The sequence below is a fragment of the Antennarius striatus genome, chromosome 13 (genome assembly GCF_040054535.1).
Source record: "Antennarius striatus isolate MH-2024 chromosome 13, ASM4005453v1, whole genome shotgun sequence".
Classification (NCBI taxonomy): domain Eukaryota; kingdom Metazoa; phylum Chordata; class Actinopteri; order Lophiiformes; family Antennariidae; genus Antennarius; species Antennarius striatus.
This window is the reverse complement of record NC_090788.1, coordinates 9,683,782-9,907,539: the sequence shown is the minus strand read 5'-3', so window position 1 is coordinate 9,907,539 and position 223,758 is coordinate 9,683,782. Positions and strand designations below refer to the sequence as shown.

At 41.6% G+C, this 223,758-nt stretch overlaps 11 protein-coding genes across 31 annotated transcripts; 6 read left to right on the top strand and 5 right to left on the bottom strand.

Annotated features, from left to right (window-relative positions):
* Positions 1 to 10,895: 10,895 nt before the first annotated feature.
* On the bottom strand, positions 10,896 to 48,453 carry sipa1 (signal-induced proliferation-associated 1). 8 transcript variants are annotated; one of them, XR_011037760.1, is made up of 19 exons: positions 39,164 to 41,297; positions 38,877 to 39,067; positions 38,118 to 38,322; positions 22,569 to 24,185; positions 21,697 to 21,821; positions 21,428 to 21,616; positions 20,409 to 20,583; positions 19,994 to 20,097; positions 18,607 to 18,764; positions 17,674 to 18,280; positions 17,330 to 17,604; positions 16,384 to 16,755; positions 15,666 to 15,789; positions 15,458 to 15,581; positions 14,242 to 14,340; positions 13,671 to 13,740; positions 12,740 to 12,818; positions 11,364 to 11,559; positions 10,896 to 11,284 (listed from the first exon to the last, which is right to left on the bottom strand). XR_011037760.1 is itself a non-coding variant. In XM_068330313.1 (18 exons), exons 4-18 carry the CDS (start codon positions 23,680 to 23,682, stop codon positions 11,416 to 11,418), a joined length of 3,759 nt encoding a protein of 1,252 aa, XP_068186414.1. In that variant the 5' UTR covers positions 23,683 to 24,185; positions 38,118 to 38,322; positions 38,877 to 39,067; positions 39,164 to 41,297; the 3' UTR covers positions 10,896 to 11,415. The 8 variants fall into 8 exon arrangements, 5 of the variants coding, with proteins under 5 accessions (XP_068186414.1, XP_068186415.1, XP_068186417.1 ...); XM_068330313.1 differs by having other exon boundaries at positions 10,896 to 11,559; XR_011037761.1 differs by lacking the exons at positions 10,896 to 11,284; positions 11,364 to 11,559; positions 12,740 to 12,818; ... (10 more) ...; positions 21,428 to 21,616; positions 21,697 to 21,821 and adding exons at positions 41,613 to 41,694; positions 41,781 to 41,940; positions 42,059 to 42,152; ... (9 more) ...; positions 48,260 to 48,326; positions 48,407 to 48,453 and having other exon boundaries at positions 23,688 to 24,185; positions 39,164 to 41,433.
* A 7,817-nt stretch (positions 48,454 to 56,270) lies between these two features.
* Positions 56,271 to 82,032, bottom strand: abcg4a (ATP-binding cassette, sub-family G (WHITE), member 4a). The gene is made up of 14 exons (XM_068331692.1): positions 81,804 to 82,032; positions 62,894 to 63,011; positions 62,642 to 62,774; positions 62,500 to 62,550; positions 61,745 to 61,890; positions 61,517 to 61,640; positions 61,232 to 61,346; positions 61,014 to 61,153; positions 60,155 to 60,253; positions 59,856 to 60,024; positions 59,634 to 59,734; positions 59,384 to 59,542; positions 56,633 to 56,751; positions 56,271 to 56,496 (listed from the first exon to the last, which is right to left on the bottom strand). The coding sequence occupies exons 1-14, from the start codon at positions 82,030 to 82,032 to the stop codon at positions 56,271 to 56,273; spliced, it is 1,929 nt and encodes a 642-aa protein (XP_068187793.1).
* Positions 82,033 to 85,702: 3,670 nt separating this feature from the next.
* On the top strand, positions 85,703 to 86,576 carry LOC137606451 (cobalamin binding intrinsic factor-like). The gene is made up of 4 exons (XM_068331705.1): positions 85,703 to 85,778; positions 85,863 to 86,004; positions 86,130 to 86,263; positions 86,506 to 86,576. Exons 1-4 carry the CDS (start codon positions 85,703 to 85,705, stop codon positions 86,574 to 86,576), a joined length of 423 nt encoding a protein of 140 aa, XP_068187806.1.
* A 3,743-nt stretch (positions 86,577 to 90,319) lies between these two features.
* On the bottom strand, positions 90,320 to 96,044 carry hinfp (histone H4 transcription factor). 2 transcript variants are annotated; one of them, XM_068331346.1, is made up of 10 exons: positions 95,912 to 96,044; positions 95,416 to 95,570; positions 94,596 to 94,816; positions 94,182 to 94,293; positions 93,530 to 93,682; positions 93,347 to 93,424; positions 91,622 to 91,742; positions 91,355 to 91,493; positions 91,151 to 91,275; positions 90,320 to 91,055 (listed from the first exon to the last, which is right to left on the bottom strand). In XM_068331346.1, the coding sequence occupies exons 2-10, from the start codon at positions 95,564 to 95,566 to the stop codon at positions 90,734 to 90,736; spliced, it is 1,422 nt and encodes a 473-aa protein (XP_068187447.1). In that variant the 5' UTR covers positions 95,567 to 95,570; positions 95,912 to 96,044; the 3' UTR covers positions 90,320 to 90,733. The 2 variants fall into 2 exon arrangements, with proteins under 2 accessions (XP_068187447.1, XP_068187446.1); XM_068331345.1 differs by lacking the exon at positions 95,912 to 96,044 and having other exon boundaries at positions 95,416 to 95,850.
* Positions 96,045 to 97,689: 1,645 nt separating this feature from the next.
* dpagt1 (dolichyl-phosphate (UDP-N-acetylglucosamine) N-acetylglucosaminephosphotransferase 1 (GlcNAc-1-P transferase)) lies at positions 97,690 to 101,966 on the bottom strand. Its single transcript, XM_068331367.1, has 9 exons — positions 101,531 to 101,966; positions 101,284 to 101,404; positions 100,999 to 101,212; positions 100,545 to 100,691; positions 100,328 to 100,412; positions 100,040 to 100,228; positions 99,845 to 99,932; positions 98,743 to 98,898; positions 97,690 to 98,666 (listed from the first exon to the last, which is right to left on the bottom strand). The coding sequence occupies exons 1-9, from the start codon at positions 101,683 to 101,685 to the stop codon at positions 98,601 to 98,603; spliced, it is 1,221 nt and encodes a 406-aa protein (XP_068187468.1). The 5' UTR covers positions 101,686 to 101,966; the 3' UTR covers positions 97,690 to 98,600.
* Positions 101,967 to 102,967: 1,001 nt separating this feature from the next.
* c2cd2l (c2cd2 like) lies at positions 102,968 to 120,566 on the top strand. Of its 2 annotated transcripts, none has more exons than XR_011037824.1 (15): positions 102,968 to 103,218; positions 103,452 to 103,892; positions 113,885 to 113,980; positions 114,118 to 114,237; positions 114,717 to 114,827; positions 115,455 to 115,568; positions 115,713 to 115,812; positions 115,893 to 116,025; positions 116,177 to 116,241; positions 116,487 to 116,608; positions 116,788 to 116,959; positions 117,050 to 117,142; positions 117,427 to 117,560; positions 118,042 to 118,272; positions 118,876 to 119,011. XR_011037824.1 is itself a non-coding variant. In XM_068331124.1 (15 exons), the coding sequence occupies exons 2-15, from the start codon at positions 103,524 to 103,526 to the stop codon at positions 119,121 to 119,123; spliced, it is 2,091 nt and encodes a 696-aa protein (XP_068187225.1). In that variant the 5' UTR covers positions 102,968 to 103,218; positions 103,452 to 103,523; the 3' UTR covers positions 119,124 to 120,566. The 2 variants fall into 2 exon arrangements, 1 of the variants encoding a protein (XP_068187225.1); XM_068331124.1 differs by having other exon boundaries at positions 118,059 to 118,272; positions 118,876 to 120,566.
* A 2,056-nt stretch (positions 120,567 to 122,622) lies between these two features.
* h2ax (H2A.X variant histone) lies at positions 122,623 to 123,313 on the top strand. Its single transcript, XM_068331106.1, has one exon. It carries the CDS (start codon positions 122,735 to 122,737, stop codon positions 123,158 to 123,160), a length of 426 nt encoding a protein of 141 aa, XP_068187207.1. The 5' UTR covers positions 122,623 to 122,734; the 3' UTR covers positions 123,161 to 123,313.
* Positions 123,314 to 128,160: 4,847 nt separating this feature from the next.
* phldb1a (pleckstrin homology-like domain, family B, member 1a) lies at positions 128,161 to 156,916 on the top strand. 9 transcript variants are annotated; one of them, XM_068330558.1, is made up of 25 exons: positions 128,161 to 128,332; positions 130,363 to 130,461; positions 130,743 to 130,866; positions 131,794 to 131,964; positions 133,318 to 133,440; positions 134,638 to 135,704; positions 138,748 to 138,984; positions 139,088 to 139,219; positions 139,299 to 139,436; positions 139,873 to 140,001; positions 140,810 to 140,962; positions 141,048 to 141,158; positions 141,257 to 141,346; positions 141,444 to 141,578; positions 142,473 to 142,586; positions 142,717 to 142,875; positions 143,088 to 143,228; positions 145,962 to 146,069; positions 146,150 to 146,225; positions 146,331 to 146,475; positions 146,688 to 146,778; positions 147,843 to 147,989; positions 149,050 to 149,269; positions 155,438 to 155,523; positions 156,020 to 156,916. In XM_068330558.1, exons 1-25 carry the CDS (start codon positions 128,330 to 128,332, stop codon positions 156,158 to 156,160), a joined length of 4,140 nt encoding a protein of 1,379 aa, XP_068186659.1. In that variant the 5' UTR covers positions 128,161 to 128,329; the 3' UTR covers positions 156,161 to 156,916. The 9 variants fall into 9 exon arrangements, with proteins under 9 accessions (XP_068186659.1, XP_068186658.1, XP_068186663.1 ...); XM_068330557.1 differs by having other exon boundaries at positions 128,162 to 128,332; positions 140,807 to 140,962; XM_068330562.1 differs by lacking the exon at positions 139,873 to 140,001 and having other exon boundaries at positions 128,162 to 128,332.
* Positions 156,917 to 162,725: 5,809 nt separating this feature from the next.
* On the top strand, positions 162,726 to 167,854 carry atf5a (activating transcription factor 5a). Of its 4 annotated transcripts, none has more exons than XM_068331164.1 (5): positions 162,726 to 162,933; positions 163,808 to 164,056; positions 164,340 to 165,528; positions 165,612 to 165,794; positions 167,121 to 167,854. In XM_068331164.1, the coding sequence occupies exons 2-5, from the start codon at positions 163,915 to 163,917 to the stop codon at positions 167,212 to 167,214; spliced, it is 1,608 nt and encodes a 535-aa protein (XP_068187265.1). In that variant the 5' UTR covers positions 162,726 to 162,933; positions 163,808 to 163,914; the 3' UTR covers positions 167,215 to 167,854. The 4 variants fall into 4 exon arrangements, with proteins under 4 accessions (XP_068187265.1, XP_068187264.1, XP_068187268.1 ...); XM_068331163.1 differs by having other exon boundaries at positions 163,808 to 164,140; XM_068331167.1 differs by having other exon boundaries at positions 165,612 to 167,854.
* A 441-nt stretch (positions 167,855 to 168,295) lies between these two features.
* stk36 (serine/threonine kinase 36 (fused homolog, Drosophila)) lies at positions 168,296 to 176,592 on the bottom strand. The gene is made up of 20 exons (XM_068330339.1): positions 176,476 to 176,592; positions 176,253 to 176,393; positions 174,109 to 174,186; positions 173,861 to 173,991; positions 173,521 to 173,770; positions 173,345 to 173,438; positions 172,998 to 173,185; positions 172,756 to 172,928; positions 172,575 to 172,680; positions 172,242 to 172,367; positions 171,984 to 172,160; positions 171,808 to 171,899; positions 171,635 to 171,698; positions 171,448 to 171,558; positions 171,279 to 171,353; positions 171,079 to 171,193; positions 170,870 to 170,996; positions 170,579 to 170,759; positions 169,484 to 170,380; positions 168,296 to 169,186 (listed from the first exon to the last, which is right to left on the bottom strand). Exons 1-20 carry the CDS (start codon positions 176,557 to 176,559, stop codon positions 169,091 to 169,093), a joined length of 3,306 nt encoding a protein of 1,101 aa, XP_068186440.1. The 5' UTR covers positions 176,560 to 176,592; the 3' UTR covers positions 168,296 to 169,090.
* A 2,203-nt stretch (positions 176,593 to 178,795) lies between these two features.
* On the top strand, positions 178,796 to 189,770 carry adamts15a (ADAM metallopeptidase with thrombospondin type 1 motif, 15a). The gene is made up of 8 exons (XM_068331840.1): positions 178,796 to 179,930; positions 182,916 to 183,048; positions 183,252 to 183,419; positions 185,964 to 186,247; positions 186,357 to 186,534; positions 186,634 to 186,806; positions 187,617 to 187,792; positions 187,935 to 189,770. The coding sequence occupies exons 1-8, from the start codon at positions 179,004 to 179,006 to the stop codon at positions 188,719 to 188,721; spliced, it is 2,826 nt and encodes a 941-aa protein (XP_068187941.1). The 5' UTR covers positions 178,796 to 179,003; the 3' UTR covers positions 188,722 to 189,770.
* Positions 189,771 to 223,758: the final 33,988 nt, after the last annotated feature.

Below are 223,758 nucleotides of genomic sequence, written 5' to 3'. Positions count from 1 at the left end.
AGGAGCAGGGACGGAGAGCTCTTGTAGCTGTGGTACCTCACAACGGGTGGGAGGCACATGCAGAAATGCATTACCCAAAGAGGAAATAGGAGGCGCAGCCTCAACTAATCCCAATGGTATACTAGCTTGGGATTCAGGAATGGAGGTGCTTGGTACCGCAGGATGCATCAGGTTAAGTGAAGGTGCTACCTTTGAGGCTCCAAGATATTCTGGGTGGGGGGCAGACTGTTTTAAACCCTGAATATGTAAAGGGCCCCAGGTGTGAGTTCAAGTCAGAGGTTCAGAAGACTGGATGAGAGAGTGGGACCTGGATGGTCGTGGTGGAGGCTCTGGTGTAGGCATCAAGGATTTAGTTGATGGAGGGAGAAATGAGTGGCTTGGCAGGAGGAGACTGGAACCTATGGTGAGGATGTGTGGCTTGCAACTCATGCTGCTCCAAACAGTGGCAAAGTTCCCCCACTAAAGACTGACCAACTTGATAAGAGCGATCATGCTCATGTGTAGGATGGTTGTTGGGGGCTGGAGAAGCATCTGTAAGGACCTCAGTTGAGGTAGTAGAATTTAAGGGAGAGTCTATGGCATTCTGCAGGTTAGTTAAAACTTGTATTGAGGCTGTAAGCTCAGGGGGGTGACTGGTTGTTAGTTGGTTACTGTGTGCTATAGTCAGCTAAATGGGAGGGGGGTGGAGGTTGTCTCCTTGATTTTCTTGGTGCTTCATACATGGCATTTGTCGGATCCAACTCGAAGGACCGGTTAAGGAGACAGGGACCAGGCCCGGGTGTGGAGCAGGCGCAGAGTACGCCCGGACTTGGTCAGTTTTAATCCGAGGTAGGGGGGTTGCGTATTGGTTGATACCATCTCCTGTGACACGTGTTGTCTTAGAGGTACGCTGATCCAGAGCTTCACGGTCCTGCTTGGATCCAGTAGCAGGTTTGCTGCTCTGAAAGGGAAGGACATCAGCTTGCCACAGCTTCTCCACATTGTGGTGGAGCTCGGACTAGACTGAGTGGCTCTCAAGAAACAGGGTTTGGACTGGTGAAGTAAACATCAGAGATGCTTGCTACAAGCTGCAACGAAGACCTACGCTAACTGATGCAGATCTCCTGAGACACGACTCCCACAGTTGGAACCCCTCCGCATCGTCAGCAGGTGTCCAGGGTCGCAGGTGTTTTGCCCCTTAACCTTAACACCTCTCCTGAGTGGGGCAGCAAAGACTGACCAGCCTTCACCAGCAGAAGGGTTCCACCTGTGGGCTCTTTCCATCCACAGCCATCTTGAGCTGGACTCAGCGGCTGCAATAATGTCCCAGATGGCTCTCTTCAGCTGGATCGGTTCCAGCCCAACCTTCCGCAGGAAGCAGTTCACCGATTTTGCTGGGAACCTGCGGCAGCTGACTTCAATGGGGTAGCAGGTTGCATGCCACCCCTTTAACACAGCTTCATCAATCAAGTCCTGGTATTTGTCTCTTTTCAGTTGGTGGGATACAGCCAGCCTCACCTCCCAGAGTACCGTGAGTTCAGCAACAATAATGGTTTTTTGTGCTCCTCGATATCAATACCAAGTCTGGTCGGAGGGAAGTCACTGCCACATCTTGTGGGAAAACAAGTTTCCTCTTCAGGTCCACGTTCAACTCCCAATCTGAAGCGCCTTGCAAGGTACTGGGTCGGGTCTTGGTTACTATTCCGGTCTTTCCGTGAGCCCTGAATCCTTCCCTGATGAAGGCTCCGCCTTTCAGCGGTTGGGCTTGAGTGTTGTTGGCCTCGATTCGCTGTTGTTCCACCTATTTTGCATTCTCGGTCAGGACCTTATCGTGCCTCCATCTATATCGGCTCTCCACCAAAGCCTTTGGACAGCCAGTCATGATGTGGTTCAGTGTGCATACTGGTGCACCACACTGCTTGCACGAAGGGTCTTCCTCCAGACCCCAGATCTTTAGGTTTATTGGAGATGGCAGATTCATTTACAGATTCTGTTTCAGCAGCAGTAGAGTCTTCAGGAGTCAGGGGAAGCAATGTTGGACCCTGAAGAGCCCAGCCCAGGCGGGTGTGTACAGCAGCGGGGTCCTCACCATGACCAAGACGCACCCTCTCAAGCACATGCACCTGGTCTCTATCCAATTTATAAATGATCCAGCCTCAAGCTCCTCCCACTTCCCAATCCACCCATCAGCTCCTCCTCCAAGCCTGCTCTTCACAACAGTGTTTTCATTTTCTGTAGCTGAAATGAGAAAAGAATTCTGATCTGCCAGCATTGAAAATATTAAATGACTTATTAGCTCACAAACAACTGGTGACAGACTCTTCTTATTCTCCTTTTGGCTTTTCCCTTCAGGGGTCGCCACAGCCAATCAGTTGCCTCCATCTAATCATGTCTTCTGCATCATCTTCTCTCACCCCAACTACCTTCATGTCCTCTTCACTACATCTATAAACCTCCTCTTTATTCTTCCTCTAGGCCTCCTGCTTGGCCATTCAAAACTCAGCATCCTTCTACCAATATATTCACTATCTCTCCTCTGGACATGTCCAAACCATCTCAGTCTGGCCTCTCTGTCTTTATCTCCAAAACCTCTAATGTGCTGTTCCTCTAAGGCACTCATTCCTGATCCTATCCATCCTGGTCACTTCCAAAGAGAACCTTAGCATCTTCATCTCTGCTACCTCCAGCTCTGTCTCCTGTCTTTTCCTCAGTGACACTGTCTCTAGACCAAACAACATCACTAGTCTCACCACAGTTTTGTAAACCTTAAGTTTACCTTAAGGTAAGTTTACCTTAAACCTTAAGATTTGATTTGCATGTTTGATTGGGCAAAAGTTTTATGTCAGATGCCCTTCCTGACACAACCCTCTGTATTTATCCAGGCTTGGGACAATAAGACACTGGCTTGTGCCCTCTTGCCGGCTACATTAACTGGTGACAGACTCAAACTTCCAAATGCTTGAGGGACGTCAAGATCTTACTTAGATCAACTTTTCCTTTGAAGTGGAAATATGTCCAAATTGCACTTGAGCACATTGTTAATGAATGTACTTAATAATTATCTGCTGTTGGCCTTGATCAGGTAAAAACTGAAGTTTGTCAATACTATGTTTCATTATCAAAGAACTTTGAAACTGAAGATTTTTTTTAATTTTTAATTTTATTTTACATACTGTGTGTACAGGCCCTGAACACACAAACACACACACGGGGCCTGTACGCATGCAGAGGAGGCAGAGTGGCGGATAGCTCCTTTGTGGTGCGCCCCAAATGAGCAACTTGTAAGGGGGACAGCGCCTTGCTCAAAGGCACCTCGGCAGTGCTCTGGGGGGGAGCGCACACCTCCCACTGTTAGCTCACCTCCGGGTATTCTTTTGGGTGGGAGTGGGAATCAAACCGCCGATCTTTGAAACATTGGACAACCTGCTCTACCGCGCGCTCTACCACTGAGCCACTGCCGCCCCAGATACTGTCATTGATCTTTGCTGATCACCTCCACAACCAGTGTTTGTCGTTTAGCAGGATTCCTGAAAGGTTAGGGGCAGACAGAATTTAATAATAATCCGTACTTTATTGATCCCTCTTGGGGAAATTCTCTTTACACTTCACACTCACTCAAGTAAATATACTGTATGTGTTAATTACAGCACTTGGTTACAGGTTACAGGCCCCTGAAATAGACACAGCACACTAGGGGCCTGTAGGCATGCAATTAGTAAATACAGAGAGGTACATATAGCGGTACAGGGGAGGTGGAGTGACGGGTCGCGTGAAGAAAGCATCTTGTAGGGGGACGGCACCTTGCTCAAGGCAGTGGCTGGGAGCTGAGCCGACACCTCCCACCGTCAGCTCACACTCCAATGGGTGTCCTGGCGGGAGCGGGACTCGAACCCCCGATGGCTGGGCGATCCTGTCTTCAAGACGATTGCTTTACCGCTGACCCACTGCGCTCTACTGCAGAGCCACTGGGACTCATGGAAAATTCACGAGTGTGAGATAGCAGATAATAAAGATCACAGACTTGTACCTAAGGTTAATTTGTAGCTGGAACACTTTTGCTCTTTGTCACTTTTGTGTCTGCATTAAGAAATATCCTATTTCTTCATTACCATCAAATGCCGATTTGCAAAATCACATTGCCTGAGGTGCTCACTTGTATTGTTATGCATTGACATCTGTATACATAAAACAGATTAAAAAGTAAAAAATAAAAAAAAACTTCCATGGCAGTACTAGTGGTCAAACCCTTCACAGGTTTTAATATGCAGCTTTAAAAAACAACAACAATAACTAATTCATACTAAGGTCTTCATCAGTGAGACAGATAAAAATAAACGTGCAAACAAGAGACATTCTGAATCTCCCCCACTCCTGTGAGCAGACAGAAAATACCCTCAATTGCAATTTACTAAATATAGTGATATTATTATTATTACAAACAAGCGGACTGCCGTCCTGCATGTTGAGGCGGATTGTTTTCAACTGAAAATAGCTTGAATCCATCGGCTTCCAGGGATATCATCTATTTCAAAACATTCAGCTTTGGGCTTGAACTGAGAAAATAAATAGATGTGAAGCCTCAAAGGAAAAGTAGAACAAGTTAAAAGTGATATATTATACTGAACAGGTGATTTCTTTCTGCGGCTTTCACTTGTTTGTCTTCTTTTTCTGTCCCTGGCTCTTAAATTATTACAACATAAAAATGTTGAATGTGAGGGGGCTGCCTTGCCTTTAGATTTGGGAAACAAAGGCTGCTTGTCACATGGAGACCTTCCAGAAACAGGGTGAAGATTAGGAAAGACTGCTGCAGTGCTGTCTGCTAATAATCCACCTTGCCGGTTTCCCAGAAAGTAGGAGAGAGTACACAACCCCTTTTGGGTAAAACTGAACGTAATACAGAGTAGAAAGAGTCTGGTTACTGTCACCTATTAAAAAGGAAGACTTTAAATAAGATGTTAATGTCAGTAAAGTGAAATTAAAAAATAGTAGAATCAACAAGTAGTACTCTGGCATTTTTCATTCTTTAATGTTTAACAGCAGAGTTTATGGCTCTGATTAGTTTATCATTGATGCTTGCATGACTTGTCATATGAGGTGCATCACTTATTAACAGAGTGCATGCTTTTCAAATAAAACTGTTGTGTTTTATTGCAGAGAAACATGTTAAACATGTGTGTTTTTAAAAAAGTCACACAGATCTGGAAGGTTTTCCGTTTGGATTGAATAATTCAACAACTTTGTTCATTTGCTTTTGATTTATCTGTAATGATTTTGTTAAAATGATTTGAATCTGAACTTTTCGCAACTCGGAAATTTAAATCAAGCTCCATAAATATACTACTGGATGTATGTCTGACCATTGTGTCTGTTTGCATCTACAGATCTGCATTCTTGACCAAAACAATATGATACAATATGATATGATATGATATGATATGATATGATATGATATGATATGTCTAATTTATGGCAGGAACAGAGTAGCAGTGTTCCAGACGAACTTGTGTGAGATCATGTCCGCCTGTTTTGTGGGGAAACAGTGACCATTTCAAATACGTCCAACCCCTTGAAGCAGGAGTCTAAACACACACACAAACACACACACACACACACACACACACACACACACACACACACACACACACACACACACACACACACACACACACACACACACACACACACACACACACACACACACACACACACACACACACACACACACACACACACACACACACACACACACACACTGTACACACCAGCGCATGGCCTTTGTATTTACAGAACACGGATGAGTCAAACTGGCGTTAAGCCCTTGAGCTGTGTGTGACACATGGCCCCTAGTGAAGACTGTGGTCTGCGCTCCAACCCCAAATAAAGACATAGGCCAGTGTATTGTTGTCATCAGTCCTGCTCACTCTGTCAGGCCTGAGGAGATGAAGCGTTTTTCTGCGGCTGGTGTTTAGGAAAGCCTTCCAGAGCACAGACTCCCTGGAAATATTTGTATGATGTTGTCGTGGTGTATTATGATCATGGAACAAGCTTTGGAAGGTGTATTTGTCTTACTGCATGACACAAACACCACTCAATGGATTGACAGAAGTTTTCTGATCTGTTACTTAAGTAAAAGCAAGAATAATCAACGTAAATAATCAAAAAGGTTTTAAATGAGGTATCAAAAATGTGATAGTGGTCAACAGGAAGCAGAATGGCTCCTGTCAGTGTTTTTTATTACTGAATGTCATATATTCACTTCAATTCAGAATATTAATCGTGGATTATAGAAATGCAGTATTTTATTGTGTAAAGGTCAGAGAAACGTGATGACCTGTGCAGGGTGTCCCCCACCTGTGGGATGTTTGTAACTGAGATGAACTTGTATCTGAAAAAGTACTGATTCTGTTCGACATCAAATTTGATGAGTCTTCAAGTTACTGGGCTGCAGAAAACCACCAGTAGTGAAATGTTGTTTTTCACACTGATATCAATAATGACATGCCTTCAAAGTCAAGATATTGGTGTTCAGGGTCAAGCAGTCGTTTTATCAGTGTCAAACTATCATGGGACGGAAAATAACCTGCTTTGTCACAGGGTTCCACTCCCTGATTAGCAAATGTTAGCACAATAACACTAAAACCAGATGGTGAATGTGATAAAGATGCTTCCTGCACGTAGCTTTGCAGATTTGATCATTTGGAAATACATTTTTCTGGTCACATGTTCTGATAACCACTAACCATCAAACCTGTTGGGATTGTAGTCTAATAATTTGTTTGTTTAGCTCGCTCTGTCAGCATTTTTAAATTCCCTGTGGTCATGCAGCTGACATCAGTCTGGAGCTGAAGTGTCAGGGACGGACTAATTACTACACCATGCTTGCTCAGCTGATCCAAGTTACAAACAGGAAGTTAAAACTGTCCTGTTTCTGGTAGCCAGAAGGATGGTTGCATGTTTCCTTTTTGTGTGACTATATTTATTTGAAAACCAGAACACTGGGTTTGAAGAAAAGTTGATCCTCAATAGCCAAAGCGATCTCTTAGTCAAATAAGAGATACCCTCTCTTTAAATTCAAGTCAAATTCCGTCAGAAGCAAAGACCAGTCAGGCACGTTTGAACGACTTATGAACAGAGTTGAGCTTCTGCTGATGCAATTTTAAGTTAAAAACAAATCCGAAGGCTTTTCCCCATGTCGTTCCGTGATAACAAAAATAAGATTTAGAACATTAAGCAGCTTGATTGTGAAGAGATGAGTTTTTTGTAATCCGTTCTGTCAGATCTACCGAGGGTTTCAGTTGGGCTGGGGGATTGATTTTCACCTGGAACAACTGCAAATACCCAACAGATAAAACAGAAAGCCGGCAGCGTTCTGGGAGCAAATAACCACTGATATAAATGCATGCAGTCGAGTGATTTACCATGAGTTTTTATTAGCTGTCTGTTGTATTTGAGTATTTGGATAAATGTAGTTCTGTATTTGCATAAATACAGAACTACAATAAAAATATAATAAGCTATCGAAGTACCTCGACCATAATCTTTTCTTCTCATGTCAAAAAACATTGTTTCCACATTCTTTTTGAAGCAATAATTTCTTTTTCCTGTTGAGTTACAGCGGAAGCTTATGTTTTCAGACTTCAGGACTTCTGCTTCCTGACACTGAGAGTCTGTCAGGTATACAGATCATATATCTTGTGCTGCTCTCATTCTACCTTGTCAACTTTTACTTTCTAAATGTATCAACTAATGTGATTTGGTTATGGCCTGCATCTGAGACAAATCAACCGAGTTCTTGAAGCTGTTTCCTCCTTTGGCTGCATTCCTGATGTAGCTCTTCCAGCTCATCTTTAGACGCTGGGATATTCCCATGATTGATTTTGGGGTTTTCACATTTTTACAAAAATTAAAAAATGAATTTATCAACCATGACTGTGACCTGGTTAATTTTTTAGCTTTCCCAGATAAACAAAATGCAAAACATAAAATATTTTATGTCTGTTTCAGGTCATTTTATTCAATAACATGTTTTCTAAATATGTAAAATACCAAAATAACCATCCCTTAGAGAAAGCATATGCCATTCAACACATTCATTTCAACTTAAATGTAATATTTCAATGCATCATCACTCATTTGAAGCACCTTTGTCTTTTTAATTTGCTTTTAAAAATCATATATTTGTAGGTTTTTGTATTCAGACATCAGTGGTGCCCACTGAGCTTCAGATCAACATCACACATCTATTATTACTCTTATTTCAGATCCCAGATCACACGTTGCCCTATGACTTTTCCCTGCATGACGGATGAAAGACCAGATGTTGTGACGGTCTCTTAGAAAATCCTTCATCTGCCAATAAATACCTCGGTAAGTGCAACCAAAGACAAAGAAATGAGGTCACTATGCTGGATTGACATACATTACATTTTCAGGTAGGCACAAAGTCAGAGAAATAAGCCTTCACATAACACCAGTATGACCAGTCTGACTATCCATCCTGAAAGAAACGCTTCACTCATTAAGGCGTACCTAATGGTGTGTCGAGACCTTATTAAATGTGCAGGAGCTGCAGCTGAAGTAGCTTCAGCACTAGAATGATAGAATAATCACATTAAGATTTGCAGACAGTCTTTCGTCATGTCGTGTCAAAACTAAATCCATAACCGAGCCGGCCTTTACTTTCTGACCTGTTTCACATTTTTTTCCCCAAACACTTCCCTCCAGTTTAAACAGCTACAAGAAAATCCACATTTGCATGATTAATAAGTTACATTTTTATACATACACACATACAGAGGGGAGCTTGGAAGTCGCTTGGCACATTCTCATGCTTGACCAACCTCCTACAATCTAAATAACTATACGAGACACAGTAAAACAGGTCTTCTTACACCTACGGCTCCCTGTTCAGTCATGAGGCTTCACCTTGGAGACAAAGCAGCAGCCTGCATGGTTTACGCTGTCTGCATAGCCATCCTGTAAAAGGAGGGCAAACATAACCCAATGCACTAAATAACATAGAACAGTTCAGCTGTACATACAGTGTCTTCACATACTGATAAAGTTTAGACTCAATGTAATCTGTATATACTGTGTCTTAATATGCTGGTACCAGGTATTCACAGTGACTCTATAATTAAATTACAAGAGGAAGTTTGTACAATAAACAACAGAGTCTGAGTGACTGGTGAACATTTGGCATCCCTTCTTGTCGCTTGTCGTTTTGATGTCGGTGGGATTGGGGAGAGCTGCCTGGGCTTTTTCGTTGGCACTGAGGAGAAGTCGTCCAGCTCCTCTGGAAACATTTGTTTATTGGCGCCATCAGCAGCAGGACACAAAGAGGTAAGGTAAGGCTGCATCAGGGGGATGAGATCCTGTCCACCTTCTTTATTTTGAGCGAGACACAATGTGGGCAGGTTAAATAAAGTACAAGTGACCCGTCCAGTGCTGATTTTACAAAATAAAAGTGCAAGAACGACACAAAACACACACAAACACACGCCAGGGTGGAATGATAAGATTTCACCTACTGTCCTTACCGCTACCAGTCATACATTTACCCAAAATAGTCACAGTTGACATCAGCCTAACACAAAACATATTTAAATACAATATTCGCTATTAGTTCAAGGTGTTTTATTCAGACACCTAAAGCTATCTGAGCTGAAGGAAAAGCTGCCTTTTGGCATTTTGTGGTTCAGGCCAGCAGGAGATCTTCTACAGTATGGCTGCTACAATAGTGAGGTTAGAAGAAAACAGCTACAGGCTATCATGGAAGGAAGCTGAAGTATTTCTTTCCTGCCATTGTTTGCATCTTCATTAGAGGTATGGACCTTTTCTGCATCACTAAAATATTCATACTTCAAGGAGGAACAAACATGCTCAGTTCCATATTTTTATGCTTCCAGTTCCTTTTTATATTTGTTTTTTTTTTCTTTTAAATTTGTCTCATCTCTTCAACACTCTCTCTTAAATACGCTACTACCATACAGAGAAGTGAGGCGAGTAGAGAGTGATGTTCCTTATGTAACAGACCTTGCGCTCAGGCGAGTCACTTCGCATCATTACGTGTTTTGAAATAGAAGTCATTCTGTAGGCTTTCATTGTCGTCTTCCCTTTTTTTTTTATTCCTGCTCTGCTTTGTCACAAGGCCTTCCACACTTTCAGCGGCAGGCAGAGCTGCACTCATGCACACATCTGGTAGAGAGAGGATAGCAGTACTACTACTGATATATATATTGTGCCTTGCAAAAGTATTGGCCGCACCAAGCCTTTTTGAGATTTTGCCACATTTCAGGCTTCAAACTTAAAGATAACAAACTGAAAATATTTTTCAAGAATCAACAACATGTGAGACACAATCGTGAAGTGGAACCAAATCCATTCAACATTTTATATTGTGTTTACAAATAAAAAAACTGAAAAGTGGGATGTGCAAATGTGAGACCAAATGACACACAGATCACCCTGTTTGTCATTGTTGTCATTTAGGTCAACATTAGATCATTCAGAAGTCATCAGAGAACTTCTGGAGTCGGTTAGCTGAGCGGAGAGAACAGTGGGCCAATACTTTTGCACATCCTACTCTTACCGTTTTTTATTCGTAAACACAATATAAAATGTTGAATAAATTTGGTTCCACTTCACAACTGTGTCTCACATGTTGTTGATTCTTGAAAAATATTTTCAGTTTGTTATCTTTAAGTTTGAAGCCTGAAATGTAGAAAATGTCAAAAAGTTCTAGGGAGGGCCACTACTTTCGCAAGGCACTGTATGTGTTTGTGTGTGTAATATACATACATATTATATATATATATATATATATATATATATATATATATATATATATATATATATATATAATTTGTATGTGTATATAATACATTCACACACAAATTACACACACTTGGTTATATCAGGTTAGACACCATCAAGCATGCTATACAGTGTCTCTCAGTCTTAAATTGTCACTTTTATGCAACTGCTATTCAGCCCAGCTTGTTAAGTTTTTGAAGCAACGTACAGTAAGAGATGCAAACACACACACACACACACACACACACACACACACACACACACACACACGCATAAGCACACACACGCAGAAACAGATCTATATCCACCCATACACACACACACAGCACCACACACACCAAAAGATAAGCACACTGGCCGAGCACGTCAATGCAGCAGCTTGAGAGCTGCCTGTTGTTGGAGATGTTGAAAGAGATGTTGAACTGTCTTGAGTTGATTTGCATTCTCCTTCACCATCCAGCAGGTCCCAGGGTCAGGTTCAGGATTGACACTGTGATGATACACAGACTTTAAAGGATATGTGTGTGTGTCTGATTTTGCAAATATTCATGATCAAATAGCGAGCGTACAAGTACGCTGGGTCTCTTTCTCTTTGATTTGTGTGTTTGTGCGTGTACGAGGCTAACAGGGCTTGTTAACGTTGCACAGCAGCTCTGTGACTTTGATGAGGCGAGCCACCGTGCTCTGCGACTCCTCCTGCAGCCGCTGGTTATTCTGCCTGAGGCTCTGCACCTCAGCCTGCAGCACCGCCTTGTCCTCTTTCTCCTGAAAGACATCAGTACACAACAAAACTAAAGCCATCGCTCAGATCGCTGTGGCAGGATTGGGAGGGGAGCGACAGTTTCAGTGTGGTGGCTTTAGGGAAAATGGTGTGGAGCACGTAAACGCCGCTTGAAATAAAAGAACAGCTCACTGCAGCGCAGGAAGGCAATTATTTACTGAACTTTTGACAAATGAGAGTAGTTCAGAGTCTAAATGGTGTTGGTTCTTTGGGGTTTTGGCTACTGGTTGGATTGAAAAAGGAATTAATCACCTTCAGCAGAAATTATTGATTATTTAACAGTATGATACAAGGAAAAAAAGTTCAAGAAAAGTCCCATCACAAATGCTTAAACATCTTGTTAAGTCCACCCAACAACCTAAACCTGAAGGATCCTCACTTGTAAATATATAAAACAGACAAAAGCACAAATTGTCTGTTTTATGTATTTATAAAACATATATAAAACAGACAATTTAAAAGGACATTTTAAAAGCTGGAACCATAAAGATTCATATTTAATGCTGATGAATTAAAAGTATAAATAAAAATATAGTCTTTATCTTGATCAATGACTTCAAAATGAATATAAAATGTTCCATGTAATCAGGAGGAAATAATACAGTTACACAGTATTTTACATACACAGAAACAACTGACTGAAAATCCTCAATACGACAAACACCTCTGTGATGCTGACTGGCTATATGGGCTAAGGAAGGCCATGAAAGAGAGTTGAAAGCTCCAGAAACACAAGAGGCACTTGTACGGAGAGGCTTCTGGGTCTGATATAATTATTTAACACATACAGTAGACAGCCACATGGAAATAAACACAACACACAACGAGAAAATACTGACAAATCATTGGAGCTGTCATCATAAATACATCTTAAACAGGGATATTGAAATATTCAAATAATCTGAAGATATAACTGTACACATTCACAACAAATTTATGAATTTAATAACTGTTTTTAGTGTTAAATGCATCTACAGTGAGTCAGCTGTACTTCAGAAAACTGAATGGAAAAAAGTTTTGTAACAGCAAACAAAAAATGGCATCAAAAATAAAAAATCATCTCGCTGCAGATACAGAGTTAATAGTTTCTCCTCCCTGATGGCACTCCAGTGGAGCTCAGTGATATATGATTACAGACAAACACATTCATGAAAGTCAAGGCACCTTTTGCAGGTCATCCTGCAGCTTCCTCAGCATGGCTTCCAGCTGCGACACCTTCTCCTCTAGATGGCCTGGAGAGTCACTGCAACAAGGACACACAATGACACCCAGACAAGAACAAATACACAACTTTCTACTGTAGTTTAAAAAAAATAAAATGTATAAATAGAGACCAAAGTATTGGCTTGGTTTGGATGTCTTCACACAGTGGATTACTATGGCTGACCAGCAGACCAGACCTGAGCCAGTGCAGCATGAGGCATTTCACCTGATGGCAGTCAAACATGATGACTCCATCCTGGAGATGTGAGAGGCTGATAATGCTTTTAAGGAAAGAAAGTGCTGATGCAAAGTATTTTTATCTTGTATGATTATAGGAATGGTCATATATTTTCTATTTTTATGTTTAAAGCTTATTTGTGAAATTAATTAATAATGTAGTAATATGAGGACGTCTCAGGGCAGAGATAACTCTCTATATGAGTCACCAAAAAAACAACTTTGTCTGAATTTCAAAATTAAATTTTGATATCTCTCCCTACCCTCCAACCTCTGCTGATAACTATTTTAGTTAAATTGAGTTTCACAAACATTGTTTTCTAACTGTGAACTCTGGAACCAGCATAAATGTGAAATATAATGGAATGGATGGAGAGTTGTATTTGAAGATGACAATGACAGTGAGCCAGACATACAGTAGTGTGTCTGTGTGCACATCAACTGCTGCATTGCTGAGTCAGAGGAGAAAAGCCATCGCATTGACTCAAACAGTTAGATGTAGCGGATAAAGCCTAAGCAATGGAGGGAGAATGGCGGGTGGCTGGAGAGTGAGTGGATGTGTGCGATCATGCAGACAAAAAAGAAAACAAAGACGACAAACTGCAGAGATATTGAACTGTCTGATTTGTCCTGTATGCACCATGAAGCAACCCACCTCTCCTTTGAGTCTTTCAGCTTGCCGTCTGTCTGGTCTCCAGCTTGGGAGGGGTCCCCAGCTTTACGGTCTGCTTGGAAAAATATCATCTGCATTATTACCATTAAAAACACTGATAATACAAAAATAGAAGTACAGAAGATAGGAGAAGTCCCTGTGTTTGAAGGACAGATATATTACACTCATACAGAAAGGTTATGGCAAATATTGTGGACATCAAAATACTCCTTTGTTTACGACTGAGGATGTCAAAAATGCTTCTTTCCACATGATCTTGGTACCAGGAAGTACTTTCCTTCATCTAGTCTCAAGCACGTCAATGAATTCAGACAGTGGTGGATAGATGAGGTCAGGCTTGCATTAATTTTCCAGTTCCACCAGAAAGACTTAGACGTGGTTAAAAACCAGCGGTCACAAAGTTAAAAGCACAATCTTGTGCAGATGTTAATCGACTCCAGGGTCTCTCATGGAATGTGTGATTATGCTAAATGCTTAGACAGCTTGTTTATTACTGTATATTTACACATTAAGACAAACACACAAACACATGCATATATTAATGCTTCCTCACCCTCTCGTGACAAAGCCTCCAGGATGCTGCGGCAGGCTGTGGCCAAGTCAGCAATAGACTGCCATTCCTCCTCAGTGGAATCTGTCGTCTCTGAGAGAACTAAGGAGAAAGAAGTGAAGACTGTTTTTATTATTTAGTCTTATTTGAAGCAGTGGTAATCAATAGTAGAAATTTCCCGTATGCAACGACTCCCTGATGACAACAAATGACAACAAAACATGCAAAAACAGCTGCATAAAGAATAAATCAAAAGATAAGTCAACACAACAAACCGGCCAAGGACATGAGGGACGTCACAGAGAACACATAATTCACACTTGGGACAGCCATTCCTCAGTAACAACAAGTCACCACTAGAGGGCGGTGCGATGTTAATGAGCACGGATTCAGAGCCCAACTTCAGAGGAACAAGGAGGCATTGATGCATGTCTGCTGATTTCATTGATTGATGTTTAAGGTCATTTTTGCAACTAGCTAATATGAAACTATTAATGCTAGAGAATCAACTAATTTCCATTTAAAGTTCTGGCAAAAGATCACAGGCGAATTTAATGTATATATATTTATAAAATGGGATGAAAGATGCTACCATACATTAAAAAGTATATTAAGACTTTAGATTTAATCACTTTAATCACAAAAAGGCTGAAAATTCCCTGCCTTCCTGTGAAAGAACATCATTTTAAGCAATCAGAGGCCTCAGAAGCCCCTTGACAAAAATCAGAAGAATTTAATGAGAGGATGAGCAAGGTTGCTCTTACAGAAGTTAAATGATGAGTCGCATAGTCTCAGTGGAGGAAGAGCAGATGGTGTAAGAGGGGATCCTTGATTTGGGGCTGCCTAAAACTCCAACCCTCCCACTACCCATCTGTCCCTCTTTTATCCCAGGCCTGGCAGGGGGTGGCAGCAGAGCAGGGGTGATATTAGATAAGCAGAACAGGGGGCAGAGTGGATGAAAGAGGAGGGACAAAGGAGTTGTGGTGGGGAGCATAGGGAGGAAAAGGAAGACAAGGCAGAAAGAAAACAGGCAGAAATGATTTTCAAACATGGGTAATTGTTCCATTTTGGCATCATTTGAGGAGTCATGTCAGATGGTCATGTCTTGAGTCTACAATCAGAATCAGGACATCAGTCTCCTTATTCGTTGTCACACGTTAATGTTTAACTCAATTCCTTTTAAGATATTTTTAATATGCCGGTTCATGAGAGCCCTTACTCTTAGTGATGGAGTTATGAAGACTTAAGGCTCTTGAATTTCTTTCAGCTCGGTCCACACATGACAGTTGAGAAGAAGAGTTACTTGCTGAAGCTTTGTCGTCACCAAAATCAGCCCCCATGAACTGAAGACACAAGGATAAAGACAGACGGTAAGAGAGTGGATGGGTAGCTATGGCGACACCGCTGACACTGTCTCAGTCTGTCACCTGTTCGTCCTCCAGGGGAACCTTGGGTTTGACGGCCAGGATCAGATCGGGCGTGGCGTCTCTCAGCTCACCCACGTTCTCATAGATGTGGTGGTCTTTTGGTCTCAAGTTCTCATACAACTGCCTGTTTGCCAAGAGAGGGACAGGGAGGGAGAGAGGGACATGACTGTTGATGCTTTGCGACATTTTTTTTTAATCCAATGTAAAGGTCAAAGCAGAAACGCAAGCACTTAGAGAAGTAATCTCTGGGATGGCTTAGATTTCAGCCTGATTGATGTTTGCTGTCCTTCACTCACAAAACCATCTATCAAAAATATCATATCTGATGTGTTGTTGGTCCTTTTCATTCTGTTCTGCTTTGCCCAACATTAAAAAGCAGTCATATTCATTGTTGGTGAGCAGCAGAGTTTAATATCATCCTCATGAATATTTCATCTCCAAGCTGCTTTTCTGAGTTGTCAGTGGAAAATAAAGCAGTATGGTTTCAAATCCTTCATCAGTCAGACACAAAAAATGTCCCAACATGTTCCACTGTCTTTCTTTGAACAGTAACACTCTGTGACTGTCAGACGAGGAGCTCAGGAGGATGAGAAACTATTATAATAAAATTATAATGAGAGAAACAAACACTCTGCTGTTGTCATTAGCTTGTAACTTACTTTCTTAGTCACATCTTCTCTATTTATTTATAATGTCTCCGTGATGCGTGAGCACTCACCCATCGCATGTATCCCCAAAAGATGGCCGTCTCTCCAGAGAGCAGCTGCGTGTGAGCTGTGGGGCGCTGCCCTCCTGGCTCTGATTGGCCGGTTGGTCCTGTAGAGAAGTGGCCCGTAACAAAGGTAGACTGGGAGGCAGGAGCGAACCGTGACTTCTCTCCCTTTCCTCTTTATCACACGACTGCCCTTTGCTTTCTTCGGCCTCCGCCTGCACCTCCATTATATCTGCTTCGTTGACTCCATCCACCCTTAGTGTGTCCTCCTCTTCCTCTTCTTCCCTTTCGTCCAGCACCCAGGCCTCTCCGGACTGATCCTCGCCAGGCTTGCACTCTGCATCCTTTATGGCTTTCTGGTAAAGCTCAGAGAAACTTCTGCAGAATACGACACAACACAAACTCCATCAGGCCTTTTTTTTGCCAGCCATCCTCTTCAAGAACCATTGAGTCTTAAATTAATCTGAAAGGTAGAGGAAAAGATGAGATGGGGAAAAACAGCTATATTTATATTAGCCTCTATTCTATTCCTTTGAAATCTAAAATCCTCCAGTTCCTTTGAAACATTATGACATCTTTGTCACAATTGGTGCCTTGAACAAACATGTCAGAAAATGAAATATAAATAAACAAATGGAGCGACGGGAGGAAGGCCAGCTTTGGAACATCCAGTTTAAGTCTGGTTTTCACTCATTTATTTCTGAACGGAGCGGTGCTAGTAAACGCCTGTGCCACGCCAATTCGAGATCATTAGCTAGACTGATTGGATGTTTGCCAGCTGGCGTGACAATGACTGAAGGTTGTCATCAACACCAGAGTGAGCTGTGACCCTTCCACCTCTCTACTTCTTTGGGATTATACTTCATTTCCTGGAGCACACCTCAACCCATGACCCCTTGTGGATCCAAACATGTCCTCATATTTGGATCTATTTCTCCACTCCTCCACTTACCTGCGAGGCTTGCCGTTCTCATCCGGTGGGATGACAGTGATGTGGATCTTGTGCGCGGTGCGAAGCAGCTTGGCCCTCTCCTCGGTGCTCAGGTGAACCAGCGAGTGTCCGCAGAGACGCACCACACGAGCCCAGAGCTGCAAGCCTCCGCTCTCTGCATAGCAGAAACGCTGCAGCTCAGTCACAAAGCCCTCCTCGTTCATCAGGAAGCCAGGCTGGCCAACTCCGTCTCGCAGGGGGGTGACCTCAAACGCCTCACAGCCTCGGGTAACCAACTGAAGAAGAAGGTGAATGAATGAGAGGGTAATGGATGAAATAATCCACACCTGGACAGGATTGCCCACCTCTAGCCTCTGCACCACTTCTCTGATATCCTCCACCTGGTTCTCCGTCACACTGATGGACACCGAGTCTCCACGTTCATAGAAGATATCCAAGCTGGGTGTGCCCTCTTTAGTCTCTGTCACCGCCTTCCAGCCGATGACGTCCCTGCAGGAGCAGTTGAACACCACCCTGCGGCTACACCTCTCAATGAGCACCACTGACTCGGCTGAAACCCCGAGCAGACATGGAAGCCTGAGCTCCCAGGACTCTCCTTCATTACCCCTGCTGACCATCACAGCCCACACCAGCGCCCCAGCACTGTGCAGCTCAGCCCCTTTAGCGCCCTTCAGCTTGTCTTTACGCTTGCCTCCCAGAGAAAGCAAGGGGAACTTGGTGGAGGAGTCGATGGGTGTGGTGGTGACGTAGTTCTCAGCCAGATCCTTCAGATATTCCTGCCGGGTGCGAGTTGCCATGGAACGGAACTTTTCCGACTTCTCGGCAGCATTTTCTGCATTCACTGCCTTTGCTAGGAGGAAGTCCCTGAAAGCAGGTGAGCGGGGGAAGCGGGCGCCCTTGGGGAACAGTGGGCCAAATAATGGGATGTCTTTAGACCGTGTCACAGCCACCCTGAAACGTAGAAAGGAGAGCGTAAGAAAAAATTGACCACAGAGGCACTCTACATGTGTCTTGTTTCCAGTGTGGTGTTGATTTCCAAACTTCTACACAGATTCTAGTGGAACTCAGATTTATATTTATATCTCCAGATGCTCAACAAAGACTGCACCAAGTAGCCCCCAGATTTACTTTATGATTACACTTCTAAATACACACAAGACCCACTGGTATTCATTTTATCGAGGGATTTAAGTCTGTAAAAGCAGTTTATGGTACTTTGTGTGGTAAAAGGATGCATTCATTTTGAAAGTACAACAAAGTATAACGAGAAGTCCGACCTGTAATAGCTTTTGTCAGTGCAGGGTTCGTGAACCTGAACGATGATGAAAACATGCTGGAAATGGGAGCGGATGGACTTTGGAGTGAAGGGCAGGGCGCCCGGTTCTTGGAACACGATTGTCACGATGTCGTTACCAATGTGTCGCTTCCTCAGCAGCTGAAGGAGCAAAACACAGCAAAGAAATCAGTTAAACAAGCAGATCAGAAGTGTTGATGGAAACACTAGTTTGTTGTCCCTAATACCTGCATGAAATGTAGATAGAAAAACAGCTAAAGTGTTGTAAATAGAAGTTCCTTCATTCTTAATTGAACAAAATAATAAGGATTATTATTATTATTATTATTATTATTATTATTATTATATTCTGATTTGAATAGTTTGAATATTTTTTATTGAATTTAATGTTTTCAATGTGTTATGTTTAATATTATTTTTTGTTGGATGCATTGGTGTCTTATAGTCATAATCTGAACAATTTACTGTGGAAACAGAACATAATTGCAGTTTGGCTTTTGGGCACAGACCCCATCACAGCTCACAGATGGGAAACCACCTTGAGACGTCTGCGCAAACAAGTTGGCAGGCCTGGCTGCATGTATTTACTGGATGCAAAATGAAAACGTTTAACTTCAATATTTTCTTTGAAAACATAGGGAAGAAGTTGCCAATCCTGCTGAAAATGTAGAACCCCCCCCCCACACACACAATTAGAATTAGTTAAAGTCCAAGCCGATCACTGGAATAAAGGCTAATTTAGAAAAAAGAGGAGCAGTCATGTAACTAGTTGAGTAAAATTAGAATGTTTTAAACATAACTTGCATGGCGTGACCACATTCCTACCCCCTTGGTTAACACAACTCAGCAGTTTGAAAAGTTGCATATGGGAAGCTACTGATTCAATATTAAGGAAGGCTTTTATGGCTTCAATTAAAAAAATAAAACAGATTTAGGAAAGACGTGAAGAAGATGAATAAAACTACCAAATTATGGTACTTGCCGGCAGATTATCTGAAGTTTTCTCACTAACATGTTTTGTTTTACTTAAGCCTTTAATCTATAGGAGTATGTCATGTCCCCTTTCTTTGTAAGTGACAGCAAACAGGCTTAATCCACAGAGTGCTCATAAAAAGCTGACAACCATCTGATCAGGGCGGCCGCTGAGAGACAGCAGAGGATACCTCCACAACGGGAGCGAGCGCTCACGGGCAGGATACTGATGTCATGCTTGTTGCAAAGGGTTTTCAAAACCAATTGCAGTCAGAACACACATGTGTGCTGAAGGTTGTATTGAAAATGTTGCAGTTTAAATCTGTCTGTGTAAACTGGTATTGCAAAATGCTTTTGCAAAAATAGGAGCGATTAAATTATACATAGGTTTGTTTTACCTGTTGTGTGTTGTTGGCTGTGTAGGGCAGCATAGTGGAAACATGAAACATAATCTCATAGTCCTGGTAGCGTGTGTAGAGGGAGTGCGTCCCTGTTGAGTCCGCTATACAAGTATAGGAGACAGATACAGACACACACACACACATGCAACAAACACAGATTTAGCAAAGTCATTTAACGTCTATGAATGAAAGAGTAAACTGTCAGAGTCAGGGTGAAACTGGGCTGCTTGTCAAAAGGAAAACAGATAATCAGCTGTGACTCTGCTATTTTGCAGGCATTACTCAGATTACATGTGGCTAGATAGCAGCTATCTAGGGCCTTAGTGGTGAGCTGATGCTCCTCTGATAATGATCCTGCAACAAGGTGAGACCCAGCCGATGGATTGGGGTGTGGCATGTGTTTTCAGCTCACTCTTGTTGTCCAGCTGAGCTCGGTATTTCTCCCAGCCTTTCAGGCGCACCCGCTCCCCGAGCAGATCCAGGAACTCCTCGAACGCCGGCCCCGAACTCTCATTGTTGTACATGTCTTCCTCTGAGCTCTGCCCAGCCCGGCAATACATCACCCCAACCTTTCGTTGGAAATTCAGCTACATAAGGAGACAGAGAAGCCAAGGTTCTAATCTCATCTTTGTTGTGCTTTTTGATGCATATTTATATATCTTTTCAGCCAAGGATGTTAATCTACTGAGAATTCCTGATAAATTGGTTATTTGAAATGTTTCAGTCGAAATGTTAAACACAGCATATCAAAATATTCCTATTATTAATATTATGTGGTTATTGCTGTAATCATCATAGCTGCCTCTGCTCTATATGCACAATTTCTGTTATTATAGCTGCTATTATTGCTGTATCTGTTCCTCTCTCCTTAATTCCCTTTTCTATTTTCATTGTCTATTTCCTTTCTCTCTGTCTCTCTCTCACTTGCTCTTCTATCTCTCAACCCCAACAGGTTGAGGCAGATGGCTGCCCATTTAAAGGCAGTTTTTTTTCACCACTTTTGCCAAATGAACACCCGTAATGAGATTTGTTGGGTTTCAGTAAAATAAAGACAGTCTGGACCTGCTCTATTGGAGATACGTTTGCTGGTGTTCGGTGCAACATAAATAAAATGAAGTAAATTGAAATTTTTCAGTCCGTCTTTGATCGAGTTATCTTCAGAAGTAGATACTACCTGCAATTTCTGCAAAAGGGTCATGAAAGATTTCTATTCATGTAATAGCTAATTAGAAAATGATGATACAATCATCTAAATTAAAGTTGAGGCTGTGAGAAAGGGAAAAAACCTCCAAATACATTGGACATTTTGAATTATTGATTGAAAAGGTGATGGACAGATGAATAATTAATGACAATACAATTTTGGTTCCAATAAAATGTGGTTCCTTGTCTTAAAGCACTTTCTCTAACACATGCAGCAGCCTAACTCACCCCCTGTTCATCCAGCTTCAGCAGGGTGTCCCGGACTTTGGGTGAGTTTGAGGCCAAGCGAAGGCAGTGCAAATTCAACTCAGGCATGATGAACTCCAGGAGTCTCTTGGGAGACAAGCCTCTGGGGGTCGTGTGCCGAGCAGCAGAAGGTACCGTCTCCTCCAAGATGGAGCCTCGCAGTGTCTTCATCTGAGGAGAAGACTCACGTTCATCAGAACCACTCAAATCAGTGTTACACAATTTCAATTTCAATATTAATGTATGTTTACTTCTGTGGTGCGAAAGATGATTCTGCAGTTATACTGCGCTCCGCTTGACCCTTCTTTCTCCTCCCGACGGAAGCTGATTGCCACTGGTCCGAGTCGGTCATCCATGCCAAAGAAATTCTGGTGTTCTGTGATGACAGGAAATGACTGAATGAATAAAACGGTGACAGTCATGAGGTGCGTAAACTTAAGGGACTGTCTGAAAATTATTTTTATAGCAACACAAAACAATGGCAAAAACCCCCAAAATGTAATTCCAAATTAAAAGCTGGTAGACAAACACTTACAGTATGACAGTAAGCAAATCAGTGACCCAGTAACAACCTGTTGGAATTCAGGCTTTGTTTGCAGAATAAACTGTCGGCCTCTTCAGGTGGAAAAAAGAACCCCTTTATTATTCAACACTCATAAAAGCTGATTTAGTGATGTGTCCTTACACAATAAACTTTCACAAGGTTAAAATCCAGTCTGACAATGTGTTGCCCTTCACATCCCAGAGAGGTCAGAACAAGAGAAAGGACTTAACCTTCTCCATTTTCAGACCTCAGCCTCATCATGTTAAATCTCTGCAGCATAAAGGGTGCCCAGTAACTGACTGCTAACACCTCCTATAACTTATCCAAAAGCTGTTGAGTCGATCCACTGGACATTAAGAAAGTTCTTAAAGACGTTTCATCTCTCATCCAAGAGACTTCTGAAGAAGAACCGAAGAAGTCTCTTGGATAAGAGACGAAACGTCTTCAAGAACTTTCTTAACGTCCAGTGGATTGACTCAACAGCTTTTGGATAACCATGACCTGGATGACTGAGAACCTACACAGACACCTCCTGTAACTTACATAAACAATATAAATTTCAATATAAGCTCCACGTACCTTTCATGTAGAAATATTTGCGATAATAATGGGCTCCCAAATCTGCATACTCTATAAAGTAGTTGCTCTTGCCCTGCTGCTGGACGTTACTCTCTCTGGGCTCCTCCAGGACTGACGCTGCATCATTGGGTGTCCGCAGACTCGACCAGAGCCCCCGCCTCCCCTGAGATTGACCCAGACCCACCTGCTGTTCTCCCCCCGTCTCATTGCGAAAATGGGGGCAGCTGAGCAAGAGTTCATTATCGTTGCCGTCACCTTCATCCAGCAGCATTGACTGTTCAGAGTCATCTGCGTTTCCGCTGTTGCCTCCACCTCCCTGAGCAGGTGAGGATGGGGTGGCTTGGGAGAGCGGGCGCAGCTGGGAGGCGGCTGAAGCCCCTGAGGTGATGTTCTTTTTCCGGCCAATGCTGTCTCTGTTTGTGGCTGCCTCTGTGAGGTCAAATAGGATGCTCTGAACATCATAGTGGGCAAAGTTTCTGACCCAGGCTCCACCTCCGATGTTGTCATACGGACCTGGTTGAGGGATCTGAATAGGAACAGGTTTGGTTTTCTTGATTAGACCTTCAGGCTTTGGCGGCTTGGCAGGTTTGGGGGAGTCCCCTGTGGAAAGAGACAGTCCACGAAAGAATCCGTCAGGCTCTGGAGGGTTGCCCTGCAGTCCTAAAAGCAAGAATGGGTCTTTGAAGCGGAGGGCGTTTGGACTCAGGGGTCCTTGGTCTTCTGTGCTTGGACCCTGGGGTTGAGTCTGTCTCTCCAGAGAGGACAGGCTGCCGTACTCCCTATGGAGCAGCACACCAGAGTCCCCCTGAGAGCCTCCACCCACCTTTTCGCCAACTGCCCGAGCTGCTTTGCCCCCTGCCTTCCCAGAGGAATCTAAGTCTCCTAAGGTCACGTCACTGTTACTCCTCTGCATGATGTGGCCCCTGCCCACCGACCTCAGGGTCAGCCCCACGCGGCTCGGAGTCAGGCTGTCACCCTCACCTCCATCACCCTCCCTCCTTGGCGGCCACTCCACCACACCTGCTTCCCTTTTGGGGTCAAAGTTGACCGTGGCAATGGGTGGTCTCATGTTCTGACGCCGAAACTTGCGAATGAAGAGATCATCTGACTGCATTGTGCCCGAGAAACTGACCTCTGCCCAACTGTGTCTTTTCCACTCCAGAGCGTTCCACTCTTAGTTAAATCTCTGTCTTGTTCTCTGTGGTGCCAACCTGAAGGTCACAAGTAACTCTGAGCAACAGCAGCAAAAATAGTCGTCATTCACAATGCTTGTAACGACCAGCCTTTCTCAACCATTGGTCTCACATAGAAACGTAAGGTGCCACAATTTGTCCTTAGAAGTCAAGTCTTTAAGTACTCATGAAGGGGATCGAGGGGAGTGTTTGGTTGTGTCTTGCACAGGGGTCCGTCCTGGAGAGCAGATGGACTTGTTGGTGGTGCTCCAGTTGTGGGGTGCTCCTTCCAGTGATTTAACGATGAGAAGATCATCACTGGAGCTTGACTTTCTGACCTCTGCTTAAGAGCGTCTCTGCCTCCGTCAGCCTCTCTACCATGGCATCCATTCGTCTGCACTCCTCAGTGCCGGCTGGGTCCCTTTCAGTGTGGTCAACTGGCCACCTGTAGGAAAGAGAAGAATGTCCTTTTCAATTGAATCCTTACCATAATTGTGTCCATTCTGTTCGGATCCTGATTGACAGTTTTATATCTACATAGAAAAACAACAGAGAAACATTTTATGGAGAACAAAAGCTTTGATAAACAGCTACTGAATTCCAGTTATAAAGTAACAAGCAGCTCTGACTTGTGTTTTATTGTTGGGTAATGCTTTGTACCTCTGTTATTTCATTATTATTCTTTCCTTTACTCACTTTCCGTTCCAAAGTTTCCCGAAATAGTTCCAAACTAAATGCTCACCACATGCATGCTGTACTCACAATAGACAGTATTAACAAAGGGGAGGGGCCTTTCCTGGCTTATTGACGGTTTGCCAAGATACTGTACATGAGATAGAAGTTTATTCTCACCATTGCATTCAGTCACACACAGATATTGCTAGTTTACGCCTAGAAGAATGTGTTATTACCAACTACAACAACAAAAAGAACAGGACAACTGTTGAAAATTACTCACAGAAGCTTTTAGAATCGTCACATATACATTGTTTTCACAAAGTTGAGTTAGCTTAAGGCTATAGGGGTTGTTCAGTTTCAGTTTCAAACTGTATTCTCTTAATGTCCTAATAAAATTAATCCTTTTAAGTTTTAACCTCAACTCACTGACTGAAGATTTTGTTTCAAGTTCAGATCCTTTTCTGTCATCATTTTGGTGGTTAGACTTTAACCACACTGACGTCAATCAGCTCAAGACAAACTTTTGTCGGCTGCAGAAACGCATGAGGCCTTTTCCTGTCTGGTTTTTTTGCTCACAGCCAACAGAACAGGTGCAGTGATGCAAAGCTGCTTCCTGCATCTCGACATAATCGTTGCAGTCATGAAGCTGAGGATCAGCTCCTATCCACACACACACACACACACACACACACACACACACACACACACACACACACACACACACACACACACACACACACACACACACACACACACACACACACACACACACACTTCTGAGGAAATCAGGGTAATATTAGAATTCTTGAAGCAACAATATCTTCTGTGTCTGCTTCATAGTCCAACATGGTGACATTTGACATAGCTACTACGACAGAATTACATTCCTCTTTTATTTAATGCAACAGCCCTTAATATTTATTTAGGTCTCCAAAAACTTTGAAGGGGAACAACAAACTAATGGTACCTTTCGATAATAATAATTTAACCATTCACATCATCAGTTAGGCACCACTCAGAACACAACTCCCAAAAAAACGTATCGATTTCATGAATAAGTCACTGCCAGTTTGACCCCATTATGACTCCCTGCCTCGAACATAATGCCCTAGAATTTAGAAAGACATCAGTTTTAGTAGACGTATCATGGTTACTGAGCTAAAACAATATTTTTCTGATAGTATTTTTTTCAGGCTTTGTCTCAGTAATGTGAAGATAACGGTATACATCAAATATTACTCCGAACTTAATGCATTTAAGCTAAAACCTAATCTTAGAAGTAAGTCTGCAGTATTTTAGATCTAGAAGTTTCCATATCTGATGACACAGATATCACTGTGTCCAATATCCATAGAGTAAGAAGCAAAAATTTAGTAAAGGATCATATAAAAATTTGACTCCAAATTATCCTTCGGTTCCCACTAAAAGCTAATGTTTGTTCATTTTACCCCAAAAATATAATCAAAGTACATTCAAAACCTTTTGAGTGATTCTGCTAAAAGACACGGAAACACAGGCAAAAGCAATTGTAATATTTTATGTTTGGCGATTGTCTCATGCTGTGATCGGAAACAAGATGATGCAGATGGTCCCTGAGCTCATTCACTCCCCCCCAGCAGAGCTTGAGGCACTCGGCATTTGATGCAAATGAGCTCATATTGAAAGAAGCATTCAAAATCCACATAAATCTAATGCTACTACAAGAAGGAGATGAAAAGATCAGATTAAATTACTGAAAACAGGCAGAATGCATCTTTATGTGTGTGTTTTAGGAATTCTGAAGCTGTGAGCTCAAATTCCCACATTACAACCACACCTTGATATTAATCCTTTCTTATATTGTAACCATTAAATGATATTTTCTGTAATTTATTCTCAGAAATTTAACTCATTTAGGGAACGTCTGAGCAACTCAAAATCAGCCTTAAAAAATCAGTATGGATAATTTGTGTGTAATTAGTGGGGAAGGTGCATTCATTCATTCATTATCAGGTCATTTCATTTTGAAAATGTGGGAATGATGTTTGAGTGCAACCAACGGGCTGTGGTCATAATATTGTAACTAGGTGAACAACACATTTATAAAACTACATTTATGCGTTGTATGACTCAACTCAAGAGCTACACCTGATACTGCAAAAAGTAAATTGATTAATTAAATGCAAAAGCATCTTTTCAACACATCTGAATGTTCCAGGACCCTCAACCACCCTGAACTGGTTCCCATAAGAGCTTCTCCTGTGCAGTGCCTGAATCCTGCCAGGGCTGCCGACATTAAAACTCCACTCACGTTCCTGTCTGGAAACCTTCAAATGTTCAACATCATTACCCGTGAGGGCACAAATGATGTTTCTCTATGCAATCAATCAGTGCATGGATCACATGCATGTTTCACAATGTGTTGAAAGAGTGTGAGCAATCCATTTTCTTCATAGCCTTAGAGTGCAGCTTATCAGCATCAGACTTTTTCTAAAATCACAAATTGGCATCAAGTTGTTCCAACGACAGAATGAACTTCCAGGATCAGCCAGAAAAGAGGTTCCACCAAAGACTCAACTTGGACACTCATCACTCACCAGCTTTGTGCAAACATCCTACTTCTAGTTTTCAGATCCCCCAACCCTTCAATTAGTACTTGTTTCCGTAGCAACAAGTCAGGTACTAGCCTCTTTTTATGAGGCATCCAATCCATCTTTACTTCAGACTGACCTTGTTTAGGCGTCTTCTTCTTTAAGTAGAAATTAAATGACTCCGCTTTTGCCAAACGAGGCTACAACTTTTGGTCTTTGTGTCCGTGACTTTGCTCATGTTCCCCCATAAACTGCAACTTCAAATAATAAAAATTATCCACAACATGACACAAGATGAACACACAAGATGATGAGAATGCACAGATCAATTTCATGAACCATCTTCCCATATTTTTGAATGCTCTGTGACTGTCAACCCCCCCCCCCCAGCATATTTAAGGTATTTATTATTTGCAAACATAAATCAGTCATTCCGTTTTAGTTCCTGGTGCTACTTAGTACCTTCACATGATCAAAAAGGGGCAGCTTATTGGCATCAGACTGATAAGTTGCCCCTTCTTGTAGATTTAACTAATGGTGAAGAAAATTCAGGCCTAAACTGACATTGGTGTACTTCTTATTAGAAACTAACAACAACTATGGATCATCAAGGTAGCCTAACATCTTTCACATCTGTATACAGTAAACTGTACACTCTGTTTCCCACAACACATTTCCTATGAATTAGAATCATTTACAGGAACAAGAAATGCACTTGGTAGAAAGGGCTCAAATATGTTAAAAGCAAATACCGTTTTATTATTATCATTGGTGATGTGTTAAATAAATAAAATTTGTTACCACCCCATTAGCAGCTAATTTGGACCTCTATCTGGCTTACTGCACTAGAGAAGTGTGTGTTATACTTTAGAGAAGAGGAACTGAAGAATGCTACCTCTAAACTTCTCGAGTTTCACTCAATATATTCTGGGACCCATTGACTTTTCAGGTGTGGACATCAGTTGAATCTTACTGAAGAACCTTACAAAGAAGCAGCGAAGCTTTGGATTTTAAACAACTACCTCTTTATCCAAAAATATGACAAAAACACTTAAATGATTAATAAGCCGAATCTTTTCCCAGGATAATTCTTGCTGAACAATCTCATGAGCTGCAGCTGACTTGCTTAAACCAAACCCTAATATAATCATAAACGGATCATTTTGTGGTAGCAGTACCGACTGACTGGCTATAAAAAAGAGCTTAAGAATATTATGAAGGCCTGAGACAATAAACAGCGACGGAAAGCTCTTTCACTTTTCAAGCTTTCAATACGCCGTTTCCAAACTAGCTGTTTACTAAATACGACTGAAAACAAACAACCATTTGTAGAACGATTCAATTTTACTTTCCCTCATCCTGACAGAACTGCATTCATCACATTGATAAAAGTTTTCATATGGTTATTAAACACTCAAGCATCACATTATTTGAGTAATAAACAGATGGTGTCTTCTTTCTCTGGCCACAGATCAATGAAAAAGAGACGACCCAAACATGACCGTTTATTTTCCAAGATTTTAAGAAGACACTCCTCCTCTGGGTACCAGAACCATCCTCTCTCCTCAGGAAATTTATAATGCGTGCAGACACCAATGTTTAATCTTGCATCTTAGAGCTCAAAACTCCATAAGCAGTAATTATCTCTGCATCATCCTCAGATAAATGCAGATAAACAGATAAACTAGGCTGTGTCCTGGTGCTGAATAATGAGTTTATTCATGTACTGAACTTTGGTGTCAAAGCTCAGAGAAGACAGAGACAGGTCAGAGCAGAAAGTGAAATGTGACCACATGGTGGATCAGCACCGTTTAATCTATTTTAAGGATCGCAACCAGTGTTTTCATGTACCAGTTTATCTTTATAGTGCCATTATTACTAAGGGTAGATGCTTGGTTTAAAAGGTAGCAGTAATGTTCATGGACAAGGCCTAGGACAAGGTTAACAGGCCTCTGGTGTCAGAGGAAAGCACTATCATGCATGCACCAGCTAAAGGAAGTTGTGCACACTTTTCTTATTTTGCACCCACTCTAGCGAATCTGTGTCCTGTGAAACAGGAAGAGACATCTGACTTTTGACCCCCTGAGAGGATGAGTGTCGTCATCGTCGCTTCTCAATGCTTCCACACCTACGGCCTCACTGTAAATGGGCCATCTCTAGCATGAACTGAGTTCACCTCAAACTCAATCGCTTTCATTGTAAATGAGGCCCATGTTGCTTACGCTTATAGCACTTAAAAAAACAGTACAGTCAAGATTTGATCTGTCCTCTCCTCAGGTGAAGCTCTATAAATCAGCTGAAGAGCTTAGTGATTAGATGCAATCAGTGACAAAAGTTTCTTCTTGCGACCCCATAAACGCTATCACTTTGCAGTCTGACGACATTGAAAAGTTGGGAAATACACCTTGTTGCCTCACGAATTAAGCAAGCAGACTGTTTTGACATTCGACAAACCAATGATACACAATGATGGAGAAACAACATACAAATATGTATGTCACTGCATTTCAATGTACATTTAACCAAGCAAGTAAGAAGCCAGCTCCACAGACTGCAAGTCAGCTACTGCAGTGTCGCTGCCTATCCTCATAGTTAAATGCTGCCTCCACCACAAGGTCTCAATCAACTCCTAACAGTAATTGATTTTGGGAAATTTAAAGCCTGGCAGAGACTCACTGTCATTATTGATCCCATACAACCCTGTTACTTCTGGGATCAGGTTGCGTCCTTTATTTGTGCAGCATACGGTGTACTTAGGACACTGATTTTTTTTGTTTTTGTTTGAAAAAAGGTGTATGCGGCTGGATGTGACTGGCAGAATGATTTCACCATAATACCCATTCCTTGCTATCACCATCTTCCAAACTGTTTGTGAATGTCAGTCCGAGATATTGGTCCCCAAAGACACATAAGCGTGCATCCGCAACACCTGGCAGTGAACAGGCCTCTTTCAAAAAGAGGATAACAGTCAAGGTAGCAGGAAGAAAAGTGGGACGCTTTTGAAGAATCTCTGCAAATGTCAGCCATTCTTAAAGAGTAACATTTAATATCGATCAGCATTCTTTTCTGTGATATGACTATATGCCACAATTTGATCCTGTTGTCACAATCATTTCTCTGCTGCACAAGCAAATCCTCACAAAGTCAACATGCATCCTCAAAGATTGAGTGTGGCTTGTTGTTGTTGTTTTTTTAAATTATTGCTCTTACATTTTTTCTCATCACTTAGAGGTGATGCTAACGGACAGATATTTCCTTTGCCATCTTGTCTGCTCATATTTTCTGTTATGTTACAGCATATAGATGCTGCTGGAATTTACCTTTCCTATTCAACAAAAAATTTGAAATATCTCTAAGGGGAAAAAATTTCTACTCAAGCCAAAGTCCTCACACCAATCACTGATCAGACTAAAAGGCCATCTTTGTCTCGCTCAGTTCTGATGTATGGCATCATTGTTATGGATGTAGGTTGAGGTCAAGACTCCCTCCAGGCTGTACATTGGGACAAATCGTCATCTCCACATGATCGAATTGCTTCAGTTTCAAGGAGAGCCATCCTCTTTTAAACATGTCCTTCAAAAAAATGAAAATAAGTCTTCTGTCCTGTAAATTATGGATGAGGCTCGGCAAAAGGGGGCGAGGGTTACCGAGATGTTAATAATTTATTGGTTGGTTGCTCCCTGGCCCACTCTCAGATCGTGAGGGATGCACGCAGACACACACAAACCAGAACTGATTTGTTATTATTTATGTTTAAGTCTGCGTCTGTTTGTGCACCAATTCGATTGAGGTCACGGTGAACATATGACCTCAAAGGGGTCTGGACCGGGTTCAGTTCTATTATGGAGGTTTTTTACAAAGATTCAAGGCTTTTTGGAAGAAACAAGCTGATATAAGGAAGGACTGACACTGGGAGTCGGAGCAGCAAATGTGAAACAATGCACATCGAATTTGTTTTATTTTTTACTCATAGTGAACGTATAATCAGTGAACTTCTTCCTTCAGTAACTGAAAAGAGGAAATGCGCTCAGAAAAGCTCCTTCTTTAGCATTGTCATAGCATGACCATAACTTCCTCTTGTAAGAAATATCACAACTCAAAGCTGAGCCTAATACAAATTTAAGTGCTATTGTTTTCAACGCAACCTGTGTGCTGTTCTGCCACAGAAAGAGAAAGTAGTGCCTAACTCACGCTAGTGTTTGACATGTTATTTGCCATGACATCGGAGCTGTATGCCGCCAGAACACTGCAACTTCCTGTGTGTCTGAAAATACACCTTGTGGCAGGCCATGTGTGTGACGACAGAGAGAGACTGAAGACTTGAGTGTGTGTCTGTCTGTGCTGACAGTATAAAAGCCTAATACATGTGGCACACAGTGACAGGAAGAGGACCTGTGACCGGCATCTGTGTGTGTGTGCGTGTGTGTGTGTGGGGGGGGGGGGACAGGAACTGATCCTCAGCTTCATGACTGTGTCTATTATGTTGCGATGGGGTTCACTGTTACTCCTCTGTCAAACGCGTTAACATCTGCAAGGCGACGGATAAGAGATGGTTCAATATTGCGTTTGCAGTGCTCTGAATTGTGACCCTATCTCATCTACTTTGCAGAGGAAGAGATGCTGACCTCCTCTGTTTCCTCGCTATCCCCATTGTCTGCTAAAACATAACAGAGTCCACAAGAAATAACTGCAGCACCAACAATAGCCACGCTCATCATTTCTGAAGTGAAAATATTTGTTTATGGGAGTAAATAATTCCTAAATGCAGTATGCAGTATCTCTGAATAACAGTTATTCATGACTGGAGGGAGCAGCAGTGAGGAAAGGCCACTTACAAATGGTGGCCATCAAACTTATAAGCTACATTAGTTCAGCTAATGTCCATTATGTTCTTAAAGGGCACATGTCTGTATCATTATTCTGCTATAGAGGAACGTCTATTGTTTTAAACAGCTGTAACGTCTCGCATCACTAACTCTGAATGAGGTCACCATTGTTTCTGCTATATTTTCCACATTTATGTAAATTTTTAATATATTTTCCTACATATTTAAAATATTTAAAAGTTTCCGAAAATATCATCACATAGACAAAAAGGAATTAAGAAAGAGAATGACTTTCACTACTGTATCTGGTTTTTGTAACTTTAAAACATTAGCATTTGAATAACTGCATTATTTACAGGACTTTGCTTCATCTGCACATTGCAGACAAGCCTTATCTGAGTTGTCTTGGAGCCGCTTACACCAGCAGCTCTGCACCTTGTTACACATAAAAATGAGCAGTTTGTGCAACATGTTAACTACGGTGATGAGGATAGCGTCTGATGTAGGATATGGTTGCAAGAAGAAATAGGTTTTCCACCTCCGAGTCCTTGTATGTGTGAATGAAAACACTTCACATGTGTAGCCAGGAAGCTGCTATGCATCATGTGGGATATTAGTTTACACTAACGCCTGCACAAAATGATTCACAGAGCCACTGCAGACAGACCCTGCTAAGTTGTTAAGTTTAACAGTTATTTCTGGTGCTGTTTTTTTATCATTCGGGTATAAAACTGACACACAAATCCTGCAAATATTTGTCTAACATGTATTTAAATGAACCACAATAAGAAAGACTTGGCAGAGCCTGATGTCAGATGCCCTCTCCTCACCCTTTGTGTTTCCTTTCCTCTACGGTCACATCTTTGAGTCAGTTTCTGTAGTGCTGCAGCCGTTTTGCCCGGTAAGAACATACTGACAGCGCAGAACCGAAACGCAACGTCTCAAACTGTTCCCTCCTCTCACTTCTTCATTAGCACCGACTTTAGCAGGCAAAAGAAGCCGTTTGCAACTTCCTCCTCAAAGTTGTGGCAAATTTAATTGTTGATAACCTCAAATATTTTTTGCATTAGACAACCAAACGTTTCTCTTTGGAGATATTTTTACACTTACTTCTGTCTGCGATGTTTTCTGCCTTTTGAATACCATCTGCCAAGTGTGTGGATGAAATATTGCGGTAATGAGGACAAGGGTCGGTACTGGTCTGCCTCCAGTGGCTTTGAATACCTCCGAGTCTCCTTGTCTTGTAATAATGACATGAACAACAGTCAGCTCCAGCACGGCTCAATGGATTTCAACTACAATCAAGGGGGTCACTGTGATTTGTGTGATGAGATTTTGTAATTTCACAACACGTAAATGCATACTGACGCATTTGTGCATGTGTGTGTTGTCTAATTACATCCCGCTTCAAAGCGGGGATGTATTGTAATTGTAAGTGTTTGTGTGTTCGTACGTCCATCCGTTCGTGCGTCTGTCTGTTAGTCCGTCAAATACCTTCATAACCGTTGCAGATAGAAAGATGAAACAAAAAGCAAATTACTCGGGCGGCAAAAGGGATGAAAATGAGATGATGACCTTGACCTTAAAAAAACTAGGTCAAGGTCAAATTTCATTTTTTGTAGACTCAGGAATCGGATAAGACAGAAAGACGAGGGAAAAGGGCCAGTGTAAGGCCATAGATCAAAGCTTGTGCTTTGATCTATGAAAGTAGGTCAGACCACCAGCTTTGATCTTTGACCTATGCAAGTAGGTCACGGTAACATTTTTAATTCAGGGGTGACGCAGGATGTTGCTGTCTCTGACTGCCTTGTTGTAACAGTGAGTGTTCAGTGTTTGCATGAACATGGAGGCAGCAGCTTCTACATATGTGGGGCTCCTTCATCAGGGTTTTGCTGTTAGCGTAATATTAATTCTCTCTCTCTGCAGTAAATTATTATTCAAAATACTACAACATAATTTATTTAAATAGGTCTAAAGCCTCACTCAGAGAATGGAGGGACAGAATTACATCTATAATTAAAGTACGTATCTATTTTGTAAATGAGTCACTGTCTGGTATTTTTCTGTCAAACGTGCTGTCTTCTTAATCCTGCCGCTGGATGACTAAAGATGACAACAACCAGTGAGGCCTGATCCTCCATTAGGAGCAGCAGCCAATCAGGGACAGGTGACAACAGAGAAGGCGAGCTAAGAGGATCGACTCACCACCAGCATCCTGCCAGCCGACGAAGAGAAGGCAAGGCTCCGCCTGCCCAAATGCCCCCACAGGGAGGCTGCCAGGCTGCAGCCATTAAAATGTCTCCAAATGAAAGAAATGATACGATGCTGACTCAGACAGGAACAAAATCTGTCTGCTAACCTTGAAACTTGTTTATCTAATGGACTAAAAGTCACTTTGCGCTCAAATCTGTGCTGGATTGTCAGACAACTTTCTGTTCAAACATGCACACACACACACACACACACACACACACACACACACACACGCGCGCGCGCGCACACGTACATGCACACACATGAACAAACTGGAGGCAGGCTTCGGTTTCCTTAGGTGAAGGCTGTCTGACTGACTGGCTGCTATTTGTCAACTGAGACCCGGTGACATCAGTCCACACAGAAATCAGAAACAGTGGGAGCTGAACACAAACAGCACCAGAAGACATCGGGCTGGATCTGACAGATTTAACAGGATCTCAGTCTCACCGCACAGCTGTGTGATGAAGGTGAAAGTCATCATCACTATTCAGTGTAAGGCATACAGCGGTTACTCACTTCTCTATGGGCCAGCAATGACAACATGGAGCCATTCTATTACTTTTGATGATGATGGCGTCTGATGTCAGAGGTTAATGTTGGTGTAAAGGACGTGGGACACATTTGGGGATCTTCAATGACATTAGCTCTCTGCTTGTACTAGATTCTGCTAATCTCAATGCCCAACCTATCACGTGTCCAATCATTCTCTCTTTTCCTTTGCCTGCTACAGGAAGTAAAAGTATCAAATCCCCTCCTACACAACTTGGAAGAGTCCCGCAGAAGACGCCTCATAGGAGAAGACACGCCTTAGTTGAACATGACAGCGCTGAAAAAGATTTGGAAGCCCAAACACGTATGCTGTCTGTGAGCCGGGCTGAAAAAGCCTATCTGAAAGAGTCTATTTGGATTTGTCAGCTCCGGTTTGACCGCTGCCAGAATGAAGAACATGAAGTTCTGATGCATTAAATGCTAAAGACAGAACGTGTTCACATCCTAGATTCCACAGCATTCAAACTGGAGCTGAAACAAACACTCAGTTGATACACTGTAGCAGCACCGATCACTGACTGGTTAAATACTTTCTCAGCACGCTAAATCCAGATCATCAAATAGGACAATTTGCTAATTGTTATAGCTTTCTGTAATATCAGGATGAACATCTTAGCTTCAAAAATTTGACAAAATGAAGGACGAAATTTTTGAAGGAAGAAAATTAGGAATTGATCTTGTCTCTCAACACCAGGCACACACACACACACACACACACACACACACACACACACACACACACACACACACACACACACACACACACACACACGCACGACTCTGGGGAGACGTATGTCTGTCATACATGTTATTGATTGAAGTGATTTCATTGTGGGAAATAATGAAAACTGGAATTATTTGCAGAGCTACTTCAACAACCGAGTGATTTTCCATTAGGATGACTTAGAAGAATCTATTATCTTTTCGCTAATATGAGCATTAAGGTTAAAGTGATCCTGGCAAAGAGAGCCTTTTAAAATGACTTGGTTGTTTCTCTTGCTATTTTGATGCTCGGTGTAAAACCAGTGTGGGAGACGACAGCAGAACAAAAGTCGACAGCGGCTAAGTTGGGTGAATTGGCTGCAGCGCTTCATGCAGACACATCCATCACTACCCATAGAAACACACACACACACACACACACACACACACACACACACACACAACAATCCTGCATTCTAAGTTGAACCTGATGACACATCATCAGAGACATTGGGTCAAACTCAGCCACCACACGTCCATCCCTCCATCCATCTATCCATCCATCCCTCTATCTATCCATCCATTCATCCATCCCTCTATCTATGCATCCATCCATCCATCCCTCCATCCATCACATCAGCTCAAAGTGCATTTTATTGTTCAAAACGCTCTTGGACCACAGTGAATATCACACCGCATGAGGATGAAGAGACATGCGGCTCAGTATAAATTAAATGGCCCGTCCTTTGAGTGCACTGGCTTATGTAAGCTGCTGCTGCTTGTGTGCTCCCCCCATCATTACACCCACCCCACCAACGAGCTCTCATCCCTGCCTTTCTTTACCTTCACCAGACTTATCCATCCCCTGAAACCGGAATCCCTCATAAACACGCCACCCCATCCTGAATTAGAGAGCGCAGAGGGGAGGTGGGGAGGGTGAGGAAGGTGAAGAGGGAGGTGGTCCGACTCCTGCATACAGCCCAATTCCCGTTGTGGCTCTCCATTCCATCATTGTTTGTGCACATCACATGCAGCGGGGCTACAGTGCTCCTCATTCTCCCCGCACACTGCAGACTGATGTTCTGCATCTAGGGAAAAATCCTGCTCCTATTTTTGTTCCTGCACCTCCTTCCTCTCTGTCTTTCATTCTCTCAGTGTCCCTCCATCCTCTCCTTCCCTCCCCTCCCTCCACTTTGCTCTCATCTATGAATCCTGCGGCCACAGGCGCTCCTCAGTCAGGTTTCGCATGCAGCAGCTTCCTCAGAATGCAATGACACCGTTTCCAAAACCATGTTAACTCATCGTCAGAGGGTGCACAATGGAGAGAGAGAGAAGGAAAGATGATGGGGGGTTAGTGACGGATGAGGAGGAGGGGAAGAGGAGCCAGGATTGAAATGCGACAAAGGTTGGACTCGACAGTGTTGCGTGTGAATGTCATGTACGAGGGGCCCAAGCCCACGGAGGAAAATACATTTTTAAAGAGATGACAACAACACATTTGGTGGAGAGGCAGAGGGAGGCTGAACAGGAGCATGACAAGATAATGCCAAGCCATTATTTCACATCCTCAGCTGCTCTCACACTTGGTCTCTGGTTGGATAACAGCATGCCTACACAGTATGTAAAGTATGGGGCACACACGGTGTGCAGATCCATCCATCTGAAGTCGTTACCATCAGGAAGAGGACACCAGGGAGGCTGAAATGTGACTTCTCCACAATCTGAACAGAGAAGGAAAAGGCTTACCTCCACATTTCAGCTCTGCTCGACCCTGCCTTGTTTCATCTTGTTCCTCTCTGCTGATTCCCTCCCCTTCTCTCCCCATGACAGCATTTTTCTGTTATCTATCTCCACGGTGAGGCTCTTCCTCCTCCTTCAGTTCCTCCTGTGTGCTGTGCTCTTCCTCTCTCCAAAAATAAAATAAAAGCAGCAGAATGCACACACTCGCACTTCCCGATCGCAATGTCTATTCTCTTGTTCAAGTCAAGAGGCAGGTTGATTTGTGCTGTCCTCCCTCCCTCTTTCTCCCTCTCGCGCTGATTCTATTCCATTCACATCACAGTAAAGCCAACCCCCTCTTTCTCCTCCTCCTCCCCCTCTTCTCTCTGTCTCTCTCTCTCTCTCTCTCTCACACACACACACACACACACACACACACACACACACACACACACACACACACACGGCTTTACCCCCCCCCCCCCCCCCGCCCAGCTCCTCATCTCCCTGTCAGAGAGAGGTTGAGGCACAGACTGACAGCAGCGGCCCAGGAGGCGAGCTCTCAGACTCTTAAAACGACACTGAAAATGCTTTGGCTGAGAGACTTTGAACTTACAAATGTGCTGAGTCAAGAATTCAAAATTATTTCATGAATCAGTCAGAAATGTGACAGAACACATGCCGAGGAATTATCAAGATAATCACCTCACATAATCTTCACTCCGCTAATTTAATGATGAAAAAACTTTCCTTTAACGTCTCTGACTTCTGCATCAAAACAGACATTTCTGCACAGGAGAGATAATGACGCTGATGCTGACTCAAGGGCAAAGGTGAAAACAGCAACGTGTGTGTGTGTGTGTGTGTGTGTGTGTGTGTGTGTGTGTGTGTGTGTGTGTGTGTGTGTGTGTGTGTGTTTCTTTGTAAAGACCTCTGTGTACTCCCCAAACATAGTGAGTGGAGGATTGAGACCATAACAAACAACCAACCAGCTTTAGAACAATGAGAGCACAGGAGTGTAACAACACGGCTGGTGTTTCCCCTTGGTCAACCCCCCCCTTTAGAAATAAAACGTACCTGTGGGTGAGGACGCACCATTTAATGATGCTCCTGAGGGGAGAGGAACCATTCTGCCCCACCAACGCTGCAGAGGAGCCGAGTGTCCGGCACCATCCCCCTAATTACTGTATGAGGCCTCGTCCCAGCCGAGCCATATGGCTGAGTATGTTACCAGGTCAGTGGCTCTGGTCTGGGGGAGGGGGGGAGGAGGACAGGCAGCTTGCTGGTGGTGTGTGTTGGGTAGATAAGGAAAATAAAAAAAGAGACACCAGTTGGGAGTTTAACAAGTTTCTTTAAACTGAGCAAAAGTCATTTCCTATGCTTCTCCATGGTGTTGTCTTGTTTCTCACTGCAAAATTATACAATAAAAATTAAAAAAGTGAATTTCCACCTGATATTTTCATGCAACATAATGATATTCATTGTTATCTCACACACATGAAGTAAATATATGCTGATTAATCTGAGGCTGGTACAAAGTCTCAGATTACACTATTCTGATTTCATTAATGCCCTTTATTTACTGTATGAGAGGAGCTGTCATGGTCTGAACATTAGAACCTCCATGCCAGAGGTCAGTCTGTAAACCCAGATGTGCCTCAACCATCAGCGCTATACAGTGACGCCATGTGGAACTGATCCAGTTAAGAAAGACTGCAGCTCAGAAGAAAAACTCATTTCTATTACATTATTTTTTAGAACTGTGCAACTGAGAGTAATTAAAAAAACAACAACCCAACAACCTTAGATCTCAGATGCCAAAAACATGGAACATACCATCAGAGAGGAATTAAGTTGAGGAGATGCACTAAATGTGAAGAAGACGTCCCAACTGAGCAATGTGAGAGGTTAGATCAGCGTGAGAGTCCTCTGTCCTCCTGAGGACTGATGCATCTCTGCAGGTGATGACAGGAATCAACCTGTTCTTCAGTTCCAATCACGTTAAAGGATGATCAATAAGACCTGATCTGCAGAGGTTAAAGAGTGATCCATGCAGTTAAATGTTGTCTGTTATCCACAACACCTGATTTATGTGCTGTCCTCTATTCCAGCTGGTTGCCTACCTCGTTCTGCTCAGCCATGAAGGTGTGACTCAGCAGCAGCCGATAAGGACCTGGGTGGGGATCAATTGACTCAATGGAACGGGGACTTCATGCTACTCAGTCAGTTTGGGATCATATTCCAGCTGTTATGCATGGATGACCAAATTTGATCCAGTGCAGTTGTGTGGCCCCGGTCCACTGCCAGCTCTATTGAACGCAAATACAATGATCAGCTTGCAGGTTGATTCACATTTCTCCTCCTACAAGCATCCCTCATGACTAATTTTAGCCTGTGGCTCCAACTTTGGTAATACGATTCTGCGCAGACACAGCAACACACTGGGGCAGGGAAGTTCGCAGCAGCGCCCCCTCGTGGCAGTTACACGAACTTGCTGTGAAATAGTGTACTGTAGTAAATAGCAAATTATATGGCATTGACGTCATTTTTTATATTCCATTTGGTACAACCTGTTACATGTTACTCCTCTGCCGGGGTATTTATTTTACAGAACTGATACAATGACTTCACCGACCTCTACACCAAACTATTTCCATACTGGTTTAACCTTTTTTCTCAAGCGTCTCTGCCAGAAACAAAATTCCCTTCAGAAAGACTTGCGTTTGAGGACATCTTCAGGTTTTTAAGTTGTTGGGGTTTTTTTTTATCAATTCAAATACTGTGTCATATCAAACATTCAAATCATACTCACTTGATGATACACTACATCATTTCAACAGCGTAACTCTACCATCCGTCATCATTTGTGACATGTAAACATAAAACACAAAATGAACTCAAGATATCACTTAAGGTCAGGTTCACTCTTTTCCTGCTGATATTGTGCAGCCACTTCACATCAAGTAAAAAAAAAGACAACTGTACACAAATTTTACATTCATTTAACAGTTCAACATGGCTTCTGTAATCTAAGTTGTTTTTTTACAGTCAAGTTAAAATTTACAGTTAGATGGAAAGTGTTAAACTGAGGGAACTGATTTGTCTCACTGCACAAATGATCATTTTCTGAGCAAAGGAAAAAATATTCACCTGAATGACAACAAAGAATAAATGCTAAAAAACAAGCAGAGGTGGAACTGACTGATGGTTGTCAAGAAACACATTTCTCTTCTTGTTTCACTTGAAATTTATGTATTTTTTGTCTGCATCCCAACTGTGATTAAAAATAGCAGGAACTACAAGCAGGTCACTCGTATGGAATCACAATAAAAATTGTTTCGAGAATTTCTATTCTGTAGTGGTGCACCGGCGTCGCACCCAGAGTGCCCCCCCACCCCCTGCTCTCACCCGCAAGTTCGCTCGGATAGGAACCAGCAACCCTCGTGACCCGCAAAAGTGGAAGAAGCGGATGGGAGCGTGAATGAATGAAAAAAAATTGTGAATAAAAATAATTCTGTATTTTTTTCCATATTTCCACACCTGATGTCACTGAGTTATCAGTAGAAAGTATTTTAAAATAATAGAATCAGGATGATTCCAGAGATGTTTTGAAGCCTCCACACATCATCCATGACTGTTTAAAAGCAACCAGATGTTTGGGTTCAGACAGTAGTCTTCATGTTGATTAATGAGCGGTACAAATTCAATCATTTCTCAAGTATGAAAAATAAAAAGGAGTCTTGTCAAACGGTGGAATGCAAGGAGAACAACAATGTCTAAAAATGTTGATAAATTCTGAAATTTAAACTGTCAACTCAAAAGAATGCAGACAAAAAAACACTTCCATTTCCATCCTTCGTAGTTTTTAAATTTACTGATGAGGAAATTCAACATAAAACATAAATAATCTATAAACTATCTTGTCATCTTTAGGTTGTCTGTGTTTCCACTTTACTTACAGGTTACACAGAGACCATGTGTCACTTCCAACACATCGTCTGGTAGAAACATCTTTAACACAGAAGGTAGATTTTTTTTTTTTTTGGTGTCACTGACAACCAGTCTCATTTGAGAGCCTTTAAAATTCACAATATTTAATGAATATTCACAATATGTATGCATCTCAAATGACCATCTGTGTGTCTTGCTTTTTATTTGAGGTCCTCTTTTCTCAGTCAAGCAGCTTGGAGGGAAAACTGAGTCGCTGTGTTTCCAGTCTGCAATCTGGCCGTCAGGGTGTCAGAACCAGTCCAGGGTTTTACCACTTGCCCCGCTTGCTCCAGTCCTTGGGTGTGAAGTGAAGGCATTTTGGATCTATACGCAAGTGTCTCTTCTGCATCGCTCTTTCATGTCCGTCCACAATGTCTTCTGAAAGAGTGAGGATGTACTGACCCTGCAAGAGGTCGCAAAGACATTTTAGAGGGTGGAATTTAAAACTTTGAAGATGTACTCCATGTACTTTTGGAAGATGCATATTGATTTGAATGGAGGTAGCTTCTCTGATCAGCTCATCTGAAGTCTGGAAATAAAATCTCTACATAACCAACAACTAAAATATTTAAGTAGGTTCACCTTGTAATAGTTGATGAGGTTGAGGTACTGGAGCGTTGAAATGACATCTTCCTTTTTCACACTTGTGATCTCGCTGATCTCACTGGAGGTTAAAAGGAAATCAGGAAACTCAACACTAAACCGATGACGATTATTCTGTGCTGACTTCAAATGTAAACGGTCACATACTTGATGGTGATCTGTGGCCTCTCTCCATTGTCAGGTTTAAGGTCCATGAGAATCTCCAGGATGGTTTGGGACCAGTAGGAGCGATAAGACAGAAGGCCAAGGTCAGAAAGTGGTTTCTCTGGGGTCCCCGTCTTCCCCTCTACTTTGGACAGCTCATAACCTGACAAATGTAGTGAAGAGACGATTAGCAGTCAAGGACTGAATAGAGCGAACGCAAAAAGAATGTGACTGGATGAGCATCTTCTGATTGCTGTCCATTGTCTGGGGTCTACACTTACTGAACTCAATGAGTAGTTTGCCATAGCCCCTCCTCTGATAGGGGGGCAGGGTCAGGATGCAGGCAACGTTATAATCTTCAGTCGACTCTTTTTCCTGTGCATAAAAAAAAAGAAGATAAATTTAGCTTCATTGTAACCCTGCTTACATGAGGGACTGTTATTTGGTTCGTTTGCGAACCTTGGAGAAGTATCCCACTATGTGGAAGCCTTTAGAATCATACTCTGTCATCACATAGAAGAGGAAAGGGTCTGTGTCGTAATACAATGTTTTGTGGTCCAGGAAACACTTTGCAAGTAAACACAGGTTCTGGGAATACATCTGGAAAAAGATGAAGGGGCATAAATCAATCAGAAACAGTAAAAAAAAGATGTAAATATTGAGACGAGAGATAAACATACTTTGTTTTTCCTGCCGTCAATCTCAAAAAATGATATGGTGCCTTTCCGGTAGATCTCGTTACCTGGAGGATGCCTTAGATTACATTTTGTCTGTAAAACATAAGACACATTAGAATGACAGCACACACACATGATCTAAGCAGCAGGAGATTGAGAGAAACTGGTAAACTGAACCTCACCAAATGCCTCTGCAGACATTTCAGGCTTTTGAGGTACTTGAGACAGAATTCACAGAGGTAGAGGATGGGCAGTGTGGTGAGTTCCTGTGGGTACGGTGAGAAGTACCAGGGCTTGAGTCTGTGACGCCCCAGCTCGATACACTCTATGTTCTTCATTCGGGTGACGATGTCATCATGACTGCGGTCGGACACTAGACTCCCAGTCATGCGGGGTGCAGTCGGGATGCCATCGGAACTGTCCTGGGAGTCCTAGTGGTAAACAATGTCGACATGAGACACTCCTGGTGGAGTTGCACTTTTACTCATTTAGATTTCTATAAATAAGTAACATGTATAATCAAAGCAGTTGTACATGTTACCAAAAGGGCTAAACTTGAGTCTGAGGTAAGCAGCACCTCTATTTTATTGGACCCACTATGGCACGGCTGAATTTGGACAGCAACACACAATCAATGGGCAATAACAGGAAATAAAACAGACCTCTGGTGGTGGTAGAAAGACACTGGCACTTTGAGGGTTGTTATACTGCAAAACCTTTATCATCTAGCAGAAAAAGACACAAAAGTACAGGCTTTTGGAAACTAAAGAGGGGAATGAATTATTTTTTTTTACACTGAACACTTTGGTCAAGGGGCAGAAAGAAAGCAGTAATGAATGTCAGTGTAACTTTCGAATTAGTAGTACATTCCAGGCGAGACTCATCAGGAGCCAAGAGAATCGGAGGGATTGATAGAGATGTCAGACAATGAATGAAAAGTAACAGCACAACCGTCACACCATTAGCCTCGTGTAGGTGTGACAGATAGTTCTATAAATTTATATAATGAAAAGACTCCACTGACATGATTTAAGATGAGGGGATCAGCAGTTCTATAAAATCAGCACACCTATGCTGCTGGAGCTTGACAGAATAAACAGAAACTCTTAACTTAAAGTTTGTGTCCAAGGACACAGATACCCCCGGTGCATGTCCTGGTTAAGATAGAACACACCCCATGAATGTAAGAAAACTGAAATGCCAAATAAATAAAAAGACGGCTGTGACAGTTAAGAAGTCAAAGAAGGCAGTCATGTGGTGGACAACTTTGCTGCACCTAGAAATGATGTGTGAAATACCCTTGAGATGTTTAAGAACAGCCAGACCCACATCCCATTAAGAATGGATATACGGACAGACGAACGCCACATGCCCCCTTTGGTGGGAGGGGGCATCAACTGTGGTTTGGTGACTTTTTTGCCTCATTTAGTGCCATCAAAACACTTCTGTGTGTAAAAATGCGTAATCAATTTGGACTAAATACACAGGTGCACAAAATTCACATGTAGGTTTTTCAATTAATAAAATGAATTGATCTTTTTTTTTGTCTTACAAACAATCCAAGATAGACATCCAAGATAGGGGCGGCAGTGGCTCAGTGGTAAAGCGGGCGGTAGAGTGGGTCATCCTATGATTTTGAGATCGGCGGTTCGATTCCCGCTCCCACCCAAAAAAAAATACCCGGAGGTGAGCTGACAGTGGGAGGTGTCAGCTCACCTCTGGAGCACTGTTGAGGCGCCCTTGAGCAAGGTGCCGTCTCCTTTACAAATTGCTCATTTAAGGTGCACCAAGATGGAGCTGCCTGCCACTCTACCTCCCTTGAATGCCTACAGGCCCCCTTGTGTATGTGTGTGTGTGCTACAGGGGCCTGTACACACTAACATATACTATATGCATGTGTTTGAATCATTAGCTAGAGTGTGCATTCTTAATTTCCCTTCGGGGATCAGAACAGTATATTAAATTAAATTTAAAAAAAAATTAAAATTAGTAAAGGCTCGGCTTCTAAGCATACAGTTACAATAATAACATCAGTCACAGCAATGAATGGAAAAACGCATGACATCAAATCAACTCTTCCTCAAAATGAGTCACATCAGATGGAAAAGTATGCAGAAATCACCGATTTAAAAACAGACCAAAATTACGAATGATTTACATTATTTATGTTAGCTTTAAATTTATAAAATGTATGATTTGATGCATGAGCATCAATCAAACTCAAATGACAGCAAGACCTTGATGAAATCAGATTTCAAGATAAAAACATGAAAACATACAACGTTTTGGTTCATTACATTAAAACATTTAATACAAACTGTTTAATATTTTTGAGCAGCAAATTCATATTCTTCATTTGCTTTGAAGAATTGAAGAATTCAGAAATAAAAAACATAAAGTCTGCAGAGAATTAGAATAAAACAAGAAAAATAGTAAAGAATGGCAGTCTTTTTTTTTTTTTTTTAAAAAGAAACATTTTTTTCATTGAAACTGTTGTTAACTTTGAGCAGGTCATCTGTAAAAACATTCAAACAACAAGAATGGCTCCTTCAGGCCAGATCTGTGGTTATTTTTGGCTAATAAATCCAGAAGAGAAAAAAAAAATTACATTCTTGAAAAAAGATGCATCAGTACTGCTGCTGCACACCAATTCAAATAACTTTACCTACAATCACAGTTGAATTGGAGAATGCTGCACACATTTATTTCAATGTGTGGAGCTCAAAATAAAATAGGATAATGCAGACTCTGAATTGAGGTCTACATATGAAATGAAGTCTAGTGATGTTATGTACCTCATCAGCTGGCCCACAGTTAGCTTTCCTCTTCCTTCCAGGCTGTGGCTGTGAGGGGACAAGTCGTCGGGCGGTGCCGTTCTGTAGTTACCAAAAAAGAATCGTGAGCCAACAATGAAGGACATCAACTCTGATGATTACGAGACGATCTTCTCTACCGTTGTGAGTGAGGACAGCTGGTCATGGTCCTCGCGGGACTTGAAGGTGTTGGTCTCCCTCACAGCAGGAAAAACAGACGCCTGAGAGGCTTCAGCTGAACTTGGCAGGGAGGGCACAGGGGTGGCCGGGGATACCTGAGTTGCCATGGGGACCGTCTCTACCTTCCTCTTCTGCAGCAAACAAACAGTGTCAGACATTTTGCTTAAAAAAGTACACACAGCCCAAAAAACTCAATCAGAATATTTGTTTCCGAAAAAGATTCTGTCATTCCAGGCACAGCAGATGACTGTATTCAAGTTTCAAAAACATACCAATTTAATGATTCAAGTACAAGAAATCCAGTTTCCTTTTGTGAAGGAGTCCATCTCAACATTAACTTTGGTTTGTTCACTGATCTGAGGTAAAACTTTCTGCTCTAGTATATTGATTTAAGTAGGGCGCAATACGTTCTGCTTATCTCCAGATTAAAGCTCGCCATTTAATCCTGGCATTGAGATGTGAGAGACACAAACCAACTGAATCCACACTAGTTGAATACTTACAAGCTAAAAATGCATCACACCTCACGTGCCAACAGACATGCAGAACGTCTTTCTCTGTTATCTGATATTTAACATTTGATATAGTCTACACATAGGTCTTAAATTTACAGATCCATACAACGGATCACATCAATATATCTAGCTTTAAAAGTTTGAAAAAGAAGCATAGCTTGACAAGTCAATTGTTGTATGTACCTGTCAAACACATCTTGAGTCTAAAGTTGCTTCTGTAAATCAATCAATCAACCTTTATTTGAATAGTGCCTAATTACATCAGCAGACATCTCAAAGCGCTTTAACAGACGGAGAATCCCCACAGGTTTCTATATGAACTGGCATGCAGTTCAGCACCATTGATAGTTGTATGATCCACATACAAGCTAACACCAGGTTGGAACATATTTCAGTCATTTTAAAATGGGTAAATTTGAGTTGTACCGGCGTGGGGAGGGTTTTGCCTCTGGAAGGAGCTGTGGCAGGTTGTAGGTTGAGATCTAGACTCTTCCTCTGAATTGACTTGAAAGGAAGAGAAGGAAGGGGGTTAACTGACATTCACGTTAACCCTCAGGATAACTCTCAGATTTTCACTGTGTCTTCTGTAATAAACAACACAGTGTTAAAAATGAAGACTTTCTGTGTCTGCTTAGAAGTTTGAATAAATTAAAAAAACATTAGACTGAAAATGGATTATTTCAATTACTAGGATTTCAAGGGTAGATAAAGTAGATAAATTATATGTAAAATGTAAACATAAGCATTTTTCAAAAAGTATTAAACTTTTATTATTAGTATGACCATTTAACATCCTCCTGAAAAAGTAACGATCACTGAAAATGATTAATCACTGCTGAAAGTGGCTGACAAACAACTACATTATGTGACTCAGAGTGTAATTTCTCCACCATATATTATCCTCTTGACAATATCTACAACCGAGTAATTAACTTCCTTTTTAAAATCCCTGAAAGCAATGCAAAAGGCTGTCTTACATCTCCCATCGAACAGAAATAGCATCCATTACTCTTCCTTCGAAAAAAATAATTTATAACTAATCAGCCAGCTGTAAATATCTAAATGGGATGCACTAAAAAGTGAACAGACATTTTTGCATTTCATTTTCCCTTCAGAGATGAAGTGACTGGCTGGAGATGGTAAAAACAAAAACAACAACAGAGCCTGGAGAATATCTTTGTAGGCTGGGTTATTTGTGTTAATTATTTGTAAAAGTAAAATGTGTGTACGCTGTCACACATTTTACCTTTATCAAAAAAAGATGTGTTGATAATAATAACATAAAAGTGTACACTACTGTACTTATAACATTAAAAGGATATATAGGATATAGAGTTAACATCTGATGGAGTCACATCTACTCACCACCTCTCTCTCTGGAGAACTGGGACGGGAGCCTGGAAGGCCATTCTTAGTTGGCGTTTTAGCCTCTTTCTTAGGAAACTGAAGCTTTTTCATGTCCAGCCGGTCCCCTGTGACCCACTCATCCAGGCGCTTGTTGACTTGTCAACACAAAGAAATTTGTTACTAACATGAACACACATAATAAATAATAATATAATCATATAATGCAGTATATGGATCTTATTATATACTGTATTATATGATTTGACCAGCAGAATGTGTAGAACTAATAAATTGTCAAAGAAAAGTACTAATACTCACAGTCAATATAGTGAACATAGTAAAGCTTTCTTGAAGAGACTTCTTTCACACTGAGAATTTCCGCCAAAGCTATAAGAAAACAAGGCAAATTAATCATGCACTAAAATATTAACAGTTGAGATGTACGTAATAGATAGATAGATAGATAGATAGATAGATAGATACTTTATTAATCCCGGAGGAAATTGCATGTAGCACAGATTATTCTCACTATCAACCAGCTGTCAACAGATATTTTATCAATTAACAGCTTAATTAATCAAAGACAAGGTTTGAGAACAAGATCACAAACTAATTGAAAGCAGGATCAGAGAAGCCATATATAATCTCAACATTTCTAAAACGATATGGAAGACTAGTTATGAACATTTTTTTTTAAATCCTAACGTCAGGATTTCGCTTCGTCTTTCAAAAGAAATATTGTTCTATTAAAAGCGTCCCTCAAAAGAGGCTAGTTAAATTCATGCTGACGAAACACCAGTAACAGCTAGCATTTATTGCCACCCTCCATGGTGCACAGCGTTATGTCAGTGTGGTGTTTACAGCGCTTCAACCAGACTCCGTGCCGTTTGATAACAACAGCTGAGGTTAGCTAGTTAGCATTATCTAGCTTAGCACTGGAAAATATTTACGCCATTCGTCCTCGTGTTCTTGGTTTTTGCGAAGAACGGGGAGGCGACAGCCCTCAACGATCTCCACCTGTGGAAAATAATACGTAATTGAGCATGAGGACACTGGTCAAAGTCAATAAATTCAAATTATATTTCCCGAAAACCTACCGAAGACGAGTTATCCGCCATTTTCGTCATCTATGAGAGCAGGAGCAGGGTGTTGTGGGAAAATGCCGGTCTACGTCAAAGATGAAATAAACAACAAGATGGATCTCTGAGCGCACACAAAGGGAGCGGAAGTCGAAAGACTGACACGGAAAACAAATAAGCCTAATATAGGAAGACCACAGATACCTTGATATTTGAGGAAGGTCTACCGTGTATTTTTGTATTGTGAGCAAGTTTAGTTCAGCATGAGTTAATGAGGCCGAAACCTAAAAACCTGTGTTCTAAATTCGTACTTGATTGATCAGCACTGATCAACTTTATTGATAAGCGAAAAAAAAAAGGAATATCCCTACAGGGATCATTGAAGGATTGATTGCAGTATTGATATTATTTTAATGATGTTACTTTACAAATAAATATTTTCAATTGTGATGACGTAAGTTAGAATACAGGTACTTGGCTCTAGTCAGTAAAGCTAGTGTTACTGACCATTTTAAGAGAAGTTTATTATATGTAATATATAATAAATATTTTATACAACACACCTGGTCTTTCAAGATTTCGAGACTTTTACAACATAAGTTTGACTTTTTTTCCCTGAAACCCTGGTATATACAATCAGACACATACGTCTGAATTTTGCATGTGCAAAATTTCCAGATTTTTTGAACAACATTATACAATTAAAGCTCATATACAAATTTATATTTTTGTTGTTTTTTAACAAATTTGTCAGGAGGTTCCATTAAGCCTTGAGAAAAAATATTTTTCTGAAACTATTTCAAGGTCCGGGCTTAAAGGTTTTAATGCTTCACCTACAAACTTTGGCTTGTAGATGAAGTGTGACTCCCGGCCTGATGAGCTGGCTCTCCCACGCACCAGGATATTGTTCTTAGAGAAACTTTCTCCAAATTTCTCCAGTTGGACATTGGATGAAAGTGTTTTTGTCCTACCTTTCCTCTGTTATGGGTGTTGTGCTTGTTGTCTTTGTTGTCATTTAAGAAAGACCAACTCGGGCTAACCACTTTTCTTTGGGGTTTCTTCATTGACATTTTTAGGGACAGAGCTTCAAATTCACTCTATTTATACTTATTAAGGCAATACAGATATTTTAAAGGACTGATTGTACAGTTTTCTTGTCAGCAGAGGTCTTTATTTGCAAACTAGTAGAAACCAGTGTTTCTTTGAGACAAAATGTACATTCCTTCAAGACATGAAATGTATGTACAGCTAACTAAAAATAAACAATATGTTGAATCAGTGTTACATAAAAACCCTGAAAACCTTCTTCTTCTTTTCCTTTCGGCTGTTCCCTTCAGGGGTCGCCACAGCGAATCAATTGCCTCCATTTAACCCTGTCCTCTGCATCCTCTTCTCTCATAACCAACTACCTTCATCCTCCCTCATTACATCCATAAATCTCCTCTTTGGTCTTCCTCTAGGCCTCCTGCCTGGCAGTTCAAAACAGAGAATCCTTCTACCAATATATCCACTATCTCTCCTGTGGACATGTCCAAACCATCTCAGTCTGGCCTCTCTGACTTTATCTCCAAAACTTCTAACATGTGCTGTCCCTCTGATGTACTCAACCCTGATCCTATCCTTCCTGGTCACTTCCAAAGAGAACTTCAGCATCTTCATCTCTGCTATCTCCAGCTCTGCCTCCTGCCTTTTCGTCAGTGACACTCTCTCTAGACCAAACTACATCGCTGGTCTCACCACAGTTTTGTTCACCTTTCCTTTCATTTTAGCTGAAACTCTTCTATCACACATCACACCTGACACTTTCCTCCACCCATTCCATCCTGCCTGTACACACTTCTTCACCTCTTTTCCACACTCTCCATTGCTCTGGACTGTTGATCCTAAGTACTTAAAATCCTCCACATTCTTGATATCTTCTCCCTGTAACCTCACTCTTCCACTTGGGTCCCTCTCATTCACACACATGTACTCTGTCGTACTGAGGCTAACCTTCATTCCTCTCCTTTCCAGGACAAATGTCCACCTCTCTAGCTTCTCCTCCACCCGTTGTTCCCTGCTCTCACTACAGATCACAATTTCAACTGTAAACATCATAGTCCATGGAGATTCCTGTCTAACCTCGTCTGTCAGCCTGTCCATCACCATAGAAAACAAGAAGGGGCTCAGAGCTGATCCCTGATGCAGTCCCACCTCCACCTTAAACTCCTCTGTCACACCTACAGCACACCTCACCACCACATCAGCTTGCTCATGGACAGTTCATGGCAGTGCTTTGTTACATCACATTACATCACACAGGCTCAGTTGGATTCAGATCAGGAGACCATGAGAACCATTGAGTGCCACCAATGTCTTTGCTATTCAGCAACTGCCTACACACATGACGGCCACATGAGGCCGGTTTTGATCCTGCACCAGGACGAACCCGAGTCCCACTTCACAAACATCTAATAATGACTCTGAGGATTCCATCCTGGTACCTAACAGCTGTCAGGGTACCTCTCCAGACTCTGCAGACCATCACTGATGCGTCACCAAACTGGTCACCATGGATGATGCTACAGCCAGCATTACTTTCACCATGGCATCTCCAGACTCTCTCAGGTCTGTTACATTACTCAGCATGAACATGCTCTAATCTGAAGACAATAGGGCACCAATGGTGGACCTGCCGATTCTGGTGTTCTTTCACAAAATGCCAGTCAAACTGCATGGTGCTGGCTATGAGCACAGGCCCCACAAGAAGACACTGGGGCCTCATGTCACCCTCATGGAGTGTATTTCTGACAGTTTGGTGCTCACCAGTATCCTGTTGGAGGGCAAAGGAGCAGACACCAGTCCTATTCCTGGGTTAATGCCCTTCTGTGGTCCTGTACAGTTGTCTTCATGTAATGGCTGATAAATAATGTCACTGAGCAGGTGAAAATTGTAAATTGTCTTTATTAGGATCCTTGGGAACAGCGTTCAGTATACACAGGCCTTGCATTTTTTGAGTTGAGGAACCATTAACTGAATGTAAATAATAAATTATATCAGACCAAAAATAAAAAAAGGAAAAAAAACAAACATTTTGGTTGCTAATATTAATTCAGACAATCGCAGCATTCTGTAGTGATAGACTGATCATTATTTACCATGCGTGATAGAGTGCATTACAGTCAGGTGACTCATTATGTCAAGCATGAGAGACATGATAAAATAAAAGCTGCGAAGACAGTGAAAAAGACATTGATTATAACATGTATTCATCAGCTGCATCACTTCCAGAAGAGTGCTCACACATAATTGCATTTGATAAATACGTTATTTAGCACATCCACTGGCCGTAAATCATATCTGTTAGTAATGATCACTTTCCTGACCTGAGAAAAGCCACTGGAAAATCATTGAAGAAATGTGATTGAAAGTCTAGGAAACATGATTTTCCAGTAGGAAAGAACCATGAGTGCCATTTCATGTGATTTTTTTTTAGGTTAGGTCTTTGACATCTTACAACATAATCTGGCTGAAATGATATTTAAGATTTTGTAGAAAAGACTATTTGTTTTCTTCTTTGGTACCGCAGGGCCTTAGAGCTTTCCAGACATGCTAATGACTTCAGCGCTACTAATTATCTGTGCTGAATGACTTCAGCGCTACTAATTATCTGTGCTGTTTGGAGTTGTTTCATTTCTTTGCGTAGGTTGTTTTGTTTCACCCATCATCAGTAATTAGTCATACTGTCACACCTGCAAAGAACAACTGGCTTTTGATATAACTTGGGGACGATTAAGACAAATAGCTGATGTGTTGGTGTTAAAATTGCAAAGGTTTAGACCATGCTACACAACTGTCTTTTTATCTTATCCAGAATCCATCTACATCTGTACCTTTAATTAAATTCTTAAGATGGTCATCTGGTGAACATGTCCACCAAATAAGGCTAAAGAACTAAAGCAACATCAACAGAACAAAAATGAAAGTATGAATATAATCAGTGCAGCATTATATTTTCCCTTCACACTATTGGTTGGTTATTGCACATAAAAATGATCAGAATAAAAATAAGTTTTATTACAAAACATATGAACTGACTGATATCGCAGCCTAGAGAGGTATAACTATTAAACATCACAATGTTAACTATTGCTATAAATGTTAGAACCCAGAACCTCGTCAGAGATTACTGGTCAAGTTTCTGATCCCCTTTGTTTGAAAGGAGACTGCCAATCTCTTCAGGTAAATAACGATACATTTGGTTGTTTCTCTTCGCTGCCTTCCATCCATTACTTTTAACCTTCTCACTCCTTATTTTTACCATATTTAAGTCTACGCCACTGATGCGCTCGAAAGTTGTTCAGCAGAAAAGAGATGATTTGCATCACCTCAAAAATGGCAGATATACATACAATCGTTATGCTTTTCTCTGAAATTCAATATTTCATATATTTCATTCCTAAAGTGATCATGCAAAAATCGGTTGCTCTTTTTCCCATTATAATGTCAAGCATTGCTCATCATATAGTTCAAAATAAATAAAATAAAAATAAAGAATGCAAATTAGTTAAAAGAGATCATACACTGAAAAGTGCAAATTTACATTTGTTTACAGCATGACATTCACTGTACAATCATTGATTATATACTCACATTAATTTATGCATTATAATAAGTATTACTAAGTAGCATAGTCTGAGTAGAAATATTTCATAGCAAGTCTATTGGAAAATATTTGCATTGCCTTGTGATGAGGAGAGGATTTTCTAAACATGAATATATATATATACTGTATGTGTGTGTGTGTGTGTGTGTGTGTGTGTGTGTGTGTGTGTGTGTGTGTGTGTGTGTGTGTGTGTGTGTGTGTGTGTGTGTGTGTGTGTTTGTAGTGATACGTGTATATGTGTAATAATTTGTGTAAACAAATAGGCCTAAGCAGAAAAAACTGAAATCATTACTTCAGAGGCACAAAAACTGCCCAGCCTGCATTTCAAGTATCTAGCATTGTTTTAGACAACACACATCAGTCCGACATCAGCAAAGCAGAGAGAAAGAGAAGGAGAGAAAGAACTAAAAAGTTACTTCCTGTCATAATTCGAGAAAGAGGCAGCTAAAGAGATGCGCAACGAGTGGAATCAAGCAGCATGAAGTGTCAAAGGAGAGACACTCATTGGACAAACATTGCTTTTTTAACCATAGAGCAGGATATTGCACTTTACCGAAAATACTCCTATTGCGACCGGTGTGGTTTGAGACAGCCTTCTGCATCAGGCTAGTAACAGAAGTTACTTTCACATTGTGCTCTGACTTCGCTGATCACCTCTTCAGTTATGGCAGAAACAAATGCATATAACACAGACAGAGAAGGGAATAATATACATTGTCCCAGGTTTGTCCATGCCACTGTTTGATACTTCTCTCCACAATTTCTCAAGCATTTCACCCCTGTGTAAATTTTCCTCCCACCGTTAGTGGTAGGGCAGAAGGCCTGTGAAAGTGATCCACTCTGGAGAAGGAAACTCTGATAGACAGTTTGTTATGCTTGTGTTGTGGAAGGATGCCTGTTTAGAATCTTGAAAAGGATACCCAGTGAAATCCTAGGTAAGAACAGAAGTGGCATGTTTGTTCACTTTTCCTCATGGTAATAAGAGGGTAATTAGGCGAGGCGTTCAGGACAATGATCTGAATCTTGTAATCTTGTAGCTCTTCAGGCACTGGATTTACTATGATTCCACATAAAGCCAGTGTTCTTTAAAATCAGGATCAATCCCAATGTCATGGAAACATGCTTTCTTGTAATTTGTTGGTCATTCTGTTCCTGTGCATAAAGTGTCTTTACAATAGTTCCAGAAGGTAACCGTAACCTGAAAATGCTATTAATACTGAGGAAAACTAATACAGTAATGAGAAGGGGGTATAACACTCCAAAGACAAAACTTTAGGGGTTTTTTTGTTTTTTGTTTTGATTAATAAACCATTTTATAGATATGTACTGTACAGGTTGGGTAATGATGTCTGATCTATACAGGTTGGCAAGGCAGAGACAGAGATAAGAAGGACGTGCAGCAGGTTAGGGTGATTAAGGATAGGGATGGAACTGTATTGACAGGTGCCAGTAAAGTGATGGGAAGATGAAAAGAGTACTTTGAAGCGTTAATGAATGAGGAAAATGAGGGAGAACAAAGACTACAAGAGGTGGCTGTTGTGGACCAGGATGTAGCAAAGATTAGTCTGGATGAAATAAGGAGGACATTGAAGAGGAGGAAGAGTGTAAAGGCACTCAGTCCTGATGATATACCTATGGAGGTATGGAAGTGTCTAGGAGAGGTGGCAGTAGAGTTTCTGACTGGGTTGTTCAACAGGATCTTAGATAGTGAGAAGATGTCTGAGGAATGGAGGAGAAGTGTGCTGGTGCCCATTTTTAAGAACATGGGAGATGAGCTGAGTTGTGGCAACTACAGAGGAATAAAGCTGATGAGCCATACAATGAAGTTATGGGAAAGAGTAGTTGACTAAGGGCAGAAGTGAGCATTTGTCAGCAGCAATATGGTTTCATGCCAAAAAAGAGTACTACAGATGCAGTATTTGCTTTGAGGATGTTGATAGAGAAGTACAAAGAAGGCCAGATGGAGCTGCATTATGTTTTTGTTGATCTGGAGAATGCTTATGACAGGGTGCCCAGAGAGGAACTGTGGTATTGTATGAGGAAGTCTGGACTGGCAGAGAAGTATGTTAGAGTATTTTTAATTTTTTTTAAAAATTTAAAATTGAAAAAAAAAAGTATGTTATAGTAGTAAAGGACATGTATGAGGACTGTAAGACAATGGTGAGGTGTGCTGTAGGTGTGACAGAGGAGTTCAAGGTGGAGGTGGGACTGCATCAGGGATCAGCTCTGAGCCCCTTCTTGTTCGCTATGGTGATGGACAGGCTGACAGACAAGGTTATACAGGAATCTCCATGGACTATGATGTTTACAGTTGAAATTGTGATCTGTAGTGAGAGCAGGGAACAATGGGTGGAGGAGAAGCTAGAGAGGTGGACATTTGTCCTGGAAAGGAGAGGAATGAAGGTTAGCCTCAGTACGACAGAGTACATGTGTGTGAATGAGAGGTACCCAAGTGGAAGAGTGAGGTTACAGGGAGAAGAGATCAAGAATGTGGAGGATTTTAAGTACTTAGGATAAACAGTCCAGAGCAATGGAGAGTGTGGAAAAGAGGAGAAGAAGTGTGTACAGGCAGGATTGAACAGGTGGAGAAAAGTGTCAGGTGTGATGTGTGATGGAAGAGTTTCAGCTAAAATTAAAGGAAAGGTGTACAAAACTGTGCTGAGACCAGCGATGTTGTTTGGTCTAGAGACAGTTTCACTGAGGAAAAGCCAGGAGACAGAACTGATGAAGACGCTGAGGTTCTCTTTGGGAGTGACCAGGATGGATAGGATCAGGAATCAGTACATCAGAGGGACATCACATATTAGAGGTTTTGGAGATAAAGTCGGAGAGGCCAGACTGACATGGTTTGGACATGTCCAGAGGAGAGATAGTGAATATATTGGTAGAAGGATGCTGAGTTTTGAACTGCCAGGCAGGAGGCCTAGAGGAAGATCAAAGAGGAGGTTTATGGATGTAGTGAAAAAGGACATGAAGGTAGTTGGTGTGAGAGAAGAGGATGCAGAAGACAGGGTTAGAAGGAAGCAAGTGTTTCGCCGTGGCGACCCCTAAAGGGAACAGCCGAAAGGAGAAGAAGGTTGGGGAATGTCGTAGCACAACTTTGTGATTGGTTTATGAACCAGATTTATGCATTTGTACATGGATGTAGAGAAAGAGAGACTTAAGTTTTGCTCCTTCTCTCACTCTGCAGGTATATGTGCAAACACCTGAATTCATCACTGGTTGTCTCTGGATATCTTAACGCTCTGATTTCACTTTGTATCGGAGGACTAGGTAAGTAGCCAGTCTGAGGATCAAGAAGAAAACCCCCAACACCATGAAGTCCACATAGAGCTTTGCATCCTCCACATCTAGCAACTGCAGGACCTCCTCTGGCTTTTGGAACTTACACACCTGCTGTGGACATTCCAGCTCTGATCGATTCATCCCATAGATGGAGAGTATTACTCCCTCAAAGCCGTACCTGAAACAGAACACCTCATGAATCTAGGTTCTTTCAGATCAGAGAGAAGACAGTGACCAAAATAAATTTAGCAAAAGACTACATATAGTAATTAAACTTTTATAATTTTTGTAACGGAAAAAGTCACTGACAGTACCTGACATAGGAAACATAAGAGCTCCACTGTAAGTATTTAGGAATGGTGTCAAAATTGACAAAGAAACCAGAGAAGAGGAGCACGGGTATGGCTGTGACTGGACCCACAAATGTGGCCACCTGTGGAAGAAGACCTCTATTAAAAAATGTCTCAATCTCAAACTCAATGGACAGTTTAAAGATATTATTAAAAGTGGCACAAATAGGCACATAAGCAGACTCAATCAAAATGAATACTAAAGCTGACTCAATACAGCAATTCAAAATGAATAGTATAACATGCCTCTAAACAAGGCAACAAAAATAGCAAAATGTCAACAGGCTTTTACTGAGCTAAATTTACAGGAACTGACGACAGATAACTCTGTGTCCTTGACATGTTTTGCATTTAAATGATACGTTAGGCTGGAGCTGCTTCGGGGATATGAAAATTCTCTTTTACAAAAGGTACAAATAATAATAATAATAATAATGGATTAGATTTATATAGCGTTTTCTGGACACTCAAAGACGCTTGGTGATGGTAAGCTACGTGTGTAGCCTCAGCTACACACGTAGCAATCTGACGGAGGCGTCTACAGTGCAGAATCACTGCGTTTTTGTTGATAGTCCCGTCTTTGTTCTTTTTATAAATAAACTTTCCGCCCAAAGGTCTGAGTGGGCTTGCCTCACTCTCCTGTGTCGCGTCCATCTCTGTTGTCTGTCACCCTGCTAGTGGCGCAGGTACGAAGTGACGTAACATTGCAGCCTATGGGTCCCTCAATGGGCCAAAATATGCCACTCGCGATTAACTGCGTTCATTTTTATAACGCGTTAATTTGCAGTGTAATTAATTAATCAATCTAATTAACGCGTTAAAGTGACAGCCCCAATATTTATTTATTCATTCAGTCATACACGTTCCTCACCGACACTAATTCTGGGTCAGAACGGGCTACACTGCCTGCTGGTGGGAGAACTCTGTGATGGAGGTCGTCTTCCAACAGAACGGCGTGAATTTCCACACGTCGCGGTCCCGTTCTTGGAGTTGTTATACGTACTTGTAAACGTGTTGATCTATGCACTTATGCGGCTACATGTGGATGGACATGGACTGATTCAGGTAGTGGGTCGGTTTGTGCCGCGAGTTTGACAGCGATATAAGGCGGGTGTTTTCTAAAGCAGGGAACTATTGTAAAAAACAAACAAAAAAAACTCACCCAAGACTTGCCACAGTGAACAAAAATGTTGTTTTTAAATAAAAACCGATGATATGACCCTAGCATAACCCCTGGCTATACCTCAACATTACAAAAACACGGTCATTGTCCATGCCCCAACCCCTCACTGTACATGTTTACTGTTTTTTTAATTTTCGTCATGTCCAAATGATCATTTTCCATACTGCCAGTGTGTGTGTGTGTGTGTGTGTGTGTGTGTGTGTGTGTGTGTGTGTGTGTGTGTGTGTGTGTGTGTGTGTGTGTGTGTGTGTGTGTGTGTGTGTGTGTGTCTGTGTCTGTGTCTGTGTGTCTGTGTACTGTAAACGTTTGAGTTAAACAAAAGTAATTTCCCTACAGGAATTATTGATAAGTTTGTGCAGACACACACTCAGACACACGCGCGCGCGCACACACACACACACACACACACACACACACACACACACACACACACACACACACACACACACACACACACACACACACACACACACACACATCCAGTAAATGTCGTACTAGAGCAAATGAAGTGTCATGAAGCTTCTAACTGCAATGAACCGATTGGGATGAAAAGCTTTAATGCTTCAGGGAGCTTCATCTGCCCATCACTAACTATACATGGACTTCCCAGTTAATATAATTTTAGAGTGTCAATAATTTTCCAACAATTTTTCATGTTTTGAGCAGAGTCCAAACAGCAGGTACGACACAGAAAACGGCAACGATTTCTGAGTGAAACTATCTGGCTATCACAAACAGTCTGTCCAGCTATGGTTTCCTTTTGGAACGGGACAATCGATGTAGTATCAAAAATGATACTCGGGCATCTGACAAATTGGTCTTTAAGTAACTACATACAGTTCTGTTCATGTAGTCAACTAACAAAACTATTGCTTCTCTAAAATTTCAGTTACACTTGCTCTTTTGACAGGTGCCTTTTCCTTCAACGTTAGCTCCTTTCCAAATCTCACAATTAGTTAGCGTTCTATCTCCAGTTAGCCTGCTGATATTCATCTACAGCTTCGCAATGTCCGCCCAGCACAATCCATGATTTGCCAACACAAAGTTGTTACGTCACCACATTGATTTTTGACTACCTTGGGTGAACTTGGTTTATAATACCAATACATTTGTTTTCATATGTTTGGTATGAAGTCTGATATTATTGTTTTATCATAGAAATTCCCAGGGTTCCCGCTAGTTATATTTAATGTGCCAATGTTTTTTCTTTTGTTGTTGTATTACCCAAAATGCAACTCAAACTCTGAAGGTTCAGCAGCATTGGGACATGTTATGCTACTATCACAGCCTCCAGCCACTAAACCTCTAGTGGTGATGTTGAGTTGCATTAAAGTAATGGAGCATTACTCAGAATAGTAACAATAATGAACTTAATAAATTTGAAATTGTCATTGTTAAAATATTTTTTGCACAATTCTCAAAACCACTAAATGTTTTCATTCTTAAATTTTCAGTTCTGGAGACAATATTCTTAACAAAGAGAGAAACCAATTGTTGAAGAGGGGGATTTAAAGGCATGCAGGCTTGTTTACCTGCAGCGATGTGGAAGCAGCCCCTATTAGAAGCCCCAGGGACTGGGCTACAAGTGCTGTGGATGTGGACAAGGCCATAAAGAGCAGGTAGCGACCTGCTTCAGGAGGCTGTTCAGTCATCCAGTATACTATACTACAATAAATGATTGGACAAATCACCTGTAAAAGATATTTCATGATTTTACTAATTTTAATTGCATACAATGTATTCTTGCCCAAAACACTATGTGCTCATTTTTCCAAACATTACCTGGAATGGTATATCCGCTACTGTTTTGGCCAAGTAGTAGGCCTTCAAACTGTACCAATAATTCAGATGTTCCCTTATAAATACTGACATCTCCAGGGGAACTGAGAAACAACAGCAGCATTAATAAAAAAAAACAAACCAACATTAAATAGAGGAGAACAAAATCAGTCGAAATACAGTACAGCAAACCAATTTTTCCAACCTCTAGATGGGACATCTTACATGTTAGGATAGTGGGCATCAGGGCAGCAAACATGAGGAACAACATGGAGAAAAAGAGGAAGCCAGTATTGTTGAAGACCTTGCTGGCATCATTTCCAATGTTGAGATAGAGCAGACCAATCAGAACTCCAATAGAGAGATGGGACATCACCCTTAGGTGGGTCAGGACCTTAAAAAGACACAACATAATCATCAAAACAGATGTAAAGTCTGGATGTAAAGTAAAAACCAAGCTACATCCATCTTTTATATTCAGTTTTGCTTGTCACAGTGTGAAGAGTTTTTTTTATAGATCTTACCATATCCCTGCATATCGTAACAAAAGTCCTTTTGAAGAGGATGCAGAACTGTGTGAAAGTACTGGTGGCGAAACTGTGTTTCTCAAGGGTTCCTGTGTCCTGTGGATAAAGTCAGTCATGAAAAGTTCTCAGTTATGTTATTCCAATCTAATAATGAAAACAAAGACAGTTCAATTCAAAAAATATTGTTATGTCAGTATCCGTGCCCATTATGGCCTTAAATTGATGGAATTCATCAAATACGGAAGGCACTAGGTGATGGGTGATGGAATTTTTTGTGCCAGGCACATATGTTACGATAGTAAATAAAGCCATATACACAAATAAGACTGAAAATAACAGAAAGAAAATGAAAACGTGGACTCATAGGTTAAGAGAGAAAACATGATAATCATCTTGTCTGAGCTAAAGGTTACCGACTGATGCTTACAAAGAGAACTAGCAGATAGAAAGGGCAACAGAGAAAATCAATATACTGATAAAATGTTTAAAGTGTAGAAGGGAAAAACTGCACCATGTAGGACTAATAATAGAGACAACTTCGACTGCTTTACTTTGGCAGCTTGCGCATTTGGCCGATGCTCTTATCAAAAACATATAATGAGGCTGATAAATGAGAATGAGTGGAAGGAGAAGAGACAGACTGATCGATAGAGGGAAGAAGAGGCTCAGTTTGGGGGAAAATAAGTAAGAATGTAGTCAAGAAAGAACAAAATTCAGTGGGTTGTAGATGTTGGGCTTATTATTTTTAATGGGGAAAATATTTATCATTTGTGACACACTCGTATTATATTTCTATCTTGTTTATATTATTATATAATGCAAGGTTATGACATATAAGAGGCCTACTACAACTCACACTGTGACATTGAGAAGGACAGGAAGAATCATTTTTGTCTCTGGAGTTCTTCTTGCTCTCCTCTGAACACATGCCGCCCTGGACAGCCTCAAAAAGCACCGGATTCAGATCGCCGTACTCCCCTGATGCCACCTCAATGACTGCCAAAGATAAAGACAAGATTGTAAAACCCCAGACTGATGTAGATTTATTTGTAGGAAAGGTGTTGCTCGACTTACTGAAATCAGCAGGATTGTGATATGTTGGGCAATGGAGGCCCAGGTTCTTCAGATAAGGGATGAGGTAAGGGACCGTGCCCTTGTATATACACTGACCCTGACTGAGGATATACAGCTGGTGGAGGAACACATGTGCAGAGCAATCAACATAATTTTCAACAAGCTGACTCTGAAAAGTGTGTAAATGATAACAGGACTGGATGTTGATTGCCGTGTTGCTAGTCAGCTGAAAGAAATTAATCATGCTAACCTGAGGTAACCTGGCCTGGAGGCGGCTAAAGTTACCTTGTCAAACATCTCAAAGAGCTTGGCGCTGGGCTGATGAATGGTGCAAATGATTGTCCTTCCTCCTTGAGCCAGCGACTTCATAAGGGAAACGACCTGGAAGCAGGAGGCACTGTCCAAACCACTGGGAGGGGACAGAAAGTGAGACAGAAAATCTGTGAGAGAGCTGTTTGATCCAGATTTCTGTTGCGATTAGACAGACGCACACTAGTAAGTAATATCCTATACCTGGTGGGCTCATCGAAGAACATGACCGGAGGATTGTTAACCAGCTCCAGGGCGATGGCCAACCTTTTACACTGACCCCCAGATAGACAGCTGGTGCGAGTCAGAGCACATTCCAGGAGACCCAGAGCAGTCAGGATCTCATCTACCTGAAACACAAACAGCGACCAGAGTGGACGTATGTGTGGACAAAATGTTGACATGTTATGATGCAGAACACTTTGTGGGAGTCCAAGAAAGATAGACAAGCTGTTGGATGTCAGAATGATCACATGATTTGGTGACTATAAATTTTTCTTTTCTGCAGTTTGCTTCCTGTATGGCTTAAAGTGCAGTGATGACAGTTTCATTAATTGCAACCAGGGTTTAAAACACCTCCAATACCAGCAATTTATTGTTTGTAGACTTCTGTGAATCAAATAATTAAACTTTCTTCTGTAGTTGAAACGTAGTTGACGTCCACTACATTGCATTGTTCTCTAATGACTGCCCATTTTTAATAAAAGACATGAAAACACAGCATCTGTCATTACATTCATGCATGTATCATAAATCCAGTTTCACCATGAAAAGCCCTGTTATTGATGGGAAGTATTTGTTACTGTAGCCCAACGCAATCAAAGATATTGGAAGGTCTGCAACTGTGGTACAAATAGCATGGGAATATCTGACACAAGACAGCTCTAGTTTTATTTGAATAAAATTCAGTGGCTTTAATGAAAATAAAAATATACTGGAATAAATGTATCCAGACTTACTAGTTCTTTTTTGACCTGCATGCTCTCATTCAATTTTAGATTGGCAGAAACCTGAAAGACAGCACATTATAACTAGTCGTTAGAATTGTGTGGATATAATAACTGAAGTTTTGGGACAGTATAGATTTGTTTTTATCCTCACCATCATAGCCTCCCTCGCAGTGAGGTGTGGCAGCAGCATGTCATCCTGCATAATGTAGCAGGACATCTTCCTGAAGGTCCTCAGGTCCCTCGGTCGTCCGTTCACCATGATCTGGCCCTTCATGCCCGTCTCTCTGTTTCCAAACAGAGAACCAAATTATACTGCAACCATTTCCTAAACTCTAAAATGATCAAAAAGAGCATGCAAGTGAATATAACCACAGTAAAAAAAACATCTCATAAAACATCTCACCTGTAGCCTGCTAGAATATTCATCAAGGTTGATTTTCCAGCTCCTGATGGACCCATGATGCCAATCAGCTCTCTGCTGTTGAATCTTCCAGACAGACATTTGAGCAGGGCTTTGTAACCTAACAAAAGAGACAGCTATTAGTTACATAACTGGGTGGAAACAGTCTTTATCATTTTAAGACGTTTGCTACAAAATGAGTTTAAGGAACACAAGTAGAATCTTGCATTTTTGTAACTTCATGTCGTGATTTGCTCACTTGTTGTTTCAGGGCATGTTATCATGAGTTTGAGTGTGACTGATCTAAAACATTGCACTGCAAAGTTTACAAATGCTTTTTCTGTTGATTGGAAGAACATATCGGTTTTATTCCAGTGAGATATTAACCAGAGTAACAACCAGGCCACAAAATCTGAAAAGCAATTTTTAACTGGCTTTTTAAATTCCATGAGTAGTAACATTTAGGAACAACAGTCTTTAATACCACATCACAAATTTATATCAAGCAGACAAAGAGAGAAAATAAATGAATTTTAAAAACTTGAGCAAAGATTGAAAAATATAAAAGCTTATTTTCAAAGTTAATATTAATTTCAGAATCCTTTAGTGATGCTTATTTTATAAAATACATAGTGGCATCTCCTTGATCAATTAGCTAAGTCAGCCCACCTGTCATAATGCCAAATCAGGTAATAGGTGATTACTGTAGTTCTATGGCTCTTTATGAAGGGAGAGGTATGATTTACCTCCATCGGGGTAAATCATAGGCTAAAACCCTGCAAACCAGGAGCCCTTGATTCTAAGTAGTTGAGCAAAACTGTCATCATAAAATTTATAATCACTTTGGTCCGCAGTGGTTACAATGGCCAAAAAAAGGAATGTTAGTAACAGTGTAAATGCGATATGAGATGGAGCAATATGTGCAGAGCGTCATCAGTGTCTGAGAAAAAGAAAAAATAGCAGGCTGTGAATAAAAGTGTGACGTAAGTCTGGGTGTCAGGTGGGCATTAAAACAGTATTGTGAAGAAAAACAACAAAAAGACAAAATGTAAGATCATGAGATCCTCTGTCGTGCCGACAAGAACGCAAAGGCATTAATTTCCTTTCTTTTAGCATTTTTAAAAAATGTTGCAGTGGTGCCATCTGCATATTAAAATGGTTCAGATTGTTTCATGATGCACTTCCTGACATTTGTGGCCCTGAAACAGAAGACGGACCTTTTTAGAACTGACACAAGCTTTCTGTTATAGAAAATTGAAAGGCTTCTGTGTGTCCCGCCTTGTTGTCACCCTTGTCATCCTTGCCTCACCCACAACTCCACTGCCTGCGGGGACGCTGCTTCCCATCTTGAGATGGGTAATTGGTGACTCACCAAAGCAGGGTAGAGCAGACCCCCCCTTAAACCCTGTTCTTTGAGTGAAGTAGCCTAATGGCAGTGCCCTTCCTCTCCCACGGTGATATTATATTAGACAATCTCCACTCAGATAGAGCAGCAGCCTGCTACCAGTAAAGAAGCCCTGCTCTGGCATGTGGTGAATACTGATGATCACACCCGCTGCCGTAGGCTGAGCAAAAAATGTTATTATCTGTGCCAGGCTGTGTCATGATCACATTCTCATTATGAGCACATAGGGCGTAGCTTACTTCACTGTCCATTCACTGCATCACAAAGACAACTTTGCCTAAAGATTCCAGGCAATTTCAAAGCAACTGTTAGCCCAAACTGCAGCTGTATACTGCAAAGTCGGGCTAAAACTGTTGCAGCAGGACAATTAAGTTGTGATGCATGTGTGATCTGCATAAAAGTAGTTATGTTCTTGTGTTTTCTCTTATACAATATACAGCTTAATGCAACTGTTTCACAGTAGTAGTATTATTATTTTGTTTGTTTGTTTGTTTGTTTGTTTATGTATTTATTTATTTATTTATTCTCGACACTTAAAATACAAGGATTAACAGAACCAAAGCAATCAATCAGATTTTTCCAGCAGCAAAAAACCTTCAAACATAACATACTGCATGTAATGTACTTTATGTCATGTTGTGATGTACAGTATGTTGTATAATGACAACAAAAACTTTCAAAATCTAATACTGTAATTCTAATTCTATTTCTGAAAATATTCTTGCTTGTTATAAGACAGATGTACTTTCATCTGCAAGATGACACATTGTTCTTCTTATTCAAAACTCTTGCATCATCAAGACAGGGGCAGTGATGCAAATGCAGTAAATTGCAACAAACTAAATCGTCTAGAGGCGTATAAGGACTCTCCTGCTCTATCTCCCTCTTTCTCACAGCAGGGCTACTGTTTCATCAGGAGAATACCTCAACAGGAAGAATATACCCCCAACATGACAGCAGGTCATGGCAGCAGCATTATAACGGGAATAAATGGCTGCCCTCGCCCAAAGGAGCTGCAATAACAAAGGCAGACAGAGTGCAGCTCATATAGCATAAAAACCTTCTTGAAAGAAGGAACTCTACATTTATTGCATTTACAACATCTTCCTCTTGTGGAGGTCTTCCAGTTCATCATAGACATCTTACGGAATGACTCATGAGCTGTGTGTTAGTTACTCAAAGACTAAAAACCATGTTACATTTTAAATGACATACACTCAAGGTTCATAGTTCATGCCACCTCTTAGTTTCTCAATCAGCTATCCACCAGCTGTCAGCTACAAACAAGCTAAGCTCTGAGCTAAACTTTCTTAAATAAGAAACAAACACAAGAGAATGAACCACACTGCAGGTCTGATATAAGAGCTGATTATATGTTAGGCATGAGTTCTTGTTACCGCTGCTTGTCTGTCTGTGTTCAGGGGATTTGAAGAGTTGGTCCTCAGACTTTGATCTAATTTTGTGCAGACCTAAATCTTTGATAAAATTTGATAAAATTTTGGACGTACGTGATTTGATGGATGTACTGATTTGGGTTCTTGAAAACTATGTGGTTTCCATCAACATTGGGCAACATCAAAACATTTAATAAATATCATGAAATATGAAATATAAAGCCAAAAAATCCATTTTGTACAAATGGAAACAAAAGTGTGTTGTAATGAGATTAAAACATTTAAATAGAGGAGGGGGCACCACATACAGTAACAGAGAGGTACAGAGACATGCATGCACATAGTGATACCGGTAAGTAGCTAGAAGTACAGTATTTTCCGCACTATAAGGCACACTGGACTATAAGGCGCACCATCAATAATTTGTTTTATAATCTATTTCATACATAAGGCGCACAGAATTATAAGGTGCACACAATAAAATAAATAAAATTTATTTGATAAACTGCAGCGGCTGTAGTGGCGCAATCCGTCCACTAGATAGAGCCGTGCTGCTCAGGCAGTCATGATTGCATTCATGACTTCCTGACTACCTTTGAATGGCTCCTATTGTTATGTAAATAAGCCATTCTGAGCCTCATCAAGGAAACCTGATCACTTGATCACTTTGCCATCTTAGAAAGAAGTCAACACGCATATTGAAAAACCTGACATTAAAAACTGGTTAAACCTGACAGCAATGTGAATGTCTCCTCAATACGAGGTAAAGGATATGCATCCTTTTTAGTGAGGTTGTTCAGTCTTCGATAGTCAACAACCATTCTCAGGTCCCCATTTTTCTTTCGAACGAGCACTATTGGAGAGGCATAAGGACTGGTAGATTCTTCAGTAATGCCTGCTGACAAAAGATCCTGCAAATGCCTTTTTAGATCATTGAAATCTGCTAGTGATACACGTCGTGTTCTTTCTTTGAATGGGACATGGGGCTCTAATTCAATACGATGAGCGACTCCAGATATGCCGCCAACATCCAGTTCATGTCGAGAAAATGCATGTGGCACTTCATTATCCACTCTCATCTGTATGTGTTCTTTAAACTGGGTTGATATGGGACTATCACCAAAGTCAAGCTCCAGGGTCTCAACAGTCTGTGAGACCTCTTTGGTGGGAGAGACCAAGAGAGTGTGTGCCTGTAGGGTTTCAACAACTGGTGAGGTCTTAGGCATGGAGTGCACCACTGGTATGGCCCAGTCAATGGGAGAACATTCTGCAATGACAGTTTTTGGGTGCAAAAGGATGTCATGCTCTGATAGGTTTTTAACAGCTATCTTAAACTTGTTATGAGACTCAGGTTTCACATCCACTATCTGATCATAGATTATCAAACCTCCAGGAATGAAGAACTCTTTTGAGCCACTGACAAGAGCGTGAAACTGATCGCCTCTAGGTTGAGTGTGACATATGCCCTTTAATACCCCGGTCTCACCCTGTTTTAACCGCACGGGTGTTTTGCTGCTGAGTGTCACACGAAGAACACGAGCATTTTCTGTCTGGGGTTTGATGGTTTCGCAATATTGTAAGTATGCTACAGCCCAGCCAGTCTGGATTGGTGTGGCCGAAACACATTTGTCAGTACCACAGGCACGTTTGGGAAACTGAAGTTCCACTTCAATGTACCCTAAATAGGGGACCTGTTGTGCTGCTGCTCCCTCAATGTCGAGTACTTTCCCTATGGTGCATAGCGGTCTATGGGATAAATGTTTAGAGTAGAAAGATTGAGATATAATAGTGACCTGTGCTCCAGAATCTAGCAAACAGAGACAATGGACTCCATCTATCCAACCTTCACTCTCACAGGGTTCTCCAACCAGGCCAGCAGGGATTTGAGTAATGTCTGCCTGTGCTTGTGGGTGCTTGGACCTAATGTGTTTAGACCAGGTGGAAATAGTTGGGCTGTGAGCTCCTGCTCGTTCCTTAACAGGAGCTCCTACTTGTTTAAATGTAACTTAGACTGAGGGGCAATTGGTTGCTGGCCGCGTCTGCTGTTATGTCTCTCGCACAATTTCCTTTGCACCAAAACCGCATTAGGTGGATTAGTGTGGCAGCATATGAGAGTCCTCTCCACAATTGTAACAGAAATTTCCGATTTTTGGGCGTTGTTCTGTAGGCAGTAACTGGGTAGTATTACTGTTCTTGGGTTTAATCTAGGGCTTCTGCCCATCTTTCACATATCTGGGTTGCTTCGTACTTGGAGAGGACAAATTTTTCTTGAGCTCAGCTTCTAACTGTCTGACTCTTTCTTCTAGTTGTTCTCTTATGGTAGCATCTGGGATCTGTGAAACATTACTGCTGGCGACATCAGACTCACCCATAGTTACCAGAGTCTTGGTATGAACTTTTGTCGGGGTAACACCCATGTGCCGCTTCCTCCGTATATCCTTTAACTGACTCTCTTTCTCATGAGTTCGGATTTTGAGGAGCAACTCAGAGAAGGTAGGTGCTGACCTGAAAGGGTTACTGAGCATTTCTTTAAGGTACTTTAAGGTACAATGCGGTTATCAAACCATCATCCCAGCAGCCACTAAGAAACTGCTTAAGTAGCTGAGACTGAGCACCACACCGTCTCTCTCTATGATCTCCTGTAATAATGACTGAAGACGACGCAGATAATCAGAAGCTTTCTCGCCATTGTTCTGGTGTGTTTCCAAAAACTGGATGTATAGCTCCTCCCCTCCTGTGACATCGCCATAAGCATTGTCCAATTCCTGTAGGTAGGCATGTGGGGGCGCTTGAGGGCCAATGCTAAGGGCCACATTCAAAGCAGGTGTGTGTAGACTATCAAGTAGTGCACGGCGCTGCTGCCCTTCAGAGAGAGTACTATCACTCAGCACTTGTTTTGCACGAAGCCTCCATACATTGTAGTCGACTTCAGAGGGTGGTTTTGGGAAGTTGCCTGAAAAGGGGCGTGGCTCTTTGAGAGTGGGAGCATATAGGTGTGCGTCGTGTTTTACAATGTGTTCAACCACAACACGTTGAACATCTGCAGGTACAGGAATAGTGAGGGAGGGGTCACCTTTTGGGGGCTGTGCATGACCTGAGGCGTGGGCGGTGGCATTAGTCGCCTCAGGTATAGGGTCAGAGGAAAGCTGTGGTTTGGGGCGAGGAGCAGGGATGGATGTCACCTGGCTCTTGTTTCTGTCCATCTTTCCACATATGTAACTTGCTGCACTCTGGCTCAGAGTAGTGGGGTTGACATTATAGGTGACTGCTAACTCACTTATCTGCTCTTGAAACATGACTGTCAAGTCATCAATTATATGAGCAAGGGGAACTAGTGCCTTGGTAGGTGCTGACTCATCTACACTTCCTGAGCAATAATCCTCAACCAAAACAATCTCCCATTCAGAACCATCATCGTTTGACTGCCCCCCTTCCACAAGCAGTGGAGTTACCGTCTCAGTAAACTGACACAAAATGGTATCAGACGGGCCATCGAGGTGCTGAATCTTTACTACATCATCCAAGAAAGCAAATGCTTTCTTCACAGCATTTATGTTAACATCTGCCCTGACTCCCTTGATTACAACTGAGCAATCTGGATCAAACCCATATATTTCACACAGTGCTATTCTTTGCGTATCTAAGCAATAAATATTTTTTTAAAATATAATGAAAGATTAGACACGCTCCAGTCCCTGTTTGGGCGCCAATTTTTCCTTTATGTAACCAAATATCAATTTGCCCTTCCTTTAATGATAGACAAATGAGGAGATCAGATTCAAAGGTTACTGTACAGGAATATATTTAGGGTCTGGCAGTAGTATGCTGCCTAAAGTCCAAAAAAAAAATTAAAACTTTTATGGACTGGAGCGTAACTCCCCTTTAAATCAAAATATACCATATGAAAATAAACTTTGAATAACTTAGAACAAAATGTATTAAAATAAATAAAATAAATTCTCTTTAACCAGTCTTTTTCCCCCTAGGATTTATCAAAACGAATCAGTCCCTCTTATTCTGATAAAGAACGGTTCTTCCTTTCCACAAATCGCGACGATCCACTCTTTATGCAGGAAAGGAAAACAAAAAAATTTTGGGTACCCAACAAAAAAATTACTATAGAGCTCTATAGAGAAGAAAAAAATTAATTTTCTAGTACTCAATGTGTCTCCTAGCAGAGCTGGGTGATCGCTCGCAGCAGGTCCCGACACACAGCAAGCCTCTAGCCCAGCGGTTCCCAAACTTTTCAGCCCGCGCACCCACTTCTACCTCCTGACTTAGCTGACGCACCCCCAATGCCCAAAACACGAAAAAAAAAGAAAGAACAGGCGTAGTCTTTATAGCCATATAGGTATCAAGTTTAATAATATAGGCTCCTGTTAACACAGAATAGATTGTGCAATAACGGGCCTAATGAACTCTCACTTTAGAAACGGTGGGGAGAATAATAGTAACAATATAAAAATGACAATAAAAATATTTTAAGTCAAAATGGTCGCCGAGCGAACCGACCACAGATGAGTGATGAACAGCAGTTATTACTATGCAGGGCTCGAAATTAACTTTTTTTCTTGGTATCACTGGTGCTCCCAAATTTAGAAGTTAGTAGCACCAGCAAAGATTTCAGGACCACCTACCCAAAAGCAAGGCAGTGACGGAGCGATAGAGACGCTCCGTCCATCTCCGTTCCTCCTCTCTCTCTCCCCCAGGAGAGCAGCCGCAGCTACGCTCTCATTGTTTCCTGGCAGGACCGCAGGAGCGCGGTCTCACAAAAAAAGGCACACCAGATTTTTTTCCCTAGTCGCACCGGTGCTCCCAAATATATTTATTAGTCGCACTGATAAAAATTTGGGCGCATATTTCGAGCCCAGCTATGTAACAAATAGGTCTATTTAACAAACTGTAACAGTTATTAAATGGTAACAAATATTCTACTCCGCCACAAAGAATCAAAATAACGTAGGCCCGAGTTCAACATCATGTTTTCTCTTTCGAGTACGAGTCTCATTGTGTTCTTTACCCCCTTCTCCCGATGAAGTGTCCGGGTGAGTTTTCTGTGTTCTGTGCTCCTCATTTTCAGTTTCCCCTGTCTCGTCATCATCACTCTCTTTTTCCTGCTGGATTCCTTCAGCCTGGTTGACTGCACAGCTCTCAGTTGTGGCCAATGTATCCTGTCCTCTTTCATTTCTCCCAGATTTAGTACCGGACAGACTGCCCGTTTTTAACCAGTTATGCATTTCAGCATATTATTGTTGTTGCTATCACAACAAGCTAGCACGTAGCTAGGAGAAAGCCAAGTGCATTTTGTTTTTGTTTTTTTTATTTAAAATATTCCCAAAACTTTTTTAATTGAAAATTACAAATGATTTACGTGAATGAATGTAACTATTTAAACTGTTAACCCTCCATTAAAAAGTGGATGTATGTATTTCAAGGTGTTCAGCTGCCATTACACTCGCGCACCCCCTAGTGGCAGCTCGCGCACCACAGGGGGTGGTGCACCACACTTTGGGAATGCCTGATCTAGCCAGCTCCGGTCCACTCACGCTGGTTTCCTCAACTTCTAGGCTGAAGAACGTCCTCCAGCAGCAGCAAAAGCAGCAACAAAGAAAACAAGGAATCAAACTTTGAACCAACATAAGTTTGTAGGTTTACGTCCGAATAGAGATGGAGTCGCTACACGGAAGACGCTGAGTGTTTTTTTGTCTCTCTCTGTTAATCAATTGAGAACCCGTTATTTTCTCCCGCTTTATGATCACCTGTTCCACAGCTGTAAAGCAGAGCGTTACTGTCGTGATTCTTAAAGAGACAGTGTACCTGTCAACGCTGCACAACAGGCTGGCCAAATAACCCCTGGGTTACATTTCCACAGACTAATATAATGGACCGTCACTAGATTCCAGATGACAGCACAATGGCATTTTTTAGACCAATTAAATTTAAAGTGGGTTATTTCCAACGCCAAATAGTAGGGAAATACCTAGATCAGTCAGTCAGTCAAACTTTATTAATAGAATTGCTAAAAGTTCCTTGTGTTTTGCTACGTAATCACCGGTGCTACTACAGTCTGCTCTACCGTCTAAGACAGGGGTCAGCAACCTTAAAGGTTCAAAGAGCCAAATTGAACCAAAAAAACTCAAATCAAACCTGTCGGGAGCTGCAAAAAATTATACGCTTTATATGAAGGCAACACAAGCTCTAAGTGTCTATATTAGCTACATTAGCCTACTATCAAATTGATTAACTAGTCATAGTTAATGCATAATGAGATTCATTATTTTCCATGCATGCATTATTTTCCATGTTTACATACCTGCACAACAGCCTGTCTGTTCACTAGCGATCACATCACATGACTCCTCACGTTTAATTGATAATGCAGGAGTTGAATTAATGTCCTAGATTTGCTGATTGGTGATGTTGCATCTTCTTTCCTTCACTGTCTTTGCAGAGAGAAGCAGGTCTAACTTTCTGTATTGTTTTGTTTTCATTATTTTAATGAGTCCCCCGTGTAATCACCTCCTATTGGAGATATAATCGGGGGAACTGTGTGTGTTGGAACCCCCTTATCCACAGCGGTAACTCCGGTCAGAGAGCAGGCACCACACAGGGAACAGCTGATTTCTGGCATTGAATCAGTAACTTGCAGCATGATAGACCATAATTTCATGAACAACTCTGTTTTGTAGTTCACCGGCGCTTCTCTGGTCCCGATTTCACCCCCTACCAGAAAAACCTGCCCCGCAGATAGGCCATACATACATAATATTACACACAATAAGGCTGAATAAACCCAAACAGGAACACACTTTTCTGGATTAATGATAAAAACTACAGTATTCACATCTCTATTATTAACAGTCAATTAGCAGCCGGCATGGCTGGAGTGATTCACGTGACCAGACCAGATCAGCCTCACTAGCGCAGCTAGTACGATTAGCGTGGCTAACACGACCAGCCTCACTAGCACAGCCAGCACGATTAGCGTGGCTAACACGACCAGCCTCACTAGCACAGCTAGCACGATTAGGGAGGCTAACACGAGCAGCCTCACCAGCACAGCTAGCACGATTAGCGTGGCTAGCGCAATTAGCACGGCTAACACGATTAACGCGACTTTCAATTCCCGTCTAATCTGTATGAACTCATCTATATGCTGAATGGCCGCAGCGCTGCTTCCTTTATTAAATAGAATGTGGAATCCTCGTAACTCTCTCTCAACCTGACGCGGTCTGGCAGCCCTCCAGGACAGAGTGGTAGAGCCACGGCTGAAGGCAGGGAGTAGACCCGGGTAGACCTGTATCTCAGGTGGCCAGAGATACCGGGAGTCTCACCCGATTGGTCAGGATTCATGTCACATCACTCACCACCCGCCCACTGTGCTGCCAACCAATCACCACTGCTTTCTAAAGCCAGGGCAACAACTGCTCTAGGACCACACAGTGTATCTGAGCTGTACTAAAAGGAGGCTGACAAAAATTTTAAACAACACGATAACTATGATAATGTAATAAAGCGTAAGAAATTTACAACAATAAGTTTGTTTGTTTTTTAAAGATTTTTAGCTATAAGTAGAATATCTATTTTTTCTGTTAAGTATTATTTTTTTATTTTGTGATTAATGTCCAGGGAGCTGCAAGGGAGGCACTAAAGAGCCGCATGCGGCTCCGGAGCCGCAGGTTGCAGACCCCTGGTCTAAGAGAAGCTCAGTCAGAGCCGGGACTTCAGTGACGCCCCTTGACTACCGTTGTTAGGGGGCGTAGGCTCGAGTGCCTTGTGAGGGAGCTCCTCTGGTGGCGGAGTGCGGCATGACTGGCGGCCAGGCTGCCGGCTTTTTTCAGCGATCATATTTTTAACCGATATTAATATGAATATTAATGCATATATAAGGTGCACCGGATTATAAGGCGCACCACGGGTTTATGAGAAAATTTTAGGCTTACAGGTGCGCCTTATATACGGAAAATACGGTACTATGGAAAGACATGTTTTGGTATATGAGCTGTTACTTAATGTGGCATGAGGCAAAAACAAGTGATATGCATGCAATAATACAACAAATGATGAGCTGTTGCAGAACTTTGTTTTGACTTCTTCTTCTCTTTTCGGCTTTTCTCCTCAGGGGTCACCACAGTGTATCAGTTGCCTCCATCTACCATGTCTTCTGCATCCTCTTCTCTCACACCAACTACCTTCATGTCCTCTTTCACTACATCCATAAACCTCCTCTTTGGTCTTCCCCTAGGCCTCCTGCCCGACAGCTCAAAACTCAGCATCCTTCTACCAATATATCCACTATCTCTCCTCTGAACATGTCCAAACCATCTCAATCTGGCCTCTCTGAATTTGTCTCCAAAACCTGTAATATGGGCTGTCCCTCTGATGTACTCATTCCTGATCCTATCCTTCCTGGTCACTCCCAAAGAGAACCTCAGCATCTTCATCTCTGCTACCTCCAGCTCTGTCTCCTGTCTTCTCCTCAGTGACACTGTCTCTAGACCAAACAACATCGCTGGTCTCAGCACAGGTTTGTACACCTTTCCTTTCATTTTAGCTGAAACTCTTCTATCACAAATCACACCTGACACTTTTCTCCATCCGTTCCATCCTGCCTGTACACGTTTCTTCACCTCTTTTCCACACTCTCCATTGTTCTGGATTGTTGACCTTAAGTACTTAGGATCCTTGAAACTATATTCTGATGAGAATATTTTCATGTGAGCTTATTCAAATATATAGGTGGGGATATACAGTATATCATCATCATCATCATCATCATCTTCCAGCCCGCTTAATCCGCTAACGCAGGTCGCGGGGTGGCCAGTGCCTATCCTGGCAGTCTCAGGGCGTGAGGCGGGGGACACTCCGGGCACGACGCCAGTGTACCGCGGAGCCACATAGAAACAAACAAGCATTCACACACACACTCACTCACTCCTATGGTCAATTTGGGACCGGCCAATCAACCTGAAGGGCATGCTTTTGGAGGTGGGAGGAAGCCGGAGAACCCGGAGAGAACCCACGCAGACACGGGGAGAGCATGCGAACTCCGCACAGAGCAGGACTCGAACCCGGGTCCGCCGTGTTGTGAGGCAGCAGCGCTAACCACTGCGCCACCGTGCCGCCGTATACAGTATATGTATATACTAAATGTAGCCGCAAGAGGACACAAGCCAGTGTCTTATTGTGCCGGTCCCAAGCCCGGATAAATACAGAGGGTTGCGTCAGGAAGGGCATCCGGCATAAAACTTTTGCCAAATCAAAGATGCGAATCAAACCTATGACTTCCATACCGGATCGGTCGAGGCCCGGGTTAACGACGACCGCCATCGGCGCTGTTGACCTCCAGGGCGCCGGTGGAAATTGGATTACTGTTGGTCGAAGAAGGAGAGGAGGAAAGTGCGTTCGCTCAAAGAAAGAGAAGAGGAACACCAAGAGTATAGGACTAAGAGTAGGGACGTTGAATGTTGGAACTATGACAGGAAAAGGTAGAGAGTTGGTTGACATGATGCAGAGGAGGAAGGTAGACATACTGTGTGTACAGGACACCAGGTGGAAAGGTAGCAAGGCTAGAAGTTTAGGAGAAGGGTTCAAGTTGTTCTATCATGGTGTAGATGGGAAGAGAAATGGAGTAGGAGTTATCTTGAAGGAGGAGTTTGTTAGGAATGTCCTGGAGGTAAAAAGAGTGTCGGATAGAGTGATGAGTCTGAAGCTAGAAATAGAAGGTGTGATGTTCAATGTTGTTAGTGGGTATGCTCCACAGGTAGGATGTGAGCTGGAGGAGAAGGAGAAATTCTGGTCGGACTTTGATGAAGTGATGCAGAGCTTGCCTAGAAGTGAGAGAGTTGTCATTGGAGCAGACTTCAATGGACATGTTGGTGCAGGAAACAGAGGGGATGAGGATGTGATGGGCAGGTTTGGTATCCAGGAGAGGAACGCAGAAGGACAGATGGTAGTTGACTTTGCAAAAAGGATGGAAATGGCTGTAGTGAATACTTTCTTCCAGAAGAGGCAGGAACATAGAGTGACCTATAAGAGTGGCGGTAGGAGCACACAGGTAGACTACATCTTGTGTAGACGGTGTAACCTGAAGGAGATCAGTGACTGTAAAGTAGTGGTAGGTGAGAGTGTAGCCAAACAGCATAGGATGGTGGTGTGTAGGATGACTCTGGTGGTGAGGAAGATCAAGAGGGCAAAGGCAGAGCAGAAGACGAAATGGTGGAAGCTGAAAAAGGAAGAGTGTTGCATGACTTTTAGGAGGGAGTTAAGACAGGCTCTGGGTGGCCAGGAGGTGCTTCCAGATGACTGGACAACTACAGCTAATGTGATCAGGGAGACAGGTAGGAGAGTACTTGGTGTGTCATCTGGAAGGAAAGTAGATAAGGAGACTTGGTGGTGGAATGAGGAGGTACAGGAGTGCATACAGAGAAAGAGGTTAGCTAAGAAGAAGTGGGACACTGAGAAGACCGAGGACAGTAGACAGGAGTACAGGGAGATGCAGCTAAGGTGAAAGTAGAGGTAGCAAAGGCCAAACAAGAAGCTTATGATGACTTGTATGCTAGGTTGGACAGTAAGGAGGGAGAGACTGATCTATACCGGTTGGCAAGACAGAGAGACAGAGATGGGAAGGACGTGCAGCAGGTTAGGGTGATTAAAGATAGGGATGGAAGTCTATTGACAGGTGCCAGTAGTGTGATGGGAAGATGGAAAGAGTACTTTGAAGAGTTGATGAACGTGGAAAATGAGAGAGAACAAAGACTAGAAGAGGTGACTGTTGTGGACCAGGATGTAGCAAAGATTAGTCAGGATGAAGTGAGGAGGGCATTGAAGAGGATGAAGAGTGGAAAGGCAGTTGGTCCTGATGATATACCTGTAGAGGTATGGAAGTGTCTAGGAGAGGTGGCAGTAGAGTTTCTGACTGGGTTGTTCAACAGGATCTTAGATAGTGAGAAGATGCCTGAGGAATGGAGGAGTAGTGTGCTGGTGCCCATTTTTAAGAACAAGGGAGATGTGCAGAGTTGTGGCAACTACAGAGGAATAAAGTTGATGAGCCATACAATGAAGTTATGGGAGAGAGTAGTGGAAGCTAGACTAAGGGCAGATGTGAGCATTTGTGAGCAGCAGTATGGTTTCATGCCAAAAAAGAGTACCACAGATGCAGTATTTGCTCTGAGGATGTTGATAGAGAAGTACAGAGAAGGCCAGAGGGAGCTGCATTGTGTTTTTGTAGATCTAGAGAAAGCTTATGACAGGGTGCCCAGAGAGGAACTGTGGTATTGTATGAGGAAGTCTGGAGTGGCAGAGAAGTATGTTAGAGCAGTGCAGGACATGTATGAGGACTGTAAGACAGTGGTGAGGTGTGCTGTAGGTGTGACAGAGGAGTTCAAGGTGGAGGTGGGACTGCATCAGGGATCAGCTCTGAGCCCCTTCTTGTTCGCTATGGTGATGGACAGGCTGACAGACGAGGTTAGACAGGAATCACCATGGACTATGATGTTTGCAGATGACATTGTGATCTGCAGTGAGAGCAGGGAACAGGTGGAGGAGAAGCTAGAGAGGTGGAGGTTTGTCCTGGAAAGGAGAGGAATGAAGGTTAGCCGCAGTAAGACAGAGTACATGTGTGTGAATGAGAGGGACCCAAGTGGAAGAGTGAGGCTACAGGGAGAAGAGATCAAGAAGGTGGAGGATTTTAAGTACTTAGGGTCAACAGTCCAGACCAATGGAGAGTGTGGAAAAGAGGTGAAGAAGCGTGTACAGGCAGGATGGTACGGGTGGAGGAAAGTGTCAGGTGTGATGTGTGATAGAAGAGTATCAGCTAAAATGAAAGGAAAGGTGTACAAAACTGTGGTGAGACCAGCGATGTTGTTTGGTCTAGAGACAGTGTGACTGAAGAAAAGACAGGAGACAGAGCTAGAGGTAGCAGAGATGAAGATGCTAAGGTTCTCTCTGGGAGTGACCAGGAAGGATAGGATCAGGAATGAGTACATCAGAGGGACAGCACATGTTAGAGGTTTTGGAGATAAAGTCAGAGAGGCCAGACTGAGATGGTTTGGGCATGTCCAGAGGAGAGATAGTGAATATATTGGTAGAAGGATGCTGAGTTTTGAACCGCCAGGCAGGAGACCTAGAGGAAGACCAAAGAGGAGGTTTATGGATGTAATGAGGGAAGACATGAAGATAGTTGGTGTGAGTGAAGAGGATTCAAAGGACAGGGCTAGATGGAGGAAATTGATTCGCTGTGGCGACCCCTGAAGGGAAAAGCCGAAAGGAAAAGAAGAAGATACAGTATATGTATATACTAGCGGGAACCCGTGGAAATTCCACGATAAAACAATAATATCAGACTTTGTTTGTTTTACTCTTTTTTTTCCTGCTGTCATAAGAAAACAAACCAGTGCATCCGACGAAGCAGTAATGGCTCCTTGTGTGTGGGACGGACGAACGCGAAGACGAAGACCGCTTCGGTGTTACCATCTGGCCATCCGGGTAGACGCCGGCTTCGTGAGTTCGGTCCTGGTGAATAAAGCATCGAAGTTCCCCACACGACAACATGAGGTCCGTCACAATCAAAGAATGTAAAACGCTATGTTGTAAACCGCTGTGCTGACTCTGTTGACTATATAAACACTACCATTGACAGTGTGACAACATGGAAACAGATCACCACGTACCCTAATCAGAAGCCATGGATGAACAAGGAGGTGCGGATCCTGCTGAAAGCTCGCAATGCCTCCTTCAAATCAGGATTTGAAGCCTACAGCACATCCAGGGCAAACCTGAGGAGGGGCATCATCAAGGCCAAGCACTGCCACAAGCTGAAGGTGGAGGAACACTTCTCCAACTCAGACCCCAGACGCATGTGGCAAGGCATCCAGGCCATAACTGACTACAAACCCAGCAACTCCACCCCAGCAACCACAGACGTGTCCTTCCTAAATAAGCTGGATCGCTTTTATGCTCGTTTTGACAGAGACAACAGGGAGACCCTGACCACGACTACATCCCCTGCAGACAACCAGCCTTTGTCTCTCACCTCCACAGACGTACATGCTGCACTGAGCTGTATCAACACATGGAAGGCTGCTGGCCCAGATGGCATACCAGGGCGTGTGCTCAGAGCATGTGCGGAGGAGCTCACAGGGGTTTTTACGAATATATCAACCTGTCCCTTGCCCAAGCAGCTGTACCAGCATGCTTCAAATCCACCTCCATTGTCCCAGTGCTGAAACACTCCAGCCCGGCGTGCCTGAATGACTACCACCCTGTGGCACTCACACCCATCATCATGAAGTGTTTTGAGCGACTGGTCCTGGCACATCTGAAGAGCTGCCTCCCAACCACATTGGACCCGTATCAGTTTGCCTACCACAGCAATAGGTGTACAGAGGATGCAGTCTCCACTGTGCTGCACTCTGTGCTCACACATCTGGACAGTAACAACATATACGCACGGATGCTGTTTATTGACTTTAGTACCACATTTAACACTGTCATCCTCTCCAAGTTAATCATTAAACTTGGTGATCTGGGCATCAACACTCCCCTCTGTTACTGGATAATGGAATTTCTGACTAACAGACCCCAACATTTTAGGTCAGGTCACAACCGCTCAACCACCATCACACTCAACACAGGGGTGCCACAGGGCTGTGTGCTGAGCCTATTCCTCTACTCCCTCTTCAACCATGACTGCAGACCTGTACATGGATTCAACTCCATCATCAAATTTGCGGACGATACAACGGCGATTGGCCTCATCTGTAACAACGATGAGACAGCCTACAGGGAGGAGGTACAACACCTGGCCGCCTGGTGTGCTGGCAATAATCTGCTCCTTAACACCAGCAAGACGAAGAAGCTGATCATTGACTACAGGAGGGTGAGAGGAAGCATGCACAACCCCATTCATATCAATGGGTTGGCTGTGGAAGGTGTCACCAGCTTCAAATTCCTGGGGACCCACATCTCTGAGGACCTCTCCTGGTCCACTAACACCTCTAGCCTGGTCAAAAAGGCTCACCAGCGCCTCTTCTTCCTGAGGACATTGAAGAGACACCACCTGTCTCCAGCCATTCTGGTGAACTTCTACCGCTGTGCGATTGAGAGCATCCTGACCAGCTGTGTTACTATCTGTTATGGGAATTGCTCTGTTGCAGACTGCAAGATGCTTCAGCGGGTGGTGAAAACCGGCCAACGCATCATAGGGACTCCACTACCAGCCATTGAGGACGTCCAGAGGAAACGCTGTTTACATCAAGCTCGCAGCATCCTCAAAGACTCCTCCCACCCTGCCCAGAGACTGTTTGTCCTTCTGCCCTCCGGCAGGCGCTTCAGGAACCTCCGGACCAGAACCAGCAGGCTGAGGAACAGCTTTGTCCCCAGAGCTGTTTCCCTACTGAACTCTGCCCCCCGCTGACCCCTCCACACATCTACACACGTCTCTCTCCCATCTGTAAAATATATCCACATTACTTAAACCTGTATAGTATGTTCACACCACAACAAGCTCTTAACCATCTGTATAATATCTGTAAAATATGTCCATAGTACTTCTGTATAGCATGTTCATATCACTCATTTTATCCATATATTATGTCCACTTATACTCATTGCACTTTAGCCTGTATATTGATATTTTTCCGCACTTGATAACCACTGCATTTTGGTCTGTATATTCCAATAACCTTTATAGCGTATTATGTATATTCTTGTATAGTTTGTTCATAGCACCACACATGTATATATATACTGTATATCACATGCGACAATCTGTATATCTTGTAATTGTACTGTAAACTAATTGCACTTCTGGTTATATGCCAAACTGCATTTTGTTACATTGTACTTATACATGTGTAATGACAATAAAGTTGAATCTAATCTAATCTAATGTTTCACGAAGCCAAAGCGACTCTGTAAGTGAGAGACATGGACAAATGTGAAGACCGAACCCAACTCGGCTAGCGGCCCGAACATTTTCAAGAATATTTTCAAGTGAGCTTATTCTAAAATATAGGTGGGGAGATATACAGTACAATATATTGTTCATGTGTTAGTGAGAATGCTTTGTTAGAGTTATGAGCTACCTGAGGGCTTTCTACTTTCATATGTGTTGCAGAGGAAAAGAGAAGGGTTAAAAAAGCAGGGTATTTTTGTACAAGGATTTGATGACAGAAATGTAAGGATTAATTAGTAAAACAGAGACACTTCCTGTTCACACAGGAGCCTCCTGACCTGAAGAGCTGACACAAAAACAGAAAAAATGTTTGGATGAGGCTTCTTAAGGAAAAATATCATCCCATCTAAAGCTGGTTTCTGATCCCCTGGTTCTCATTTTCTCCACGATCCTCATCAATGCTCTCCATACATTCAGGTTTCCAATGGAACAGCAAACACTCTTCCGCCAGCCATCCATAATTCAAATCAACATTACGCAACACGACCTGCAATGCAACAAGTCAAGATGGAAATGAAAGATTCCACCTTGCCCCCCTCTGAAACCCCACCCTGCTGATTACACAGAACATAACGGACGCAACAGTTTACAGAGGGTGGTGCCGTTGAGATGACCAAAGGTTTGGAGAGGCATCATTAATAAGGGTGGTGAGTTTATCTGGTGTACATATTTCATGAGAAGATCAATCATGGGCCTGACTCACTGCCACCGCCTATCGTTTATAGAACACAGGGAGAAGAGAGGTAAGCGTTGTGCCAACCTACCAGAGTGAATTATTTACTATGTCTAAAGTCTGCTGAGCACAGCAGAGCTTGCAGGCACGCTGACAGCTTCAGCATGGTGGAAGTCTGCAAGTGTGTGTGTGTGTGTGTGTGCATGTGTGTGTGCGTGTGTGTGTGTGTGTGTGTGTGTGTGTGTGTGTGTGTGTGTGTGGTTATGTGTGTGTGAGTGATGATCGGACTGGGCTATGTGTCGTAACACAGCAGCAGGCCAAGAGAGACAGGCTAACATGGTGCAAAAAAAAAAAAAAGTCTTTAAATGTCCACAAAGGCTTTAAAATGCCTCCCTTGGAATTTCTGTACTCTAGATATTGATCGCCGTGGTCGCCGCTGTGTTGCTCATCCATCATGGTTGCTATGTGAACTGAGCATGCAGTACCTCTCCTCCTCCACCAGGGACCTTCCCGGATGGTATGGGAGAGCTCATTGAACTCTAGGTCGACAGCAGAGCGGCGTGGGAGGTGGGAGAAACGCTGAGCCTCAGTGATGTGATTCTCCACTTTCTTCAAGTGGGTGAGCAGCGGCGCCTCCGGAGGCCCACCACCAGGGAGTTTGGTCTCCTCCATGGGGATGCTGACTGAGCCCTGTTCCAGTGTCCTCTCAGCCATGCTGAAAGACTGCAAAAAAGAACAGAAATGTTAGTCTTTCAGCAATAATTCCATTCTCCTGTCGCTGCTGTAACAAGATGCAGCCTCACACATACATCTCCATGTATGGAAAACCTGTGACACAGATGATTATTATGTTTCACCTCTGAAAAGAGATCTGAAACTGCAGGAATTATTTTAGAATGACGTCTCCTTATATCAAGGTGCTGCACATGATCACATGATCTCCTCCAGTTTATTTAATGGAATGGATGGTTGAGTAAAATGAGATTTAGAGTGTGAGGGTCCAGGATCTAGTTTCAGTCCTGCAGCACGCTTATACTGCTGATTCACATGAATTACCTCCTAGACTCAGTGTCTGTTAAACAATACAGTGGCTGCCGATCCATTAGCCTTCCAATAATCTGAGGCTGAAACAACACATTATCTCCCTGCTGACGGCATGTCGGGACGATGTCACATCTTCACAATCGTGTTGCCGTTTCATTATTGAAGTGAAAGTCAACTGCTGTCGAACAAATATGTAGCTTGGTAATAATTGAAATAAATCAAGTGGATTATGAGCAAAGATGAAATCCATTTTCAAAAGTTAATCAGGTCATTTCAAAGTCACTGTCTGACAATGAAGTATGAGTCACTACAGAGTTGGGGTCATCACACGCCTCAGAATGAAGCCCATCATATGAATAACAACACAATACAGGATTGAAACGTCTCTGTAGAAAGAGTATGACATGAAGAAAAGTAGATCTTTTCCCTGACACTTTGTAAAATTTTCGTTCTGTACTAAAACTTTAATGAAAATTTTAATCTTAAAGGAGTCTACTTCAAATTTGTCATCTTGCTGTACGTTCAGATATCGAATTGGTGGGTAGATACATTCTAGTGTTGTCCAAAACTAATTGGATAAGTGCTGTGGTGTAAATTAATTGTGAACACATGTCAAATAAATAATAAAAGAGTGCAACTAATTACCAAACTATATTATCCTGTTGAAATGGTTGAAAACGGTAACTTTAATGTATGGAAATTGTCATTAAAAAGCACAATGACACATTTGGAAGCAAAACTAAAAAAAATGAGTAAAAAGGACATGTTCACACATGGATATGTGTGTAAATTGTGTGTTTGGGTCCAGCTCTATTAATCAAAACTCATAACCACCACAGAAATTCCACTGAGGCCATGAAGTCTCATGTGACCTGCTCTGCAGCTGGTTTTCTGCATCTATAGTAAAACATCCTCATATGAAACACTGACCATGACTTCTATTGAACACCCTGATTTCCATTACCAGCCTGCACACAAGTGCTGTAAAACACTGACAGGCTTTAATGGCCTCTTAGTTGGATGAAGGCCTCCATGATCTGTCATGTGCCGCGCCACAGCCACAACACGTGAGCCAGCAATAGTAAAAGTCTCCTGAAGAGATGAAATATGGTTGTCAGACGTGTTAATGTTCTTTGTGGTGAGCTATACAAGAAGTGAGGGATAATTCTTTGAAAAAGCAAAATAAAAACACCTGTTTACAATAAACTGAAACCACGAGACAGCATTCATGCAAGTACAGAGCAGTGGGGAAATTTGAAAGGTTGATGTGTCACAAATTAGGAGACATAAATAACGAGTGTCTTGACCAGCTTGAGGCTGTTGCATTACACATACTTATTAGTGGGTGCAGGAATGACCAGGTGAGCAGCTCAGCCCTGGTTCTCCTCCTCTGTGGGTGAGAGCAACAGTGCTCAGTTGATGCCTTCAGACAAAAGAGCAGGATCCCTACACATGAGAAGATCCCCCAAACTGTCCGGGTCAGTTGTATAGCAGACCGAGGGGTTCACTGTCCACCACAGCTCTGGAAAAATCCGGATCGGCTAAGAGATGATGAGATGACCAAGCTGTGTTTCCCTCATCAACATCTCTCGGGGTGCGGCGCACATCGTCCCGCATCCAGCATGGCAACTCCAGAGATTAAAATCATGTCCGGCCTTAGTCTTGTCTGCATCCCTGCGAATCGTCAAGGGAACAGGATGCCTGTCATGTTCGTCTCCCCTCGGTAACACAACTCCGTCTGCTAGGCTAGAGGAAATCCATCCGTCCCGACGCACACATCCTCAGCAACGGCGGTAAAGTCTGTGGCAACTGGAATGAGCAAAATGATGCTGCAGATGCTTCAGCATCAGCAGCCGATACGGCAGCCGTCCTCTCACCGGTTAGTACGTCTGTGTACGCACGCCGGTCTGGGATACAGGGCGTTGCAGGCAGGATGCTACTGGAGAGGAAGGGGAGAAAAAAAATATACTGGATTTCCCCCCCCTATCTTCGTCTAATCTAGCTCTTGACTTCATGTTTTAGAATGAATAAAAAACAAAACAAAATCAAAAACAAAAGCGTAAGAATAAACTATTTCAAAGATGCCGATAATCGATAATGGATGTATTTAACGTCCACGTGAAGACGTTTTAGTGACTGTGTCAGAGTCGTGGTGCTAATCAACAAACTGGAATGACTTCACAGCATTTCAAATTTGTTCAGATGAGAATTTGAAGATTTTATCAGCTGCTTCTCGTCGATTCTGGGTCTACTTTGAATTATTTTTTTGATAATAGATGCGAATAACTCAATTAAACTGGCATAAATCTTCGTTGTGAATGAGATTATTGGCATTCCTCATTTTGTATACTGGTGATCAACCTGGGCTCCGTGGCTGTCATTGAACTGTGGAGTGTAAACAAGGTTTGGGTGACTTTCGATCCTCTCTGTCTCTTTAAAATCCGCACCTGCGCAGCTGCCTGGTGCTGATGCTGCAGTGCCCGGGTTATTTTCGGTAAAACAGCCGGGGTTACTCTCGTTCAAACGAGTCCTACATCTCTTACATCACCCCTGAGAGGAAATCAAACCCATTTTTAGGCAATCGCACCTGCCTTTTAATCAGAGCAGCTTAAAACGAGTGAAGTGTCTGCACAGACACGCATCTCTGTGTGATTTGGCTCCATGTATTTGGAATCATTAACGACCAGGACCATACACGTTAAGATGGACACCAAAACATGTAAACCTGACGCCATCAACCTGATTGTAAAGCTTTTTGTATGATTGGGTTTGTGAATCATCACAGATTTCTTTCATATATTCTTTTGACCCCTGCTATAACTCATCAATGTGAATGAAATAGGTCAGAATCCAAGGCAAGATCATTCTTTAGCCATTTTAAAGCTTGACTGAAAAAGCTATAAAGTGCAACTTCTATGTATGAATCTACTTCAAACACCAGTAACATAATATGTACCTCCAAGCTAGAAAAATGACTTTTTCTACATTCTGTCTATAGAATAGATGTAAGTTTGCAAATACGAATGATCTAAAAATAACCAACCATTTCCCTTTGTACCTTGGAGAGGGCGGATGATTAATCAACTAAATGATTACTAGGTTTCATCAGGTATAATGGTGTCTTTCTATTCATAAACTACACAGTGACTTGTGTGTGACTTGTGTGTGAGAGCAAACACTCATGTTTCCATCTGTCATTGTAAATATATAGATTCAACATTGATGAATGTAGGATTGAGAATGTTTTAGGAACGGATGTCACTTACAAATAGGGGTTAGGCACACTATAAGTACTGAACTGAGTCGTTACTCGTCATTTGAGGGGAAGAGATTATTCAGGATGGCTCCACAAACAGCTGCCTTCTTTTCTGTGGGCTTTCTGCTGCTGCTGACAGGAGGAGAACTTACAAACACAGGTGTGGATTCAATAAAATACAAACATATGTCAGGAAATTTATCAAGAAGAGCATCGTTCTAACTGAATATTACGTTGTGTTTAGGTCCAGCGACCCTTCCTGTCAGAGTTTCGGTTGAGAATGATCTGTCAAATGTGACATTTGAGTCCTACTCCAGCTCTGTGGTGGAGGGAGGTGTGCTGCTGGGAGCTCTGAGGAGACTGCAGGAAACACAGCATGACTTCAAGTGAGATCACCTGTAAAGTCTCCTTGAACATCTCCCCATGGCACCTTTTATTTTTGACACGTGACTCCTTTGTGTGTGCTGTGTGCTTAAGGTGACAGGGGTCCTGACTTTGAATGTGTTGCCAGGTTCACAGTGAAGGAGGACCTGGATTTCGGCTTGTTGCTGGAGAGTGTGAATGGAGTAGCTGGAAATGATCTCCAGCACACATACTGGGAGATCCTGTCAGAACGCTCAGGGGAGTACAGCAGGGTGGATGTGGGTGAGTGGTCTCTCTGGAGTTTCAATACAGCATCTGAGGAAAAGTTAATGTGCTGAGAGGAAGCAGGAGGATTGGGTGTGGTTTCAATTACTGCTTCTGGTTGTCGTAAAGGACGTTATCCTGAAACCCTATTGTTGAGATAATGTCCCTTAATTGGTGACTTAAAATCACAACTGAGCTCTCCTAAAGTCTGTTAGAATTAACATTTCAGAGTTTCTGATATAAATCATTCATTTTCACAGGAATTGGCTGCTTCAAACCTAAAGCAAGTGAACATATCATCCTCAGATTCAGCAGCTGGTCTCCGCAGTGATGAGGAAGATGAAGCAGTAAATGAGAGACGTGACAAGAAATGACTTATACTGATTGTTAATTTTTGAGCTGTTTAACTTACCATGTAGGTCAAAGAGGTGGAAGAAGTGGGGAGATAATACACAAAACAGCGCCATCTAGCGACTTTGAGGTGAAACGTCACCGATCAAACCAAAATAATTGTGTGTGTGACGGTTGGATCACTATATATCACTCAGATTACCAATACTATGTACAATATACCAGACTGCATGTACTGTATATTGTGTCAGTTTAATGTGGTGTGTTTATTGTTTTGATTTCAAATATTTATCTGGTGGAAGCAAATAAAACAATTCATAAGGAGGATCATACAAGAAAATGTAAAATATAAAACAACATATGAATGAATACTAAAAATAATTATAACCTGCATAAAAGTTTAATAAAACTAGGAGAGTAAAGCAGTTATGAGTGACATAATTTTTCAGCTCTAAAACATTAAAGTCTATTGAAGGTAAAGGCTGTAAATTCACAATTAATAGTGTCTTATGTTAATAAAGCATAAAAGATGAACTGTGTGTTTGTGACAGAGATTATAATGTGGATGTTTAACGTTAGAATGAGCAGAATCATCACCCTTTCAAAATGCTGCAAACATCATTTTTACTTATACACTCAATCTAAGTAGATATTTACAAGGAAAAGATATATTTTATGGAAATTTTCCACAATTAATTATTTAAATGTTGCATGCACTGTCTGCCACATATTTGAAATAATTGTGTATAGGTTCTGTGACCTTTGTAATAAGATTAAGAGTTCATCAGATAAAGAGTGAGATGTTAATCTCTGTGGTCTCACTTTTCTCTCTCTTCTCATTTCTTCCTCTATTTTGATCACACAAACAGACACATGAAGAAGATATTTCTGGTATTTCTGCACCACGTGAATTCAACTAACTTGAAAATGTTGTCTGAGATACCAAATACTAACCTGTCAACAATTAGTCACACAGCAGTAAAGTCATACAGGTGTACTACATGTACAGCCTCTGTTTAGGCTGACGTTGTATTTACCTGGCTGAGTTCTGTTTTACTTATAACTTATCTCTGACTCTGAGGTGCTGACATCTAATGTAGATCACATTGGGGCGGCAGTGGCTCAGTGGTAGAGCGGGCGGTAAAACGGCGGTTTGATTCCTGCTCAGACCCAAAAACAACACCCAGAGGTGAGCTGACAGTGGGAGGTGTCACTTCACCTCTGGAGCACTACCGAGGCACCCTTGAGCAAGGCGCTGTCCCTCTTACAAGTTGCTCATTTGGGCACATCACAAAGGACCTGCCCACCACTCTACCTCCTGTGTTTGTGTGTTCAGGGCCTGTACACACATATACGCATGATTCAAAAATAACTAACTAGAGTGTGTCACTAACTTCCCTGCAAGGATTAAAGTCAGTATGAAAAATAAAAAATTAAATGTTTTTTTTACATTGAATACATCATTTACCATTTAAAACAACCCCTTCATCTCCATTTGCACTGGGATAATATAGCACTACATCTTCAGGTTACATGAAATTCTTTCAATTATACCTGGAAACTCTATGATGACGCGACTCTCGACAGGATATAGCGCAATCACAAATGCAAGGGACACACTGCGCAAAGAAGCGCTTCCAGCCAGTCTCCTTCTTCTTGCAGTTATCTATCCGGGTGCAGCCTTGTTTCTGTGGGCCAAAGTAGCTCTTATATGTGCAGGTGGAGTTGCAAGTCCCACTGAGCTCCCTCTCACTGATTTCAATGTGTCCTCGTTTACACATTCCTAAAAGACATAACAGGATGAGTTGAAAGGTTAAGATGGAATCATAAACCTTGTGTCAGTGGGTTTGCTCACTGAGACAGATGGGTTTTGGGGTCCAGAGGCCATTTGGTTGGCAAGTCCGGGTCTGGTTTCCCACTAACATGAAGCCTGGATGGCATGTGTACCTCACCACGGAGCCCACCCACCAGTCGTCACCATACGTCACTCCATTATAGTCCACGTCTGGCCTTCCACAGTTCACTGTCATACACAGAAAATGAAAGGCAAAGCAAGACATACATGATGCTCATCAAGCTGATCGGACAAGGGGATTTCTGTGTCGTAAGGGTGCTGTCTAACATCAATATAGTGTTTGTCCTACCTCTGCAAAGGGACTTGTAGCCAAGCCAGCAGCAGCTTGAATCTCCACACGTATCTCTCCTCAGCTCCTCATGCCGTGCTTTGCAGCCTCCATAACAGAGTGGTGCCGACCCGGACCAGTATATGTCATCTATGAGATCTGGTTCAGGGATCCATTCTCTCTCACCTACAGCAAATAATGTTTTGGCTTTGTCACACACCTGAACCAATCAATGTCCTGTCTTGCTGCTTAGATGAAAAATTTCAGTGGCATTAAAGGTCTTACCACTACCTTCCACCTGTCCAATCCATCCAGGAACCTGACAAACAACTCTTTGGAGGGATCCATATAGCAGCAGAAGCAGTGGACATAACCTTGCAAGGCCCATTTTCTGATGCACCTGATGTCTGTGATTTAAGTCATGCTAATGTCCAGTAAACATCCTGATTTTAGCAGTCAACATAAGGCAGTCGCTGCTGTCCCAGCACAGTTCAGTGAATGTAGTGTGAGGTGAGAGTGTTAAATAACCCTGCTGCTAAGCTCTGTGCGCCCCCTAATCTTGTAGTCACAGCTAATGCTCTGCTTTAGTAAAGGTTTCACACAACTTAAAGACACCTGATTACAAAAGATCAACTGAGAATCAGAGGTAATAAAAGGAATGTTTTGTTAATATTTGCCATCAAAGGACTGATAATAGTAGGTTTTTGTTTTAATCTTTAAAAAATATTTTTCGAAGCAAAGCCTGTAGTTACATATTTCTTTTCAGTAAGGGGCACCAGAATGAAATTACAGATAGTGTCCATCAATGTAGATGTTGAAATGAACATCCATCCATTTTCTTATAGATGAGACAGCTTCTTATTCGCCTTCCAGTTGGCAATGGTCGAGAGGTGTGGCACACCAGGGCGAGAAGCTAGCTCATTACATGGCCACATGAAAGACAAACCACCACTCATGCTCACATCTAACGAGAATTTAGTGTAGACCAATTCTGAGCTTCATGTTTTTGGAGGTGGGAGGAAACTGGAGAGAACCCATGCAGACACAGGGAACACATAGAAAAACTCCACACAGAAATGAATCAAACCCAGAACCTTTTATCAACTCACTTCAACACTGTGCTTCCCTGGAAATCAACAATTAATTCAAACTAAAATATGTCATGTAACCTTGAGCTAGTTTTCATCTAAAAGGACTTCCTTAAATTTCTTGAGCAACAATAAGAGACAAATACAAAATTAATCTAGAACCAAGGCAGTCACAGACTGCAACATCCTGCGACTTACCCTGACCTACTTTCAGAGTAGGTCAAAGCTATGCACTCTTTGACCATAGATCAAAGCTAGTGAATAGGTAGATCAAAGCACTAGCTTTGATCTATGGACTTACTCACACTGGCCTTCTCCCTCCTCTTTCTATCTTATCTGGTTCCTGAGTCTACAAAAGATGAAAATTTGACCTTGACCTAGTTTTCTCAAAGTCAATGAGCTTTGTGTTTCGTCTTTCTATCTGCAATGGTTGCGAAAATATTTGGTGGACATACGAACGAACGAACGCTGACAATTACAATGCATCACCGCTTTGAAGCAAGATGTAAATATTTTATTCAAGCATCAAAAAAAGACACTGAACAAATGAGGTTTCTGGAGTGCTAAGATTATACAGATCATTTTAAAGAAATTATTTTTGAGTTTCCCGGCTGAGCAGCATTAATGTCAATCACACTGTCTAAGGATGTTTCAGTATGAAATGGATTAAAATAATATCAAAATACTGGTAACATAGTCACAAGATTAAACAAAGTACATGAAAACATGTTTATTAGCTAACATAGTTTCAATAAGGATCACTCCGAAGCGTGCGCGCGTACTCGCACACGCACTTAATTTATGTGATAAAACTGTTTTTAAAGATTTTTCACACCTTCAACTCCACGTGTCTGTGGAAGAGCACAGCTGATTACATAACCTGCACTGATGTACAGTATAAGCTGACTCAGTGTTAGTTGAGCTCATCAAACCACTTGCATTTCTTGCTGCTTGGTCGTATCCTGGAGCTGCTGCATCGCAGAATCATCCCCAGCTTGTAACAAACCTCCAGTCAGAACGTAGATCATGCCATCTTCCTGGTTGCTCTCCTCAGCACTGTGCTCCTCAAGCAAAACTCCTCTCAATTCTGCTCCCTGGGATTCTTCCTCAAGTTCCTGGCCCTCGGCCTGGTCCTCATCTTCTTCCACTTGCCTGTTTTGCCTTTCCCTCATTAGCTGCTCTGTCAATTCCACGCTCTCGTAGCGAATCAGCTGCAATCGCAAGAAGCCATCCTCGTGCTCCTTGTATCTGAGAGTAAAGAAGGAGCCATCAGTGTTGTGACGAGAAGCGTATTTCAAATTCAGGATTATTACACATATTGATTTGTCGACGTAAGAATTAACCTGAATCTGGGATGTCCAGAAGGCCATTTAAATTGGTGCTTTTTGTGCAGATGAACAGTTAGACTGTTGCCCCTGGTGAAGCACTTATCGCACACATGGCACTTGTAGCGAGCTACAAAATTCCCCTGAATATGGAAAGTAGAAATTAATAAAAACAAACCATCATATATTTGTACATTAAACTAAACAATTCCCCTTTTTCACCTCATGCTCTCTCTTCTGGTGTAACTTCATAGTGCCGAGGGCACGAGAGGTGAAGCTGCAGCCAGGAACGTCACAGTGGAATGCTGGATCGCTACTGTGGGTGTCCAGGTGTTTGCGTAAATCGATCATGTTCTTACATCTGCGACAACAACATGGAGTGTGTCAGTATTAAAAACCTATCTTGCAATAGATGTCTGTAACATAGCTTGATGGGTTTCTTTTGTTTGTTTGTTTTTTGCTTTTCAGGATGTTAGATATATTTAACACCTATATTCGCAGTATTCACAGCTGTATGGCTTCTCGTTACTGTGGCGAAATTTGATATGATTTCGCAGTGAAGATGGCGATGGACAGGTCATGTCACACAGAGGGCATTTGTAGTGGCTCACTGTATGATAAATACAAAGACAAACAGGTTACAGTGACAAATCCTCTGATAATAAATCAGAACTGCTGGAAGACAAAAGAGTTTTCCCCTTTGAAAGAATAAAATCACTTAGAACAAATCAGAGCAGTATTTTCTTTATGAAGGTGTTAAAAATGTCAGGCTTTCTAAAGCAACAAATACTTCTCTGTGTAGGTTCTCAGTCATCCAGGTCATGGTTATCCAAAAGCTGTTTAAGTCAATCCACTGGACGTTTACAAAGTTCTTGAAGACGTTTCGTCTCTCATCCAAGAGACTTCTTCAGTTCAGCGGGTGGCTGGTCTTGTCCCAGATTATAAACCCTATGGGGTGTGGTCATTGCTATTCACATTCCAACGACCGTCATTGAAACCTGTCTGGCCCCTTAACAATTGTTGGTGGGGGTGTTAAAGGGGGTCGCTGAGATGTGAGTTTCACCTTTGTACCTGTATGCTATGAGGGTCATTAGCATGAGACACATCACCTGGGTCAATCTGCTGAGACAACCTTTTTGGGAGTTTTGAAAGGACAACACCACCTATTTCCAGTACAGAGGGAACTTCTTTAGGCAGAAACACGGATGTGCCATGGGCTCGCCGGTATCTCCTATCGTGGCCAATTTGTACATGGAAGAGGTGGAACACAAGGCCCTTACCTCGTTCAACGGAACAACACCAAGCCACTGGTTCCAGGATGTGGACGACATATGGGTGAAGATGAAAATCCACTAGGTGCAACCTTTCACCGAATACATCAACTCGGTGAACAGTAACATCAAGCTCACCAGAGAGTATGTAAAGGATAACAGTTTCCCCTTTTTGGATAGCGAGGTCGGCATAAAAGATGACAGAAGTCTGTACGTTGGGGTATATAGGAAACCAACACACACGGACCAATACCTGCTTTTTGACTCTCACCACCCACTGGAGCACAAGCTGGGTGTCATAGGGACCCTGCAAGACAGGATTGATAAGCTACCAGCCAGTGCCCAAGACCAGGTGAAAGAGCACCAACACCTGAAAGGGGCACTGAAAACGTGTGGATATCCTGACTGGACCTTTGTGAAAGCTCACACAAGATCCAGAAACTTTCTGGATTCATTTCTCCTTTCAAAGGAGAACAACCCAGTGAGGACGGAAGGTCATCCATGTCAAAGCGGAGAAGCCATCTCTGAACAGGGGGAGTGGTCTGCGACATTACCTTTCCCTAATTTTCAATCATGTCCTTTCAAAACTCCCAAAAAGATTGTCTCAGCAGATTAACTCAGGTGATCTGTCTCATGCTAAAGACCCTCATTAGCATACAAAGGTGAAACTCACATCTTAGCGACGCCCTTTGACACCCCCACCAACAATCGTTGAGGAGCCAGACGGGTTTCAACGACGGTTGTTGGAATGTGAATAGCACTGACCACACCCCACAGGGTTTATAAACTGGGACAAGACCAGACGCCTTCAGAGCTGAAGAAGTCTCTTGGATGAGAGACGAAATGTCTTCAAGAACTTTCTTAATGACCAGTGAATTGACTTAAACAGCTTTTGGATAACACATACATCTAAGCACTGTGTATTTGTGTGTGAGTCTCTGACCGTGGGTTCTCATGTGGTCTCGCAGTAATCGTTCTGTTGCAAAACGTTTCGAACAATGCGAACATTGGAACCTCTGACCTGCAGCGAAAAACACATCAACACAGTAAAAAAACAGGTCACATAAATATGCACTAAAAAATTATCACTATTATTTACACTTCTATCATTCTGACAGGTTCTGACCTTCCATGTCATTTTGTCGTATGATGTGATCGAACAGCTTGGTGTTGTTGGCGTACATCCCTCCACAGCCTGGACACGCCACCACCTTCTCCTGAGTATGGCTGCGCAGGTGCTCCCGCAGTTTAGGACGTCCTTTAGCAGTGGCTTCACAATCTATAGGGTGATAGAAGCCTACTGTCTCAGTGTGTCTGCGTAGGTTCTCGTTTATCCAGGCCACAGAAATCCAAAGTTGTTTAAATCAATCCATTGGAGTTTAATGAAGTTCCTTTTTGCCGTTTCAACTCTTATCCAAAAGGTTTTTTCGGTTCTAGTGGTGACTGGTCTTTTCTCAGATTCTTAAGGGGAATGCTCAGTGGCATTAATGTTCCAATGACCATTGTCAAGAACTGTCTGGCAAGTTAAACTTCTTGCTGTCAATATTTTACTTGACATCAAATGAATCCATAAATGCAGTCAGTTCAACAAGAACTGAAGAAGCCGCTTGGATGAGAGGTGAAAGGTCTTCAAAAAACTTTGTTAAAAGGCAGTGGATTGATTTAAACAAATTTGGAATACCATGTCATTGAATAGAAAGTTTATGTGACAGTTTTTCAATCCTCAGTTGATATTTCTGAAATATAACCACATTGTTTAGTTCAGTTAAATGACGCACCTTTCCACCCACAGCGCACTGGGAATTCACAGTCTCCTGCTGGTATATCTACTAGCAGACTATGCATCTCCACATGGCGATAGAACCACTCTGGGTTGTCAAATGGTGGTTGCTTTAACAAGGGAAGAAAGAGGCATAAAAACAAAAATTATAAAGTAAAAATATTTTGATTTTAAAAGCATAATTTTAAGAAATCCACAACTCAACATTTAAAAAGGGAAGAAATTACATTTGGATCGAGATCACATCAATGTCTGCACAACTAACAGCAAGAGAAACCACATTACTACAATATGTTGCCATTTGTGGTGTGTCATGTTAAACGCATGTAAATGAGTGTGTTTGATTTCCGTAAACACTGTATACCCAAACTGATATCTCCTTTTTGGAAGAAGTGGAATGTGCCAATCTTACCTCGCAGTCATTCCAAAGACAAAAGAAATTGTCTGGGATTTCAGGGATGCTGTTGTGGTAGCCAATGGAACAAGTACCAATTTCTGAATGGGCATTAAGCACCTGCTGACCCAACCGCTTCAGCTTCGTATGATAACAGTGAAAGAAGAGATGCCTTCGTAACTCGGAGAGGCCTTCCACAGAACAGAAACCACAGTCTCTCCAAAGACAGTTCCTCTCTCCTTGGCACAAAAATTGAAAGTTTGCATTAGTAGAATCCCGTCTATGCAACATCCAGCTTATACTTGTAGAATTTCACCGCAGCACATTAGAAACCAAATGAAGCAGCTGTTATTTGGTTGACGATTATATGTTTAGTGGAAGAACTGTTGAACAAATGTTGCAGAATTTAAGTGGATGCAAATCCTTGGCCCATGGCTATTAAAGTGCCACAAAACTGATTCTCAAAGCAAAATAATTAACATTGATGTAGAGGCTAATGGAAAGCATTCAGAAACTGAAAAACATGGCTAATAAAGAAAAGAGATATATAAGAAAAGAGAATAGTTAATAATGTGATAGTTATCAAATAAACTTTAATTAAATCCGATAGAATATGTAGTAATGAGTGGCTAAATCCTAAATAACTAATCAATAAGAAAACTTTTACAGTACAGATAATTTCCAGGACAGATTTTCATACACGCAAATCTTTGAAAAAAGTCCCACAACTCCCTGAAAACGTTGTGCTTTCTAATTTGTCAGAAACAGCAGCTGCTGTAGAAACAAACTACAACAATCGCGGGTTACATACACATCTGGGACACAAACAGCTCCTCACCTTCTGGTTTGTCTTCGTCTTCCTGTACCGCGTTCAGGTGATCCTCCACATGTTTGCAGAAGTTCTCCATTCGACAGAACGTCTCCTGACACGAACTCCATTCGCAGTCTAGCTTAAGCGTTTTCTTACGTACTCGTCTGTTAAGCGGCATGGCTCTGAATCAGAAGAGGGACAAATGTGTTTTCTAAACAGATTAAAACCACAAGCATCAGCCAGGCGTAATCATGACCTGGCAGGTATACGGTGCTAACTAGGGGCTTGTTGATGATCAGGCATCATTAACTGCTCTAGAGGAGCTTTAGCTCACACGTCACGCTGACCCACTTAGACAAAACATCAACTGGGTCAAGATTCTAATCTTAAAAGTAACGTAGACTCAGTATGTTGTTGTTCGAACGCATCGACGAGGTATTTGTTTGGTTCAGTCAGGAAAAAAACGAGTAGTGTGTAGCACTGATATCCCCTCTGACAAAACGCACGTTTCAATAGTTCCTACTTTTGTCCGTTCCGCTTCAAGTTCTCGTCTGTGTCCGTCCTTCATGTTAACATTTATTTGATTCCCCGAGCAACGACCATCTATAACACTCTTTCTTAACCTGGGTTCGATCGATCCCTAGGGGTTCGGTGAGTCGGTCCTAGGGGTTCGGTGGAGACTGTGTACGTTTGACACGTCGTGTCAATTCGTGATGACACGCCCCCCTTAGCCATCACTGGCTACAGGTGATCACGCTGCATCGATTAGCCTACCTGTTCTACATGGGATTTTGCGCACTCAGTAGTCGATTTATGCCTGTCATGATGGTACGTCATCTGATTGCTTTCTTAATATTTTAATTCATAGTAACTATTGAGCAAAAATAGAAAGTGGTCGGACGAATATGTGCAACGTGAATTTACACGTACTGTATAACGGAACGTGATGGGAGTCAGCGTTCTGCATGATCTGCAATGTCAAGTTGAGCAACTGTGGCAAAAATAAAGGAACACTTCCATAAGCTGCATGGAAAACAAAAGAAACAGACTTTGCTGTGAAAATGACATCAGAGTAGCACTTGCCAAGGTGAAACCACGTATATCTGAACTGGTCTCTCATTAACAACAGCAGAAGACACACTGATTTGCAGGTAGGTCATTTCATGTGAGTTCATGCACTGTCTTGGTTTTGTTCTTTGAAAAAGGTGACATTAATGCACAATTCATTAAGTACACCAGTAAAACATATACTTCTGTCTTGAATTTGAAATTTTTTTTGACTAAAGGGTTCGGTGAATGTATATGAAACCGGCAGGGTTTCGGTCCCTCCAACAAGGTTAAGAACCACTGATCTGGAAACAGCAGTGCATAAGGGAGGCGCCATAGCTCCAAATGAAAAAAAAAAAAAAAAATTATGACAAAAATCCTAAAATGTAAATTTAAAAAATGTACAACTAGCCTTTGAGAATATAACACAAGCATAGCAAATTTATGATTAATACAATGAATTTGGTTGCACCCGCACTGAATCTCAGTCAGTGGTTCAAAGCTTTTTCCTGAACAAGCATTCCAACGATTACTGAAACACTCTGAGGTGCTGTGAAGCAACAGTGCAAACACCACACCATGATTTAAGGCCTTCTACATAAAGATCATTTAACATTAATGGAATTTAATGTTTCCTTTTTATTAGGGAGTTCATTTATGGATTGAGATTGTATTTACACAGTAACTACACCAAACTCTGTATGGTCTACTGTGAAACCTAATTTATGTTGGATTTTCAGGCCTGACATATTCAAATATTTAAAAAAAAGGATAATGCTCAAAATTTCATGCGTTTTAGATTACAAATAACTAACAAGGCAGTCAGAGACAGCAATATCCCACGACACTGCTGAATTCAACTTTTACCCTGACCTACACATTTTTGTGCCTCTGGCTTCCTGAAAATGTTGTTTTTTGTTTTGTGATTATATCTCATCAGGTTTCAGTGATATGTACCTAAAAAGGTATAAAAGTGAAAATTTGACCTTGACCTAGTTTTTCAAGGTCAAGGTCATAATCTCATTTTCATCCCCTTTGCCACCCAAGTAATGTGCTTTTTCTTTCATCTGTAATGGTTGTGAAAATATTTGGTGGACGGACAGACGAACACACAAATACTGACAGTTACATCGCCACTTCGCGGGATGTAATTGGCATAATTACATACAACCCTTGTTGGGTTTGTTTGGCTGACATATTCACTGATTCTATCTCTTTATCTGTCATCTATTTTCACAATAATGACACAATATCTCAATTTGATTGGATTTTATTTCTCCCTTAGCGCTTACCATCTCATGAGTGAACAGTTTCTTACCTGCAGTTACATTCCTAAACACAATAGTCCAGTGCCAGTTCAGTTCACAGTTAGTACGCTGAAACTTTGAGGGCATTGAGTCAGTAATTATAACAATCTTTTAAACAAAAAATAGCTGAATTCCCATAGCAATCTCAAAGTCAATGAATTATCATTCATTCATATCATCTATTTATACTTTAACTCAGTTTTGCAGTGATTCAGACAATAGAATATGACTTCAGCCCCTCTGTTAACTTCTCACCACCTAATTCCCCAGTAGTCCGCAGAAATGATCTGAGGTGAAAGCAAAACACAGAAAACAGAAAAACACCAAAAGACACCAGCTTTCCCACCCATGCCAGAAAGACATAAATGTATGGGTGTAGATGAAGTGTTAGAGACTACTACTGTTTGCTTTTTACAGTAGTTTCAACCTGTTTCTAAATATTATTTTAATATTTATTTTTAGCACTTACGTACGCACAAAGCTGTTATCAAATCAACAAATTGGGAACAGTCAGCCATTGACACTGACTGCTCCGAGGACAATTCACCCCTGTTTTCCTATATAAAAGCAAGTAAAAAAATAAACTTTCAATGAAGTCACATTTTCCTTCATGTAAATATCGAAACTTCTCATTAATAACCATGATTTAAACTGTTGATATATGAAACTGTTCTCAAAAGTGGCATATAGCTTTAAACCTTGCACTGACTCTTTACTGCATGTAAACTTTGAGGCAGAAAAGTATCAGTGATGTAATGGACTCCATAAAATGGCTTATAAATCATGACCCTGTAGCATAGTTCCATAAAATATCACGCATTCTCAGTCATGTCCTGCACCCAGTCAGTGCACAGATGTTTAAACATCATAGAAGAGCCGCACCAAATGGTAGCGAATCCCAAAAGCCAAAGTGCTTCCGATCACCTAGGAGAGGCACAGAAATAAGGGATCAGAGAAACACACCTTCATACAGTGTTTGTGAACAGATGTTTATTCATACCTGCATGATGAGCATGACGACTGTGAGGTTTCTCTCATGGACAGGGCCAAGTATTTTCAGTGCCAGATTTATTAAGGTCATATTGTTGCACTCAATAAATTCATCATCTCCCTCCTGGCCTCTTCGTACCTCTAGCAGCTTCAATAATTCCGCCACCTGTTGAGGGAAAAATAATTTTTTCTTATACAGCAATAAACAGCTGGAGGACGGCTGGTGCTCAGCTTCAAGCATGCTTACCCACATAGAAAAATCCTCACGACAGTGAACTCTTTTCATTGGAAACCTTGCATGAATTGTTTGGTATCACTTCCCAAAGCTCAAATATTGTCATGACTCAAACAGTAATACAGACAGTGCCTGACTTACACACACAATAGATTCCAAGAGGCTGTTCCTAAACTGAATTGTTCACAAGTTGTTATATATGTAGTCCCCTTTTCTGCTGTAACCCACGCTGAGCAGCACCCGCTACATCCACACATCTCAAACACTAATCTCACAAAGTTATTTCTTGCAATTATAGAATGAAATTTAACATTTAACAACACAAACAATTCCGTTTATGAACAGCCTCTCAAACTCTAATCTGTCAGTAAGTTTGGCACAGTCTGTATATTAAATTTCAACTGGGTTAGATGAGGAAGACGAGTGTTGGAGATGCGCATATGGAGTGGTGCTGCTCAGCAGGGGTTGCAACAGACAGGAACTACAGCCGTTCCCTGAGATACGAAGATCTGACTGTTTGTAAGTTGGATGTTTGATCTTGGGGAACTGCTGTGACGAGAGACAAAGAGCTATTCTGTCAGACAATCTGGATAATTAATAAAGGGATTTAAGTTTTATCTCATGAGCAATCCTTCTGTGATTGTAGCAAGTCTGCCAGCATCTTTTGGACATAAACACTTAAAACCAAGTTCATGGAGGATGTACAACAGCTATTTAATTAATCACCTTTTTGTATATGCTAAGGACTCATACAGCTTGTACCTACAGAAGGATAATGATAATTTATAATTTAAAAAAAGGAATATTTATCATGCTTCCTTTCAAAAGCTGGTTCAGTGATCAGTGAGCACAGAATGCACAAGAACCAGAGTATTACCGTCAGAATGAGATGCCCTAATTTTGAGAGGTCCTTCCTTTTGAATTTAGAGAAGCTCATCCCCAGTTTGCCTGTGTCTGGATTCAACCTTTTATGAGACATTGTGAGAAAAAAAGAAGCAAGTTGTTGTAGATAAAGCAGTATGCATGACGAATGAAATATATTCCAGACAAAGGCCAATGAGCTGGAAGTTACCTGGGGAGCCGGTGTCTGGGACAGGGGATGATATGAAAAAGCTGAGGCAAAGAGTATAGGAAGTTCACCACTTGAGGAAGGAAGAACAGCAACATTGTTTTGCTGAAATGTCCCAGGATTCCAACCACAGCAAACGTCATCCCAGCAAAGTAGCAGAAAGTGTCTCCCACAAACACAGACGAGGGATACCTGCAACAAATTAAGTGGCATGTTTAGAGAATACAGGGGCAGGACGTATTAAATAACCCTCTATATTTGTGCTAAAAGTGCCTCAGGTTATTAACTTACCAGTTGTGGTATAAAAGTGCTAAAGTGGTGAAGAAGAATGGTATCATAAAGTAGAGTGAGAAAACATGGTCATCATGGTATTCTCCTGAAATAAATCACAACAAACCAAATACTAGTTGAAACAGATTCAACTCTGTCAGAATTCTGCACTTAAATCTATATCCAACACAATCCATTGTATGAGGTTTGAAGGTGAGAAGATCAATGAACCGAGTACCACTGAGCTCCAACAAGTTGAAGATGATGATGGAGCCAGAGATGAACAGTGCTTGACCCGACTCCAAGCCGTTGATGCCTGCAAGTATGTTGATGGCATTTGTGCAGAAGACTGCAAGCATTCCCATGTAGACATAGTAGAGAACACCTGCAGGACATCAGAAAGTAAATCACATATGATGTGACTGAGGATGGATGTAATTGTGATGTAATATCCTGCACGATTTAATGTATTTTTTACAAAATGCTCCTGCATGTTCATCAGCATATTAACAAAGATATTTCATTGCACTGATATTCTTGTTTCCATGGAAGACACGTCAAATAAATATCATAGAGGGAGGATTACACAGTATGTCACATCTAGACTGGGAATAATCTTGTCCTCCAACTGGATACTATAGTAAGAGCTGAAGGAAGCTATATCTGCTGTTACCAAGAACTGGTCAACATACCCAGATCCAAGTGCTGCCCAAGCAGGGCACGGAAGGGTTTGGGCACCACGATGACTGTGTTGCCAAAGTTGGTAAAATAGACCATGAGCAGTGGCAGGGAAGCCATCGTGGGAAGAAGGAGCTTGTGTCTCCATCGGAGGTTCAGCACATCATCGGCAAAGCCCAAGAAGATCATGCAACAGATGGCCAGAAGTGCTCCAATCAGCTGTACAAACTGACCAAGAACAGCAAAAACAGAGTTAGTCTTCAGATTCGAGGATTATTGATAGACATCAACCAACTCACCTCATCATGAGGAAAGCCCACGCACTGGTCCCCTACAAAGCAGCTAAGGAAAGGCACTGGGATGAAACAGAAGAGGATGATGAGGAAGACAGTCCCACTGATGACTCCTTGGGACTCTGGGCTGCAGAGAGAGGTGACCACGAAAAGAAAGGGTGCAAGAATCAGGAAATGAAAAGAGCAACATTTGTCACAACAGCAAACAACATCGGAAAGATGCAATAAATGGATATGCAGGAAGATCACGTACACTTCCTTTTTGGTTGTTTTGTTTAGATCCATTCCATACAGTCTGGCTGTGATGAAATGGTCTTTAAAAGCCGGAATGAGTTTTAACGTGGCCAAGCAGCCAAGTGCCGACATGAAAAAGTTGATGATCAACGGTAGAATCGGGGCTGTCGGCATGTTTCCAGTCTTTCGGTGGGTCTGAGGGGGGAAATCAGGTTTCTAGCTAAGCTGACGTTACCCCTCCAGGCGATCGATGTTCGAGCTATGACTATCTTCACTGCGGTTAACACATGTCATATCGTAATTTCAGAACAAAATACATCACCGTAAATCCAGTATTAAAAAGGAATAGTCACTAGTCACTGAACTATATTCCATAACATCGCTCATTCCGGGTTATAAGCACTATCTCGTTCCCTGCCTTCTTCTTTTAACACGTCCGGCATTAGTTTGTCCACAAAGATCCCACTGCTAAGGGGATCGCACCTCCGGTTGGACTCTTCAAAATAAAATACAAAATAAAATGGTACTGTAATTAATAGTTGAAATTACAATTCTAGCTGTAATATAAGCATCATATTTATCAAAAATAATCCGCTATCTTTATAAGAAGGCCAATATAAAATGTCAATATATTTTTTCTTTTCTTTCGGAACATATTTACATTTCTTTGGACATAAAAGTCACTGGCAGTTTATTGCCACTCAGATGACACGGAAGTGACATCTTCTTCTATGGTTTATGTTGAGTAGTACAATGAGATTCTGTCACCTGCTGTTAAAAACTGTTTTCTTGTATGCAGGATTTATTTAAAATGTAACTTTCATTTCTGGCCAAAATGTTGTGCTCATTTTATGTAATAATGCAGGTGTTTTTGTAACTGAGTAGCAAACAGTCATTAAATCAAAATCAGAGTCCATTACCAAACACAAGCAAGTGATTCAGTGTTTTAGTGAGCAACAATGTACTGTATAATGTAATAGAAAAACAAACAAACCATTACCTCAAATCGAAGATCGAACTCAAAATTCTGGGAATAAATTCACAATTTTGAATTAACATCAGAACTAATTTATTTTTCTTGACTTCAAGAAACAAATCAGACTTTCTCAGACACACCGTCTGATGAGCGTTCCGTTTCATTTCGTGTGCCAACCCTGTGGAACAAGTTACATATTGATATTTGCAGAAATGTTCGATAAATGTATTTAAGGCAAAGCTAAAGACTCACTTATTCACTGCTGCTGTGCGAAAAATTTCATCGGTCTATTCATCAGTGTATGCACTAATAACTTTTATTGTATTATTAATGAGATGTACAGTATTTAATTAGTATATTATCATTATTATTCTGAGGAAAAATTCGGACTGCTAGTTCAGATTTTATTTTGAAGGCCTTCAGTTGACTTCCGGTCGCCTTTGCGGCCCTCCTCTTCAGTGCTCTCTGTAGGCCACAGCTGCTGCCTGTCAAAACAGCTGCGCAGAGAGGTAACAGAGGAGGCGAGCCTCCACCAGCGAACGCACTGAAAGACAGCGGAACGTTGCCTCTATTTCCTCCCGTGACATCAGAGCCACACCGGTCCAGACGGAGATGGAACCAGCGCACTTGTGTTTAGCAGCGCTGCACATCGCCACGGAACCAGGTTCACGTAACCGATGCGTTGCCTTGGATTACCTGAAGCCTGCAGCCCGGACCGCTTAGATTGAACGGTGGGTTAGGAACGTTGAGTTTGATCTGGAAAAACCGCGTTGCAAGATCCTCTTGAAAATATTCCCGTTATCCATCATCAGATATATACGCAATATTAACGCAGTTTCATTGAATTAGCTTCACGCACGTGATATCATTTAAAACTATTAATGCTAATGCGTTGGAATCATAGCCACCGCAACTTTTCAGCACGCGTTGAATCACGACTGATGCCGTCTGCTGTCACTCACAGGCTGGAAGGCGCTCATCTACCCCGACTGTCAGTCCTAAGATTCCCACCTGGTGGTATGAGAGTCTCCAGGAGATGGTGATGGAGCTCCCGGAGTTGAGCTGGCTCTGTCTGTTGGGTCTCTTCATGGCCTCTCTGCTCATCGTACTAGGATGGCTGTTCCAATACTTTCTGAACCTGCTAAGAATGTGGAGAGCCAGGAGGATAACCAAGCAGGACGGACACCCAGCCTGTCTGCACCCCTCCCTCACACAGCCCCACCACAGTCTACCCCAGGGGGTGTGGGGATACCTGATGAAACTCCGTTCTAGCTGGGATGAAGGACCTGCATCTGAGTCAGGAGTAAAAGGCTTGTTGGCCTCCCTGTTCTCCTTCAAGTCCATCAGAGACCACTGGCAGAGAACCTGGGTCAAAGCTCTGAATGAGCAAGCCTGCAAACATGGGGTAAGAGAAGGTGTTTCTTAAACTTAAACATAACATTGAATATAGGAGAACCCGAGTACACATGGTAACAGAGTGTGGAGGAGTATGTGTAAGGTGATTCCACTGAGCATAGAAATAAGCAGGGGCTGATGTCATTTGTGTGCCTGTGTGCACTGGCAGTGAGTGTGTAGGCAGAGAGGTGGAGGTGTGGGAGTTGGAGTGTCTAATCCTAAAAAGATGGGGCACAAAGAATTGCATAACTGCTCTCAATCAATGTGCAGAAGAGCTCACAGGCAAAACCAGTCTGCTTAGCTACAGTATGAACACCCACACCTCATAAAAATAGTCTGATACCCCTGCCTGTGGGGGGGAATGGATGTGTCAATCACAGTGGGAGGAGGACAGAGAGGAATGGTTGCGGTTTGCAGCTCAAAACCTGAAGCAGATTTGATTTGATTGTACAGAAATATTTACATTGGATTCTGTTGGCACCTGTTAAAGGGTTGTCAAAAGTTTCTAAAGGTCTGCTTCCTTTTTTAAACCATTTGTTTGATCTGTGTGAATCAAAGTGTGTCATAGTCAGATGTTTCATGTGAGGACGGGAGGAGAAGATGAATCCTCTACCCCCCACTTAGAAGCTGTGTGTGAATGAGAGATGAGTTGGCGGAGAGTTTAAAAGGGTCAGATCAATCCATGGAGCGAACGTGTAGAATTAACAACACTAGATTATGATTCACAAAGAGTCACCACGCCACGGCTCGCTGAAAAACTTTCTATGAAATGGTCAAGTTAACAGTTAGGAGGCAAATAGCACTACAAGTTCAGAGGCTGTGAAGGCAACATCTACTGACAGCAGGCTGGAGTGAAGCTAAAATGTGATTCTCATCAGGAGGACGGTTGTGAGGGCAAAGATATTCATGTCATTGTGCTTTAATATTTAAACAACTTTACTTTCCAAATGAATGATTCATAGAGAATCGTAAAGTATGTTTGAGTTCTTCATAATGTCAAACATACTGTATCAGTGGGAAGCATTGGCTTTTGGGAGGTTGCTGATAATATTTGCATGACCTTTGGACAGAGACTGACTTACTGTCTCTATAGGCTTCCAGTATTAGAAACTGGTGGATTCATACCAAATTGCAAACATATAAAGATAACTGCGTCTTAAATATTCCTGATTGTTTCCATCAAGATCCACACGTCATTCCATTAGACATCAAGGAATCTGTCGCAAAATCTCACAATGTTAAAGAAAGTGGGGGAAAAGAAATCCAAGATCCCCGCCAGGATTGAATGTTGTCTTTTCTGGCCTAGCGTCCCTCTGAGAGTCATGGAAATCTATTTAAAAATGTTAATTTTTGCATAATCCCGCTGACAAAACAACAAACAGACATTGGTGTAAACAAGACGTCCTTTTCTGAATGGTCCCTTCTGAGCCTCTGCAATGAATAGATAGTTTTTAACATGTTTCTAAACTGTCAGCAGATCAATGATTTGTACGGATACATGACTTTATAAGGTATGTCTGCGATATATGATATAGTAATATATAAGTAACTAGCGGGAACCCGCGGAAATTCCACGATAAAATAATAATATCAGACTTCATAACAAACATATGAAAACTAATGTATTGATATTATAAACCAAGGGCACCCAACATAGTCAATAATCAATGTGGTGATGTAACGAGTTTGTGTTGGCAAATCATGGATTGCGCTGGGCGGCCATTGCAAGCCGTAGATGAATGTTAGCAGGCTAACTGGAGATAGAAAGCTAATTTATCGTGAGATTGGGAAAGGAGCTAATGTTAAAGGAAAAGGCACCTGTCAAAAGAGCAAGTGGAAAATAAATTTTAGAGAAGTGATAGTTCTGTTAGTTGACTACATGAGAAGAACTGTATGTAGTTACTTTAAGACCGTTTTTTTTAGATGCCCGAGGATCATTTTGGATACTACATCGATTGCCCCATTCCAAAAGGAAACCATAGCTGGACAGACTGTTCGTGCTAGCCCGCTAGTTTCACTCAGAATTTGTTGTCGTTTTCTGTGTCGTTCTTGCTGTTTGGACTTTCTTCTCAAAAACATGAAAATTGTGGGAACAGTTATGACACTCTAAAATTATGTTAACTGGGAAGTCCATGTATAGTTATTTCTTCTCATAACATAGCAGATGCCTTACGCCATATTGTTCACGTGATTCCTTCTGACAGATGCGCCGTGATTGGTTGGGCGCTTGATTGACAGGTAGTGGGTGGAGTTGGTGACAGCGTGACAGCCTGAGACTTTCAAGTGAGCTTATTCAAATGTGAAGGTGGGGATATTTATTAATATAATATTAATTAATATAATATTAATCTAATATGTGCATTTGAAGCCTTCAAGGCTTCATAAGTGCAGACTTGAGCTCTGAAGGCTTTGTGTTCATGTTGCTTCGTGTGAATCTTTGCTAGTCTAGGGTTCTGTTTGTTTTCTCTCTTCTTATGCTGCCTGCTCAGCTTATCTCTCTCCAGCAAAGTGTTTATGGTTTAGCCTGAGAGGTCAGAGCGGAATGATTCCGTGTCTCCTTCATGTGCAGTAATAGATTTGTCTTTGCCAGTTTTGATATGTACAGCGGCCTGATTAGATAATCCATTGTGACCTTTGCTGCTCTGTTACCAAAAAGCCCCAGAAGGTTGAAATGAGCCTGAGGGGAACTTTGTTTGGAGTTACTTCATTTAAGTACAGTGCTTTTTTTATAATTGGTATAAATAGGCTCTTTCAGTTGGTTGTTTTGCGTGCGCAGTAGGAGTCTCGTACTTTGATGGTTCCCTTTAGCTCTGATCTATAGCGACTGCATTACTTTTAGGTTTCTGAAATGCTTTCCAAGACCCAGTAAATTAACAGTTCATATGATGTTTATTGTGAGATGATTATCCAGATGGGGTAAATGCATGAGGACACAGAGACCAGCTGTCCATGTCTCTGTGCCCGTGTGGTGTTTGGTTTGTGAAGTGAGAGTGTGAGCCAAAGCTTCCTGAGCTCGTGCTTCACAACCAACCACCCGCTCATCATGATGTCTACGTGCAGAGCAATCTGTCATTCTGATGCGTCTGAGGGCCTTGAAAACCGCTGACGAGTGCGACACCTTTCTACTGAAGTGACCACCTCAGTCAACTTAACGTCAGTGTTTGAAGAATAACATCAATAATGTAGTTAAAAAATATTCCTTGTTTAGCCCAACTCATTGCCTTATTCTAAGAGTGACTAAATAATAATAATAATAATAATAATAACAAGAAGAAGAAGTACACTTTATTAATCCCCGCAGGGAAATTACATAGTCACTCAGGTATTTTTACATGTTCTTTGTGTTAGTTTATGACAATCAGTGTATACACAGGCCCCGTGAAACACAGCACACAGGGGGGCCTGTAAGCATGCAGTTAGCAGTTGGTACACACATCAAACAACACATCGGGAGGCAGAGTGATGGGCAGCGTGTAGCATTTAAGTACACATACATATGTGTATGTGTGTACATACATATGTATATGTGTATGTATGTGTATGTGTACATTAAGTACACATACACATACATATGTGTATATTAACAAATTAACAATATCAAATTGGGCTTTCTCAGAAGATGTGGTTCGGCTCTAGGAGGGGAGAGACTGAGGTTTGAATTTGGTACCAGACATTTAAAAACATTATACAACACAAAGAATGGCTATTCTCACAAAGGAAAAAACAAATGACATATCTAACTTAAATTAGCTTCAAGGAAAACAAAAAAATCAATGCCGTCAAATGCAGACATTCAATAAATACATTCAATTTTAAAGTCCAATGAGCCCACTTAATTTGGTTTCAGTCCATGTGCGCATTGCGCACGACAAAAGTTCGGGTTGTCCACAACACGGGGTTGTACCAGCGTTGACTTGAGCAGAATTTCCGGAGGGATAATGTGCAAAGTGCGGGAAGGGAATGTGTGAATGTGAGTGTGTGGGACAGAACGCAAAATTCAGTTCACAAGGATTTTTTTTCCAAGTTCTTTTCGTTCCTTAGCTCGCCATCCAAACCTGGCCGGTTCCGCCGTTTCACGAACGTAATCGCGCTGTAGTTGGCTCTCACAAGTGGACATAAATCAATAACGTTTCAAGTGTTGTCAGTGAAATCCTGGGACGCCGTTTTATAGGCACCGATAGGCTGCGTGGGGTCATGTGACGCCCCGACGGTTGCTAGGAGACGACTAGAAACGCCAAATGAAGTGTTTCTTCACCTGGGTTACAAGCGGCTTCAGGAACGCGCCCCAATTAAGCAGCTTGTAGGGGGGACGGCGCCTTGCTCAAGGGCGCCTCGCTCAAGGGTGACTCGGCAGTGGCTGGGAGGTGAGCCGACACCTCCCACCGTCAGCTCACACTCCCTCCAAGGATGTCGTGGCGGGAGCGGGATTCGATCCGCCGATGGTTGGGGCGATCTGTCTACAGGACATCTGCTCAATTTATGAGCCACTGCCGCCCCTATAAGAAAAAAATAAAGAGAGATTACATGGCAAAAAAAAAAAAAGTTAATTTGCCAGCCCTGCCTGTCAGTCTTAGCCATAAGTGACTGAATAACAATAAAATAATAACAAAAGCCGTAGCAACAATAATTGTAATAGCAATAGTAATAATAAATATGATTGTTATTGTTGTTGGCTAAGATTGGCCAATGATGTCATCTAGAATGCCTGATTACTGTTGTTATTGCTGTTAGTTATTTTATTTTGATTAAAAGGGGCCTCCTTCAACATCTGTCCTAAGCTCCTTCTCATGTTCTATCAGTCCGTAGTCTCCAGTGTGCTGTCATACGCCATTGTGTGTTGGGGTGGGGGGGCCAGGAAAAGACATATGGACCGTCTGAACAGACTCATCCGCAGAGCGGGCTCAGTGGTCAGGCTGAGCCTGGACTCTGTGGAGACGCTTCTGGAGAGCAGGACCATGTCTAAAGTTAAGGCTATCATGAACAACACCAGCCACCCCCTGCACACCACCTTCTCCCAGCAGAGGAGCACCTTCAGCCACACACTGCTGTCACACAGCGCCTCCACAGAGAGGCTGAGGGCCTCCTTCGTGCCCCGTGCCATCAGGGGGTACAATGACTCTCTCAGGAGGAGTGGGGGGAGGTGGCGAGGTCAGCACGCGGTTAAATGGATTTAGTTTAATTTAATTTTATACTGTTTATATTTTAACTTTTTCAGTATATGTACTGTTAATGCTACATGTGTCTGTTAGTGTAGTGTATGTCTTGTGGTATGTCCTGTTTTGTTTGTGTTTTTTCCTGGTGTTTGGCTGAGCAGTGGATATGTGCAATTTCCTCTGAGATTATTAAACTATCTATCTATCTATCTATCTATCTATCTATCTATCTATCTATCTATCTATCTATCTATCTATCTATCTATCTATCTATCTATCTATCTATCTATCTATCTATCTATCTATCTATCTATCTATCTATCTATCTATAAGAATAATGTGGTTGGCAAATTACATCATCATCTAGGAGTGATTGAAGACACTGTTCACATGTCATTTAACCTGGTCACCATGTAGTCCTATTTTCTCAAATTTAAAATGGAGTACTTAGAACTCTATAATAATAATAATAAATAATAATAATTATATTGTTATTATTGTAATAACAGCTGTGTAATCTTAATGATTGCAGTGTTTAGGCTTATTGTTGTGACTCAGCATTTCATTTCCTTAAGCCCCAGGCTGGAAAACCTGCTGTGGGGCCTTGAAGAAAGTATTAAGTGGCTACAAACAACTCACATCTCATTCTTTGCCTCTCACATACAGCAAAGCTCCTGCCACCTGCCAGGCATGTTGCTGTGGCCACTTCGTAAACAGACACTCCAGCAACCGTCCACACTATGGTCACCAAGACTCACGTTCTCTTTCAACTTGCATGTCATTAATTATGTTTCAACATCAGACAAAACACGAGTTCCCTGGAGGAACACGGTGTGATAAAGATACGGCTCCAGTGTCATCATGTGGGGATTAGAGCTAATGCTTGATAGCATTAGCCTGAGTACTTCTGTGGCATTTAAGATTAATGCTGAAAGAAGTCTGTAAACATATACATCGTGAAATCAGTGTAAATGCAGTGGGAATTATTAGATTGACGGGACACTAATTAGCAACTGCATAATAAACTTGCAGTAACTTTCTAAATAAAAAATGAGAAGCCTTCCCTCACTGTAGACTAAAATATCAGCATGTTCTGCTCTCCTTTGCCCTTTGTGGCATTAAGCATTTATCTCCTTCGATTTTGAGCTGTTGGTCAGATCAGAGACCATCCATGAATATTTGTTTCTTTTTATCACAGAAACTTTAGTTGCTCTATTATTGTCATGTTGAATAAAACCCCTCTGCAAAAACTGGCCCTGGACAAAGACTTGAATTTATAAGACCTTCCAGTTCAGCAGCTAAATAGAGAGATTAATTATTATTCTAAAGAAATCATTATCACCATACACCATCATAAGTAACTATTTCCTTCTACATATTTAAATATTAGACCACCTAAGGACAGTTTCATAATTGTGGATTTTTTAAAAACTTTTCTATTTGATCTTTCAGATAATGTTTTTTTGATATATTACAGCATTGCAATACAAAGAAATATAATAATATATTATATAAATAAATGTATATGCGGTGATACAGAATATTGATAGTATATAAGACAATATGACAGCATTTCAATTTCACTTATTTTGGCCAACAGCTGAAACTATGTTCATGTCAGAAATCTGTCTCAAAGAGGAATTTTATTTTCTCGCCATTGTCTGATGTTCATTCACTGACAAAGTCATGAGGTTTTCATTTTGAAGTTAGCTGTTCACATGTTTAAAGTCTTTTTTGAATAACATTCATTGTAGAAATCTGTATCAGTGATGTATGGCAGCAGCTTTCAAATACTGATGCAGAACACTGCAAACAACACTGGCTTACAAATGATGCCGACTCACTATATTTGGGTCTTGTCAGAATGCGATGCCCTTGTAACAAGGGGAGACCCTGAGGGGAGAGACTGGGTTCTAAACCCAGAAGTTCAACATCCAAAAGAAGAACACTGAAAAATTCCTCCAGGAGGCTGATTCCTAGGTGGATGGGGATAACAGTGGACGACATCAAATAACACAAGCTTTTTGAGTGTGTACGCGTGAGTGTGTGTGTGTTTGTATATGTGTGTGTGTGAGGAGGTGTCAAAAGATGATAAATTAGGAGGGACAATTGCCACCCCAGGGTGAATAGAGTGCTTGAGAATTGGACATGTGTTGCAGCTGGATTCTTGTTGGTTCTTCAGATACTGGATGTGGAATCCTCCTCTCGTCTGGTGACGGTGGCTTATGACGTTGTAAAGAAACCCTCGACTCCCTGCCTTCCGTTGTGTGTAATCCAGGGATTTGGCCTGAGTCTTCACAACAGTCTTTGAAGCAATGTTTAGCTATATAAATACTGATTGATGTTAGTTTCTTCCAAGTAACCATTTGACTAGATTTACATGAACACCTCACAATTAATAATTCAGCCATATACGTCAAAAGGTTCAAGCAGACATTGTTATAGACATGAAACTGTTAACCAGCATCTTCTTTGGGGCAGTAATCCCTTGGTGCAGCTTTTTTAAAGACTGCGAAAATATCTGTCTGCTGAAATATTATTGCAGAGGCCTCTGGATAAAAGCTGCCATTGGCAGGCGGACCTGTAATGGGGCCATTCAGACGTCTCTGGCTGGATCAGACTGTGGAGAGCGGGACTAAACTGCAGATCATAGTAGCATCCAGAGAATATGCATCTGCAGCTGACACACGATGCCAAGTTATCATCACCACTTTCACTGGGCGGAATAGGAGGAAGAAAAGAGTGCACAAGTGTGCATCTGCAGGGAAGGAAGCTCCCTGTCCATTCAAGATGTGTAATTTTAAGACGCTAGTGATTATCTGGAGGCAACAGTTTGCTTCTCTCTCTGACTGTGAGTTGCTGGTAGATGATTAATGCTATGTGATTATGCTCAAATAGATTTCCACTTAACAACAGGGGATGTTAAGCACTCAGTGCTCATTTGCTGTAATTGTGCAAGAAATTAAGCTCAATCACAGAAGTTGATGAAATTCAAATTCTCCGGTCCATTTCAGTCACTTAAACAGCTGAAAAATGTAAATTGATTTCACATTCTCTCTCTCTGGCTGGGATTTATCTATGAGGCAGCACCCAATGAGATTTTAAGTATTTTTAAATCTGCAGAACTGTTTTTGTAGGCCAAACCTCAGACACACGCAACTGAAGGAAAAGGCATAAAGAGGATTGAGTATTTCTGGTTGGCCCACATGCTTTTAGAGGCATCCAGCCAGCCAGACCCAAAGGGGGCGATGCTGACAAACCTAAAGTGACATCATGCATGTCCGCAGGATCTGTCTCTCTCCAGACATAACCAAACACACACACACACACACACACACACACGCACAGCGGTGATTCACAAGGACAAATGCGTGGTTAAGCTCAGAGCTTTGCCCTCTCCATGACAAAATGAACTCTGTAGCTCCTGCCAGGAGGATAAGCAGCACTACTGAGCACTGGACTGGGACTCTAAGAGGCCAGCAGCTGAGAAATATCTATTAAACTCTGAAGGAATAGACACCATGAATGTATAAGCAGGCAGATGCCACTATTTCCTATTTCATTTGTCAAAAAAACTGGGTGATGGTTAAACCATTTAGGCCAAATCTCCAGGCAGGTACAATCCAGTTACAATCCTAGTTCACAGACTGGATATTTAGGGAGCATATAGAACTATTTGTATGTTAAATTGATTTCAGAGACGTCATTGATGTCTGACTACAGCGACACAACCCTTAAACAACACAGTCTGCAGTGTGTAATGAATGGGTTCACCTGACGCCCTCACATCTGAAATGCACTGCCTCATGTTTGTAGCCATAATGAATAGTCGGGCGATCACAGTTCCAGAAGCTCCAGTAAACACAGCCGGTTGTACTCTACAGTCACGTGATGGTGGTGTTGGTACAGGCAGCCTACGAAAGCTCGCAGCATTACACTTGGCTTCCAGCCCTCCTGGCAGAAACACTGACACACACAGACACACAGACACACAGACACACAGACACACAGACACACACACACACACACACACACACACACACACACACACACACACACACACACACACACACACACACACACACACACACACACACACACACTGCAAAGTTTCTTACATCATCCTTCCACCTCTGCCCAGCCTCCACTGTAGCAATGGATAGAGATTGGATTTGGACCCGAAGGAACATACAGTATACCCTGACACTAGGGGATTTTTTTTCTCTTGGCATCTTCCGAGTCAATTAATTCCGTCTACTGAAACACATCCTCTGGTACGCTCATGCTACGATAGCAGGCCGCTGGTGTTGCAACAATTCTGGAGTCTCTTATCTTACAACTGAGATAAATTCTACTGTTAAGGGCATCCTGCATGTCTAACACTCAAACAGTAAATCATGGCGCAGTCATGACTAAGCATTAGCGGAAGCTAATGGAGGTTGAGGTATGGCGATGCACCACTTTTGCATTAGTAGAGAAGCTCATGTTAAGTTGACCATACTCCTTTCTATCCTCTGGTCAGACATATGTTATCACTTTGTTGCCAGTATCTTCAGGTGCCACACGAATGCACTGAGCTGCCTGGATGCATCCTCAGTAGCATATTAACAGCCTTTCCTGCATAAGTCTGAAGGGCATCACCGTGTAATGATTAACCTTTTACATGAGCAAATATTGGGGTACATGTCTGATTCTGCAAAGTTTTCAGTACAAGGTAATGTTGTTTTTAGTTTTGTTGTTTTAATGTGGTTTGACTAAACATGCTTGAAATTCATGAAACTCTAAATAATGATTCTTTCTCTTGTGTAATGTTTGGTATACGTTTGTTTTGTCCCACTGTTTCTTCAAGAGCTCCATCCAGATCACGTTTGAGAGCGGTCTCCAGATATCTGCAGCCTCTACATTAGATAGCGTGACCTGTACTGATGAATTGGCACACCGAATGGTGGGTAATCTTTGTTGTCCGTGTTCAATGCAACTGCGTTACATGCAAGGATTAACTTTAACAGCAGGCGCCTATCATCAATCACTTGTTCCCCACAATTCAGTCCTACCTTTTGTCAGCATTGTTTTATGTTACAGGTTCTACACTGTAAATGTTGGGTGGACAAGGTGACATTTCCTGTGACGGTCACACAGCAGTCACACGCTGCCGTCTCCATGGACACCTATCAGATCACTATAGCACAGATGGTGACAAAGGTACAGAGGAGAACATTTCAGAGCAGGCCACTTAAACAAATAAGAATGTCCGAGCATTGTTTGTATTGTTTATTCAAATGCATGAATTTGCACCAAGAATAACACGTCTTGTATTCACTATTATTGCCACAAAAATTTCACTAATGCAAGTATATCAAAATGAAGCTATTTCCTAACATCCCTGGTGCTTACCGCCTCAGTGATGTTTATTTATTTATATACATTTTCTCTCCTTTTTGTAAAAAGAATAATCATGTTGGAGGTGATTTCCCATCTGCTTTTCACTCCTCCCTCCTCACGTCATTAAAAACAGTTTCCTTCAGAATAGTTAATGGTGTTCTGTAATTTAAGATGCAAGAAATAAAAAGGGAGTAAATAGAATTAATATTCAACTGTTCTGATCCTGTGTAAAGACATGTCTGCCAGACTTCTTCCTGCTGTTATTTACCAACCATTGCGCCCTTCTCCTCCTCCTCCAGGTGGTTGTGTGTCTGGAGGAGGTGGAGGATGAGGGTCTGCTCATTTCTTGGATTCTTTCCAGGCAACCATCATTTAATCTGATCGTGTCTCCGTGCAAGATGCACAGACAGGTGAGGACGTCTGATGTTGATCCCTCTCGTATGTGTGTCTGTCTCGCATAACTCTCCACTCTGAGACTGTTTGGTTTGAAAGTTTGCATGTGTTCAAATACTGACTGACTTCATAAACCACGTCCCAGCCTCCTCAGACAGAGTGTGACTCTCCTTTGCTGCTCCTACCACTTGGATTTTTTTTCCCTCAGTCGATCAGCAAAATATTTTTCTGCCCTTTTGACGGGAAAAGATAGGAATAGAATTTCCATGTTAGTTCACTAACACAACACAATTGTATGCATCTGCATGTCATATACAGTAATTGCAAAAGAAAATAAAACTGCACTATTCGTGTTAATTATTTATTCATTATTTTAATATTTATTTATTTTTATGTATTCACTTTACAAACGTAAAATAAGTATATTTCTTCTCTCATGATCAAAAATATTATTTTGTATCAATTCCTGTCCAAAAATGAAATAACCTGTGTTTGAAGCCCATTCCTGTATGGGTAGAGGTAAAACAGGGACACCCTGTGTCCCAACTGAAAGCCCCACTCTGTGTCTAAAGGAAGTTTACCTGCCCAGCCACAACATGCTGGTTTACTATCAGAGCTTGACTGTTGGCTTGTTCTCCTCTGAGGGCTTTGAGGGTGAGGAAGACCTGGACATGATTAAAGGACTCCTAGAGGATACTCTGTTCAACACTCAGCCAGCCATGGTCGTCAACCTCAAGGCTTGTGTGTCCAGTTTTACAGTGAGAAATCAGTTACTAGCTTCGTATCAATTATCCTCACCGAAAGGAAGTGTTTTCTGAAAAAAACAAATGACTATGACTTATATGCTATGTCATAAATCCTGCATTAAATTGATGGAATCCTCTTTTTTTGCATGCTACCAGGCCTCTAGGGACCATTCATTGCTGAGATTAAACTCTGTAACCCAGAGTGTCTTGGTGAGACGACTACTGTTGCGGCAGCTCAGGGTGACCTTAAGTAGAGGTCAGATATTGTCCATCAGCGTCACATCCTTTCTGTGCAACCTCCTGCTGTCATCTCACAGCATTGCTGTTGGTTTGTAGGTCAGTGGTCTCGGTCAGGGGAGCTGTGTTGTGTCCTGAGCCTGGATCAGCCCTCCACAGAGAGGATGACCTGCTTCCTGTCAAAGCCGAGTAACGCCAACACCCCAATGGAATGGAGTGAAGACATTTCTTTGTAAGAGGACATCTGCATTATCAGAACTGCAGTTACTGCATCACTGTCATGTCATGTCGACATCGTTTAAGAGTCTGATCAATCCAAACCCACACAGTCATGCTGAAGCATACCCACTTACAGTATATCATACTTGTTGTCTGTGTCAAAGGGAGCTTGGCCCAGAAACCCAAGAGCTGAGAATTAGACTTCTGGAACGGAACGGCAAAAGGGAAGGTGAGTAGTTTCTCCTGGCTGCTGTTCACGAACCTGATCAGCAGGAATATTTTGATGGCTTTAGCGAAATCATCAATCCTTTTAATGCATTGTTGGCCATCTGACTTGAATGGCCCTTGCAGGCGTTTTTGAAATGTATAACCTGTCAGAAGTTTCTCCCATTGTGGCTTCAGAACTACATTTATAGAACAGTTGTTATGCCAGTAGTGCAAGCATGTGAAGACTTTTATCTTAAATCTGGATAGAATTCCTTCCTGGTCATGCTTTCATCGCCTTGGACCCCCAGTGCAAAGCTGCCTCAGGACAACATATCCTGTCAATAAGCCCTGGCCATGGCTTGGCACCAAACGCTACAGTCACAGCAGAGGTGGGATGGATGCTATGAAGTGTGTAGTTACATTATATTAGTTTATTATCTAACATCAAGCAAGCTGGACTTAAACATTCAGTACAAGCATAGCGTCAACTTTGTTAACAAAATCTCTATCCCTGCTACACGTATGGGAATCAAAAATTTTATCTATCTTTATATTTAAACTCCTCCAGGTGTTGATTGTACAAACAGAGGAGTCTCTCATTACCCACAATGCTTTTCCACTTCGTTCCTCACTCACCCCCACCAAGAAAGTCGACGTGGACAGAACCATCATGCCTGATGGAACCATCGTCACCACTGTCACCACCATCCAGTCTCGACTCAAAGTGGATCGCAGTCAAGGTAAATTCAGTCATGCATCATCATGTTTCTGATCAGGCCTGAAACAAGAGTGTTGACGTGACATTAACAGTGACGTAAATCCACCTTCAGGTGAATCCCCTTTGCGTTCGCCTTCCAAAGTGGAAGTGACTGAGAACAAACCAACCATCCTGTCCAACGGCAGTGGCAGCCCTAAATCCAACAGTGAGTCCAAGTCTGCCAGGACCGACTTACTTATTTTACATAACAAATGCAAAGTAAGGAAAGCAGCTAGCTGCTGGGTAACATGAGATGATAGGAATGCACTTTTTAGTATGCATCATGAGCCCTCTGCAGGTATACCTGTTCACAACCCTTCAGCTTTGTCAGGAGTGTGTTAAACTTGATTCCAGTAAAAACTTAGTAAGACGTTAAACTAATGTTTTTTTATTGTTTAGATGTCTATAGAGTGTCATGCTGAGCTAGTTATTTGTGCTTTTGTCATTCAGAGAGTAGCCGCCTCTCTAATGGCCTGGATCCTGTTGCAGAGACGGCCATTCGCCAGCTGACACAGTCCGCCTCCAAGGCAGCTCGGAAGACACCGACCAAAAGGAGCACACTGATCATCTCGGGTGTGTCAAAGGTCAGAGAACATAAACAATGCCAAATTTATTGGCATGTTGAATTTATGTGTTTGATGGGGAAAATAAATTGGAAGTGCAGAGTCACCTTCCAACGCCAGTATTTTTATTTAGATGTGTTTCCAGTATTTGTACAAGAACATGTCAGCTTTCTGTACCAAAAACCCCTGCTTTTAGGGACTCGGCTGTACAGTGACATGGATCCATGTGAAATGACTGACCTATATTTAGTCCTCAATCCCCCGATGGACATTATGTCAGACTGAGAGTTGTCTGGCCTAATTTTTGCCTGAAGGTCTTTATAAATTTATCCAGTACTTGAAATCTGACATGGAAATCTTTCAGATGTACGGGAATCAAGAATGATCGATCATAAAGTGCCTATTTTAATTATGTTACTGGGTTTTTTTTTTTATTCTTCTGTGTCTAATGTTTCCTCTTCATAAATTGTGGTAACATTTCTTGAAAAAAAAAATTATTCAGTATCTTGCACTCATCAGACTAAGCTCTCAGAAGATGACTGTGCGTTATCGAGTGGCTATGCTGCAGCTATGGACGCTGCCATGCATGGCAACAGTTACGGCATGGGGCATCGCCAGGACCCTGAAGAAACCACTCCCTCTGACATGTCGGAGCGTCCATCTGTGGATGATGTAGAATCAGATACTGGTTCCACTGGTGCCTTGGAAACCCGCAGCCTCAAGGATCATAAAGGTGACTCCGTGGTCAGAGTCCCCTGCTTCATTCTAGACGTAAACAAGTCTCTGATTACTTGAAGCCATTTCTAGTATCGTTGTAGCAAATACTAAATTCCCAAAGTTTCACCCCCAAACCTCCAAAGTAACATTACCAGAGACATGTGACCCCACCAGCCTCCAAATTAGTTGTAATGTGAGGGACACATGAACTAATAGCGCATCCAAACACAACACAATTTAATTTGCATGACTATAATAATGAACTGATACTTATCTTTTGAATAAGTATGGCTGAAATAGACTAAAAATATAAAATCATTTTTTCTTTTTAATTTTATTTCTGTAAAAAAATCCCCTAACCTAATAAAGAACATCTGGTGTGGACTGACTCTAAAGCACGCTACTGCCATCTAGAGGCCCCTTTGAGGCACATACCCATTAAACTGGAAGTTAATTTCCACCAAGTATAATTCGTTTTTCAAAAATATAAGAAGTGTCTCATGAAATGTTTAAGTCGGCTCATAAAATTTGTCTTTTAGGTTTTTAACAGCATAGTCAAAATATTGTAATTTTGACTTCCCAGTTAAATACCTTTATGTGTTCTGCCTTCCTCCAACAGTGGGCTTCCTACAAAGTGGCTCAAAGCTGTTCCGCAGAAGGCATCGAGAGAAGGAGTCCTGCCTTAGTCAGTCTCATGAGGACATCTCCAACATGGGCAATAACTCTGCTGCTGCTGCATCCAGCAGCCGCAAAAAGTCTGGCAGCTTTTCCCGACGTCTCATAAAGCGATTCTCTTTCCGCTCTTCAGGCAAATCAAAAGGCAAAATCACTGCTACCAATGGAGGAGCAAGCTCACTGGGTAACTGATTATTACTGTGAGGGAAGGACACAGGTCCCTCTGAAATCAGTGGGATTATTTTATGGTCTCTGTTAGTCCCAGATGAACAATTAAACCTTGAGGACACCAGTCTTTGACAGAGCAGCCCCTGGTGGGTTGTCACCTGTGCATCATGAAAGGAGGATACCTCTGGGAGGGCGTTTTCCTCTTGAGAGAAATTATTAAAACTTCAAAAAATAATTTATGTAGATCACATCACTGAACATATTATTCTAAAATAAAATTCTGTCAGAGAGTAATCTGCTGCTTGGTGAGGAGTAGGTGAAATGTATTATAAAATGTCTCTTGTCCTGTTTTATATTACAGGATTTTTATAATGATCGAAAATGCCAGTATGATGCTATTGGTTGCACTTTCAATTTTCTTTTTTGTCCCTGGATGTGTATATGTAAATTATCATGTGGTTCTCATGAAAAAAGTGCTATTTTACACTGTAAAATAGACATTGCTGTGTTCCCCCATGAAGATGTAATTTTAAACAGGTAGTTGAAGTTAACAGGAAGCAGTCTTAACCTAATGTTGTTCAATATTATAACCTAAATATGATAATATATTTATTGTACTTTTTTTTTATCAAGGTACTTTCTGTGGGTTATCATAATGCATTGCATTGATTTGTGAACTACATTCATTCATCCAGCTCTCTAATAGACTCTTCAAGAACGTCAATTGTAAGTTATAACATACTTCTGTTTGAGTCATTATAAGTCCAGTTTGTGCTCATATGGACTTTTCTGATTATTATTGCAATAACTATTATTACCGTGCATACATCACATATTTCACATTGGTTGCCAGTAAAAACATTTGCTGGAACTACTAATATTTGTTAACTTATAATCGGAGAAAAAATTACAGTCTGTGCTGTGTATTTATAGCATAAAAATTTTACTGTATTTCAGAATTGCCCCATATGATTTGCATTGCATTTACATTTGCAGTTTTGATTTTCAAAAACAATTCAAATTTGCAGTGTGCAGTGTGATCCTCTCTGACATTGCAAGCAATAGGTGACAGTATCATGTAGAAGTGCACATATTAAGTTAAATTACTCCTAGCAACAAGATTTATATGCTTTTGAACATTATTTCTGAGAAAATTTTATAACTTGACTTATTTTTAATTTAAATTGATTAAATTTATAGGTTTATTGGCATCAATAAAAATATGACGACTAAAGGATGCCACATAGATGAAGCAAAAACTATCAGGACTACTTATTTCTTTACATATTAAAAATCAAGTCAAAAATACTAAAGATGTTATAAAGAGCAACTTCCTTGTCTAAAGGCACAGTGTATACAGCTGGATTTAGAAACGGCTCAGCAGCTGCAATATTTAAGATGTGTATGATTACTGTTGTATTTAAAGTGTTTAATTTATTGCAAATAAATTATTTTTGAAGCATTGAACCCGTTCCCGTCTTTGGAGTAGTTTTACAGATTTATAATACAAAACAACTCAGGTTAAAATGAGTCAGCACTGTCACACAGTATTTTCACGGACCGGCCTGCATTTACTCTTCTTTTCCTTTCGGCTTTTCCTTCAATGGTCACCACAGCAAAGAAATTGCCTCCATCTAACCCTGTCTTCTGCGTCCTCTTCCTCTTCTCTCACACCAACTACCTTCATGTCCTCTTTCACTACATCCATAAACCTCCTCTTTGGTCTTCCTCTAGGCCTCCTGCCTGGCAGCTCAAAACTCAGCATCCTTCTACCAATATATTCACTCTGTCTCCTCTGGACATGTCCAAACCATCTCAGTCTGGCCTCTCTGACTTGATTTCCAAAACCTCTAACATGTGCTGTCCCTCTGATGTACTCATTCCTGATCCTATCCATCCTGGTCACTCCCAGAGAGAACCTCAGCATCTTCATCTCTGCTACCTCCAGCTCTGTCTCCTGTCTTTTCCTCAGTGACACTGTCTCTAGACCAAACAACATCGCTGGTCTCACCACAGTTTCGTACACCTTTCATTTTAGCTGAAACTCTTCTATCACACATCACACCTGACACTTTGCTCGATCCGTTCCATCCTGCCTCTTGGCATTCCTCTTCTCTCTCTTCCTACAAACACACTTTCCTCTCCTTCTCCGACCAACAGTAGTCCAAGTTCCACCGGCACCCTGGTCAACAGCACCGATGGCAGCCGTTGTTAACCCGGGCCTCGACCGATCCGGTATGGAAGTCAAAGGTTTTATTTGCATGTTTGATTTGGCAAAAGTTTTACGTCGGATGCCCTTCATGACCCGACCGGCCTTTATTTGCTCGATAATCGTTAATGATGCCAGGACAGCTGTAGTCTAATAACAAATCATCCGCAGTGGTCTTATGTCAAATGCTGACATCTACATTTATTTTAGAACGAAAATCCTTTCTAATAAATCTGATAAAAAACGATTTAAGTGACTGCGCTGATGAGGTTTATTTTGAAATACAGCAACTTACAAACAGCGCATCCAACATAGGAGAAATATTGATTATTCCTTTATAAAAGGGTGAACAATCAATAATAACAATGAAAATTAGTGTTCAATTAGAAGTTCACAGCAAATGTCCTTAGGGCAGCATCAATTCTTCACCAAAAGTTAAAGGTTTCTTCTCCTTAGCGATACAATTAGTCGTTAAGTATGACGCTCTCAGGGCGCTCACATTTGTTGCTGTGGTGTCCAGCAGTGATCGCTTCTACACTTCGTGTTCATGTTTTTTCTTTCAAAAACTTCAGTTTTGTCTTTTAAGGCTTTTGTCTCCAGGCAGTTTGAAGGTTTTATTGACTCACTTGCTGGCTTGTCGCCACATTTTATACAGTGCGGGCTCAGCGCAGGAGATTCGAAGGATAAACCCGTATTGTAAGTAGGACTCATGTTGTCTTTTAAATGCACAGTTTGTGTTCTTGGAAGTGGTCATTGGGCCTTTTCCCCTTTCCAAAGAATTTTCCAAAGATGTTTTAGTTTAACTCATTTTTGCTTGTGGACTTAATTTTGGGGATAACGGCTAATGCACAGACTCATGCATTCGTCTGTACGTCATTCCGCACAGAAGTCACTTTTCAAAATAAAACACCTTTAGACTGATAATTAATTTTAAAAAAATTAAACGTTCTGTGCGTCCTAATTTCCCACGACCCGGTACAGGGTCGTGACCTCGTGGTTAGGCACCGCTGATCTAAATAACGCCTTGTGTCTAAACGAACCCAAGGTTCTACACCAAAATGTAGAAACTTGACAATAGTTTGTCTTCACTTCACAAAGGTGCAAAAAAAAAACCCCCTGAAACTGGAGGGAAAATAGTGGATTGGTCAGCGATGTCTCCTCCTTTATTTCCTACTCAGCAAGAACGTCACCAGTTGTCTGAGGCTCATCAGTAAAACCCAACATAATTGGCTTGTTGCCTAAACCATTAGACCAATAACGATCGATGTTCTATCCGGTCGGCTTCTCAAAGCGAAGCACAGCCAATCGCATCATAGGGCGGGATAACACACGGGGTTTATATCCAGGTCGTGAAGCCCTTCTTGTTCCTCAAAGCTTAACGAATCCACTGTTGTGTGTAACAGTTGCTGAAGTCAACGAACCCAAGATGTCTGGAAGAGGAAAGTCAGGAAAGGTCCGCGCCAAGGCTAAAACCCGCAGCTCCCGTGCGGGCCTTCAGTTCCCGGTCGGCCGTGTCCACCGTCTACTCCGCAAGGGGAACTACGCCGAGAGGGTGGGCGCCGGAGCGCCCGTGTACCTGGCTGCTGTGCTGGAATACCTCACTGCTGAGATCCTGGAGTTGGCTGGAAACGCTGCCAGGGACAACAAGAAGACCCGCATCATTCCCCGTCACCTCCAGCTGGCGGTGCGGAACGACGAGGAGCTGAACAAACTACTCGGCGGCGTCACCATCGCCCAGGGGGGCGTCCTGCCCAACATCCAGGCGGTTCTACTGCCGAAGAAGACCGGCCAGTCCGCACCGAGCTCCGGCAAGGCGGGAAAGAAGGCCTCGTCTCAGTCTCAGGAGTATTAGCATGGCTGCCGACAACTCGCCCATAAACGGCCCTTGTAAGGGCCACCCATCTCCCGCAGGAGAGCAAACTGTCCTGGACCATCACTGTATTGTCTCAAGTTTTGCATTCATTTAATAAACCGTTGTTTAGTAAACGCAGTGGCTGCTCTCTGTACCCTGGTGCTGCTCGGCTGACCGGAGCTGCGTGTTGTATCAACGCTGCTAGCCGTTAGCACAGGTCGAGACCAGGAGCTCGGATTTAGCTCCACCCGGTGTCGTTGTAGTGGCTGTATTCAGCGGGCCGTGCTAGGGTTAATGGATGTTACCGGTGTGTAGATGATCAGCTTCTCTGCAGACGCTTTGTGTGAAGCGGCGGTAAATCAAGAACGTTCATGGAATTTACTAAAAGCCGGGTTGGCTGTGAATGAATCAACAGTCCATAACATCTCCAGTAATACGTTTTCAAATGGCTTCCAGCGGATTCTCCAGTGGTTTGTTATTTAATATTCCGCTTCAATGAGCTGTAGCCACTAAACATTTTGAGCACTGAAGCTGGAAATTCACTCGTTACGACCGTTTTAAGTGTTCCGTAAACACCCCCTGCAGCTGGAGGTGCCCCCCAGCATGACATGCTTTACAGCTCCAGGTGTTTCCATTTGAAGAAAAAACTGCACTGTGCTATCCTGATGTGCTTCAGTTCAGAACGTTTGTGAAATAATGCATTCCCCAGTAGCACGTCTGATTAAATCATCTTTTAAAAACCGATTCAAACATACTTGATTAACCCCCGGAGGAAATTGTACATATCCACTGCTCAGGCATTACATAACGAATAAATACTGGATAAACACCAGGAGAAAAACACATCACAGGACATACAAGACATACATTACACTAAACCACATGCAGCATGAACAGGACTTACTGAACTATAAAATATAAACAGTATAAAATTAAATTGTAAACAGTATAAAATGAAATGCATTCAACCGCGTGCTGACCTCGCCACCTCCCCCCCGCTCCTCCTGAGAGAGTCATTGTACCCCCTGATGGCACGGGGCACGAAGGAGGCCCTCAGCCTCTCTGTGGAGGCGCTGTGTGACAGCAGTCTGCTGCTGAAGGTGCTCCTCTGCTGGGAGAAGGTGGTGTGTAGGGGGTGCCTGGTGTTGTTCATGATAGCCTTAATTTTAGACATGGTCCTGCTCTCCGGAACTGTCTCCACAGAGTCCAGGCTCAGCCCGACCACTGAGCCCGCTCTGCGGATGAGTCTGTTATGAGTCAGGACAGACATTTGACATATAACAAATCAGCTTAGATAAAAGTCCCAGATACAATATTAGGAATATTTGAAAAAAGAAGTCAGTTGATTCCCATTATGCAGACTTTTTTTTAAATGCAGTTAACTCAATCGGAGATTTATCTATACACTCATCAGAGAAAACCTCACAACTTTTACTGGTCATATAAAACCAACAACAAAACTGTCCATGATACAGGCAAAAAAAAGCTCACAGTAATGACTTCAGTTCATGTATCAAACTACTAACAAATGGTGCGGGATATACATATCTAGAACTCATGACAAAATCCAGTATTTCTGCAGAATATCTGCTCAATACGGTTTCAAAGGCCTGCTTAAGAAAGCAAATGAACTTAATTACATCCCGCTTCAAAGCGGTGATGTATTGTAATTGACAGGGTTGGTGTGTTCTTTGTCCGTCCGTCCGTTCGTCCACCAAATATCTTCGCAACCATTGCAGACAGACAGATGAAACAAAAAGCACGTTACTCGGGCGGCAAAGAGGATGAAAATGAGATGATGACCTTGACCATGAGAAAAACAAGTCAAGGTCAAATTTCAACTTTTCAACACTCAGGCCGGATAAGATAGAAAGACAAGGGAGAAGGCCAGAGTCAGTAAGATTATACAGTAGATCAAAGTTTGTGCTTTGATCCATGGTCAAAGCTAATGCGTAGCTTTGACCTACCCTGAAGCTTTGACCCTTATTTACCCTGAAAGTAGGTCAGGGTAAGTCGCGGGATGTTGCAGTCTCTGACTGCCTTTTTTACATTCGTATTATGATACGTATTGTCATCATGGAAGTGTGCTTCATGAAATCTGCCACCAGGGGTCAACTGCTTCATACTTTAAACGAGTATCTGACACGTTGATGGTGGATGTTGTGTTTCCATTTAAAAACTAAGGGCAGCTTCCTGCACATACTGTTCTGAAAGAGGCACAACTCACACACCCTGACAGCAATTTTCCTGCTGGAAACTAAATAGCCCACTCAGTATTTAAGCAGTCGAATACTTCATAATACAAATTTATAATTCTACATTTTGGATCTAAAGGATGCAGATTTTCAAAAATTTTGCTCCAGTTGTCATTTATTTTCTTATTGCATTTAAATTATTATTATTATTTTCATTACAAAGAGAGGGTATGCAGATATTTCTGTCAGCTTGGCTTGTTTTATTAGTAACAAAAGCAATATGACGCACTGAATCTGAACCAAGCTGGGGACAGGGTGAACCAATTACTTGAGCCTTGACAACGTGTCCAACACCAACACCATGCTACAAATTACAGCCTGAAGAGGGAAAAAAGTATCCACTGGCTGTGATAACTATAATTTCCTTACTGGCACACTATCAAAGGGTCTAAAATTTATATGTTTGTGTGAAAGTAAACACTGATACTCAGATTTTATCGGCTTGATTCTGCTTTTTCTGTGTGCAGTGGGTAGTTTGTGTTATGCACGAAGCACAGCTGTGAAGTCACAGAAATAAGTACCTTGTGGGAAAGTATTCCTGTAAACTTTCACTTGTAAAATGCAACCAAAATTCTAATCCCTCAGTAGTTTGAAAAGATTTCTTCTTTGTGATACGTTTTCCATTTTTATTAGTTTTATCTCAGGGAAATACTGAATGTTACAGAAAAAGAAATCAACTTCGTGGAAGGAAACAACTTTACAGGCAGTATATACTCCATTAAGCGCTGAAGGTTGTCTATATTTGTAAATTCTTGAGAATCAAACCACTTTCTGGTGTTTGCAGATCAATGTTTTGATATAGAAATAATGGGGTTGATGTGGTAGAAAAATAAAAACACTGAAGGTTTCAGTTTCCAAAAGGCAGTTAAAGACAGATTGTATTTTTCCAAAATGGAGAGGAAGCTGGAGGATTTCTTTCATGAAGAGTTGGGAAGAAGGTTTTTGTCTTTGAACTGAATTATTTCACAGACAAGATTTGCATCCAAGCCAGCAGTGAGAAACAAAAATATTATCTTGGCAGTGTGTGTGTGTGTGTGCGTGCGTGTGTATGTGTTTTTGTGTGGGAGGGAGAGAGATAAAGGAGGCATTGTGATTGCATGGCCCAGTTATTTCTCACTTCTTCATTGTGTGAGAGTTTTCATCCTTTCATGGTCGTTTGTGATTGTTTGATACTGTCTTTGTTCCCATTTAATCATAAATAATAAAGAGAAACCAGATCTGAAGTCATCTGGTCTCTTATGTGGACCAAAACCTGACAGTCTCTGTGAATGGAGGCTATTATTTGTGTGTGGGATCATGCTGCCTTTGGGGCTCATTCTACTAGTAATGTACTTTGGTGGAATTACAGGCAGATTAAGCATTTTTCTGGCCGGAGCGCGAGGGGCACATGTGTCTGAGTGAGTATATTTTTAACTTGAAATTCCTAAAGTATGCCTCATATTACAACAAAATTGCATGCGGATATGGATTCACTCTTCTTATGTGTCTTATTGCGAACATGTGGATAAATTACGATTGGATTCGGGAAGCTACACATCTGCTTTTCATATGATAAAAAAAGAATGTTGCTGCAAATATCAGCAGCCTTTTGATGTAATTCTATTTAAACTGTTCGGCTTTAGCTTGAATTTTGCTTTATCTGACTTGTATTTGCACAGTCATATGATGTTAGCTGGTGCTTTCAGTGCTGTACCATGATTGTGGCAATGCATGAGAATGTGGCTGCTATTTTAATCAGATCAGAGTCACCTGGATTCATATGGACCATAGACAAAAGATAATGTTTGTGAATCAATTAATAAGACACTTTTACACAACAGGATTGTGCGACCGCCTGAATTGTCATTATACAGTACATGGTGATAATCTGTAAATCTATAGCTACTTTCAAAATCACGATTAAAAAGACACAAGGCAACTCTTCATCCCCTCTGCTCTTAAAGTCCTCATGAGGGCAACGGACTGAGAGCATCAGATCTCTGCAGATGTTTCTCTGGGTCTGAATTCTCTACTTGGTTCCGCGGCCTCTGTTTGTTTGTGTTGTTTTTCCTTAGTGACCTATCATCTGTTTCATTTCCTCCATGTCCTCACTGGCTCCCTATCCATGGGAAAAGCCTTGAGAGATCAATAGAGGAAACTTTTTCCCACTCTCTTCCACTCCCTCCATCTCTGACTCTGAGTCATGAAGATCCTGTGGGACGTCTGAAAAGATGGCTCTCACGTGTTCCCTTCGTACAAGGCATTATATTCCCCTTTCCACTATCACTGATTTATTGAGCACAGTGGATAAATTAGTAATTTTACCATAAAACTTTACTGAACAGTTTTCCAGAATGGAAATATCCACACCTCATTCTGCAGTTTGTTACATCAGTGGCACAGAGCTCAGGACAGGAAGTACCACATCCTACTCCTGCACTACTTTTAATATCCTCAGACTGTTAACACCTGCCTAACCAAGACAACAGATTTTCACAGCGCTGTAGGGTTTAGTTTGTAGCCTCCTGTGATCATCTGGTGTGGTCCATCTGATCTTTCATTCAGTGGAAAGTTGGAGGAAATGCATCAAGCACTCTTCAAGGAGGAACTGAACTCGAACCCAACATTTTTTATGGTTTATGTGCCAAACAGAGAAAATAAGCAAGTAAAGAAAGTAATGTTGGAGGTAGGAAGACATTTTGGAAGGCAGTGCTGAAGCAGGTTCCCCCTCTGCTGCAAGTAGGGGATGTAACTTTGCACCGGGACAGGGAGGAGAAGTGGCTGGGAGGAGGAGGGAAATAGCAGAGTAGCCCAGCAAGTGAATGAAAAAAGCTAGGAGCAAGACATAAACAACAATGTGGGCACTGCTCTGTGGATTAATAAACCTCAGACAAACTCATGGATGTAGCTGTCTGGACCCGTTAAGAGTGGAAACATGGTAAGGGTTACATGTGCGGGAGACGCTTGGAGAATGCTGACTATGTTTGGCAACGTGTTTGTGACAAGTTACCTGCTTAGATTCATACCATCCTTTAAAGTTTCATTTTTTTCTTGTGCCTTTTATTTTATTCTGTATTTTGAATGTACATACACAGTAGCAGTTATGGGTTTTGTCAGTGTTCCTTCTCAGCAGAAATCATGTCTCTTTAAGATGACTGTGGCTACTGGTGTCTATTTTCAGAGGCTCCTGACAACTCCGAAGGGCACAACTGCCCCCATAATGACAGGTTACAGCGCTCGGGCCTGCATTTGTGAGCTTTAAATGATTCTTCGGACTGGGTGTGTACGCTAAATCACTGGGACTTGTGGGAGCAGGAACATGTGTGTGTGTGTGTGTGTGTGTGAGTCAGACATCAGAGACACATTATCCTGCCCACTCTCCTGCCCCGTGTCTGGGTACGTGGCTCAAAGAGGGCTAGTGTTGACAGCCATTGGGCCGAGAGTGGAGACATTAGGAGCCCAGTGTCATTGCTAACAGAGACAGAGGAGAGGGTCTGTTCTCTGTGTCACTGGGTCCTCTGAGAATCACACACTAGATGTGATTGTCAAATGTGTATGGTTTCACCCGGTGGTTCCGTTCGTGGTGACATCAGATGCAGATAGAACACCATGTTGTCTCTGCCAGGCCTAAATAGGGAACAAAAGATGCTGCAAATACTTTTTGACTATTTTTGAAAGAATTAAACATGATTGCTGATGTCAGTGTGGCATGAAAAAGAGTTCATGTTAATGCGTCAGTAGAATGATGTGTTCAATTTCTGTAGTATGGCCTGATTGGAAATGAAAAGGAAAAAACTGGTAAATGAGAAACACAAGTAAAGAAGTGTTATTCTATGGTCTGATGAGAATGAAAGCTGTCAAGTGCATTTCCTTCAAAGTTACATCTCAAACTTTAGCAGCCATGAGAAATTTATTATTGGCAGACAGCTCTGTCCAACCCCATAAAAACCGTAAGTGAGTGCAAATCTTTTGTGAATTTGGTGTAAATCCCTCCAGAAGAAACTACAAGCATCTTAAACCATTTGAAAACCATTGCGCTTCAGTGTTCAATATCGATGATTTCAGAAAGCGCTTCAGAGCTTCTGTCAGACATGACACGATGTATGCTTACATTTGGTTCATGGCAGACAAAACAGATGGTAGATAATAGGTAGTCGTGTCTATTTCAGTTTGCTTGGAAGGCTGAGCTGAAGGTGATAGTGAAAGATGCGGATATCAGCTTTTGCAGAAAATAACAATGAGTCATCTACACCACTTTTCTATCTGTTTGGGTCCATCTGGTTCAAAGGCTCGTTGTCTTCCACTCCTCTGATGTGAGATGTCTAATGATCATACAGCTGGATCTCATCTCCAGCATCTGTCTGAGGATGTCTGTGTTTCTGTGTGCAAGATCTGTAGGCTGAATGAGTCAAGGTGACTCACTGTGGGCTGTTGAAGTAGGGGTCTGACCCATAATGGGAACTCCACCTGCAGAGCCTGTCACCTCCGTCTGTTGCAACTCAAAAGAACGTCTGTCATAAAGACTGCTTGTTGCCAAGTGTGTATAATCAAATCTATCAGATTGGTACATAAATCAGTGCCAATTTTCTTTAGGGATTGCTTTTCCCTTATTTGTTCTGGGCAGACATTTACCAAGTATAATGGATTGGTCACATGGGCTCATAAGTGGGGCAGAAGGTTTTCAAGGAAGGCACTGTTCCCATTGTAGTACAACTTGTAGTAACAGTATTCCCAGGGCTACCATTCATGCCCATGCTCTCTTCCTCTCTCTCTCTCTCTTTCTCTCTCTCTCTCTCTTCTCTCTTCTCTCCTCTCTCTCTCTCTCTCTCTCTCTCTCTCTCTCTCTCTCTCTCTCTCTCTCTCTCTGTCATCTTCTCTCTCTCCTCTCTCTCTCTCATCTCTCTCTCTCTCTCTCTCTCTCTCTCTCTCTCTCTCTCTCTCTCTCTCTCTCTCTCGTGCTTGTTTCAGGATCTTCATGTGTCAGATAAAACTGATGGTCCAGCCAACATGGAGCACATGAGCAGGAATAAAGTGGAACATGGACGTCAGATGCATCAGGTCTTACAGGTGAGTCAGTTCTTACCTCCAACCCAAATAACTGTCATAACCATATGACTTTATTACTGTTATGAACTTCCATAGGACTGCTTTGATTTTAACAAGCACATCTGGTTTTGAAATACAGTATATATGGATTCATATAGTGTATCTTTCAATATTTGTTGTTTGTTAGAAAAAGGAAAATTCAGGATTACTTTGAACCTTGACCTTATGTTACTTCATGGTTTTGGTAATTTAGCAAGTGATGGGATTATGATGATATTTTCATATGTGTGTTGATTTGACAGAGTACTCCTCTAGACCTTATAGAGACCGGCAAGTCCTTGAAAGTCCAGGCAGAGCGCCCTCACCTGGTTAGTTTGGGAAGTGGACGTTTGAGCACAGCCATCACCTTGCTGCCACTTCTTGACGGTAGAAACCTTTGAGTGTCTTTGTTTGAACAGTGTTCGATTTGCTAAACACAAGTTTGCACACTTTGTGTTTCTTTATTTCTATAAACTACATTTATGGAAAATCCTGTCCTGCTGAATTTAGGAACATCAGGGCAAATGATGTTAATACTCAATAAAATTCTGCACTGCTTACTTTATAGATATTTAATCTAATTGTTGAATCAGTCTTTACCTCATTAGCAACTGCTTAAATGTATTGAACTGTATTATCATATTGCTCTATTCTTTTAAGGGGAAGATAATAATAGTAGGAAACAAACATAAAAATAAAATAGTATTAATAAGCTGTTAAATCTCTATTAAGTGCAAAATGTGTTATAGCAAGAAAGGTCAATTCTTTTCTTGAATGAGTACAACTTGTCACAAATCACTAATTAATAAAAGCTGCTGACACTTTATATTCTAACTATGTTGTTGTTGCTGTTCCAAAGATGCAATTACACCCTCATGCATGATTGCATTATTTGTCTTTCAACAAGCCCAGGCATCAAGAAAGACTGCAAAAGTAGCATCCAGAGAAAAGCCTCCTGAGATTTCCTCTGTGCTCCATGTTGTCTGTGTATTAACATAGGTGGGAGTACTTCATGTGTGTTGGGTAAAATCTCTCACACTCAAACAGTAATACAAGTGTGACCAATAATCAAACTACAACATATTACTTAGCAGATGGTAACAGAATGACCTCTGATGAGAGGTCTTTCATTTTCCAGACGAAGCAAATCTCTGCAGACTGACACCTGTTTGTGAACATTACATTTGTGGCTCCACCCACCTGGCCTTGACTGCTTACATGACACGCGCCACCTCTAGCTTTCACACCATTATTCATAGAGCTACATGAATCCTATGTTACTGATACAGAGAAAAAATGTTCTTCTTGTTGCAGGGAGAACCACGCTGGGCAGTGAGGGGACAGATATCCTTCTTCAGGGGCCTGATATCGCAGCTCAGCACTGCTACATTGAAAACAATGAAGGCACCATCACATTGTACCCATGTGGACACCTGTGCTCTGTTGATGGTCTTGTTTTTACAAAACCATATCGCCTCAGCCAAGGTAGTGGTCAGAGACTAAATTGCTATATGATTTTTTTTTCTTGCGTCTTATGTATTTTAATAAGCCTTTCAGCTAACAGCACCAGCTGGTCAGAGTTTTAGTGTAGTAGGAAGGACTGCTGTTCGTAGGATGAAGGCTTTGGGTCCAAATCCACCCTATGACTTGGGACTTTCCTTTATCCTGTTGTCTACAGGGGCTCCCCCATATGTCCAAAAACATGTACAAAAGGCAAATTGGTGAATCTAAATTGCTTATATGTTTGTGAATGTATTTCCATAATGCTGATGTTGCCATTTAGTTGGAACTATTGATGTGATGAGGTGCTACCATGGCTATAAGCTAAGACTATTTTGTTAAACTCACCTTTTCTGTGAAATTACACTGAGGTACAGGCAGCTGAATTCATGATATGCTAAATACGCTGTAGTATTACAAACACGTACATGTACTGAACGTACGGAGGCAAACAAGACAATAACACTTCTAGTTATATTAAGAAATAACAGCAGCCCCATGTTCTTCCAGTCACATGCATACCCGCCACAAAAAAAGACACAACAGTCCCGCCCCCCTCAGTTCCCTCTTCGTGGGATCCGGTCCAGCAGCTACACCAGAATGTCATTTGAAGCTGGGTGATCAGCCAGTGTGTGTGGAGGCAGTAGCTGCTTAACAAGAATACTTCAGAGTCTGCTCCATTCAAAGGGCACATCAAGAAATCCTGAGTGGAAAAACTAACGGAGCAAACTTTCTCTTTTAAATCCTAAGAAAAATGCTGCAGCCACAAGGACCTTTGACCTCAAAGAATCAATAGTATTTAACTCCCTGTGGAATACCCAGAACTGGAAACCCAACTCAATCGTATGTCTCTCAGAGGCAGCAGCATGAATTTGGAAATCTACTTGAAATGCAGGGAAAACAAGGAGATGATTTCATTTTCTGACTTAAACTAGTTAGTGCATGTATTTATGTTAAAGTATCAATACTAACTCCCATTCTTGACTGCTACTTGTTTTCACTGTTTGATTTTTAACGCAAATCTGACTAGAATGTCATTGACATTTAAGGCATTTAAGAATAAAAGGCAGTCTAGATGCTCACACCTCTTTTTGTATTGATAATGCAATACTATCAAGCACCAAACATTTGCAAATTGTTCATCAAAACACAGATCATCTACATTGGCCTTTAAGAGCTACAGCGTGACTGCAGCCACTAGACTTATTGGATTAGACTTACAGGATGTTTTCGTGTCACACAATAACTATTATCAGTTGACTGGAGGAAATTTCTGAGAGTTAGTAATGCCTCAAAATTTAAAAGCAAGAATAAATTAGCGATAACTTTTCCTGGCAGGGTGCATGCTGTGCTTTGGCCAGTCTGCATTTTTCCGCTTTAACCATCCAGAGGAAGCCCTGCGGATGAAGAGCATGCTGCCCGGAGGACTGAGCACCACAAGGACTCACCCTACTGGTACAGGTTTGACGTTTAATTTCTAACAAGCTCTCCGATACTGCTGTTTGGAGAGACAGTTTGAGTTTCCACTCACAGCTTGATGTTAGTAATTACACATTTTACAAATAAGTTGGCAAGTGACAACTATGTGTATTAGGGTGTTACAGTTTCCTTTGTTTCTGTTCTGGGTAGAACAAATGCTTTGGTCAGATAGATGTTTATTCATAGACGGATTCCTCTCACCTCAGTGTAAATGTCAAGACATTATGGAAATTTCTATCAGTTTTGAACAGGGAGTAAACATCTGTCAGAGAGACGTACAATATGATAAGTCTGGGTAAAGGTCTGACTGCCCATGTCTAAGTTGTCATCGTAGCGAACAGTTACTGAGAAGACATCCAGGAATTTCGGAAAAGATAACTACAAATAATTTTTTTGTTCTCTCCACAGTTAGGGAGATCAGCAGCTCTTAATTTTCAGATTTCCAGAAGAATTGACATTTGACTAAACCATAGACAAACTACTGGACATTCTTCTCGACTGAAAGCAGAAATAGCTTGTTTGAGACCAATTATCTGTGGCCTACATTTTGATCTAGTTCAGTAAAAAGTGTGGTTTTAGCTCAAAGTACGACCCCATTGTAACACAGGATTGTTGTAATCTGTCTTTTTACAGGTACACTCAGACAATGCTTCATTATTGTAACCCATGGCATACTGTAATTGTTGCCTTCTGCTATCAATTATATTTTGAATCCATTCTCCTCTGACCTTATTGGTTGGGCTGTACAGTAAGAGCCACCACACCCTTCCCAGCATGCCTGACCCACTCTTTCCAGACCAGGCCCTGATTTCATCAGCTCTGAATGAGGTACATAGCTGAAGCTTTTATATTTAGCAGCTCCAGATCCCTGTAGGATTACGACACAACCGAGGAGCAAAACATCCCTCACGCAGAAGAACATGGGCCCAAAGACATTTATCGCTAATTAAAAGAAGCCACAGAGACACTAAGTAGGAATGTATGTTGTTGTTTCTATGAGTAACCCCCTCAGTCCTATGATACTGACCTGGAGTCAGGTGGAAGCCAGGACAAATATGTCACAGTGCTGCCCTCCCACTGTGTTTATTTTTGTGTGTTGTTACAACTGTCTTTTCAAGTGTTTGCTTCCTTTATTCAGCTGGAATGCCCACACACAAGTGTTTCTGTCTCTCCTTGCAGACTCCCACAGAGTCCAGAACGGAAACAATCAGTCCTTTACAACCAACGGCACCCTCAAAACTAACAGCACTGCAAAGAACCTGCAGGAGTCCCTGGTGCTGAAGGTTTCATCGGCATCGGGATCAGGATCTAGTTTGCTGTCTGTTCATCAACCTTCTCCAACAAACATGTTCAATGAGAGAAACGGCTCCATGAAGGAGGACTCAATTTATGAAAATAGCAGCAGCTTTCTGGCCCAGAGCCTTGGCGACAAAACTCCTCCAGTACCTGCCAGGTCAGTTCGTGCCACCAACAGTCCTGTCCCTCATCCACGGACCTCGCTCAAAGTGGCTTCCGGGGGTACGAGTGGTGTTCAAAGGGCTCAGGAGAGCCCAAAGCTTTCAAGAAACCTAAGAGCAGATGCTGCATCAATCATCTCACCAGATAACAGAGGCTCAGGACCTTGCCCAGACTCTAGCTTCAGAGCATCCCCCATCAAATTTTCCCCAGCAGTTCCATTGATTCCTCGAGTAAATGGTTCTTCCTTACAGAAGAGGTCCCCCAGCCCAATGAGAGACCAGCAGCTGCTTCATGCAGATGCCCCCCAAAGGCTCAGGACTACTGAGCTGACTGGGTCCACCAGCCCTCACATGTCCAATAGAGGAACTCTAGGACAGCAGGGTTCGGCCTCCTCCCTCACCTCACATGGCTTCATGGCCAGTCATCAAGCCTTCCCTGTGCTCATGGCTCCTGCAAAGTCAGAAGCAGTGAAGGCGTTGTACACCCAGAGCCAATCACCTCTCTTTGTGGAGAAGGAGCACGGAAGCAGGCAGTTAAAGCCTTGTGCCATCATGACAAGCCTGTGTACTCTGTCAGGTCCGTCTCCCCTTGCTAGCCCCCAGAGCCAAAGAAAGACTTCCGGCATGACTGTGACGGGACCCTCCTGCAAGGAACAGACTTCTCTGAAACCATATACCCGGGAACGCAAAAACAGCATCACTGAGATCAGCGACAATGAGGACGAGCTGCTGGAGTACCACCGCTGGCAGAGAGAGGAGAGACTGCGAGAACAGGAAATGGAGAAACTGGTAAGTAATCATTCTTAATAAATCACTACATGGTAGATATGGGAGTAGGAAAGATTTTCAGAATGATAGGTTCAGTACAAATCAGGGTTCTGATGAGAACTTTGTGCAGGAAGTCATAAATAAAAAATTGCTGTTGCAGTTTGTTTTCTACATCTGTTGGTTTAGCTTTTATCCAGTGCACCAGTGGAATTTGTATATGCTGTAAATCAATTTTTGCAGAGTTAAAAGGAGCAACATTAAAACATCCTGACAGGTGCAGAGCAAGAGCTGGATTCAAGCACACGTTCATTAGCAAAAAACTGTCCGTGAAACATTTTATAAACAGCCCATACTCACAGAATCATCAGTGGAATTCTGGTTCTGGTGGCCCGACAACTTATTTGTGTTTTGATGTACACATGTACTGTATCTCTAAAAAAATACCCCTTCTGATTAGATGTCCCAAAACACAGGGTAAGCAGTGAAATCCGAATAAAAATATCACCTTTAAATATGACTGATTAAAATGTTTGACAAATTTGTTTTTCGACCTGTACAAAATGAGTTTTTACATTGTTTCCTGGATTTTTTTAAATAGCTATGCTTAATTATATTTAATTTAGTTTCCTATTAAAGTCTAAATGTTGTCAGTGTTGTTTCCCTCCACTCAGCAGCAGGGTCTCTGAAAGATGAATGCAGGCTGACATCAGTCATCTGTTACAAACGGTACTGGTATGTCCGCTGCTACTGGTTCAAACAGACTTACAGCACTTTTTAGCGGTAAAACCACACAACACAGATGATGAGACAAGTCGCTTTAAGGTCCACCAACACCCTAACTGTGAAGAGCATTAACTTGAGAAGGTGCTGCGACTGTTGGCCTGGCGGACGCCATGTGTGTTCAGATATCTCGTCTAAATCTCCTGGCATGCGGCCATTAGCTCATCTCTCCTGAGCATTACTGGAACCATCTGCCCACGTGACTCCAGAAGCATTCCTTCACAAGTCTTTAGGTGCAGACTGAAGGACGAGTCACTATTTTTATCAAAAACACAGGGGTTTTTAGTTTTGCTGTTGTCGCTCCTTGCCTGAAGGCTCTGTCTTACTCGTACCACACTAGATCATAAACCATAGACTGCATACTTGTTATTCATCTTTAGTCCACATCCACCTCTACCATTCTTTAGCCCCCACCATAGTTTACGTCTGACAGCTGAAAGGATGTTGGGGGGGAGGAGTGGTGGTGTAATTCCTGGACTTCCATGCTCACATACTATTTAAGGAACCAAATGGTTTCTGGTAACAAAATAAGAGTGACCAACAGTGTGTGTCTGAGTAAGTCTGCAGGGGCTGACTGCTTTTTAGACACTTTATGGAGCATGTTTGTGTTTAAGTTCCTCTACTTTTGTGTTGAGTGAACCAATAGCCTGTCCTTAAATAAGGTAAACACTGAACAGATAACGAACAGATATGTCACAAGAGAAGGATGTCGGGATTTGCGTTTTTGCTTGTGATCAGTGTTTGGAATTTCCTCACTTACAACAATATCTTAAACTGCATGTTGTTTTGGGTAAGTAGATCAATACTAATAAGGTGAATCACAAAGGAATAAATCCATTAAAAGCTTAAACATATGCAAATGGAATTTTTGAGAGAGCTTTAATAAGTTCCGTGGCAGATTGAATTTGAAAATTACTGCCATTGCTTGAGTTATGGTCCTTAATTGAAAATCTGCTTGCTCATGTGAATACATTTTCTTACAAACCAGCGTGTACATCCTTTTATATTGAGAACTACGCCTCCTTTATAGAATAGAATAGAATAGAATAGAATAGAATAGAATAGAATAGAATAGAATAGAATAGAATAGAATGCCTTAAATGTCATTATACACAAGTGTACAAAAAATTCTTTGACAACTCTCTGTGCAAAAGGTTTAAGTATAAAGTAATTCCAATTACAAACAAGAAAAACAAAACAAAAAACAACAAAAGCAAGACACAGGTACAAAAAACAAGCAATTATGAGAATATATTTACAATGAGCCCTCAAGATTGTACGGTGTACTGTGTGGCAGAGGGCTCAGTAGCAGCTATTGGGAAAAGGACATTGCACTGGGTTCCTAACTGGGGCGGACTTCCAACATATAAACCTTTACTTTCGGACTACTGTGTTCAGTACTCTGATCATGCTTGAATAAAACGTGTTTGTCAGTCTGGAGGTCTGGGCCTCAATGGACCTGTACCTCTTCCCAGAGGGCAGCAGTGAGAACGGGCTGTGGGGCGGGGTGTAAACGGTCACTGGTGATGCTTGTGGCCCTACGCAGACATCTGGTGTTGTAGATGTCAGAGAGGATAACAGTACACCTACAATCTTCTGTGCTGACTTCCTGACTCTTTCCAGAGTCTTCCTGTCAGCCTGAGAACAGCTCTTAAACAACACCAGCATATTGTTGGTAAGGTTGCTCCCCTCAGAACACATGTAGAAGGACAGCAGCCAGGGTTACTCTTCTCAGGGACCATAGACAATACAGGTGCTCTTGCACCTTTTAACCAGGGCATTGGTGTTAGAGGTTTAGTCTTAATGGTCTATCATATCAACTGTTCACATCCACAATGCGATCTACAATGACTTTCCTGGTTTATCACAAAGAAAGAAAGAGACAACAGGAATAAATCATAGACATGCAAATGAGAAGAGAGAGACAAAAAGGTTTTACTGTCAATGAAATGAAGGGCCAACATTTGGTATACTGGTTCTTGGCATAGTTGGCACAGCAAACATTCAGTCCCGTCACAGTTACTTCTAACAGTCTCAGAGTCAGTTTGTGTTTTCATTCACAATTCCACCTCTGACAGGTTTTACTATGAACTCCCCTTCTAACAAAACAAACTACATCAGCTCCAGCCCACCTGCTATCAGCTTGCAGTTGTCCTGTGCCAGCGCATGGACGAAATGGGCAGCTGTCTAAATGGGACAATGTCACACAAGGACACTGGAAGCTGATCTGTAATCTGATCTGTAACCTAGGAAGGCATGTTTGTGTCTCACATCTCTTCTGCAGGAGCGGCACCGGCTGGAGACCATCCTCAATATGTGTGCGGAGTATAATCAGGAGGATGGCCCTGAAGGGCTGGATGAGAAGGTGAGGAGCAGACTGCTGGGGACCACCATGAGAAACCATTTAGATGCAAGTGCTGGGATGTCAATTCAGGGAATGGATAGACTCCAGAGGGCAAGAGAAAAAGATGCGGAGGCCCAGAGGGAGGAGTCCAGCAGTACCGAGAGCACACATCAAGAGGTAGTTCATTCATATATCAACAGTGAAAAGAAGAGGTGTGTCATGATATTTGTTTTGACCTTACAGTATGAATCAGACGGTTTCTATATAAATCTTCCCTCAGTGTGAAGAGCTGTTAGCTAGCCAGGAACAGGCCTACCTGGAAGAGGAGAGGAACAGGGTCCTGGCCAGGGTTGATGACCTGAAACACAGAGTCAGTGAGCTGGAGCAGCAGCTACAAGAGACCAAACAGGAGGTCATCACACACAGACATAATTGAGGACTTATCCCTCTTTAGTGTTGTCTTCACTGTTTAACTCCAAATCTGTATAAAGGTGGAAATGGAGCAGGCCCTGCTTCAGGCCGAGAGGCAGGCTGAGCAGGAACAGGTGGAGGCTGAGAAGGAGATCATGTCTCAGCTACAGCTCAAACTCAGCCAGCTGGACAAAGCCACCCAGAGAGAGAAGGAGAAGGTGGGAGGAAACAATGTGAAGTGCTTTTGCACGTGAACGACGGACATGTTCCTCTGTTTCAATACATAAGATCTCACTCCTTACTGAATGCACACAAACATGTAGATATACAGCACTTGTGGATTGCTTTGTTAGGACTTTCTTATCTCTGTAATATGTCTGTTGGTTTTTCTGCTTCAAAAGATAAAAACCTATTCAGCTGGATTTGACCAACACACAACACAAAACATATGTCTCCAACCTGTGTGAAACCAACCCCTAAACCCACTACCTGTCTAATTTCTGCTTCAGTCCTCTAATACTTTAACTGCTGCTGCCTGCTTTGAACCTCGCCTGCATGGACCTGAGTTGTTTGTGATTTTTTTTTTCTGTGTATCTGTGTGTGTGTGGGTGAACCCAATGGTGCATATGTGTGTATGTGTTTCTATGTTTTTAGGGGAGGGCTAATGTGTCGGCTGAGCGGAAGGCCCTGGAAAAGCAGAGGAATGAATGCAATGAGCTGAAGAGGCAGTTTGATAAGTGCCCCTTGTCTCTAAGGGAACAGTTACAGGAGCAGCTCAGCAGGGTCAGTGTTCTCACGCAGCCCACTGGCTGGCAACAGTGAGTTATAACATACCAAATACCACAGTACTGTATGGTCCGCAAAGAAACAGCCCCAGTTACTGACTCCGATTGGAAGCACTCAGAGCTACTCACAGATATGCAGACTGTGTGTTTCCCGCTGTTTCACCTTCATGATTTAAACATTTAAGGTTTACTGTCAGCTTCTTTTGTGAATATGACTTAATGGTCAGCAACGCTTCTGCAGCTCCAGCTTAATCTCTTCTGGTCCCCCATTCTAGGTGCTTGGAGTTTTTAAAGCAATTAGTAATGATTCATAACTTCATTAACAGCTTTGCACTAAAAGTTTGCATGCTTATTACCACAATTGTCCCCATTCACATCCCCACACTTTATATTAATGAGCAGAGCACTGTAGAATTTGATTGTATAATATGAACAAATCCAATGAAAATACTGAAACTAAAAATGCATTAGTCCATCTGTAGTCATGTTCTGGTGTTGTTAGTGGAACCAGCAGTTACTACTGAAGGTATGAATCTTCAAAATTTTATGATTTGCATCTTATTTTTTAAAGAGTTTTTAACAAATGCTGAACAAAAAGTGCATTTGTTAGGGATTTCTTTTCAACCCCAAATCAATAAATGCTACGTGTTCATCACATGCATGGCACTTGTCACTCAGAGAAATCAGAGTTGTGTCTTTCTATTGGAACCTTGTGAATAAAAAGCTAGAGAACACCGCCAGCCTGATTTGCTTGAATAATCTCAAATGGTGCAAATGACTACATGCATATCTGTGCTGGATAGAAGACAGAGGCTCTGGAAGTTGGGACCAAGCAGTTTGAGGAACTGGAGTTCTGCCAGCTGGAGGAGGAGAGCAGTTTGGAGGAGAAGAAGGAGACTCAGAGCTCGCAGATCCTTCAGGAGCGTGCTGAATATCACTGCAGTGTGACCCAGAGGAAGGTGGGGGTAAATTTGTGTAAAATATGATTAATAACATGATAAAATACATTATAATAATGACATCAAGATTCGGATATTTTTGCAGGAGAAGATGGGAGCTCTGGAAGCTCAGGTGAAGCAGTTGGGTCTACAGGCAGCTCAAGACTGTGAGAAGATGGCTAAAGACAGGACAATGACTCTGCAGCTGTTACACAAAGTTAGCATGTCATTGTTAATATATAGGAGATATGTTTTTACTTCATGACAGTAAAACATAGCAAACAGCAAATGTGTTCATACTGGTCCTGTCTTCAGGAGCAGGAGAGGTTGTGCTCACTGGAAAAGAGGTACCATGCTTTGATCGGCGGAAGGAACTTCCCAAAGCCCAACAGCGTCACCAAAGAGGTGAGCAGAGTCCTGTAATGTCACAACCCCAGGAGAAGCACTCAACAAAAAACTTCCTTCCAATTGATTAATTAACTTAGATGAACTTTTTAAACAGGAATTTCTCCATATCAGCGAACCCGATCTTCTTAACGTGGACAGTTCTCCTCATAGCCTCTGTCCCTCCTCTGCCTCCTTCTCCTCCTCCTCTCACATGCCCTCCCCTGAACTCTATCCTGTTAGGCTACAAGAGGTAAATCCTTCTTGTAATACATCTAAGCAATGCTGAATGCTCGCATGGCTGTTTCTACACTCATATGGAAAAAAATGAGGCAAATATGATTTTGTCTTACATTTATAATCACTCTTTTAATATGTACAAGTGAATTAAACAAGAATGTAACACAATATTGTCACATTGTCTGTGTGCAGAGTGTGCATTTTATTACTGGATAGATTTTCCCATTTTTTTCTTCAAAAAACATAAAAACATTTGAAACTTGCTGCATTTATTCTATTTCCCATCCTGAAACCACATCTGTGACAGCTTCACACAAAGCAGTACACAGTAGATTGTCCTTGATATACATCCATATAATCTCTTTGGGGTTCAAACCTGATGACAGACCAAAACATCACAGACTGAGGACTCATGTGTCTGACATGTATGCAACGTGATTTTGTTGAAAAATGAAATGTCTTTTACTTCCATCATTAAACCTTCTCAGACTGGGAATCATACTTTTTTGCCCCTTTGGATTTCCTTGAAAAAAGATCAAATTAAAAATTCAATCACGCCTACACATTTATGTGTATGTTTGTCATTTATTTTCTGTGAAGTAAAAAGAAAACCTAACTGCACAAAACAAGTGCCTATACATAAAAAGTCACCTCATTTTTTTGCTAATGAGTGTACAATAAAAAACAGGCATGATGATGGGTTACCAAGTATTTTACTGACAAACACTGAGCTTGCCGTGTGTGTTGGTTGGTGGAGTTAAATCTACATAAGATTATAAACTTTAAATAAAGGCCATCTTGATTCAAGTTAAAGTTAGAGACCCAGTGAGTTCTGTTTGCTTTCTGCATCCTTACATTATGATTTCTGTCTTCAACCTTTATGCTTCTACACTTGTTTTGGCTGCAGGAGTACCTCAGGCTCTCTGATGTCTATAAGATGTATGGAAATGCTTCAATGCAACCTCATGTTTCTTCCCCTGCTGCCCTCCACTGCCTCTCCCTTGCTGTAGCTCCGTGTGAGGTAGACACCCTGCTGGCTCTCTGCCACACTTCCTGTTCATTTTTCTCTGATAGCTTCAGTATTATTGATCAATATCTTCTCTCTTCCTCTCCTGTGACTGTGTGTTTTATGTCTGTTTGTCTGAGGGAAGGAGTACATTACGGTCAGTCAGTTAAGCCAGATCTTTGGGATACAGAGACTCGATTCTTCCTCTTCCTCCTCTGTTCCATCATTCCAACTCGCTTCCTCTGAATCCACCTTTTCATCCCACTCCACTGCTTGTGGTCCGTCCTCCTTTTTCTCTGCACAGGTTTGTTGATGCTCCCTAAGTGGTGGCGAGGTCCCATGTGACTAACAAACAGCAAAATTTCACTGAACATTTGCAATTTCAAACGCAGCTCTCTCAGCTTGATGTCGCCATAGGGATGTTCATCTTTCTCATATTTGCTTGATGCTTCTGTCACTGATGCTGGTGCTGCACTGGTCTCCTATTCTTTGGCTGGATGCTGCTCATCGCCTCAGAGCCAGCCTGACCTGCACAGGAATGCAATGCCTCCTATTAACCTTGAGCGCTGGTACCAGGACATCATGGCTGCTGGAGAACCTCAGCCATGTCCTCCACCACTGCCTGCAAAGTCTTTTTCCACTCGCCGTCAGGGAAAGGTAAATCCCATTCTGCTTCACTGCTGTTTACTCTGTGATAGTTTTCAGTGCGGTCCAGATGTGTTCATGACACATCATCTCAATTCCTGAATTTAGCAAGTCATATTCTTTTGACCAATCAATCAATCAATCAATCAACTTTTATTTATATAGCGCTGAATCATATCTGAAGACATTTCAAAGTGCTCTACAGATAGAAAGCCAACAATGCCCTCCAGAGCAAGCATAAGCAACGGTGGCGGGGAAAAACTCCCTCATTGAGGAAGAAACTCCGGGCAGGACCCAGGCTCTGGAGGGTGGTCATCCACCTTGACCTGTTGGTTGGAAAATAGAAATGCATTAGGGAAAGAGATAGGTCAAGTAAATGAGACGGAGAGAGAGTGAGAGAGTGGCAGAAAAGCCAGTTTGACTTTCAAGCCCATAGTGCGCTGTTGCTGAATTGGGGCTGGATTTCCAGGCCTTTGGGTATCCTGTCTTCCATCTGCGTTCTCCACCTGTGAAACAGAGGCACAAAGACAGTGGAAGTATCGTGCAGACAGAGAGTGTGATTTGACAGTAGTAGTAATAAATTCCAAGAGTAGTAATAAATTCTAAGAGCATAGAAAGATAAAGAAAGTGAAGGAGAAGTGACAGAAGCTTCAGAGTATCTCCCTTTAACGGGAGAGACGCAGAAAAATACCCTCAGCAGTCTAAGCCTATAGCAGCATATCTAGTGGGGTGAGTGTTATTTCTAATTGTAGGCTCTATCAAAAAGGAGGGTTTTTATTCTACTCCTAAATAAGCTGAGAGTGTCTGCCCCTAGGACCGAGGTTGGGAGATCGTTCCAGAGTTAAGGGGCCAGATAGCTAAAGCTTCTGCCTCCTGTTCTACTCTTAAAAACCTGACGGGTCACCATAAATCCTGCAGCCTCTGATCGAAGGGCCCTGGGGGGGTGATTCACTTCAATAAGATCTTCAATGTAAGATGGAGCCTTACAGTGGAAAGCTTTATATGTAATCATAAGGAGTTTGAATGGTATTCTATAATTAATCTGGAGCCAATGAAGTGACGCTAGGACAGGAGAGATGTGTTCTCTCCTCCCAGTTCGAGTCAGTAAGCAGGCAGTTGCATTCTGAACTAACTGTAGAGTCCTAATAAAGGAGCTAGAACAGCCCGATAATAAGAAATTGCAGTAATCCAATCTAGAAGCAACAATGGCATGAATGATTTTTTCTGCGTCCTTAAAGGATAAGAAAATTCTAGCTTTAGTAATATTTCTCAAGTGAAAGAAGGCTGTCCGGGATACAGACTTCATATGAGAATCAAAGGACAGATCTTGATCAAAAATCACTCCCAGGTTCCTGACTTCATTGGTGGAGGATAGAGCAATCCTATCTAAGTGAATTGCCATGTTAGAGAGATCATCTCTAAGATGCTTCGGCCCAATAATAATGACTTCAGTTTTGTTACTGTTCAACAGTAAGAAGTTGTGAAGCATCCAGGATTTAATATCCCTGAGGCAGGATTCCAATTTAATTAGCTGATCAGATTCATTTGTTTTAATTGATAAATATAATTGAGTATCATCAGCATAACAAAGAAAATTAATGTTATATTTACTTATAATATTTCCCAATGATAACATATAGAGATTAAACAGAATTGGTTCCAGAACGGATCTTTGGGGTACTCCACCGGGTAGAGTCCCTCGATCTGAGGATTTATTATTGACATAGACAGACTGAAATCGGTCGGATAGATATGACCTAAACCAATCTAGTGCTGAGTTTTTAATGCAAACTTCCTCTTCCAATCTCCTTAAAAGAATTATGGTCAACAGTATCGAATGCTGCACTCAGGTCTAATAAGAGTAGTACTTTCAGAAGACCTTTATCTGACGCTGTTGAAAAGTCATTTGTGACTTTTAGCAGTGCAATCTCCGTACTGTAGTTTGTTCTAAAACCTGACTGAAATCCTCCAACAGATTGTTCTCTAACAGGTAGTCATTTAGCTGTTTGGCCACTACGTTCTCTAGAATCTTAGATAAGTATGGCAGGTTAGAGATTGGCCTGTAATTTGAGAGGATGCCAGCATCTAGGTTTGGTTTCTTAAGGAGGGGCTTGATCATAGCCCCTTTGAAAGATTTCGGTCCATAACCTATTTTTAAGGATTGATTAATTATGGATAGTATAGATATATTTATTAATGGTAGAACCTCTTTGAGGAGCGTACTTGGAACTTTGAACCAAGACGGACTCTAATGGGTAAAAACAACCACAAAATCTGTGAATCTTTGTTGCTTCACAGGTTTCGTAATGAGACCGGTTGTAGTGGCAGTACTGAGATTTGCGGATTATGAAGAAGACTAATCGATTCCCTTTCACATCTAGAAGGCCCGAGAGGAAGAATGCTAAAAGTCATCAACTAACATAAAAGATACACATCATAATCCAGTTAACTTTAAGGATTTACACTCACGCCTGAGAGCTGAGAGGTTAAAAAAATACTCACATCTGTACCAAAGCTTAAGTAGCCATTATTTTATTTTTCCCTGGGTACAAATAAAGTCATATCATTCTTTATTTTGTGCTAACACAACAAATTTTGTGTGCTAATACAAATAAAAAAATACTCTTTAGAGTATGCACAATTCAAAATCACAGAAAAATCAGATTAATAACATATTCCATGAAATCAATCCACTTTATTCCCAGTGTGTTTAAATAATGAGCCGGCCTCTCCTTCCTCTCTCAGCTATTGAAGTCCAAATCAGATGGTGAGGTCGGACAGGCATCATCGTGCTGCGCTGCAGCCTTTCCAGACTCTTGCAGTGTTACTCATGACAAAAATACAACCACTAAGGTGAGTGCATCAGTTTATAGTCAGGTTGAAATGAAACATCTTCTGGATGGATAGTATGCGATACTCTTTGTATTTTTCAGGGGTTACAGTTACTGCTGAGAGAGATGTCAAACCCGTTAGACATGGACCCCAGGAGTCAACTGGCTCAGAACAAAGGTGCTCTACTCATAATTTGCTTCAACTGCCACCAATGACCTGACATCATCAATAGAGGGCACTATAAGTCTATGACCGCTGCCTCAGCTGCGTCTTCCTCTACAGATCATTCTCCCACAGTCCATCACTCCATCCTCCATCATCAGTCGCCACCAAGTGGGCACCAAGCGTACGACACCCTGAGCCTGGAGAGTTCAGACAGCATAGAGACCAGCGTCTCAACTGGCAACTCTGCCTGTACCCCAGAAAGGTGAGAGACTGGCTCTGTTTCCATGGGAACACTCAAATCTGCCCTGTCTCCCCTGAGAAGGGTCAATAGACTCGTGAAGAAACCCTTGTCTTTTTATCCACATGTTTTTACTGTTTGGTTTCCAGTCATGTCGGTTTTTACTTTTTTTTTCTTTTTTACTCCGTGTTCAGCCATGGCATCACACACTCCTTTGTTTCCTCTGTGTGTTATAGTGCCAGTGGGTTGGAGGCCCAGAGGATAGAGGAGATGGAGAAGATGCTGAAGGAGGCGCAGCAGGAGAAAGCCAGGCTGATTGAGAACAGAGTGAGTGTCCCAGTTTATATGGATACTGGAAATCAGTCATCACCAGTCATCCCATTCATTCATCAGACGGTGACAATAAATCAACATCTGTCAACTGAAACCTACTTAGCAGCTCTTTTGTTAATCAAATAATTGTTTTACTTAGTTTTCAAGCAAACATTTGAAATTAATCTTTTTAAATGTGTTGCATTCCTTCATCAAAATTAACCTGTCTTTGGTTTTTAAACTGTTGCTCAACGAAGCAGATAAGATAAGATAAGATAAGATAAGATAAGATAAGATAAGATAAGATAAGATAAGATAAGATAAGATAAGATAAGATAGCTTCTGTAATAAACAAGGAATCTGAAGAGCGTAAAAAGCTAAAAACTGAATATCTAAAACAAATGTCAAATATCAACACAAAATTTGTTTATTGAAGCAAATGTTTAACTAGTAGGAAGAAATAAATGTTATGCCTGTATTCAGGAACTTGAATTTATCAGTGCGATTGTTATAGTTGGACTTGGGACATATGGATGATAATCATCTTTTTTTTATCTAGAAGAAATATTTACACATGAGATAAAACAATAACCCAAATTTTCAACACCATTATAATTTTTTAGCCTCGTACAATAGGAACATAAGATTGTATCAACAAACACACAACATCCCCTGAAAGTTGACGAACACTAACTTAAATCAAAGTCTGGTGCTGCTTCTGTTTAAAACATGCACACATTTTCCTCTGAGTGATTGCTCAGTTCAGGGCGTGGTTTGTTTACCTTTGTATTATTTCTACATGCTGAAACAAAGCAGGCCTGCATGTAAGTATCTGAAAGCTGCAAGGGATCATTTTACATCAGCAAAGCTAACTTCTCCATACAGACTTGAGGGATATATTTTACAAAACCCTGCATGGGGACTTTATTCTCATGTGTCTCTTCTGACACTCGTTCACTTTGTATTGCAATATTTGCCTAAAATTTACATATTGTCCCCATCTCCCTTTCCCCCCTGTTATTTTTCCTTCTTTTTTCCTCCATCTGTTGTTCCTCTGTCTCCTCTCCTGATGCTCCCAGGAGAGGGAGGTGCAGGCTCGGCGGCAGATGTTGGAGGAGGAGCGGAGGAGGCGAGAGGAGGCCGAGAAGAGGCTTCGGGATGAGACGGCCCATAGGCAGAGGCTGGTGGAGGAGGAGGTGAAGATGAGAGAGAAACACTTCTCCCAGGTCAGTAGAACAGCGGGAGGAGACAGGCGGCGGGAAGATGGATAGGGGGGCGAGGGTGGGGGTGCTTAGGAGAGAGGATAAGAGGGGAGACACTAAAGAGAGGATGGGTTTACGGGAAGATCAAAGATTGTCAGAGAGGGGAGGGAAAGGAGTGGGGAGTGAAAGGAAGAACAGGGAGAAAATGGATGGGGGAGCAAAAGCATATAATATACACATAATTAAATCTGTGATCTTTGCGTAGTATTTAATCACCATTTGTGTCTTATGAACATGGCAAGTAAACAAATACATTCTAACGATCTAATGCGTATTGTTTGACTTATTGTCAGAACGCCTTCTCTCTGGAACCTGAAGCTGCTACAATCGATGTTTCCAATGTGTAGTCGCATCTGACAACAACATTTAGCATCTTTTTGCTCAATGTTTTTATTATATGGATGCAAATTTACTGTTTTCTTCACTCAGTATTTTAATGAAAGTCCCTCTCGTAATCTGAAATGTTTCCTGATTTAAAAAAGATCTGAATCTAACAAGACAAGGATTAATTAGTTCTTAACTAATTAACTGATATGGTGTATTTAGGAGTGGGTGGATATCAGAAGATAACTAAATTCCAGTGAATACTTGGCTCACATTTCTCAGGTGGGCAGATGTACAACTCCACATGAGAGCTAATGCTTCGTTGTGTCATGATTTTAAAAAAAGCAGAAATGCTCAACAGCTAGATATACAGTATGATGTTGTGTTCATAACTTGTTTCTGTTTTTCTTCAATGGCCAGAAAATCAAATATTACAGCAGGTTTACGTCACTTGTGACTTGACTTGCTGGAAGTTTGTATCCCTGCAGACTTGATTTGAGACTTGAAAGCTGTCTCCATTTTTGAGAATTAAAAAAAAAAGCCAGGCAGGTGTTGTACAGCCTCCTATATTTATTTATAAAAAGGAGTCTGTATTGAAAGCATAACATAAAGGAATAGAATCATTTAATATGCCAATGAAGTCTCAGAACTCTCCTCAGGCTCTGCCACTTACTCCTGTCTACATCTCCTTTCCTCTTAGGCCCGACCAATGACGAGATATCTGCCAAACCTTAAGGAAGAGTTTGACCTGCGTGCCCACGTGGAGTCATCCGGACACAGCATAGACACCTGCCCCTTCATCATCCTCACAGAAAAGATGTGCAAGGGCCACCTGGTGAAGATGGGTGGCAAAATCAAGTCGTGGAAGAAACGCTGGTTTGTTTTTGACCGGATGAAGAGGAACTTCTCCTATTATGTGGGTGAGGATTCACTGATATATCAGGTAGTCACAACGTGGTCAGTGTCTGTTATGTAAGAGATAGCTATATCTACTCACACGTGTAGAATCATCATCAGAATAATTACTGTACATGTCATGGAAATTACATGGATGCAAGTAAGGAAACGTTTCTGGTTAGTATGGAGAACTGACAAATGTATTTGCTAAGTGATGATTTTAACTGATGGGTTGCTATAGTAATACGTGTCTGTTGAGGAATAAAAATGCTGTAAATTAATTTAGTTTCAGATGCAGTTAGTCCAGGGAATATTGGAGTGATTGTAATTTAAAAAAACCCATATTAATAAAAACATTTCTTACAGAAAGGAGGAGTTAATATTTGATCTCTGTTGGTTGAAATGCTGAGAGGTTTTAACATCACAGGATGAGTAAAGTTCACCTGGCTACACAAAAACTGAAAAACCCAACACTATATTATAAAGTAGGAAAAAATCCAGCAAACATGAATACTGCATTGAACTATAGATAATGATAAACACATTTTCTGTGCATTTGGAGTAACTGAAAGTGATCTATTGAGCCATAAACACCACATTTCAGCTAAAATGTCTTTCCAACAAGCCATTGCGTTGTATGAGGAGATTGTTCTTCAAAGTCTTCTTCTTCTTTTCCTTCTTTTCCCTTCAGGGGTCACCACAGGGAATCAATTGCCTCCATCTAACCCTGTCCTTTGCATCCTCTTCTCTCACACCGGCTACCTTCATGTCCTCCCTCATTACATCCATAAACCTTCTCTTTGGTCTTCCTCTAGGCCTCCTGCCTGGCAGTTCAAAACTCAGAATCCTTCTACCAATATATTCACTATCTCTCCTCTGGACATGTCCAAAACATCTCAGGCTGGTCTCTCTGACTTTATCTCCAAAACCTCTAACATGTGCTGTCCCTCTGATGTACTCATTCCTGATCCCAAAGAGAACCTCAGCATCTTCATCTCTGCTACCTCCAGCTCTGCCTCCTGTCTTTTGGTCAGTGACACTCTCTCTAGACCAAACAACATCGCTGGTCTCACCACAGTTTAGTACACCTTTCCTTTCATTTTAGCTGAAACTCTTCTATCACACATCACACCTGACACTTTTCTCCACCCTTACGATCCTGCATGTACACGCTTCTTTACCTCTTTTCCACACTCTCCATTGCTCTGGACTATTGACTCTAAGTACTTAAAATCCTCCACCTTCATGATCTCTTCTCCCTGTAACTTCACTCTTCCACTTGGGTCCCTCTCATTCACACACATGTACTCTGTCTGACTGCGGCTAACCTTCATTCCTCTCCTTTCCAGGACAAACCTCCACCTCTCTAGCTTCTCCTCCGCCTGTTCCCTGCTCTCACTGCAGATCATCTGCAAACATCATAGTCCATGGAGATTCCTGTCTAACCTCGTCTGTCAGCCTGTCCATCACCATAGCGAACAAGAAGGGGCTCAGAGCTGATCCCTGATGCAGTCCCATCTCCACCTTGAACTCCTCTGTCACACCTACAGCACACCTCACCATTGTCTTACAGTCCTCATACATGTCCTGCACCGCTCTAACATACTTCTCTGCCACTCCACATTTTCTCATACAATTCCACAGTTCCTCTCTGGGCACCCTGTCATAAGCTTTCTCCAGATCTACAAAGACACAATGCAGCTCCATCTGGCCTTCTCTGTACTTCTCTATCAACATTCTCAAAGCAAATACTGCATCTGTAGTACTCTTTTTTGGCATGAAACCATACTGCTGCTCACAAATGCTCACTTCTGCCCTTAGTCTAGCTTCCACTACTCTTTCCCATAACTTCATTGTATGGCTCATCAGCTTTATTCCTCTGTAGTTGCCTCAACTCTGCACATCTCCCTTTTTCTTAAAAATGGGCACCAGCACACTTCTCCATTCCTCAGGCATCTTCTCACTATCTAAGATCCTGTTGAACAACCCAGTCAGAAACTCTACTGCCACCCCTCCTAGGCACTTCCAAACCTCTACAGGTATATCATCAGGACCAACTGCCTTTCCACTCTTCAACCTCTTCAATGCCCTCCTCACTTCATCCTGAGTGATCTGTGTTCCTTCCTGGTCCACAACAGTCACCTCTTCTAGTCGTTGTTCTCTCTCATTTTCCACGTTCATCAACTCTTCAAAGTACACTTTCCATCTTCCTATCACACTACTGGCACCTGTCAATACAGTTACATCCCTATCCTTAATCGCCCTAACCTGCTGCACGTCCTTCCCATCTCTGTCTCTCTGTTTTGCCAGCCTGTATAGATCAGTTTCTCCTTCCTTACTGTCCAACCTAGCATACAAGTCATCATAAGCCCCTTTTTTGGCCTTTGCTACCTCTACCTTCACATTACGCTGCATCTCCCTGTACTCCTGTCTACTCTCCTCAGTCCTCTCAGTGTACCACTTCTTTTTAGCTAACCTCTTTCTCTGTATACACTCCTGTACCTCCTCATTCCACCACCAAGTCTCATCTACTTTCCTTCCAGATGACACACCAAGTACTCTCCTACCTTTCTCTCTAATCACATTAGCTGTAGTTGTCCAGTCATCTGGCAGCACCTCCTGACCACCCAGAGCCTGTCTTAACTCCTTCTTAAAGTCCTGCAACACTCTTCCCTTTTCAGCTTCCACCATTTTGTCCTCCGCTCTGCCTTTGTCCTCTTCATCTTCCTCACCACCAGAGTCATCCTACACACCACCAACCATCCTATGCCGTTTGGCTACACTATCATCTACCACTACTTTATAGTCACTGATCTCCTTCAGATTACACTGTCTAAATAAGATGTAGTCTACCTGTGTGCTCCTACCACCACGCTTATAGGTCACCCTATGTTCCTGCATCTGCTGGAAGAAAGTATTCACTATAGCCATTTCCATCCTTTTTGCAAAGCCAAGTACCATCTGTCCTTCTGCGTTCCTCTCCTGGATACCACACCTGCCCAACACCTCCTCATCACCTCTGTTACCTGCACCAACATGTCCATTGAAGTCTGCACCAATGATAACGCTCTCACTTCTAAGTATGCACTGCATCACTTCATCAAAGTCCAGCCAGAATTTCTCGTTCTCCTCCAGCTCACATCCTACCTGTGGAGCATACCCACTAGCAACATTGAACATCACAGCTTTGATTTGTAGCTTCAGACTCATCACTCTATCTGACACTCTTTTTACCTCCAGGACATCCCTAACAAACTCCTCCTTCAAGATAACTCCTACTCCATTTCTCTTCTTATCTACACCATGATAGAACAACTTGAACCCTGCTCCTAAACTTCTAACCTTGCTACCTTTCCACCTGGTCTCCTGGACACACAGTATGTCTACCTTCCTCCTCTGAATCAACCAACTCTCTACCTTTTCCTGTCATAGTTCCAACATTCAACGTCCCTACTCTCAGTCCTATACTCTTGGCGTTCCTCTTCTCTCTCTTCTTATGGGCACGCTTTCCTCCTCTCGTTCTTCGACCAACAGTAGTCCAATTTCCACCGGCACCCTGTAGGTCAACAGCGCTGATGGCGATCGTTGTTAACCCGGGCCTCGACCGATCCGGTATGGAAGTCATTGATTTGATTCGGCAAAAGTTTTACGTCGGATGCCATTCCTGACGCAACCCTTTGTATTTATCTGGGCTTGGGACCGGCACATTAAGACATTGGCTTGTGTCCTCTACTGGCTACATTAGATTGTTCTTCAAAGTGCTTCGCAAATTCTATAAAGAGATGACTTTATGGAAAAACATCCCTCAAAGTTTGTGCCTCTGTTAAAGTTCTGTTAAATCATGGAATGCTGGCTTGATAGGAGCCTATTATATGTTTTGGATTCTCTATTAAGAGTCATATTTTCTTTCTGACTTATCCAAATGAAGTCTGGTGCTTCACTGCTGTCAGATTTAAGGACTCGAACCATTTTGCAGTAGAATTCTCTGTTTTATTGTATTCACCAGCAAACGTTGGACTTCAGTAATTCTGCTGTCCCAACACATGACTGATGCTCTACTTAAGAATGTTGTTTCTGGACTTGTGTCCAACTGTCAGGAACTAGACACTCATTAAAGCTGCATTCAGTTAATTTTCTGCCGCGTTCTTGTGTGCTAAAGCCAAAGTCAGTTTGTACTTTTTACGTCTATTAGCCTGTCCCCTGAATTTGAAATAGGAGCTTTTGGTTTTCTATATAATTCACAAGCACACTTTTCAGACATTATTTTACAATCCAGTTCAAATTACATTCCAAGGATATTTTCATTGCTGTCGCCCCTGTTCTCTTTGCCCCCCCCCCTCACTTGCCTAGCCTTTTCACCCCCTTACTCCTGACGAAGATGATGGTGATGATGGTGATGAAATAAGATGCAATGTTTTCTTTAGATGTGTTTTTCTCCGGGTGGGGGCTAGCTCCTGGCTTGTTCGTGACTAATAAAACGAATCTCACATTTCAAAAACATTTATCTCATTACTAAGCAGATTTGACTTGTGGAAAAGGAAAAGTAGAAGAAAGTGTCACATGTATTTCAAAAGATTGCCATTAATTGTTGCTTAATGTTTGTTTCTTAGCTGCATGGAAGAGCACTGTGTGTTTGAACAGGAGTGGAATCCAGAAATGCTTTAGAATGATTTTATATGAAGCCAACTCATCTTAGACATGATATGACTCTCCCTCAAATTCAAATACCTGCAGTTAAAAGCCCTGAACAGTCCAGTGACTACAGCATGTCCAGTTAGCTTTCTCTACATGATTCATCTACAACTACTAATTGCCTCAGTATGGAGTGACTTCAAAATTCATAAAGATGTTTAGTGAATGAATAGAGGAGTCCATAACACGGGCAACAGGGTCCGACCAGCCTGAAGGGAAATGCTGAACTGAAAGATCAAATCCAGTGGTGAAAAGAAAGGCAAGGGATTTACAAAAAGATCTGGAAATGTGACTCCCACTCGCAGGCAAAAGGCTAAAAAAACCACAGACAAAGTACGACTGAGGAAAACAAGTCAAATTAATGGGATGGTAAAGACTTCAGGCATAGCTTGAAATAGACTTGCACTTTTAATTAACTTTTACTCTGACACAGCGCTGCTCATACCTATGGGTTATGTGTCGCCGGGAAAAAAGAGTTAACACCTTCCTGCTGGTTCTGTGTCGAATTCTTTATTGAGATTTAAGTTTTTGTTTCTCTGTCTGCAAACTGCTATTATGGCAGGTTTTGTGGTTTTTTGTGTGTGTATAAAATAACAGTTATGAAACTATTTAATGTTCCTATTTAAAGTAATCTAATCAAGATTAGATAATAACAATATATGAACGCAAAAATCAATACTCCTCAATCTAACATCACTATTCACTGTTGAATTGCTCAGATCCCAGATTAATGAGGGTTTTCGGCAAAGACGGAAGATGAGTTGTCTCCAAACTCTTTGCTCAAGTTGACTCACATGTTTTTGTGAGAAGTGAAAATGTCATTTACAATGTACCATTTCAGACTACGTCTTAGAAAATGTTCTTTTTTTTCAGGCTATTTTGTTCAAAGGTCTATTTGTAGGTCTCTTTTCTATGAATTTTACTTCTCTTGACTCTTAATGTACCTGGATAACTGCCAGTATGCTGTAGGATTCACATTATACTTTTTTTATCAGACACATTTCCCCATACACTGTTTCACAAAACTACAAAATATTGATATGAATTAAGATTGTTCATATCATTAAAAAGATATTGTAAAATATTTTAATAATGTTAGAATATTTTTAGAAATATTAAACATTTTAATATTATTAGAAACACTATTAATGAAAAACGTTATTTGTAATCAGATATTTTAGGAGTACACATGATATATGAGCAGTGTACTTACTGTACTCTGTCAGTTCAATATAACCCAAATGTTATTGGAAATATGAGACAGAATATTGTATGGTCATATACCTACTGTGCGTCTCTACAGGTGTGACCCAGGTCTAAGAATAACATGAAATATTTTTTCCAAAAAAGTCTGTCTAAGATTATTTGTCCAAAAACAAACATGTTTCCTGTCATTGCTGGCTGGCGGTGCTGTCTATCGCCTGGGCTGACAGAGGTCTTGCATCAGGTACACACACAAGGTAATGTTACTTAAAATGTTTTTATTTTTCTCCTTCCAGACAAGCATGAGAACAAGCTGAAAGGGCTCATTTACTTCCAGGCAATTGAAGAGGTTTATTACGATCACCTACGTAGTGCCACCAAGGTAACCAATGCTCTTTCTTCTTTACTTACTTATGTTTGGTTTTAACGCATATGAATGGCTGTGTAATATCTTTTCTAAATTTATATTTTTGAATAAAAAAAACTGCATAATCACATTTCAAAATAACAATTCAATTCTAAAAATATTAGTATTATCATATCTTGAACTTGCTCCTACACATACAATTCCTCATAACAAACTTAACTTAGTAATATTAATATTGTATTATAATATTCTGTTGTATGTTTAATTGTTTTTTAGTCAAATGGTAGATATAAACGACTAAAAAATCAAATAAATTTCAATTATCCTGTCAAATTAAAAAGTAAGATATTTTCAGTTGGGAGAGATTTTCAAAGGACCAGGAAGATCCTGATTAGAATGGATTCATTCTGATAACAATTAAATTTTTTCTGATGTTTGACAACCATCTCAAAGGAAAAGGGACAGGTGTAGCGTGCTTTAAAATGTCCCTTTCTTTTGCTATGATCCCTAGAGCCCCAATCCATCTTTGACCTTCTGTGTCAAAACTCACGACAGACTCTACTACATGGTCGCCCCATCCCCGGAGGCCATGAGGATCTGGATGGATGTCATAGTAACGGGCGCCGAGGGCTACACACAGTTCATGACTTGAGGGACCACTGTGTGACAGATCCGTAGGGCCCGTAAAGCTGGAACTGAAACTAACGGCACACGACCCGATATTGTGTGTGACTGAGGGACATTTGAAAAGATGAAAAATCTGGGGCTCTTGTGAAAAGCCTGATATTTTCAAGCAAATGAGGGCTTTGTGACAACAGGGGTGAATATGAAAGAATTTAAGAGACGTAATTATGTTCCAGCCACTGTGAGAAGGAAAGGAGTTTGAGCAATGTACCAGTGGCTCTTTGCAGGGAGCCCCCAGTCAGTTCGATCTCAGTCTCTCTTGAAACACAGTGTAATGAGATTTGCTTGATCAGTTCCCTCCTGTGAAGCTGATCCATGCATGCAGTGTTATCACTCTAACCAATGCCTCTTCCCCCTTTTGATACGCTTATACTTCGTCTTGAGCTTTTTAAGTTTTTCTCAGATGACAAACTAATCTCTCAATACTTTAACAACACTATTAATACATAAAATTGAGCATAAAATATTTTAAAAGATGTTAGCTATTCATAATGCATTATTTGGTGCCAAATTTTTGTTATCTTTTGTCGGATTTTTTAGAAAATGTTGATATTGACCTATATACTGATCCAAGGGCTTTCATTCAGAATAATAATACAGTATTAATGTATTTGTATTTACATCAATGTTGAAGAAATTACATCATGTTTTAACAAATTCATAAATTACAGCCCTGTGATATTGCATAAATATCATTTATCTAATAAATAAATAAATGTATATGATGCATCTTGGTTTGTTTGTGTAACACACTAGTTACGGACAAATTGTTTAAACTGAGGACAATTCAGTTTTTGCTTCCTTAATTAGTGTCCCTGGCAAACAAGTTGTTAATTACTACATTTCTGTAAATACTCTCTGTCCTAATGAGCTGCTGTATTTCCATTTCAGTGAAGATTTCTTTATTTAGAGGAGAATCAGATGGTGTCAGTAGTTTATTGGCTCATTATCTACATAAGATTCTGCATAGGTAAAATCATAACCCACATACACATGTATCTGGCACACTGCCTTTAATTATGTCATGTAGCCCTGCAAGAGGTGTGCTAAAAGAAGATAAAACACATGACGTGAAATTACACACAACTTAACATGCATGATTCAACATCAAGAAATTTTAATTTGTATAAAAAAAAACAAAACGCTTCTCAAAAACATGTTTTTGTATGAATTTCTCCACAAAGTTATCTTCACACATTTTTTTTCAATGCGTCCCAGTTCAGATCTGTGACATGCAGGTAGGTAATGATGTACAACTGGGTTTATTATGTTCCATACAGTTAATAAGGTAATTACAGCTGTACACTGACAGTTTCACGTTAGATTCAGCATGTGGAAGGACAAATTTTAATTTCATATTCTGGTTTGAAGAGTGTTGATTTTAGTAATGTTTATTGCAACGATAATTTAATTCAATCAACCAAAACTGAAACAACATGAGTCTGTGACTTCATGCTGCGGATGGAAATATAAAACGTTGCTATCTCGTTTGATGCTTTGTATGTGTTGAGCAGTGATTAGTAAATAATACTAATAATCATTTACCTTCCTGGATAGATGGTGGCTGATTTCATCCCCATGTCTGATAGTAAGGAGTTCTTGGAAATCCCTCGTTGCTCTCAGCTTTCTTGTTTCTAATAGACGTTTTCTTCTTTGAGTTAGCTGCTAACGGCTACTTCCTGCTTTTAAATCTCCTGGTAGAAGGCCACACGCATAACACATCGTCAAAGTACAACACCTTTCAGCTTCATCGGTTTGTTTTGTTCATACAGACACTGATTACATGGAATTACGGCTTGTACTACCGGCACAGAGACAGAACAACAATGACCCCACTTTTTGCCTTTGTAAGGTTTCTACAGAACAGTGAGGTGCAATGAAGATGCAACACTACCGCCTTTAAACGGCTGTGTGAAAAGGGCTTTTGAGTCTCCGGTTCACCCGCTGAATAATAAACACATCTTTAAGAGGGCAAGCAGGAGCTCATTACCACAGTGATTGATTTTGAGTGACACACTCTTATTGTTGGTGAAATATTAATGAATCAACACCTACTTTCACGCCCTCAGACTGGCCTTTCCCTCAAGCCCTTCAACCACAAGTAAGGCAGATGGTGGGTAAATTAATGCAGCTTTCATATGTATTTTGTCAACATTAAAGGGAAATATTAACCTCATCTGGAAACAACCTGAAGAAAATCTGATGAAATAGAGATATCGCTCAGCTGAGAGGGTGAACTTATAGTACCACGTCAAAGGTGTCTGCTCACATCCTGCATGATATTTCAGACATTTAGTAGTCTGCATTTCCACATTTCAGTTCAGAGTAATTTAGAAGATTAAAGAGAAAAATATCCTGCCCAGCCCCAAACATGCCCCCCCCCACACACACACGCTCACACGCTCAAACACACAGCTGAAAAGAGAAGCTTTCACTGAATGCATCAGATACACCAGCGACTCTTCATGTTTACTGCTTTGAACAAATCATCTTCCCCCTTTGAAGGCAATTTAAGATGACAGCGGTTAATTCAAAATATGGTACACGATGTATACAAGTCATTAAAGTACAATACAAGACACATGTTTTTGGATTTCATGGCAAGCACAACGATGGCATGTGAAAAACATCCTGAGGGGAAATAAAGAAAAGCACCAGCACTGACCTAATGAGATGAACAATAATAATAAAGGTTTGAGAATACCACAAAATCACCCCAGTGAAGAATGTTCCTCTTTCTTCACCAGCCATAGAGGGGAAGTGAAGCTTTTTAGTAGCATCCCACCAATAAATAAAATACCATTAGTGCATTTGTCTACTTAGCCTAAAAACAGTCTATGCCTATGAAAGTATAAAAATGCCAAAGTTGAATGGATGAATTTCTGGCCTGAGACTCAACCTTCTTCAGAGTTTCATGAAAATCTGCTTTTATGTATTTGTGTGTATATAGGTGTATGTGTATGTGTGTGTTCTTACTGACAAAACAACCAAATGCAGATTGCTGAAATCAAAACGTACCAGTTTGAGGTGACTTCACACATTTATTCAGATTTCTTAACAATATGAACAGTGTGTTTTCAGTATGAACAGACACTGTGATGAAAACAGTTTGAATATAAAACACGTGGTCCGGATGAATATTGGCTGAGTAAAACTCAAAGGTGATAGACGCTGAGCCTCTGGAGTTTTAAATGGCTCGACAGCCTGAGCTGTGAATGACACCGACGAACCGCTCGAGACCACAAGAGCTAAAAGTTTGAAGGACAGAAGTGATGCACGAACAGCAAGCTGGAGTACCCAGAACAGCTACACTACATTTACAGTCTTGGTTTATCTGTTGTTGTTGTGGTTTCTTTCTTCTTTCCTCCAAGTCTTAGAAATTTCATCCTCAATGTGGAACAATTCCCTTACCTGTGCACACCAAAGTTAACATTTACAATATAGAGTTCAGTCTTCTGGTGCCAGGTCAGTGCGAGATGAGCTTCACCATTGTTCCAGTTTTCTGATCTCCCAAAAATTAGGACAAAGGGTGAAACAGTCACTGTAGTCCTTTGCATCAAACACGTTCCACTTATCAAGAAGTCCTTGAGGAATAGAAAATAAACACAAACCTGTGACTGACTCAGATCTGTCATGGTTGGATGCAAATTAAAGAAGCCCGACAACATGCATAAATTAAAGTTTTATTATGCTTGTCACTATTTTAAACTTGATGAAGTGATTTCACACCAAATGTACAAATAAATGGGGGTGATCTGAAGACTGAGCACACTCAAAAACATGGACAAATCCCCCCTGAGCAGCATCCATTCACAAGTTTTAACTGAATCCCATGTTTTCATCGCATGTTCAAAGAAGGGCAAAAGTTGAGGACAATAAATTCTGAGAGAGATGATGATGAAATGATGGTGTAATCCCTACTAACGTGCCACATGTGCACTTGGCATGCAGCATCCACTTCTCTGACTTCTGGGTTAAAAGACAATATTCAGACAATAGAATCGGGTATCAACGGGTGGACAGCTTGTTATGGACTATGATGTTAAATATCTCAAATGTATCTGAAGTTCAACTTGAGCCAAAGTTTAAAAACTTTCCCTTGCATTGTTATAACCAGGAAAATCTGGATTAGCCAGATTTGGCACTGAGTCTTTGAGCCCATTGGATTACCTAAAGTGAGAGGGGGTATTAAAGGTTTTTTAGGGTGTAAATTACTCATTTTATATCCTCTCCTAAATGACAAAAGGAAACTGCACCCTGTGAGACACTGGGGCAAAGCAGCACTGTTGTCATGAATACCTTGGATTCTCTTATGATGCGCAAACAGGAAGCTCTCAGTAGACCAATTAATAGAGACAGCGAGAGCAGTCAGCGATTTCCTGGGAGACCTTCCAACTTTGCCAGTTACTGTCTCAATCTGGTCTCCATTACAACCACATTTATCCGGATTGCATCAGGTTGCCTTTCTGCTAATCTCTCAATGCTTCACTCATATGTTAGCTACCACTCCATGGACATTTTGCTGAATTGCTCCTCTGTATCAGGGCTGTCCCTTTCAATGACTCACACAAATAATCTTTTGTCAACTCTGTGCCCTAAAACAATCATCCTACTACTTTAGTTTCTGTAGATAAACCTTATTCAAAGAAACAAATCATCCTCTTTCATTCTGGTTACTGTGAATGCATGCCATCAATTAAGTTGTCTGGCTCCAGACTTTTAATCAATATGCAGACATGCTGCTCAGCCCTAGAGGAGAAATGCTGTGTGTCCACTCAGTATGCAAATTCAGCAATACTGGAAATAAGCCCATTGGTTTTTTGACAAAACGATAATGTCACAGAGATGCAACTCAGCAAATCAGATGGAGGAATGGTTCCTCAAGGATGGGTGCAAAAATAGAGACGGGGTGGAAGGAAAACAGCAGGTAAAGAGACAGGAGGAGAAAGAGAGAGAAGGGGGGGGCAGAGAGAGAGAGAGAGAGAGAGAGAGACAGAGAGAGAGAGAGAGAGAGAGAGAGAGAGAGAGAGAGAGAGAGAGAGAGAGAGAGAGAGAGGCACAGAGAGAGAAACAGAGAGAGACACAGAGAGAGGGAGAGAGAGAGAAAGAGACATGCAAATCCCATGGCAACAGCAACCACAAAACAGGTCTAAAATAGGGGGCAGTGTCCGCTATTACTATAGCAACAGGAGAACAGCACATTCACACAGCTTAGGGATTTGCTGAAAGGAGGAAAACAAAGATTTATTCCACAAATAATTGTTATTGACAGTCTTTTCAAGTAAATTAATTTAGCTCTGACAGCTGTGTCTTTCTAAATTAGCCACAAAAACAAGGATTTTCAAATTGTGTTAGGATAAAAGTCAACAACAAAGGGTGAATAATCTATTCCCATTATTCACTGACTTTGTGACATTTCATCTCTTTAAGTTTGATACACTTCATGGAAGAAAATCTAAGCCAAAACATAAATTGAAACATTTTTGGAGTAAACGATAGTAGCTTAATCTCTAAAGTTTTGTAAAATAAATAAATAAATAAATAAGCAAATAAGCAAATAAGCAAATAAATAAATAAATAAATAAATAAATAAATAAAAGAACATGCACTGTCATTTCTTTTTTAAATTTCCTAAAATAGACTTTTTCTCAAATGATTTGATGAAGATGGGTTAAACTGTTTTGAAAGTACATGGATAAGCTTGGTAAAACTCTAAGCTTTTCACAGCTGTGATTCCCGGTTTGTTTACCTGAAACATGTGCACAGTCAGTACAGCAGGAAAAAAAACGGTAACAATACAGTGATATGTTGCCTTACCTACAGTAGACCAATCAAATTTCACATGTAGTCAATTCGGACCAATGAGGGAGCGGCAGGCTGAGCACGCACAGCCAATGACAATGAGCGTGGACCACTGATGCAACGGAGATGCAACAGACCACTACTGAACAACAAAGTGCGTCGTTAATCAAATAGTCCCCCACCAACTCAATACAATACCACATAGTAAGGTTCCGTCTCTGAACTGCAGGACTACAGCTGTTTACTCAAGTACAGCGTTCACACAAAAATATAAATTTCAATTCATTTGTAGAGCAATCAATATAAAAGTGTTTGAACGGCCTCATGTGGATGAAGAACTATCCACGGGACATAACATTATTACTTTAAAAATTGTGCTTTTAAACGACAGGTAAAATCGGAGCCACTTGTTTGTGACCTCAGTTAGTATTCGTCAACAATAAGGTTAAATTATAAATCAGCTACGAAGTGATTTTTATATATTTCGGTTTTGTCGTTTAAAATTAGTGTTACATTTGTTTTAAATATCTTTCCATAATTCCCTTTCAGTGTGAGACATGACCTGATGCACTGCATTAGGTGGTAGTACTACTGACAGAAGTAACGCAACTTCTGAACGGAGTGCGGCGGAGAGTTTGTGGGATCTCCGCGAGACGCGGTGGAGGGGGGCGGAGGGATCCACGAGCGGCGCCGCGGTTTTTCCTGGTGACGCAGTTGGTTGCTAGGTGTGAATGAACTGACGCGTCCTCGCAGCGAGGCAGCTCCTCAGTTTACAGGTCGACCACAACAAAGCAACAACTCGTCCTCCTTACGCCCTCCCGGCTTTTCCGAGCTCAAATATGGCTCTTTGAATTCGTGTAGTTGTTGGACCCGATAAGAACTCGTGCTTTGCTTTAGCAACGCACCCCCAAGTGCTCTACATTTCTCTGCAATGATGGAGTAAGTCAAAGTTTCTACTAGTTATCCATACAACTAATGTGTTGTGTCACTGTTATTTATTTGTTATGTCTGTTTTGTACGAATCTTTGGGTTCTCTGCTTTAAATATTTTATTCTTTTTAAAATATTTTCATGCTATATTCCTATACTGTACATTGTTTGTTTTTTAAAATTACATTCACTTTATGGTTTGATTTTTGTTTGTTATGTTATTAATGCATGTAAATATTAGGTATTCCTAGCTATTTTTTGATGGCCCGATATTTTAAAGTGACAGGAACGTGATGTGTTTTAAGATTAAAAAACATCACGTTCCTGTCACTTTAAGATGTTAGCCATTATTTGCCAGGATTTTATTTACATGCCACCTTACTGTCATCTAAATTGCTTAAGTCATGAAACAGAGGTAATCACATTAAAAAGTAAGTAGCAGGTCATCTGCTACAGTAAGTAGCAGATGACCTGCTATAATGTGATTTAATGATCAAGGTGTCTGGAGAGTAGGTCTGTTTCTTGACAACAGTGGAGCTGGTGGAAGAATCCTGGTCCCATGTGTTTTGAAGATGTTATGTACATTTTGACTTAGAGACAAAGCCAAAGTACACAGCTCTTACTTCTGCACTATATCAGCCATTACTAAGGGTTGTTTTTTTTTAGGGTTGCTCATTTTAAATTCTTTTTAAAATAATTTATATTTCATTGTATATGCTACTGACATCTCTAGTCCAGAGATGCACTGCTCAAAACTCAATGATCTCTTTATCGTTAACAGATTGTGTCGCATTCGGAAACTTTCGAAGGGAAGCAGAAGCAATCCCTTCAGTGTTCAGTGGACTGGATACGTTTTCTGATCTCTATTTGTGTTTACCCTCTAGGTGTCATTATGCTCACCCAGCCCTGCTCTCTGTGGCTCATCTGTCAAACCCTGCGTATTCTCAGCATATGTTTGGACTTGGACTAAATCTACGTACCAGCAGACAAAATGATGGCAACATCAGCTCCTGTTTGGAAGACTCTTCGTGTCTGCCCGGCAGACCCCCTCACTCTCTCTCACCCACAGGCTAACCACAGCCAATCACAGGGGTGCAGGGGGGAGGTGTCAGAGGAGAGTCAGCACTTAATTGGTGAGTTGCAGCAAGTACGTTTTTTTATATTTTTCCCCATTTCAGGTGGGCTCAGCACTGCAGCACATTCGTCCTTCTTGAACAGTAAGTAATAAACTAGCTACGCCTATATACAAAAAAATTTGCTTTGGATTTGCGAACGTTTATTAGGTTACAACTCTAAAATACTGCTACGTTGAAACCGAATAACAGATATGTTTGGATTAACTTAAATTTTTAGCTGTATTATTCCCTTACACCCAACAGCATGTAACGACTGTGCTTATATGTCTTTTCTCAATAGGTAATGGTCTCACTGACTGGATGACGGAAGAAGTGGATTTCTCGTCGTACCTCCCAAACCCTCCTTCCTCTCCCTCTTCCACCAATGCCTCCCTTCCACCTTCGCCTCTTCAGAATGACATCCAGGTGCCCTCTGACTTGGAGGTCATGACCTCTTTGCTGCAAGAGGAACTTGCCCAACTGGAGGACTACTTCCTGTCCGAACCGCTGCCGGAGAAAGGGCAGCGGGTGGGGAAATGCGACAGGGGTCCACTACCAGTAGCTCCTCAGCCATTCAGTCAGATGCCATACTCGTCATACTCCACATCCAGCCAATCGGAGTCCAATCCACTTCTTGTTACCCTGGCAACGGGAGAACTGGACCTGCTGAGTATTTGTGGTGGGCCCATTGGGCGATCCAAAAGTTCTAGACACGCCCCATACAGCTGCAGTCGCCCCAGTGGGTGTGGTAGAAAAAGAGTTTCTGATGGTTTGCGGGTCAGTGAAGGCTATGACAACAGTTTGTTGGGTTCCAAAGGCAGTAACTCAGGTAATGCAGCAGTGACGCTTACAAGTACCTACGGCTGTATAGAGGACCAGCAGGTGGTTGGGAAAAGCTACTGTTTGGGTAGTGCGGTTGAGGTCAGACGATGCAGCGTTCTACCAAAAGAAGAGAAAAATTGCTGTTTCAGTCAGGATGTAATAGGTGGTGGGAAGGTTGTCGGTGGTGGATTTGGCTTTGGTGGATCATTTGATATTCCACATAAGAAAGAGGATCTACTGATGTATAGCATGAGGGAGGTCAGTGGAGGCACCGGTAACAGCGAGGTGTTGAATAGTATCAAAACAACTATGGAGGTGACAAAAGCCAGCGTTTCTTGGAAATCAGACAGCAGCGAAGGTTGTTATCCTCCAGCAACACCACAGTCAGAGGCCTATCATAGCTTCTTTGGCAACATTGAGGAACAGGTCAAATCAGAGAGTCTGCAGATAGGGCAACATGATTTACACTGTAATTTTCTGGAGGATCAGAGCCCAGAGTGTCTTCTAATGGCCAGGGAAAGTCTGAACCTGGAGTCTTCAGGGCATAGGCAAGCATGCGGGCTGAAGGAAGACCACTGTGCTTTAAAATACGAAGTGGACATTATTCCAGCTGAAGGTGGCGAGCGTAAACAGAAGAAGAGAGATCAGAACAAAACGGCCGCTCACAGGTAATTATCAATTTGTCCCTGACGATGTTTTAATGTGATTTGATAATTAAAGATGGTATGTATTTATTTTTTGTTAAATGCAGGTATCGCCAGCGAAAAAGGGCGGAGTTAGATTCTTTGGAGGAACAGCTGCATTGTCTTGAAGGGAGGAACCGGGAGCTCCGGGACAAGGCAGAGTCAGTGGAACGAGAGATCCAGTATGTCAAAGATCTGCTGATTGAAGTTTACAAGGCTCGTAGCCAAAGGCACAAACAGGACACAACAGCGTAAGACCAACATCCTGCACATTAAACGAGGGAGTCACAGGGAAAATGTTTGATAGTTCATTTTTTTTTCATGGCATGGCAATGCATGCTTTGCTGTTGTGAATTGTTTTTTACTTTTTCAATGCAGCCCTCTATCTAATGCCTCCATTGCTTTCACTCTGTTCACTTGAACCTGCACTGTGGCATTGCAATACTTTAAATGACAATCATTTTAATAGCTCTCATTGTGTGTGAATCTACTATTCAATTATTTGTTATGCAGGTCTAATATTTTAATCGCCTTACAGTGGAATTGATGTCAGCAATAGAATTTTTACTGTCACCTTTCTTTTTAGGTTGTTCAAATAGTCAAATATCTTTGTAAACATGTGGGGTGGTGTGGGGGTAACACTGTTGCCTCACAGGTCCTGGGTTCTTATCCACCTGAGGACTGGTGACTTTTCTGTGTGAAGTTGTGTTTTCCCCCCATCTGCATGGGTTCTGTCTGGGTTCACTGGCATCACCCTACTTTCCAACAAAAAACAAAATAAAAAAAACAATATAGGTGAATCAATAGCTCAAATTGTGGGTAGGTGTGAATGTGAATGAATGCTTGTCTGTCTGCTCTTGTGTTGACCATGTCATATACTGACAACTTGTTCATGGTGCACCCCGCCTCCCGCCCCATGATGGGATAGACTCCAACCCCCTGTGCAGGACAAGCAGTTACAGGAATTGGATGGATGGAAGTAATATTTCAATTCTAAACACATCTTTAGTTTAAGAAAATTTCTAGAATGTTTTGTAGTGTCTAATCAATGAAGGAGGTTTTAAATGCTATTCATGTTTTTAAAAAAATGAAAAGAAATGGGGCTTTGAGTGGAAAGAACAAGCGCCAAAAATCATTGCCATCAACTTTAGTAAAAATGTAAAAAAATGTAAAATCCTTTTAGTATTGTTAAATTTTACTTTTGACAAACTGTCTATTAACATAACATTTAACATGGTTATAATAGTAAATAGAATTTGTATGTTTTAAGCACGTGCTTCCTCTTTTCCCATTTACCCTCTTGCTTAAGGTCAAACATCTACTGTTCGCCCTGCTTTGACAAAAAAAACTTTGTCTCCTGTATTTTCTTTTTTTTTTAAGTTCCAAATATTTGCATTACTTTTAATGTATATTAATTTTTAGCAGTAATAGCAAATTATGTCTAAATTATACATTCTGTAACCAAATGAAAACTACTGTACTTACTTTGCACTGTTATGAGATTTTACTGTATTTGTTGCAAATTGAAAAAAAAATACCTTGTTTGCATATTGCAAATCGTACAATCTATTTTGCAGCTCAGGATATGCAGTTTGTCCTCCAGTCCTACAAATATCAGCAGACGATCAATGTCAGGAGCCTACAGATGGTGGTAAACTTCACTACTATTGATTTCCCAATTTTGCTGGTGAAAAAGTTTTCCTACTGTATAAATATTATAACTAGTGGAGTTTTATCAGCCTCTGCACATTTCCCGTATGCCATCTCTCTTGAAATAGGAAATGTAGGATTACAGAAACGATTTGGAGATTCTCACTCCTGACTGTTAAGGCAATAAGATTTGTAGGCCTCTGATCTGCACTAACTTATGTATGTGTGGGAGTGGAGTGTTCGTCCTTCCTTTGTAGAAAATTAAATGCAAAATCGCATTAGGTGATTCTCTGAAGCTTTTTTGCGGTGTTGGCCTTGCTGTGAGTATATACTCTAAATTATTTTCCAATCCATTTGTTGCTAAAGAAATAACCACTGCGACTGTGAAACATTCCTCAACCGAGGGTAGATTTTTTACGCATTTTTTTTTTTTAAAAGATAACCTTAATATAAACGTATTGTTTGTTTTCTGTTTGTCCTGATTTTGGAGAGAAATTCCTGTCATGTTTGAGCCTTTGCGTATTTCAGCTCCGATTGGTAAACCAAAAATGTTAAATGACATTCTAACGCTTTGTGATTTCATGTTGATTTTAAAATCATGGATGTTTCCTTTGTGTGAAGTCAACTTTCTTTACTTAAAAAAATAAAATGTGTCAACAGTTCTGTCCGTTGAGTGTTTAATTTCTCCGGAGATTTTCTCTTTGATTTTGGAACTGACCGGAAATAAATTTAGTTACTAAACTAAATCAATAATCTGTCATCTACATTTAAATAAGTTTATATATATATATATATATATATATATATATATATATATATATATATATATATATATATATATATATATATTTAAATTTAGGCAAGTAAATCTGTCTTTCAGCGAAATAAAGTCCAAACCTCGAGTAGTTGGACGCTGATTTGCGCTTCTGACCTGACAACGCAGCCCGGAAACTCGGGACAAATGATAACTCATATTATTTTATTTATATTAACAATCACCATCATGCTTAATTGTCAATTCATTGAAAACGAGCAATAATAAACGGCACGTTCCGACAACCCGTTTGCCTGAATAGTCCATTTTATTTAGGCCCATGTTTCCAAAGATTTTACATTAAATTAATGTTACTCGGGTTTTCCTCAAAAGGTTTTAATCTCCGTGTAACTTAACCTCATAATCCATGACATCTACTGCCGAACGCAGCCGAACAAGTTAATTACAAACCGATCTCAGAACGAACATTCATGATTATACGAAAAACATCTAGGATAATTGTCACTTCTAGAAACAAACCTCGCCTCATTTTCTGCTGAAATTTAAACAACTGCTGATGAAAATAAGCATTTTTTTTTGCGCTTGTTTTCTGTACTTCCCTCACTTTTGCGGTTCTATCCTACAGGTGTGATGCGTTCACGGCACCAGGAGACGCGGCGCTTCCCGGGATGGAAGCTGACGCTCACCTTTGTTGCGTTCTCTAATGTCCACTTCGTGTTTTTCCGGTCGTATCTCTGCTCCCTGATCTTCGTCCTCGTTTGTGGATCATTAATTCTGTTCGGCTACCTCCTATATTTTTTTAATTTTTGCCTCACTTGGTTTTTTTTTTGTGTGTGTTTTTTTTGTCTGAGCAATTAAACTGTTGAATTTATTCTTTTAAAGACTATCACGCAATCACACAATAACGACAAAATGAAAAGTGAAGTCAAAAACAATTACTGGACTAAGATTTTCTTTCTGTGAATAAAAATTCAATTCAGACAAACTTGAGAAAAACTAATGGAAGATATGATCACTGTTTGGTCCTCTACCATGCGTCTGAACACAAGAGGGAGTAGCACTACACACAAGAATTATTCACTGATTCCATTTAAATCTGCTGCTCTCCCTCCTGAACTGAATTTACAGCAGTGCCATGAGCCGATGGTAGTCACACTGGGGGGGCCCATACTGTGAAGCCTTAAGAAGTCTCTTGATGGCATCCAGGGACATCAGGACCTTTCAATAAATGCAAAAAGAAAATGACAAAAATTAAAGGATTATAACACATAGTTTTAGAAACGTTTGCCTGTTGAATATGCAATTAATGTTCATAAGGGATTGAAAATTGTAACGCTAAAAATTAGAGGTGCATTGTAGAAATTAAAAGTCAAAATTGTGAAACCTGTTCTAGTGTTAACACATTCTTGTTGACACCGTGCTTTATTGCGAATATTTACTTCAGCTTAACACTGACAACAGAAACAGACTAACTGAAAAGCTATCATGTACCTTTCTGTTAAGTGTTTTTGTTACCTGTTTTACTGAGTCCTCTCTGCTGTACAAGAATAGAGTTTCTATGGCAGCTTGTCTCACTGTATAATGGAAATCTGTGCATGCAGCTCTCAGCAGTAAGCCGAATGCACCTTCCTCCAACAAGAAGGACACCACGCCTTCAAAATTTACAAGATTTCCCAGAGCTGCACAACAGTGACGGCGTGTCAGGGCGTCAGGATCAGCGATCAGAGACACCAGCTTGGGTACCGTCCTCCTCGCTTTCTCCAACCACCTGCAGCCCTCCTCATTGTTCAATCTCCGCTCTACTAAAGTGGCCAAAGTTCCACTTTGTTTATTTGGTTCTTTCTTGCGCCGCTGCAATGTAGTGTCATGGCTCTTTCCATTGGACTTTCTCATTGTAAATGCTGCAAGATGCCCCAGCCAGTTACCGACTGCTCTGATAGCCATCTGTCGCACAGGCAGGCTGGAGTCATGAAGACAGTCTATCAGCTTTTGGAAACTATCAGGTTGTAGGGTTTGCTGCATAGGAGACCTGAATGGATTTAAATTTCCCATAAGTCTACATGTGGCAGCCTTGATCTGGTTATGAGGGTGAGACAGCGCCTGCTGCAGCACTGAGCCTTCAATGTGAAGCTCACGGTGAGAATGCTGGGAATAACACTCGGCTACTTGGGACAACACGATTAAGAACTTCTCAGCAGAATCCCAAAACACATGCTGCTGCTGCAACAACTCAAAAAGTAAAGAGCTGGCAGTTCTGGTTTGCAGAATCTGGTGGCTCTTCTTTGGAGGTGTGAAAAAAAATGGAGAATCTTCTCTTAGGTGGGAAAAAGAACGACTGGGATCGCATAGGAGTAAATAGCTCAGCAGGGAGAGAGGCACCTCCAGTAATGGGATCGGAAGAGATTGAATTACCTGCCAAAGCATGATAAAACAAAATCATCATGACAACTTGTCACAGATCAAACAACTGACAACAACACAATATCACAAGAGACTTTAACATGTACAGCTACGTGTGTCTGATGGGACACTATTGCAAGAATTATGCCGTGTTGCATCAGAGAATGTTTGTCTGCCGAGGTCGTTATTGGAGTACGGGAGGACTCTAACCTGCAGCAGGCTTGCAACCACACCACAACTGTCATACAAATGTGAAACTGTGGACATGGCGTCTGAAGGTAGGTCCAGAACAAAGGGAAAGCACAACAGTTGGCAGCTCAGCAGGCTGACAGTGTTGTGACTCACGTCCTCCTCAGATCTCTCGAGACCCCCTGCAGCAAACAAGCGAAGACTGTGGGGTGTAAGAGAGGCTTTCGTTAGCTCTGGGTGTAGTGGCTGCGCTGCTTTTGTACTGGAAGCACAAATGTATCAGTAAATGTATTTGGGAAGATGAACACCAACCAATCCGTGTCCAGTAACCGGCAAAGAGTCTCCACACATCTTGATGTGGGCTCAGAAAACAGAGGAACACATGAGTATGGATCGTAGGTGAAGATGAACTGCACCGCGCACAGAAAGGAATATAGCCCTGTTATAGAAGGAGAACAGAACAATTGGTAAACTCTAAGAGGAAATGCTTCTTTTTTGGTGGGTTTCAAATGCATATTTACCATTTACTGAGCAAAAGTTTGTGTCTGGATTTGTCTTTGCCAATGAAACACCAATTTTTTTCCAAATATCCAACATTACTCGATCAAAACCTGAAGCTCCACGGCTGTTTTCATGCTGTTAAAAGAAAAAGCAACATAAGTTTCAAACGTACAACTGGCATACATCCTGTCTAAAGTTTTGTCACACTGTGACGTCTGACCTCATGGAGACTGTGCAGGAGTAAAGACAGGAGGCCATCAAAGAGTCCCCAGCCGGGGATAAGGGACTGCTGGAGCTGACAAGGAAGAGGAGAAGATGGATCACTTTGACTTACACCAAAACCTTTTTTTTGGGTCACATATATAAATGACACCTCAAAGAATCAGTACCTCATATGAGTCCAATAGCAGGCCCTTCAGCACGGCTGTTATAAGGTCCATATCAATGTCAACATCAACATTATGTTGTATCATTAGAGACAAAACAGATGCAGCCAGAGGCTAAAAAAAAGAGATAAAAAATATGACACAACCGACAGTTTAAGTCTTACACACTTACAGTTCATTGAACACTTACTGCCAAACACATGAGACGTGGCTTGTTGAGGATTGTGATAAACGGCAGAGTGAATTCCTCCAGTCTGGATAAAGAGAACAGGTCATGAGCTGCACCAGTTGAATGACGACAGCGTACGATTGCTCACTTGCAACCAACAAAACAACTAAAGTAGAGCTGAAGAATGATCACACCTTTGCCCTTCTATCGCCCAGTTAGAGTGCTTCACTGAGTAGAAGCCAAGCACAGCAATCATTTCTCGCATGGCAGAAACACTCCATGGTTGCTGGGAAGGGCGTAAAAGATAGGTAACTAAAAGTCACTGAAGGAAAATTGTATTTAACTACGGGTTGCATTTTGACAAAATAACCTTCATGAAATGTGAGTTTTTGACTGCAACAGAGATTAGGTCAAAGAGGACACAGGGTAGTCCAAGTTCCTGGCCGATGCAGAGGGACTTCTCAAAGTCAGCGGTCTGAATCAGGTCAAGCAAGACCTTCAGTGGTTTGTGAATCCACTGAGGATCTCTGCTGTCACCGTCTGTTAGCTGGCCAAACAGAGAGGTGACAGTAAAAACTGGTTAAGTGTAGAATCAACTTTCGCTCAGTGCTAACTGCTAACTGGTTACCTGAGATCCAAATGCCAGGATATGTGATTTAAGTTCTGGTATGATTGCAGTGTAGTTTAACTGTTTGTCCTGCTCAGTGCTTGATTCTGGGGAGAATTCCTCACAATCATCTTCGCTGTCAACATCCTGATATATCACAAAACAGTTGTGACATAATCATGAGATCAGATTTAAATTGATAAGAGAACATGCTCTACATTACATTACAGACATTTCCTTCGGGATAAATAAAGTATCCTTCTTTGTCTCTTTCTCTCTTTCTATGTATCTATTATGGAACTAGTCGCATTTTCAAAAAGGATGATGTCAGTAGGAAAATCAGTTAGCACTGACCTCTCCTGGACTCATAAGACTGTCCTGACTGTATTCCAGGAATATTTGTGCTCCAGCTTGTCTGTGAAGAAGGAATTCTTGTACATAGTCTTTGCTGAGCTGACACCTGCAGAGGACGTTCAAGACACAAAGAACAAACACCAGAACACACATAGCATGTTCCCTCTAAACCTGTAAATACCTGTATTTCGATTTCAAGTGGGATGGATTCTTTGGGTTAAGGCCTTCATTGCTAGTTGTCAAGCCCGTGGCTTCAGAGGTAACAATGACATCACTGGAGGGGGGCTTGGCTCTCGGGGTAGCTGCTGCCGTTGCAGATTTGACCCTTTCTTTTCCCATGTCATCCTTCTTTATCTGCTTGAGTATAATTTAAAACTCCTTTGTCAAATCTATAACAATGAAATCTATTTTTGTTTGTCTCACCTTCATGCTGTCAGTTCCTAGTGGTTTCTCTCCTTTGCAGTTGTCCCTCTGTTCCCTGACCTTTCGCAAAAATTTGCTCTGTCCAGACGTTGCTGCTGTCTTCTCTAACACTTGGAGACGTTTCAGGGCCAGCGTGTCAGGACTGGGGACGACTACCAGAGGGCTGAGAACACTTTCGTCTGACATGACTGTGTCAGCAAATCAAAATGGGAAGAAAACAGGCCAAACAAAATATGATAAACACTTTCGACACACAGACACACAACACATAGAAACCACGCAGACGACTGAACAACGTCATTCATATTTTGAAAATTTCAAATGAAATTGGGATAGTTTGTCATCACCTAGAACACCATCAGCAACAAAGGGATGGTGCAAGAGGTCTGGCCATGACAAACGCTTCTGAGGGTCTTTAGTCAGCAAACCCTTCAGGAAACTCTGTGAGGGAAGCACCAGATAAGCACCATTATTAAAGCAACACACAATGATACAACACGACTAGACTGTAGCCCTGATGTACCTTAAAGGTGTCGCTCATAGTGTCTGGCCACCGGACTGCATCTCGCACAATCATCTTCACCAACTGGATGATGGAGTTAGTGTAGAACGGTGGCTCCCCCTGGTGGAGCTCATAGAGAATACAGCCCAGAGACCACAGATCAGCAGTATGGTCATAAGGCTTCTCCTCCACCAGCTCAGGGGACATGTACAGAGGAGTTCCCTTGATAGATGTCACTACCAGCGTGGAGACGCTCATGGCCCTTGCAAACCTACAACCCGATTGCATCACACATAGTGGATCTTTGTTGTACTGATACAACAAGACAACTTTTTGTGAATAATGAACTGCATCTACCTACCCAAAGTCACATAGTTTCACCATCCCATTTTTTCCTAACAGTATATTTTGTGGCTTCATGTCACGATGAAGAATTCGATGGGAGTGCAAATAGTGCAGAGCTGAGACCAGTTGGCATGCAATCTCTCTGACCTTGGAGGAAGGGAAAAGAGAACAAATGTTGTTCATTTGGAAGCATGATAAATGTAATGCATCTATTAAATCTTTTAAATCTATGAAAATTAACAATGCACTGCAAAAATAACATACCCTGCTCTCTGGTAGGTGTCCAGCTTCCTGGAGAATCTGGAACAACTGACCCTCAGCATACTCAGTTACAATCACAACCTGTTACAAACAAAAAAGTACAGTAATGGAATTGTAAAAATTTAGAAATTATTGGTAAGGGACAAAATCTCAAGGAAAATCTTTTGCAAATTGGTTAATATCCAGTCTGTGTTTTCCAGGTAGCTTTTCCTTGACAGTGTTTGCTCATGCGGGATTGTTCTTGTACTGTAATATTTGGTGCAATATAAATAAATAGAATAAATGGATTTAAAAAGATATAGCCAATTGTTCTTCTCTTAAAATTAAAAATTGGTTGTACGTGTATCTGGAGGGTTTGTTTGGTCATTATTGTTAACATATGGTCAAGATGGACTGATGTTAGCCAGTGTCTTTGTGTTTTAATAGCTTGAGTGTATTTATTCTACTAAATTCAAAATAGACAACTGTTTTATGACGCCAACAGATTTGGAAGAAAATGTGGAAATACAGTATGACTGCAATTCTGTCCTCGGCCCACCAGACATGGTTCTGGAGTTCTGTACTGAGTGACATCAATCTTATTCGAAGCCAGTGAGGTTGTGGGAGTGGGTCCGACAGAAATAACAGCCTCTACAGACACAGAAGCAGCTCTTAAAAAGATTGGGCTGCCATCCCTCTGGATGACATCTAGAGGTTATTAAAGTCCATGAGAAGGTTATTCATGGTGCTGATCAACACTGACTGGAAGATATTGAGAATATTTATTGTTTGAAATGTTGGATGACCTCCTTGTGTCTCCAGAGGGTTTCATTCTGTTTATGATTTTGGATTTGTGTTTTTTCTGGATATGTTTATTATTATTGTTACTATTACAAGTTAAAATCAGATAAGTATGCTAGAGCGACAGTGGTGAGGTGTGCTGTAGGTGTGACAGAGGAGTTCAAGGTGGAGGTGTGACTGCATCAGGGATCAGCTCTGAGCCCCTTCTTGTTCGCTATGGTGATGGACAGGCTGACAGACGAGGTTAGACTGTCCATGGACTATGATATTTGCAGATGACATTGTGATCTGTAGTGAGAGCAGGGAACAGGTGGAGGAGAAGCTAGAGAGGTGGAGGTTTGTCCTGGAAAGGAGAGGAATGAAGGTTAGCCGCAGTAAGACTGAGTACGTGTGTGTGAATGAGAGGGACCCAAGTGGAAGAGTGAGGTTACAGGGAGAAGAGATCAAGAAGGTGGAGGATTTTAAGTACTTAGAGTTAACAGTCCAGAGCTATGGAGAGTGTGGAAAAGAGGTGAAGAAGTGTGTACAGGCAGGATGGAACGGGTGGAGGAAAGTGTCAGGTGTGATGTGTGATAAAAGAGTTTCAGCTAAAATGAAAGGAAAGGTGTACAAAACCGTGGTGACACCAGCGATGTTGTTTGGTCTAGAGACAGTGTCACTGAGGAAAAGACAGGAGACAGAGCTGGAGGTAGCAGAGATGAAGATGATGAAGTTCTCTCTGGGAGTGACCAGGAAGGATAGGATCAGGAATGAGTACATCAGAGGGACAGCACACGTTAGAGGTTTTGGAGATAAAGTCAGAGAGGCCAGACTGAGATGGTTTGGACATGTCCAGAGGAGAGATAGTGAATATATTGGTAGAAGGATGCTGAGTTTTGAACTGCCAGGCAGGAGGCCTAGAGGAAGACCAAAGAGGAGGTTTATGGATGTAGTGAAAGAGGACATGAAGGTAGTTGGTGTGAGAGAAGAGGATGCAGAAGACAGGGTGAGATGGAGGCACCTGATTCGCTGTGGCGACCTCTGAAGGGAAAAATCCAAAAGGAGAAGAAGAAGACAGGTTGAAATAAATGTTACTCAACAAGGTAGTCACACATCCCGTGACGCCCCTGAATTCAAAATTTTACCCTGTCATTTTGAGCCTCTGGCTTCCTGAAAATCTTGCTTTTTGTTTTGTGATTATAGCTCATCAGGTTTCCAAGATGTGTACCTAAAAAGGTATAAAAGTGAAAATTTGACGTTGCCCTCGTTTTTCAAGGCCAAGTTAGTGATTAAATGTTCACCCCTTGCCTCCCTGAATATAACACTTTTTGTTTTCTCTTTCTATCTTATCCGGTTCCTGAGATATGTGGAAAAAAATTACAAGTTACCTCCTTTTCAGTTTCAAAACTGTCGTAGAGCTTGACGATATTTGGATGCTGGAGACCTCTAAGGATCTCGATCTCCTTCTTGAGGTTTCGCAGCTCATTTTGTGAAAGGCCTTCCTTTGGAATGAACTTCAGAGCCACATCCTAACGCACACAAATGAACAGACGGGGACACTTAGTCACATAAAGCTCTATAAAAGCCATCGATCTAACACAGACTGCTCACCTGGCCGGTACATTTCCTCCTGCCCATGTAAACCCGACCGTAATAACCTTCCCCCACCTGCCGCACGACATGATAGGAATCCATGAGTCCGATCGAACAGCTATTATCTAATTCTAGTTCAGACAGTTCCTGCGGTGTGACACTACTTTACATTTCACAACCTAGAGAACAAGTCCGAGTGCCGTTTCACAACACAAACTTATCTACATCAACTTTGATAACCTATAAATATGTACCCAATATTCGTGAGTGTTTTATTTTAATAGCATGTTCAACAACAGGACAACAACAGTCAATAGAATATCTACATATTTATCCATACATGTATGACAAGAGTAAATGCTGGCTTTTCTGCAGACAGCACAAAGGTGTGGGTCCTAAGCCTAGCAACCAGCGCTGCGTCCATGGCAACGGGTGGAGAAAACAAAGCTGGGGCTGCCTGGAGGAGAGTGATTGACCTCATCGGAGGAGTGGAGGGCGCCACACCCTGGATGTTCCACCAGTGACCACAACAGGATCCACTCCCCCACGCCAGTCTGAGTAGTTTTATATGTTGGTAGGCCAACCTCCTACACACGTCCCTAAGTTAATGATTTAGTCTGCCTCTGCCTCCCTCTTCGTCCACCACCGTCTGCCGTCTCATTCTGGCCGTTTGTGTGGTTGGTTGGGCGCGCTTGTCTATTTAAAAATTGTTTGTACAACTGTACTGTATAGAGGCCAGAACTGTGAGGACTCTCAACACACAGTCACACTGGACAGATGTTTCTATTAGGCTTAAGTCTGAAAACAAGTGTTAGACATGGAGCTGCATTCATGTTGCCGAAGTAGACCCATATATATTTTACCAGTTTTGGGTTAAACCCTTACCCAAAATCTGACCCTAACCCTAATCCAAGTTCTAACCCTAACCCTAAATTTAACCCTAACCCTAATCTAAACTCTAACCCTAACGTATAAAAAACAAGGTAAATTACATCTACACAACTGGGTATTATTATTATTGTTATTATTATTATTATTAGTAGTAGTAGTGGTAGTAGTAGTAGTAGTACCAGTAGTAGTAGTAGCAGAAGTAGTAGTAGTAGTACCAGTAATAGTCAAGATTAAATCCACTTTATTAATCCCTCAGTGGGGAAATTATCTTTACATTCCACTTTGTACATGCATATATACCGTACATATATATGCCTATATACTGTATATATATATATATATATGCCTCTCTCTCTCTCTCTCTCTCTCTCTCTCTCTCTGTATATATATATATATATATATATATATATATATATATATATATATATATATATATATATATACACACATATGTGTGTAAATATTAGGGGCCTGCACACAAACGCTGTGTACAGGCCCCTGAAACAAACACAGCACACTAGGGGCCTGTAGGCATGCAATCAATAACAACAATCAGTACAGGGGAGGGAGAGTGATGGGTTGCAACTTCGGGGTGTGCCCCAAATGAGCAGCCTGTAGGGGGGAACGGCTCCTTGCTCAGGGGTGCCTCGGCAGTGACCAGGAGGTGAGCTGACACCTCCTACTGTCAGCTCACACTCCTCTGAGGTTTGCCGGCTCGAGCGGGAATCGAACTGCCGATGTCTGGTCATAAGGTGTCTGCTCTATCACTGAGCCACTGCCACCCACAACTACTACTAGTACTACTACTAGTAGTTGTAGTACCAGTAGTAACAATAATATTAATAGTAATAGTACTTGTAGTACCAGTAGTAATAGTACTGGCTGCAGTTCTTCTTTTATCCACTGGGTGTCGTTCGTTATTTATGCGTTGAGACATGCGTCGTGACATCAGCGGCTTTGTGTGCCGCTGAACTGCATTAGAATAATTTGTATCATGTTTAGTCTTTCTTATTCTCCTTATGTCCTTAATATCGATGGAATATCGATGAGCATCGATCTTACATTAAATGTATAATATTAGGGCGTCTTCCTCAGTATTTACAAATAAGAATGGGGATCTCGCTGTAGATCCAGCATGCTGATCAATATTTGAAAAACAGTTTTTAAAATAGAGTTTTAAAGATATCATCGTCAAAGATATCAATGTTGACATGACTTTCCGGCAGTCTCACTGAACTCAATCCTGCTCGTGGGAGTTTTAGTAAATAATTTTATTTTGGATTATGGTGATAAAATATCTTTTCACTTAATTTGTTTAGCCCGCAGAGAAAAAAAAAAAAATAAAGCCGCAAAAGACTCCCCCTCCAAGGAGAGAGATTGGGTTTCCAATTTTTACGCATGACGAAAATGCATAAAGTCCACAGAATGCGGCAGTTAAGTCAGCACACACAGGTGGAGTACGGGAATGGGTCATGACCAGGAGGAGTTTGCGCTGAGTGGACTTGTACGATCTGCATTGTTTTAGAATCCTGCGCATTGCATTATGATCGTCATCCTCAACTGTGGATCTCACCGCTTTCACTGAGCTTGCAGATACAATATCGCTTCGTTTCCTCTATTGGTTGTTGCATTCTAAACTGAGTGCAAACATCGTCATGTTTATCAGAATAACCTTTCTCCTTTCCTTTGTGATCTCACTCTCAAAACTTGTCCGATGCATGGAAAGTGAACGCTGCTTCCCGATTAGATTGGATAACCGCAACCATGACAGCAAGGATTTTGACAAAGACACGGTTAACCAAAGTGTCATAAAAATTCGAGCTTTCCAGCAGGAACTAGTGATCGATTTACATCAGGACTCCAATTTCATTGCCCCTTCTATTTCTGACCAAGACGCACCCTGGCTCTCCGGCATCGACACCACCTCTGATTTAAGCCGGTGTTTTTATTCCGGATTTGTGAATTCTGACAGCTATTCTTATGCTGCCTTGAGCCTCTGTAAAGGTTTGCAAGGTGCGTTCGCTTTCCAGGGCTGGGAATATTTTATTAGCCCCGTGCAAAATGATACTGGAGGCGCAGAAAGAGAGCACATCATCCGGCGCAGGACCATCAACAACCTGGCATTCAATTCAACCTCTAGGTGCGCAGTGGGGAGCGACATCAGTCTCCAGGTTGCGCAATCGCTGGAGAAATACAAGCAACTGAAAAATTACAGTAATTTGACCGAAACGATGCTGAAGAGGATGGGGAGAGCAAAAAGGTTCGCGTCAATCCCCAGGTACGTCGAGACGCTGGTGGTTGCAGACGAGTCCATGGTGCAGTTCCATGGAGAGGATCTTAAACACTACCTGCTGACCCTGATGTCAGTGGCAGCGAGGCTCTACAAGCACCCAAGTATTCTTAACTTTATCAACATCGTAGTTGTGAAAATCGTGATTATATCAGAGGAAGACAAAGGACCCAAAGTGTCAGGAAACGCAGCAATGACACTGCGAAACTTTTGCACTTGGCAAAAAAAGATGAACAAAAACAACGACAAGCATCCAGATTACTGGGACACAGCAATCTTATTCACTAGAGAGGTAAAAACGTTTGATTTTATTGTTCACATTATTTCGTATGAGGTAACAGACTGAGGTATTGAGTGAGACGCAGATTAATCTGGAAGTGTCAACATCAAATGTATTTATGCTAAAGTGATATGAAAGTAATGACAGTAGTGATGAGAACAAAACTAAAGCGTGGTTGTATGGGCATCTATGTCTGATCAGAGATCAGTGAAAATGTAGTCCAATCAACACTATCAGAGCTTCAGGACAGAGTGTGGAAGATGAAAAAATTTGCTAAGAGGTGCAAGAGTCGTGATTGCTCTTCATTGGCTCTCAGAGGATAGTTTCTGGACTTGAAACACACCTCTGAGTTTTCTGCACTGCAAAATATTTGGCAAAAGAAACGGTGTCAGAAATGAAGTCATTGCTCACATGCATAACCCACTGATCTATGATGAACTCACTGCCTTGTGGAATCCGGCCATGGTTGTTTCATTTTGACACTGAACACTTGGAAAGAATTTGACAAATCAAACCCGCAGATGCATATTTCATAATAACTGAGACTGATTCTGTCTGGATGTCGTTCAGTCTGAGGTTAATGGCCAAAGAGTTAAGGCAAAACAAAAAGATGCTGCATTACCTTTACCAGTGTCATTAATTTACAGTATTTTTACTCAACCAGTGGATTCTCCAGTCACACACACACACACACACACACACACACACACACACACACACACACACACACACACACACACACACACACACACACACACACACACACACACAACATATTTCCTGCTCCTCCATTAAACTTGCCCCTAAGCAGAGGAAGGACAGAGGAATGTCGAAGGGGTTGGGAGTGGGGGCGTCCTATCTACATGTCACCTGCTCCGGCAGCACTTAGCCCACACTGAACAGCATATTCTCTCCTCTGTCACGTACCTCCTCTCTCCCTTGCTGTCTCTGCTGTTCCAGATTAGGTCATAACAGTTGGTCTGTATTTTCCATTAAAGTATTCCAGACATAGAATTCAAGGTGTTTTCAGGTTTTTAAGTCATAAGATCGTCTTGTTGCATTAATGTTCGAAAGTCTGTAGCCGGTTAACCTTACTGGACATGCCTACAGACACTGAGTCATGTACTTGTAGTATGCCATAAAATCTTAAAGATGGTCGTCAAAGTATTCAGCAGTATTTAACATCATATTGGATGTATGTATGTATGCATGTGTATATATATATATATATATATATATATATATATATATATATATATATATATATATACACACACATATATACATACACACACATATATATATTTAAATGTATGTTTGTGTGTTGCACATTTACATATATATATAAATATATATATATACATATATACACACACACACACACACACACACATACACACACACACACACACACACACACACACACACACACACACACACACACACACACACACACACACACACACACACACACACACACACACACACACACACACACACACATATATTTCACCCTCTTAGACTCAAGGAATAAAATGAAGTTTTACAGATATCAAACAAGCTGCCTGGGCACTGATTATGGAACTTTCTGCTTAGTAAAGAATCAGAAAAAAACAATTTATCTTCAGTTAATTTTTTACGTCATGCGTCAATATTAATTAGATAAATGAAAAATAAAACTATTGTGGTTTACCATGGCTTTCAAATGGAATTTAAGACATACTCCATTGATGGATGTTTACCACCCATAATATAAGTTGTACTTTTTATGAGGACCAACTTGAATTTGTACAAAGGCAACTGTCTCTAATCTACTACCAGAATGATGGATACAAACAGAAAGTTTACGCAATTCATTAATTTACACAGAGAGTTCATTATAGGCATGAAGCCAGTCTCCAAATGTTTCTATTGCACCCAAAACACAAACTACAAAGGTCCAGATGGTCTGAATTAAATGTGTACACAAAAAAATTGGAAACATTTCTTTACTTAGCTCTTTATTTTTTTAACTACATAAACACAAAAAATGCAAAGATAGATGGCAGATGTCGGAAGTAGGTCATAGCAACAAACAAACTCATTGACGCCGCTGTTTCTTCTCCCCCTGCTTGTCTTGCAGTTTTCAGCTTTTTGCCCAAATGCTCAGATGTCATCTGCACATGAGCACATCTGGACTAGATTTGCACAGGCCAACAATTGTGGTTTTGTGGTTTATGCTAGGAATGATTTGTCATAGCACTCGAGGTCTTCCCTGGCACTGTTTTTTTATGTGTGCATTCACTAAAGCACAAGACTGTAGGGGTGGTGTGAAATTTAACCAGTAATGCTGTTTATCTGTAATAGCTGACAGCGCTGGTTCTCTCTTGCTATGAGAGTTACTGTCAAAGTCCTGTTATTAAGATGTTTAGCACCAAATGTATGCTCTCTACTTTTGGAGTCTAAAGCCTAGTGATGGAGAAATAGGTCATCTGGAAACTCTGCTCTGGCATGGAAAGGTTGTGATTGGGGACAGTTACATTACGTCACAGAAGAAGGTGTGCTCTAAACACTGTGGCCCAGAAAAAACTAAACTCAAGCTATTCAAGAAGTGGGTGTTGGAAAGCGTTGCTTGATGTGTCAAAAACATACTATTAGGAAAGATTTTTTTAAAATTCTCGACAAATGCTTTTAGTGGAGAGAAAACCTGCTTGGTGCACAATTGTTTTCCATCCTGTTTCTTGTACTGTCACTGTGTATAGAGATTGAGTTTTTATGATCTGTGAAGGCATATTATGACAAAAGCACTGGCTCAAATAATCCAAGTGAATGTTTGTGAAATCATTAAAAGATCAAGATTCTTCTTGCTCTGTCAAACTTATGGAAATGTGATGTCCCAGTCAGGTAAAAAAAAGCCTATAAAGTGTATTGGAGTTTCTTAAATGCCATGCTCTGTTGGCTTTTCTGTTAATCCTGGACATCTCAGATGACAAATGCAAAATGCTGTCATGTGTCTAGGATCTATGTGGAGCTTCAACATGTGACACTCTTGGCATGGCAGATGTTGGTACCATGTGTGACCCCAAGAGAAGCTGTTCTGTGATTGAAGACGATGGTCTACCCTCAGCCTTCACCACAGCTCATGAGCTTGGTGAGCCATGCCAACACCATCAATAATTTAACACACTTTAGTGGTAGCGTTGTGTTTCTCACAGTGAGAGTACAAATGTAAAATTAGATAGATAGATAGATATATACTTTTTATAATCCCAAGGGAAATTCAGGAATTCAATTGTAAGTAAAAGCTTTTGTGCATTGTCAAAAGTAATCTGAAATCGTCCTCCCTTTCAACAGGACATGTGTTCAACATGCCACATGACAACGTGAAGGCCTGTGAGGATGTGTTTGGGAAACTGCAGGACAACCACATGATGTCTCCCACCCTCATTCAGATTAACCGTACCAGCCCATGGTCTCCCTGCAGCTCAGCTATCATCACTGAATTCCTGGACAGTGGTCACGGTGAGTTTCCATGACCCATGATCCCTGTCTTTGAGTGAGACTTGTCATGTGAATGAAAAAGAGTGAAGCCAAGGTAAGGACAAATACAAATTGCAATTACAGGGAAACTCCACAAATTTAAATAATACAGATTTCTAGGAGTTCTACTGTATATGTTTGAAATTCCACAAAGCCTTTTGTGGCGTCAGACAGGGTTCAAGTGATTCCGGTTTCCTAGCTTCATATCACTCAAGACAAGTATCTCATTTAAAAGAAGTGGCTTTTCCATTTATCCATATACCCTTCATCTCAGATTAAAGAAACTGCTACTGGCATAATTCAGATGGATTATAGACCCAACTGTCTGTCATCACATTTTGAGCAGTGCGGGTGCTATGCAAGTCAGTGGCTCAAAATAGAACTTCCAAGCAGTTATTGTACTTATGATATTTTCTTGTTTGTACTTAACTTTTTGAGGTAAACAGCCTCTTGATGTGTTGCATGACTAAAATAGTTTGAGGTAAATGCAAATGAGTGTTGCATGATCAGTGTACAAAACTGTGGTAAGACCAGCAATGTTGTTTGGTCTAGAGACAGTGTCACTGAGGAAAAGACAGGAGAGCTGGAGGTAGCAGAGATGAAGATGCTGAGGTTCTCTCTGGGAGTGTCCAGGATGGATAGAATCAAGAATGAGTACATCAGAGGGACAGCACATATCAGAGGTTTTGGAGATAAAGTCAGAGAGGCCAGACTGAGATGGTTTGGACATGTCCAGAGGAGAAATAGTGAATGTATTGGTAGAAGGATGCTGATTTTTGAACTGCCAGGCAGGGGGCCTAGGGGAAGACCAAAGAGGAGGTTTATGGATGTAATGAAAGAGGACATGAAGGTAGTTGGTGTGAGAGAAGAGGATGCAGAAGACAGGGTTAGATTGAGTCAACTGATTCGCTGTGACGACCCCTGAAGGGAAAAGCCGAAAGCAGAAGAAGAATAGTGTATGATTGCATTTCAGTGATCATTTATTCTTCAGATATGACATCTGCAGAACCTTTGTCAATATTGTACCATGCTCATAGAAAAGGCGATCAAAAACCCAAAGGAAAAGTATTTGGTTAGATGTTGATTGTCTGCCAAGCAGGCCAGACCACAGAACTTGGCCTTGCAGCAATGCTAAACGTTTGTTTTAAAGCCTCCCCCACATCTGTCCCAAATTAGAGGGCTTGTTGAAGGAAGAGTCACCATGGTGGTTTGGGTAGTGACGTGTATCTGTCCAGCGTTTCCCATGCAGGATTACCCCAAATAGACAAAACTTTTTTTTTTTTTGCTGCCTTTTCAGTGATCATCTGAGAGATGGTCTGAGAGAAAAATAACTCAAACTGGTCCTGAACCAAATACAGATGAACTTTTTTGACTCAACAGTGAGTGATTTCTATCTTAAAATGTTAAAATTTCACTTCTTCTGGCTCTCTGTTGTAAATCCAAGCTTCAAAAACCAGCGAGGGAAAACAACATGTTGCCACATGTTTGAGGTAGTATTTGTGCAGCTCTGAGCTGCAGATCATTTTGTAACCTGTAGATTTTTCCTAACACATTTGCGATCATTAATTTTGTGATTCATCTGTGAAGAGAACATAATTAGAAAAAGTTGAGCTTCAGCTTTTTCATTGTTGACTAACTTGCTTCTATTGTACGATATTATCAGTATTCTATTACCAAATATGTAGTGAAAAGGGATTAAATAATTTCCTACCAGTTATCTTATCCGTCTTTAATTTTTATGTGTTTTGAATTCATCACAACACCAATGACATAATAAATAGTTCAAAGTAATCAAACAGATATCCCACAGTGCAAAAGTCCTGGTTTTGATGTGTAAATTCCCCATGAGGGTAAGAAACTCTTTGTGTTTTTCAGTGATAAAAGAACCTCCTCCTGGAAACCATTTCAACCAGTGTCACTGATCTTTCATGTTTCCACGCATCTGGTTGTCAAACCCTTACACTTGTTCCTGGAAAGGATCCTGTGTACCATTTATTGTAAATGGAAGCTGTGCCTTTGACCTTTGCACTGCTTCCTATCAGCAGGTCCCTTTGGCAAAGTGTATGAGGCTTAGTTTGAAGGTCTTAGACTGAAGCGTAAAAGTATAGGATTATTTCTGTATAACTTTACTCCTACAAACTATTCAGATGGAGGATGAGCCATCCAGGCTTTTACAGGGAGGTAGAGGATGAGATGGGAGGAGGTGGGGTTTGCTTTGTGCTGGACACGTATGCGTGTTGTGTCTGTGTGTGGCATGTGGCATACTTTGTATTGGACTGTATCAAACTGTGCTTCCACTTCAAAGAGCCTAAATCACAAAACCAGTGGCTCTTTACTTCCTCCAACCCACAAACCCACCTACCCACAACACCCTGAATAATGGAAAACATATTGAAAATGTCAATAGAATTGAGTATTCTTTTACAACCGTGTTAGAATTGCGTGTCTTGTGTCACATGCAAAAAAAAGCTTTAAATCCTGAGATGACAATTTTAGTGTGCTGCTGACTGAATCCTCTTCTTCTAGGGGAATGTTTGCTCGACCAACCTCAGAAGCCTCTGGTCCTGCCTGACATGATGCCAGGGACATCGTACAACCTCGACCGTCAGTGTGAACTTGCATTCGGTGAAGGCTCCAAACCTTGTCCATTTATGCAACCACCATGCGGCCGTCTGTGGTGCACAGGGAAATCCAACGGTCATTTAGTGTGCATGACTCGGCACTTCCCCTGGGCTGATGGTACCCACTGTGGAGATGAACAGGTCTGCGACCAAGGAATTTGTTCTGGCAAACGAGTCCAAAATATGAAGGTAAGGCTCTCACTTTTTCTTGATGCCAATGGCTACCTGGGGTGTCATAAATGATGGTCTTGGTTATTTTACCGTCCACAATATGGAAAACTGATTTTTGTATTTCCAGCTGGATGGCCGCTGGGGAAAGTGGGGCCAGTTCGGTTCCTGCTCACGCACATGTGGAGGTGGTGTCCAGCTGTCTAAAAGAGAATGTAATAACCCAGTTCCTTCAAATGGGGGAAAATACTGTCAAGGGGTTCGGGTCAAATACCGCTCCTGCAACCTGAACCATTGCTTGAACACAGGTACGGGTCATTTAAAATTGTCAACTATGTCCACTGACATTTTTACCCCTAAAACCTTCCCACCTCTCGCCTTTTCCATCCCTCCCTCCTGTCATGTAGGTAAAACCTTTCGTGAAGAGCAGTGCGAGGTCAGTGGCCACAATTTCAACAGTAACCGAATCGCCCCCTCTGTTGTGTGGGTCCCAAAGTACTCTGGAGTGTCTACCGATGACAGATGTAAACTCATCTGCAGGGCCAATGGCACAGGCTACTTCTACGTCCTGGCACCCAAGGTAAACAGCCATACCTCAAGTGCTGGACAAGTGTAAAATTTATGGGATTGGTCAGCAGGAATAAATGTAAGTTTGATTTTGATATTGAGGTTAGAAATGCAGTGAGTCCATGCAAGTGGATCTGAATATGTGTCATCCAGCTGCCTCTGGTTTAAGTGCGAAGCATGAAGGAAAGAATGAAGGAGGAGGAGTGCAGTTTAACTTCTTCAGATAGCAGGGTGTGGAGTGAGCTTTAGCAGCAGGGACACAGAGTTCAGACTTTACTCCACATAATGGGAGTACATCAGAGCTCTCAGAGGAAGAGTCACAGAGCAGCTGAGTGTTTTAGCCTCAACATGGACCTGAAACTTCAAGAGTTTAGAGTCATTTTATTTATGACTTTTACACCTTAGCTAGAGTTTGATGCATTCTATGTGTCAGCTTTAATAGCAATATGTTCGTCTGGGTGCTCACAACCACACAATGTGGACGATCAGTTCCATATTTTCAGACAAATTAGCAGTATGTCTGATCAGCTTGTGTTTTCTTTGAAAAGGCAGATGTTTTTCTTTCTGCATGGGTACGTTACTCTGTTGGTTGGCATGAGTTTGATTCAGCCCATAGCCATGTGCCAAATTTTCCCTTTGCTCTCTGTCCTGCCTTTTCTGACGCTTCTTCAGCTGCTACGATCAAAAACAGGCGACTAAATTCAAACAAAAAATTCTTTGATGGCATTTTTAAAATATTGCCCTCTGAAGCTTGATTCCAAATGTTAACAGTTTATATTATACTATATATGAAATGCTAACCCTAAACCTAATCTAATCTTAGGTTGTGGATGGAACTCCATGCTCCCCAGACACCACAGGAGTTTGTATCCAAGGGAAATGTATCAAGGCTGGCTGTGATGGAAAGATTGGTTCAAACAAGAAGTTTGATAAGTGTGGAATCTGTGGAGGCGATAACAAAGGCTGCAAGAAGGTGTCAGGACTCTTCACAAAGCCCGCGTGAGTACAATATCCAGTGCCATGACAGAGCTTTTGGAGAGCATTGTTAATGTCATTATTTTTCACCTCTCAACTCGAAAAGCTATTGAATTTGTGGTTTCATTATAAGCGCTCATTTACTGTCATATGTTTTGACTCACAGGCATGGCTACAACTTTGTGGTCATGTTACCAGTGGGTGCAGCCAACATAGATATCCGTCAGCGAGGCTACCAGGGAATGATAAGTGATGACAATTATCTGGCTGTGAAGAACAGCATGGGCCACTACCTGCTCAATGGAAACTACATAGTATCAGCTGGGGAGAGGGACATCCTGGTGAAAAACAGCCTGTTGCGCTACAGCGGTACATCTGGCCTCTCAGAGACCCTGCAAGCTGTTAAGCCATTAGGAGAATCTCTGACCGTGGAGGTGTTGTGTGCAGGAAAGATGACGCCTCCTCGTATTCGCTACTCCTTCTACCTTGCCCGGCAGACCAAGGAGGACAAGGTTAACAAGAAGGAGGGGCGTACAAACTCTCATAATAGTGTCCTGGCTGAGAATAGTGTCAATGAGAAGGGAAGAGGCACCATGACAAAGTCTTATATCAAGGAGGATCCTGGGAAATGGATATCTGCAAGCTGGGACAAGTGTTCAGTGACTTGTGGCAATGGCATCCAAAGAAGGATGGTTCAATGTCTGAGGCTGAACAGTAAGCCAGGGTTGGACTGTGATCCTTCACAAAGACCTTCAGCCACCAGAGTTTGTGGAGACCCATGTCCTGAGTGGCATATTGGACAATGGTCAACTTGTTCCAGAACCTGTGGGAAGGGCTTCAAGAGACGACCATTGCAATGCAAAACCCAAAATGGGCACTTGCTCCCACGAGACCACTGCACTGGCTTGCGGAAACCACAGGAGCTGGACTTCTGTAAACTAAAATCTTGTTAGTGTCAAAAACCTGTAAAGTACACATTTGTTAAGTTTCGAATGGACTGAATTGAATCAAATTATCTCACACATAGTTTGTGACAGGTGCAGATTTTTCCATCTGTATCATTTGACACTTGCTTGAGAAGAACAACAAACTTATTGGAATTAGAGTGAAACTTGCAGGATAAATGCTGGAAGACATTTTTTATTGTCATCACTCTGACTTCCAAAGAGGTTATCCAGGTCCAACGCTGATGGCAAATGGCATAAGAAGGTTATATAAAATTTTGTTGAATTTATTTCACTCTCAGCAAAAACAGAATGCTCATTTGTAAGGAATCAATGTAGTTTACATTATGAGCCTGGAACCCATTTTATTGTCATAACATTGTAACTCTGCTGGTTCAAAATTTGAGTTTAGTCTTACAGATAGATCTGTGACACCTTCTAGTTTTCCAAAATCTGATTATTTATTTTTCAAAAAAACTTACACAGCAATACTTTTCTTGAAGATGAGATGAGACAATCAGTAATAATCTCATTTTGATCTCATCTTTATCTAAATCCTGGTCACAGGTTTTTTTGAAGCCTTTCCCAGCTGACTTCAGGCAGAGGCTGGGTACATCCTGACTAAGTCGGGAGTTTATTGCAGGGCCACATAGGAAGACAAGCACCCACTCACGCTCACAGTCATACCTTCTGACAATTTAGAATGACCAGTTCACCTAAGTAGCATGTTTTTGACGGAGGGAGAACATGCTAAATCTGCACAGAAAGCCCCAGGTGGAATCAAACTAAGGACCTTCTTGCTGTGAGGCAACAGCGGTCCTCACTGAGCCACCGTACTCCCTACTAACACTCCATGGATAAGTAAAATGTAATGTCTGTGTAAAGCTTCAGACAGAGCACAAAACATTCAGTGAGTAATGTTATGAGCAATCTTCACATGGCAACTTTCATGATTTTTTTTCAGGAAATATTTTTGTACTGGAATTGGTAAAATTGATAACATACATTGATTAAGCTGTACAGATGCAGCCATGTTTTATACTTTCTGCTGCCTTTTTTATTTGTTTTGTTTTTAAATTGAAGCCATTTTAAAAACCTGTTGGTTAACAGCTATGGCAAATTAATGTTGATGGGGTTCTACAACAACCACTGCCTTATTGTTTACCATGTTTCACACCAAAAAAAAAGAAAAGAAAATGGTTTTACAATTAGTCTTGTTATCTTAAAACTAAGAAAACAAACCTGCACTAAACACGAAACTTTTTTTTTCGCACACAGGAGAGTTTATACTAGAAAATTAGTGGTCAGCAGTTTGTTTCATGTCAGCTGCTGTTGCTGACAACATCAGGTTTCACCCAAAATGGCAAAGCTCATGTGAGCTTTTGGCTTAGCCTGATATCACCTACCCACACTTGCTTGCTCACATTAACACGAGCATACTGGGTGCTACATGTTTAATTGCTTCCTTTATTTCCGTTTTCATTTCATCACAAAAGCTATCTTCTCATTCAGCCATGTTAAGTCATGTTGTATTTACCACAGATAATTTATTATCAGTGAAACAACAAAGCAGAGAGGGAAAAAAATCCTGGCATGCTTTTTGTAGTGCTGTACAGATTGTTTTCCTGGATCTCCTTGTTCATGGCACCACAGCCTGAGCCAAGCTGTTCTTTCTACACCTTCGACGAAACCCTGTAATTCTTTATATTCTTGTTATGTTTTATCAAATGGTGACATCATCCAATCCAACAACCAGCTAAAGTTAGAGTTAGATAATAATTATGTTTTTTTTTTTAATCAGCTTTTGCACTTTGTACAGCAAAAGAAATATGACCTACATGGGCTGTGTTGTATACTATGTATACATTTATTCAGCCCTGTGTGGAAAACAATGTAAATACTTTTTAAGTCTTTTTTATGCAGGCATTTGTAATTGTCTTTGAATAAAATATATTTATTCCAAAAATAAAGCCATTTAGAAAGTTATGACTAATATTCCTTTTTTGTTTTCCTGTGACTTAATGTCATCAAAACATCCACAGTTGTGACGTCAGGGCAATCAAATATTTGTGTAGTGATTTGATGCACCCATGGGTTAAAGGTGAATCCATACAAATGGTCTAAGTGGGATTTACACATTTTCACTTCTGACCCTGACATGAACGTACTGATCTCTGAGGAGAGAACCTGAGTGATTTTAACCTCCACCTTTGGAGTGGAAACTGATGAGGTGCAAGTTAAGCTAATACACTTGCTAACCAACTACTGGCAAGCTCATTAACTCAGAGAGATTTTTTTTGTCCTGAATCATTTTTTATTTAAACGGAAACAATACCAGATGGAGTTAACAAGATAATACAAGTAAACAGAGAAGCTCAAAGTGGATTAAGCTTGCCACTTTGACATGATGTGTACACTAGCATGTCAACAATAACATGATACAAGGTTTTCGCATGTCTCGACAGCATATGGAAAGCTGTGAGTAGATGTAAGTTTGCAATTGGTGTTGCTGTGTTGCAAAAGTGTCACAGTGTTTAGATTCTCCAGATGTTGAACATATGAACGTCAGTAAGATGTTGATGCAGATATGGAGGGCAAGGATATTGCAGCTGTCTGCAGATCCTTAAACTGTACAACCATGTTTGGTTGCCAAAAGCACTCTCTACGAGCAGCCAAGCTCAGGACAGATGGTAATTAAATACCCGATGCTCTCTTGGCAAGTTGCACCCGATGTCCTCATGAGGTTTTTACTAAGTGGAAACACCTCATCAGCAGCAACGACGTGTGGCTGGAGTCCAGGTCAAACCCTCGAAGCACTGTGGACATTTCTACTTCTATTAAAACCTTTATGAGGTAAGGATGTAGAAATGTGGCTCAAACTATGAGCGTTGGATTAATTCCAGAAGTGTAGGCGTTGGACTGTAGCTACAAATATCATGCCCTGTGTGTCATTATGTTTAGGACAATTGAAAATAAATATACAACTTTTGGAACAAATTAATGTAATTGGTGTAATTGGGCAGGAGCTGAATAATAAACACCTGCTGCTGCTTTGGGGCTTTGCTGCCTGTGATGGTTGAAAGGCTCGGGGGCCCATGAGGGTGACGGGTATCAGAGATGTAGCATTATTACCGATGAGAGTCAACTTTGACAATCTTAATCGCTGATTCATTTCACATGCTTACAGAAGCATGTAATTGGTGGCAGTGTGAACTGGATTAATTTGATTGATGTGCTATAGTTCTCTTTGTCTGTCTTTTAATGTGAAAACACCTGCTTTACATTAGCCTGAATTTTTAATCTAATGGCCTCACAGACTTCCAGGGAATACATTGTTACCTTCACTTTCATTGCTTTTTTAATTGCTAGTTACCCGTGTGTGTGTGTGTGTGTGTGTGTGTGTGTGTGTGTGTGTGTGTGTGTGTGTGTGAGTGTGTGCACGCACGCTCGTGCTCAGTGCAAAAAAACCCTACACCATAGCAGAGGAGTTAATACGCCCGTGCACGCTTCAATAATTTGAATTAATCTCACACTACATATAGATGTGAAAGTGCCATGGCCACCTACTGTAGTGGATTTACAATTACACTTTATTCCAGTAGGACACTGGAAAAGTAAATAGTAGTTTCAGCTTATGTTCCCCGAGGTCATTGATGTACATAGTTGGAGTAAAAATGGGTCCTAGATTTAACCCTAACAAAGACCGCAATTTCCTTGGTTTGGAAAATAAAGAGTGTGATTGTCTCTTCCCTTGGATAATAAAATTTTTTATGAAAATCTGAAGCTCCATCAATAGTATGAAGCTAAAGTAGAGGCATCACTTCTACTCCAAAAAGATATGATGCTATGACATTTATCTAAAAATGTATTCATTCGTCTGTGAAGACAAAAAGAAGAAAACATTCTCCGACCACAGATGACCAACTGAATGCTCCAAGGAGACAATCAGGCAGACTTACAAGTGTAAGTTTAACAACTTTCAAAATATAATGCATAGATTCACTCCTAAACACGTGAAACCACTGAAGGGAGAAAAATTACAAAACACCCAATGAGTAAACATATATGTATTGCATGGCTTAGCATTAAATTGAACTGAAGATATGCGTCAAACAAGACCTTAAAATCCTGTGCTATATATCCAAATGTTCTACTTCCAGTAAGTAAAGTAACCTAATGAAACACCGATGGTCACGTCTGCAGCTGCAGACAGTGACTACGTGAGATGGGTGGCCTTCATGCCTTGTAGCGATCCACCGTAACCCATAAACTCTGCTTCATTTCATGGTCAACATTCAGACATGCAACGATAACTTTTTTCCACTGGTTGATGTGGACTCATTCTGCCTGTCTGTGTGTGTTACCAGGCCAAGAATGCAGCTGCATGTGAGAAGGTGGAAATTTTGAATTGTGAAATTTTGAATGTGATGACTTATGCATGTCTGAGAACTCTGAGAAAAAAGGTCAGAATCTCACATGGGAGGTCCTGTGTCAGACTTCTTTTTCTTTTACATTTTGGAAAGAAAGTAGTGTGTCTAAAAAAGCTGAATTGTCTGACCTACAAGAGCAGATAGAGGAGAACCTGGAGAAGAGCCAGTGGAAATATTTATTTGCTCCCCTAGTTACCTCTTGCCAGGGTGTGCAGTTATATCTTGTTGCAGGTTTGAAGGCTTTAACTGAGTCATAGCCCTTATCAAGAAGAATGTTTGGCTTCAGCAACTCCTTGCAAGTATTTTCTTTTCTTTCTTTTTTTTTTTGATTTACAATACATCCCTAAATGCTTTGAGAGGCCCATGCACTGAACACAGGAGTTATCTCAGACTGAAAAAATGTGTACATATTACAGTATTACACACACATCTATTATAGTGATCCCAGCTTATAGGGAAGAACATAAAAATTTGTGACACTACTTTTTCAGTGCAGAAAGAGAAGGGAGGGATAACGAATGACTGATTGCCACCTGGCTGAAATTTACGAGCTGGATTCTAAGCTGGCTGCCAGAGTGGACAGTGGTTAGTGCTGCCATCTCTCAATATCTGTGTGGGTTCCCTTTGGCTTCCTCCCACAGCCACAAATGAATAGACCACAGGTGGGATTGAGAGCTTGACTTGTTTGTCTCATAAGGTTCACCCACTGATGATTTGGCAACCTCTCCAGGGTGGACCGCTGCCGCCTGTCACTGAATGTCAACTCAGGTAAAATACTGTATATATATATATGTATATATGTGTGTGTGTGTGTGTGTGTATATATATATATATATATATATATATATATATATATATATATATATATATATATATATATATATATATATATATATATATATATATGTGTATATATATACACACACACACACACACACACACACACGCACAAACACACGTACACACAGAATTTTTACAAATTGGATCTTAGTGAGCTTTAGTCATCACTAGTACCAATTCTGCATGTACTATTAATAATTAAAGCCTACTTAAGGTTGTCAACATTACTGCAAGAACTGGCATGCCCGGGAAGTTACTCCTCTCACATCACAGCATTTCCTCTTTTAATAAAAAAAAGCCATAACTATACACATTTTTGCTCTATTTTTATTGCTCCCATGCCAAATGTTACCTGTAATTAGTCTATTCATTCGAAACCTGTAATGCCTCTTGAAGTAATCAGTGGAGTGGAGAGCCCAGTGACAAATGCTCTATCTAGTGTCTTCAGTCCAGTCATCAGCACAATTTTTTGCTTTCACAGCCACTGCTGAGTCAGATGGACTGCACACAACAAGCCATTTTACCGATATAAACTCTCAAAGATGTGCTTTGTACACAGTTCATGTGATTCTGAATGGGTACATGTCAAGAGCCATTAAGCAACCTCATTAAAATGCATCTCTGAGGAGGTCTGCTGACTGCAGCAGGAAAAAGATCTCTGCAAACAATAGTGATGACAGATCCACAGCTGATCTGTGCTCATGGAAAACTATTCCAATGATTCAGCTTTGTGTGGCTGAGTTTAGCTGTGTGATACTGTTTGAAACATTCTGGTTTGCTATGTGGTTGTGGCTTTAATAGCCACCAAATGTGATCAACGGGCCAAAGTCACTGAAATCATTTTTAACTTCTCAGATGCCTTGTCGAACTGTGTCTAGCAAAAAAACAACAAAAAAACAGGGGAATGCCAACATCTTATGTCTCTGATTGAAGATGCACAGATAGATTATTAATTTATCCTAATAGCAGTACAAAAATGTCCATTTAGCTAGTCCAGTAATTGCGCTTTCTTTCCAATCTTGTTTTGCACGGCCTTTCGGACTCATGACTTTGATACAGACTGAAATGTTAGTTGCGAAACCTCCCCCGGGTCAAAGCCTGGATTAAACTGAGCCTTGGGTTTGGTTTGTTTACTGTGTGGACGCACTTTTTTGGATGGTTCAGACTCGTGGACCAATTGCAGGAAGTTACCACAGGCTGGAGTCGCCAATAAACAAAAGAAGAAGAAAAATGGAAGAATGAATAAGTAAAAAATGAGCCACGTTAGCAGATGTGGAGGAGAAAAGAAGTGTAGTGATATGGTCTACAAACACTGAAACATTGAAGTTTCTTTCTGTGAGGAGAGAATGGCTGCCGTACATCAACAGTGCAACAGAAACCCAAAGCAATGGTTCTGACCTTGTGTCAGACTTTCCGGTGAGAAACCACACAGACTCCACATCAACCAGTATCCAAATTTTTGCTGTTGTCTCCAAGAACAACTCAATCCTCAAAGATGAACATTTTTCTACAAAATCTGATTGTTTGGCTTTTACTAGTTAATTAAAATAAAAGATCGTAACAAAAATTTATAAGCAGTGAAGACAGTCAGCTGGAGGGAGTATTCTGGTGATAAACCTGTTTTTTGTGTGAGCTCGTTTGTGTTGCATGTCTCTACAAGGAGACATGCAACTGAGGGTCACTGAGGACACAACTTTAGCCAGAGCTTAATGTTTACTAAATCTCAGCACATTTAAGACGAGTAATGACCATTTTGTGAGCTCCAGCGTTTAGTGTCAGTTCCCTGAATGGCTCTGATAACAGGTTACGCAATGTAGAGCCTAGAGTTTAGTCATCATCTTCTTGAGATTAGACCAGTACAGACACCAGACACACAGAAAACATGTTACTTGGTTGCAGTGAGAATTAATTGCAGTGAGTCTGTGCCTCTAAATCTGCCATCATAAAGAATGAGTTGCTGACTGGTGTTTTATAAAATCCACAATAGTATCAATATCAAGCCAAAAATGATGCCAAGGTTTAGTTTCAGCTGAGACATGTGGACTTAAGGTGTGTGCTTATTTGAGTGTGTTGAGAGACAGCAAGCAGCAAGCATTTGTATTATACTCACAGCAACTCTTCAGTTGGAGGACTTGTCCAGACTGTCAGGGTGGAGAGAACATGTAGACATGTAGCCAAAAATTCCTTTATTTACCTTTGGGGAAACTAGAACTCCTCTCTTGATGTAAGTAGGACATTTCATTTTTCTCGTTTGAGTGCAAAGATATTTTATCAAGTTTCACAACACTGTTTTCCACCTCTTTTTTTATTTTTATTTTTTTATTTTGACCCTTAAGGCAGTGATTTCTTGTCCCTTGTCAGTGGTTTCACATGTCAAACATGTTTATTTTTAGGGGCTGGAAGAGGTTAAAAAAATCTATTTAGTCCCCAGAGAAGGTGCAAACATGATTGGAAACTTTGAAAAAAATATTGTAATTTATGCTATTTGTGTTTCCTGTCTCGTTATTTATTTCAGGGCCTGCAACCTCATGTTGGAAGGAAAACCCCTCCATTTGTGGATCTTCTCTCATGTGGCTCATTAATTTTACTGATGTTTTCTGTTGATATAAGTTTTTCTCCTCTTCTTTGTCCCAATAAAAAGAGTGTATATAGTATATACAGTGTGTGTATATATATATATATATATATGTGTGTGTGTGTGTGTGTGTGTGTGTGTGTGTGTGTGTGTGTGTGTGTGTGTGTGTGTGTGTGTGTGTGTGTATACTGTGTGAAATGCAGTAATTCTCAAACTTTTTACAAAATACTTATTGTGAAATATCTTCTAGAAATGATTGACTTTCAACAGCTGCAGCTGAACAAAAATGTGGAAGGAATGAGAGTGAATCAGCGAGAGGAATATATCTGTTGAAAATAAAATCAAAGCAGATTGTGATGACTTGCAAATTACACTATAAATGTTGTAGAAACTTGTCCAGTGCAGTTTTTCCTAGAGACACAGATATCTATGGGAATGATCTTTATTTGTATGAAAAAAACCTTATTTTATTGCCTTCAAAACGAAATACATACATAATGAACAGGGAAACCGCCATTTCCTTTTTTCATGTGCATCAGTGTACTCTATGTATTTGTGCTACTTTTGAAGCTTGTGAAAGGATGAAATAAGGATGAAGCTTTTAATATTAAGATGAGCAGAAACTTAGAGTGAGAGTGGTCAGAGTGCATCTGAGCATTTGTTCAAGAACAGCTCTAAGGTTGTGCGATACAGCCAGTTGGACTTCACTTCAGTGCAGCTGTGTAAGAAATCATTTAATGTTTCATTTGAGCTGTTCATCTAAACGCTCCCTATCAGACCTAAATCTGGGGTTTCATATTCAATTTACTCCAATCAAGGTCCCAGAATGAGGAGCGAGATTAAGTAGAACCATGTGTGTATTTATGAGAGAGGATATGGTACATACTCCAGAGTGGGAGTGGGGCTTGGGGGTGTTGGTTGTTTTAGAGTTCTGACATTTATTCTTCACACTATAATTTGGACTGAAAAGTCAAACCCTTGTGAAGGAAAAATATGGCAGCAATTACAGAGCTATGATCAAAGTTGAGAGTGTATACAGAACACGGGTGGAGGAGGACACGAGCTGGTTATTTCGACCTCTCACAGTCTTATTTGGTAATGTTTTGGGTGGTCAGGCCCACGTTTGGTGTTCTGTTTAATAGTCCAATGGTGGCTGGCCGGCAAAAAAAATTAGAGTCCACGTGTTACTGATGTATTGAATTCATCAGCAGAAAAAAAATGGACTGGACATGTAAGGAATAATTAGTAATGAACAGCAGTTTTCCCAGGTTTCAACAAGGAATGCTACTGATGCTAGCAGACAACAAACAAATCTGGCAAATACAGTAAGCATATGAGCAGATTCTTTTCAATCCATGAAATTTTGTCTTGAACACTGGACCAAAAGAGAAATCCTGTTTCCTGTGGGAAGGCTGTGTTTGGACTTCAGCCACATCAGTCTGACCCTCCCAAACCCAAAAAGAGTTCATTTCTCAGTGGTGAAGCACCTTCAGGGGAAAAACCTTCAGTAATTTGAAGCAGGGTCGGCACGGTGACGCAGTGGGTAGCGCTGTCACCTCACAGCAAGACGGTTCCGGGTTCGAGTCCTGTTCTGTGTGGAATTTGCATGTTCTTCTCATGTCTGCGTGGGTTCTCTTCGTGTTCACTGGCTTCCTCTTACCTTCAAAAAAATTTACCTCAGGTAAATTGGTTAGTTCCAAATTGTCTGTAGGTGTGTGTGTGTGTGTGTGTGTGTGTGTGCGTGCGTGCGTGCGTGCGCGTGCGTGCGTGCGTGCGTGTGTGTGTGTGTGTGTGTTTGTATGAGTGAGTAGTTGTTTGTCTTTCATGTGGCTCCGCAGTGCACCGGTGTTGTGCCCATAAGTTTGCTGGGATAGGCTTTAGCTACCCCTGCGACCCACAAAAGCAGAAGAAACGGATAAGAAGATGAATGAATGAATGAATGAATGAATGAATGTTTAGCAGGATTTAGCTACTTTATTCTTCTTTATCTCTGTCTGAATTATAACACTAAGGACAGAGTGCAAGAGACGGCCTGGTATTACTCGGCTTTAAGAATCTAATTCCTAAATGAGCAGTTGAAAGCTCTAATCATAAATCATGATTTTAGAAGAAGAGCTGCTGTGATCCCACTAATCTAAACCTGCTGTGGGAAAACACCCTAAAACATGCCTGGAAAATACATCAGATGGTTAGACACACCGTTGTGTGCTCTAGAGTGTGTAATAAACTGATGTAAGGGTGCAGAGGAGACACTATGCATTAAAAACGTTCAGAGAAACAAAGGATTTCTGCATTAAAATGTTTCATGTACAACAACTCTTTTTTTATTAGAGCAAATCAAGTAACCATCCAGAACTTAAGGTTCACATGGTTAGAAGTTAGATGTAGGTCATGTTGTGAAATCTTCCCAGAACCCAACAAAGAAAAAAACAAAACAAAAACCAAGTATTTCCAGCAACACAATGTGAAAAACCAGCAGTGCTTGTCCTTGTTTGCTTCTCCATGTCAGCATGGGGAGAACTGGAATTTATGTCAAAAAGGCAACGCAAATGAAGTCATTAGTCACGGCAGGGAATAAGAAACAAATGTCCTTGCAGATCTCTCATGTCCTGCCAAAGTGAGCAGCTCATACCACCAAGATTTTTTTTAATCAAACTTCAGTGACAATAAAAATTTATTTGCATATAAACTAAAACTCTGATGCTCTCTTAATTCAGTCCACCACACGAGTGGGTGCCGGAACCATAAAGATATAAAATATGCTTGTAAAAAGAGTAATTCTTCTACTGCAAAGGCACCATGACTTCTAGAAGACTACAGATCAGACACCAGTCTTGATTATTTTCATATGTGCTTCTGTTTTTAGGTTAGGATTTTTCAAGTCTGATGTATTGCACCAGCCTCAGATTGTCATTCTCCAGCTGTGTTATTCAGAAACCGATGCAGGTAATGATTGACTATAAGTTGATTAATAATGTCTGCTTTCCATTATGCTATCTAACTGACCAACAACTGTATTATTCCTGAACTCCAGAAGGCTCAAGGCCAGATTTTAAACAACTTGAAAATGCTTATTTCCAGGGGGACAGAGAGGAAGGTGTATACAACTTTTACAAGATAGTATTTCATGCATTGAATGCCTGTGTGACACATGATGTTACATTCTCTATAAACACAGCATGGTGCTGATACCACTATAAATCCTGGAAGACCTTGAGAGCCTGTAGACACGGGATAAAATGAGGTGAAGCATTTTGGCTTAACCTGAAAACAAAGGACTGAACTGATAACACGCACACGCACACACACACGCACACACGCACACGCACACACACACACACACACACACACACACACACACACACACACACACACACACACACACACACACACACACACACACACACACACACACACACACACACACACACACACACATTTTTTTAATACTTCATGACTACTGAAACTCAGTAATCATGAAGTCAAAATTTCTCACAGGTCACAGCTTTAGAGTTTGCATTTTTAGGCAAATGTTTCTATTGTAATTATCGAATTTCTGAGCTAAAAATTCAAAAACATTGGTTTGGTCCTCCGAATTAGTAATGAAATCAAGCTGTAATTAAGTTAATTAGTGTTATAGAACAAAACAAACTATTAAACACAATTTATATTTTCCTTGCTAAAACTAATTTAAAAGCCAAACATTTATGACAACTTCAATGACAGTTTGTAGTTTTGAAACTAAAAATGACTCTAAGTACAGTAATGTGTAACAATTTTATGGAGACAACGGATTGCTTCACTTCCCTTTACTTCACTCCAGTGCTGTTTTTGCAATTGTGTTGAGGATAATTAAATTAGTGCTGGAATGGCCCTCAGTAGAGCGCATTGTTTGGCCAATGTCATGTAATCCTAAACTAGTCTGTTACCTTACCCACAACCTAATAAACAAACCAAATAACAAACATGCAAATATTTTTAATCATTTAATTAATTTATAATAGAGCACTTATTAATTGCATCATCACTGTCACAGTCAGCTGATTTAAAACAGGATGACAGTTTGTCAGTGTTTCATTTCAAGACTCAAATAGCTTTAAAAACTTCAGACCTAGTGAAATTTTAAGCGTCTCAAAATCAGAGAGATTCATTACCAAAGTATTTGTTGTTGCTCGCGATTTATAGTAATTTTAATATTCCCTGTAATGAGTCAAAATGTCATGTATTATTGAATTCTGAGCATTGATCTTTGGTTGTTTGCACAGCATAATGAAGAGTTATTTATTGCAAATGAGGTCAGCAACAAAGAAAGTCTAGGACACTGTCATAATGTTCTGGAACTATTTTCAGGTGAGTTGCAAATATTGGTAGGTTGACTGGGATGTCATTCAGCTGGGACATTTATGGAAATTCAGATTGGGTCAGATCTCATTGCTAGAACAAACCCTACCATAAAATATCTTCAGCTGAATCATAACCTCAGAGGGACTGTAGGTGGACAGATGAGGAAAATCAATTACAGCACAACATTTTCTTAAGACGATTGCAGGACGACAATTTCCCATTAGTTAAATTTATTGCCAAAACAGCACAGAGCCATGTTCATTTGTCACTCACTCCCACGTGCTGATGACGCACTGCGATGGAGTCATTAAGAAGGTCCAGATGAAAAACGGTAAGTGAACATGGACTCAATCATCATACGCGAGCAGAATGTTACTCACAAAGCTGTTATGAACGAAGGTAAGACTACCAAAGAGCACAATCAGCAGGACTGCACAACAAGTGTTCCCTTCATGTTTTACAACTGGTGCAAATAAAAGTTAGGACTGGATTGTTTTTGTGTTTCTCCTCTTAATGAGAAGATTACTGACGTAGCTCACTCTGATTCACAAACAATAAAGAAGGTGCACTTTTGCTGAAGTTACCATACAAATTTTTTTTTTCTGGTTGTGGCAATGGCTGTCCATCAATTATCAATTTTTGTCAGGGACAAACCTTTGAAAACATTATTTAGTATTTTAGTATCCAACTTTGCTTGAATGTAAGCTGTATTTGTGCTTTTTGCTATTCTACATTTTCATTGAAAATTTACCAATAAAACATCGACACCCACATTTCAACATTTTTCAGTAGTTTATTGAATGCTCATAATTTCAAATACAAACTAATTTCATACTTTTGAACATTCACAGAATATTGAGCTTTGCACAGTGATGAAGCAGTTTCCATGTTATTCAAAGATTTTAATTAGTTGGAGGTTAAACACAGAATGTCCAGAACTTCTCAGTGTTGTAGAGGGTGACTTCATCGATAGAGTGGAGAGGATCCTACAAATTTCCTTTTAATATCCAGTTCTTACATAATAGGAAAAGTAAGAAAAGTTTGTGCTTGCTCTATTTGTGCCACGGTGGAAGCAAACAAATTATAGTTTCAGTAAAAGAAGACTTGGAGCACCAGGAGTACTGGTCCTCCAGTAATTTCAGGGAAAAAACACTCCCCCATATATTATAAAGTGAGATTGAGAAAATAACGTGAGATTATTGTAATCCAGACAAATTATACATGGATTTGTGAAGCAATCTTTTGATCTGTCGTTTGGGAGGTCATTCCAATGATACGATCTACAGTTTTCTGCAGTAACTCGTGTGTTCGATGGGTAGAGTTTGCTTTCTTCTCACTCTCTTGGACTGAATGAATATGCTGTCGGCATGACAGCTTTAACTGCAGTTAGAGACACGTTCCTGAGTCAGATGAATGTGGCAGGAAGAATGCGTCATGTCACAGTCTCCACGAATACACACATACCCAAAAAACCTCTGGAGTTATGCAAGCAAAACAAAATTTATTAAACATCTTCCATGTGTCATCGTATTAAATTATTTCCTACTGGGTTTATTTTTCACTTAGTGAATATTAAAGTTTATGGTGAAGGAGATCTAAAGTTAGTGTTTGTCTCCCCTCTGATCTGCAAACGTCTCTTCCAGCAGCTCATCAGTTCCAGTAAGCAACTGACTCTCATCACCAGATAATTACATTATTGTATTATTATGGTGTTGGTTTTCTAAGCCACCAAGAATTTTAATACTGAATATTATTACTAGCGGGAACCCGTGGAAATTCCATGATAAAACAGTAATATCAGACTTTATACCAAAAGTATGAAAACAAATGTATTGGTATTATGAACCAAGCGCACCCAAAGTAGTCAAAAATCGACGAGGTGACGTAACGATTTTGTTTTGGCAAATCATGGATTGCATTGGGCGGTCATTGCGGAGCCGCAGATGAATGTCAGCAGGCTAAGTGGAGAAAGAAAGCTAACTAATCGTGAGATTGGGAAAGGAGCTAACGTTAAAGGAAAAGGCACCTTTCAAAAGAGCAAGTGGAAAATAAATTTTAGAGAAGTGATAGTTCTGTTAGCTGACTACACGAACAGAACTGTATGTAGTTACTTAAAGACCGTCTGTCAGATGCCCGAGGATCATTTTGGATACTACATCAATTTTCCCATTCCAAAAGGAAACCATAGCTGGACAGACTGTTCGTGATAGTCAGCTAGTTTCACTAGAAATCGTTGCCGTTTTCTGTGTCGTTCCTGCTGTTTGGACTCTCTGCTCAAAAACATGAAAATTGTTGGAACAGTTATGACACTTCAAAATTATGTTAACTGGGAAGTCATTTTGTTCACGTGATTCCTTCTGTCAGATGCACCGTGATTGGTTGGGCGCTTGATTGACAGGTAGTGGGTGAGAGTTGGTGACAGTGTGAGACTTTCAAGTGAGCTTATTCAAATATATAGATGGGGAGATTTCCCTTGCTTCTTCTAACGCCTATTTCCTGTGGCTCTTTAGACAGTGCCAGTTTGCCAGCCCAGTGTCGTTGCTGCCAACTGCCTCTCGTCTCCACTCACCACACTTCACCGCCTGTCTGCACTGCCCTCATCAGCTGCACCACCTCTGCAAAGCTGGAATAAACCTTTTACTCAATCATCACTGCAGTCATTTTCGCAAACCAAAGCTGTAGATATGACACTGTATGTTAATTATCAAAGGTAAAAGCTGTTTTTTTGTTTTGTAAGCTCACTCTTATGATTGTCTGGCTTTGCTGAACAGCCATCCATGACATGCACTAATGGATTCTGAGCCCTTACTTGTGTTGGTATCTAAAAGTGATCACAATTGTTGTTGTCTTACTCCTATCATATCACTCTTGACATACTCCTGAAATTTCTATTGGTGAAAACCACATGCGTAAAAAAGGAAATGTAAAATAACAACATATGACAAATAAAATAGCTGACAGCCATCACATTTTTTTTTTCCTGCTACTTGTTTAGCTTTCCATGTGTTTGTTGCTTACTGAACCATAGTGGAAGCAAACCCACACAGCTTGATAGCCCCAGTGTGACTCACATCCTGCTCATGTGACAATAATGATCAATGGATGATATGTGTCAATAACAGCCTCATCAATTGAATCCTGTTATAATAACTTGCCTTTGACACAAAAACCTTTAGATCTGATTGAGAGCAACTGTGAAGCTATAAAACTTTTTCTAAAATTCTCACATCAAACTTTAAGTTAATGTTTGTTGGAAGTTTTGTGTTTTCCTCAAGCACATGTTTAGTACCTGTACTACATGTCCTTGCCATGTTTTCCAATCCTTTTTTGTGAACTTGTAGGTCAATGTCTACAAAAAACCTTCACTTCGCAAAAGCTGCAATCCCACAAAGAAAACTTGACAAGAAAAAGAACTTAAAAATACATATAACTTATATATACAGTATATAAATTTCATATCTTTCACAGCACGACCTTCACAGAGAACAGAGCTCAGCTGTTGCCTGACTATCAGTTGTGGGTGAATAAAATGAAGATAAGTTTTTATGAGAAACAACAAAAAAATGTATTGAAAGATGTTTATCCCTTCATCACAAAACCAGCTCCAAAGCGATAGGGTGCTATTGGACAGAGATATGAGACATATGTTCTGTCTTACCTCTCCTGACCTGTGAATCTTCCAATGCTTGTCTGTCTCTAAAGCAAGGAGTAAAAGCATGCCTCAAAATTGGCTGACTCAGCTTCACAGGAGAGGATTTCTGTTCATCATTTCATGGTAGAAAATAATGAAGATTACAGATATAAACTTATCTCACTTTTATAGCACTATCTGAATTGTCAGTCGTATGAAATACATTACCCACAGGGAAATCAAGCCAAACCCAAAGGTGAATTGCAAATATAAAACACGACTTCAGAAGTGATATTTGTTATAAATGTAATCCTGTGTGTGAGTGTTGGTGGGAGCTTCCCATGAACATTTAAAAATTCTTTTGGCCACATTATGGTTTGGAGCATTGCCTTCACTGGCATGTATCTCTGTGTGCATTTGTGGTTGATAAATGTCCCAGGAGAAGCAGCTGATGGTCAGGAAACCCCCACAACTACAGCCAGAGATCTTTCAATCCATGTTTCTTTCTTTCAAAGAATGAACTATGATTGATGTTCCCATTTTAACTGAAAATGTGGGAATGATCCCTGGGGTCAAGGTCTTGACATAGTGGGCTGGGAAAGAGTTTGGGGAATGAATTTGCTTGAAGTCGTTGAATTCCAATAAACAACATTCCAGCTACATGGTCTGGCTTGCCACAAACATCAGTGTGTTCTTCTATAGGTTAAAATTTTAGGGACTGTATCAAAATACATGTCTCTATATGGAAACTTGGCAACACCTGTTGTCTGACATGCTGTATAGTGAAGAGGTCGCTTGTACAAAAAAAAAAAGAAATAGAGTATACCCACAGTTTGATATTTATGATGGGGATATTTTTTAAATCCACTCTTCATACACAAATATAGCAGTTGGATCTAACTAGTCATGAAAGTTATTTGGAAATCTTCTTTTCCTTTAGGCTTTTCCCTTCAGGGGTCGCCACAGTGAATCAGTTGCCTCCATCTGACCCTGTCTTCTGCATCCTCTTCTCTCACACCAACTACCTTCATGTCCTCTTTCACTACATCCATAAACCTCCTCTTTGGTCTTCCTCTAGGCCTCCTGCCTGGCAGTTCAAAAATCAGCATCCTTCTACCTTCGTGTTCGTGTTTGTATGTCTTTGTATGTGGCTCCCCGCCTCACGCCCTATGCCAGCTGGGATAGGCTCCAGCTCCCTGTGACCCGCTACAGCGGATACAGCGGCGGTACATGAAAATGAATGAATGAATGAATAATTCACACCCCCGAAAGTCTCAGAAGTCACCAGCATTATTGTTATAGTTGGAGACCCACACTAAGCCCCTGTACACTAGTAGAATTGAAGCAGAGATCTTGGATGTCTAGAAAAAACTTGTTACAGATACAATTTATGATGAACTCTACACACGAATCCAGGCTTCTATATAGTAAAAGCCTGGATTCTCCTTATATATTCTATAGTGATTACACACACACACACACACACACACACACACACACACACACACACACACACACAAACACACACACAAACATACATATACAGTATATACTGTATACAGTATATGTGTGTGTATGTATGTGTGTGTGTGTGTGTGTGTGTGTGTGTGTGTGTGTGTGTGTGTGTGTTTGTGTCTGTGTGTGTATAATCCCTATAGAATATATAGGGAGAATCCAGGCTTTTAGTATATAGAAGCCTGGATTCGTGTGTAGAGTTCATCATAAATTGTGTCTGTAACAAGTTTTTTCTAGATATCCAAGATTTGATCAGGGTTCTGGCACTGAATAAAGGTTTAATTCACTTATTTATTCTAATATTTTTTATGGCTCATGGATTTTATTACAAGGCTGCCTGTCCAAAGATATCATCCAGTGCCTGCAGGATTTCTGTTTTCAATTTATTCATCACAGACGTGAGTCGTTTCCAACATGTTTTGTTTCCTCTCAAAACAAGTCAACTCACTCAGGGTGTTGATATATCTGTTTTGAAAGGTGCTTAAAATGCATGATGGCAGGGGAAATAATTCACATTCCTGCTGATACTATCAACAAGTCAGAAACTTTTAAGTATCATTTCACAGTGTAAATATTATTTTTTAACTATTTTGTTATGTTGAATGCCTTCCATTTAATTGTTTCATGCAGACTAATGGGTGTTTTCTAAAGCACATGTGGTCTAACAAATGTAAAAATACCATCTTATTTCCTCTAGTTTTCTTTGCATGAGATAGAAGCAACTACGCTTGTAAAAGTTTTGTTGATCTAAAACTATTCTGGCCGTAACACGCTTACGTTATGATAAATTATGCTTTCCTCACTACTCAAAATGAAGGTTTAAATGTGGCTCATCGATTCATTGTGATTGATAATAATGGTCTCCACCTCTTCCTCCTAATGAAGCAATGTTCAAATCTATTTTACTCAATTCAAATTCATGTTTGAGTAGATGCAAAAGGACCTTCACCCACTGTAATAACTGTTGCTATTTCTCCTGTGGTGAGCATATCCCAGTATCATACGTCTGCATCCTGTGTTTGGCACCAGCACAGCAGATATAGAATGCATTTCCACAGACTGCTGAGAGCAATGAAAGTTGCTGGCAGTAATATGATGCCTCTAAGTTTAGATCTATTGCATTGATAATAACAGAGATGTTGGGGACCTGTTGTTGCAGAACTGCAGATGTAGCTACCATCATATGTTTACTGGTTAGCTCTGTAAGCAACAAATACAAATAATACAAATCATACAGCTCTGTTTGGATTCGGTCTTTCGTTTTCAGCACATTTCATTGTTTTAGTTCAAGTATATGTATATATTATGTATTAATTATGTAACATAATGTGGTAGATGTCAGTGTAACAGCTAGATAATAGCTTTGGAAAACAATAAATTTGTTGATTTGGCATGAACTTTAGACTGCTTGCAAAGTTGCATAGTTGCATAATTCTAGCAGCTAATATTTCCTTAGCTCTAGATAACAGATTGGCAAACTAACATGCTTGGCATTTTTGATTGATCCCAAGTCGTGAGTAAATATCTTACCGTTAGTGTTGGCACTGTTGAATGTTATGGGACACAGGCCTGCCATAAAGCTGCATCTTTACCACATGGAATAGTGCATTTTCTTTGCATCAGTCAAAATGGATCCATCAGTGGATGGATCATTCATTAATGGAAATTATGATCCAAGTCTTAGCTAAACAGAAGCAGAAGTGAACATCAGTTTTAGTTCAGTTAGAAATCAGTGACAGAATGAGGGGGGGGGGGTCAGGGAATGGTTTCAGGGAGAGAGAAATTGTCTCTAATGTTTTACGTTGAACTGGCTGCTCTCTCCTTCATTTTGCAGTATGTTTAACCTGAAGTCCTGCCCATTCGAGACGTGAAAGTTGCATCTTTGCAAATGAAATGAAAAACTTGTGTACTCGTAACTCTGAATGCTATCATTGCAGTGAACACTGAGGACAACCCACAGATGATGGTACCAAGAAAAGTGACACCCAACAGGACCTGATTATGAAGTTCCTTGTCGGCTGCAAACAGTGTAGTAGATCTTCTGCCTAGATTTTCTGTTTTTAACATGATTAGAAGAGAAAGTTCAACAAAAAATATTAAAAGCAGAGATGCTGAGTCCTTTCTTGCAAATAACTTCAGTTTCCAATTACAAAACACATATTTTCACCTCTCTACTATCACCCAAGTAATAGCACAAAAAGTGGAATGTATTTAAGTAATCATATCATCAGTTACTTTCTACCTACACTAGATGTGGATTGCAGTATTACTTAGGGATGTGTGTATTTTGAAAGTGCCCCGTTCAACCAGGTTATCAAGTATACATGTCTGGTAGGATAAGTTTTGTCCCTCACTCATCACCTTAAAATATCTTAACCCATAGTCCTTGGCTGGCTGGTCGCCGAAGGCGTGGTCAGCCAAACTTGAGTTTATCCTAAACGGATGTAGACGTCTTCAGTGTAGCTGTCACAGCCGCTCAGAGCTCTTTCAACACAGACGTCTTTGCCTTTACTTAACGCAGATGTGCATTCTGGGTCTTGGACAAAAGATATTAGTAGGATGCCATCAAAGTTGAGATTCTGTTTAAGTTAGGATTCGTGTTATGGTCAGGAGTTAGGGCAGGGGTCAGAAAACCAAAATATTGAAAGAGTCCACATTGGACCAAAAACAAAACAAATAAATCTCTCCAGAGAAGAAAAAAATTAATAGCCTTATGTAAGCCTTACAATGAAGGCCACACATGTTGTGAGGGTATATCAGCCATATTAAAATATAATAACAATAACAATAACAATAACAATAACAATAATAATAATAATAATAATAATAAAAAAATCGTAGCCGCAAGAGGACGAATGTAGCTGCAAGAGGACACAAGCCAATGTCTTATTGTGCCGGTCCCAAGAGAGGATAAATACAGAGGGTTGTGTCAGGAAGGGCATCCGACGTAAACTTCTGCCAAATCAAACATGCAAATCAAATCTATGACTTCCATACCGGATCGGCCGAGGCCCGGAGCAACAACTGCCATCGGTGCTGTTGACCTACAGGATGCCGGTGGAAATTGGACTACTGTTGGTTGAAGAAGGAGATGAGGAAAGTGTGTCCGTAGGAAGAGAGAGAAGAGGAACGCCAAGAGTATAGGACTGAGAGTAGGAACGTTGAATGTTGGAAATATGACAGGAAAAGGTAGAGAGTTGGTTGACATGATGCAGAGAAGGAAGGTAGACATACTGTGAGTCCAGGAGACCAAGTAGAAAAGTAGTGACTACAGCTCAATACCTCCAAAACTAAAGAGCTGGTCATTGACTTCAGTTCTAGACCAGTTCTGATAGGAACGGAGGAGGTGGAGATTGTGCAGACCTATAAATATCTGTGGCTGTGGCTGGACAACAAGCTGGACTGGACCATTAACATGAGGCAGCTGTACAAGAAAGCACAGAGCAGGATGTACTTTCTGAGGAGGCTGAGGGCATTCAACATCTGCAGGAAGCTCCTTTGGATGTTCTATCAGTCTGTGGTCGCCAGCAACCTGTCATTCGCTGTGGTGTGTTGGGGAAGGAGGGTGACTAAGGCGGATCTCTCAAGGCTGGAGAAGATGATCAGGCGGGCCAGTTCGGTGGTCGGGATGAAGCTGGACCCTCTGGCAATGGTGGCAGAGAAGAGAACCTTGGACAAACTGCTGGACATCATGGACAATGTCAGCCACCCTCTACACACCGTTACCGACAACCAGAAAAGCCTGAGAAGCCTGACCAGCCAGAGGCTGTGTCTCCCAACATGCAGGACAAACAAACTTAAGAACACGTTCATCCCCCGAGCCATTAAACTGCTCAAATCCTCTCTGGGGGAGATCTTCTTCTTCTTCTTTTCCTTTCGGCTTTTCCCTTCAGGGGTCGCCACAGCGAATCAATTTCCTCCATCTAGCCCTGTCCTTTGAATCCTCTTCACTCACACCAACTATCTTCATGTCTTCCCTCATTACATCCATAAACCTCCTCTTTGGTCTTCCTCTAGGTCTCCTGTCTGGCGGTTCAAAACTCAGCATCCTTCTACCAATATATTCACTAACTCTCCTCTGGGCATGTCCAAACCATCTCAGTCTGGCCTCTCTGACTTTATCTCCAAAACCTCTAACATGTGCTGTCCTTCTGATGTACTCATTCCTGATCCTATCCTTCCTGGTCACTCCCAGAGAGAACCTCAGCATCTTCATCTCTGCTACCTCCAGCTCTTTCTCCTGTCTTTTCTTCAGTGACACTGTCTCTAGACCAAACAACATCGCTGGTCTCACCACAGTTTTGTACACCTTTCCTTTCATTTTAGCTGAAACTCTTCTATCACACATCACACCTGACACTTTCCTTCACCCGTACCATCCTGCCTGTACACGCTTCTTCACCTCTTTTCCACACTCTCCATTGCTCTGGACTGTTGACCCTAAGTACTTAAAATCCTCCACCTTCTTGATCTCTTCTCCCTGTAGCCTCACTCTTCCACTTGGGTCCCTCTCATTCACACACATGTACTCTGTCTTACTGCGGCTAACCTTCATTCCTCTCCCTTCCAGGACAAACCTCCACCTCTCTAGCTTCTCCTCCACCTGTTCCCTGCTCTCACCGCAGATCACAATGTCATCTGCAAACATCATAGTTCATGGTGATTCCTGTCTAACCTCGTCTGTCAGCCTGTCCATCACCATAGCGAACAAGAAAGGGCTCAGAGCTGATCCCTGATGTAGTCCCACCTCCACCTTGAACTCCTCTGTCACACCTACAGCACACCTCACCACTGTCTTACAGTCCTCATACATGTCCTGCACTGCTCTAACATACTTCTCTGCCACTCCAGACTTCCTCATACAATACCACAGTTCCTCTCTGGGCACCCTGTCATAAGCTTTCTCTAGATCTACAAAAACACAATGCAGCTCCCTCTGGCCTTCTCTGTACTTCTCTATCAACATCCTCAGAGCAAATACTGCATCTGTGGTACTCTTTTTTGGCATGAAACCATACTGCTGCTCACAAATGCTCACTTCTGCCCGTTAGTCTAGCTTCCACTACTCTCTCCCATAACTTCATTGTATGGCTCATCAGCTTTATTCCTCTGTAGTTGCCACAACTCTGCACATCTCCCTTGTTCTTAAAAATGGGCACCAGCACACTACTCCTCCATTCCTCAGGCATCTTCTCACTATCTAAGATCCTGTTGAACAACCCAGTCAGAAACTCTACTGCCACCTCTCCTAGACACTTCCATACCTCTACAGGTATATCATCAGGACCAACGGCCTTTCCACTCTTCATCCTCTTCAATGCCCTCCTCACTTCATCCTGACTAATCTTTGCTACATCCTGGTCCACAACAGTCACCTCTTCTAGTCTTTGTTCTCTCTCATTTTCCACGTTCATCAACTCTTCAAAGTACTCTTTCCATCTTCCCATCACACTACTGGCACCTGTCAATAGACTTCCATCCCTATCCTTAATCACCCTAACCTGCTGCACGTCCTTCCCATCTCTGTCTCTCTGTCTTGCCAACCGGTATAGATCAGTCTCTCCCTCCTTACTTTCCAACCTAGCATACAAGTCATCATAAGCTTCTTGTTTGGCCTTTGCTACCTCTACCTTCACCTTATGCTGCATCTCCCTGTACTCCTGTCTACTCTCCTCGGTCCTCTCAGTGTCCCACTTCTTCTTAGCTAACCTCTTTCTCTGTATGCACTCCTGTACCTCCTCATTCCACCACCAAGTCTCCTTATCTACTTTCCTTCCAGATGACACACCAAGTACTCTCCTACCTGTCTCCCTGATCACATTAGCTGTAGTTGTCCAGTCATCTGGAAGCACCTCCTGACCACCCAGAGCCTGTCTTAACTCCCTCCTAAAAGTCATGCAACACTCTTCCTTTTTCAGCTTCCACCATTTCGTCTTCTGCTCTGCCTTTGCCCTCTTGATCTTCCTCACCACCAGAGTCATCCTACACACCACCATCCTATGCTGTTTGGCTACACTCTCACCTACCACTACTTTACAGTCACTGATCTCCTTCAGGTTACACTCACAAGATGTAGTCTACCTGTGTGCTCCTACCGCCACTCTTATAGGTCACTCTATGTTCCTGCCTCTTCTGGAAGAAAGTATTCACTACAGCCATTTCCATCCTTTTTGCAAAGTCAACTACCATCTGTCCTTCTGCGTTCCTCTCCTGGATACCAAACCTGCCCATCACATCCTCATCCCCTCTGTTTCCTGCACCAACATGTCCATTGAAGTCTGCTCCAATGACAACTCTCTCACTTCTAGGCAAGCTCTGCATCACTTCATCAAAGTCCGACCAGAATTTCTCCTTCTCCTCCAGCTCACATCCTACCTGTGGAGCATACCCACTAACAACATTGAACATCACACCTTCTATTTCTAGCTTCAGACTCATCACTCTATCCGACACTCTTTTTACCTCCAGGACATTCCTAACAAACTCCTCCTTCAAGATAACTCCTACTCCATTTCTCTTCCCATCTATACCATGATAGAACAACTTGAACCCTGCTCCTAAACTTCTAGCCTTGCTACCTTTCCACCTGGTCTCCTGTACACACAGTATGTCTACCTTCCTCCTCTGCATCATGTCAACCAACTCTCTACCTTTTCCTGTCATAGTTCCAACATTCAACGTCCCTACTCTCAGGCCTATACTCTTGGTGTTCCTCTTCTCTTTCTTCGAGCGAACGCACTTTCCTCCTCTCCTTCTTCGACCAACAGTAATCCAATTTCCACCGGCGCCCTGTAGGTCAACAGCACCGATGGCGGTCGTTGTTAACCCGGGCCTCGACCGATCCTGTATAGAAGTCATAGGTTTGATTCACATCTTTGATTTGGCAAAAGTTTTACGCCGGATGCCCTTCCTGACGCAACCCTCTGTATTTATCCGGGCTTGGGACCGGCACAATAAGACACTGGCTTGTGTCCTCTTGCGGAGATGATGAAGCAAAAACAAAACAAACACTATAGACATTTCACTATACCCATACTTAATTAGGCCTGTTTATTTATTTATTTTATTTCTATACCTATTTATGATTTTTTTCCCTTCCTTGAGTGGTCACCTTATGGAGGGGTTTGTGTGTCCCAATGATCCTAGGAGCTAAGTTGTCTGGGGCTTTCTCGAGAGGGGTTGGACTCTCTTCCACTCTGGAATTGCCCATGGTGAGAGACGCCGAGCAGGTGTGGGTATACTCATAGCCCCCCGGGTTGGCGCCTGTACATTGGGGTTCACCCCGGTGGACGAGAGGGTAGCCCCCCTCCGCCTTCGGGTGGGGGGACGGGTCCTGACTGTTGTTTGTGCGTATGCACCAAACAGCAGTTCAGAGTACCCACCCTTTTTGGAGTCCTTGGAGGGGGTGCTGGAGAGCGCTCCCACTGGGGACTCCATCGTTCTGCTGGGGGACTTCAATGCTCACATGGGCAATGACAGTGAGACCTGGAAGGGTGTGATTGGGAGGAACGCCCCCCCCGATCAGAACCCGAGTGGTGTTCAGTAATTGGACTTCTGTGCTTGTCACGGACTGTCCATAACGAACACCATGTTCAGACATAAGGGTGTCCATATGTGCACTTGGCACCAGGACACCCTAGGCCACAGTTCGATGATCGACTTTGTGGTCGTGTCATCGGACTTGCGGCCGCATGTCTTGGACACTCGGGTGAAGAGACGGGCGGAGCTGTCAACTGATCACCACCTGGTGGTGTGTTGGCTCCGATGGTGGGGGAAGATGCCGGTCCGACCTGGCAGACCCAAACGTATTGTGAGGGTCTGCTGGGAACGCCTGGCGGAATCCCCTGTCAGAAGGAGTTTCAACTCCCACCTCCGGCAGAACTTCACTCACGTTCCGGGGGAGGCGGGGGACATTGAGTCTGAGTGGACCATGTTCAGCGCCTCCATTGTCGAGGCGGCCGACCGCAGCTGCGGCCGTAAGGTGGTCGGTGCCTGTCATGGCGGCAACCCCAGAACCCGTTGGTGGACATCAGTGGTAAGGGATGCCGTCAAGCTGAAGAAGGAGTCCTATCAGGCCTTTTTGGCCTGCGGGACTCCTGAAGCAGCTGATAGGTACCGGCTGGCCAAGCGGAATGCAGCTTTGGTGGTTGCTGAGGCAAAAACTCGGGCGTGGGAGGAGTTCGGTGAGGCCTTGGAGGATGACTTCCAGACGGCTTCGAAGAAATTCTGGTCCACCATCAGGCGTCTCAGGGGGGGAAGCAGTGCAGCATCCACACTGTATATAGTGGGGATGGGGCACTGCTGACCTCAACTCGGGACGTTGTGACTCGGTGGGGAGAATACCTCGAAGACCTCCTCAATCCCGCAGACATGCCTTCCCATGAGGAAGCAGAGCCTGGGTTCTCTGAGGCGGGCTCTCCTATCTCTGGGGTTGAGGTCACCGAGGTAGAAAAAAGCTCCTCGGTGGCAGGGCCCCGGGGGTGGATGAGATCCGCCCGGAGATCCTAAAGGCTCTGGATGTTGTGGGGCTGTCCTGGTTGACACGCCTCTGCAACATCGCGTGGACATCGGGGACAGTACCTCTGGATTGGCAGACTGGGGTGGTGGTCCCCCTTTTTAAGAAGGGGGACAGGAGGGTGTGCTCCAACTACAGGGGGATCACACTCCTCAGCCTCCCTGGCAAGGTCTATTCAGGGGTTCTGGAGAGGAGGGTCCATCGGGAAGTCGAATCTTGGATTCAGGAGGAGCAGTGTGGTTTTCGTCCTGGCTGTGGAACAGTGGAACAGCTCTACACCGTCCGCAGGGTCCTTGAGGGGGCATGGGAGTTCGCCCAACCAGTCTACATGTGTTTTGTGGACTTGGAGAAGGCATTTGACCGTGTTGCTCGGGGGGTTCTGTGGGGGGTGCTTCGGGAGTATGGGGTACCGAACCCCTTGATAAGGGCTGTTCGGTCCCTGTACGACCAATGTCAGAGTTTGGTCCGCATTGCCGGCAGTAAGTCGGATTCGTTTCCAGTGAGGGTTGGACTCCGCCAAGGCTGCCCTTTGTCACCGATTCTGTTCATAACTTTTATGGACAGAATTTCTAGGCGCAGCCAAGGCGTTGAGGGTGTCCGGTTTGGTGGCCTCAGTATTGCGTCTCTGCTTTTTGCAGATGACGTGGTGCTGTTGGCTTCATCAAGCCGTGATCTCCAACTCTCACTGGAGCGGTTCACAGCTGAGTGTGAAGCGGTTGGGATGAGAATCAGCACCTCCAAATCTGAGACCATGGTCCTCAGTCGGAAAAGGGTGGAGTGCCCTCTCCAGGTTGGGGATGAGATCCTGCCCCAAGTGGAGGAGTTCAAGTATCTCGGGGTCTCATTCACGAGTGAGGGTACAATGGAACGGGAGATCGACAGGCGGATCGGTGCAGCGTCTGCAGTGATGCGGACTCTGTATCTGTCCGTCGTGGTGAAGAAGGAGCTGAGCCGAAAGGCAACGCTCTCGATTTATCGGTCGATCTACGTTCCTGCCCTCACCTATGGTCATGAGCTGTGGGTCGTGACCGAAAGAACGAGATCTCGGATACCAGCGGCCGAAATGAGTTTCCTCCGCAGGGTGTCCGGGCTCTCCCTTAGAGATAGGGTAAGAAGTTCGGTCATCCAGGAGGAACTCAGAGTCGAGCCGCTGCTCCACCGCATCGAGAGGAGCCAGATGAGGTGGCTGGGGCATCTGTTCAGGATGCCTTCTGGACGCCTCCCTGGTGAAGTGTTCCGGGCACGTCCTACCGACGACCCAGGACACGCTGGAGAGACTATGTCTCCAGGCTGGCCTGGGAACGCCTTGGGATTCTCCCGGAGGAGCTGGATGAAGTGGTTAGGGAGAGGGAAGTCTGGGCTTCCCTGCTTAAGCTGCTGCCCCCGCGACCCGACCCCGGATAAGCGGAAGATAATGGATGGATGGATGGATATTTATGATTTTCTATTTGTATATTCTTAATGGGTTATTTATTAATCTTTCTATTTGGTATTGTACTACTTTCTATGTGTTGGTGCTTTCTGTCTGCTTTTTCTGTGTTTTGTGTACTTACTGTGCTGTGTGCGACGGAGAAATTAATTTCCCTGATGTAACCTCCTTAAGGGATTAATAAAGTTATACTCTACTCTACTCTACTCCTACTCCATTTCTCTTCCTATCTACACCATGATAGAACAACTTGACATGGAGTAGTAGTTATCTTGAAGGGGGAGTTTGTTAGGAATGTCCTGGAGGTAAAAAGAGTGACAGAGTGATGAGTTTGAAGCTAGAAATCGAAGGTGTTATGTTCAATGTTGTTAGTGGGTATGCTCCACAGGTAAGATGTGAGCTGGAGGAGAAGCAGAAATTCTGGTTGGACTTTGATGAAGTGATAAAGAGCATACCTAAAAGTGAGAGAGTTGTCATTGGGGCAGACTTCAATGGGCATGTTGATGCAGAAAACATAGGTGATGAGGAGGTGATGGACAGGTTTGGTATCCAGGAGAGGAATGCAGAAGAACAGATGGCGGTTGACTTTGCACAAAGGATGGAAATTGCTATAGTGAATACTTTCTTCCAGAAGAGGCAGGAACATGGCGACATGGCGGCAGTGGCTCAGCGGTAGAGCAGATGTCTTGAAGACGGATCGCCCGGCCATCGGTGGATCGATTCCCGCTCCCGCCATGACATCTCTTGGAGTGTGAGCTGACAGTGGGAGGTGTCAGCTCACCTCCCAGCCACTGCCGAGGCGCCCTTGAGCAAGGCGCCGTCCCCACCACAAGCTGCTTATTGGGGCGCGACCTCCGAGCGCGACCCGTCACTCTTCCTCCCTGGACTAACTGCATGATTACAGGCCCCTAGTGTGCTGTGTGTTTCAGGGGCCTTGTTCACAACACTGTGTGTGATGTGCTGTAAACTAACAGAAATGCATGTACTAAAAGAGTGTAAAGAGAATTTCCCCTCTGGGGATCAATAAAGTCTGAATTATTATTATTATTATTATTAACATACAGTAGGGTGACCTATAAGAGTGGAGGTAGGAGCACACAGGTAGACTACATCTCGTGTAGTCTACCTACCTAGTCTACCTGTGTGCAGGCGACAGTGTAGCCAAACAGCATAGGATGGTGTGTAGTATGACTCTGGTGGTGAGGAAGATGAGGAGGGCAAAGACAGAGCAGAGGATGAAATGGTGGAAACTGAAAAAGGAAGAGTGTTGCATTACTTTTCGGAAGGAGTTAAGAAAGGCTCTGGGTGGTCAGGAGGTGCTTCCAAATAACTGGACAACTACAGCTAATGTGATAAGGGAGACAGGTGGGAGAGTACTTGGTGTGTCATCTGGAAGGAAAGTAGATAAGGAGACTTGGTGGTGGAATGTGGAGGTACAGGAGTGTATACAGAGAAAGAGGTTAGCTAAAAAGATGTGGGACACTGAGAGGACCGAGGAAAGTAGACAGGAGTACAGGGAGATGCAGTGTAAGGTGAAAGTAGAGGTAGAAAATGCCAAACAAGGGACTTATGATGACTTGTATGCTAGGTTAGACAGTAAGGAGGGAGAGACTGACTTATAAAGGTTGGCAAGACAGAGAGACAGAGATGGGAAGGACGTGCAGCAGGTTAGGGTGATTAAGGATAGGGATGGAAGTCTATTGACAAGTGCCAGTATTGTGATGGGAAGGTGGAAAGAGTACTTTGAAGAGTTGATGAAAGAGGAAAATGAGAGAGAACGAAGACTAGAAGAGGTGATTGTTTTGGACCAGGAAATAGCAAAGATTAGTCAGGATGAAGTGAGGAGGGCATTGAAGAGGATGAAGAGTGGAAAAGCAGTCATTCCTGTAGAGGTTTGGAAGTGTCTAGGAGAGGTGGTAGTAGAGTTTCTGACTGGGTTGTTCATCAGGATCTTAGATACTCAGAAGATGCCTGAGGAATGGAGAAGTGTGCTGGTGCCCATTTTTAAGAATAAGGGAGATGTACAGAGTTGTGGCAACTACAGAGGAATAAAGCTGATGAGCCATACAATGAAGTTATGGGAGAGAGTAGTGGAAGCTAGACTAACGGGCAGAAGTGAGCATTTGTGAGAAGCAGTATGGTTTCATGCCAAAAAAGAGTACTATAGAAGAAGTATTTGCTTTGAGGATGTTGATAGAAAAGTACAGAGAAGGCCAGAGGGAGCTGCATTGTGTTTTTGTAGATCTGGAGAAAGCTTATGACAGGGTGCCGAGAGATTAACTGTGATATTGTATGAGGAAGTCTGGAGTGGCAGAGAAGTATGTTAGAGTGGTGCAGGGCATATACTGTATGAGGACTGTAAAACAGTGGTGAGGTGCTGTAGGTGTGACAGGTGGAGGTTCAAGGTGGTTCAAGGTGGAGGTTGGACTGCATCAGGGATCAGCTCTGAGCCCCTTCTTGTTCGCTATGGTGATGGACAGGCTGACAGACAAGGTTAGAGAGGAATCTCCATGGACTACATGTTTATAGATGACATTGTGATCTGCAGTGAGAGCAGGGAACAGGTGGAGGAGAAGCAAGAGAGGTGGAATTTTGTCCTGGAAAGGAGAGGAATGAAGGTTAGCCGCAGTAAGACAGAGTACATGTGTGTGAATGAGAGGGACCCAAGTGGAAGAGTGAGGTTACAGGGAGAAGAGATCAAGAAGGTGGAGGATTTTAAGTACTTAAGGTCAACAGTCCAGAGCAATGGAGAATGTGGAAAAGAGGAGAAGAAATGTGTACAGGCAGGATGGAACGGGTGGAGGAAAGTGTCAGGTGTGATGTGTGATAGAAGAGTTTCAGCTAAAATGAAAGGAAAGGTGTACAAAACTGTGGTGAGACCAGCGATGTTGTTTGGTCTAGAGACAGTGTCACTGAGGAAAAGACAGGAGACAGTGCTGGAGGTAGCAGAGATGAAGATGCTGAGGTTCTCTCTGGGAGTGACCAGGAAGGATAGGATCAGGAATGAGTACATCAGAGGGACTGCACATGTTAGAGGTTTTGGAGATAAAGTCAGAGAGGCCAGACTAAGAGAGTTTGGACATGTCCAGAGGAGAGATAGTGAATATATTGGTAGAAGGATGCTGAGTTTTGAGCTGCCAGGCAGGAGGCCAAGGGGAAGACCAAAGAGGAGGTTTATGGATGTAGTGAAAGAGGACATGAAGGTAGTTGGTGTGAGAGAAGAGGATGCAGAAGACAGGGTTAGATGGAGGCAATTGATTCGCTGTGGCGACCCCTGAAGGGAAAAGCCGAAAGGATAATAATAATAATAATAATAATAATAATAATAATAATAATAATAATAATAATAATAATAATAATATAATTACCAAGTAGGGTACAAATACATAATGGGCATCCTTGATTAACTGTTTATTGTCCCTGCAGCGCATCCTGGAGAAAGTGACACCGCATGACTACTCTGTTGTACGATATTTTGGTGCTTTAAGTTTAACTTCAATTAAAATATAAATGCATTAAGTTTAGATGTATTGATGAAATTATATACAACAAAGAAATCCAATTTTTGATGTCATTTTTATTTTTGAGAATTTGAAAAAAGAACAACAAATTGGAATGTGCATACTAGGGCTCCTGTAATTGCACACCTCCCCATGGAAATAAAATGCTGTCCTCTTCAATCCTCAATACAATACACCACCCATATATGTCCTCACCCCATGTTTTTCCTGTTAATGGTATTAACATGATAATTTCTTCTTATTGTACTTCAGAGTTCGTATACCTTATAACACATAACACATATCCATCACATCACATGACTCAGCACAGGCAATTGAGTATACTGAAGCTGAATTAATGTCTTTGATTTCCTGGTTGGTGATGTTGTCTGCCATTTTAAAGGCCTTTCCTTCACTGTCTTTGCAGAGAGAGTCCTTTATTTCATTTTCTGTGTTATCTCGGTTTTGTTGTCGAAGTCTGAAAATAGATGCTCTGATATTTTAAATTGATGAATCCTTCATCTAGTCACCATTTGTGAAGGGTTTTCCACGGTTTATCAACTTCTGGGTTGCAACAAAACTAGCAACAGCAGTAGAGTTTGGAAATGCAATCTGCTTCTTAAATCTATCTTTGTGCTCTTGTTTTTCTCTCACTCCCAACTGGATACTCAGCTACTAATGTAGCATGTCTTCACTTGATATACCTTTCCACATTACTGTTTTTCATTACTCTTTTTTTATTTGACAACTTCTCATTACAAAACAAAATGCAATTAGATTACATGAACCAAGTAACTACAAATGAACAACTTACCAAAAATGGAAGATTTTGGGGGTTGAAGCAGAAGGATTTCTTTGGGGTTTAGTTAAATGTTTAGGCATAATGTCAAGAGAAGGACTAAAAGTGTTAGCAAAGGTTAGGCTTCACTTAGCTTTGGAAACAACAGGTTTGCACAAAGGATTATCCATGTTGAATGTGGTTATTAATCAACACAAACATGCAGTTAAAGTTTTCATAATTGAATAAAAGACCACTAGGGGATGCAATAAGACACAAGAAACTAAAATTGCTTTGTGAGTCCACAAAACAAATCTGCAAGGTCAGTGACAGATATTATACTGCCAATTTTTAGGCAGGACATTCATTCAATCCAAATGCTGCAGAAATGCAATAAAGGTGTGATGTGGGTCTGTGCATCAGTGGAGGTAGTAAGCATAGAGAATTATACATCTGTGTATAGCTGGACTTGGTTTTTAACTTTTGTCAAACCAATAACAGATGGCTCATAAGTTATACATGTTGGTTTTGTTTAGTTTGTTCCTTAGTTCAGTTTATCTTAAATAGTGTTATCTAAGGAGTACAGATGTAGATGCCTTAGTTTTACAAACGTAAGCACTGTTCCGTGATGGTCCTCGAGAGCTTTACTCGTGTAAGATACCAGTTTCTAATACTGCTTATGAAGAGTTGGTAGCCGAGGACACATTTCTCAATGAGCAGACATCATCAGGTATACTTTATGTCAACCAGTTATGAAACGAAGACCCAGTTACACAAGTTATTATGACAGTAGCGCAGTGGCGGGACAAAGATTAAGATGCCACCATGCTTCCTGTCAAATATAACATGAGGTTTTATGCAAAAAGAGAGCAGAGTAAAGTGTCTAAATGGGCTAGGGAGGTTGAAAACAAGTTCTTGTGGTTAAATACAAACTGGTCCTGGTTATTTTTGAGTTTGGGATTCGGTAAAGTCTCTTACCACACGCTAGAAGTGGGTCACTTGAGAAGTGACTCATTTGTTGCATTTGCAGTGGGATCTCAAAATGAATTATCCTTTCAAACCCACCAACACTGGATATTGTTAAAACTATTTTGTTTTGGCAGCTGTCTCTATGCCAACAGCTCGTAATTACCCTCCCGAAGGATATCCTTTTATCATCTTCATGTGAGCTGTTGATAGCTTGAAAAGTGGCACACATAAATGTACAAATCCCATCCTGCCATGTAAGTTGGGAGGCTTTTGTTCAGTGGTTTTCTGTTTGACCGCAGTAATTTTTGTACCAAATGACTTCAGAAAAACAGAACAGAACAAAACAGAGATCAACAATATTCTCAATAAAAATTACAGCCAACTCACCATCCAATACATTTATCAAAGACAGCTGCATCCTGTTTCTACAGAATGGGTTTCTAAAGGCTGAAACTGACAACTGGTGTAGCTGAAGTTTCAGTGTCGTATGTTCATGAAATGTTACAACAGATGACAGATTTCACAGATTTTCTCATATTCAGTTATCAGGGCATACATATGGGAAAATCTCTCTCCCCCTTCTCTCTCTCTCTCTCTCTCTCTCTCTCTCTCTCTCTCTCTCTCTCTGCATACCTACATCATCTGTTCAGATGTGACAATGTGAATCAGGCCTTTATGGTCAAATCACATAGGTGTGAGTCTGAGCATGAGCGGTTGTTTGTCTTTCATGTGATAGACTGACGGCACGCCTGGAGCATGCCAAACCCTGTGACCTGCAAAATGGAAGAAGTAGCTTTAGATGAGACGGTTAAGGTTGTCACATCTACAAGAAAATGGATTGACGGAACCCTATAGGACACTCATCGAAGCACTTGGAAGTACAGTGTGCCCTCGTTCCTCGTGGTTAATGTGTTTCAAGAACCACACATGTATAACAAATTCCGTGATTTGGCGACAAACTATCTGTATTACCTTTTCGCACACTCTTATCGACTGTTTGAAGCACTTTTGTGTCTCATGTAAGTCTGAGTCCCACGGAAGTGCGCTGCATCTTGAGACTCACGGAATGTAGTGAACTTCCTAATGCTGTCAGCCAATAGAATGCGTGTACGATATCATGTGACTACTTACCAAAAATCTGCGATGAAGTGAAGTCACGCTTGTTGATGCACATATTGCGCGGGCGATTACTGTACTTTGAAATTCACAAATTTGACCACTGAGTATTATTAGGGGACATAACAAAACTATAGTACATCTGTTCTAACATGTTTCAAAATTTTTCTGTGTCATGCAGAAATCAAGAAACCAAAAATACTCACCCAGCCCAGACGGATCAGTTTCTATATTCAAGTCACAAGAACAGACAATTTTGAATTTGATGCAGCTGTTTTTTCTGATGACTTTCAAGAATTAATAAAAACATATGTCATGTATTATATTTTTTTCATTTATTCCATTTTACTGTATTGTCCATGTCTGACAATGACGTCAGAAATTATAGGCCATGTTTCTGGTTATTCTATGATTCATGTTTTCTGTTTCACTCACCATCAGTTTGCCAGATGTACAATCAATTGTGCCAAAAATACTTAACTGTAATATTATTTGATCCTTTTATTTTTTATTTTTTATTTTATTTGTAATGCATTGTATATTTTACTGGTCAATAATATCAATAGGTTGTATCAGCGTCTGTGCTTACATGCATTTTCATATGACATTTTCCAGCCAATCGAGCTTACCATGGTGACAAAATGACATCATTTAACAATAAAGGCAGGAGAGGAGGTTTTGTGTGGAGGGGTGAAAAAGCAGATGAGGGTCTCTGAGTCCAAACATAAGCTGCGCTGTCACCAAGCCTACAGAAATTGATGGGAACGGGAAGGAATCAAGAGGCAAAGTCGCTGCTGTTGACAATTTCACTATGCAATAATTTTAAGCCTCTGGTATGGCATGCTTCCAGTGTGTGTTAATACCATTCTGATTGCGTGCCCTGCCCTGATTGGTGTTGCTTGCCTCTCATTTTCCTTCTTCCCAGAGTATTTAGTCTGTGTTCCTACCCACTGGTGCTCGGTCATTGGTTCATTGTGTTTCTTTTCCAGCCTTGGGAAAAAATTTTCTGACTGTATTTTTCCCTGGACCTTTGCCTTGTCTTCCCACTTTTTTTTTTGTCTGATATCTCTAGCTAACTCAGATGAGATGAAGCACATTCAAATGAAATTACTTGTAACATATAGATAAACATGTACAACAGAAGCTTTTGGCATTGCTGCCAGTTGCCAGCACATACAGTAGTTTAGTCGGGTACTGGGGAGCTGTGTCTGACCTATTCTGATAAATCACAGTCAAGTTGATCTACTTAAATAACATTAAAATTTCATTAAAACAGATATGAGGAAGAACATTCTTAATTCACAATCTTCATAAATTTACTGTGATAGCTTATTCTTAAGCAGAGGGGCCTCATTTTAGCAAAAGTTAAAATCAAACATGCTTCACTTTGAGCTTGATGTTATT

Excerpts from the sequence above, each read along its gene's own strand:
- sipa1 (XM_068330313.1), bottom strand. The coding sequence starts at position 23,682 with ATGCAGTCAGATGATCTCTTCATTCGCAAGTTTCGGCGTCAGAACATG. Across the intron at positions 14,341-15,457 it reads TCATAACTCCATCACTAAGA|TTCTCTCAGAGACGACAGAT; the intron begins GTAAGGGCTCTC and ends CTTTCTCCTTAG. Across the intron at positions 11,560-12,739 it reads TGCAGGATGACCTGCAAAAG|GAGAAAGAGGACAAGGCGGT; the intron begins GTGCCTTGACTT and ends GATGTCTTTCAG.
- abcg4a (XM_068331692.1), bottom strand. The coding sequence starts at position 82,032 with ATGGCTGAGAGGACACTGGAACAGGGCTCAGTCAGCATCCCCATGGAG. Across the intron at positions 60,254-61,013 it reads GTCCTTCTCAATGTCACAGT|GACACAGGAACCCTTGAGAA; the intron begins GTGAGTTGTAGT and ends CTTTATCCACAG. Across the intron at positions 59,735-59,855 it reads GATGCCCACTATCCTAACAT|TTCCCCTGGAGATGTCAGTA; the intron begins GTAAGATGTCCC and ends GTTGTTTCTCAG.
- LOC137606451 (XM_068331705.1), top strand. The coding sequence starts at position 85,703 with ATGGCTCCACAAACAGCTGCCTTCTTTTCTGTGGGCTTTCTGCTGCTG. Across the intron at positions 85,779-85,862 it reads AGGAGAACTTACAAACACAG|GTCCAGCGACCCTTCCTGTC; the intron begins GTGTGGATTCAA and ends CGTTGTGTTTAG. Across the intron at positions 86,264-86,505 it reads GTACAGCAGGGTGGATGTGG|GAATTGGCTGCTTCAAACCT; the intron begins GTGAGTGGTCTC and ends TCATTTTCACAG.
- hinfp (XM_068331346.1), bottom strand. The coding sequence starts at position 95,566 with ATGCCGCTTAACAGACGAGTACGTAAGAAAACGCTTAAGCTAGACTGC. Across the intron at positions 94,294-94,595 it reads GTCTTTGGAATGACTGCGAG|CAACCACCATTTGACAACCC; the intron begins GTAAGATTGGCA and ends CCCTTGTTAAAG. Across the intron at positions 91,743-93,346 it reads AGACCACATGAGAACCCACG|TGAGCCACTACAAATGCCCT; the intron begins GTCAGAGACTCA and ends TTTATCATACAG.
- dpagt1 (XM_068331367.1), bottom strand. The coding sequence starts at position 101,685 with ATGCCGACAGCCCCGATTCTACCGTTGATCATCAACTTTTTCATGTCG. Across the intron at positions 99,933-100,039 it reads CCCAGACACCGGCTCCCCAG|GTTGAATCCAGACACAGGCA; the intron begins GTAACTTCCAGC and ends GTCTCATAAAAG. Across the intron at positions 98,667-98,742 it reads TCGTCATGCTCATCATGCAG|GTGATCGGAAGCACTTTGGC; the intron begins GTATGAATAAAC and ends TGCCTCTCCTAG.
- c2cd2l (XM_068331124.1), top strand. The coding sequence starts at position 103,524 with ATGGTGATGGAGCTCCCGGAGTTGAGCTGGCTCTGTCTGTTGGGTCTC. Across the intron at positions 114,238-114,716 it reads TAGCACAGATGGTGACAAAG|GTGGTTGTGTGTCTGGAGGA; the intron begins GTACAGAGGAGA and ends CTCCTCCTCCAG. Across the intron at positions 117,143-117,426 it reads TGGCAGCCCTAAATCCAACA|AGAGTAGCCGCCTCTCTAAT; the intron begins GTGAGTCCAAGT and ends TTTGTCATTCAG.
- h2ax (XM_068331106.1), top strand. The coding sequence starts at position 122,735 with ATGTCTGGAAGAGGAAAGTCAGGAAAGGTCCGCGCCAAGGCTAAAACC.
- phldb1a (XM_068330557.1), top strand. Across the intron at positions 130,462-130,742 it reads AGATGCATCAGGTCTTACAG|AGTACTCCTCTAGACCTTAT; the intron begins GTGAGTCAGTTC and ends TTGATTTGACAG. Across the intron at positions 142,587-142,716 it reads TTGCTGTAGCTCCGTGTGAG|GAGTACATTACGGTCAGTCA; the intron begins GTAGACACCCTG and ends GTCTGAGGGAAG.
- atf5a (XM_068331163.1), top strand. The coding sequence starts at position 163,915 with ATGATGGCAACATCAGCTCCTGTTTGGAAGACTCTTCGTGTCTGCCCG. Across the intron at positions 165,529-165,611 it reads AACAAAACGGCCGCTCACAG|GTATCGCCAGCGAAAAAGGG; the intron begins GTAATTATCAAT and ends TGTTAAATGCAG. Across the intron at positions 165,795-167,120 it reads CACAAACAGGACACAACAGC|CTCAGGATATGCAGTTTGTC; the intron begins GTAAGACCAACA and ends TCTATTTTGCAG.
- stk36 (XM_068330339.1), bottom strand. The coding sequence starts at position 176,559 with ATGGATTCCTATCATGTCGTGCGGCAGGTGGGGGAAGGTTATTACGGT. Across the intron at positions 170,381-170,578 it reads TGGTTGCAAGCCTGCTGCAG|GTAATTCAATCTCTTCCGAT; the intron begins GTTAGAGTCCTC and ends ATGCTTTGGCAG. Across the intron at positions 169,187-169,483 it reads GAGAGGACTCAGTAAAACAG|GTCCTGATGTCCCTGGATGC; the intron begins GTAACAAAAACA and ends ATTTATTGAAAG.
- adamts15a (XM_068331840.1), top strand. The coding sequence starts at position 179,004 with ATGTTTATCAGAATAACCTTTCTCCTTTCCTTTGTGATCTCACTCTCA. Across the intron at positions 179,931-182,915 it reads CAATCTTATTCACTAGAGAG|GATCTATGTGGAGCTTCAAC; the intron begins GTAAAAACGTTT and ends TCATGTGTCTAG. Across the intron at positions 186,535-186,633 it reads GAACCATTGCTTGAACACAG|GTAAAACCTTTCGTGAAGAG; the intron begins GTACGGGTCATT and ends CCTGTCATGTAG.